The following is a 288,358-nucleotide window of genomic DNA, read 5'->3' as shown; positions in this document are numbered from 1 at the left end:
CAAAAAATGTGGTATATCTACACAATGGAGTACTAATGAATTCATGAAATTCTTAGGCAAATGGATGGAGCTAGAGAACATCATACTAAGTGAGGTAACCCAGACTCAAAAGGTGAATCATGGTATGCACTCACTAATAAGTGGATATTAACCTAGAAAACTGGAATACCCAAAACATAATCCACACATCAAATGAGGTACAAGAAGAACGGAGGAGTGGCCCCTTGTTCTGAAAAGACTCAGTGAAGCAGTATAAAGCAAAATCAGAACAGGGAAGTGGGAAGGGTTGGGTGGGAAAACAGGGGGAGGGAAGGGGACTGATGGGACTTTCGGAGAGTGGGGGTCCAGAAAAGGGGAAATCATTTGAAATGTAAATAAATATATCAATAAATTTAAAAAAAAGAAAGTAATTAATAGGTACCTATTGTTACCCATTATCTTATTTTTCTTTTCACTCTTGAATATTTTTTTTTTGGTTCTGATATTTCATTTTTATTTTTTCTTTTTTTTTATATATTTTTATTTTCTATATTCTTTGTTTACATTCCAAATGATTTCCCCTTTCCCGGATCCCCCCCTCCCCATATGTCCCATAAACCTTCTTCTCTCCATCCCTTCTCCAATCACCACCCTCCTTTTTCTCTGTCCTTATATTCCCTTCCCATTCTAGATCAATCCTTTCCAGGATCAGGACCCTCTCCATACTACTTCATGGGAGTCATTTGTTATGCAATTTGTGCCTTGGGTATTCAGAGCTTCTGAGCTAATTAATATCCACTTATCAGAGATTGCATTCCATGTGTATTCTTTTGTGATTGGGTTACCTCACTTAGGATGATATTTTCCAGATCAAACCATTTGCCTAAAAATTTTGTGAATTCATTGTTTCTAATTGCTGAGTAGTATTCCATTGGGTAAATATACCACATTTTCTGTATCCATTCCTCCTTTGAGGGGCATCTGGGTTCTTTCCAGCTTCTGGCTATTATAAATAAGGCTGCTATGAACATAGTGGAGCATGTGTCTTTATTGCATGCTGGGGAATCCTTTGGGTATATGCCAAGGAGAGGTATAGCAGGGTCCTCTGGAAGTCTCATGTCCAGTTTTCTGAGGAACCTCCAGACTGATTTCCACAGTGGTTGTACCATCTTACAGCCCCACCAGCAGTGGAGTGTTCCTCTTTCTCCACATCCTTGCCAACGCCTGCTGTCTCCTGAGTTTTTGACCTTAGCCATTCTGACTGGTGTAAGGTGAAATCTCAGGATTGTTTTGATCTCCATTTCCCTAATGACTAATGATGATGAGCACTTCTTAAGGTGCCTCTCGGCCATCCGAATTTCTTCAGGTGAAAATTCTTTGTTAAGATCTGTACCCCATTTTTAATAGGGTTATTTGGTTCCCTGGGGTCTAACTTCTTGAGTTCTTTGTATATATTGGATATTAGCCCTCTATCAGATGTGGGGTTGGCGAATATCCTTTCCCAATTTGATGGTTACCGTTTTGTCCTTTTAACAGTGTCCTTTGCCTTACAGAAACTTTGTAATTTTATGAGGTCCCATTTGTCAATTCTTGATCTTAAAGCATAAGCTATTGGTGATCTGTTCAGGAACATTTTATAATAGAAGAATGAAGTCATCCATAACTACTCTTTGACTTAAATTCTGATTCCTAATATATTAATTTTAGGAGCAAACTGAGATCTACTGTGCTTGTGGGAGTGGTAAGCAGAGAAGTGCATCCATCTCAGTTTCTTATATTCTTTTTTTTGTTTGTTTGTTGGTTTGGTTTGGTTTGGTTTTTTTGTTTTTTGTTTTTTTAGGGGTTTCTTATATTCTTAATTCATCACAAGAGCTAAAACAATTCTGAGTCCTATTAGACAGTGTCTCCTTGCCTCATTAGTCTTGAAACAGTGTCAGCCAAAGACTTGAGGAAGCACCAACTTCAAACCAGACAAAGGTATGCCCTTGAACATTTTAGGAAGACCTCAGAAGGTGTGCCAAGGCAAACAGTGCTATCCAGAAGAGTGACTGCTATCAGCCTTACCCTCTGTCTGAGCTGGTGTCTTGTCTTCTTGTTTGACTTGCTTTTGAGAAATTCATACATTAGTAGAGTACTTGTTACTTCCTTTCCTCCTTCTCCACACTCCAATCATCCCTTAGCTCCCCACCCCCTCTCAGATTCATAACCCTTTCTTCCATAATTATTGTCTTACATATATGTAACTTGAAAGGGGTTTTCCCTTGCCTCATACCGGGCTTTTTGTTAGATGGCCTATGGTACTTACAGGGAACATACACATTCTACATGATGTAACATCATTTAAACTCTGCTTTTATTCTTAATTTCACTTGCAAACACCAGGTCCCCATGAAAGTCTCACTGAACACTGCTACCAGGCTTCCTCTCATGACTGGCATGTCTTGAGCACTCAAATATTGAGCCGAGTCCCTTGATTTTGCTCTCTACTTCCTCCTAGCTTGCACCAATTCAACTTTGTTAACTGGACCGTACAAAGATCTGACAAGAAAATTCCATACACACATGCTAAAGGAAATTAATTTTGTGGATAGTTAAAAGTTAACATTCCAAAACCCATCTTAAGATCCAATCCAATAACCATCAAAATTCCAGTGTAACTCTCCACAGTGATATCCTACAGATGTCCATATACTGCATGCTATAGTTGATGCTCTTCTTTTCCTTCCAGAACTTAAGACCCAAAGGTTAAAAACACCACGCACTTGAGCCATGGAACTTGGAGAAACTAAGCTGGTACTGATGTGGACATTTCATCTCTATTGAATAGCTTTCATAGTGTGAAGGTGTGTTGTGTGCTCTCAGAGGAGAACACTCACGTCAATTTTATCCAGTTTGGCACCCTGCTACAAAAATCATTGGTCCATCTAGACATGTCCACTGGTGAATAGGGTGGCACAAATACTATTGAAGTAACCAAACACTTTATGATTGGACTTAAGGCCTGTTGTACAAGTTGAAATTTATGCCTGCATTTGCTATTGGAGAATAAACTTATGACTAGACTACTAGTCATAGACTCTAAGGGAAAATCTACTAAAATCACTGTTAAATGGGCAAAGTATTAAACCAACTCCTAATGACTTTTCATTATATCCCATATATAGCACACCTCTGAACCCCCATCAAAGAAACTTCTTATTGTAGTAGGTGATGATTTACACAGAGACCCACAACTGGTCAAGGTGTAGAGTATAAGAGACTGCTAAATTCTCAGCCCTAAATATGATATCTATATCATCCTAATACATATAATACATTCCTTCCTCTCAGGGATCCTTATAGAAGAAAGGGTGTAAAGAGTATAAAAAACAGAAGTAGAAAATTACTACAAAAAAATAATGTTTTCAAACACAAAAAGCTGCTTACATCTCTGAACTCACAGTGGTTATGATAGCATATATAAGACCTGTGCAAGTTCAAGGCAGAAAAATCTTTTTTAATTATTATTATATTTATTATATCATAACAACATAATTTTATTAATTTTATTTTTTCTATATTCTTTGTTTACATTCCAAATGATTTTCCCTTTCCCAGTTCCCCTCTCCCCCTAAGTCCCATAAGTCCTCTTCCTTCTGCCAGTTCCCCAGTCAACCCCCTCTCACTACTCTGCCCTGGTAATCCCCTACATTGCTGCATCAAGCCTTTCCAGGACCAGGGCCCTCTTCTTCCTTCTTCTTGGTAATGATTTGATATGTGGGTTGTGTCTTGGGTATTCTGAGCTTCTGGGCTAATATCCACTTATCAGTGACTGCATTCTATGTGTGTTCTTTTGTGAATGAGTTACCTCAGTATGATATTTTCCAGTTCCAACCATTTGCCTAAGAATTTCATGATCTCATTGTTTTTAATTGCTGAGTAGTATTCTATTGTGTAAATATACCACATTTTCTGTATCCATTCTTCCATCTCGGGACATCTTGGTTCTTTCCAGATTCTGATATTATAAATAAGGCTTCTATGAACACAGCCGAGCATGTGTCCTTATTGCATGCCAATGAATCCTCTGGGTATATGCCAAGAATTGGTGTAGCAGGGTCCTCCGGAAGTGTCATGCCCAGTTTTCTGAGGAACTGCCAGACTGATTTCCAGAGTGGGTGTACCAGCTTGCAATCCCACCAGCAGTGGAAGAGTGTTCCTCTTTCTCCACATCCTCGCCAACACCTGCTGTCTCCTGAGTTTTTAATCTTAGACATTCTGACTGGTGTAAGGTGAAATCTCAGGGTTGTTTTAATTTGCATTTCCCTAATCACTAATGATGTTGAACACATTTCTTAAGGTGCTTCTCCGCCATCTGAAGTTCTTCAGGTGAAAATTCTTTGTTTAGCTCTGCAGATCTCATGCAGAGTCTAAGAGAACACAAATGCCAGCCAAGACTACTATACCCAGCAAAACTCTCAATCACCATAGATGGAGAAACCAAGATATTTCATGATAAAACCAAATGTACACAATATCTTTCCACAAACCCTGCCCTACAAAATATAACAGGTAGAAAACACCAATACAAGGAGGGAAACCACACCCTGGAAAAAGCAATATAGTAACCTTCTTTCATCAAACGCAAAAGAAGATAACCACTCAGATATAAAAATAGCATCAAAAATGACAGGAAGTAATAATCACTATTCCTTAATATCTCTTAACATCAATCGACTCAATTCCCCAATAAAAAGACATAGTCTAACAGTCTGGATACGTAAACAGGACCCTACATTTTGCTGCACACAGGAAACACACCTCAGTGTTAAAGACAAAATCTACCTTAGAGTAAAAGGCTGGAAGACAATTTTACAAGCAAATGGTCTCAGGAAACAAGCCAGAGTAGCCACTCTAATATCAGATAAAATTGACTTTCAACCTAAAGTCATCAAAAGAGACATGGGAGGACACTTCTTACTGGTCAAATGAAAAATCCACCAAGAAGAACTCTCAATTCTAAACATCTATGCTCCATATACAAGAGCACCCTCATTTGTAAAAGAAACTTTACTAAAGCTCAAAGCACACATTGCACCTAACACAATAATTGTGGGTGACTTCAACACTCCACTCTCCTCAATGGACCAATCAGGAAAACAGAAACTAAACAAGGACACAGTGAAACTAATTGAAGCTTTGGACCAATTGTATTTAACATATATATATATAGAACATTTCATCCTAAAGCAAAAGAATATACCTTTTTCTCAGCACCTCATGGTACCTTCTCCAAAATTGACCATATAATTGGCAGACCTCAACAAGTATAAGAAGATCGAACTAATCCCATGCCTCCTGTCAGATCACTATGGAGTAAGGCTGGTCTTCAATAGCAACAAAAACAACAGAAAGCCCACATACACGTGGAAACTGAACAATACTCTACTCAATGATATCTTGGCCACAAAAATCTTAGCATGGACAGACAAGGTGGGCTTTATGCCCCATCCTCTCATGATGAAGCTATTAATAATTGATGGGTTCACTAATAAGTGGATATTAACCTAGAAAACTGGAATACCCAAAACATAATCCACACATCAAATGAGATACAAGAAGAAAGGAGGAGTGGCCCCTGGTTCTGGAAAGACTCAGTGAAGCAGTATTCGACAAAACCAGAACGGGGAAGTGGGAAGGGGTGGGTGGAAGGACAGGGGAAGAGAAGGGGGCTTACGGGACTTTCGGGGAGTGGGGGGCTAGAAAAGGGGAAATCATTTGAAATGTAAATAAATTATATCGAATAAAAAAAATTTTAAAAAAATAAAAAAAAAGAAATAAAAAAATAAAAAAAAGAATATGTCCCTGGAAGGTTGACTATGTTCCAGTGGATACCCACTCAGCCAAGAATGCAGAGGCAGCAGAAACTGCAATTGGTAAGTTGCTTTTGTTTGTCTGTTTATTATTTGTACAGAGTTGGGTGAGTAGAGAAGAGATGCCAAATCTGGGATGATTTGTGGGAGGGGTAAATAAGAGCAAAATACATTGAACAAAACACTCAAAGACCTAACAGAAAAATTAACATTCTGCCTTGTATTTCAGTCATCTCCATAGGTTCATTTCAATATGACACTACTGTATATTTTAAAAAAGTAATGATCAAGGGATGCAGGGTGTGAATCTGAGTAGACTATGAAGTAGGTGTGGTATAACATGTGTCTACAGCTGTATTTGTGCTTGTGTGAATGAAGGGCTGTGCTGTTGTTCTTATGCTATCAGGCTTACACCTTTCCCTACATGAACTACATTTACCTGCCAGGACTAGTAAATAGAAAATACTAAGATTAGACATGCTTTACTTATTTGCAACATGTGACTAAAAAGCTTCTCATTGCTCCTTGTTTTGTATATTAAACTTTAAACTATACATGTAAACTATACATCAATTTTAATACAGTCATTTAAATAAAACAATGGATGATGTGGTCAATTTTTTCTTGGAATGGTTCCAGGTTATATGTTATATGTTATGTGAGATGACTTGAACCTGAGGAACACAAAGTTTAAAGTTGTATTTCCCTCATACAAGTTTATGGGAATTTATATCCCTACTGCCCATTGCATGCACCCAGTGTTGATATACTGTAGATATCGGCAAATAATGATTAAACCAGCAAGTTTGGGTTTTCCCAAGTGTAGTGGGCTTCTAGGATCCATATGGCTCTCCTAACCTCCTGTCAGGAAGCCCATGTCGGTAATATGTTCCTTTGCTGATGGTGACATAACAAAAGTACCACAGGCTGGGTTATAGGCTTATATTTTTCAAAACATACTTTAATAAGTGTGCTTAAATGTTCTAATGTCTCTTCTAGCCCACCACCCACCAAAGGAAAGGAAAAGTTAATATGGAAAGGAGGATACAAACCTGTTTAGAAATAGTTCTTTGGAGCGAATCCAATATGTATTGTCAGAATTTGGTTCTCGTCAATCAGTAGCGGTAGCTGGAAACACTCACAAACACCATTCACAATTCAGCAACAGCGTTCAATCCAGAAGGAACCTCGAGGCTCTGCCAATCAGCCAGACTCCACAGAAGTGGCAAAAAGCTGCCAGAACTCCACCAGAAGTTCTTTGGTGTGTTTCTCTCTATGAAGTCACAAGAAACAATAATCAGCAAAGAGTGGCAAGGCAAATCAATACCATACTGTCTTTGGGGATATATTTATACCGTTTCCAAACATCCTGCCTTCTCTCAAGCATCCACTCTAGCAGAATATCATATACCTTTTTTTCAGGTAGCTTCCAGAAAAACACCGCATGTCTCTTCTTAGCAAAATATCCTCAAACATGTCTACCTCAACAAAAACATTCTCTCATAAGTCAGTTTCCAGAAAAACATCACAGGACCCAACTGAGTCACCAAAAAAATCAGAAATTTCCACTTCATTGGATGGCTTAAATAACAGAAACTTATTCATGATATCCTGGTTGAAGAAGGTCAAGGTATGGCAGATGGTCTCCTCTTTGGGCTTATAGATGATAGCCTTCCCCTGTGTGCTTACATGGTCACCCTTGTGTGTCCTGTGTGTCCTGAGCTTCTTTTCTCTTAAGTATATCAGTTACATTGGATTATGGATAACTCTAGTGAACTCATTTTTTTCCACTTAACCATCTCCTTAAAGGTCCCAGTTCCTAATGTAGTTACATTCTGAGAAGTTCAGACTTCAATTAATGAATTTGAAGCACAAGGTCCTTTAGCAGTATATCAAGGCAGAACTCTGAGTTCTTGAGATTAAGATCTAGGCTACCTGGCCTTTCAGAAACCATAGCAGTAGTGATGAAACAGGAAAAATAGAACAATTTCAACAAGTGGAGGAGACCACCAGAGCCTATCAAAAATACACACACACACACAAGTAAGTTCTGTTGTCTATATGGAATTCCTGTGGTGAAGGAATTGTCACTGTCAACTGTGAGCCTGTAGGCTCACATCTCCACAGGGCCTTTAGTATGTCCTCCCTTACATGGAGAGTCAATAGCTCCATTTGTGAGAACTCCATAGAGAGAAAAGCACAAAAAAGTTCTGGTTCTGTGCTGTGACTTCTTGCTGCTTCTACAGACTCTGGCTGATTGACAGAGTGACGTTAGCTGAGACAGATGCACGTGCTGAGGCAATACCTGTGGAAGACAGAGGGTAGAAATAGAACTCAACGGACAGTGACGGAGGCTGAGGTAGGCTTGCTGACAGAGCTAGCTGTGCAATGCTTGTTGGTCTTGCATCTTCACTGAGCTTCACTTCACTGAGAGAGACACAGCTAAGGGCTTTTAATGGCATGGCTATTGACAGTGATCCCTCCTGCTGACTTGTGCCAATTTGGCTGAGGTCTGGCTGTTTCTGGTAGGTCATGCCACCACTGATACTGTCCCGTCTCTACCATGAAGTGTTTTCAAACGGGTTAAGTCTCCATTGCTAACCTGTGAAGTGAACTGTCAATTTTCTGTGCAGATGGCATTTGTTCCAAAGAACCATTTCTAAACAGGTCCACTTCCTCTGTATCCTAATAACTTTTCTTTTCCACTACCTCTGGTGGGTGGTAAGCTAGAAGGGATGTTAAAGCATTTAAGAACCATCAGTAAAAGCAGGCTTTGAAAAAATTAAAGTTACAGTATCCCAGGATGGTGAGTTTGCAACTTGATATTTACTTTCTTAGGATCTTCAGTTGAGAGTGGTAAAGAGGACTCTTCTCAGCTTTTCCTCCTTATTGGTCCTACCATGACACAGACCTGTGTCTCTTCTGCATTCAAAGGTCCAGTTTCATCAGGCAAGTGCTCTATACTGTGATCATAGTATGTATCATATGCCCCAGTCTCCAAATTCAGTCGCCATGATGATGAGAACTTCAGTACAGGAAGTGAGAGATTCCTACATCTAACCACAATGTATCACCCCAGAAACACATGGATCTTCAGGCATTCCTTCTAGGAAGCACATGTGACCTAGCTGCATACACCTGCCAAATCCATCCTCTTTAAGAGTATTTCCCATGGCTGAGTTGTGTGCAGGCTAAAAGCAGTCAAAAGGATGTGTGATGAGCAATCTCAGATACTCTGGGAAAAAGCATTCCTAGTCTGTCCATAAATTTATTTTTTAAGTATCAGACTGAATGTACTCTAATTAGAAGAATTAGAAGCAGTTTCAAGAGTCTTCAATAACTCAATTATTTAGTTTTAGGAAATAACTATAGGTCTGCCCAAGCTTCCAAAGTACACTAGACCTTTAACCGTATTTTATGAGCATATATTGATTAAACAGAGTAATAGTTTACAGTGATGTTTCTATACATGTATACAATACACTTTGATCATATCAGTCCTGTTTTCCTTCCTTCCCTGCTCTTCTCCTTACACATTGCTAATGCTTCTCTTTTTATTCTCATGCTCCATTCCACATATGTTAGAGCACACACAATGCTTGTCTTTCAAAGTGTTTATATCACTCACCATGTGATTTCCACTTCCATCCATTTTCCTGTGAACAAAACAAATTCACTTTCCCTGGAGGCCAAGTAAGATGCCATGTGAATACATCACATCTCATTTATTCCTGTGGATGAGCATCTCAGCTTTGATCTACCTTTCCTGCCATGAACAGGATTGCAATAAACACAGCTGCCCATGTCTCCCTAATAATCTGACTGTACCTCCAGAAGTCATATGGCCGCTCAGACAGAAGTTCTGAGCTTAGTTTTTTGAACTATACCCACACTTACTGCCATATTGAGTGCATTAGTTTACCTCCCACAAACAGTAGATAACATTTCCTTTCCTGCAACAGCCTTACCAGCATTTCTTCTTTGTTTTCTTGATAATGGACATTCTGTCTGAAATAAAATGAAATCTCAGTGACATTTTTGCATTGCATTTCCCTGATGACTAAATTTGTTGAACACATTTTTATATTTATTGGTCATTTGTATTTCTTCATTTGAAAAATGTCGCTTCAGCCTATTTGCCCATTTACTGACTGGACTGATTGTTTTCATTGTTTAAACTTTTTAGTTCTTTATATATTCTGGATATTAATCCTATATTGGATGAGTAGTTGGAAACCTTTTCTCCCAGTCTGTAGGTTGTCTCTTAATTCTATTGCTTTGACTTTGGTGGGGGTTTCATTTTTGTTTGCCATGCAAATTCTTTTTAGTTTTTGCAAGTCTCATGGATTATGTCTGTATCCCATAACATTTTTCTTACATTTTTCCCAAGTAGGTTCAAAGTTCCAGGTCTTTCATTAGGCTATTTAGTGTATTTTTATTTGATTTTTGTGTAGGGTGGAAGACAGGGTCCAGTCCTGGCTCTTCTACACATGGACACCTACTTTTCCCACCATCACTTGGTAAAGAGGTTATGCTTTTAGAGTCTGTTTTGGTGCCTTTCTCAGGAATCATATGACTATATCTGTGTGGGCTTATTTCTAGGTCCTTTTTTATTTCATTAATGTATGTATTTTGTTTTGCGCATGTACCATGCTGATTTTGTTACTGTGGCTCTGTGGTATAATTTGAAATCAAGTACTGTGATTTATCTAGTGTTACTGTTCCTGAATAGAATCTCTTTGGCTCTGTGAGACCTTCTGGCATTTTGATGGTGAACCATCAAATAATGGCTACATACTGAATCAGTAGGTTCTTTGTAATGTAGCCATTTTAACAATATCAATTTTGCCAACCTAGACACTTGGAAGGTCCTCCACTTTCTAGTGTCTTTTTCGGTTTCCTTGGTGATTTACAGTTTTCATTGCTTAGCCTTGAAGTGTCAAAGAATCTTGATGCTGAGGTCTTAGGACCTCACCTGCACCATGGTATGGTACTTCACTCTTCCTCTGACTGACAGCCTTTCTTCTTAGTCCTTTTATACCACTGTGGATTTAGGATATTGTGGAAGGGGGAACTGCCTTCAGTATATGCTTATGTGTACTCCATACCTAGTGTGAGGGGTTTTACAGGCAGGGCTTATGGACTTGAGTTTCTGAAGTTGAGGACTCTGTTTTTTTTAGACAGAGTGAACAGTTTGTTACTACTTTGCACATAAATTCTTGTGAGATGTACACTGGGCTGTCTTCTATATTTAAGTCACTGTCATGTCCCTATGAACTCTGTGACATCACGCACTCTCTTCCTCTCTGTGTACTGCCATCAAACCGACCCAAGATTAACTCTATCATGCAAAATCTTGAGACTATGGCTTTTGGGCCAGTCCACTGGGAGACACAGGTAGTGCCTATGTGGCTAGATATCTCTATATTCAAACCACCTGAATGGCCGTCCCTGTCCCAACTTCTCCCAGATCTGCTGGGCCTGTGTGAGAATCCTCTCTATTGTTGTTCTCTGAATGCCTCAGCTCCAAGAGTTTGCCCCCTAAATCAAAGTCAAGCTACTTGCCCCTCCCAAGGTGATTCCTGGCCTGATGCATCCTTATTTGCATTCTGTTTCTGCCCAGACCTTAATTGCACCATGATGATAAAGGAGAATTGGGAAGAAGTTCATCAAATTGTGCCACAATCAATAGTGCTTCTTACTTCATCCCCAATAAGCCAGAGTCTACATTTTAAAGATCAGGCAAGTGCCTGGAGATCTCAGCATCTGAAACAGTCAGAGAATGAAGAAACTGGACATGGGTGTGATACCTTCACTGTCCTGGCTCAGATACTTAGTCTTCAGTGTGGCCCGTTTTCATGGTCATGGCTGACCATGAGTTGATGCTGAGTATGCCACAAACCCCCAGGAAAACTCACATTGTGGTGGCAAATTCAGCCACCCAGAATATTTGTCTGCCTGCAAAATCCATTCCTGAGATAGTCACCAAGGATTCTTTCTTTACCCACATGTCCATAAGACTCCATCTCTGAAAGAAGATTGCATCCTAGGAGCTAGAACACAGCAGACAGTGAAACTGAAGGAGCTACCATGCAGCCATCTTCATGTGGGAAGTCTCTCCTCCAAGGTCAGCAGCAATTTCATTTTTATAACAAATGACTCTGATAACATGGTTGGATAAAAATACCACTAGCTCTTTGCTAGAATATTCTTCAAAAGGAAAACACTACTGGTCTCTATTATAAAAAAAGATATTTTGGTTCTCCTGTGCACTTTATCCAAATCTTCCCAGACTTGCTGAGATGCAGATGCTCCAAACAGGGCTGAGCAATGAGGGAGCGTGTGCTATCCACCCCAGCCTGTGGCTGAGGACTTTCCAAGCACTTTTGCTATATTCTCATCAGAAGATTCATCGACCATCAAAGTGTTTAGAGCCAGCTAACTTCATCAGAGCTGGCATGACACTAAAAAACACTCTGACAGCAGCACAAGCCTTCACATGAGACCAAACAAAAATGCAGGTTGTGAAAGATGCTCCTGGGCCGGCGGAATTCCCCTCATTAGCAGGAAGCTAGGCTAGTCCATCTAGAGCATGCCTCCTGCTGCATGCCTGGACTCTGCTCTTGCTCTTCCTGGGCTTGCTTCTGAAAAGACAGCATCACCTAGTGGAGGAGTGCCAGGAGAACTTGGGATACCTGCATCACTGAAATAAAATGGAGGCTACATGTCATCACCCTTCAGTTCTTAATCCTTATAAAGTTCACTAGGAAAGACTTCCCACTTCCCAGAGGACAGTAAAGGCAGAATTAGTCAAATTGCTATGTTAGAAGTTCTTCTCTTGCTACTCAAGTTCATTGTGCTTCAGGTGGATCAGAGAGTAGGGGGCAGACACTTTCTGTTCCCTCCCCTTCCAGCTGCCTCTGCCTCAGGAAACAGGCTGTGGGAAACCCTCTGTGTATCTAATGTTTGGATGCTGAGGGCCACATCTTAGGTCTGAGAGAATCTTCCTCTACAGAGGACACCATTCCTCCCTAGTCAACTTTTCCTTAGAAAACTTTTCTGGGCTTCCACACAGTATAATAGCTTGAGAATCTAGAAAAAGTAAAAAGTGAAAGAACATTTGCAGCAAGTAGGGGCATCCAGACATGGCAGTGTTTTGACGGGCACATTACTAACCGTAACTCCTGTGGCTATGCTATCAGTTCAGTCTTTGTACTGACAGACAGGGATGTATCCACATTCACCCAGCAGAGCCTCCAGGGCTTCCTTTCAGCACATACTAAACTACTTTTTGCAAGACTAAACCTTAGTAAAATATTCCTCTGTTTTAATTTAGTTTTATGCTACTATCAGACTAACTCTACTGTAAAGTTTTAAAGAGTTTCTATTTGTATTTTCCCAAATAACATTTATCTTAATGGAACCTTCAAAATATGCTCACATGATGTTATGGCCCATAATATATTCCCATTATTTTCAAGCAATTATTTCTTTTAGGCTATTTAAGAAATCCAAATTATACTCTCCATGTTCTTCTGCCTATAGGGTCTGTTTAGTCTCCTGGGGTAAATCTGTCCCCTGATGTAACTCTGTCCCCTGGTCTCCCTGCTCTGGGACTTCTCAGGAAGCAAATGAGCACTTGTGCCAACTAACAGTAGAACAGTACATTCTCTCTTGGCCTCCTCGCAGGATGCAGGCAGCAAGCACTCTCTAGTGTTGTGCCTGGGAGAGCTGTTTGTTCTCTTAGCAGAGGCCACACTTCAACAGTACCCCTAGCTGAGTCTGTAAAGGCCTACTGCAAATGAGTGAGACACCTATGGCTACCACATACTCAACTACTGTCTCTTGGCAGAGACTCTCAGCACCCAAGGGCAGTCTAGGCCTTTCTCCTTGGTCTCCCAGAAGGTACAAAGTTGCATGATTGCAATCTCCATCAATCTTCCCACTCCTGCCATAGTTTTACCATCCCCTCAGGCCCTGAAAAGCCTGAGATAAGGACAAAAGTTATATGTGTCAGAATCTGTGAGGCCACCATTCCTCCAGTCCTCTTTCTGATACCCGAGGGACCCCTGTGCATGGCAAAGGCCCTAGTCTGGGACATGGGCCATATGCCTTTGAGTTCCACCTCCACCTGTACAACAGACCACCCAGTCCTCTGTTAGGTCTACGATGCCCTGGAGCGATAGTCCTCTACTCTGACATAACATGGAGATCATCAGACATCCCAGCTGATGCTGATGCTTCTGTGGGGTACTAGAGGCTGGGGAAGGAGGACTGGTAGAAGAGATGATGCTCATAGGTATGAAGTCTTAGAGGAGCAGTGCTATGAGCTAGTGCACTACAGTTGATAATGAGGACAAATCCTGGCAAAGACAAGGAGGGAAGAACACTTGCTCACTGCTGGGAGAGGAGTATGAAGTGGTGCAAGCACTATAGAAATCAGTGTGGACACTCCTCAGAGAGCCATAATAGATCTATGGTGCGATCCAGCTATACCACTTTGGGGAACACACACAGAGGACTCCGTATCCTACTGTGGAGATATGCATTTCATCTACATTCATTGTTATTCTATACACAACAGCCAGGAAATAAAAACAGCCTAAATGCCCACTGGCTGATGAATAGACAAGGAAAATGTGGTATATTTACACACTGAAATTTTATTCAGCCATAAGAAAAGCAAAATTACCAAATCTGCAGGCAAACAGATGGAAATGGGAGATAATCATTCTGAGTGGAGGACCCCAGGCCCACAAAGACAAATGCCCCGTGTTTCCCCTCACTTGTGGCTATTAGTTTTGAATCTGAAGATATGTGTGTTTCATTTGGAATGCCACAGAGGTCAAGACATTAGTAAGAAATCATGGAGAAGATTTCAAGGAAGAGAAGATAAAACAAAGTGGTATAATGAGTTAATGGAGAATAATGAAAAGGGAGGGGTTAAATTAATTATTATTATTATTATATATAATATAAGTGTTATTATTTATTGAATACAAATAATTTAAAATGTGGGTGATGGGAGAGCAGGGTAGAGGAAGGAATACAGTGAGGGACAAATAACACTACTAGAAAGAAACTTAACTATCAATCTTACCCAGCTATGAACCCTGCAAGCTATAATCATGACTGGTGCAGCAAGAAATCCCCATGGTGTAATGGTGAAATGGACATCATGGCAGTGTACTGCCTGATTTTGTGCGTCAACTTGACACAGGCTGGAGTTATCACAGAGAAAAGAGCTTCAGATGAGGAAATGACTCCATGAGAGGAATAAGGCATTTTCTCAATTAGTGATCAGTAATCTTGGGTTCTATAAGAGAGCAGGTTAAGCAAGCCAGGGAAAGCAAGCCAATAAGAAACATCCCTCCATGGCCTCTGCATCAGCTCCTGCTTCCTGACCTGCTTGAGTTCCAGTCCTGACTTCCTTTGGTGATGAACAGCAATGTGGAAGTGTAAGCTGAATAAACCCTTTCCTCCCCAACTTGCTTCTTGGTCATGATGTTTTGTCCAGGAATAGAAACCCTGATGAAAACAGGTAGTGACCAACCACTTAGGGTTACATTTAAAGAATGCTCTATGAGATAAAATTCATTTCTGGCACTATTGCTGAAAAAGAACCTGTGATGAGACAGGTAATAAGCCCAAACTATTGGTAAATAGTTAATAGGAGAACCAAATACTGCAGTCTACTTAATATAGTATTAAAGTGACTCCTAATGACTTATCATTATACCCACTGATTTATGCATCCCTCAATCCTCAGCAGAGAAGCAGGTTTTGGTGACTGATGGTGATTAATAAAGAAAGCCACAACTTGTCATAGTGTAGAAAATAAGATACTGTGGAATGCTTAGCCCTAAAATGGAATATCTATCTACATTCTCTCCTTCTAAGGCTCAGGAATTATTGAGTAAGACAGTGGGGACAGATTCTAAGAACCAGAGTAGCAAGGAAACAGCACTTCAGACACAGCAGAGTACAAATGGACTCACAACATCTATGACAACATGCACAAGATCTGTGCAAACTCAAGCCAGATCAAATCTCAGAATGGAGAGGGAAGGTGAATATGAGATACCACCTCTAGTTAAGGATCTTTTGACAACTGACCACTACTAAGAAATAGAGAATCCATTTTCTTTAAGAGTATATAACCTCTAATAAATTGATCATACTCCCATAGAAGGTCACATAACCAAGAGCAAATGAGCAACACAAATTAGAATCAAATGTGTGTTAAAAACAAAATAAAACAAAACAAAACAACAACAAACTAGAAACTAGAAACAAAATTGTAGAAGGAAGAGAGATATGCCAATCTGGGTGAAGCTGGAAAAGAGAGTGCGTATGTTCAAAACACATTGTAAGAAATTCTCAGAGAACTAATAAACATGAAAAAATAATACATTATAGATAGCAAATTTGCCAAAAGAATACTTATTCAATCTCTGAGAGATCCAAGGGCCCAGGTTAGTTTACTCTGTTGGTCTTCTTGGGCAGTTCCTGAACCACCAACCAGAGCATACATGGGCTGGACTAACTCCCCTGCCCCTGCATATAGGTAGCAGATGTGCAGCTTGATTTTCATGCAGATCCCCTGACAACTGGAGCAGGGGCTTACCCTGACTGTGCTGTTGCCTGCCTGTGGATCCCATTCTCCTAACAAGTCTATCTTGTCTGGCCTCAGAGGAAGAAGCTATGCCTAGTCCTACAGTGACTTGACCTACCAGGGTAGGTTGATACCCTGGGATGCCTCCCCCTTTGCAGAGAAGGGGAGAAGAGGATGGGGGAAGGGCTGTTGCGATACATCTACTGGGAGGAGGCATGCTTGTGACCAGAAAGTAAAATGAACAATAAATTAATGGAAAAAATGGACAAACAAACCAAAAAAAGGGTAGATGTTTAATATTCTCTTCACAGAAAAGAGAAGTTGGTAAAGTGATAAATACATGAATTAACTTGATTAACTCTCTCCATAATCCAAACACAGATTAAACCACAATACACAAAATTCTCATTTACAACTAAATGTTAATTTTTAGGGCTGGAAAAATAGTTCAGTAGTTAAAAGCAATTGCTGCTTCCTCAGTGGTTAAAGGCGGAATCTGTACCACCAGCATGGTGGCTCACAACTGACTGCGGCTCAGGTCCTAGGGGATCTAATGCCCTCTTTGGTGTTAGCAGATACCAGGGATGCTCATGGTACACAGACATACATGCAGGTAAAACATTCTATACATAACATAAAATAAATAATTTAATTTTAAGATTTTATTTTATTACTTACTTACTTAGTTTTTAGAACAAGGTTCCTCTGTGTAGACCTAGCTGTCCTGGAATTTACTCTGTAGACCAGGCTAGCCTTGAATCAGCCTATCTCTGGCTCCTAAGAGTTGGGATTGAAGGTAGGTGTCACCACCACCCAGCTAAGATTTAATTTTTCAAGCAAAATTACTAGAAGGAAAAAATATGCTTTTAATAAAGTTATTTTGACTGATTAACAAAGAACAAACTAGGAATCTTCCCAAAGTAAGTGGAGGGGAGGAAAGTGAGCAGGTATTCACGGTAAGAGGAGAGAGAGAGGAAAGTGGGATCTCCTTGGGCTCATCATCATCTATAGGCCTTAATGCTTTGAAAGGAGAAACAGAATGGGTGAGTGACACCAGACACAGGAAAGCACAACTCAGTAATGCGAGCTGCAGAGAGGGAGGCACAATGGTGGTGGCCACACCCAACATAGAAAGGCATCACAGCTCAAAATGAAAAGTGACCAATGGAGCCCATGATGTCGCCCCAGCATCAGGGAGAGCATGCTGACCTGCTCTATTAATTCATCCAGAACACAGTCTAAGGGCCACTCTTAGATTTATGTTGCCTATTATTGAGTTGTAGATCAGCCTAGATATTGCATGTCAGTATACACACCTTTTCACACGTTTCATCATATAACTTGTCATTTTTAATCTCCCACACTGATGTTCAACATCTCATTACCATCACAGTGTAAATACAGCATGGACCATATTTGCCATGTGACTAAAAAGAGTGGCTGAAATGCTGATGGGGGATCTTTGATTTGTTTCATCTGAGGTTTCCCAGGAATATGCTATGATTTATGTCTCCACACAGGTGTCTGATGAGTTCACTCTGGGCTACAAAGACAAACCATTAAAGGCATTATAATTTCAACAAGAGCCCCAGTAAGCACAACAGTGACATCTTGTGCCTTGGACCACATGTGTTAGCAGAGACCTGTGCTTCTTAGTTAACATCAGGATGATAGATCAGACATGACAAGCCAGAACAATTGAATTGTTTTAAAACACTAAAGCTGGAGCTAGAGATTGCTCAGTCAATAAGTACTTGCCTCAAAAGCAAGAAGGCCTGAGTTCCATCCCCATCCCCACGGAGTTGTATTTGTAATCCCAGAAAAAAGTGAAGCAGAGGCAGAAACAGTGGCCCCCATAAAAGGTATCAGCTAGTTTTGCCTCCTATGAAGAGTTCCAGGCCAAGAAGAAACCCTGTCTCAACAGAAAAATAAATGGAAGGTTCTTGAAGGACAATACCTGAAGTCATCTTCTGACCTCCACAGGCACATGAGCACCCCCACATATGTACATCCACACAAACAGAAAAATTAGTTGACTAATCACTTAAAATACTGAAATGTCTCCATTGATGGATGAGTCCCAGCCATATTTGAGGGTAGTGAACAATTCCAATGGAATGCCAGTTTTTGTTTTATTCTAAATAGAGCATTTGTGGGTTGTGAAGTTGAAGGGCAAGGAGCTACTAAGCCACAGGGGTGACATCCTAGCAGGTTGCTGAGAAATCTGCACTACAAGTTAGCACCTGGTTGGAGAAAGGCTTTTAGGAGACACAGATATATCGCCTTGCCTAAATCACAGCTCACCAGCCTACCCAGGTGCTACATAGCTTTCTTAGGAATGACACACAAGCCTGACAGTTATTCATACAAGATGGCAAGCAGTGGTGGGTGGGATAGCAAACCTATGAGGAAATAGAACCATCAAACAGCAACAACAACAACAAAACCAACAGCAAGCAAACTAGAAGAAAGACACCCACCTTCGATTACCCACTGAAATGATCAGATAAGGAATTTTAAGCACAGTCCAGGAACTGATGGGGAAAGTGACAAATAGACAATCTCACCAGAAAGTCAGTCTTAGTGCAGACCTTAGGACTGGAGAACACAATCCTGGAAAGCAAGAAGCCAACAGATGGGGTTTGAAGCTGTGACTCAGCAGAAGACAGGTGGTGAACTGGAACCAGAACACGGAAGACTCAAGGAAGAGCATGGAAGAGCCCTGAGGCATGGAGAAAGGCCTTCCCACACCTGCTGTTGGAATAGAGAGAGAGATCACCGTGTGGAGAGTAGATTAAAACTTACCCATGCACAGTAGAAAGGCACTGTAGTCCAGGCTACCCGCACGTCTGAGTTGGATGGATATCATGCCCAGGAATTTAAGACCAGCCTGGGCACCACAGTAAGATTCTGCCTCAAAAATAAAGTTTTACAAAACTAACAGCATAATTAAGTTATGAACTTATGACCTTCTATAAATCTGAATCACAATAAATAGGGAGCAAAGAGCACCAGAGTCATTGTCTTGCTCACCTTGAAAAACTTTGAAGCATAGTAAAGAGGGCTGTAGAGAATAAGTTGTACCCGAGAGCTAAGCGATCCATAAAACTGACCGAACAGTAGAACCCACACGGGAATCTTAAACCAAAGATCAAAGACAATGAAGAACAACTCATTTCCCCACACCCTGGAGGCCTTGAGTTACATCAGGGGAGATTCTGAATGGCAGTTCTCAGGCCCTCTGTGTCCATGTGCTCCACAGACAGGGCTCTCCTAGGCTCCTCCACCCTGGTATCTACAGAAGAGCATTAGGGCTCATGAAAAGTCTTCGTCCTTCTGATATTGCCCTTAACCCCAACCAGAGCTCCAGGACCTGGTGTATAATAGACCACAATGCCATGTCTTCACAGTTGTCTTAAACATATGGTCAATGTACATTAATCCAGAGTTTTAAGAGATCCCATTCCCAGGTTCAAAACACCCATTAGTAACTGAGCCCAGCACTAACTATTATGGAGATAAATAAGATAGAAAAATTCTGTATTCCCAGTTCATAGCCCATAGATCTCCCACATGTAGGTAACAGGCATAGTGCTAATCTAGAGTGCAGGATGGCGCAGGCCAGACTATCGCTGGCCAGAGACTGCTGCTGTCTGTATTTTAGCCTGTAAAAGGCATTAAGAGTGTCCAGGGAAGGTACTTCTCCACTCACTACTTGGTCAGGCAGAATCATGCAGAAAGGCTTTACCAGGTTGTATGTGAGTATGTGTTTGTGTGTATATGTGTGTGTGTGTGGGGGGGGGGGGGTGCAGATCTAACTTTCCTGCCTCTCAAAAAGAAAATCAAAAACAAACAAAAAAAAACAAAAACAAACAAAAACCCAAATGAACCAAAGTGAAGGAAGGGCTACCAAGCCCCCACTATGCATGCCCTCCATACTCCCTGCTCCTGCAATTGCCTGTCCTTGGGAGGTAAGCTTGCCAGCAGGAAGCTAAGATGTGCAGGGTTTGCTTTCGCTCTTTCAGAGCCACTGTTCCTCTTGTCTCTTCCAAGGCTATCTGGAAGTTCTTACTCGCTATCACCAAGGAAATTTCCCTGACAGGACTAGGACTTGGCCCTGATGACCTGTCACTGCTTCAGCACCAGTCTCTCCAGTCACCAAGTCCCCTAAGAAGGCACTAGATACCCCCTTAAGTCTATACACTCTCCCCAAATTCCACAGTTTGAGGCAAGAACTACTTACTGTAACAAACTAACACCCCAGTAGATACTAATGTAGCCACTTGAAGAGTAAAAATTGAAGCATCAACTTATAAAGGAAAGTGGGTTCACTTTGTAGTGATCACACAAAAAGCTTCCAGCAAAGTCTGCAGGTTTGTGACACATGCACACACTTAAACGCTAATGACACTCACTCTTCCACCCCTGCAACAATAAGAACTTCCCTAATGCAATATATGCCACCCAAGGTCAGAAAGAAAAACTTAAATAAGAGAATATATATTTTCCTGGATTTTGTTTTTGTTTTGTTTTGTGGTTTAAAGACAGGGTTTCTCAGTATAGCCCTGGCTATCTTGGAACTCCCTTGTATACCAGGCTAGCCTCAAACTCAGAGATCTACCTGCCTCTGTCTTTTGAGTGCTAGGATTAAAGTGTGTGCCACTACTACCCAGATTTCATAGAAATTTTTAATGTTATAAAAAGTTGGTTCTTGCTAAATTAGTAACATAATTTCCATCCAAATATTAACATTATTTTAGGAATTTCAAAATAAAAAATTGACAATTCACCTGAAGTGTTATATGCACACTCAAAAAAGAAATAGGTAGACTAGCACAACCAGCAAATAAAACATTTAAAATACTTACAACAGCCCAGATGGAAGGAAAAATAATTCTATGCAGGAGTGTAAATATATAGACCCAAACTAGCTCCTGATTTACAGGAACTTCCTCTACAAAAAAAGGCTGCATCTAAAGTCCTCACAGTACAAAACCTTGTACAATAATTAGTGCCTAAGGGCCAGGAACACTGCTGAGGAGAGTGGTGTTGCCTAGCATTCCCAATAAAACTAGAGAAAGAAATGTTAAAAGGGAGAGGGAGAGTGGGAGGGAGGAGAGAAAGGGGGAGAAGGAAACAGAGCAGGGAGTGAGTTAGGAGAAGACAAAGAGGACAATACCGAAAGAGAACAATACTTAGGAAAACTATATTGACATCTGGGAAAAATTATGCCTGATCCTTATCTCATATCTTACCTTAAAATAAATTAGAAGTTGATTAAAGTTGAAAGGGTGAAGATAAGACTAAAAAGATAATAGAAATAATTATCTGGATATTGCTGCAATCTATAAGTAAAAAGGACTCTCTAAGATTGACATCAAAGCAGAAACCATAAATACTGGCTAATGTGAGCACATAAAGTGTTTGTATGTTGAAAAAACTACTGTTTATTGCTTCAGATGCAAGTGTGATACCATGATGCTAAAAGTGAGAGAGGGATCTTGGATCCAGTAACAAAGCAGCCAGCTTAGTGCAGAGGACACCAGAGTAAAGGATTGCTCAGGACATAGCCTGCCTGGGTTCCTTCCACACGAGGGAGCTGGACAGCTCTACAGCTGCCTGGACAGGTATCCCTGTGGGGGAGCATCTGACCTGCAGGAAGTCCCGCAGTTAAAGGGAGCCCAGTGGTCTAAGGTCCCCACCATCTTGGCTATTGTGGCCAAGCTGGCTGCTGTGTCAGGGAACACCAGAGTGGGGGATCACCTGGGATGCAGCTTGCCTGGGTTCCTTCCACACTTGGGAGCTGGGGATCTGTCTGGGCACATATCCTGCAGGGAAGCATCTGACCTACAGGGAGTGCCATGGTTAGATAGAGCCCTGGTCTGACGTCACCACCACCATGGATCCAGTGACAAAGCAGCCAGCTCAGCCAGGGAAGCATATGACCTGCAGGGAGTCACATCTGATGTGGGGAAGATCCCACTTCCTGACACTCTCTAGAGAACCTGCAGGAGCAGGTTAATCACCACTGCCCCTTTCCATTGGATGTGGTAGACCTGTGCCATATCTGACATGGGGAAGATCCTACTTCCTGATGCTCTCTCAAGAACGGACAGGAGCAGGTTATTCAGTAGAAGCAGGGAATTCAAGAACCTGTATCAGCAGAGCATTTGAAATCCAGCAGCAAGCCCTGTCCTGGCCCATTTGAACTACAGAGTGATCAGTGCTTAGATGGGGTCCTCAAAGCATCTACCATCTCCACTACCAGGCAGACCAGACAGGCAACACCAGGTACACAGGGATAACCCAAGTATAGCATTGCTTGAGACAGGGCACACTAGGGCTAAAATGGCACCCAAGAGTAGGGCAGCACATCAGCAATCTGTGCCAGGGGAAACCCAGTCATCCAGGGGTGTGGAAATAGCCTTACAGGCCCACAGGAGGTCCAAGCACCAGCCAGTGACAGCAGGACCAACTAACGCCAGAGATAACCAGATGGCAAAAGGAAAATGCAGGAATGTTACTAACAGAAATCAAGGCAATATGGCAGCATCTGAACCCAATTCTCCAACAACAACAAGTCCTGGATACCCCAACATACCAGAAAAACAAGATTTGGATTAAAATCACTGGTCATGATACTGTTAGAGGAACACAAAAAGGACATAAATAAATCTCTTAAAGAAATACAGGGGAACATGACTAAGTTAAAAGCCCTTACAATGGAAACACAAAAATCACTTAAAGAAATTCAGGAGAATTTCATATAGGTCAACAGATAAAAGCCCTTAAAGAGGAAACACAAAAATCACTTAAAGAAATGCAGGAGAAATTGAGTCAACAGGCAGAAGTCATGAAAGAGGAAATACAAAAATCTATTAAAGAAATACAGGAAAACACAAACAAGTAAAGGAACTGAGCAAAACTCTCCAGGATCTAAAAACAGAAGTAGAAACAACTAAGAAATCACAAAGGGAGACAACTTTGGAGATAGAAAACCTTGGAAAGAATTCAGGAGTCATAGATGCAAATATCAACAACACAATACAAGAGATAGAAGAAAGAATCTCAGATGCCAAAGATACCATAGAAACCATGGACTCAACAATGAAAGAAAATGCAAAAAACAAAAAGCTTGTAACCCAGGAAATCCAGGACACAATGAGAAGAGCAAACCTAAGGATTATAGTTATAGATGAGAGTGAAGATTTACAACGTAAAGGGCCAGCAAATATCTTCAACAAAATTATGGAAGAAAACTTCCCTAACCTAAAGAGAGAGTTGTCCATGAATATACAAGAACCCTACAGAACTCCAGACTAGACCAGAACAGAAATACTTCCCATCACATAATAATCAAAACCCCAAATGTACTAATCAAAGAAAGAATATTAAGAGCAGAAAGAGAAAAAGGCCAAGTAACATATAAAGGAAGACCTATCCGAATTACACCAGACTTCTCACCAGAGACCATGAAAGCTAGAAGATCCTGGGCAGATTTCATACAGACTCTAAGAGAACACAAATGTCAGCCAAGACCACTATACCCAGCAAAACTCTCAATCACCATAGATGGAGAAACCAAGATATTCCATGACAAAACCAAATTTACACAATATCTTTCCACAAACCCAGCCCTACAAAGGATAATAGGTGGAAAACACCAATACAATGAGGGAAACTACACCCTGGAAACAGCAAGATAGTAAACTTCTTATATCAAACCCAAAAGAAGACAACCACTCAAATGTGAAAATAACATCAAAATGACAGGAAGAAATAATCACTATTCCTTAATATCTCTTAACATCAAGGGACTCAATTCTCCAATAAAAAGACAGACATAGACTAACAGACTGGATATATAAACAGGACCCTACATTTTGCTGCTTACAGGAAACACACCTCAGTGTCAAAGACAAACACTACCTCAGAGTAAAAGGCTAGAAAACAATTTTACAAGCAAATGGTCTTAGGAAACAAGCCGGAGTAGCCATTCTAATATCAGATAAAATTGGCTTTCAACCTAAAGTCATCAAAAGAGACACGGAAGGACACTTCTTACTGGTCAAGGGAAAAATCCACCAAGAAGAACTCTCCATTCTGAACATCTATGCTCCAAATGCAAGGGCACCCTCATTCATAAAAGAAACTTTACTAAAGCTCAAAGCACACATTGCACCTAACACAATAATTGGTGGGCAACTTCAATACTCCACACTCCTCAATGGACAGATCAGGAAAACAGAAACTAAACAGGGACAAAGTGAAACTAATTGAAGCATTGGACGAATTGGATGGTACCAACGGTGTTGAAGCACATACGGGCATCACATAATGAAAGCCAGCTACCAATCACACTTGACACCTCTCCTCCCCAGAAACAGGTACCCATAGGAACATGGGGGTCAAATCAATACTCCCCCTCACTGGTTTACTGATGGCTCAGCCACCACTAAAAGCATTGTGGTATGCAGGAAAGCAACAGCTTTTAGACCGTAAGACAGAACGTACTAATAGAGGAAGGAACGAGCAAATCACAACAATATGCAGAGGTAATAGCAGCTCTATTGGCAGCTAGACAGTCCTGCAAGGATGGAAAGGACTTACATCTTTTTATAGATTCTTGGTGTGTGGCCAATGGAATAGTAATTTGGTCAGGAAAAATGGAGATTAACAGAATGGAAAAATCAATGGTAAAGACTTATAGTCTAAAAAAGCTTGGATTGAGATAGCTCAAATTAGTAAGGACGTAAGAGTTAAGGTATATCATGTAGATGCCCACCAAAATAAAAACCAAATATAATAATGAAGCAGACAGGTTGGCAAACATAGCGATAAAACTTAAGGCACATTACCAAAGCAAACAGACAGGACCTACAAAACTCAAAATTAAGAGGAAATGAACCCAAGTGACTCCCCACACACAGGCAGAGATCAAAAGAGAAGAAATAGAGCAAATAAACAAATTCCTCGGACATGCAGGGGGCCATGAAACATACCAATGGTTCACTCAAAGGAACAGCATCATAACATGGAATAAAATTAAGAAATTCAAAGATGCCCTGCAACCAAAACCAGCTTAAACATAATTACCATGAAATAGGCACTCACAGACTACATTTTAATCACACACTCCAAATCGATTGCACAGGACCATTAAATGAGTTTAAGAAACAGTACACATGTGCAATAGTAGACGTCTGCACAAGATTAGGTATGGCCAAATCAGGACCCAAACCAGACCAAAAACTAACAATATTAGATTGTGGTCATGAATTTCAGCCTATGGTATATCCTGACTAATACAAATCAAGTAACCCACTGTACTGGTAAAGTCACATAGAGTCTAGCAAAAAATCTTGACATAATGTGGGAATTTCATCTGACCTATAACCCAACAGCAGAAGGTAATATTGAAAGCTTCAATGGATTACTTAAATTAAAATTAATAGCACATAAAGATAGACCACTATTTGAAGCTCTGGCGAAAGCTAACTGTGAACTAAATAGCAGACCTAGAACCAACAGAGAATCTCCAATTGAGGAAGTCCTCAACACACAGACAGATATAGATTATCCAGATGAAAAAACCAGAAATATAATCAAACTCTATGCTTGCATTCACAGGCACAAGGATAAACTAACCCAGACAGAAATCCCAGAACCCGGCACTGGGAACACCGGGTGGACCAGACAGCAAGGGAGGACTGCAACTAACCAAACTGGAGGACTGAGCATCACACTAACAGGCAATGTGTGTATGTGCATGTGTGAAAGTATTGGCATATACAGTGACCCTTATTACGTTGTTCCTCTGGTTCCAGTAGTAGACCCTGGTGTGCACTTCTGTGACCAAATACACAATAATCATAATACTACTAATCTGATAGCCAATTATACCATTTGCTGGCTAAATACAGTGACAAGAAAAAATTGGAAATGCTGACTGTGTGGCTCGTTGGTTTGGTAACACTAGGATCCGATGCTATGGTAGCATTGTTATCACTAACCCTATGCTCACTATTAGTGGATTATTGGCTATTTGTTTTTCAGAGCAGTTGAAGGAATAGCTCTATGCATGTTCCTAACCATGTGACACCCATTGGCTATGCTTTCCATGCTCTATGTTACATTATCATTTTCATTGTTAAACGCCCCAGAATTAGTATATGTGGAGACTCTGGCAACAGCACTGGGAGTACTAGTGTGCCTATTACCCCCAAACTACAAATATCATGGCCTACCTATAGGCCTAAAGTCCTAGACCCACTATACAAAATACCCAGATGATGGACAGATGATAGGACATGGGCAACATACAAAGTAAGAATAGACAGCTTCTGGACCAAGTATGCTTACTGCTTAAATTATCACTGGTTCCAGGGCTGAGAACATTTCAGACAACAGATAGCACCATACCACCCTAACAAAAATTACATCCTGGATCAAAAAGATAAATTATAATACAAATAGATATGAACAAAATCCCATGAAATGTCACTATAATGAGGTGTGTTTCAATGCCTCTAGTGTTAGAGCAATCTTTAATAACTATTGGTATAGAACATCCAAGGTAAGACAGAACACACTTAACGTTAAAGGAATATACAAAACAACAACTATAGGAATGGAAATAGATTCTACATTTGATTGTGTCTTAATTATAAATTCCACCTTTCTGAAGTTATATACAAGCTCTCTGATACACACATGGTTAGAAGGTTAAACAGAAGGCAGGTGGTTCAACCTCACAACATTGACATGAGAAGAACAAGTATATGATTATAAATATGAGCCTGAAGAGGAAGAGGAAGAAGAAACTTCCTCACCTGCACCTACAGGCACCCTCCAGATACTCACAACAACACCAAACCAGTGCAAACCCGGTCCAAATATGAACTGGAGCCAACGTAGAGAATTTGCCATACCTTTCCCACTTGAGAATGGCATACCCCATCTACCTAAACCCTGGGGAAATAGGTGCCCCAGGGAGCCACACAACCACCTATTCTCAGAACTCCAGAGGACATGGAACCAAACAAACCCGCTCTGTGTACCAGGTTTCCCAAACCTACCCTGGTTCGGCAAGCTAAGCTATACCCAGACTTAGGATGGGCCACCAGAATAGAAACACAACAATGGCCCACTTGGGAAGATCAGGTATCAGCCATGGCCTCGGAGATGGAGCATTATAGACAACCACTAGTACTAACCAGCATCCTACCACAGCCATGGCAGGCGACATTACATGAAAAACACCAACACCCTTATACCCAATCCTAAAGGCAACACATGAATGCTTTTTGGTAGCTCAGGGATATTTATGGATGTCAGGAAAGAGTGTAGAAAAAGACACCAACAGAATGCCAGGCATCGCCTGGAACTGCTTCAGCAGAAACTCTTGTCCTACAAGACCAGAGGAAAGAATACACAGAGTACTAACTGTACATGGGAAATCAGAAGAAGTAGGGCTGCACATATATGAGGCACATGTTACAAACCCCCCACTCAAAGCAAATACAGCAGCATCCCTACCGTTACTTAAGGAGAACAGAGGTTATGAGTACACCCCAGTCATGGCACTCTGGGACCAAGGAGCTAATATTACAGGAATAGTAAGATAAAGGAGGTATGGAAATATATAAAGAAACCTATACCCGTTTGGGGCGGACTACCAATGATAAGGAGAAATATATCCATGACAGGAGGTAACTTACCTAACACATTTTAACTAAAAAAGGAAACCATAACCATGAATCCAGTAGGAACATACTTTACATTATTATTGCCAAACATTACCTACTACAATCAACATCACTATGTGACCACATGTGATAAGAAGCAAGAATATAAAACAATTAAGTACATTTGTGACACAGCAGTAAACGGCACACAAATGGATTTCCCAATGCCATGGGATACAATAGGAAATATTACCACAATTAATTTTCCAGAAAGGAACATATCCACAAAGTTTGGGGCAGCACCTCAGTCAGGTACTCTATGGATGCACAGCTTAACAATTCCTAGTTTTAACAACACAGGATTTAAGAACATTAGATGCAAGAAACCCAATTTAACAGCACCATATATACCAGCAGTTGACTGCTACATAATCTTAGCAGCCTACCACCCACATACCACCTCAAGGCCCCAGAAAGGACTATACAATGGTGGAAAACTTGGGGGATCAAACATAACAATATAAGAACCATATATCATTCAGGCTTGCCATATTATTTTAGTTATACATTACCACACCCCCAGCATACAAAAGCCAAAAGCAGGCCCTATGCTGATAGACACAGATGACTGGGAAAAGATTTTTATACTTATTTACCCATGTCACTGCAAGACTGCCACAAATCAGACCACTCATACAATAATCCTTGCATGGTAGACAGAACAAGATTCAACATTACAATAGGTTATGCAGGTATTAATAAAACCAGCATAAGATTCATGATAGCTCATTATCCACCAGGATGGTTAAATCCACTGCCTGAGCCACCTTCAGTCAGAGAAGCCCCTTCTGTAATACTGGACATAACCTTACCAGTAGAAATAATATTGACCCCTAGAATCAGGAAGATCCAGATTTCCATCTAATTACAAGCCTTTAAACCTCTTAAGCTAGTTTGTGGAGAAATAGACACCATATTATATCAATACAGCAGTCCAAATAAGTTCAGCAGAAGACCCCTACAAGCAATGGCCATAGGAGCCTTCATGGTCGGAGCATTATTAGGAGGCTTAATGGGAGGAGGAGCAGTAGAAGCAGAAGTTACACCCATCAAGGCAGGAATCTATAATATTCAGAAAATAAACAAAAAAACCGTCCAGGCATTCCACACACTATCAAGAAGCATCAATTCATTCCACATCATGGTAAACAGCATGAATACAGAAATGCAAGTATCTAGGGAGCAATATAAACAGAAATATAATAGCACAAGAAACCTTATAATTCAGAACTATAACTTAATTGTGTGACAAATGTATAAAAGTAAGCTAGCAGAAGCAGAGAGAATTAGATACCCTTTTAAAAACAGAACTAGGAAGAAGGACTCTAGACTTCCAAACTTTGTTAGATAACAAAAAAGGATAACATTGCACAGAAGGCATATGCAAGATGCACCTAATACAGGTATTCCTGGACAACATATACCAGGATATCACACTAAAGCCATACCACAGAAACTAGGCACCAAATTTATAATACCAGTTAATCACTTCCTGTGGTCATCAGTTAACACCATGGATATATATATCCATGTATATACACATACATACCACTCAAAGACACCATTAAATTAGGAGCAAACACATATGTCTTCCCACACCTACCAGACAAAAAGAAGCAACACACATCATTTGCAATGTTGAAATTAACAGTCATAATACAAGACATGGGGAGCTATAACTTTATACTATGCAGACCCAAAACAAAAATAGCCACATGCAGATGACTAAATGAATGCTCATGAACACTTCCGAAGCATATTTTAATTTAACAGGCGAATGTTACCTAATGATGAGCTGCTTTACAGGCCACAATGGATAATACAATAATCATGACTATATTGACCCTGAGCCAAAGTAATGTTTTTCCTTTGGCTCTGATGGTCTATTCTATTTTGAACTAGAACAAGATCATTATAACAACTTTGTTCAAAAAAATGAATGAGATCTTAGAAATCACAACATACAATGAAAAACAATTAGCAACATTAGATGCCAAAATTAAGAAAGAAAGCACCACCCTGCGTAATAATTAAAGTGAAATACATAACTTGGTTGGCCTTTTAGAAGCCAACACCATAATCAATAAAAATTGGAACAAGGAGATAACTAAATGTGGCCTGTGGAATACCATCAGCAGACTAACACGCCTAGACTTTTTTTGCACCCCTGTGTACTCATGGTGGCACTGGGTTAAAGAAACATTCTGGTTCCTCATATTTCTGATCATTTTCTTTATGCTATTAAAAGTATCTTTGGTATGTTTTAGAAGCAGCTATGGAACATATGCCAAAAAGAAGGTCCTCACTCTGGAGGTCAAGAGACAAAGACTCTGGACAAAGACATGACCTCAACAGCATGGCAACAGCTAATACATTTTTCAGAAAAAATATTCTTTGCTAAGGCATTATCATTTGAAATTTTATTTGATAGATTAAATAGGAAAAGCTATTTGACCCAGGAAATTGCATGTTTTGTTTAAGACCCTAAGCTATATGCTTTTAGAGGCCTGATATGGCTGATAGATTACTTATTCTGTTTTACCATTGCTGTTATCATAACCCTGCATCCTGAAACATGCATTCAGACCCCATCAGGGCAATCCAAAACCTCATGGCCTGCTATATTAGCAAAGGGAGCCACTTCTTGTACCACACATGTTACAACATGTTGGAGCATGCACCCAACTCCACATACGAAATGTTCGAGGGAGATTGGTATGGGAATGATCCCACACAATCATACAACCCGGAACTCTACAGGCTTACTGCCTAAAACAATATTGAAACCAATATTAAAGGAGTGCATCTTCCAATGGAATGCACCGTACATAGAAAAGTCACCATAAAAATGGATAATGCACTGTATAGGAACCTCACTTTGCAGGCCTCGTGGAGCCTCCAGAAATACCTAGACCTGTAGCTTTGGGTTCCCTGAGGCTCCAGGAGAGGGAATGTAAGGAACAAGATATAAGTAACATAAGGAAATGATACCATGAATGAATGCAACCATGGAAATCAAGTCTAGAGTGTGTGCATGAGTGTGACAACATTGAAGTAAGGTAAATGCCTGATGAAGTAATGTGTGAACACCTAAATTATGATTGGCTAAGAGTAGCTTAAAAACCCTGGTCTGGCCACCACAGCTCACTCCCAGAGTCCCAAGGAGATGCTGTCATGCTGAGATCGAGTCCGACCCAGGCACCCGTCGCAGGAGATGAGCCCATACCTTGGACTGAGCTCCAGCAGGATCCAGAACCAGAAGGACACCAGGATGAACAAATAAGCTATTATAGCCTGACCTCCGAGTTCAAGGCTCCCTTTACACCTCTGTCCTCAACCCAACATTCGCAACAGGTTAGTATGACATTGACATGTTATCAATAAGAGTGCATAAGCTACTGGGTAAAAATTTAACCATGGATGTCAATTTTTAAGTCTGCATAATTTTTTACCACATTTTCCAGAATCAGCCCAGTGGGAAAGGCCACTGTGAACACTGAAGAGTGTCTATTGTAAGGTTTGTTCGTATGGAAAGTACAAAAACTAGAAATAAATTCACTGTTAAACAATGTAATGTTACTTGACTGGTGTTAAACTGACAGAGTTAAGTTGGAACACAGCCTTTACCTTACCTGTTGGACACTGAGAAATGGAAATATCAGTGATATAATGCTGTACTTACTGAGTTAGGAAGATGTTTCAATATACAACACATAAGAGGTAGGCCATACAGACACACAGCTGGACTATAAATCAGCACATATGATATAAAAAACATTTGTTTTTTTTTCTCAGTGGTTTTTCTTAAAACAAGGATTCACTCTGTAGCCCAGACCAGAACTCACTATATAGCTCAAGATGGTTTTGAGTTCATGGTCCCCCTGTCTCCCAAGTGCTAGAATTACAAGTATAGGCTGCTTTGTATGATTTCACAGCAAACAAAAAAGTTCATACAGATGAACTTTTATCAAAAGAATAATAATGATTATTAGAGGACAGTAAGGTATGTAATTAGAGAGGTGTGTGTGTGTGTGTGTGTGTGTGTGTGTGTGTGTGTGTGTGTGTATTGCTTGTTTAGTTGAATGGGTTTGGATTTTATTTGGGTTTTGGGGGGAGATAGTTTTTTGCTGGTGGTGGGTTTTTTGTTTTGTGTTTTTGAGACAGGTAATTCTATGGCCCAGGCAGGCTACAAATTCACTATGTTACCCAAGCTGGCTTTAAATTCTTAAACATACTCCTGCCTCTGTCCCCTTAGTGCCCACATTAGAGCCGTGCACTCAGTCTGATTTTTATTTTTGCTTTACAGCTATTCCAGTTACCTAGAGTTTTCTAATAGTCCCACATTAATTTGTGTGTTTATGTGACTGTTTGAGGGGAAGGGTACATATCATATGTATGTGTGGCAGAAGCCAGAGTACAACCCCAGGTAGTTTCATTTCTCCAGCGCTATGCACCTTCACTCTTAAGAGAGATCTCTCCTTTGGAGCACTCAGCCCTAAATTGGATGCCTTGATCACATTCCTCCCCTCAAAACTTAATCATTGGATGGATAGGTTTAAGTCAACTTGACAAAAGCTATAGTTGTCTGAGAGGAGGGACCTTAATTAAGAAAATGCCTCTCAGCCACCATTTGCACCAGGCAGCCAGGAGACTCCACAGCCTTCTGTGATCAGTGGAGCAGCTGAGACTGAAGTCTTCCTGCTGCCACTTGTACCAGGGAGCCAGGAGACTCCACAGCCTTCTGTGCACAGCCCACCAGGAGAGAGAGATCTCTCAGAAGGCTTTCACTTTTGAGCTCAGAAGAGTAAGGACACAGGCTTACAGGCCCACAGGAGGAACAAACTTCAGCCAGAGACAAGAATGCCAACTAGTATCAGATGGCAAAAGGCAAACACAAGAACCCTACCAACAGAAACCAAGGCCACATGGCAAAATTAGAACCCAGTTCTCCCACCACAGCAAGTCCTAGATACTCCAACACACTGGAAAAACAAGAGTTGAATTTAAAATCGTATATCATGATGCTGATAGAAGGCTTCAAGAAAGACTTAAATAACTCCCTTGAAGAAATACAGGAGAACATCAGGTAAAATCCCTTAAAGAGGAAACACAAAAATCCCTTAAAGAAATACAGGAGATCATGGGTCAACAGGCAGAAGCCCTTAAAGAAGAAACACAAAAATCCCTTAAAGAATTACAGGAAAACATAAACAATCAAATGAAGGAACTGGACAAAACCATCCAGGATCTAAAAGTGGAAGTAGAAACAATAAAGAAATCACAAAGTGAGACATCTCTGGAGATAGAAAACCTTGGAAAGAATTCAGGAGACGCAAGCATCAACAACAGAATACAAGAGATAGAAGAAAGAACCTCAGGTGCTCAAGATACCATAGATAACATTGACAAATAGTCAAATAGTCAAAGAAAATGCAAAATGCATAAAGCTGGTAACCCAAAACATCCAGGAACTCCAGGACACAATGAGAAAACCAAACCTAAGGATTATAAGTATAGACTAGAGCAAGAATTTACATCTTAAAGGGCCAGTAAATATCTTCAACAAAATTATAGAAAAAAAAAAACTTCCCTAACCTAGAGAAAGAGATGCCCATGAACATACAAGAAGCCATCAGAACTCCAAACAGACTGGACCAGAACAGAAAGTCTCTGGGCACATAATAATCAAAACCCCAAATTCACTAAACAAAGAAAGAACATTAAAAGCAGTAAGGGAAAAAGGGCAAGTAACTTATAAAGGCAGACCTGTCAGAATCACACGAGACTTCTCACCAGAGACGATGAAAGCTAGAAGATCCTGGGCAGACCTCATACAGACCTAAAAGAACACAAATGCCAGCCCAGACTACTATACCCAGCAAAACTCTCAATCATCATAGGTGAAGAAACCAAAATATTCCATGATAAAACCAAATTTACACAATATCTGTCCACAAATCCAGTCCTACAAAGGATTATTGATGGAAAATGCCAACACAAGGAGGGAAACTACATCCTAGAAAAAGCAAGAAAGTAATCTTCTTCCAACAAACCCAAAAGAAGATATCCACACAAACATAAAAATAACATCAAAAATAACAGGAAGCAACAATCACTATTCCCTGAATCTCTTAACAACAATGGTCTCAACTCCCCAATAAAAAAGACATAGACTAATGAAATATTTTTCATGTAAATCTTCAATTTTATCAGAAAATGTTTGTAATTCCGCTTTTAATTTAGTAATTTCTTTTATGTCTACCGTTTTATCTGCATTATTTTTCATGATAATCTTCAATTTTAATTCTGTCTAATAAGTCTTTTTATATACTCTATATACTATATATAGTATATATACTATATATAATTATATATAGTATACTATATATAATATATATACTATATACTACATATATACTATATATAACTATTTTAAGTCTTTCTATAGACTTCCTCTATTTTAATAGAAATGTTTTCAATGTAAATCTTTGATTTTATCACAAATGTTTCTAATTCCGCCTTCAATTAATTTAGAAAGAGTTTTTACATCAACCACTTTTTATGTAAAATTTTCCATGAAATAGTCAATTTTAACGTATTTGTCTATTTATTTCTGTGGATCAAGATATAGAACTCTTAGCAACATGTCTTCCTGGACCACATCTGCCTACCCACTGCCATGCTTCCTATCATGAAGATAATGATATGAATTTTACAAGAAATATTTTCTATGTAAATCTTCAATATTATCTGAAAATGTTTATAATTCCACCTTCAATCAATTTAGAATTGTCTTTATGCCAATCATTTTATCTATATCATTTCCATGATAATCTTTAATTTTAACATGTGTTTCTATATATTTCTACAATTTTATCAGAAATATTTTCCATGTAAATCTTTAAGTTTATCAGAAAATGTTTATAATTCCACTTTTAATCAACTTAGGAATACTTTTATGTCTACCATTATTATACCTATATAAAATTTTCCATGATAATCTACAATTCTAACATGCTTTTCTACATTTTTCTACAATTTTATCAGAAATATTTTCCACGTAAATCTTCAATTCTATCATAAAATGTTTCTATCCCATATTTCAAATAATTTAGCAATGTTTTACATGTCTAACACTTTACTCATTAATTTTCCAGGAAAATTGTCAATTTTAACATGTTTATCTGAAGTATTTTCCATGTAAACCTTTAATTTTATCATAAAGTGTTTTTACTTCCCTTTAAAAAAAAAAGAAAGAAAGAAAGAAAGAAAGAAAGAAAGAAAGAAAGAAAGAAAGAAAGAAAGAAAGAAAGAAAGAAAAAAAGAAAGAAAGAAAGAAAGAAAGAAATCCCTCTATAAATTGTGCTGTAGGCAAGCCTGTAGGGCAATTTTCTTAATTAGTGATTAATGTGGAGGGCCCAGCCCACTGTGGGCAGAGCCATTCCTATGTGGATACCGGATCTAGGTTCCATAAGAAGGCAGGCTAAGCAAGCCATGAGGAGCAAGTCAGTAAGCAGCAGTGCTCCATGGCCTCTGCATCAGCTCCTGTTTGAGTTCCAGTCCAGAATTTCTTCAATGACGGACTATTATATGGAAGTGTAAGTCAAATAAACCCTCTCCTATCCAAGTTGCTTTGGTCATGGTGTTTCAGCACAGCAACAGTAACATATGGGATTTACACGAAAGAGAAGGCAGCAAGGCTGTAAGAGCCAGAGATGGTGGAGGACTCCAAGGAAGCCTATGGTTTTATATGATGCACATATGAACTCACAGAGATTGCAGCAGCTTGCACAAGACCTGCACAGACAAAATCCCAGCACAGAGAAGAAGAAATGGGCATAAAGTCCCACCCCTAGCCAAGAGGCAATTTTCAGCTATTGGCTTCTGGGAAGGAGACACTGGGTCTAGCAGCCATGCTCCAGAGTAGGCCTCTTGCTCAGGAGTGATTGACCAACACAAATTGGACCCCGAGAGATTTTGTTTGGTTGTTGTTGTTGTTGTTTAAGAGAGAAAAAGAACATGAAAGTGGATGGGGTGGGGGCTCTGGAAGAAATTGGGAAAGGAGAAATATTGTGATCAAAATATATTAGAATTTTTCTTTTAAGAAGAAAAGAAAAAAGAAAAACCGATGGTGTCTTTCACTGGCCTGGAGCTCCCCAAGTCAGCAAGCCTGCCGTAGGGGCCAGCCCACAAACGCACACATCACACCAGCTTTTTGGATGTGGATTCTGGAAGCTAAACTCAGATCTTCATGTTTGTAATACTAGCATGTTATCCACTGATCATTTCCTTAGTCCCATATATTAAATTCTAAAGTAAATCTTGAGTTATAAATTTAAGGACTTTAATGAATCCTTGTGTGGTAGTTTGCCCCCTCTCCCCAGACTCACATGTTTAAATGGTTGGAAATAGGGAGTGCCACCGTTTGGAGGTGTGGCCTTGTTGGACTAGTTGTGGCCTTATTGGAGGAAGTGTGTCACTGTGGAAGCAGGCTTTGAGGTTACATATGTTCATCTGGCCAGTGTAGCTCACAGTCCCCTGCTGTTGCCTGTGTATCAAGATATCAATCTCTCAGCAACACGTCTTCCTGGACCACATCTGCCTACCCACTGCCGTGCTTCCTATTATGACGATAATGAACTAAAACCTCTGAAACTGTAAGCCAGCCTTAGTTAAATATTGTGCTTTATGAGAGTTGTCATAGTAATGGTGTTTCTTCACAATAATCAAAACCCTAAGACAGCCTGCCTTTCCCATATCAACCTTTCATGGAAGTCAGAACTATGAAGCAAACAGCACAGAGCAGAAGTCCCCTCTCTGCCTTGCTGTACTTGGTTGCCCACACCAATGAAAACAGTTGGTAAATCAGACTCCCAGAGTGTTGGCATCACCCACGCTCTTATCTCATTGCCTGGCCTGCTGCCTGATGGATGAGTTGTGACATCAGTGTATAAGGATGCATGCTTAAGTAGGGAGAATCCACTGAAATATGCTTAAGTCAATGCAAAGAAAGAAGGGGAAAGTATGTCAATATAGAAGAAAGCATGTCTTGGTTAGAGGTCATGCACTCTTATTAAAGCATTATAAAATTCCTCAGTCCATGGAACAGCAACGTTTCCACTGATAATCACCTTAGTTTGCTTTCTATCACTGCCATGTACACCATGACCAAACCAACTTGAGGAGGAGAGGGTTTATTTGGCTTACACTCTCAAATCACAGTCTATCATTGAGGGGTGTCAGAGTAAGAACTCAGACAGGACAGGAACCAGAAGCAAGAACTGAAGCCTCTGGGCTTGCTCAGCTTGCTTTTTTATATAGCTCAGAATCACCTGCCCAGGAGTGATCACACCCACAATGGGCTGCGACCTCCCACAGACTTACCTGTTTGATAGAGGCATTTCTCAACAGAGGTTCCCTCTTCTCAGGTAACTCTAGCTTGTGTCAAATTGACAAAACCAAACTAGCACAATAATAAAGTTCCAAATATCTTACGGGAAAAATCAGGAAGCAACAAGCTAGTGTGTTCTAAGTTTTAGTACTCTTAAATGTAAATTTTCAAATGAGATAAAGCAGTTGTTAAACAGATTTTCACGTCTGTTTGGGTCTTAAAGAATAAGTGAGCCAGTGAACATGCTGTCCTTGTGTCTGGTGTTGGAACTTGGAGCAGGTGGATAGTCAGTATGTGCACCTTCTAATGGCTGGGTAAGAGTCTGTGTGAAAAGAATGTATCCATAGGAAGGCAGAGGCCCAGCTAGCAGCCAGAGAACTCCAATGTAAGAATTACATGCCTGTGGTTCAATTGGAACCCAACATTCTTCACTATTGAAGTAACCAACCCAGTAGCAGGCCTGATGGATTCCTAGCTCGTATCTGTTCATTGCTTTTAAAAAAACAAACAAACAAAAAAAAGAGGTAACGTAATTGAGACAATCCCTCCCCTTTCCATCCTGTCATACCAGGAGAGCCTTCTCAAGCAGGCAATACAACGGAAGTTGCCTCAAAAGGCAAAGGCCTCTGAAACTTGCCATGTTTATTACTTCACAAAACTTCTGATTATCCTAAAGAAGGAGCTCATTTGGTCTGATATAATTACACATATACTTGTTTACTCTGTCATCATGCTAGAAGACAGCTCAAAGTCTCCCCAGATACCAGCACCATATTCTTGGTCTTCCCAGCCTCTGTGGAGCCAAATAAACACCTATTACTTACAAATAACCCAGAATGTATCATTGTTACAGCATCAGAAAACAGAGTAAGACAGAAACACTGACGTGTCTATAGGAATCATGTGTAGACCTACATACAAGCTCAGTTAAATTTGAAACAAAAGAAGAAAACAGGATTGATAGAAGAAAAGTTTGACCCTAACAGTGCAGCATGGCCTCACAGAATAAAAGTACCCTTAGTAAAACTCAGGGTCACAGTGAACTGCTGGCATGCTTATCCCGCTGGTAAGGTCAGGCTTCCCAGATGTGCCTTGGAGTCTTGCTCCCCCATCCCTTTGGCTATGACTCATGCTCTTTAGAGACACCCTACCAAAGTCCCAGACCTTTACTGCTGATACATTAGAAACTAATAAAGAAGCATTCTAGTTTAATGCATTGTCTTACAAGTTTATCTAGATAATTATGTCCATGAAATGTATACAATTTTACAATTAGAGTCTGGCTCCTAGGAAATCACCGTGCTCTGCTCCTCACCACACACACACACACACACACACACACACACACACAGAGAGAGAGAGAGAGAGAGAGAGAGAGAGAGAGAGAGACATAATATCTTGAGAGTCATCAACTCAACTTCCTAGTAATCTCATAATTTGCAACTGCCTATGAACATTTTAATTTTGATCTTTGTGTCTGGCCAAGTCCAGCTCCTCAGCCCCAGGCATCAACTCTATTGCTCTCCATTTTTCAACAATTCTTAGCTAGTGTGGTACCCACTGCTCATAAGGCCATGCACAGGGAGGACACACACAGACACTGTGCCCTGTGCTGAGACTAGACAGCATCTCCCTATGCTTTCAGGTCTGGGTAAGGCTTTTCTCTGTGGTTTCTAACCCTGCCCCCACCACCAGCCTTCACCAACTATGATTCCCCTCTTGGGTCCCACTGCTTGCCTCTGCTCTACAGTTGGGTGATTCAACACTTGGTTTATCTTCCTTCCCCAGATTCTAAGACCAGAGCCAAGCCATTCTATAACTTGACTTTTAGACCCTGGGACTACAACCTGTTGAGTATGTGCCTTGCAGGTTTCATAAAATATTAGGCTGAGGTGTGTGCATGAATCAGTCTTCCATGGGACAGCAGTATGAAGGGAGGTGCAAACTTGGGACTGTCAACTAGCCATAGAAGTTGTTGAGAGGATGGAAATTGTGAGCCTGAGACTCAAAGGGATGGAATTCCAGGGCAGTCATTCACAGTATCTGTTAGAAGTGTCCATTCATTTGTTAAACAACTACAGAAACTGCCTGTGAAAACTGACAATCTGTCTAAATCGGATAAAGACATTATACTCAATTTATAATATAGGTTCCAAAGTCAAAAACTTACAGAGCACCCTGTGGGATAACTGGGGCTGGAGGCAGCTTGCAGGAGCACCCATGGGCTACTGTAGCTTCTGGACTACGAGGATCTCATTTTATAGCTCTATGTTTCTAAGTGATATCCTGAACTAGGGAATAATTTAGGTAATAAATGCACTTCAATTATGTCCATTAAAGGAGAGCATTAAGCTGAAGCAGAGGAAGGGAACTGCAATCTGTGCTTCAGGTGAGGACCAACTCAATGCTTGCACAGGCAGTGGTGCTCTGAACTCCTTACCAACTGTCTTATGGAAAGAGCACTGGACATTTAAATGACAGATTACGCCCAATGCTTGCAAAGGGATGAGCCAGCATCTTACAATGTTGTGTCACAGAGTTGAACTCCCCAGCTTTTCTATCCAATCTCTTCCCAGTCTTTCCTTTTATTTGACTTTTCTCAGACATTCTGATGTTCATGAGATCTTATTACACTTCCAAATAGAAGCAGACAACAGCTAACTCTGGGGACACTAGAGCTTGTGTGTGTGTGTGTGTGTGTGTGTGTGTGTGTGTGTGTGTGTGTGTTGTGTGTGTGTTGTGTGTTGAGCGTGTGTGTGTTGTGTGTTGAGTGCATGTGTGTGTGCGCATATATGTGTGTGTACTTGTGCTAAAACTATTGGTGAACCTTGGTTGTAATTCCTCAGAAGCCATCTACCTTGTTTTCTTGTTTCTGAGAATCTTACTAGGACCTGGGAGGGGTGTCACAAATTTAGCTAGGGCAGGGTAGCCAGTGAACCCCAAGGATCCATCTCTGCCTCCCCAGGACTGGAATTATAAGCATGTGTCATCACCCCCAGCTGTTTTTATGGGTTCTCAGAATTGAACCCAGGTTCTTATGCTGCAAAGCAAACACTTTACCAACCAAGCCCCCTCCCTAGCCTCGTCTTAAGGAGTCAGCTAGCTCGGCCCTATCAGAACTCACCCAGGCAGGCCTGCCCAGCTGCAGTCAGGGGTGTTCAGGCCACATAGCCATGTCTATTACCCAAGCCACTTGGACAGGTCAGGTCTCAGAGAAAACAGCAAGTTCAAGGGTTAAGTAAATGCTCCAAAATATCTATTTCAGTAATTTTCCTTAAAGCATTCCGGAAAAAGTGCACTAATGATTTACGCTAATATCCATTACAAGACAGAGAAATTTATTTTTGTGCTTGTGATTATTTAAGATTCTTAACTATACTATGACAGCACAGAGGACAGTGAGTCAGGACACCCCCCCCGCACCCCCCCCCCACAGTCTCTGTGCAGTCCATATGACTGCCTCATTCAATCGAAAAACAATTAACAGCAATGACTTTCCTTTCTCTTTTGCCTCGTTTTAGCACTGGGAAATCCATCAGGAAGCTAGTAATCCAGTGAGCCCTCAAAGACCAGACCGGACAGAAGGAATGAGTGAGGGGGATCAAAACATTCTGATAGTCCAGGGAGGATAGAGAGTGTTAACACATCTTTCATATCTAGTCTTTTTTTCCTCCCTCCTCCCTGAGTAGCATAATTCTCCCAGGCCCACACCAACTGCTATCCATGAATTCCAAAGCCTCAGAGGCAATCCATTGATTAAACTCATTCCCTTAAGGGTAATGAAAGCAGCAATAGTGGATCTAAGACTGATGGGATAAAATGATAATATCCTAGCCATAAATGGCTCCCAGGAGAAGCTAGGATAAACCTAACCTTCAAAGATGCTTATTTTAGAATTAATCCTACAGGTCACGTTCCCCAGACTACGTATAATTAGGAAGCATTGTGTGTGTGGGGGGGGGGGGATACTATGATCAGAAATGAGATGCAGTGCTTAGGGGAAGAAAATATGCTCTAGGGAAACAGAGTAACTTTTCTTCCTGGGACAGGTGATCCTGTCATTCACAAGTGAGCTGAAACCCCAAGGTCCTGAAAAGCCAGTGGAGGTACATCCTGGGCCCTCCTGCCACAGCACTGTGGTCCTTACAGTGCAGGTCACGTGCTTGCTTGTCTTGTTCTAGCATTTGTGTTTGGGGTTTTGGCTTTGGGGAGGCTCTGATTTCTACCACCAGAATGTTAAGCTATAGGAGAAACTTAATAGTATTATCTTCTCTGTATTGGGTACTTGATATTGTTTATAAAAGGGGAGAGAATGAGGATTCCAGGAATGAAGGAAAGAAGGGAGAGGGAGGGAGGGAAACCGAGAAGGACAATGCTAGCTTTACTGTGCTGTGCAGGGTTCTAGCCGCTGAGAAGGGCGATGCAGGGCTTACTGTGCTGTGCAACATTGAGCGATATGGTATGGGGTTCCAGCCCCAGTCTGATGGCTTTGGGTGGCATTTTAATGTAACTAAAGGCCCTGACTTTTCACTTATTTTCCCAATCACCTTAGCCAGTAACTGAGTTAAATTTAATTCTTAATTCTCAATTTTATGTAAACACTTCCTTTGAAATCTCAGGCCACTGAAGGTTTTCTATATAGTGGCACCCCTGGAACACCACTACCCACTACATGTGTCCAGGAGCCAGCAAACCCTCCAGCCTCAAAGCACTCTCTGCATCCATTTACCTGGGCACTCTTAGACCTGCCTCATGCTCTGACCCCTCTGCCACCATCAGCACACATGCTGCTAGATCTCAGGCCTGCATTTGACTTCCTTAGGAACGCTCTGCAGTGCTCCCTCTTGCGAAAATCTCTTCTTTCTCCTTGGAGTAAGTTTATTACATTACTCATCTCAGGTTTAATATTAATAAACAAAACTCAAAATCCCGAAGTCACACAAGTAATTTTGGTGTATGTTGCCTTTACCAGAATGAGATGTTATTTTAGTGAGATGAGAAATATAACATCTCATTATATTTTACCTGGTTTACCATCAGGCCAGTGAAGCCAGCCCTCTGCTCAGTACACCACAACTTTAACAGGAGCAAAGTGTCTCCAAGTCTGCATCCAAGGGAAGAGCCACCTGCAAGTCTGACCTCCTAGAGTGTGGGAACTTTTTCAACTTTATTGTCCCAATTCCCGCACATAGATATCCACTAATTAATTAAACATCAGTCATTGAAAGATTCAATTATTTTTATTACCTCATACCAAAGCTTTCCCTAAGTTTAGGTCATTAAAAAATAATGGTTACCTTTTTTTTTTCCACAGCACTTCTGTTAGGACACACTTTACCTAATGTAATCCTTGTAAGAACCCTCAGAAGCAAAGATTGGAGTGATGAGTAAAAGCGATTAAGTAATTTGCCCGAGTTCAAAACACTGGTAAATGATAGAACTAGTTTTCAAATACAGACCTTTTTGATTTCAGATAAAAGTTAAAATAAGTTTTAAAATAATGATCTTTACTGGTTAACTCTCAATTAATCAGAACATCCATTTAAATACAATTCCCCAGGCTCCAAAACTGTGACCTCAAGTAAACCAACAAGCTTCACAAAGCTGAAAATGTGGCAAGCAGGGACTAGCCTCTCCTCCCTGAGGTCAATGTTGACCTGCCCACTTGCTCCTCACAGAAAGGAAATGGGTATTTTTCATCCGGACCCAGGGATAAAATGCAACATATTCACAGCACAAATACATCATCAAACACGCATGTATATACACACATGCAGGCACATACATGCATGCCCATGCTCACACATATAATATTCCTGCACACACACATACACATAAACACGTGCACGCATGCGTGCACACACACACACACACACACACACTATTGCCTACAAATAAATTCCTTTGTAAAAGTGGTCCTTTGCCAGCACAGGTGGTTTAGTAGAAGCTGGAGAGGACAATCACAGACAGCTTTCTGACCTTAGCCTTGAATGTCTAGTACAGAGCTGTTGGCTGTTAACTCCTATCACTTTGAACATCTGAAATGCAAGGCTGTAATTAGAGCCCACGCAGGCAATCCTAGCACAGCAAACCCTATCAGCCTGCCCTGCTTTCCCCCACGTGCCCCTTAGGCCCTTTACCCTAACTATCCCTGTCAGAGGTGATAACTCATTAACCAAGTCTACTGTTTGACTGTATTAAACTCATGTTGAGGGCTGCGGATGTGAGGACTCAGTGTTAATTCATTTACAAAAATTTAAAGTTTAATACCACTCCCAAAGAAATGGACATGTTATCAGGAAACTTGCAGAGGAATGCTTTCCTGTAAAGGGGCAGCAATTTCCAGCAGTTTCTGCTGAGGTTAAAGACTCATTCCTAGGGCAGCAACCCCAGAAATATGGGAGATCTAAATACTCCCAAGCTCCACCAGAACCCTTTCACGCATGAAAGATACCCAAGTTCTCTGCACATCGGTGTCCTCTGTGCCATAAAGTATACCACCCACCTGGGTCATTTCACACATTACAGTTTCCTGGCATGATGTACTCTTGCTAAAGACCCTCAGAGCTCAAATACTGCTGACTCAGTCCCTAGCCAGTAGCACTATTGAGAGGAAGTGGGATTTTGGAAGGGGGGGCTTAGTGAAAGGAAGTGTAGCAATTGAGGGTGCGACCCTGAGAGACATGCTGAGACTGTAACTCCTTCTTCATCTTGATTTCTTGTTCACAGGAGGTGAGAGGCTTCCTTCACCATGCTCCTGACATAGCACTCTACCTCACCACAGAACAAAGGGCAACAGAGTGACCATGGACTGAAACCAAGACCAAAGTAAGCCTTTCCTCCTGTGAGCCATTTATCTTGGTAAGAGAAGCTAATATACTATTAGCTTAGAAACATTAGCATGGAACCAAGAAGTAAAATTAGTACTGGAGAATCACAAGGTGCTCAAAACTTAATAAAATTAATTTCATACATTAAAAATCCCTTTCACCAAAAATATACATATTTTCATTCACACAAAAGAAAAATAAACAGAATATTAAACCAAAAATAAAAATTCCTTTTTATCCTTAAGTATAAAACATATTTGGAGTCACATTTATTGGCATATCTTAAAATGAGTTCAATTTAAAAGTACTCATTGTTGATAAATAGACAAAAAAAAATCAATGCCAGAAAAGTCATCATTAGACTACTAGTGGTAACATTAAAAATATTGTCACTAAGGTAGAAGCCATGAACAAGCTCTCTACAGTAGAACCAAGTCTTCCCTCTGGAATTAATACAACAGAGACCCATAAAAGATTAATCAGAACAAGAATCAATAACTTCTCAAGTGCTAATAAGCACTGCCTTGTTCTGTGATGTGTTGAGCAGTTTATCATGGTTAGCCACATTGAGATTTATGGAAAATCCATAGTTAGAACCAAAGGATGAGGTAATGCACACTTAGAAAATGAAGCCCAGATACATCTATGCCTAATACTGTGAGTTCCAAGGCTGCGGGATATAGTCGTTGATTCTACTAGCAACATACACACACTCACATATACACACAATGCACAGTCACACACACTCATACACTCACACATATACACACTCACAACACATATACTCATACATACTCATACACTCACACACATACACACACACACTCATATACACACACATATACTTACATTTTTAAGGATAAGGGAAGAGTCAATCATGTAAGAGACATCATTAGGGAAACAACTGAGAAATACACAGTGCTTCTCAGAGGAACATCTACCTGCTTGGTAGAAGAAGATAGAAATATATTCTAAAAATTAACTCTTTTCTGCTTTATTTTCTATCCAAAGATCACCTTTTCCTGGATATTTTTTTGAAATTTACATGAAATTCCTTTAGGATCATTTAGGTCTTTATTCTCAATCAAGCTGATAGATCTTCAGGTCATGTGAGTGGCTGAGTTAATGGGTAATTAATAGTTCATAAATTGTAGGCCCTGACCATTAAGTTATCTTACTGAGTTTCACAGTATGCCATGTTATTAATTAAAAGCATCAAATTATATGTTTAGTAAATTAATATTTGAAGCAATATTATAATCATAAGAGCATGCCTAATCAAACAGATGGGACCCAGTAAGCGCTGCCATACGTCTGGAAACATAAAGTGAGTGTAAGTAATTACAAACAAGTAAATTCTTGGGGGAAGTCATTTTTTGAGTGTCAAAGATTAGAAAGACCAGATAATATAAATAAAACACTATTTTGATCAATATTTAAAATGGTGATAGATAAAAAATGTGAAATAGTCCCAACTTTCATGACTAAAAAGAACAAAAGTTTGCCATAATAACAAACTGGCAAATCATGTTTTTATACACATGTGATAAAATCTTGGTGATAAATGAAGATAGAGTTGTTTTTTTTTTTTAATCAAAAGGTCTAATGATGGCAACTTACAATGGTGACCTGCCTGCAGCACATGCTGGTACAGTAGTAGCACAAACACTGTGGAAGCAATCAACAATTCTCTGATTGGACTTAAGGCCCACTCCAGGAGTTTGAATTTATGCCTGACACTGCTCGGGTGGCCATGAACCTGAGACTGCACAGGCCATGGACCTTTAAGAAAAAGAAATATCACTAAGGGACACAGCAATATTCTACTACCCATAAAACAGTGCCTCACTCAGCCATCATCAGAAACTGACAAGAACTACCAGAGACCCACAGCTGGACAAGGCATATAGAAGAAGAGACTTTGGAGCCCCTCAGTTCTGAGTATGATGTCTTCATCAAACCCTTTCCCTCAGAGCTCAGAAAGCTATGCAGAAGAGGAAGCGGAAGATTGCAAGGGCCAGAGAGGAGAGATGACACCAAGGAAACTGTGTACCCTGGCGGGACAGGACTGGTGCGCATATGAACTCATAAGCACGCACTGCGGCAGCATCCACAGGGCCTACACAGGTTCCAGCCAGATGAATTCCCAGCACTGAGAGGGGGACGTGGACAGAGCCCCACTTCTAAAACAAGATGCTATCTACAAAGGACTGCAAAGGAACACTTAGCTTTCTCCAGGGAGTCTCACTAGGTGTGTTAGCCACACTTAAAGGAGGGCCAGCACAAAACAAAGTTCAATGATATTTTTAGACTTGTGTTTCATATTTGCTTTGATTGGGCATTTTTGTCTTTGTGAAGAAGCTGAAAGAAGTCAAGGGACAGAATATATGATCAGAATTTAATAAGAGAAAAATACATAGTCTGGCAAATAATGAGATAATAGGTTTTCTTTAACAATGAAAACTAACATGCTTAATTTTACAGACTTCTGCACCGATACCTTCATACCTGTTCTGTCACATGCTAAGTTGAGTTGCAGCTTCCTTCGACGTCCTTCAGAAGGCCATTAGTTTGACAGCTTAACTGGACAGTGCCAGTGATGTCAAGCCTCCTTCCTTCCCACCAATGTTTCATTTTGAAGAAGCCTGAACAGAAATCTCACAATCCAATTCCATAAACATAAGGCTAAATAAAGGACAACAGTTCAGCCTACAGAAACCAGTGATGACCAGGGTCAATGTTTCCCTTCCCAGCCAGTCTAACTTTGCTTTAAAGAACAGGAAGACTGGCCCACAGTGGCTCAGCTAACAGGGCAGAAGCACATATTGAGGCATCTGTCTCCTCAGAAGGTCTAGCAGGTCTACATCACAGGCCTGTTCACCTCCCCTGACTGTGAATGTATTGAACTCCTCCTCTGGCCAGGCATCCCATGGCTCTGATGATGGTGTCCATGTGCCTTTTGACACTGAAAGGAAGGAGGTTTTGCTTAGTTTGCTTTACAATTGGAAAGGCTGCCTTCTACAGTTCCTTTGGCAGAGCAGAATCCCACTCCATTCCTTAATCTCTCAGTGTAAAGGCCTTTGGAATTACCTGCTCCCAAGGGCCGGTCCTCAATGGAGGAGGAAACAAAGCCCTAAGATAGGGCCCTGTGATGTGGAAGGCAGTGTTAACAGCTGTACAGTAGTGAGGCCATCCATGCTTCTTTATCACTGTACCTATGAGTCGGAGTATTCATTTGTGTAGTTCCCTACTCACCCAGCAAGATCTGCCTCAACAATTTAATTACCTCAGAAACTGTAACTAATTATTAAAGTATAGTTCAAGGTCACAGCTTGCAATCACAGGATAATTATCTTTACTGTATAAATCACATCATTTTGATGAAATATAAAAGTTACATTGCAAATAAACATCTAATTACACGGCAGAGTAGATGTAATTATTATTAAGTAATCTATCAGAATATGAAATCACTGCTGGATGTGGTTATAATGATTGTCCTTGTTATTGCCAGAGACTTTGCATGGCTACTGTATATTATAAAATAAAAAAATTAAAACAGAAGGCTTTTCTGAGGGTCTGTATGTTTTTGAGTTTTGTATTTACCAAACAAGTCTTTTTATCAAATCTCAAATGGAAGTACTTCAGAAACCTGAGAAAAAAAGGATGGGGAAGAATTGAAGAAATGGAGGGGACTAAAGCAGATACAAATGCCTCCCCATCTGCATGAGATCCTCACAAAGAAAAGAACAAATGTTAGAAAGGAAAAGGAAAGACAGGAAGGGAAAAGGAAAAGGAAGGAAAGAGCATTAGAGAGAATAGGAAGTCTGACATCCAGCAGGCACTGCAGTGAACAACTACGGGTGAGTAGCTTCCAACTTAAAACTGAGCAATTATACTTTCAGGACACACACACATACACACACACACAGGGGGGGAAGATAGAGGGGGGAAGAGAGAGAGAGAGAGAGAGAGAGAAGGAAGGAAGGAAGGAAGGAAGGAAGGAAGGAAGGAAGGAAGGAAGGAAGGAAGGAAGGAAGGAAGGAAGGAAGGAAGGGAGAGGGGGAAAAGGAGGGGGAGGGGAGAGAGGGGAAGGGAGAGAGAGGGAGGGGAGAGAGGGGAAGGGAGAGAGAGGGAGGGGAGAGAGGGGAAGGGAGAGAGAGGGAGGGGAGATAGAAGGAGGGGGAGGGAGGGAGAGAAGTGTTAACATTCCAACTTCAAGGGAGAAAAGATTGTCCCAAGATCAAAGTCTCTATCCAAATGACATATAAAACAGGCTGTTGGAGAGGCAGCTGTTTACAGCACTGGCTGCTCTTGCAAAGGCCCTGGGTTTGGTTCCCAGCATCCATATGGCAGCTCACAACTACCATAGCTCCATTTCTGGAAGATCTGATGCTCTCTTCTGACTTTCACAGGCAACAGGCACATGTGCAATTTACACCCATACATGCTGGAAAATACCTGTACACACAACATAAAATAAATGAATGTGAAACAATGTTTAGGGCTGGCTGTGGTAGAGCAGCACACCTTCAATCCCAGCCTTGAGGTGGCAGAATCAGTCAAATCCCTGTGAGATTTGTGGAGAATTCTCAAAAAGCCAGAGATAAATCCACCATATGATTCAGGTGTAACATCTTACTCTATCCATAATAGCTAAGAAATGGAATGACCTAAATGTCCTTCAGCTGACAAATGAATAATGGCAATGTGGTACATAGACACTTTGGAGTACTAGTCAACTGTAAAGAAAAATGAACGTTTTAGGTAAATGAATGAAACTAGACAATATATTGAGTGAGGCCATCCAAACACAAAAAGAAAAATGCATGTACTCTCTTTCATCTGTCAGATGTGAGTTTATAACCTGGAGTAACTGTAGAAACCAGGAATATAAAAATGTGTGGAGGGGCACTAAAGAAAAGGAACAGGACAATGAAGTGATAGGAAGGAGAGAGTGGGCAAAGGGAGATGGGCTCTCACTGGGGAAGTAGGAGGTCAGCACAGAAGGAAAGGGATGGGGGGTACAACACACAGGATCTTTGAAAGAGACATAAGGATCATATTGCTTTTTATTTGCCAAAAATACTTATAATACATACAAATATATGTATATACATAGAATGAGGTTATGTCACTCAGACTAACAATGCTCTCCCAAGAGCTATACACTACCTAACAAAACTGCACAATCAAATGTGAGAAACCACCTTTCAAGATGTTGGTCAGGATATGAAACTGAAAATTTTCTGTAACACTAAGGACACTATCAATAGAAGGCCAACATCAGCCAACAGAATGAAAAAAGATTTTCACCATCTCCACATCTGACAGAGGGCTAATTTCCAAAATATATAAAGGTCTCAAGAAACTAGACATGAACAAAACAAATAATCCAATTTAAAAATGGGTACACGTAAACAGAGAAATCTCAGCCGGGGGAATCTCAAATGGACAAGAAGCATTTAAATAAATGTTCACCATTATTTCCCTCAGGTAAATGGAAATCAAAACATCGATGAGATTCCATCTTACACCTTTCAGAATGGCTAAGATCAAAACAGCAAATGAGAGCTCATGCTGGCGAGGGTGTGGATGGAGCAAAGGGAAGACTTGCCCACTGCTGGTGGAAGTGCAAACTTGTATAGCCACTCTGAAAATCAATATGGTGGGTTCTCAGAAATTTGGAAGTCCATCTAGCTTAAGACCCAGCTATACCACCTCTGGGCATAATACTTAAAGGTCACGCCATCCTACCATAGGACATTTGCTCATTTATGTGTTCGTAGCAGCTTATTCATAATAGCCAGAAACTGAAAACAACCTACATGTTTTTTGTCCAAAGAATAGTTAAAGAATATATAGAACATATACACAATGGAGTATTATTCAGCCATTAAAAACAATGACATCATTAAATTTGCAGTCAAATGGATGGAACTAGGGAAAAAACTCCCAAAACATTATTGGCCTTTGCTGTTTCCCTTGTTTGTCGCCCACATTTTGAAGTCTCCATTATTTAGACAGTATGTGGTTCAGACCCAAGACCCAGAGAGTAGGAGCTGGATCTGACCTAAAAGCCTATATGTAAACTTTCACAGGAGGGAAGAAACCAATAGTGCTACACAGCTATGATGACTATGAACCACAACAGTGACCAGGACAACAAGATACTACATGGGTTCAATACTGGCACTCATATTTTAGCAGCAACCAACAGCTGCCTAAGGTCTGCTCAACAGGAGAGAAATCATACCTGATACTGGAAACCTAACCAACTACCCAAGACCAGTAAGGTCATGAATCTTAAGAGGAAAACCTACCACCCCCACTTTACTAAATAAACATAATTTCTAACTGTATTCTAAATACTTATCCTTATACCCATAGATAAGTGTAGCTCTCGCTTCTTGTCAAAGAAACTTCTATTTGCAATAGAAGGAGAGCATTATGGAAAACCATACTGGTCAAAATGCAAAAAAAGAGATAAACATGTGGTGTTCTGCCATAAGCAATGAATCTATAGCACACTTCCTGTGCCTATGGCTAGGAAATACCTCCGGAAAATGAGGTAGAACAATTGTAAGAGCCAGAAAATGAGGATATCTGCTGAGAGTGTCTCCTAGAAATCACAGGAATGTTTTACCCATGAAGCCTCAACAATATGTCTGCTTAAATAAGACCTGAACAAGTACAACACCAATAGACTTGCAAACATACAAGGGAGAAATTTTACAGGTTCCAGTCTTTAAACATAGAACTAGAATTAAGGAATAAGAAATAAGGAATACTGAGAGAAATAGAGTCTTGCCCAGGGTTGGGTCCCCTGATTGGTTATATAATACCAACTGGTCAGCTCTGAAATCACCACATACATATAGGTGACACTAAACAGACTGAGTAGGTTGTATTCATATGTGTATATATCTGTATATCTGTGTGTGTGTGTGTGTGTGCAATTATGAATGGATAAGTACAAATTTGGTCATTATACAGGTGAGCATTCCTTAGTCATAAAATGAAGGAGGTACTGGCACATGCTACTTATTTAATGAATGATCATGCTCAAAGAAAGGTACCAAAAGCAGAAGGATCCACACTGACTGGTTCCATCTGTAACAGCTAACCTGAATGAATAAATCTAGATGCGGGAAAGTAGATACAGACAGTACCTGCCAATACGTACAGGGCTCGCTCGGAATGAAAGGGAAGCAGTGATTATATAACAATGAATATTATGTGTTAAAAATAGTTGATTTTATGTTTCATGAATTTCTCTGCCACAACCAGCATGACCTGATGCCTTAATCTGGCAAAGAATAATGAAAGAATTTAAAAAAAAGAAAAGAAAAGAAGGAAAAGAAGAAGAAAACAGAAACACAGACACACAGACTGAGAAACTGGGATCAGGAGAGCTGTGTGTACTCTAAAGTAGTGGTGCTTACTACAACAACACAGTTGTAGTGTTATGTGTAGTGTATGTACAACACCACAGTGCATGTGTTATGTCCAGTCCATGGGGGAGGAGTTAGTCATTAGGAAATGTCTGCAGGCGGCTGTCTTTGGCTGCAAACACTTGGAAGGAAGCTGCAGTTGCTGGGTTTTGCACAGGCTGGTCTATCTTAGTAAACGCTTGCACTTGCATGTACCGTCAATATCTGCACTTAGACCAAATAAAGGCTTTCTGATTCCTCTGAGTCCCACCTGGGAGAAGGCTTTGCCACTCGCATGGGTCTGAGGCTGATGTGGTCATATTCATGTCAACAATACACATTCACTCATGGCTTCCTCAGCTGCCCACAATCAAGAAGAGGGAGTCAGGGATACAGCTCAGCATCACAGTGTATGCTTGGCTTGGCACGGGCTGTAAACAGTTGGACACACTGTTTGAAGAATAGCTAGGGGAATCAGAAGTGCAAATATAAACATGATTACAGATATGCAGCTATGAAGCCTAAATGTCTGACAGGCTCACATCAGTATGGAATAATTCTATACAAGGAAAAAGCTAAGGCCAATGCAATTTGCTCATATTTTAAATTTTATATTCATATACTAGATGGTCTTTCAGAAATGAAAAGAATCCAGTTGTGTGTGTGTGTGTGTGTGTGTGTGTGTGTGTGTGCACGTAGGTGTATGTGTGTAACTTTGATAGCTTCTCCAACAAATCTGACTTATTATCTGCTGGGAAGCTCAAGTAGTAAAATAGTAACTTGTACTTGTGAGAACTTGTACGTGGAGGTTTGCCTAGCAAGGACCAGGGAACTTGCCCACTGCTGCCCACAGCTTTTTATGTTTGTGGCTCCACGAGTGTGGCTCAGATTTATCAAGCTTAGCCACAGAGACCCAGGAGAGGCCAAAACATATTATGCCATACGGTACCAGGAGCAAGCAAATTAGTCCACACTAATATGCAAGTCATCTCAATTATCTGCACACGCAAGTGAGCCTGCCAGTTTTGAAGTTTGGGTGTCCTTGTTTGCAGCCAGTCCAGAGGTATCAACTGAGGACAGGTGGATAACAGTGGGAAGAGCCCTAGTAAAACAAGTGGTGAATTCGAGATTGCTCACTGTTTGTGACTTAGACACATTACTTAATACCTGCTTCCTCACGTTCTAAAGACAAACCCCCTGCCTGTCTTCTTGTTTCACAAACCTGAAACAAACATATAATGCCGTGGGCTGCAATGGGCAACCTCCCTGCTCCTTGCTAGGCAAACCTCCATGTACAAGTTCTCACACTTACTATTTTACTACTTGAGCTTCCTAGCTGGTAATAAGTCAGATTTGTTGGAGAAGCTATCACAGTACCCATTTAACAAAGACAAAATGTCAGAAACCAGGTAGCTGGGAGAAAGCTTTTATATTTCCAAATGGCATAAAAAGTCAGAATTATGTTTTACAAATCCCCATGTGCTCAGCACCTCGTGATTAGGAGCAGAGTGTCTGCTTTTGCGACTGCCTCTCCTCCCAGAGCTGTGGAGACAGCACTGCCCAGATGCTTTATAAAAGAATCTCCCAGGAAAGCAAGGAAGGACATGCATATGTACTGAGTGTTCTCTCCATCCTAGTGCACACCTGTTTTACTTGTGCCAAATTCAACATTTATAGGGACAAAACAAGTTAAGAAAGATAGCTTTTCCCCAAGTAGTAACCTTATACCTACCTTCTCAGCAGGTACAGTGTGGCAGAGTCCAAAGGATCTGGATAGTCCTCAAAGACCCAGTGGCCAACTCAACTCCTATAGTCATTTGACCTTTTGATGCCAATGTTTCCATCTATACAGATGGGTATAATAATAGTACACATATCCTTATGGTAACCAAATGATAACACGCATGTAGTGCTTACCTGCTAATTCTTATTTCCTGGGTATGATGTTGCTGGGCATTAAACTCAGAGAAATGTACATGTTCAGAAATGGTGGCACTCAGGACACAAACCAAGATCCGAGGAGTCTGACAACCAAAGTCACTAGAAAGCTGATGTCCTAATTGGCTTTGGCTATTAATTTGATATACTTAGAGTCATCTGAGAGAATCTCAGTTGAGGGACTATCCAAATCAAATTGGCCTATGGCCATCTTGATTAATAACTTATGTGGAGGGTCAAGATCAAGCCATTCTGCTCCAAGATTTCTTGCCCTAAGTTCTTTCAGTGATAGATGAGAAGTGTAAGCTCAAATAAACTCTTTCTTTCCCATTTATAAATGGCCTTAAGATTAGAGGGAACTCAACACAACAATTTTCCAAGTCTCAAAAGTATCTGACATCATGCTAAGCCTAGAGGGAGCAATGATGAGTGTCTTCAGAAGACAGGTTTCAGAAAGGGTGCCTGCTCTGCTGAGAAAGTCTCTCATGAGTCCTGGGGTAAGTGTCGATTCTATCAGAATCTGAAAAAGTCATCTGGATGGACAGGGTCTAATCGGAAATAATATATTTTAAGACACTGAGAAAAGAGATAGAGAAGGAAGTGGCAAGGTGTCCTTGAGAGAGGTGGGTGCTGAGGCAGGAAGAAATGAGTAAGACACAGTCAAAAGATTTTAAAGAAATAAAAGCACAGAAAGGCAGAGCTATCTGTCTTCATGAGGTCAGCATACCTAAGGGACAGGATGGGACTTGAACAGCCAGTCAGGTAAAGGTAGTAAGAATGAGAGGATCAATGCGAGGGAGTCAAGATAGATGTTGGTAAGCCACAAGCCTAGCCTAGTGACTGAGGAAACTATTAGGGAATGGACATCTAGAAAAAGAAAGACAAGGAGAATGACCCCTATATTCAGGGCACAGGAAACCAGGAAAGAGCCCCATTCTTAAAAGGAAATAGTAGTTGGCAACTGAAACTATGTAAAATACACAAGCAGTGATAGCCAGCACAGTGAAGTTCCTGTCTGAGGGCTCCATACAGGGTTCAGGATGGACACAGAGACTCTACAGATGGGAGCAAGCCTCAGTCACAGGGATAGACAACAAGGAAAGACCCCAGGTTTCTGTCTCTGGCTTGGGCCCATCCTCTGCCACACTGCACCATACCCAAGTGGCACAGGGAGGTAGCTTAACCACCCAGGAGTGCTGAGAGGCCTGACTGCATAGGTAGAACCATCCCAGCCGCTCAGACCATTACACCTGGAACCTTCTGGCGGAAGCCCTCTGATTCTTGTCTCCAGCTTAGGACCATTCTCTGGCACAGTGGGCCATACCCAAGTGGCGCAGGGAGGTAGCTTAACAACCCAGGAGTGCAGAGAGGCCCAACAGCACAGATAGGACCACTCCTGCTGCTCAGAAGAAACAGTCAGAAACGCTGACGACACAAGAGCCTAGGAGCAGCCCGGGAAAGGAGTCTTCTAATTTTGGCCCACACCCAGAGTTGATTGGGGCCACAGAGCTACATACCCAAAAACAACCACAAAAGAGCTGATCTCACAGGAGTACCTACATACCTGTGTATGCAGAGAGAACTGTGCTCCCAGGAGCAGAGATACAGAGGCTTGCATGACAGATAAGCCACAGTCAGAGACAGCAACACCAGCTAACACCAGAGATAACCAGATGGCAAAAGGCAAATGCAAGAATATTATCAACAGAAACCAAGGAAACATGGCACCATCTGAACCAAGTTCTCCAACAACAGCAAGTTCTAGATACCCCAACACACCAGAAAAGCAAGACCTGGATTTAAAATCACATCTCATGATGCTGATAAAGGATATCAAGAAGGACATAAGTAACTCCCTTAAAGAAGTACAGGAGAACATGAGTCAAAAGGTAGAAGAACCCTTTAAAAAGGAAACACAAAAATCGCTTAAAGAAATACAGGAAAACATGGGTCAACAGGTAGAAGCTCTTAAAGAGGAAACACAAAAGTCCCTTAAAGAATTACAGGAAAACACAAACAAGTGAAGGAACTGAACAAAACCATTCAGAATATAAAAACAAAAGTAGAAACAACAAAGAAATCACAAAGGGGAACAACTCTGGAGATAGAAAACTTTGAAGAGAAATCAGGGGTCATAGATGCAAACATCAACAAGAGAATACCAGAGATAAAAGAATCTCAGGTGCTAAAGATTCCATAGAAAGCATTGACTCAGCACACAGGTATGAAGCAGAAGATTGCTTAGGACATAACCCACCAGGGTACCACCTGCACTCAGGAGCTGGGCAGCGCCAGAGCCATCTTTGCACCTAGTCTACTAGGGGATATCTGCTCTGCATTGAGTCCCGCAATTAAAGGTGAGACCACCATCTTCACTCCTGCAACCAAGAAGGCTGTTGCAGCCAGGAACACAGAAAACACCCGAGTGTAAGATCACTTAGGACTTGGTCTACCAGGACCCCACCTGCACCCAGGAGCTAGGCAGCACCACAGCAACCTGTGCCAGGGGAAAGCTGGTCATCCAGGGGTGCTGAGACAGGCTTGCAGGCACACAGGAGGGACAAGCACCAGCCACAAACAGCAGGACCAACTAACACCAAAGCTAGTGAGATGGAAAAAGGCAAACGTAGGAACATTACTAACAGAAATCAAGGCAACGTGGCACCATCCGAACCCAATTTTCCCACAACAGCAAATCCTGGATACCCCATCACACCAGAAAGGCAAGATCTGGTTTAAAATCACAGGTCATGATGCTGAGGGAGGGCTTCATGGAGAGTTTCAAGAAGGACATAAATAAGTCCCTTAAAGCAATACAGGAGAACACACGTAAACAGCGAGAAGCCCTTGAAGAACTAAAGAAAAACACAAGACAGGTGAAAGAACTGAACAAAGCCATCCAGGATCTAAAGATGGAGGTAGAAACAATAAAGAAATCACAAAGGGAAACAACTTGGGACATAGAAAACCTAGGAAAGAAGCCAGGAGTCATGGATCCAAGCATCAACTACAGAATACAAGAGATAGAAGAGCATCTCAGATGCAGAATATACCATAGACAGCATTGATACAACAGTCAAAAAAAATGAAAAAGCTCCTGACCCAAAACATCCAGGAAATCAAGGACAAAATGAGAAGACCAAACCTAAGGATTATAGTTATATAAGAGAGGGAAGATTTCCAACTTAAAGGGTCAGTAAATGTCTTCAACAAAATAATAGAAGAAAACTTCCCTAACCTAAAGAAAGAGATGCTATGAACATTCTAGAAGCCTACAGAACTCCAAAAAGATTTTACCAGAAAAGACATTCCTCCTGTCACATAATAATTAAAACACCAAAAGTCCCTGGGAGTCCTGGGGCGTCAGGGTGGCCAACATCATTGTCCCTCCCATGGGGCTGCAAACCCCTTCAGCTCCTCCAGTTCACCCTCCAACTCCTCCATTAGGGACCCCACGTTCAGTCCAATAGTTGACTGTTTAAGGTTCTGGCAGGGCCCCTCCAGAGACAACCATAACAGGCTCCTTTCCTTATGCACTTCTTGTCATCCATAATAGTGTCTGGGTTGGGTGACTGTCTATAAGATGAATCCCTAGAGCAGTCTCTGGTTGGTCTTTACTTCAGTCTCTGCTCCACACTTTGTCACCTTTATTTGTCCTGTTAGTATGTTGTTCCCTTTCTCAGAGGAACCAAAGCACCCTCACTTAAGTCCTCCTTCTTCTTGAGCTTCCTGTGGTCTGTGTATTGTAACTTGTTTACTTTGAGCTTTTGGGCTAACACCCACTTAACAGTGAGTGCATACATGTGTGTTCTTTTGTGATTGGGTATGTGGCTCAGGATGATACTTTCTAGTTCCATCCATTTGCCTAAGAATTTCATGAATTCACTGATTTTAATAGCTTAATAGTACTCCATTGTGGATAAAGACTTCAGTTTCTATATCCATTCCTCTGTTGAAGGATATCTGGGTTCTTTCCAGCTTCTGGCTATTATAAATAACGCAGCTATGAACATAGTGGAGCATGTGTTCTTATTACATGTAGGAGCATCTTCTGGGTATATGCCCAGGAATGGTATAGCTGGGTCCTCAGATAGTACTATGTCTAATTTTCTGAGGAATTGCCAAACTGATTTCCAGAGTGGTTTTACCAGCTTGCAATCCCACCAACAATGGAGAAGTGCTCCTCTTTCCCCACATCCTCTCCAGTATCTGCTGTCCCCTGAGTTTTTCATCTTAGCCATTCTGACCGATGTGAGGCAGAATCTCAGTGCTGTTTTTATTTGCATTTTCCTGATAACTAAGGATGCTGAACATTTCTTTAGGTGCTTTAGAGCCATTCGAGTTTCCTCAGTTGAGAATTCTCTGTAACCCATCTTTTAATAGGGTTATTTGACTCTCTGGGGACTAACTTCTTGAGTTCTTTGTATACATTGGATATTAGCCCTCTATCAGATGTAGGATTGGTAAAGATCTTTTCCCAATTTGTTGGTTGCCATTTTGTCCTATTGACAGTGTCCTTTATCTTACAGAAGCTTTGCAGTTTTATGAGGTCCCATTTGTTGATTCTTGTTCTTAGAGCATAAGCCATTGGTGTTCTATTCAGGAACTTTTCCCCTGTGCCCATGTGTTTAAGATTCTTACCTACTTTGTCCTCTATAAGCTTCAGTGTGTCTAGTTTTATGTGGAGGTCCTTGATCCACTTGGACTTAAGCCTTGTGTGAGGAGATAAGAATGGGCCTATTTCAAATGGATGGAGCCAGAGAACATCATACTAAGTGAGGTAACCCAGTCGCAAAAGATCACTCATGGTATGCACTCAGTAATAAGTGGATATTAGCCTGGAAAACTGGAATACCCAAAACATAATCCACACATCAAATGAGGTACAAGAAGAACGGAGAAGTGGCCCCTGGTTCTGGAAAGACTCAGTGTAGCAGTATAAGGCAAAACCAGAACAGGGAAGTGGGAAAGGGTGGGTGGGAGAACAGGGGGAGGGAAGGGGGCTTATGTGACTTTCGGGGAGTAGGAAGTCAGAAAAGGGGAAATCATTTGAAATGTAAATAAAAATATATCAAATAAAAAAACAATAAAAAACAATAAAAAAAAAAAAAAAGAATGGGCCGATTTGCATTTTTCTGCATGCCGACCTCCAGTTGATCCAGCACCATTTGTTAAAAATGCTGTCTTTTTTACCTCCTTTTTCAAATATCAAGTGACCGTACATGTCTGGGTTCTTTTCAGGATCTTCTATTCTATTCCATTGATCTTCCTGCCTGTCTCCATACCAAACAGTTTTTATCACTATAGCTCTGTAGTAGAGCTTGAGGTCAGGGATGGTGATTGCCCCAGAAGATCTTTTGCTGTGGAGAATAGCTTTTGCTATCCTGGGTTTTTTATTATTCCAGATGAATTTGAGAAGTGCTCTTTCTAGACCTATGAGGAATTGATTTGGGATTTTAATGGGGATTGCATTGAATCTGTAGATTGCCTTCAGCAAGATGGCCATTTTTACTATATTAATCTTGCCAATCCATGAGCATGGGAGATTTTTCCATCTTCTGATATCTTCTTCAATTTCTTCTTCAGAGTCTTGAAGTTCTTGTCATACAGATCTTTCACTTGCTTCATTAGAGTCACACCAGCCAGAGAAGTTAGACAACAAAAGGAGGTCAAAGGTATACAAATTGGAAAGAAATAAGTCAAAATATCACTATTTGCAGATGATAAGATAGTATCCTTAAGTGACCCCAAAACTTCTCCCAGCGAACTCCTAAAGCTGATAAACAACTTCAGCAAAGCAGCTGGATTTAAAATTAACTAAAACAAACCAGTAGCCTTCCTCTACTCAAAGGATAAACAAGCTGAGAAAGAAAATTGGGAAATAACACCCTTCGCAATAGTCCCAAATATGACACACATTCTTTAGCACAGCTGCACCTCCTAATCCTTCCTAAACAGTTTATCAACTGGGAATCAAACATTCAAATATATGAACCTGTCTTTTATTACTGTGAGAAGACACACCATAACCATAGCACCTCTTATAGGGAAAAACATTTATTGATAGTGGCTTACAGTTCAGAGATTTAGTCCTTTATCATCATAGCAGAAAGCATGGTGACACGAAGGTTGACATGGAGAGGTAGCTGAGAGTTCTACATCTGAATCAGCAGACATCAGGAAGTGACAGCCACACTGGGTGTGGCTTGAGCATCTGGGAAGTCAAAGTCCACCCCCAGTGACCACTTCCTTCAATAAGGCCATACCTACTCCAACAAGGCTATACCTCCTAATAGTGTCACTCCCTATGGGCTTGTGAGATCTATTTCCATCCAAAACACCACACACCATAAAGTAATTTAGTTGTAGATGGACCTTAGAACTCCTGCTTGAAAGTGCTCATCAGAACATTATTTTAATGGATTTTCTTTATAGTGAGGTATTGCTTTATACATTATTTGCTTCTGTTGTAACACTTTTGAATATTGGGACTTTGTGTATACTTTCTTTTTCCTTTTAAAGGAGCTCTCCTACTAGAACCAGAACTCAGACTCTACTTTACAAACAAACAGAATATAGTGCTCATAAAAGACAATGGACATATACACAAACATACATGTGCACACGCTCAAACACTCACACTCACATACACACACACACAAATGTTAGAATCTGTAGAAAGGGGAAATCAAGAGACAGGAGTTATGCACCTACAGATATAGCCAATGTTAGCAGTCCAGTTGGGGTCAGTAACCATGGATCACAATCCCTTCCATATGAGCTCTCAGTGTTATCTTTGCTTGCACAAGACAAACATCATTTGTGTTTGTTTTCAAGACAGAATCTCACTATGTAGTCCAAGCTGACCTTAAACACAGGATTCTCAGCTTCATATTATACCAAGGTTCTCATGATTGTTTTTATTCTGCCTTTTTTTTTTGGTCTCTATATAATTTCCTCTGAAGACTCTCCTGCTTGACCGTTTTACGGTTTGATCTTAATCATGCCTCATTGCTAAGGTGATATTTGTGTCAGTTGGTGTGCCTCAATCTCATGCCAGAGAAGAAGTGACAAGCCGTCAGAATTCAGTGCCGGAAGACTCCTTTTTAGTAACTGAGAGGCCTATAAAAGAGGAGCTTTTGCATGGTTTGCATGGAAAAAGTGCCAATCACAGGCTCATGTGTTTGAATGCTTGGTCCCCAGCTGCTCGTGTTATTCTGCAAAGTTTTAAAATCATTAGGAGGTAAAGCCTTGTTGAAGGAAGTGGGTCACTAGGATGAGTAGAACCTTTTCTGGCTCCTGACTTTTTAAAATTGGCAATCGCAGCACATACAATCTCCCAAAGTTCTCAAAACTCAAAAGTTGTTAATACGAAATTCCAACAGCAATGGAGGGGAGAGAGAGAGAGAGAGAGAGAGAGAGAGAGAGAGAGAGAGGGAGGGAGGGGGGAGAGAGGGAGAGAGGGAGAGAGAGAGAGAGAGAGAGAGAGAGAGAGAGAGAGAGAGAGAGAGAGAGAGAGGAGAGAGAGAGACACACACAGAGAGGAAGACAGAGACAGAGACAGAGACAGAGACTCAGACTTAATAAATGGAAGGGCCAGCAGGCAGGACTCAGGTTAGTGCTTAAAGGAGTTGGTCTCATGATGGAAAAGCTTACAGCTTGTATAGGGTATTCTGAAGCAGTGTTATAATATTGCCAATGTGATTGTTCTACAGTGGCATTTTTCATTCCCACCCTAGAAGAAATTTTCTCTGGAGCTAAGTGAATTTTATTAGAAACAGAGGTTGTAGTTTCCAGTTAAGACAGTTTTCTCTTTAGCAAACAGAACTTGCTGTCTATGTGGATATCAGTGGTGATAATGTCTAAAGGGAAAAATAGGAAGATCTACTTCTAATGCAGTTCTGTGAAGCAGGATGATACACCTTTAATCCAGATATTCTGAGCTGAGAACATCCACCTCTAGTCTAGGGCACATCACCGCTGGCAGCCTATATAAGGACATGGAAGAAGGAAACTTTGCTCTTTACCTTCTTGCTTTCCACTTGCTGGCAAGGCCATACTTACTCTGGCATTAGAGTCTACTTTTTCAGGATTCCAGTGCATACTGAGAATGAGCTGAAGTATCCGGCTTTGTGGACTGAGCAACTATTAGATTCTTACATTTTCTGTTCACAGCCAGCCATTGTTTTATTAAATAGACTGCAGACTAAGTCATTCTAATAAATTACTTTCTAAATATAGAGAGAGGGAGATTCATTCTTTAAGTTTTGTTACTCTAGAAAACCCTAATACAGTTATAGAGCTATAGAATTATAAGAAGTTGAATATGTACCAATCCCCATGGTGGAATCATCTTGATGTTAAAATATCCCACCCACCCCCCCAAAAAAAACCTATTCTGGACATACAAATGAATGACTTCATGTTTTCATGGTTTCCAATATGCTACGATATACTCTTGTGGAATTTGAGCACAATGCTTTTATCACTAGTCATGCACATACTCTGAATTCAGTGAATTATCCTAACTGGAGATAGTGAGAATTACCAAAAGTGATTGTACCTTAAATTACATTTATAATTAGATAATATTTAGATTGGTGCCCAATAGGACTGAGTGAACTTAATTCTTCAAATGAAGCCATGACATTAGTTTGTGGTTGTCTTTCCTAGTAACAAATACAAATACTTTTACTCTGACCATTTCCAAGTCCTCCCATTGTGGCTGCTGTGCTGAACTGATGGTCTAGAGCAGTGGTTTTCAACTGCGCTAATGCTGCAACCCTTTAATACAGCTCCTCATCTTGAGGTGACCCCCAACCAGAAAATTACTTGATTACTACTTCATAACTCTGATTCTGCTACTGTTATGAGTTGTAATGTAAATATTTAATAAGCAACTTCCAAAGAGGCCATGAGTACTGCGGATCTGTTGGCTAGCAATACCTCTGTCAAGTGTCAGAAGCAAGACAGCAGAATGACAGGTTTCAGGATTTTTCTTTATTATTCGATATATTTTTATTTACATTTCAAATGATTTCCCCTTTTCTGGCTCCCCATTCCTGAAAGTCCCATAAGTCCTCTTCCCTCCCCCTATTCCTCCATCCCCCTCTTCCCACTTCCCTGTTCTGGTATTCCCCTATACTGCTGCACTGAGTCTTTCCAGAACCAGGGGCCTCTCCTCCGTTCCTCTTGGACATCATTTAATATGTGGATTATGTCTTGGGTATTCCACATTTCTGGGCTAATATCCACTTATCAGTGAGTGCATACCAAGATTGATCTTTTGAGACTGGGTTGCCTCATTTAGTATGATGTTCTCCAGATCCATCCATTTGTCCAAGAATTTCATGAATTCATTGTTTCTGGTGGCTAAATAGTACTCCATTGTGTAAATATACCACATTTTTTTGTCTCCATTCTTCCGTTGAGGGACACCTGGGTTCTTTCCAGCTTCTGGCTATTACAATCAGGGATGCTATCAACATAGTGGACTATGTGTCCTTATTGCATGCTGGGGAATCCTCTGGGTATACGCCCAGGAGTGGTACAGCAGGGTCCTCCGGAAGTGTCATGCCCAGATTTCTGAGGAACCGCCAGACTGATTTCCAAAGTGGTAGTACCATCTTGCAACCCCACCAGCAGTGGAGGAGTGTTCCTCTTTCTCCACATCCTCGCCAACACCACCTGTCTTCTGAGTTTTTAACTTAGCCATTCTGACTGGTGTGAGGTGAAATCTCAGGGTTGTTTTGATTTGCATTTCCCTAATGACTAATGATGTTGACCATTTCTTAAGGTGTTTCTCAGCCATCTGAAGTTCTTCATGTGAAAATTCTTTGTTTAGCTCTGTACCCCACTTTTTAATAGGGTTATTTGGTTGTCTCGGGTCTACCTTCTTGAGGTCTTTGTATATATTGGATATTAGCCCTCTGTCGGATTTAGGGTTGATGAAGATCCTTTCCCAATCGGTTGGTTGCCGTTTTGTCCTTTTGACAGTGTCCTTTGCCTTACAGAAACTTTGTAATTTTATGAGGTCCCATTTCTTGATCTTCGAGTGTAAGCTATTGGTGTTCTGTTCAGGAACTTTTTCCCCTGTGCCCATGTCCTCAAGGGTCTTCCCCAGTTTCTTTTCTATTAGCTTCAGTGTGTCAGGTTTTATGGGGAGGTTCTTGATCCACTTGGAGTTGAGCTTAGTTTAAGGAGATAAGAATGGATCAATTCTCATTCTTCTGCATGCTGACCTCCAATTGAACCAGCACCATTTGTTGAAAAGGCTATCTTTCTTCCACTGGACGTTTTCAGCTCCTTTGTCAAGTGACTATAGGTGTGTGGGTTCATTTCTGGGTCTTCAATCCTATTCCATTGATCCACTTACCTGACATTGTATCAATACCATGCAGTTTTTATCACTATTGCTCTATAGTAATGTTTGAGGTCTGGGATACTGATTCACCCAGAAGTTCTTTTACTGTTGAGAATAGTTTTATCTATCCTGGGTTTTTTGTTAGTCCAGATGAATTTGAGAATTGCTCTTACTAACTCTATGAAGTACTGAGTTGGGATTTTTGATGGGGATTCTGTTGAATCTGTAGATTGCTTATGGCAAGATGGCCATTTTAACTATATTAATCCTGCCAATCCACGAGCAAGGAAGATTTTTACATTTTCTGAGGTCTTCTCCGATTTCCTTCTTCAGAGATTTGAAGTTTTTGTCTTACAGGTCTTTCACTTGATTGGTTAGAGTCACCCCAAGATACTTTATGCTGTTTGTGGCTATTGTGAAGGGTGTCATTTCCCTAATATCTTTCTCAGTCTGCTTATCCTTTTGTAACCAGCCACTTTGCTGAAGTTGTTTATCAGCTGTAGGAGTTCTCTAGTAGAGGTTTTTGGGTCATTTAAATATATTATCATATCATCTGCACATAGTGATAATTTGACTTCTTCCTTTCTAATGTGTATCACTTTGACCTCCTTATGTTGTCTAATTACTCTAGCTAGGACTTCAAGAACTATATTGTAAAGATATGGAGAGAGGGGGCAGCCTTGTCTAGTCCCTGATTTTAGTGGGATTGCTTCAAGTTTCTCTCCATTTAGTTTGATGTTGGCTACCGGTTTGTGGCATATTGCTTTTACTATGTTTAGATATGGGCCTTGAATTCCTGTTCTTTCCAAGACTTTTAACATGAAAGGATGCTGAATTTTGTCAAATGCTTTTTCAGCATCTAATGAAATGATCATGTGGTTTTTGTTCTTTGAATTTGTTTATGTAGTGGATAGCATTGATGGATTTCTGTATATTGAACCATCCCTGCATCCCTGGGATGAAGCCTACTTGATCATGGTGGATGATCGTTTTGATGTGTTCTTGGATTCAGTTGGCAAGAATTTTATTTAGTATTTTTGCATTGATATTCATAAGGGATATTGGCCTGAAATTCTCTTTCTTTGTTGGATCTTTGTGTGGTTTTGGTATCAGCGTAATTGTGGCTTCATAGAATGAGTTGGGTAGTGTTCCTTCTGTTTCTATCTGGTGGAATAGTTTGAAGAGTATTGGTGTTAAGTCTTCTTTGAAGGTCTGATAGAATTCCACACTAAAACAATCTGGTCCTGTGTTTTTTGTTTGTTTGTTTGTTTGTTTGTTTGTTTGTTTGTTTTTTGTTTGGAAGGCTTTCTATGACCCCTTCTATTTCCTTAGTGGTTATGGGTCTGTTTAGATGATCTATTTGATCCTGATTTAATTTTGGTATTTGGTATCTGTCTAAGAAATTGCCCATTTCCTCCAGATTCTCCAGTTGTGCTGAGTACAGGCTTTTGTAGTAGGATCTGATAATTTTTTAAATTTCCTCAGTTTCTGTTATTATATCTTCCTTTTCATTTCTAATTTTGTTAATTTGGATCCTCTCTCTGTGCTCTTTGGTTAGTCTGGCTAAAGGTTTATCTATCTTGTTGATTTTTTCAAAGAACCACCTCCTGGTTTTGTTGATTCTTTGTATGGTTCTCTTAGTTTCTACTTGACTGATTTCAGCCCTGAGATTGATGATTTCCTATCTTCTTCTCCTCCTGGGTGAATTAGCTTCTTTTTGTTCCAGGGCTTTCAGTTGTGCCATTAAGCTTCTAGTGTATGCTGTCTCCAATTTCTTTTTGGAGACGCTCAAAGCTATGAGTTTTCCTCTTAGCACTGCTTTCATTGTGTCCCATAAATTTGGGTATGTTGTGCCTTCATTTTCGTTAAATTCTAAAAAGTCTTTGATTTCTTTCTTTATTTCTTCCTTGACCAAGGAATCATTGAGTAGAGTATTGTTCAGTTTCCATTTGTATGTGGGCTTTCTATTGTTTTTGTTGTTATTAAAGACCACTTTTACTTCATAGTGATCTGATAGGCAGCATGGGATTATTTCAATCTTCTTATATTTATTGAGGTCTGTCTTGTGACCAACTATACGATCGATTTTGGAGAAGTTACCATGAGGTGCTGAGAAAAAGGTATATTCTTTTGCTTTGGGAGGAAAAGTTAGCTATATATATATGTGTGTGTGTGTGTGTGCGCGTGTGTGTATGTGTATGTATGTATATGTATGTGTATGTGTATGTGTATGTATATGTATATATCTGTTAAATCCAATTAGTCCAAAGCTTCAATTAATTTCACCGTGTCCCTGTTTAGTTTCTGTTTTCCTGATCGGTCCATTGAGGAGAGTGGAGTGTTGAAGTCACCCTCAATTATTGTGTTAGGTGCAATGTGTGCTTTGAGCTTTAGTAAAGTTCCTTTTATGAATGAGGGTGCCCTTGCATTTGGAGCATAGATGTTCAAGATTGAGAGTTCTTCTTGGTGGATTTTTCCTTTGACCAGCAAGAAGGGTCCTTCCATGTCTCTTTTGATGATATTAGGTTGAAAGTCAATTTTATCTGATATTAGAATGGCTACTCCAGCTTGTTTCCTGAGACCATTTGCTTGTAGAATTGTCTTCCAGCCTTTTGCTCTAAGGTAGTTTTTGTCTTTGACACTGAGGTGTGTTTCCTGTATGCAGCAAAATGTAGGGTCCTGTTTACATATCCAGTCTGTTTGTCTATGTCTTTTTATTAGGGAATTGAGTCCATTGATGTTAAGAGATATCAAAAAGTAGTGATTATTGCTTCCTATCATCTTTGATGTTAATTTTATACTTGTGTGGTTATCTTCTTTTGGGTTTGATGAAAGGTGGTTACTATCTTGCATTTTCCAGGGTGAAGTTTCCCTCCTTGTATTGGTATTTTCCTCCTATTATCCTTTGTAGGGCTGGGTTTGTGGTAAGATATTGGGTAAACTTGGTTTTGTCATGGAATATCTTGGTTTCTCCATCTATAGTGATTGAGAGTTTCGCTGGGTATAGTAGTCTTGGCTGGCATTTGTGTTCTCTTAGAGTCTGCTTGAGCTCTGCCCAGGATCTTCTAGCTTTCATTGTCTCTTGTGAGAAGTCTGGTTTAATTCTGATAGGTCTTCCTTTATATGTTACTTGCCCTTTTTCTCTTACTGCCTTTAGTATTCTTTCTTTGTTCAGTACATTTGGGGTTTTGATTATTATGTGACAGGAGGTCCAGTCTATTCTGGTCCAGTCTGTTTGGAGTTCTGCAGGCTTCTTATATATTCATGGGCATCTCTCTCTTTAGGTTAGGGAAGTTTTCTTCCATAATTTTGTTGAGGATAGTTGCTGGCCCTTTAAGTTGTAAATTTTCACTCTCCTCTATGCCTATAATCCTTAGGTTTGGCCTTCTCATTGTGTCCTGGATTTCCTGGATATTTTGGGTTACAAGCTTTTTGCACTTTACATTATCTTTGACTCTTGAGTCCATGGTTTCTATGGTATCTTCAGCATCTGAGATTCTTTCTTCTATCTCTTGTATTCTGTTGTTGATATTTGCATCTAAGGCCCCTGATTTCTTCCCAGGGTTTTCTATCTCCAAAGTTGTCTCCCTTTGCGATTTCTTAGCTGTTTCTACTTCTGTTTTTAGATCCTGGATGTTTTTGCTCAGTTCCTTCACTTGCTTGTTTGTGTTTTTCTGTAATTCTTTGAGAGATTTTTTGTGTTTCCTCTTCCATAACTTCTGCCTGTTGATCAAAGTTCTCATGTATTTCTTTAAGTGATTTTTGCATTTCCTCCTTATTGACTACTATCTTTTAACCCATATTCTCCTGAATTTCTTTAAGTGATTTTTGTGTTTCCCTTGTAAGGGCTTCTAGCTTTTGATCATTTTTCTCCTGAATTTCTGTAAGAGATTTATTTATGTCCTTCATGTGTTCCTCTAACAGCATCCTGACCAGTGATTTTAAATCCAACTCTTGTTTTTCTGGTGTGTTGGGGTATCCAGGACTTGCTGTTGTTAGAGAATTCAGTTTGGATACTGCCATAATGCCTTGGTTTCTGGTAGTAACGTTCCTACATTTGCCTTTAGCCATCTAGTTCTCACTGGTGTTAGATGGTCTTATTGTCACTTAACTGGTGCTTCAACCTCCTGTGGACCTTTAAGGCTATTTCTGAGTCACTGGATGCCTGGGTTTCCTCTGGCCCAGGTTGCTGATGTGTTGCCTACCTCTTTTGTGCCATTGGAACCCTGCTGAGTCTTGCCCCAAGCAATATTATACTTGGGTTGTCTCAGTGAACCAGGTGCTCCTGGACTGCTCTGTCATGGAGCAAAGATAGTGGAGGAGAGTCACTCCCTCTGCTGATCCCCATGTAGGACACAGGCCCCACGACAGGCCGGCTGGCAGATGAACCACCTATGTGCTCAGTTCCTGAGCACAGGCAGACCCCTGGCGGTTTGTGCCCCTAGAGCTCTTAAACTCAGGATATCTCAGTACCTGGTGCTGCTCTTCTGCCCCAGCAGGCAGGGAAAATCAGATTTTTCTTAAATAATGTATTGTTTTGGTGCTGAGTAATTTATTAACAAAACTATTAATGTCTGAAATGTTTTCATCAAGTTTTGCAAAAACAGCATAAATATTGAAAATGCCATCTATACAGGCTTGCTGCCAGGAAAAAGCAAGTCCATTACATAGAACTTTATGGAATATTCATAAGACTCAATTTAACACAGATCCAGGCAGTCAGCCAAAGTGCAAAAGAGATGCTTCTTCTTATAATTTAAACTTTAATAAAATCCAACAAAACAAAAAAACAACTGTAGGTCTCCACGAGCACGCACACATCTTGAGACTGCTCAGAACACTCGGAGGTGTACTTCAGGCAGTCATCTGCTTTTCCCTCTTCCCAAAGCGTTCCCAAGGTTCCTTCAAGATATGTCTTAAAGGATATATCCTTCCTTCAAGGATATTGAAAATTGACAATCTTGGTTGGTTTCAGTTTTTTCAACTTATTAAGGTAAGCAGAAAGACTTCAGGAAAGAGCCACAGCTTTAACGTAGGCTTTAGAAATTCGGATAGGGAACACCAAACTGTTAGACAAATTACATGCACCAATAGTGAACAAAGCCGCGGTGGAACTAGGAAAGACTGCAGCCTGCTTCTCAGGACCACCCTGAGAGGACCACCATCGTATACAGAGCTACCTGCCCCTGCACAGCCAGTTACACTTTTACACTCATGCCTACTCTTCTTTGGTTCAGCACTTCATTGGGGAAGGTATTGTTTGAATTGAGATGAATTATATGATTGAATGAATTGCATGCATTGATTTTTTTAAAGGTCCAGACTCCAGGTCAGTTACCTAATAAAACGAAAATTGTACTTGAACATATGCCCTTGTGAGGTTGCAGATTGAAGCCTATTTGCAAGAATAAACTGATATGATCTTGCCTTTCCACTTATCATCACATAGAAAATCCTCATTTAAAATCTAATCTGTTCAAAATATATAGTTCAGCTTAACAAAAAAGGAAACTTCAGAGACCAAGAGTAGTGAGAGAAGCCCGAAAGTTAAGAGTGTCAGCAGACATTCTGGTGATCCTCCTTTGGGCTAGGATCCTTGGTGCCCATTACTGCATGACCTCTTCCAGTAGCAGATAAATGCTGAGCCTTGCAGATAAAATGCAGAATGAGGAAGGCTGTTCTATGGGTCGGCAAGGCAAATCCATTCAGGATTTGGTAGGCACAGAGTTCTTAGTACAAGAGAGACAGGGTCTCTGTTAGCTCTATCTGCAGAGCAGGATCCCCAAGGAAAGAAATGACCTTGAAAACCACACCACTGAGACCCACATAAACCCAACCATCAAAAATGAGAGTACTCTGAATGGAGAATTCAAAGGCCAGAAAAGATGACCTATAAGTCAGGGTCCTCTAGAGTTACAGAACTTATAGAATGAATCTCTATATATTTAGAAAGGGGGTTTATTAGAATGACTTACATTCTGCAGGCCAGTTAATCCAATAATGGATTGCTATGAACGGAACATCCAAGAATCCAGATTGTTCGTGTTCATGTCAAGTCCAGTAGAGCTGGATGTCTTAGCTGGCCTTCGGTATACACTGGAATCTCAAAGTAGACTCTAATGCCAATGACTTGCTAGCAAGGCAAGAGTAAGCAAGAAAAGGGCCCAAGCTTCCTCCTTCCACGTCCTTATATAGGCTTCCAGCTGAAAGTGTCCCTTCCCTCCCCAAAGGTCCTCATTAGAAGTGGATCTATTCAAACTAAGCAAAAAAAAAAAAATCCCTCACAGATGAGTCCACCATTTTTGAATTTAATTTATTCCAGATATAGTCAACTAAGTTGACTACCAAGAACACTCATCACAAATAGAAATGCTATATGAGTACCTGCATACACACATATACATTCATACATTATATATGTGCTTACACACAAAAAAAACTAACAACTTTATTTTTCTTATTTTTGAGTTGCAGAAACTATGTATATAAGTTATCCACTATCAAGACACTAACTACTAAGTATTAAAGTGCATATTTGAAAAAACTATGAGAAAAGGCTTTTATGGCAACATAATGGAAATATTTAGCTTTATGTGCATGTATAAGAAAAAAATAAAATTTAATGTATAAACATAAGCTTGTAAATTCTAAGGAAAGAGAGAAAAATTATATGAACTATGTTTTAATAACCCTTTATTCATGTGTTAAGCTCCTATCCTCAGCATGGCCACATTTGAAGATAGGTTCTTTAAAGAATACAAGTGGAGGGATGGGGTTGCTATCCCACAGTCAAAGCTCTGACTCAGAATTGTCCCTGTCTGAAGGAACTGCAGGGACAAAAAAGGAGAAGTACCTTAGAGAAAGGAGGTTCAGTGACAAGCCCAAATTGGGATCCATCTCAAGGTGTGGCCCTGGAGCGTGACACTGTCACTGATGCTGTGGTGTGGTTGCAGACAAGAGCTTAGCATGGCTGTTCTCTGAGAGGCCCAACAAGCAGCTGAAAGAGTCAGAAGCAGATACTAGCACCCAACCAATGCACAGAGGCCAGGGACCCCCGTGGTTGAATTGAGGAAAAGCTGGATGAAGCTGAGGACGAGTGTGACCTCATGGGAAGACCAGCAGTTCAACTGATCTGGACCCCGAGATCTCTGACACTAAGCAACCAACCAGGCAGCATACACCAGCTGCTATGAGGCCCCAACACATACATTCCAGAGGACTGCCTGGTCTGGCCTCAGTGAGAGAAGATGCACCTAGTCTTGGAGAGACTTGAGGCCCCAGGGAGTAGGGAGGCCTGGTGGGGTTGGGGTGGGGACATCCTCTTGAAGAGGAGGGCAGCAGAGGGGGAAGGAGGTATGGGATAGGGAGCAGTCAGGGGCAGACCAGGAGTGGGGTGAAGACTGGACTGTAAAAAAAGAAATGAAAGAATTCTTCCATGTTTGTATAAGAGCTTCGGGAACAGTCAGAAAAGAATATTGTCTATATTAATAGATACAATTTTTATTACCTTACAGTAAGCATATTGCTCCCTATCACTAGATTACTGTGTACCATCAACTTATGAAGGGAATGTATCTTCATTGCAAGTGAGGCATGCCATTGAGGAAAACTGTCTTTACTCTGGGTGTGGTGGTGTATGCCCCTCATCTCAGCACTCAAAACAAAGACAGAGGGTAGGTCAATGGGTTAAGGCCATCCTGGAGACAGTAATATCTAGGGCATATTTGGCTATTATTGATGCCCTACCATTAAAACAACAACAACAACAACAGCAAAACCAAAAAACTCACCTAGCTAACCAATCAATCAAAATGCAGTTTAATATACTTAACCTGCCAAGCAACAGAGTTTAACAATGCAGCACCATAAAAGGGAGGGATTGTTTCTATTGTTGATTGCATGGCTGATAATAATATATTTTGTTGATAATTTTGTCCCAGTAGTAGGTCATAATAAATTACTTTCTTGGGCTTTCAAATAATAATAATAATAGTAATAAAGGTTAAACATAAGAGTAGGCCCCATCTATTAGGACCAGTGATCCTATGGGAAGAGGTCCCAGGAAGGCCTTTCACTCTGGCACTTGCCTATAGGCTATGTGGGAAGAAAACTAACTGACCATGCTACACTGCCTTGATCTTGAGTTTCAGCCCCAGAATTCTGAGAAAAATAGCTTATATCATTTAAATCACACAGTGTGCAGTATTTTGTGGCAGTAGACTAGGATGGAAAATGAATGATAATTATAGCGAAAGAAATTATAAATAATGACTGGAAAATAGCATGGCTGACACCACATACACACACACATACAAAAACACACATATACAAGCACACACAAATACAAACATACCTATGTACACACATATACACATACATACACACACAAACACACATATAAACACACACACACACACAAACACATACACAAGCACACACACCTAAGCACACACATATACACAAGCACACACATGCATATACATGCATAGGCATACATACACACATCGTACACATACAAATGCACATATACACACAAATACACACACATACACACAAACTCTATGTACATCTCACCCACTTCAATCTATGATTATTTTACAAGACAAGGAGAGGAATCATCCTATAACTAATTTTCTTCAAAGTTCCCTTTACTATTTTGGGGACTTTCTCATTTCATAAAAATTTTATAATATCTATCAATCTCTATAAAATATTGCTGAGGATTTTTTTTTTTGTTGGTTTTTTTGAGTCAGGGTTTCTCTGTGTAGCCCTGGCTATCCTGGAATTCACTCTGTAGACCAGGCTGGCCTCAAACTCAGAATCCACCTGCCTCTGCCTCCCAAGTGCTGGGATTACAGGCGTGTGCCACTACTGCCCGGCTTGCTGGGGATATTTTGATTGCACCATGCCCACTTTCACAATAATCTGTCTTTCAGTTCATGGTTACGTCTGGTCTGGAGCATGTCCATGAGATCTGAAAGTCACTTTTCTTTATCTTCCTGAGGTTCTGTAATTTTTAGTTCAGTGATCTTATCACTCACTTCCCTCATGACTGGGTATTACCATGCTACTGGTAAATTACTGAATTATAGTTCTAATTGCATAATGATACTCAGTACAAATATACTTATTAATAAATTTGTAATCTGCATCCTTGAAAGCTTTTCCTATTAATTACAATAGCTAATTCTAGAAGAGTTTTTCTTTTATTCAATTTACTACCTGAACTATTTTCCACTTGTATCTCAGGCTGCCTTTAAGTGAATATACAGGAATTGTGCTTCTAGTAACTTACTAGATTGCAGCATGTCACTCTAAGCTGCTCATCACTTCAAGGCCTTCCCGCAAGGCTCTGTGTGTGAGGCCTTCCCGCAAGGCTCTGTGTGTGAGGCCTTCCCGCAAGGCTCTGTGTGTGAGGCCTTCCCGCAAGGCTCTGTGTGTGAGGCCTTCCCGCAAGGCTCTGTGTGTGAGGCCTTCCCGCAAGGTTCTGTGTGTGAGGCCTTCCTGCAAGGTTCTGTGTGTGAGGCCTTCCTGCAAGGTTCTGTGTGTGAGGCCTTCCTGCAAGGCTCTGTGTGTGAGGCCTTCCTGCAAGGTTCTGTGTGTGAGGCCTTCCCGCAAGGCTCTGTGTGTGAGGCCTTCCTGCAAGGCTCTGTGTGTGAGGCCTTCCCGCAAGGTTCTGTGTGTGAGGCCTTCCTGCAAGGCTCTGTGTGTGAGGCCTTCCCGCAAGGTTCTGTGTGTGAGGCCTTCCTGCAAGGCTCTGTGTGTGAGGCCTTCCCGCAAGGTTCTGTGTGTGAGGCCTTCCTGCAAGGCTCTGTGTGTGAGGCCTTTCTTGATGTGTCTCCCTCATCTGCACAGCCTAGCGCCTTCTGAAAGCTAGGAAGTACCAAGTGAATAACTACCTACAGAACTGAAATCAAACCCAATTATCAGAGCTCGATACCAGCCCAAGGGCTCATGGTGTGCTGTAGCTCATGTTCATGAAAATCCTTGTAATAGTAGGGACAGACATAACTGAAGCACAGCTACAGGAGAGCACAGGTCAGGATGGTAATAAAGGAGACACTGAACATCACCTCCACGGTTGGGGATCTTAGTCCGGGTGGTTCCAGGCCATGAGCTTGATCGTCTTCCTCCTGGTGGACATTCAGAATGCTCTTCCCTTCTCCGTGTAATATATAACTGTGCCCCTCAGCTAACAGCACCTTCCAGGCACCACTGGTCAGGACAAAAGTCATAGATAGCCCTTAGCTACATTTATAACAAGTGCCAATGTTGATAAAAAAGGAACAAACTCAATCTGTCTTCTAAAACACTGGGCTTTCTGCTCTATGTTTGGTGTGTAGTTGTCTGAAACAACCCTATGAGATATATGTACAATCCCAAATTCTGGTTGTCAACCTTAGCACTAAAACAAAAGGTTAGAAAAATCACAGAATCCACAAACTCAGAACAAGACACCGCCTACTTTCTTAGCTCTTGTCCTCTGGTGAAATATGGAGGAACCCTGCTTTACTAGCATTTAGGGCAGTGGCTTCTAGATCTCACAAACTCAAAAAGTGAATTTCACAGATAATGGAAGGTTTAGTTTTATAAAGGAGTTGTATTATGGTAAGAGTTTAAAAAGAAGGAAGCAAGCAGAGTTCCCATGCAGTCGAAGCAGGTCCCAAGAAAGAGTTACCTCAGGGGGTCCCCATGTGGGAGCTAATACAGCTTTACCAGGCTGAGGCATGTGTGTGAACTGCTCAGTCCACCTGCAGGCTTCTCAGAAGTCTTTCCATGCAAGGATCTAGAAGGCATAGCAGCCACACCTCCTTCAAGACCAACAAGCAAGCATCTAGTCAGGTGCTGCTTCTAGGCAGCTATGCTCATAAGTTACTATGTGAATGCTGAAGGAATATTAAAAAAAAAAAAAAAACAACAACAACAACAAAATGCCTGTAGATATTTTTAGTATTTCTTTGACCAAGACAAGACTAGAGATAGACCCAAAGACAGCTCTGACTTCTGCCCAGACATCTGGCTGTCAGGGAAGCAGAACTAACTGCTTCTACTAACTGCTCCTTTCTGCGCTCCCAGCCCTCTAGTGCCTGACAGGCTTCTATCTCCTGTTCTAGTCATTAAGAGACACAGCTGACCCAGGTGAGCTAAGTGTGACTAGAAAGCCGATGTCTGGGCCTGTAACCCTGGGGCCTACCCTTTCCACATGTACTCCATACCAGAGTGTGTCTGGCTAACAAGAGGTCAGACACAGAGCTATCCTGCAGGATACGGGAACTTTGAAGTGGAGCCAGTTAGTCCCTGTCTCCTCAAAGGACTGTGAGTCCCCTGTGATTCTCCAAGCAGGGCTTTTCACCTAAGGACTAACAGGGACATTTTCCAAGTTGCACTCCTAGAAGAAATGTTAGCACTGCACGTGGACGTGGCATGCAGTGCCCTCTTTCATCATCCTGTGTGAATCCCCAACTCTGAAGAGCAATGTAATCTAACTCAGTGACCCGAGCAATCACTGTAGCAAGCCTTTCATTTCAACCCTGGCTCCCCTTCCTTTCTTTGGCACATGCCCATTGAAATCCAAGGTCTCATATTTGAAAACTGGAATTACTGAAAAGACCGTTTCCCTTAGTGTCCACCCTGTTCTTCCTCTTTAGCATGCCCTGGAGTTTGTGGTCTATTCCCAGTACAAATCCCTTCCCCGCAAATATCCCTGAACACGCAGAATTCTTTCTCCTTCCCTTTTGCAGTAAGTCACAGGGAAAAAGTGCTCCATGGAGGCCTTACCGAGCTATGCACCCACAGCCCAGGACACAAGAATTGAACAAGTTCTCCCCACTGCAACTGTCTCTAGTAAGGTGACTTTGCCTCCAGTCTAGCCACCAAGATGCAGGCACTCAAGTGGCACTAGTCACAAGTGATCACCAGATCCTTGAAAAGAACACATTCCTGAGTAGTGGTATTTATTCTTATGTTAATTTGATTGTGAGAACAAAATAGTTTTCCCATTCAAGGAAGGCTGCAAGAGAAGGGGAGTAGAGCTTGAGTCAAAAAAAAAAAGGGGGGAGGGTGAGAAGAAAGGAAAAAAATGAGAGGAAGAATAATTAAATGTGACTCACTACATAGAGTCCTTGAGATTTACCCTCTGTCCATTAGGTATCTAGGCAGGCTCTGCTCTCCCAGTTTGTGCTGGTAACTTGTAACAAAGCACTCTTTGCCCTCAGCATCAGCCAATTTAAAGCCACATGTTTACTAACTGCTTAATCTATTCAGTGTAAATATGCTTTACATTCCTTTCCAAAGAACAAAAGGAAAGCAGCATATAACCTGAGAACAGCACACAGAAACTCCAGAAGGTCTCTTGCCCAGTCCCTAAGTAGCTGTGTATCTAGTTGACACCAGTACACAGGGTCAGCAGTCACTGTTAAACTTCCTCTTCTACTGAAACCATAGGAACAGCAGCTGCCATGTTTAATAGCTAATTTCAATTTTTACTACTTTGTGATTCAGACAATAAAATAATAACAGAAGTTTGCCTTGAACCAAAGAAACTCTTTCCAATAGAATCTGCCAAAAGAAAATCAACTCAAAAATGCTGAAAAGAATGAAGAATGCATTTCATTGAAGATGATACCTACCCATAGAGATGGATGGATAGATGGATGGATGGATGTACAGACGGACAGACAGACAAGGGTGGACTCCCAGGCTGGTTTTATATAAAACCGACCAACAATGACTAACAACCAACAACAACAACCTACAACGACTAACGACCAACAACAAAGTCACCTCACAACCTGAGGCTTTTGGTCAGTCACACTGTTGTCATCATGTGACACAAAGTAAAAGTTTCATGCAAATTTTAACAATAGATTTCAAGAGAAGACCACTATAATTGTAATGATCTGCTTGCTTATATTTTTTAAAGATAAAGCATTATTTTAAATTAAATTTGCCTATAAAATTTCCATAAAATAAAAATACATGATCTCATAAAATCAAATCAGTCTTTAATTGTAATAATAAAAATTACATTTCAGTAATGGTGTCTTTGAATTAATAGCTCTATAAAATAGAAGCTGTACAGCTGGTCTCTGCTACCTGGATGGCTATTTCTGCAGTCAGAAAAAAGGGCTCTGAGATACAGCTAGGCATTGCTTGGGGCAGCCTGTTAGGAGGGGCTTTTCAGTACTAAGCAGCTGAACCTTGTACCACCAAAACATGACATTAAACTAGGAAAGTGGAAATTCTTACACTGCAATTAATTAAGGTAGAGGGATAGTAACTACAATGATTCAAGATGTGAAAGTAATTTTTCCTAGTATCATGCACTATTACTGCTGATGTTCAGACCTAGGAATTTTATAAATATGATGTCCAGTTTTGTTTTGTTTTGTTTTTCATCACTGCATCTTAAAGCCACCTATGAAGAGATTCAATTTTGTAGATCTTTGTAGTTCTAAAGAGGCTTCTGTTCACATAAATCTTCAAGAATTTGAAGCCTACTTTCTTCTATATGCCACCAACACAGAGCCATAGCATCTGCATGATCCTACCTTATTCCATATCAACCTCCTCCTTCAAAAAGCTGTACTCTCCCTCACTATTCATCCTTCTCATGTGACCTCCTTAAGTCTGAAGTCCAGCACACACGTGAGTGCAGAAACATAAAACACATCTTAGAAAGAGCTAGGCCCTCTCAGAGTGCAAATACCTTCTCTCGCCAGCTCTTTGCTCCTCTACATTCTCACACTGATGCCCTAGCACTCCCAAGAGCATACTGCGTCCCCATGGAGGGGAGGAGGGACAAATAACCAGCTGGTAAACCCACCGCTCTGATCACCTCCCAGTGTGCTTCGCTGGAGCACAACCAGTGGACATGCACTGCACACAGTCCCCTGACCTCATCCTGCTTCCCTGTGAAGGACTGCAGGGATCCCAAGATTAACCTGCTTGGAAACTCATCCACCAATCCCCTCCTAATCTAGTCCATTTGGAGCACAGCCAGCAGGTAGGCCTGTGGCAGCCCCAAGAACTACCAGCTTGGACCTTCCCCCACTAAGCCCTTTCCAGTGAGGTCTGCCTGTGGCACATGCAGCAGAATAAGGTTCCCTGAGCCTCTCCATCTGACCCATGACCCTCTATACCTTCCCAGGAATTACTGCATCATCAGGATCATCCAGTCAATATAAGGGAAAACAAGATGTCTAAAGGACAGCATAAGAACAAAACAAGAGCCAGGGCAATATGGCACCCGCAAAAGCCCAGCTATCCTGCTACAGCAAGCCCTGGATATCCTATGGAAACTGAAGCACAGGAAGAAAATGTTAAATCCAATCTTAAAAAGATGATAGAGAGGCCTTTAAAGAGGACATGAATGAATCCCTTAAAGAAATACAGGAAAATACATTCAGACAGAGGCATTGAAAGAGGAAGCAAATAAATAGAAAGAAATACAGAAAAATACAAATAGGTAAAAGATATGAATAAAACTAAGACCTGATAGAAGCAATAAATATAATAAACAAATAGAGGTAATAAAGAAAACAAACTGAGGGAATCCTGGTGATGGAAAACCTAGGAAAGAAAACAGGAACTAGACAAAAAACAAAAAGAAAAACAAAAACAAAAGAGATGGAAGAAACAATCTCAGGTATAGATGATACAATAGAAAATCAATACATCAGTCAAAGAAAGTACAAAATCTAAATAAGTTCATGACACAAAATATCCAGGAAATTTGGGACAATATGAAACAACCAAACCAAAGAATAACACAAACAGAAGAAGGAGAAGATGACCACCTCAAAGGCCCAGAAAATATCTTCAACAAAATCATAGTAGAAAATTTCCCTAATCTAAAGAAAGAGATGCTTATGAATATACAAGCCTACAGAATTCTAAATAGATTAGACCGGAAAAGAAATTCCTCTTGTCACATAATAGTCAAAACATCAAATACACAAAACAAAGAAATAATATTAAAAGCAGTAAGGGAAAAAGGTCAAGTAACATAAATTACACCAGACTTCTCACCAGACACTATGGAAGCTAGATCCTGAACAGATCTCATACAGACACTAAGAGAACACAAATGCCAGCCCAGGCTATTATACCCAGCAAAACTCTCAATCACCATGGATGGAGAAACCAAAATATTTCATGACAAAACAAACTATACAATATCTCTCCATAAGTCCAGCCCTACAAAGGATAATAGATGGAAAACTCCAACACAAGAAGGGAAACTACACCCTAGAAAAAGCAAGAAAGTAATCATCTTTCAACAACCTCAAAAGAAGATAGCCACACAAACATAATTCTACCTTTAACAACAAAAATAACTGGAAGCAACAATCACTATTTCTTAATCAATGGACTCAATTTCAACATCAATGGACTCAATTCCCCAATATAAAGGCATATAGTAACAGACTGGATACCTAAACAGGACCGAGCATTTTGCTGCATACAAGAAATGCACCTTAGTGTCAAAGACAGACACTACCTCAGAGTTAAGGGCTGGAAAATAATTTTCCAAGCAAATGGTCCCAAGAAACAAGCTGGAGTAGCCATTCTAATATCAAATAAAATCGACTTTCAACCAAAAGTTATCAAAAAAGATATGAAAGGACACTTCATACTCATCAAAGGAAAAATCTATCAAGATGAACTCTTTAATTCTAAATATTTATGCTCCAAATGCAAGGGTACCCACATTCATAAAAGAAACTTTACTAAAGCTCAAAGTGCACATTGCGCCTCACACAATGTGCTGACTTGTGTGAGTCTCCTCACATAATGGGAGACTTCAACACCCCACTCTCATCAATGGATAGATCATGGAAACAAAAACTAAAAGAGACATGGTGAACTAACAGAAGTTATGAACCAGATGGATTTAACACATATCTACAGAACATTTCATTCTAAAACAAAAGAATATAGCTTCTTCTCAGCACTTCGTGGTACCTTCTCCAAAACTGACCATATAATTGGTCACAAAACAGGCATCAACAGATACAAGAAGATAGAAATAATCCCATGCACCCTATCAGATCACAACAAACTAAGGCTGGTCTTCAATAACAATAAAAACAACAGAAGCCCACATACACATGGAAGCTGAATACCAGATCGTAACCTCAGGGTGCACTGCAGTGAACCAGTTGCATCACTGTGTGCTCCACCGCTCCTGCTTCCAATACCAAGATGGTAACACACCAGGCATTGCTACCCCGGATTAAGTTAAAATGTGAAATGCTTGGAATGGTTTCTACTGAATGTTAGTTACATTCTCCCATCATAAAATGTGCAAAGGATTCTTGAACCATCCCAAATCATGAGCAGCCTGTATTGGCTTATTTTTTTTTGTAGATCAATATATATATATATATGTTAGGATAGCTGAATGTATATACTGAAATACTTTATGATTTTAAATGTCTACATATACTTTTATGCTGAGATATCTTGTAATTTCTTGAAGACATTTTGAAAATCACTGAGTTAGCAATTTTCTAATATGCACAATGACAATGTTGTAAGAGGTGAACACCATGAATCTGTCATATCACTGGTGATATGACATAAAAAACAAAAAAATAAATTGAACACAAACATATGCATGCAAATGATGGCAACTATTCAAATCATTTCCGTTTCCTTAGACATTGCAGAGAGTTTTCCTGGAAGGAGGCAGGAGGATTAAGAAACATTAGCATCATCCAGAGTGCTGTCACAAAGATAAGAGCAGGGTGCCAAAAGGATTCTGATGGAGGCAATAGGTGTAACTGGAAGACTCTACAAGAAGGTTGGTCTACTCAAAGAAAGCAAATATAAAGAAAACATGCAATTGTTTGTTACAGGGGTGGAGCCTAGGACCTTACACATGTGAAGCAAGGGCTCCACTATTGGGCCACACCCCAGCCCATGTCAGTATTCTATTTTATATCATTTGTTCCATTCATTATAATTGTACATATGCATGTGCATGTCTCTCTCTCTCTCTCTCTCTCTCTCTCTCTCTGTGTGTGTGTGTGTGTGTGTGTGTGTGTGTGTGTGTGTGTAAGAGAGAGAGTGTGTGTGTTAGCATTCTCCTTTATGTGCCAGAAAAGTGTTCTCTGGTATAATCATAGAATCAAGGATATAAGAAGCCCCAAGATGTTTTCCCCTTTAATTGCTATTTCTTGTTACTTTATTCACATGGCCACTAGCTAATGGACATTATTTTACTCTCTACCAATGCCTGCCTTATCAGAGCTTTGATAAACATGTCCTTAATGATTATTAAAAAGAAAGAAAGAAAAAAAGAAACATCTGGCAGCAGAGCAGATTCAAAACAAGACCCTCACAAACACAGCTTAATCCAAGGGAAAGGCTGGTTTCAACCAGTGCTGCAGAACAACTGGGTGCTCCCAGAAATTAACCACAATCAAAACTAAAACCTGATGGAAAGTTAACTCAAATGTATTGTAGCTTTAAATGTAAAATGTTACTCTACGAAACTTTTAGAAGTCCTAGGAGAAATCCTGACACCAAAACAACCCAAGTGAGAGTAGGGATGGGGCGATTAACTAGACTTCACCAAACTTAGGTTTATCCAACAAAAGACACTGTGAGGAAAACAAAGCCATATACTGAAAGAAAATATCACAAGTCCTCTTTCCTGCAAAGGATTTGTATCCAAAAAAAATACAATAACTACAATAACTTCATTTTTCAAAAACTAGGCACAAGGATTGGACAAATATATCACCAGAGTGTGTAGCTGACAACAAAGCCTTAGCACCACGCTGCATCTTGGAAATTCAAACCAGGATGAGTGGGAGGAGAGAGGAAAAACTAACAGTACTACATTCTACTGAGAGTGTGACGCACCCAGAGCACATCTACTGAGATCCAGATAAGTGGCAATACCTTGTAAATTTGGCAAAGTTAAACACTGACCAGAGGACCCAACAACTTATACTTATCCAACATAACACAAACACATGCTCGCAGTGAAATCACTACAGGAATGTCCATAGTTAATTGCTTGTAGTTTTCGAAACCTGGAAAGCACCCAGATGTCCATCAACCAGCAAAGGAACAAACACAGCAAGGTTCCGTCACTGACAGAATAAATCTTAGCAACAAAAAGCCAGGCATGCGTGTAGCGGCATGCAAGTATCTCTAGTGCATTCTGCCAACTCCGAGCCAGATTTCAAAAGTTACATATTGTAAATCTTCCTGGATTTAATGCTGTAGACTAGGTAAAGCTACAGGTAGTACAGACAGGTGAGCTGCCACTGCCTTGAGGACCACCTCAAGTAACCTTAAAAGAGCAACTCTGTTTGCCTGTGGTAAATTTGTAAAATCTGAGTGTGGTGGTTGTCATGTGACTGCATTTGTCATGGAACTGGGAAATGTAAAAGGACTACGTATTTTACCTCAATATATTTGATTTTTAAAAGTACAGACACATCAATATGAGTTAATAGGATTGCTTTTAGCAGAGACTATGAAGCCAAGAGATGGTAATAGGTATTTATGCAGATTACCCCATGGGTACAGCCCACTGCTACTAGTAGTGTTTCAGTACACATGCTCAGATTCCTGCTACTTCTGCAAATGGAGATGAACACAAAAGGCTAACCACTCTGCCGAGCACTCAGCAGTCAGGCTCGCATATGTACAAAGCTTCTGTCCCAGCTTCTAATGTTTTCTTGATTTCAGCAATCATTAGTTTAGAACTAGAAAAAGAGACAGAAGAGCAGTGCTAATAAAAATAATCTTGCAGAGTAAGCAACTCCACTCAATAAAAGAATCTGAGACCCAGTGTTGAGATTATATACCTTTGTTTTTTCACCCAGTTTTTATACTGTTTAAACAAGGATATTTTTTTTTAAGCCCCGACTTTTAAAAGGTCACATTGTGCAACATTTTTCTAAATCTTTGTCTGGTCTCACAACAAGGTAAGTTTCCTTAATGCTGCTACAAACCAGGTAAAAGGCATGCCGGGGTGAAAGTTAAATAAAAAGCTATCTCAAATAGCATTTTTAAAAGGCAAACATCAACCTTGTAAGTATTAAAAGCACGTTCTAAAATCCACTCTGATGACAGTTTAAGAAAGCCGCTTTTATGTGTTGGGAGCCTGGCTCTGCAAGGTCTTTTAAATGCCAGTGTTTACCTAAAAATGCAGGCAAGGACCAGAATCTGGCCTTGAAGAGGCGCCTTTTGACTGCACACAGTGAACCCAATCTTTAACCAATAAATTGTTCCACACCTTTGTCTCAGCCAAGGGAGGCAGAGGTCTGCTCTCACAAGAACACACAAGCCTTAGTCAGGTGGCTCCCCTCTGCACCTCTGTACTTGTTGGCTTAGAGTCTCTGAGTGACAATGCACATCACTGGTGCTGTGGGGGTTTGTGCTGTCATCTGTGCTACTGATTGTACTCTGCCTTAGATCAAAGCCCAAAGCTGCTAGCAAGACACACAGACCACAAAGTGGCGAGCAGCATGCCGTGCTTGACACAGCAAACAATACATGACTTTCATCAGCCTGATTAAGAATCCCATGTTTTCAATGCTAAGTCTGATGTCTGAAATGATAGAACTTTCTACATTCCCAAACAAGGAGTTTCAAATCTGAAGGAAAAGACATAAAGAGAGCCCACATACCACAAGTTCTAAAATTCCTACTGTTCAAAGGACTGCGGTTTAACCTGCTATTGTATAAAGCTCATTGTAAGGTTTAAGTTGAATAGCACACTTTCAAACCAAACATGCTAACACACCACTATTTTCTTGGTTGGAAACACTTTGTGGTGTATCTCTCCCAGACCAGACTGCATCACCAGCCTTGGTCATGTTCAACAATGACTTTCCCTGTGAGGTGCAACTGCATGTACTTGAGCAAGGAACAGCATCAGACAGGGTCGAACTGAAAGTAACTTTACAGACGGTGGTGGCTCATGCCTTTAATCCCAGCACTTGGGAGGCAGAGGCAGGCAGATTTCTGAGTTCGAAGCCAGCCTGGTCTACAAAGTGAGTTCCAGGACAGCAAGGGCTACACAGAGAAACCCTGTCTCAGAAAAAAAAAAAAAAAAAAAGGAGAAAGAAAGAAACAAAGAAAGAAAGAAACTCACCTGAACTGTTACACTCTGTCAAAAAGGCCGAAGAACAAAGTCACCTCTTACTCAGAGCATCTATTCCAAGGTGCAAGCTAAGTGTATACCATATGATCTCACCCACTCCCTACAAAATTCTGCAAGATGACAATTAGTTCATTCATTTTCTAAGTGAAGAAACTGAGACAAAAAGGCTTAAAAACTTCCCTAAAACTTCACACATCAAGTACTTGGACCCAGTCTGGATTTGAAGATCTTTCTCTCCATTTCAGTGTCTCCCTCCATCCTTCATTTTCTTTGTAGTACTAAAGATGAAAACTGGGGCCTTGGACATGCTATACAAACATTTTACCACTAAGCTACACCATTAGCCCTGGTTTTTTTTTCCTTTGTACAACCCAAACTTTATTACATCAATGGCAGTACCCTACACTTATGCACTAATTACCATGGGCCCTACCTAAATAGGCAAATATGAAACCGAGATACCAGTTATTGGCCGTGTGTGTGTGTGTGTGTGTGTGTGTGTGTGTGTATGTGTGTGTGTGTGTGTGTGTGAGTAACAATGGAGAAAAATTATCCAAGAATCCCTTTTCAAATGGCAACCATGGAAATGGCAAAGAATGGTTCTGGACCTTGCAAAAGCCAAGCACAGGAACCATGCTTGTATACTCTATAATGGTAGACACGCATTCTTTTGTTTGTTTCTAGACAGGTTTCTCTGGGTGGCCCTGCATGCCTTGGAACTTGCACTGAAGACCAGGCTAGGTTTAAACTCAAGAGACCCACCTGGTTCTGCCACCTGAATGCTGGTATTAAAGGCGTGTATCACCACCACCTGGCTGGTAGACACATTTTAGAGGTTATTATTGAACTAATTAGGAATCTAAAATTCCCCTCCCTCCAAATTTTTAAAAAATTAAATGTCATCATTAATGTGTGTGATGTATGTGACATGCATGGTTCTCCACTCCCATCCTTACATGGCTTCTGGGGACTGAACTCAGATGGTCAGCATGTACTTTCCCTACTGACCCATCTTGCTAGCTGTAAATGTATATATTAAGTGAATTTATATAGTGTTCTAGCCCCATATGGCAGATAACATTTCCTCTTTCTAACTTCATATACTCAAATTTCCAGGCCTCACCGTAAAGCCTCTATATTCAATAAGGTATACACTAAAGCGTCCACACATGTGAGACCTCTACACCTGCAGCCCATATATGTGCATGCACACAGTTGAGGCCCACATACCTTGAGGTCCACATATCTGGAGTATACAAGGTTGGGGCCCAAATACTTTAAGGTATGTAGTAGGTTTCACATAACTGGAGTTGCACACCATGGGTCTTTTATGCCAGAAGTCCACACACCTGAGGTCCACATCTCAGGATCTATATACCTAGACCCTACACGTCTAGAGTTCACACATTTAGGGCCCACATATCTGAAGTGCTTATACTAGTAGTCCACATTCCTGGTAGCTACATCTCTGGGGTCTATACATCTGGAGCCTTCATACCTGAGGCCCACACTCCCAATGCCTGCCATAACCCTGGAGTCTATACACCTGGAGCCTATATATCTGGGGTCCTCATACAGTTCTTAGGGGATGCCCTGACTGCTCTTTGTAAGCACATACCTCCCTTCCTTTCTCCTGTCCAACCATGTTTTCTTACGTCTTAGGGCTGTTTCTCTACCTATATACCATTTGCTCTTTCCAGATGCTTCCTCGTACCCTTATTTTGACAAGTTTTATCTTTGTTGATTCCTATGGCTATCCAAATCTTCTGACTCTAAAACCTGGCTTCCAAATACAGCCAGAAGTTTTCAAATAAAAAAAAGCATTTCAAGGCAATCACAAAAGGGCACTGCCACAACTGAGGCACTACCCTGAGGCACTTAAATATAGATGGTGTCCTTAAACCCAAAGCTGCTGTACTTGAGTAGTAACACAATTTCTTCATGATTCCTTTTTAAGAATAAAGGGATTGTGACAGCTTTTACAACAAGATTTAGTATGTATGGAAATATAACCTATCAGAAAGATGAGTTACTACTGCTAAGAAACTGTCCAGACAAAACAAATGGATTTTTCTCTGAGGAAAGTCCTTAAGGATTCAAAGTAGTAGTGCAAAGAATATTGTATGAATAAAGAGCCATTCACAACTTTACACTGTTTTTCAAAAAAAAGTATTTACTTCAAAATTCTTCATTTATGGAAAAGGCCATATGTATAAACTACAGAATAGCAGTTTAGTGGCCTCATTTTAAATACTTATCTGTGAATTCACAAATACTGAGTTCATGGACTGTATCTTACTTGAAAGGTTAAGTAATGATACATTTCATATGTGATGATGCCCAAACCACCATTAAGCTGTCTCTTCTTTATATGCTTATGTGCAACCATTTTTACTTACCTGGACAAAGCCAATAACATGGCACCACTACAAATAGGGGAGGGGCAAATTTGCAGATTCACTTGGAAGTAGGTGGTGGGACTCTTCAAACTTGGCTCCAATCTCTCCTGCCTATGCATATGCCCGATACTAAGCACAAAGAACGTATGGACTATGGCTTGACTGTCTCACCTCCCACACATTCCTAAACGATCCCAATAAAACTCATCAGTTCACTCAGCTAGTCTTTAGTAGTACCCTTTCTTTGGTTTACTGTCAGTTCCCTGGCTGAGGTGGACAGATGAATGGTCATGTCTCCCAGGGACAGTGTCACACAACACCATGATAAGATTACTATGGTGCATCCTGTCCTGCTTTCCAATAAGGACCAAAAAGAGAAAACCAACCATGTCTATCTCCAGACTAGAGGTGAGACACCAAAGGACACAGAATTCATTTTAAAAGTCCCAAAGAAAATCCCCAAACACTGTGTGGGGTGAGTGTGGGGAGCTAAAACAAGACTAGGAAATACTGAAAGCCTTGTCTTCAATAGTCAACAGCCCCAACCTAAGGAGCCTCAGAACTCATACTAATAACCTATTGTCTTTAGATCATATCACTCAATGCACATGTCCAGTTTCAACAGGAAAAGACATTGTATGCAAGAAGCAAGAAAATGTACTTTCTGAAACCAAAAGGCAGCAACAGAGAGTCTGATGTTAACAAAGAGGAGATTTAAACTCTGATTAATGAGATAGTGGCTACTATGGTTAGGATGTTGTCTCCAACGGTCATGTTAAAGGCTTGGTCTTCATTGTGGCAGTGATGACATGGTAGGAAGTCCTCAGGCATGGTGAGAGCATCCTCTTGAGAAAAGTAAGGGTAGGTTTAGGGTTATGGTCAAAGTAAAAGAACCCAACGTTAGTTGTTTTGTTACAAAAAGCTGGACACAGACTCTTCCTCCCTCAGAAACTCCTACCATAGCACAACATCCAGTATGTGGCTCTCTCCAGAGTAAGGCTGATACTGGCGTCATGTCTATGACACTTGAACATCAAGCTCAATGGTACTCTTTGTTCTTTATAAAGTAACATGCCCCGCTCTAGTGAACCAAGTCAGTCACATGCAATGGCAGATGAGAAATATGAGCATAAAAAAGGAAACAAGACAGGATCAAAAGGAAAAACAAGTTGAAAATGCTGTAACATAAATGAGAATCACCTTGGATGGCTCATCAGAAGAATGACCACGTCCAACTAGAATCTGTGGGTCACAGATTTATCAGCACTTCCCACTAGTACATGAAGAACTACCATATCACCAGGAACTAGGGAAATTAAAAACCATAATACAATCTCCTAACTAATAGGACTTTTTAAAAAGCCTAGCATGATAGCTCATATCAGAATTCCACCACACCAGGGACTAAAGAAGAAAGGACGAGTTCAAAGTAAGCCTAGGGTAATACTGAAAGCTTGTCTCAGTGTCAAGACAAAAGTGGAAAACAACTATTAAGAGAGATATGGAAACACTGAAGCCTCAGACCTTGCTTATGAGAACTAAATGTGGAGTGACTACTGTAAAAACCAGTCTGGTAGTCACATATACTGATCAGTGAATTCACTTACACAACAGTGATAAAAGATGCAAACATGAGTGTTCATGGCAAGACTCATGTCTGTCAACATATGATCACAATCAATTGTGTTGCACGTGAACAGCAGCATTCTGTCAAGCAAAGGACAATGCACCGATATATGTTGTGACGTCAAAGGACAATGCACTGATATATGCTGTGACATCAAAGGACAATGCACTGATATATGCTGTGACATCAAAGGACAATGCACTGATATATGCTGTGATGTCAAAGGACCTCAAAAATGCCACATAAAAGAAGCCAAACACCAAAGGTTATGTATTGTATAGGTACACTAAGTCTATGGACACAGAATATAAGTTGGCAGATGCTAGAGGCTAGGGTAGGGCAGACTGTAATACTGGTGTAGGATTTACCTCCACTGTGCCATTCAAGTATGTCTTAAAACTAGAGGACAACATGACTGCAATGTGGTCGTATCAAATGTCACCAAGCTAGTCACTCTATGATGATCAGTGTTGTTCTACGTAGGTGTTGCCTCAAAGAATTCATTTAAAAATTGTTGGAAAAGATTGGGCATGATGGTACACACCTGAATTCCTTGCAATCAGGAAGGTACAGAAGGACTAATTTATCCTAAGCCTGACTACAACTATCCAGGGATACCAAAAAAACAATGTTTTTTTAACAAATGAAAAGCTCAGGAAGCTGCCACCAGAAGATCTGACTTTTAAGAAATATCCAGAGGAGTCATGCAAAGAAAAAGAAAGTAACTTAGGACAGAAACTCAGAACTAGTCTGTTTTTCCACTTTCCAGACTGATCCATTTGTTCAATGAGAAGGAGTGATTACTGGGTGATTACAAGTTAGGATAAGAGAACGAGTGACAACATGTTATAACTCCCATATTTCAAGAGATGGGTAAAAGGATCAGCAAGCCTTTACCAGTACCTAGCCAGTACCTGCCTGCACTCAAAAGAAAATTGAAAAAAAAATTTGAAAAATCAAACCACTAGTCTTCAAATTTTGTAGGATGGAGCAAATTTTTATGGCCAACCTATTTTAGATAGCAAAACATCATAAGTTAATTACTTGGTTAAGGTGGGAATTTTTTGTTTGTTTGTTTTGGTTTGGTTTTTTGGATTTGGTTTTTGTTTTTTCGAGACAGGGTTTCTCTGTATAGCCCTGGCTATCCTGGAACTCACTCTGTAGACCAGGCTGACCTTGAACTCAGAAATCCGCCTGCCTCTGCCTCCCAAGCTAAGGTGGGAAATTTTTAAATGAGATTTATTTTTTTAACTTTATAAAGTTGGAGAGAAATACCTCAAGACAGAATTAGTAGGCATGGCCAAAGCAATTCACATACAGTATCATGTTTTAACTTCATCACAACCCTAAGTTGTGGTAACAGAATCCCTATTTTCATTGAATTTCTTTTTGCTCAAAGTAACAGAAAACTAGACCCACAATTGATGAAAAGACCAAAAGCTGGGCTAGCTCCAGGGCTGAAGCCGCATCACCCATCCTGGACTGTGTCCAAATGCTAGTTCTGCTATTTCCTGTATAATCTTCCTTCTAAGGCTCACCGCGCAGCCCCACACCTTCAGGCTCTTACCCTAGGATGCTAGTGGAGCAGATGCAGCTGCGGTTTCATGTCTTTTCTTGTTCTCACATTCAGTCAGAAAAACGAAAGGAATTTTCCAATGCCCATCCCCCTCCCAATAAAAACCCACTTGAGTTCCTATGACTAGCCCAGCTAGGCCAGGTCCCCAGCCCCCACCTTATGATAGCATGATGATGGTTCATCATAGTATAAGTTTCCAACTAGTTCAGATTGGCCACACATTCAGTCACAGAACAATGTCCAGGACTACTGCTGGGGTAATTAATAGATGTCCAATGACAGGATGCAGCAAGGCCTCTTTGAAAACAAGAAGCCTTGTTTCAGGAAAATAAGGCAACTTATTAAAATTCAGACATCCAGAAAGTAAAATGTAGGTTTAAACTCATGTCCAGCTAATGGCATTCAAAAACTTTTTCTTAGGCTTCAATAAAAAAAACAGTTTTAAGACAGCAAAAAGGTGTCTAAATACCTCCTAAATGCATCACTCCCTGAAACATAAGCTAAGATTATACTATTTCTTGAAAGCACCTGAACTAGTACGTGAAAATTCATAACTTCAAACTTATTGTGAATTTGACTTTTAAAAGTTGGCCTGCTTTTAATCTGCTCCTACAAAGTTCAAGTAGTAAGAGCCAATTCAGAAAGTTTATTGCCAAGAAAAAAATTTGTAACTTTTAAATGGAGTTTAAAATTATATTGTTCCACAGACTTATCATGTATACCAGTTTTACATCGACTCTTGGGACTTTTTAGTGACAGAAAACCAATCCTCTAGCTCAGTAACTTCGGTAGACTTGACTTTATGGAAGATCTCGAATTCTTGTGTTTTCTTTGCACCTCTAGTTGAATCATATACAGTTTAGGTACAACAAAGTCACTGTCATTCCAGGCAGGAGATAATCAATACAATATTTCTGCTTGGCACCAAGAAGTGAGAGACATTTAAAGGACCCCAGGGGTTCAAGCCTGGCTCAGTGGACAGCACGGGGGTGCAGACTTAAGGGGTACGAGAAGGCTCGGAGTGCAGAAGGGCTAGGATCCCCCGAAGGCCAGTAGCCGCAGGGACAGCTCTCTCCACCCTCACCTTCACCGAAGCCTTGAGACCCTAGAGCTTGGAAGGAGCCACTAGAAGGGGAGAACGTGAAAAGGCCTGCACCCGGCAACACACAACAGGCCACGATTACCGGGAGCCAAGGCTGGACAATGCAAGCATCAGTAGGAGGCCGGATGGCGACGCCACAGCGATCGCAAAACAGCCGAGGGGCCGCTATCAAATCTTCCGACTGAGGGGACAACAGAAAGCCCATTACAAAGAGCCGCACGGGCCCGTGCATCCTCGAGACACACCGCGCAGCCCGGCTGGAGGGCAGCGGAAAGGACGCCAAACAGAAAGCGCACAGCCGAGGAAGAGACCAGAGAGCGCTCGCGCACACTACTCGCCCAGGGCGCGCGCCTCACACGACGGCGTCCGGGACGCTGACGACACGCGAGGGGCGGAGCCATGACGTAAACGCGGACTCAGCAAACTGCTCGCGGCAGGTGAGAGGAAGGGGACGTTTGGTCCGCCAGACTTGGGGTGGGGGGAACCAGCGAGCATGCGCACTGAGGGCCAGGCAGAGCCGGAGTGCATGCGCACTTAGAAGGCGCAGAGGCCGCTGGTTGCCGTGGCAACGAGGAGCGGTTCCGAGAAGGTTCCGCTGAGAGCGAGGAAAGGCCGGTGTGAGTCGTCCCGCAGCGCTGTCTGAAGGATAAAGAAGCTCTGGTGCAGAGGAGGGAGCGAGAGCCAAACGCGGGGTAGTGTTGGGGCGGGAGGTCCGGGTCGCTGTGGGCGGTCCGCGGGTCCTGCTTGCGCGGCGCAAGGCTGTGATGTGGCGAGGGACCTCACGGACCAGACTTCCCACGATTTCTCTTGTCCCTGGGGGCGATTTTAAACTTATAATGCCGTCTCTCCGGTGCATTTCTACTGACGCGTGCATTAATTGCCTTCTGATAACTAAGAGCAATTGGTGATTAAATGTCTTGTCGCCTAATCCTGTGTTTTCCTACATGGCACAACCTCCTAACCCTGTGCAAGCTAAGTACAAACAGGCAGTTTGCTGTTGTGGCTGTTAGTGCCAGGCAGAGGTGTTTATTTCTCACCTGTTGCCAGACTAACGGGTCGCCACTTCTATGTTTTCTCATACAGTTTACTACATCTGACACGTTTCGTTATTCTTTCAGTTATACAATTTGCTAGTACTATGGGACTATGGTGAGGCAATTTTTAACGATCTTACCTTGATATTAGTCACAACGGCACAATAAAAACCTGGTGAAATTGGAGAATAAATAGCTACCTATGGTTAACGATAGTATGAATCTTGTCGAAAAAGTGAACTTTTTTTATGATGCATACTTGGTCGTTGCCAAATTACAGGCATATTGAATGTGGAAAATAGTAACAGTGACCATTCAGTATTTTACATGCCTTCCTCCAGCCAAGGCCACGGTAAGGAACACTGCATACAACCTTCTCTCATAGATGTCCATGTCAGCACTGAAAAGTAAAGAGGTGAGCACTGCCCTAGGCTTCCGGAGGATCCGAACAGCAGCAGCTGGGCTTTGTCTTAATCAGGCGTCTCACACATTATGGGACTCACTTTCCTGTAATCTTTTCACGTGTTTGTTGCAGGGCGGGGGGGGGGGGGGGGGGGATGCTAGAACCAGGGCCCCATGTGCACATGAATGTGTAACAGCTGCTCTGTGAGCACCTTTCTGAAAGTTAGTCCCTCAATACTATTCCATTAGGTTGCTTTTTAAAAGGTACTTTTTCTCTCCACTGTAGGATATTATGGACAGCATGGTCCCAAAACTAAAAAAGGTCAATACCAAATATGTCCTCCCATTTTTAAGGTAATTGGAGCAACAGTAACCATTTATGAGTGACTTGTGCAGAACAGTCTCTTGTAAGCCCTTAAGGAGGTTTTCTTTTGTATAATAATCCTACAATGTCAGCATTTTTGTGTTTTTTATAAAAGCGATGCTTTATTAGCTTGCCCGAGAAAGTAGAAAGCAATTGGGTCGGTATCTGTCCGCCATGTTCTGTCCGCCTGTGTGTTGGCCAGGCTGAAGGTAGTCAGCATGCGCTATACCCCCAACTTCTTCCCTGTTCCCCTTCTTGCCAAAACACAAACAGCTTGCTGCTTTCCTAGGCACCTCTGCTCCTGCTCCTGCCATCTAACAGACATTTCTCACTTTAAGACTTGGGCTAAATGTTGTTTTGAAGGGTTGTTCATTTACTTAGTGTCTCATTTTGGTCTAAGACTCTGTTTTTGCCTCTAGATTGTTCATTATAGTAACAGTCTTTCTATGATGTAAGCTGTTTGAGGACAGGATGGACTGGGTAAATTAGACAGCTCACGCTCCTCTGGGGCTGTCACTCCTGTTACCATCTCCATAGCCCTAGTAGATCTGATGTTTATATACATTCCTACTTTCTGTTTCAGCTGAAGAATGGAAGTTATTGTAATGTGATGCTACAGATTGTTAAAGCCACACAACGGTGTTTTCTGATTCCTGATAGATACAGCATGTTAAAAAATAAGGTATCGCATCCTCCTCAGAACTGACCCATATTTTTATTTACGGGGTGTAGTCTAACTGGACTTTCTTCAGGTATAAAACTAGTTTACAAATCTTGTGTTCTTGGGGAACTGTGAGTAGGAGTGGGAGGTGCATGTGACATGGATAACAGACAGTCTCAGGGTGCTATCTTTACACATATCCTGGCTCAGAGACCTGGTCCTGCAAGAAATGTTTAAGTTTTCACCAGAGAGCTTATACTTAAGAGTAAGATTCCTTTTAGGGTTTGCCTGGAGTCTAATTTAGTTATAGCAAAACAGCAGGGTCTTATTTAAGCACCCACAGGTTTGAACTTATTGGTTAATAATTAAGGCTCCAGTAATAACATGAAAAGATTTTCCTTTGTCTCTACCATAGCTGTTGGGCCTGGGGTTTGCTCTGATAGGTATCGCTCAGGCATTCCTTCCCACTGACTTGGTAATCTGCCACCAGGGATCAACAAGCTCTCAGTTTTCTTCTAAATGATGTTACATACTGTTCCACTAAATAAGACCCCCCTCCCCCATTTTTAGGATCGTTCATCTAAAAAAGGTAACTTAGCAGTCACTGCAGTTGCCTTACAGGACCACATATTACATGATCTTCAACTTGGACATCTTTCGGTAGCAGATCCTTGTAAGATAAAAGTGCAAAAGAAAGAGAACAAGTCAAAGTCTCTCAAAAGAGATGCAGCAGCCATAATAGATACTGGGCTTAGAAAAACTACAGAGGGTCCTAAAGTGGAAGATCCAGAAAAGGAATATGTTCTGGACCCCACACCACCACCGTTAACTTTAGGTAAGCTAACTTGGTCTTTTTTTCCTTTGGCTTAATGCCAGTATAGCCTTGTCAGGCTGGATGATGCCCTGTTTACAGAGCTGAAACAATGCTGTATTTGGGGTAAAAAGATAACCTTGACATTTTCATTTTATTGGCAGCGAATTGTGTTGTTGTTAATAAGGCTTCATCTGCCAAGGTTTTTTTCACTTTGGAGGTAAAGTATCGGCGGACTGTCCATAAGCAAGATGGCTGCTGGCAATGCTCCCTGACTAAGCCACAGCCACAGGGCCGGTGGCTCGCTTCTGTGAGTCTGAATTCCTGGTGTGTACATTGTGCCTGGTTTTATCATGTGCCCTGTGGCACTCCAGAGTTGGATTTGTGCTTCTGTATTTTTAAGTCCTGCTGCCTTCCTTTGCATGTTTTTCTTGGCTTTGGGAGTCTCCTATTCCTTGCTGACTTTCAACTCTTAATCTCTGTGCTGCAATCTCCTGAGTGCTTGGACTTGTGGTATAGTCTACATCTTCTTGTTTTGTAAATGTAGTTCCCATCTGGCTTCATCTAGAAGAGCCTGGTTCCATTGAACCGAGACCAGCTTTGGTTGGTGTCCTTCCCTCAGTGAACTTCCTCAGTCCAGTTGAGACAGTCGTGTCTCCAGCCGTGCATAGGCCAACAGTGACGTTCATACTCCTCAGCCCAAAACTTTCCTTGAATTTGTGTAGTGATCCCTTACTTGAACTGTCTTGATGTTCCTTATTCTGAGGAACTCCTTGCCAAAATTTTCACAGCCTTGGTGCATTTTGGTGAAACACTTTGCCATTTGCTTGAATAGCATGCCTTTCCCATCTTAACTGGATCCCTGTTATCCACTGGGGCCATAACTTCTTGTGTGAGAGTCTCATTGTGTGGCTCAAGCTGCCTTAATTCTGTCTTTCCACCGCTGCTCCTACCATAGGCCAATATGAATATTGCAGAAATATAAACATCTTCGGAATCTATTTTTCTATATTTATAGTTTGGCACATAGAAGATTTCATCTTACCTTGGCAACCTCTGCACACACAATTGTTTTCTGTGAAATCAAACACTTTCCTCTTTCCCACTTGAAGGAAACTTGGGTACATCTGAGTGACTAGCAATGCTGATGTGTTGCTCTGAAGTGACAATGAACCCTAAAACTGTAGTTCTGCCACAGTCTATCTTATCACCAAGAAAACTGCAGAGGACAAAGGGTGTATCACACACAACCTGGGTACACTAGAGAACTGCAGAGGACAAAGGGTGTCTCACAGCCTGGTACACTAGAGAAGAGTGGAGGACACTGGGTGTATCACACACAGCCTGGGTACACTAGAGAAGAGTGGAGGACACTGGGTGTATCACACACAGCCTGGTACACTAGAGAACTGCAGAGGACACTGGGTGTATCACACACAGCCTGGTACACTAGAGAACTGCGGAGGACACTGGGTGTATCACACACAGCCTGGGTACACTAGAGAACTGTGGAGGGCACTGGGTGTATCACACACAGCCTGGTACACTAGAGAACTGTGGAGGACACTGGGTGTATCACACACAGCCTGGTACACTAGAGAAGAGTGGAGGACACTGGGTATATCACACACAGCCTGGTACACTAGAGAAGAGTGGAGGACACTGGGTGTATCACACACAGCCTGGTACACTAGAGAACTGCAGAGGACAATGGGTATATCACACACAGCCTGGTACACTAGAGAACTGCAGAGGACACAGGGTGTATCACACACAGCCTGGTACACTAGAGAACTGTGGAGGACACTGGGTGTATCACACACAGCCTGGTACACTAGAGAACTGCGGAGGACACTGGGTGTATCACACACACAGCCTGGTACACTAGAGAACTGTGGAGGACACTGGGTGTATCACACACAGCCTGGTACACTAGAGAAGAGTGGAGCATGGGGCAGTGTGAGATGTCATTGTGCTGCTTACATTGGAAAAAAATTGGATTGTTTTTGGAATATGCCATTCATTATTTTCAGATGGTAGTTGACTATCAGTCATTGGAACCTCAGACAGCACAACCAGGGATAAGGGTTGCAGTTGATAATTAGCTCACATTAATTCCCTGGTACCCAGTATTATACCAGCATATTAAGATCACAGAATTCTTTATCACATTCTTAGAATCTATTGTAAATCTGAAACCATTTTATACTGGAAAGCTAGAAATAAAAGATTCCTAGATAACTAAGCATGGAAAATATGTTTACTTAGGGCTGTTGTGTTACAGTGTATATAGGTGTCAGAGACAGAAAGTAGTAGGAAGCCTGCACAACATAGAGAGGAAACTCACTCATTGCCCGTTATCTGGTTTGTACCCCTTTTATTCCTTTAGCTGCTGGGGTAAGGAGAAGAAGGTTTCCAAGTTTGATTACAAGTTCAAAATAGCCAAGAGTGACGAGGATAGCCAGCCAAGAGTGACAGGCATCTTGAGAGGAAGCCTTGTCACTGATGTTCACCAAGAAATCCTTTCCTTCACCTTTAATGCCAGCACTTGGGAGGCAGAGGCAGGTGGATTTCTGAGTTCGAGGTCTACAAAAGTGAGTTCCAGGACAGCCAAGGCTACACAAAGAAAGCCTGTTTCAAAAAAAAAAGAAAAGAAAAGAAAAGAAAAAGAGAAAGCCTTTTCTCAGCTCTGATGCTTGTAGGATGGTGTGCTATTGCAGATACTGTGCCTCTGCAGTTCTCTAGTGTACCAGGCTGTGTGTGATATACCCATTGTCCTCTGCAGTTGTCTAGTGTACCAGGCTGTGTGTGATACACTCATTGTCCTCCGCAGTTCTCTAGTGTACCAGGCTGTGTGATATACACCCATTGTCCTCCGCAGTTCTCTAGTTGGGTACCAGGCTGTGTGTGATACACCCAGTGTCCTCCGCAGTTCTCTAGTGTACCAGGCTGTGTGTGATACACTCATTGTCCTCTGCAGTTCTCTAGTGTACCAGGCTGTGTGTGATATACCCATTGTCCTCTGCAGTTCTCTAGTGTACCAGGCTGTGTGTGATACACCCATTGTCCTCTGCAGTCTGTTCAGTTCAGAATCTGGCCTTTGACAATAGACGTCACTTTATGTACAATAATACCTGTCATTGTTCTAAGAATAAACAAATACTGAGCTCATTGCTCAGTATGATAAGCATTTAACCAAAACAGGAGAGGCCCTGAGTCTGATGGCTCCAGGCTCAGCTCAGTGTTTTTTGTTTCTTCTCCTGACGGTTTTAGTGTTGGTATATTTTACCAGAAGTAAATCTAGTGACGTGAGTTAAGCTTCCTTATATGTGAGTTTTGGAAAACACAAATGTTAACATAATCTTTGTATATGTTTTCATATGTGGAGGCATGTGCATATGGAGGCTGTATGCTGGTCTGTGTACTGGACGCTGTTTGTGGACATCTGTGTGGCTCTGAGTTGCCCTCTGCAAAGGGGAGGAGGAGTTGATGGAAAGATTGGGGCTACCATGTGGGAAGTAACTGTGGTGGGGTCAAGCGGCTGCCAGCAGTGAAAGCTTCAGGAGAGAATTTTTCATCCCCAAAGTGTTACATCTCCCCATACCACAGACAGACAGTCTCAGACTGTCTTTGTTTATTCCTTATAGATAGGGTCTTATGTGTATATTTTGGGGTGGGTTGGGGTCTAAAGGCAGGTGCTTTCTATTGGCTTGGTTTGAAATGTTAAATCCAATGCAAGTGGATGGGGCTTTGGGTGCTCCCCCCAAATGACTGACTGGGTGTCATGGTCACATGTCCCAGGACAGGAACCTTGTTAGAAGTAGATGCAAATCCTACAATCCTCAGGTATGAGGGTACCGAGATTTCTGAATCCACTCAACCTTACGAAGTTTTTGTCTGGTGTCACAGTTCCACTTGCTCCACAGCTAGAGGTTGGTATCACTTATGGTTTGAGACAGGGTCTCTCAACTAGAATTCACTAGTTTACCTAGACTGGCTGGCCAGCAAGCTCTAAGTCTCCTGTCTCTGCCTTGCCAGCACTAGTACCACACCAGCCTTTTACTTGGATGCTGGTGATAGAACCCGGGCTTATGTGGATAGGACTTTACTGACTGAGCTATCTGCCCCATTTTTGACATGGATTTTATGCTTATTTCCTTTTTTTTATTCTGTATTTTTTTTTCCTTCATGCTTTGCATTTTATCTAGGCCATTTTCATTAGAAATTTCTCCTTTGATAAAAATACATCTTGGATTCTATCTACCATTGGTTTTGGTTTTATTTTGGCCCCTGATTTCTTGGAATTTCTGCTGTTATCTTTGTTACTTCTTTGTTTCTTTCCCTTTGTTGTGTTTCCTTTTCCTAATATCTTAAGTAAAACACTGCAAACTTTGTTTCCTGGCAGATGCATGCAGATAGACACATCCCTGTGAATTGCTACTTATTCCCACATTGACACTAGTGCTCTCTGGCTACTCAGCTCTTAGTATTACGCACCTCATATTGTCTTCTTGATTTTGCCTGTATCCCAAATTATTGTGGCCCATAGGCTGAGCATCTGTTCTGTGACTTTTCCTAAGAAGACATGGACAACAGTTTATTTACTTCGAAAGTATATCCATTATCTGTGAGATTACCTTTATCTTCTAGCCTTTCAGAATACATTCATACTTCTGCCATGGATTTTTCTATACCAGGAGTGCTTTCTGATAGCTTCCCATTCCTGTAACATTTATTGTATATCATTGAAGATCTTGTTCCAGGTTGATTTTTTTTAATGTATCTTTACCATTATTTAGCAGTTTGCAGATAATGGTTTACACTGATAGTCCTACGAACCCTATGCCCAGAAATGTTGCAAGTACTTTTTCAAAGTGAGTCTCCATCTCCACCATTGGATATAAGCTCATATGATGGGTACTCATAAACTCAATTAAGGAATGTATCTTTGGGTAGCACATGATTGATATGTACTTTGTAGTGGTCATTGGTGAGGGCAGCAAGGCAGTGCTATAGATTGACATTTAAAGTAGGTGAGAAACATGAAGGAAAGTGGCCAAAAACAAAGAAACAAAATCAAAAAACATTGTTATTCTTCAATTTCTGTACAACAAAATGTCAGTCCTGCTTGCTTGAAAAATCAGCATTCAGAATAACAATAGTCTTGTATAATAAAAACATAAATCATTATTGAGAACTTCAAGGGTCATCACTTCCCTCATCCCTTCATAGAAAAGCATCTTGCTGTGTGTGGTAAAAGGCTAAGCTATAATGCCTCTGTAGAATATCTGCATGCAGATTCTCTTTAAAATGCGACTACAAATACACGAGCTTACATTGTGTCTTGTCTTTCCTGTAGCCCAGAAACTGGGCCTCTTGGCACCTCCCCCATTGCCACTGTCATCAGACGAATGGGAGAGAGTGAAGCAGAGATCCCTTCTACAAGGGGACTCCATGCAGCCATGTCCAATATGTAAAGAAGAATTTGAGCTCCATCCGCAGGTACATGACAGACAGAGCTTTAAACCAGCCAGGCACTGCTTCCCTATAGCCTGGGAGTCACTGAGCTCCACCTTCCTTGTGACTTTCTTTTCTTTTCTTTTCTATATTCTTTGTTTACATTCCAAATGATTTCCCCTTTCCTGGTTCCCCCCTCTCCATAAGTCCCATAAGCCCTCTTCCCTCTGCCTGTTCCCCAATCAACCCCCTCCCATTTCTCTGTCCTGGTAATCCCCTACATTGCTGCATCAAGCCTTTCCAGAACCAGGGCCCTCTCCTTCCTTCCTTCTTGGGAATGATTTGATATGTGAATTGTGTCTTAGGTATTCAGAGCTTCTGGGCTAATTAATATCCACTTATCAGTGATGCATTCCATGTGTCTTCTTTTGTGAATGGGTTACCTCACTTAGGATGTATTTTCCAGTTCCAACCATTTGCCTAAGAATTTCATGAATTCATTGTTTTTAATTGCTGAGTAGTATTCTATTATGTAAATATATCACATTTTCTGTATCCATTCCTCCATTGAGGGACATCTGGGTTCAGGTGTTGGTGAGGATGTGGAGAAAGAGGAGCACTCCTCCACTGCTGGTGGGAATTGCAAGCTGGTACAACCACTCTGGAAATCAGTCTGGCGGTTCCTCAGAAAACTGGGTGTACTGGCTGGTTTTGTGCGTCAACTTGACACAGGTTGAAGTTATCACAGAGAAAGGAGCTTCAGTTGGGGAAGTGCCTCCATGAGATCCAGCTGTGGAGCATTTTCTCAATCAGTGATCAAGTGGGGAGGGCACCTTGTGGGTGGCACCACCTTTGGGCTGGTGCTCTTGGGTTCTATAAGAGAGCAGGCTGAGCAAGCCAGGGGAAGCAAGCCAGTAAAAAACATCCCTCCATGGCCTCTGCATCAGCTCCTGCTTCCTGACCTGCTTGAGTTCCAGTCCTGACTTCCTTTAGTGATGAACTGCAACGTGGAAGTGTAAGCTCAGTAAACCCTTTCCTCCCCAACTTGCTTCTTGGTCATGATGTTTGTGCAGGAATAGAAACCCTGACTAAGACACTGAGCATGACACTTCCGGAGGACCCTGTTATACCACTCCTGGGCATATACCCAGAGGATTCCCTGGCATGCAGTAACGACACATGCTCCACTATGTTCATAGCAGCCTTATTTATAATAGCCAGAAGCTGGAAAGAACCCAGATGTCCTTGTGACTTTCAAATGAGAGAGACAGAGGGAAGAGGAGGGAGATGGAGGAATGTGTGTGTATCTGAACATCACTTACTGGTGTGTCACTTACAGTTCAAGTATGCTGTTTGCATGAAAGAATGCTTTGAATATCTTCAAAAATGTATGTGAGAATCCTCATGTAAAGTAAAATCTTTGTTCACACATCTGTTAAAATACAAAGGGTGAACTGGGCAGTGGTGGCACACGCCTTTAATCCCAGCACTTGGGAGGCAGAGGCAAGCAGATTTCTGAGTTCAAAGCCAGCCTGTTCTACAGAGTGAGTAGAATAGCCAGGGTTACACAGAGAAACCCTGTCTTGTAAAACCAAATAAAACAAAAAACAAAACAGCAAACAAACAAAAAATACAAAGGGTGGTTATCCTGATTTATAGAAAGCTCATGACCTTGCTGCACAGACCCATTGCTGTGCCTGACTAAACTCTCAGCTCCATAGAGATCATTTATGCTCTCAAAATTTGTAGAAAACTGATGCTTTCCCCCAAGGCTTTTGTATAGTATGTAGCCTTAGCTTCTACTTGGTAAGCACAGACAGCAGCTAAGAAGACCCAGCATACATCCAGGCTTGGGTCAACCCCCCACCCCCTGTCCCCATGATAACTTTATGGGCTATCCTGACTGCTCAGACTTGAAGATGCTTCATTATCAGCAGGGAAACTCAAAGTCATTCCACATTTGCTCTTTGGTAATATGAATTACAAAGATGCTAGAAGTATACTTTGATTCTTCTTCTCCAAGAGGACCTAATCTTATGCAGTATATGGATATTGGAAAGATTTTAGTCAGCCCTTGAACCAAAAACTGTCATATGCAAAGCAGTTTATAATTTAATGCTGGAGTATAATTGAATACAAGATCACTAGAGCTGCAGGGAGTCTCTACCCTTGGCCACCCTAGTCATTGTGCTGTATGTATCTAAACTAGCTACATGAAGAATGAGCATTTGGTTATCTATCTCAGGGCTTGTGCATGCATTTCAGTAAATGACATTTAGTTTGCTTAAAGATACCAACAGTGCTGTGTTAATATTGCACTTAGTATTCCCACATTAGATTTCTTAGTTAAAAACAATTTTCCTGGGTTAAAGAGATAGCTCAATGGCTAAGAGAACATACTGGCTGTTCTCCCAGGAGACCCAAATTTGATTCCCAGCACACACATAGTGGCCTACAACTCTAGTTCCAGGAGATCTTCTGACCTCCATAGTTATCAGGCATACAAGAGGTGTACAGACATACATGCAGGCAGAATACCCAATCACATGAATGAATAAATGAATGAATGAATAAATGAATGAATTTCAAGATACTTTCAAGTAATCATTTATCTCTGCAGTTGAAGGCACTATCTAAAGTGAGAACAGAACTCATATGATTCATAACAAGCCAACTCAGAAATTATGGCAGAATGTAAATGTCCTCACTTGTGCAACAATTACCATAAACTGTTCGCCTATAATGAATAATATGGATATTTTAAAATAAAATATTATAATATTAGACTTATATAAGAATTATATTATTCAGAGCAAATTGATATCTGTTGATAAAATACTTTGAAAAGTTATTTTAAAAAGTGAATAACTTGAGTCCACAGATGATTTTAATACATTAGTTTATTAAATTTAAGCTTACAGTTGGCAGGCTCCAGAAAAGGTTTTACGGGGCTGGAGCAATGGCTGCTCTTCCAGAATATTAGGGTTCAATTCCTAGTACCCACATAGTGCTTACAACCACCTGCAACTCCAGTTCCAGGGGATCTAATGCCCTCTTCTGGCCTTTATGGGCAGCATGTGGATGTAGTACAGAGACATACATGCAAGCAAAACACCCATACACATAAAATAAATATTGTTTTTATTTAAAGGTAAGGTTTTTGGTTTATAAGCTCTATTCTAAAAGTCCTACCCTTAATCCCATGTAAGAGAACAGAGTGAACAAGGCCAGAGGGGACAGTCACTGCAAACAGGGGCCATGCCTCAACCCTCTCCCCTTCTCCACAACCCAGTACACCACCCAGTGGCCAATGAGCCTCTCTCATTGGATCTAAGCTACTTTTTATTTTTGGTTTTGGTTTTGGTTTTTCAAGACCAAAACATCACTGTTGTGTATGAAGTTTGAGTCAGAAGGGTGAAGTTTTCTTATGAACACACTTGCTTTCAAATGTAGTTTATGTCCATAATGTCTTGCTATTTAAATGTAAGATTCTCAGAATTATGTCACAGTAAACTGAAATTTTAAGTTTAGGAGTGTAAGCTAGCTAAGCAAGGCCCTATAAAAGATGCTTGCCTGTCATGTCTCTGCTTATTCCCTTGCCAGCACCACACCGCATGGACAGGTTCCTCCCTGCCCTACCCCCATCTAACTAGCAGTGTCTACCTTGGCAATCCTTTCACTAGCTTAATATCAAGCATGGCCTGACTTTGTGTTGTTGGGATCGCTGGCTTTGTTTAGATGATCTGTTTATGCTATATTAACGCTGTGGAAGTGTGACAAGTGGTCAGCTGTCTGAATGTTACCTTGCCGTGTTTGGACAGCTCCTCTAGGGCTGCACTCCTAACCTCGGCCTCCTGCTCTTTCCTGGCGCACAGGTGCTGCTTTCCTGCTCCCATGTATTCCATAGGGTAAGTGATCCTACCCGGGCCTGGCCTCCCTCCCTCCCTCCCTCCCTCCCTCCCTCCCTCCCTCCCTCACAGAGCCATCTGTCCATCCATGAGCCCCATTTAGTTAGACACATGGCCTTCAGTTAGACTGCACCTCGTCCTCTTGTGAAAATCGTGGATTTTGTGTGACCACAAATGTTTGGGTAGCAGACTGTTGCCTACACATCAAAGCTGCTGATAGCTTACTCCCTGCTGACTGTCTGCACGGCAGTCTTATACCTAGCAGTTTACTTTTAAGCCATGTGACATTCAGAGATTTTTGAAGTCTCTGAATGCATGATTTCTGGAAAATCATTTTTGGAACAGGTTTCATGAGGAAGGTGTTAATATCTGATGAAACTACTTCACGATCTAAATTAGAGTCAAAATTATGAGAAAGAACACTGTTCTTATATTAGAAGTAAATTGTGTGTGTGTGTGTGTGTGTGTGTGTGTACACATGTGCCTTTAGTATCTAGGGAAAGTACTAGAAAAAAGTCCTATTGCTTTATAATCAGTGTTGTTATAGCATAGTTGAAATGGGCTGACTTACTCAGGTAAGGGTAAAGCTACACACAAAGTCATTATATTAGAAGTAAAAATGTTGTTGATAAATAATTATTTGTAAAGTTTTAAGTAAAATCCTTTTCTTCAGGCATGCCTTCAGGCTTTTGAAAAGTTCACAAATAAAAAAACCTGTCCCCTCTGTAGAAAGAACCAGTATCAAACAAGAGTGATACATGATGGGGCTCGCCTGTTCAGAGTAAAGTGTGCCACCAGGTAAGAGGGACCTCAGTGCCCTGCACAGGGGAGGCAGATGTTTGCAGCTCAGGATGTGATTAGCACAGAACATCCAAGGCTGGGAGGAATACTGAAGGACTTGTTAAAATAAGGCCATTAGGGGCTAGAGAGATGGTTTAAGAGGACCAACTGTTCTTTGAAAAGACCCTAATTGAATTCCTAGCACCTATATAATGTGGCTTTCAACTGTTTGTAACTCTGTTTCCTGGGAATTGGATGCTTTGATCTCCATGAGTACCAGACACACGGATAATATAGACATACATGCAAGCAAAGCATTCATATACATAATAGAATATTTAAAAAATTTTAAAGTAAGGCTATTAGGTGGTCATCATTTCTCTATCTCTATTTTAGAATCCAAGCCTATTGGCGAGGGTACATCGTTAGAAAGTGGTACAGAGACCTGAGGAAAATGGTCCCACCTACAGATGCCAAATTAAGGAGAAAGTTCTTTGAGGAGAAGGTGGGTGTGTATCATTACCTCTCCACACACATACAGTCTTTGTGAGTGAACATCCGGGACTGGGGAAGTTACAGGCAGTGCGGCTCACTTTACTCTCAGAGCTCTTTGCTCAACTCAGTGGCCACTAAGTGAGAAAATGCCCCACAGCTGGACCTCAGGGAGGCATTTTTCCTCACCTGAAGCTCCTTTCTCTGTTATAATTCCAGCTTGTGTCCAGATGACATACAAAACCAGCCAGTACAGCCTTTAATGAAATAGACGGTTCCGTATTTTCTGTTTTCCTAGTTACTATCTTCTTTAGGCACCAGACTGAATGACCATAGCCATGTACTTTCTGGTCCCATAAGAGACTCATTTATCTCAGAGGAAGAAATGGAGTATCTATGACCTTGTGTGTAACTTTACCCTTACCTGAGTAAGTCAGCCCATTTCAACTATGCTATAACAACACTGATTATAAAGCAATAGGACTTTTTTTAGTACCTTTCCCTAGGTACTAAAGGCATATGTATACACACACACACACACACACACATACACAAAACAAACAAAAGCCCTCAATTATTTGTTATAAGCAACAGTTATTATAATATATAATTAGAACATTTGACATGTGGTTGTCACTATGCCTTAGATTTAACTCAGAAAACCACAGTTTCCTTGAAGAATGGGATGGCATTAAATGTGATATGGATGCTAAGCTAATGGCATTGCACACTGCATTAGGAAGTCAAAGTGGAGTGTGAGTGGTGGCTAGAAGATGCCTGAGGTACTGGGTGGCCTAGCCTGCCTAAAGCCCCTGCTTTTGACTATAAGAGGACAACAGGAAACCCAAAGGCAGAGGCCACAGAGACTGTCTACCAAGTTGGATTTGACCAAGAAGAAAAAAAATATATCAAAATCTTTGATCTCTCCTAACTGAATATGAAACAAATAGGGCTATTCTAGAAATATTCCCTCGTTCCTATTTACTGTTGGTTGAAAAGCTTTCTGTTTTCCCAAATTACAGCATTCTTTCACAAATATTGCCACTTGAAAAAGAAATAAAATTGATTAAAAGTCCTGATGATTAACTGGATGAAAAGAGTATGTCTGTTTTCACTTCCTTGGATGGGCTGTTCCTCTTTCCTTGCATAGAAGGCAGCATGTTGGCTTCCCTTCCAGATCTTATCTCTTTCCTTCCTCATTAGTCAAGATGATACCCTGAACCAAACCTAGAAAAGCACTTTGGACCAATTTATAATTTTCCAGGCATCTCTCTTCAGAGCTCAGTTTCTAGGGTAGAAGCTCATCTTCCAGGCAGGCTGATGTCTTCTACGGTTGTCATCTTTGTGTTCTCCTGTGCATCATATTCAGGGTCTGATGGTCAGCGGTGTTCTCTGAGTTATTCTTAGTAATTATATTTTGGTTTTTCTTGAGAGAGAGAGTCTCAGTTTGTTATCTAGGTTGGTCCTGAATTCATAAACTGGGAGTGTAAGCGGTGACTACAAGCAACCACCAGTGAGCCAGAAGCCCTTTGTAATTTCTTCCTTTTTTTAAAAAAGATTTATTTATTTATTTTATGTATATGAGTACACTGTAGCTGTCTCCAGACACACCAGAAGAGGGCATCAGATCCTATTACAGATGGTTGTGAGCCACCATGTGGTTGCTGGGAATTGAACTCAGGACCTGTGAAAGAGCAGTCAGTGCTCTTGAACATTGAGCCATCTCTCCAGCCCCTGCCTTTGAAATTTCTAATGTGCAATAATAATAAATGACTTACAAGTTGAAGTCATTGTTTGTGCTTGCAAAATCTTAAGCCAGACCTGATAACTATTTACCTTCCATATGTGGATAGTTAGTGTGTGCCTGTAATTACTTTAGAAAGTCTATGCTTTATAAGGGTGTCATGATAATCAGATGATAATCCAAACTACACTGTTATTTATCTGTGATGTTTTGACACAGCAGATTAACTCACATGGTCCGAGAACATGTGAAAGACTTAATGCTAGGTAAATGGTTTCAGAACCCAGTGATATGGAAGTTCCTGAGGCTGTAGTCTGAAGCAAAGGGAGCCCCAGTACTGTCTGAGGCCCCTGATGGTTCTGTTCCATGCCCCAAAATGTTTTCAGATGCTGAAAACATTTGTTATATCTTTACTTGCTACAAATTAACCCCGCCATCATTTTTTAGAGTTTTTTAAGTTCCTCGTGTAAGAAAATATATTTTAATTTCTCTAAGAATGTCAAGGAAAAACAGGATCATCCATCAAATGAAGGCAGATCTCTGCTCACCACCACCTTCCGTCCGGCAGGGAAGGCCCGGGAATCCTTGCTGGCCCTCAAGGGACCCTCTGGTTTTATGAGTCTATTACAGTATCAATACCACTTTCCTGAAAAGGACAGCACATTGGCAGTTGTGTTCTCTGTGGTCTGAGGTTGTTGATTAACAACCAAGAACAAAGTCTTTGTTGTCCATAGAGTAAAGCAGTGGAAGTGAGAGGACAGACGTCAGTGTACTAAAGAAGTAAAAGCTGGGGTACACACACAAGACTGAAGCAGTAATGACATCTCCCAACAAAGAAAAGCCCAGGATGGAACTTCTGCGGCTGAGTTCTACTCGACCTTTAGAGAAGAGAAGCAATGACTCTCTAAGCTCCCCTGTCAAATAAAAAGGAAGAGTGTTACTAAACCTGTGCCTGCACCAGTATCACTCTTATTTTAATTTTTTAAAAAATAATGGTACAACATAATGATATATAACATAATAATACAACAAAAAAATTACAAATTCCTAATAAAATATTAGGCAAGCTGAATTCCATGACACAGTAAAATAATCATGCACCATTGTGTTATGTCTCTCTGCTGGTTATGATTACTGTTGCTATAGTGAAACACCCATGACCAAAGCAATTTGGAGAGGAAAGTGGTTTTTTGACTTATGCTTCATTTCACTGTTAATATTAAAGGAAGTCAGGGTAGGAACCTGAAAGCAGGAGCTGATGTAGAGGCCATGGAAGGAGTGCTACTTACTGGCTTGCTCCACATGGTTTGATTAGCCTGCTTTCTTTCTTGTAGAACCCAGGACTAACAACTCAAAGATAGTACCATCCACAGTGGGCTTGGCTCTCCCACATCAGTCAATAGTTAAGGAAATGCCCTACAGGTTTGCCTGACCTTATGGAAGCATTTTCCCAATTGAGGCTCCCTCCTCTCCAGTGACTCTGGCCTGTGTCAAGCTGACATAAACTAGCCAGTATGGTTCCTGAATGCTATAAAAAAAATACCATTGGGGGAAAAAAGCCAGAGATGTTTTGATTCCCAGGATCAAGGGATATTTCAGCATAGAGTGCTTGAAGGGGAAGTCCATCACAGCAAGAACTGAAGAACTGAAGAAGTTCACCTATAATGACAGGAGCTTGGTATAGCTTATTCACATGTTGGTAGTCAGAGAGCAGGGCACAGACTCAGAAGCAGATAGCACATTCAAGGACTGAACCAGTAGTAGCTCACTTCTGCTAGATGGGACACAGACCCAAATGTCCCACAATATATTAATACAGTGACACCAGGAAAAGAACAAATGTTCAAAAAAGTGAACCTATGGACCATAAGTCACATTCAAGCCATGACAACAATAATGAAGTTGATTGTTTTCGTTCTTGCAATGTAAGGGTAGTTCAGCATCTGCAAAACGACAAATGGAATAACACATATAATCAGAAACTGAAACCAATTATGCCATCATCTCATAGATGCAGAAAAGGCCCTTGACAGTTTAACATCCCTTCATGATAAAAGTCCTGAAGAAACTCAAGAAAGAACATACCTTAACAACAGCTTACATATATAATTTTTTATATAAAGTTTAGCCATCTTTACACTAAATGGGGAATCCCTCCATTTAGGAGAAAGGAAAGCCTTTCTCTTAACACCAGGAAGGAAATAGGGATAGCCACTCAGTATAATATTTGAATTTGTTGACAGTGATCAGCAAACCCAAATGAAAGGAAAAACCAGATACAAATGAGAAAGGAGGTCATAGCATACTTTGCAAATGTTATGACCCTGTTCTTAAAAAGACCCTAAAGGCTCCTTCAGAAAAGGCTTCCTATGAATACTTTTAAAATAGAAAAATGTTCTATATACCTATAGCAAGCATACTGAGAAAGAAAGGAATGAAAACAATCCCATTCACAATAGACTTAGAAAAATAAAACACCTAGGAACAAACCTAACCAAGGAGTTGAAAAACAATGAAAAATTTAAACACTGAAGTATTTAATGAAAACACTAAAATATAAAAGACTTCCCATATTCATGGAATGGCAGAATCAATACTATGAAAACTGGCCACTTTAGCAAAAGCAGTTTACAGATTCTGTGTAATCTCTATCACATTTCTGATGAAATTCTTCACAGGCTTGGAAAGAAGCCTCAAGTGCATATGGAAGCACAAAATAGCCAAAGCAGCCCTGGGCAGACAGAACAATGCTGGCGGTGCGACGCCAGACCTCCAGATACACTGGAGTCCTCACAACAAAATCAACATGGTGCTGACACAGATGGCTACTGGACCAATGGGGTAGAGGACTCCATAAAGAAACCCACAGTCTACACCAACCCAATTCTTGACATAGAAGGCAAAGCACAAATCTCAACTAGCTGTGCTAGGAAACAATTTCACATGGAACATTACCCCAGATCCCTCTCATCCTGTGCAAAATTCTATTCCAAATGAAATGTGCCTTACTGTAGCACCTGAAACTACTGGAGGAAAACATAGTAAAGGAACCACTTTTAACATAAGGAATGATTATCTAAAGGGGACTCCAACATCCCTGAAAGTAATACTAAGAAATAATGAATAGTGTTGCATGGAACTTAAAGAAACAATTGAGTGAAGAAACAGCCTATGGAATGGGACTAAAAGTACTTGCAAACTATTCATCTGACTGTGTCTAGGCTATATAACAAACAAGAACCAAAAACAAACCCAGTCAATTAATGGCCAAGTGAACTGCAGAGACAGTTCTCAAAATTTAAATTTTAACAAAATGAAAAAACAGCCTCTGTTCTTAGACAAAATTGGAGAAATGCAAATCAAAACTATACTGATAACTCCATCTCACCTTGTTCAGAGTAGCAATCACAACACACGAGCAAGGGCATGAAAAATGAGAAGCTTTTACTGTTGCTGCTGAGAATATTTACTGATGCACCCATTTTGAAAGTTAGCATGGAAATTTCTCCAAAATCAATTTCAAAATTGAACTGTCATGCACTATAGCTGTGCTACTTTGAGGCAGATACCTAAGTATCCTACATTTTAGAACAGACACAGCTGCACAGCCTTGTTCACTGCATCACTGTTCACAACAGACAAGGTTAAGGAACCGTGTACACGTGTTTATCAGGTAATAAACAAAATAGGAAATGTGGTTGATATACCACATCTAATTTTATTCTGGAAAAATAAAATAATGAGGATGGTTGTGTTTATATGCACTTTAATAAGCAATCCATTTAAATGTCATTTAGAACAGGGTGGGAATAAAGTTCAGGATTGTCAGGTAGTCCCCCTTACAGATCCCAGCGATTTTGCTAGCCCATGTGAAGATAGACTTCTAACCTAATGGCATCCTGTCCTCAAGTATTCCGACAGGTAGAAATTCTGCTAAGTCAGAAGATGGTTCTGTGGATAAAAGAGCTTGCTGTACAAGTGTGAGGACTTGAGTTCAAATCCTTAGAACCAATGTAAGAGCCAGAGGATAGCTAGGACATCTGTAACTTCAGAGCTTCTGTGAGGGAACAGGAAATTCTGCATAAACTCTAGGTCCAGCTAGTTTGGAGCTTGGTGGGGGCAGGGGGGAGGGGCCTCTCTCAGGGTGGAAGGCGAAGACTGACCATCACATGTATGCCCCACTAATATTCCTAGAGAAAGTTAGGAAAAAGGAAAACGCAGCAACAAGAAAAGATAAATCACAGAAAAGATGGTGAGGGATTAAAGCACAGTAAGAAATCAAGTATAACTGAGGTAAATATACCTACCTATAAAGCAACAAACTCTTAGACGGCATTGCTATAAGACACAAAATGAAACAAAAATGTTCAAAGTAAATCCATCTTAAAAACAAAATGAGAGCTGACATGGTGGCCTCCTGGAGGCTAACACAAAAGGACTTTGAGTTTGGAAGCCAGCTCAACCTTTGTCTCAGAAAAAATAAACAAGAAAAAAGGCAATGGGGCTAGGAGATTGTTCAGTAGGTAAGGTGCTTGATGCCAGGCCTGAGGGTCTGAATTCAGATCCCCAGAAGGTGCTCTTCCAGCTCTGTGATCCCAGCTCTAGGAGGCAGAAACTGGAGGAAATGACAGATGGACAGGGGAAAAAACAAATGTAGCCAATGAGACTAGCATCTAATATGAAAAGTATTTTTAAAGTAAATGCTGGAAAATAGAATACAGTTTAAAAGTAAACACTGGACAATAAGATGTCACCAGGTTTAAAACACTGAGGAGAAAAGCATCCAAATAAATGGAAGTCATGTTAAAATTGTAAGAGGCTCATATATACTGCCCAATGCCATTAAAGGCAAAAGGTAATGTAAATTAGTAAACATGGGAAAAATTTATAACAGAAACTCACATGAGCATTTCAATTTCCCCAAAAAGATACCCAAATATAACAGCCATTCCTAATCCTGACCACCAGTACCAGAAGTCAGATAGAGTTTGTTAAAAATAAAGGCTGTTTATTGGATCTGGGGATGTAACTCAGTTATTAGGCGGCCTGCTCAGCATACCGCAGACCCTGAGTTCAGTCTCCAATACCATATAAACCAGGTAATGGTATTATCATAGACAGCATATGCCTATGAGCCTAACACTTAAGTAAGCAAAATACTCAATTTTAAAGACTATCCTCACCTACATCCTTGGCACGTTAGAGCCAGCCTGGGATATAAGAGACCCTGTCTTTAAAACAAAGCAAAACCCCATGACAATGTAGCCCTAGATTGCTTAGCAACAGCACTCTAGCTGGTCTCTGCCTAGCAGTAGTGCAAGGAGACAGAATATAGTGGGTGTGTGTTGCAAATGCTATTGTATAATGATAAAATGCACAAAATGACATGGAATTATCAAACTAGACTACTGGGTGTACATATGTGCTAATTATTTGCTGTTCAAGCAAAGTGGTCAGAGGCAAGTGCCGGAAACTGTCCCTTCATAGTACTTACACTCTAAGCACAAGGTGGTCCAAGCCCAGAAGGACATCTAATAAAGTCAGAGTCTTGATTAAAATGATTAGTGTTTATGGTGGATTTATAAACATCCATTTCTCCAGATGGGTTTAATGTGACTTTTAACACTTCATAAGCTTGCCTATGAATTTCAAATTGTACAATTCAACCTAGCACTTATCTAGTAGGATAATGGAAAAGCCATCCTTTGTTTGAAAAGACAAACATTTGAATACAAAACATATTTGTAGCTAAAGTACCCATTAAGTAATGGACAACTGGTGAAGTGTAGAAAGCCACATATATCAGCATATAAAATCATTTAAGCAGATTTAAACTCATTAAAATCATAAAACTGAGAATTTTAGGGCATTCACTAAATGCAAAAAAAAAAAACAAAAACAAAAACCATTACTACATACCATAATCTACCAACACTGCTAAGGTTTTGAATATCTAAACACTGAATGGAAGTAGAGTCAAAGGCCTGGGTACCATACCTTGTTAGGAGGAAGGCATGAGCTTGTGGGTAGAAGAGAAGCCACTACACCAGGCTGCCAGGAGCTGGGGCCCAGTACCTTTGGATGCCTCCCAGGACCAGCAGGGAGGAAGCCTGATCGCTCTGGGCACAGCAGAGCAGCCATCTTTATTGCTTATAAAGCTATAAAGTTAGTGAAAGAATATTAGCTCACAGACGCACATAACTGTTTAGGAGTTCCAACTCTCTTCTTGTATTTTTAAAATGTTTTCATCACAGAAATAAAATTAATAATTCACAGTGAGAATAGGACAACTGAGTAACAAGTGTTACAGGAAGGTTGTACCGTGGCCTAGCAGTGTATGTGCAAGACTTGGTCAGTCTGAGGCACTGCACACTGCCGTAGTAAGTTCAATATAGTTTTTTGATAATAGAAACAATTTTATTTTTTTAACAAGAAAAACAGTTTCAGTAAAAAAAAAAAGTTTAATGTTTTTCATTTATAAAGAGTGAAAAAAGTGTACATATGAATATGTGGGCATGTTTTTCAGGTATGTGTATGTGCATACAGGTATGTGTCCAAATGGTGTGTGTGAGTGTGTGTGTGTGTGTGAGTGTGTGAGTGTGTGTGTGTGAGTGTGTGTGCGAGTGTGTGTGTGTGAGTGTGTGTGTGTGAGTGTGTGAGTGTGTGTGAGTGTGTGTGAGTGTGTGAGTGTGTGTGTGTGTGAGTGTGTGTGTGTGTGAGTGTGTGTGTGTGTGTGTGTGTGTGTGTGTGTGTGTGTGTGTGTGTGTGAGTGTCTGTGTGCTTAGCCAGAAGTTCACCCTGCTATCCTGGCTAGCTCTGCCTTCGTCATTCCTGAGACAGGGTCTCCCCCTGTGCGTGTGGGTGCTCGCCTGGGCCAGCCAGCCCAGAACCACCCGTCTCTGGGGTTCAAGCATAGACACCATGTCTAGCTTTTTACTCTGGTGCTAGAGTTTTTGGAACACCAAGTGCTTTTTATCCACTGAGCCATCCTCTTGCCCCAAAATACCTTAACATAAGGTTGTAAATAAAGATGCTTTAAGAATTAGACATTAGTATATCTAAAATAAAAATGCCACTGCTGGCCCTTCTCCTTAGTATGTGAAAAACATTTTTTTTCAATCAAAGGTAGTAGCTCAACAAAGACCCTTATTCCCTAAACTCCCATCCCTCTCCAGCCACTTAGCCAATCACGTCAGATTATAAAGTATAGGATGAGAAATAGTTACTTCCTGCCTGTCTGTTTCTGTGTTAATGAAAAACAGAGGCCATCTTGGTCAGATATATTTACTAGCCTGATTAAGGTTCCAGGGCTCCATTTTTAACAAAAGAAACTGTCTCTGTAAACTTTTCACTTTCTTTAATTTAGCCCAAGCTCATATACTTTATTTTATTTTTTAAGTGGCCTTGCAGTTTGAACCTATAAAGGTCTTCAAAAACAAAACTGTTTACTAAAATAATGTCCAGTTTGAGGTAAACCAGTGTGCCTAGAGGTTTCCTAGAAGTAACTACATTAAGAACAAATTCCGAAGCCACAATGAACAATGGCTCTAGCAAGCTTCCTTGGGTGAGAGACTAGCTTTGTGATACAGTTAGCAGCATTCCAGAAATACCAAGTTATTCTAGGAAGATAGGAGAGGAGGTCCTATGTTTGTTCACACGTCTGCTGGCCTATCTTAACTGCACAAAAATTCTGATCAGTAATTAAAGTTTTGAGATCTGATTGAAGGTTTGAGTCAGAAACTGGAGATTTGAGTAAATAGGTCATAGTAAATAACAATGTAGAGGTAGCAAACTGTCCATCTGCAGATTAAAAGATTAAAACAATTCTTTTAATCTGGAAATTACCACATACTTAAGATATATCTCCCTTTTCACCATGAACAAAGAGTAATATAAATTCACTTTTACATTTTTAGTCAAAAATAATAAATTACAAGTTACTAGGAGAAATAAATTTGGCTCATTGCTGTCAAAGACAGTAGACACTGCTTCAGTGAGTCAGTAAGGTAGAAGTGGTAGCTGGTACCCTTCCGAGCAGCCACTGTGATCCCTGCCTCAATGGAAACCAGAATTAGAGACATTTTAAAAACAAAATACCATTTATGTTAGTATCATATAATAGTAATTAAAAACAAAAGATTTGCAGCATCAGAATGACTGCTGAGCTACAGCTTTGCTTTGTGAGTGACCTCATGAGATCCTCCCCTGCCTTAGCTCACATGCAAGAAAAGCCTCTAGTCTGCTGGGGAACAAGCACCCTAGATCCAAGTAAACGCCATCAGAGAAAAGGACGGCTACTGAATAGAAAAGAAAGGGGTAACAACACACTGGGAGCTTTGTCCTTGAGTGCTCCGTGTGCCGAGGTGACTATGTTTTCAGTACTCTGGAACGGGTTAGCTCAGGCCGTTCTGATTTTATAATCTATCTTGCTAAAACACAAATTGTGGTTCTACATTCCCCCCTTCTGTTCCTTGGAGAGTTAATGAAGCACTTTTCTTTGGGTTTTAGCCATCTAAATTCTACAAGCACAATGTTCTCATACACTAAGAAGTTCTCTTCTCAAGGTGGTCTGGCTTTAAAACTCCGTAGGCACGCTGCAAGCCCATGAGGCTACAAAGTGCTGCAGCATGACAAAGCAGGCTCTCCTAAGCACACTAAACTTCTGTGGTAAGAACCGCAAAGGTCAGCTGCTAGGTTTTGTACTGCTGCGTGTCAGGATTAAAATTCAGCAAGTGAGTGTTGGACATGTCTGGCTGATACAGTAGTCCTGATACACTTACTTGCTTGGGAACTCAGATCAAAGGACCTAGAAAGGTCGGGAAAGCTGATGTGCTAATTCCCCAGCAGTGTGTACAGAAAGCCTAGTGTGGCCCAAAGTGCAGTGGCTACTCTTTAAATGCCTTTGATCCTTATCTGGACACTTTGCTAGCATCTGTCATATAATTGAGGCATAGTCTTTTATTGCTGCAATTAAAACTTTCCAAATGCACTATGTTATCTCTACCCCAGCTAAAGTCCAGACCATTGTTTGAGAGGTGAGGCAAACAATCCATCAGATGCCGGACTTGAAGGCCCAGCTCTCACACACCCCCAACCCGTGACTTCTCTAGCGTTTTCATTTCCATCTCACCAAACAGCATAATGGTCCTAAAGTTTGTTCATCCCTTTGACTTCCTTTATCACATAGAGATGGCAAACATTCTGTTGCTAACTTGAAGTGGCTCCAAACTGCAAGCCTGGAAGGATATTAAACCAGTAAAAGCTTATCAGCTGATGTATTGAGATGCTATAAATTCCAGGCTTTTCATTTTGCTTTTGAGGGTGGCCCTAAGTCAACACATTAGTAAGCAATTTGCTGACATGAGATGGATCACTTAGGACTCTCCTGAGCAGATAGAGTTCACCTAAATGCTTTTGTTGGTATTTTTTTTTTAACATTTAGCCAGTGTACTGTTTTTTTTTAAAGATTTATTTATTATTATATAAAAGTACTGTAGCTGTCTTCAGACACACACTAGAAGAGGGCATCAGATCTCATTACAGATGGTTGTGAGCCACCATGTGGTTGCTGGGATTTGAACTCAAAACAGTCAATGCTCTTAACCACTGAGCCATATTTCCAGCCTCAGTCTACTGTTTTCAAATGATCAGTAATTGATTTACACATCAAGTACCTAGACTCCTGATTATTGAATTTATCAAATATACTAAATAGTAGACTTAAAAAGAAAAATTTGTTATTCATATTTCTAAATTGAGTTTTTGTTTTATCTGTTTATATGAAATTCATAATATTAAGCATTAATGTTTAAAAACTAGAACTAAGTTGACATGTTTTTCTTGTTATCCTTGCCTTTGAATTATGAAGGTTATAAGTGAACAAAAGTGAGTAAGAATTTCTGAAAACAAGAATTTGACATTTCAGAAATATTTAGTAGTTGCTTTGGATTGATTACAGTGAGCACGCAGTAAATGTGTGTTGACTTGATTTTTTTCAAGTATCACTCTCCTACTGACAAGAGCTCTATCCTACAAAGATCACTGTTGCTGAGGTGAACACTCTGACTCTAAAGAGCACGAGCAGTCTTTCTGCTCCTTTGGAAACACACCCCGAGAGGCTCCAGTGTTTGACAGCTTTACATCAGTGTTGTGCTTTTCAGCTCAACACTGGTGTTTTACTGAATTTTGCCACGAGAAGTCATTTCAAAATCAGAGAAGCATTGTTCTTTTTCATCTTTTCTCTCCAAGTAGGAATTTGTATTGTCCAAATATGTATATTTAGGACCTCTCATTTCTTTTTCTTTTCTTCCAATTTTTTTATTGGATATTTTATTTATTTACATTTCAAATATTACCCTCTTTCCCAGTTTCCCCTCCGGAAACCCCCTATCCTGTGCTCCCTCCCCCTTCTACTATGAGGGTGCTCACCCACCACCCACCCACTCCCTGTCCTCCCTCCCCCTTCTACTATGAGGGTGCTCACCCACCACCACCCACTCCCTCCCCGTCTACTATGAGGGTGCTCACCCACCACCCACCCACTCCCTGTCCTCCCTCCCCCTTCTACTATGAGGGTGCTCACCCACCACCCACCCACTCCCGCCTCGTCAAGGCATCTCATTTCTAATCTTTTGCAAACCTGAAGTCAACTTTTTTTAGTACTAAGAACTTTACAGAGATGGATAGGTGCTTCCCTAGATCTGTGTTACTCATCTGAGGAAATAACAAATGTACACAAAATAGATGACACTGGCCATCAAGAGTCCCAGAAGTCCAGTGGGAGAGGTCACTTTCAGCCCATGTCACAGCAACACATAAAGTGAAGGAAGAGAAAAAAGCAGCAGCTATTCACACAACTAAGCAAACATAGGCCAGACCACAGGATTCCTTCAAGACAGCTTTTGCTGAAGTCAATGGTGACAAATGACACAGACCTGGGAAAACCCAGTGCAGCCCCAGGCAGCTCTGGCGGCCTAAAACACAGTACAGTCTGTCCTCTCCTCCTCCCCCAGCAGGTCCCAGGACCCTCCCTGCAGGTCCCAGGACACCAGCACTGTCAGTGGTGTCCTACTACCTTAGGAGCTTTGCATTATAGGAACGTTTGTGGTCTGTGGTCCTCAGGGTTGTGCATTGCCTGTTAGCTCAGTCCGCAGGCTGTTTGAATAACCAACCCCACACAAACGGTGTGAGCCCTTTTCTATTTCATCAGGTAAGGTGTGTTAAGTGATAAGTGAAATTTAGTTTGGGTTGAATAAAATGCCTTTAACCATCATCTTATATGAAAGAAGTTATTTTTTGTTTAAAAACAATTTCTTTCAAACTACTAAGGTATAAATTTTAAAATAATAAGACTTGTAGAATTAAAAAGTTAAAAAGAAGTGTGAGCTGGAAGTCTAAAGGTGACACTACTCTGTCTGGCAGTAAGTTCCTCCCTGAGTTCCAGGCCAGCTGGAGCTACAAATTGACACTCTGACTCAATAAAATAAAACAAAAAATATTAAATTTCAAGAAACAGTAAATGCTATGAGAGCAGACAAGGAGAAAGAGAGGGAACAGGAAAGGGCTTATTCAGAATAAGGGACACGGGAAGATGAGTGTGAATAGAAACAAAGCCAGGAAACCGACAACAAGGTCACAGTACCACCAGAGGCCAACTTGGCCAACAATAAGTTTATCGAGCTTATGTAAAAGGACGGATGACTCAAAGGCATATACATCACAGAAAGCCCACCACAGCATGGAGATACCCTCTACATAGCATGCAGGAAGTTTGTAGAACCACAGGTCTCAGCAGTCCTTAGTGTTTATATAATCTTTGGGGAAGGGGCCTTGGTAAGTGCTCAATTTGAGGGACTTTCCAGAGACTGAGTTGTTTACTTCCTGAGTCTTAATTAGCTTCTCTCTGGGATGGAATTTTACATAGCAATGGGATCACTGGTGACCACCTTCTCCCAGGGAAAGGGCCCCAGCTGCCCTGGCCACCTTTACCTTCTCCTCTCAAGGGGAGTGTCTCCTAGAAAACACAAATGAAGATGGTGTTGGCAGGCTCCATCATCTTACTAGAACTGAGAAGTGAATGAATACAAAGGACAAAAGAAACAGCTTGAAGCAGCAAAGGAAAAGGATTTTCCATATCTGAAGCTAAACCAGACCAAACTTAAGTCGTCTCATCAAAGGTCCTCAATATGACATAAGGCGGGTCAGTGTTCCACTTAGTAAATGCTGTGGATGACCTCCGGCTGAGAATTCCGACAAGGTATTGAAAGGAAGAGTACGTGCACCACACAGATAGATGTCTCAGAGGTTCAGCAGAAGCCAGAAGACTGGGCATCAGTGTGTGTGTGTGTGTGTGTGTGTGTGTGTGTGTGTGTGTGTAGGGGGGCGTCTAGAATGCTGTGTGAACTAAATGAAAAACATGTAAGAACAGAGGCCAAGAGAGACATGAGTTCAGATGGACAATGTTGTTATGACTAAAAGCCTTCTTGAGCCAGGCAGTGGTGGCACATGCCTTTAAACCCAGCAGTTGGGAGGCAGAAGCAGGTTTATTTCTGAATTCAAGGCCAGACTGGTCTACAGAGTGAGTTCCAGAACAGCCAGGGCTACACAGAGAAACCCTGTCTCAAAGGAAAAAAAAAAAAAAAAAAAAAAAAAATTAAAAAAAATAAGCCTTCTTATTCCCTAAAGAAAGTAGCATAAATGGGAATTCTGTGGTGTAAGTGGTAAAGAAAGTGTGAGAGAGTTTTCTCATAGGCACTAAATCTGCCAAACAAAAATAGCAGTGTGCCCCTAACAAATTAAGACAGCTGTAGCATTTGCAAACCTGGGCCAGAAGAAGCTAGTTGAGTGCAAGCATGCAAAGGTCCTCATGTTGACTCAGAGGATGAAGATGCTGGCTAACTTTGGACTGTGATAACTTAAGCATGCATCTATAGGGTGAGAGCTAAAAGAATAGAAGAGTTAAATTGGGTGGGCAGAAAGTAGGGGGCGGTAGTCTGGGGTGGTGGGAGGAGGAGGCAGCGAATCACTTATAAATAGCAGTCACGCAGGTCCTGAAGCCTAAATTCCAGGAGGGCGAGCGAGTGCTGTGCTTTCATGGACTTCTTTATGAAGCAAAGTGGGTTAAGGTTGCCATAAAGGACAAACAAGTGAAGTACTTTATCCATTGCAGTGGTTGGAATAAAAAATTGGGATGAGTGGGCGCCAGAAAGCAGAGTACTCAAACTAGTGGACACCAATTTGCAGAAACACTGAGAACTTCAAAAGGCCAATCAGGAACAATATGCAGAGGGCAAGATAAGAAGGGCTCCTCCAGGGAAGATGACATCCGGTCTGCAACAGACAAATGTTGACGTGAAAACAAAAAAAGAGCAAGCAGAAAACACCTGGAAACCAAGATGGTGGCAGTACCAGGGAGACACCTCAGCCTCCTAGGTAGATCCCACCGTTGAAAATGAAGAAACATTCATGAACAGAGCTGAAGTTAAAGTGAAGATTCCTGAAGAGCTGAAACCAGGGCATGTGGATGACTGGGACCTGATCACCAGACAAAAGCAGCTTTTTTATCTTCCTGCCAAGAAAAATGTGGATTCCATCTTGAAGGATTATGCAAATTATAAGTCTCAAGGAAATACAGATAATAAGGAATATGCTGTTAATGAGGTTGTGGCAGGGATAAAGGAGTACTTCAATGTAATGTTGGGCACTCAGTTACTCTACAAATTTGAGAGACCACAGTATGCTGAATTATCACCGATCACCCAGATGCATCCATGTCCCAGGTGTATGGAGTGCCACATTTACTGAGATTATTTGTGTGAATTGGATGGATGTTGGCCTATCCACATTTAGATGAGAAAAGCCTTGCTCTGTGACTGAACTGCACATGATTTCCTCAAGCAGCTGGTGAAGAATTCTGCAACTTTGTTCAGGGCCAGTGATTGTGAAGTGGCTCCTCCTCAGCACCACTGGAAGGCTGTGTGAGGGGTGTGCTCTCTCTCATTCGTGCTTGGATCTCTGTAAAGTTTGGTTCTTAGTCTTTCTCTTGTACAAATGATGTACTTTGAAGACTGGAAGTGTATATCAGAGTTGATGTTTGTATTGTTTGATTTTAGACAGAAAATAAAAACAGTAACTGTTCCTTTTTTTTCTTTTTTTAATTTCAAAAATTCTACCAGTGTATTCATGATAGACAACAGAGAGACATGAGGTAGAGGGTTTACCTAGTTGACAAAGCTGCTTTTGAATGCTGGTAGTTCTGTTCCTTTGACACTACACACTTTTATAATACGTGTTAATGCTCTGTGACAAAAATGCTCTGATTCCTAGTGTCGAAGGTTCACTTCAGTGTATATAACTGAACATTCATCCATCTGTGTGTGTGTGTGTGTGTGTGTGTGTGTGTGTGTGTGTGTGTGTGTGTGTTTTAAATGGTGCTTAAAGAGCCCATCCTTTGCAAGTCATCCATGGTGTTCCTTAGGCATTTTATCTTTGCTCAATTGTTAAAGAATGATGGCTTGTTTTCATGGTTTTTACATTTGTGTCTAATGCACATTTTAACATGATAGATACAATGCATCATGTAGCAAGTTTTATAGAAAAGTCAATCTTGTAGGAGTTGTTTTTAGATCTTTAGTAAATTATTTCTTTAAATTTCAAAAAAAAAAAGAATAGAAGAGTTTTCACTTTTAAGGTGACAGAAAGTAAAGCTAAAAATAGAAACTTTTTACTGGAGAGCTCGGGTTTGTTTTGTTTTTAATGAAGGGACAGTGAAATGGCTCAACAGGCAAAGGCACTTCACTGTGGAGCCTGATGACTGGAGTTCACCCCCCTCCCCCGGGACCCACATGGTAGAAGAGAACTTACTCCCAGTAACGGCCTTCTCATCTCCATAATCATGCCATGATGCATACATCCACATTAACTAAATGCAGTAGTAATTTTTAAAGTGGTAGTACAAAAAGAAAAGAGAATACAGGCTGGACACAGCTGAACAGTTACACACATGGACCTAGTCAGTTGTAAGGACAGCTTGTGAACATCTGTGTGCAGCCACATTCTGGGTCTCAGTCACAGGCACAGAAGGTGCTCTGACCTGACCTGCAAGCAACCAACGAACCTGTGAGCTCCGGGCTCACAGGTGAATAAGAAATGGGAGTTTGTAGGTGAGATACCAGCTGCCACCAGATGAGCATGTAAGGTCATCTGTCAGTGCGACAGCCCTCGAACATGATTCTCCCACAGTCTGATAAATGTGCCCACTCTAAAGACGGAGCCCAGTGCCTCACCTATGCTAGTTGAGTGCACCGTCACTAAGCGCCTAGATGTTCAAAAAGGATCTGCAGATGGCCTGGAATGAGCTCCCTCTCCTGCCGCAAATGACACTAGCGACTACTCTTTAATGGCCTCATCTACTAAACTGCTTGTCTTTCCTAGGCATCAGAGTCCTATGCAGATGACAAGACACTTAGCTTTGAGTCCTGGGAATAAGACAGAATATAGGGTATCATTCAAATGAAAATGGTGAAATGGTTTTTTAGGCATATTGGGAGGGAAAATTAAATTTAGAAGCCTTTTCAACATGATTACTAAAAATCTTAGCATTGCACATATAGCTCCAACTGCATTTTGTTACATAGAGGCATAGTCAAAGCAATCGTAGTATAACAAAGGGCTTATATGTCATATGCTGCTTTGCAACTTTTCCCCAGTCTTTTCTCATATTTCTTAATAGCAAATCTTTTTTCTCTTGCTCAGAGAAAGCAAATATTTATAGCCTAACTGAAATCCAGGGAATAGTTCTCTTTCCCAGCCCATGTGAAAGAGACTGGCTTCTGGACCCAGCAAACCCTGTGACTGCACTATTACCACCCACCGGAGCATTTCTGCTGGGTGCTTGTTCCCAAAACCTCAAACTGGGGCTAAAGCAGAGCACAGTGGAGACTAGTGATACAGAGCCACTGTGTCCAGGACCTCACACCTAAGCCAGGAATCCAACATGAAAATGTGGGTTATCTCCCGTTTATCTCAAGCTGGGCAGCAAATGAAGAGTGGGTGCCACATGTGAGTACCTGGTTCCTCCTCTCTGGAAAATATGGGCCCAGGAAGGCCACACTGGCTGGAGAGCCATAGCTAGGTCAGCTGACCTGGTGACGTGCCTGTGAAATACAAGAGTCATGTGTGATTACAGAGTGCTCTTGTATGCTTCTCAAGCCCACCTTCCATGAACTGGTGTAATAGTAAATACTGTGAAGTTTCATTGTCTAAACATATTGATTATAAGATGCTGTGAGAAGTGGTACCATCCTGTTAAGTCATCAGGTTATATTTGTCCAGAGGTAATTGTGAAGAATTCCCTACAATTAGGTTGTAAGTAACTAAGACCACAATCACTATGACATTTAAGCACCAGATCAATAATGTACATTTTAAAAAAAGATTTATTTATTATATGTAAGTACACTGTAGTTGTCTTCAGACACCCCAGAAGAGGGTGTCAGATCTCATTACAGAGGGTTGTGAGCATGTTGTTGCTGGGATTTGAACTCATGACCTTCAGAAGAGCAATCAGCACTCTTAACCAATGAGCCATCTCTCTAGCCCAATAATGCACATTTTTTAATAAATGTTCAAATTAAAAATAAATCATGAAAGTTTATAGAAAATAAATTGGGCAGAACACTTAAAACCTATGGGGGAATAGGGGGAGAGAAGAGGGCTTATGGGACTTTCGGGGAGTGGGAAGCCAGAAAAGAGGAAATCATTTCAAATGTAAATAAAAAATATAGCAAATAAAAAAAAACCTATTCAACTTTGTAAACAAAACAGTAACCCCGCCCTCAAAAAAAAATCCTTTTGAGACAGGGTTCCATGTAGCTCAGGCTAGCCTCAAACTTTGATCCCTTGCCTCAAGTTGCCTGAATGCTGGGATTATAGATGTGTACCACTATGCCTCTTTACTATCTAAATGCAAACTCCACTGAAGTTTAAGACATGTTATATTTCTACTAAACAATATAGTACTTCTAAGTATTAACTCTTTTAAAAAGTATGGTGACAGCACCTTGAGGGAATGGCAGGCACAATGTCAAGCCTTTGCAGCTGGAGAGGGTTCAACTCAGAGAGATCAGAGAATCACAGCAGATCTGTCCAGATGAATCAAGAAGCAGGCAGGCTGATATATATATAGTTAACGGCAGTAGGTAAAGCTGGTGGGAAACTTCTCCAAGAACCTATGTGACTGCTCTATCACAGGAGCATACCCCACTTCCTAAGTGTGTAACTAGTTTACACCAATGTATGTTCAAAGTATTAGAGTCCTGTGAATCCAGCAGCTAATTCCTATTAATGCCATTAGGATATGACTGCATGCTCTGCCACAGCTAGCCAGCATCTAATGTCATTTGTCCTAAGGCCAGCTGCTTGCCTAAATCTGGTTTAATGTGTTTTTATAGTTATATATACTTATATAAAGCATAATAAAAGCCTGAGTTTAAAGAACATTAGACTTAAGGTTAAAATTTCAGAAGGCATGCATATGCTGCCTCTATACTGACACTACCAGTGTAGAATTTAACCTGGGTCCCAGGGGTCTGTTTTGTAGTGGCACATCTTAGTTATCCATCTTGATTATCTGTGCTTGGAGGAAGACATTTAAAGTCATTAGGCAAGGAGTGTTTTAAATTGTGACTTAGAGCTTGATGACCCTCCTTTGCTTGGGCTTCCTTTTCTGCTTGCATAAGATTATCTACAGTCTGGAGCCACAGTTCCAGGGAGATGCATGGTGAGCAAAGCAGGAGAGCGAGCTCTAGTCCACACATGCCTCACACTGCTGTGTAAGTCCGCTGATTCCAATTCCCTCCCTGTCAGCCTTAGTCTCAGATGCATTCAGTGCCAACTGCAGCAAAGCAAAAAGTATCTTTTCTTTTTCACACTTCCCTAAACTCTTGAACTGGAATCCCATGAATTAAGACCAACAAGAGGCAGATTAGCAAGATTAAAGTATAAACATTTTTAATAAAGTCTCCTGTGACATGGGCAACTTCTACAGAAATAAAAACCTGAGTCAACAGCTAAGCAGCAGTGAATGGGGCTCTTACTGATGAAGAGTGGAAAGTCCCCAAAAAGGTGACAAAAGGAGACAGCTGAGGCCAGTGAGGCAGACAGCTTGGCCTGGCCTGTTCTAGATTCCTCTTAGGAACCCGTTTTCAGAGATGAGGGCACTCCTGTTACATTACAGGACAGCCTTATTCAGAGATGAGGGCACTCCTGTTACATTACAGGACAGCCATATTCAGAGATGAGGGCACTCCTGTTACATTACAGGACAGCCATAGCCATATAACAGCTCCGGGAGGGAAGGGGAGCCAAGTGCCTTCCTCAGACATGACTGTCCTCATTCAGAAGCTCCAGTCTATGGCTCTGTTCTCAGTTCACAGAAATCAGCCACCGAATCCTGTGCTCATACAACACCAACATAGATGAACTCTTCTCAGAGATTGACATCTGCTTGGCGGTAAATCGTAGCATTCTTCAGCAGCTAGATGGAAGGTGTGGCCAGGAGATGACTGAGGAGGACTGGGAGAAAATCCAAGCGCAGGTAGGCCTCTCAGAGCAGCTTCCTACCCTCTGCAGAATGGACTGCAGCCGCAGGGCTGAGAGCCTTGGAGCTCTGCGTGGATGGGGACGCCCAGGCCTCTGCTATGAGCTCAGTCCTTCATTCTGAAATGTTAAAGCTCTAGCTCGATGGTGGGCGTTATGAACAGTGAAAACCCAAAAAGGCCGATCCTAAGGCTCCCACCTGCCTCCCGTACCTGCGGAGCCTAGAAAGGAAAGCAGGGCCCTGCAGCAACTGGAAACCAACGTAAAGGGAAAACTGAAAAGATTACATTGGGGCCTGAAAAACAGCTTAAGACATAAAATTGGGAATTTTTAAAAACTTTAACAGTAACTGCCAAAATTGCTTAGCAATTTTTGAGTTTTTGTTTTGTTTTATTGGTTTTTCTGTCGCCCTGGATGTCCTGGAACTCACTCTGTAGACCAGCCTTGAACTTGAGATCCACCTGCCTCTGCCTCCTGAATTTTGGGATTAAAGGTGTGCGCCACCATGCTTGACACAATTTCCCACTCTTAGTTAGAAGGCACTATATATGTTGTTATTAGTGTTCAGTTTTAAACTATTTTTGTTTAAAATTGTGCATTATAATCTACGTCTTACATCTTGACATTAAGGTTTCCTGTGGGCGCATGTCTTGGGCTATAGTTGTCACTGTAGGTCTGAATAACTGTGGGCTGTGGCTGGGGAGGGGTCTCTCCTCTAACACAGCTGTCTGCTTTGTGCTGCAGGCTGCTCGCCATGAGATCTATGAATGCTCCATCTGCCTGACCCCACTCTCCCTCCACGGTGACGGCCAGCATCCCAGAGAGACAGTCCTCCTGTCCTGTGCACATCTGTTCCATAATGCCTGCCTCCTGGCCTTGGAGGAATTTTCTTTGGGAGACAATGCCCCTTTCCATGTCTGTCCTCTCTGTCGCTCCTGCTACCAAAAGAAAATTGTTGAATGCTGAACTCATGTCCAGGAAGTTAAATCTATGACTAGAAGAAGAAAGGGGTAAAGGCTGCCTTGCTTTGGGATGAGCTGCCTGGGTTGTGGGTAGAGTACTATACTACTGACTGTTCTTTGTGATTATATAAAGGAAATATAAATACCTATTTAACTGTGGTCTTTACTACATTAAAAACAGCTTGTTCATTTGTTGAATTTAATCACTTAAAGTAAATGAGAAATAGAGTTACTTAATGTGTAGCTAGTGTCGAACAGCAAGAAACGGACACACTTACTCAATGCATAATAATCTTCCTTTTATTTTTATATAATAGATGTGTATTATAGATAAGTACTTTTAACATGTTAACTGGAAAAAAGTGGTATTCAGCATCACAATTAGGTAAATCAAATGTTAATGATGGTGTTGCAGTCCTGTGGTCCACATATGAGACAACTGAAAATCCCTAAGTTTTTAGTGCCAGAGTCACACTCTAATGCCAGGACCTACAAGTGCTCAACTCTTATAAACAACTATATTTCTCCATATACTCTGAAATCACCTCTGAAGTATAATGCCTAGCATAGTGTAAGTACTCTGTGAACAGTTGCTTTACTATATTGCTTAGGAACTAAGAACAGGAAAAAGAAAAATGTGTGTAAGTTTAAATACAGATCTGGTAGTTTTGTTAGCCTTTTATACTTCACATTGGAAACAGAGTAGTCAATGAGGAGCACTGCTCAGGTAGCCCCTCACTACTGGAACAGATAGCCATTCAACTGCATTAGCAGTATGCTAATGGAGGGCTGGGGCTTCTATTCTACAGACCTTTCAAGCTCCCTGGCTCTTTCTATCTCAATGATTTAAGTCTCCTTTGCCTCAGCCTTCACTGAGGGAATCTGCTCTCTTTGGAGGAAGAGCATGTTGAGGCTGTGCGGGGAGGCAGTGCCCATGTGACACAGTATCCAGCCTGGAAGCGAATACAGCAGAGATGCAGGTAACAAGCAAAGGTACATTCCAGGGTTCAGAACTGTTCCCTACACAATGTGAGAAGTATTTAAAATTCATTTTTTTTATTTTTAACCCTTTTAAAATGGTTTTCTTTTGTTGATTTATAATATATGCATTGATATATAATTTGTGAATTAGTATGTACATGTGCTCAATTTTTTGTAATGTTTAGATTTACTATTATAACATTTGGAGGCTAATTTGGAGAATACTTAGTGGTAGAGACAGGCTGTCTCTCAGAGAGCTACTTTTCCATTCAGGAGCTCCAGCTGTCACATGGAAATCAGCAAAATAAAGAAGGCAGTTCCCCATGTTCCATGAACAGGCAAGCAAAGGTAGCTGCTCACACTCCCAAGTCCCATCAACACAAAAGAAGTAAGCGTCCAAGACCTGTGCTGTCTGAGAACTCTGAACAAGCCAATGGTAGTCACTGGAATCCAGCTGGCCTGACCCGACCTACCTCTTCACTCAAGAATGGGGCAGTCTCAAAGACCTTGTTGTTGTTTCGGCTGTGTTCCAAAGACATGAAATGGGAGTATGTGTTTCCTATTTGACAGTTCAGAGCTGCCAGTGTGTCAGGAAGGAACACTTATTTCCTGTCCCATGCTCTTGCACACCAGTCCCACTTCAGTCTCGGACATGAGCTCACAATAAGAAATATAAGACAAGTGACCCACCCAGTAGCCTGAGCCAGTGCAGGCCTGTGAGAAAGGAAAGGCCAAACTCTTCAACAGTACGCAGGGGGACAAGCTGGGATCTCAGAAACATGGCCTGTGTCCTTTACATTTCCGGGTATAAGGTTGAAGGAACCTATGTTCTTGGTGCCAGGGTGTCATGTTTGAAGCAGGACTTCTCACAACAGTTCTTAGGAGGAAAAGGACAATACTCAGAAACCTTTTGAGGCAACAGATTTACCCAATTAATATTCAAGTCACCACTAACAACAAGAAGTGTATTAGTTCTTTCAAACCAGTTTTATTATGTTTTTTAAATGGAAATTTACCTCCCACTTTGTACTAAGTCAGGAAATAGCTTAGTTTGTGCATGGCATTTAAAAAAAAACATCAGAAAGTACAATATGGATCACAAGAAAAAAGATGCCACTGTTTTTTTTATATGTGTTTTGGTATGCATGTAAACGCAGTTACAGAGCACACTCAGTTACAGTTCTTATTGTGAACTGAAGTGTGAGGCCACTGGTGTCTGCAGGCTGTGCGTACTTCCAGCAAAGAGCCAGTGTGAACAGCCCTGTAGAACTCTGGATGGAGTTCAGTTCTTCTATGGAAGAAAGCAGAAACAAGTCTAATAGCCGGGCGGTGGTGGCGCACACCTTTAATCCCAGCACTTGGGAGGCAGAGGCAGGCAGATTTCTGAGTTAGAGGCCAGCCTGGTGAGTTCCAGGACAGCCAAGGGCTACACTGAGAAACCCTGTCTCAAAAAAAACTAAAAAAAAAAAAAAAAGAAAAGAAAAGAAAAAGAAAAAAAGAAACAAGTCTAATGAGCTTGAATCATTAAATAATGTAAGATGCATGTGATCAACGACTAACACTACTTTTGGGTTGCAAAGAAATGTATCATAAATCCACAATAGAAAGCTAGTAAAAATAGCTTTCTCTTTATCTAATACCACTGTGCTCTAACACTGAACCAGAAGCAGCCTGTCAGTACTCTTGAATGTTCATCATGATAGAATTGAAGACTAAATATATGTGCAGGGACTTATAAACCAAGTATAAGATTTTTTTCAGAACTTCAATTTCTAAGAAGTTTAACTCACAATAAAAGCACCCCCATAGAAACAAGACTAACATAAAATTTGAAAGCAATATGTAATAAAAATTTACCAGTGTGTCTAAATTTAAAAGTATCATGGCACTTTAAGTTTAAAAGCAGTGCTACATATGTTCACATATTTAAAGATCCTGTAAGACGGGCCTAGAGAGATGGCTCAGCGGTTAAAACACTGACTGTTCTTCCAAAGGTCCTCAGTTCAAATCCCAGCAACCACATGGTGGCTTACAACCATCTGTAATGAGATCTGATGCCCTCTTCTGTCATGTCTTTAGACAGCTACAGTGTACTTACATGTAACAATAAATAAATCTTTTTTAAAAACTTCCATTTTTAAAAAAAAGATCCTATAATACTTCTGCCTATATGCATTAAATACTGTACCAACCACAAGCAAATACATAGACTAGAATCAGTGGGAATCTGTGCTACAGACTATATGATCACCTGCTGTGCCTAGCCAAAGCAGAGGTGACAACTACTGCTGTCACCATGAATAGAAGCCCACAGCCCCATAGGTGGTGAGAGGCAGACCCAACAGGGTTCGTTCTGGTTCACCAGTTAGCCCCAAAGAGATGTGACAGAGGAGCTGTGTTTATGGACAACTACACAGGGGCTCATATTTAGGACAGACCTTATTTTACATAAGATAGATGATGGACAGACAGACGGATGATTTATAGATGGATGGATGGATGATAAATATATCTAAAATATATGCTAGAAAATCTATTAAAAGTGATGTTACAATGTATAAAATTTGTTATATCCTCTCATCGAGTTCTATAAAGTGCTTGTTGCCTTTTTTTTCTTAAATTGTATTAATTTTTATGTATAGAAGTGTTTTCCTGGGCTGGAGAGATTGCTCAGTGGTTAAGAGCACTGACTGCTCTTCTGAAGGTCCTGAGTTCATCATGGGGGTCCAAGCAACCCCATGGTGGCTCACAACCATCTGTAATGAGATCTGATGCCCTCTTCTGGTGTATCTGAGGACAGCTACAGTGTCCTCATATAAATAAATAAATCTTTTTTAAAAAAGAAGTGTTTTTCCTTCACCACATGCTTGCAGTGCCTATGGAAACCTAAAAAGGAAATTTAATCCCCTGGGACTAGAGTCACTGATGACTGTGAGCTACCATGTGGATGCTGGGAACCAAATCTGAGTCCTCTGAAAGCAAAGCTAATGCTAAAAAACTGCTGAAACATCTCTACAGGCACTCCACCCCCAACCCTCATTTTGCTTTTGTTTGTTTGCTTGTTTGCATTCTTGCTTGCTTTTGAGAGAAAGTTTCACTATGTAGCACTGACTTGCCTGGAACTCACTATGTAAACTAGTCTGCATCAAATTCTTAGGGATCATCCTGCCTCTACCTCTTGAGTGCTCTAAGGCAAACACCACCATGCCCAGTTTCATGCCCTTTTAAAGAGGATATTCAAGGTAAGAGAACAAAAGTACTACTTAACAGAGTCACTGGTGTGGCCTCATCTATTCGAAAATAGAGTGCTATGACTAGTGTGACTGGGAGCTCTTGTTTGCAGAGCTTTCTACACTCTGTAACACAGCACTGCAATGCAGGACTCCTGCATCTAACTTCTTCATGAACTTGAAATGTAAAGCCTCAGCACGCTGCTATCCACTCGTGAAGTTCTCTGTCAGCCAGCCTCCCGCACATGCCCAATGCAGTGACAGCACCTGGACGTAGTCCTTCCCTCTAGGTAAGTCTCAGGTGAGTGACCAGTGGCCCTCGAAGGGTGGTGACCATGCAGGGATCAACCACAGAGGGCCTGAGATCCAAGGTAAGGTAAGATTATTTAAGATAATCCTTAAAGCCCATTTTCCATCTTCTCACCAAGTACCTCCAGTCAGTGTTTTAAAATTCATCCTATATCTGACTCAAGGTTGGGCACCCAAGCCTGGATCCCATCTTCAAATTAAGAACCTCCAAATGAATAAGTTTGGGACTTGCTCAGCAGATAAAGGCACCTGAATCACACATGGTGGAAGGAAAGAGCTGACTCCTGAGAGTTGTCCTCAGATCTTTACTCATTAATGCCCCCACCCTGGGTCTGTCTGTCTCTCTCTTTCCCTCCCTCCCCACTCACATACATACATCAAGAAAATTAGAGACAGACATTGAAAAGTTCAGTGTTTTATGAAATTTTCGACACCTTACCTTACAGAGCTGTTTGGTTGCTGGCAAATGGTGTGCACCGTAAGTGACTGAGTAGAAAACTCTGGCCTCTCCTTGACTTGCTCTGCTTCAGTCTGGCATTAATGATCAGGTAAGTCTGAAATAGTCACTCGTACAGTGCTAGTGCAGGAGCTCACACTCGGAAATCGAGCAGTACTCACTGGAGGCACATACTGACTCGCTCAGAGCCACAGCACCGAGTTTCTTTAAAACTACCAGGGAATGCCATGGTTTAAGTAAAGCTGTGGACTCAATGGCTTATAAACATAGAGCTAAATCTTCTTGTTTTTCTAAGTAAAAGAAAAAAATGTCTGATACAGCCTTTCATATATTTCTCTAAAAGAAACTAAATTCAACAATTTGAGAAAAAGTGCTTTACTTCTTTTTCTGAAAACAAACCCTGTTTTGTCATCCATATAGCACACATGAAATGTGTGCTACCTAGGACCAACAATAGCATGTGTTCATTGTTTGGTTTTGTTGTTGTTGTTGTTGTTGTTTTTAATCAGTAGACTCAGGAGTTGGGAAACCATCCCAACAATTAAACTAAACAAATGAATAGTTATGAGCTCATATTACACTGCACCTGCCCTTCCGTGGAGAACCTGGCCTTGAAGTTGTGGATATCGCACTGGTACTCTTCCTGAGGTGGAGATGTAAAGTGATGTGTATGACAGCCACCGAAGCCTGAGGGACATGAAGAAGATTCACTTTCTGCCCTTGGGTTGCACGCGCACAACAAGCACAGAATGGAGAAATTTTTGGACAAAGGTTTTAAAAAGTGAATGTACATACAGCCTATAATGAAAATTATTACCAGGTGCACGCACTGTCCAACTCTACAATCACATGTGCTTCACACTGCAGCGTACCACAAAACCGCAGTCCTGGGGCTGCCCACCAAGGCTAATGAAGATTCTGTAACATGGATCAGAAAATCTGCTTTTAGTTTTTTAAGGAAATAAAAAATGTAGTTTGTTACTTGTACAGCAGTTTCCAAGACCTTGTGAAAATGCATTGGGTACCAGATGACTTTCAGGTAGGCTTTTGCCTGAAGAACCAAACTTCTATAGTGTAAAGCAATGCATAAGAAAGTCCCCTCTCATCCAGATGGCTCCCGCTAGAGTCACACAGCTTTTCCTCAGTGTCTCAGACTCAGGGCTTAACCAAAAGCTCCAAGGTCAATCAGAAAACTCAAAGGAGATAGATGAGCAGTGCCAAGTTGTCAGTGCTTATGAGAAGGGGCACTGACGGTTGGGCCCAGACCCACCAGAATTAACAGTGTCTATGGGAATGTCATGAATCAGGAGTTGTCAGGACTTGTTGTAGAGTGCTACTGAGGCAGGCAGATCTCACAGTGCTTTCTGATGTCCATTTGCAGAAGGCTTTGTAGTTTCTGAATCCCTTGAGGTATCTGACAAGTGAAGTTTGTGAAGTCCTGTAGAAAAAAATAGGATAAAGGTGAGAAAGGAGCATTACTAAGGAACTGGGACATACAGAAACGACACACTTAGCAGCAGGACAGCTTTCCTGTATAGGCTGCAATGCTGGAGATCAAACCCAGGACCTTATACATGGTAGGCAAGCATTCTACCACTGATACACATTGCTGACCCAGGAACTACACTTTTAAGATGTAAGTAGGTTCACTTCTTAAATTTGGGTATGATACAGGACTGATAAAACTGCAACAATGTCATCTGTAGACCTCTCCCAAAACAGTCTGCCTTGGTCAACATCACTACTGTCGCTACTATGTATGCAGCAGAGGTTCTCTGAAAATACCTCTTAGAAATGGAGTTGGTTGTTAAAGTCAGACTTAACACCTTGGGCCGTTTGAACATATATTTAAAAAGGATCTTTTCTATATAGGGAATTGCTCCTAAGTAATATACAAAAAGATAACAGAAAATATTTGAAAAATAAAATAAACACATCTCTTGAGTTTCACATAACTCTTGAAAAATGCACTATGTCTTATAGTCAGACTAATGACATGATTCACAGGGCCTCTGGCCTCTGGCAGGCTGACTTAACTTTCACAGAAGCTACACAGCAAAATGCCAACACTGATACACTGTGTCATCTTAGTTATAGCCAAGCTGGAATTGATTTGAGATCCTAGCTAAAAATGTTTCAATTTAACTCGTGATTGAGGATTTCTTGATTCTAAGGCATCTGCCTATTTTTTAATGTGGTTGATATTATAACACTAAAATTCATGAATTATCTGGTGTTTCAGTTGAAATGAGACGTAGCTTCTCATCCTAGGGCAATATTTCAATCAGCTATCTTCTCAGAGTGCATGTTATAATAAAATACACGTGGAGCAGTAACCTGGTGTTTTTATTTCAAAGGACATCCTTTTAAACACCAAGATCATAAGGTTGGTGCTATGAGAAGCTTTGTTGCTGCTCCTATAGTTAGTTCAATCTTTCTGAAATTGGGGCCTTAATAGATCTGTCAATATGTTGCCTCTTGAAATAGCTAAAACCATAACCTATATGGAGCATAAGCATTCAAGTAGTATCAGGCAAATGAGCTAATGCTAGGGTTTTCACAGGAAATCACCACCTTTCTTTACTGCTGTGGAGTAAATGCTACAAGCCTGAGAAGCTTCTGGAGTGCTGCTCACCCTAGAGTACACAGCCTGGACTGTGCTCAGCATGTGTGTAGGAGTAATGCAGCAAGTCATATCACTTGCTCTGAGGAGGCTCTGATACCACCACACAAATGACCAAGACATGATAGCAAATACGCTATCCTGTCTATACCAAGAATGCTAATATTGTTTTCCAGAGTTATTTGGCTTACTGGAGAGAATTGTAGGTTTCTTTTTCACTTAAAAAAATACAAGTCCTCCTAAAACTTCAAGTAAATAATAGTAAAAGGCATCATTACAAAAACCAAACCTGCAACATCAAGTCATTCTCATCCCTACAATGATAAGAACAAAGGGCTGACTGCCATTCTCAAATTCTTAGGATGTAGCTGGGTGGTGGTGGCAAACGCCTTTAATCCCAGCACTCCGGAGGCAGAGGCAGGCAGATTTCTGAGTTCAAGGCCAGCCTGGTCTGCAGAGTGAGTTCCAGGACAGTCAAGGCTGTACAGAGAAACCCTGTCTCGAGTTCTTAGGATGTCTTCAGCCCTATTCTGAGGTTCCTACTCACACACCCTACAGATGAGGCCCTGCAGTACAATAATAGTTCTGATCCAGTCACACCCACACATGAGTCAAGAATGGTACTGACAGTCATGCACACTTAGAAACTAAATAGAGACACAAATATTAAAGTCATGATTAGTAGAAAAAAAAAAGTCCATACATCTCAAGATTACCTAGAGCCTTGAAAAGTTCTTCTCGTACCGCTGATGTGAATTTTCTGATCAAACACAATGTTGTCATGATGGCAAAGAGTAAATTGTAAGATAATACAATATAGAAATTTCCCAGCCAATTAAATCTTCCAAAGTCTCCAAGCAGATCAAATCTAGTGATTCCTGTTAAAAAATAAAAATAGAGTTCTTAATAAAGTGGGATGTGTCCATACCTATAACAAATGCAGTTCGGATTAGACTGGGCTCCACAGACTACCTCAGAGGTTTGTGGAGTGCTGTGGTAAAAGTGCCATGAAGCATTCGACTGCTTCCTAGCAGGGCGACACAAGCCGTCCCTGACCGTCACATACAGCCACTTGTGTAGGGCTCGTGCCCACATTCAAGAGCCGGCTTGGTGCCATTCACTAGAGCCTATTCCTCCCAGCAGTTACACACAGGTGATATCTCCTCCACTTCTACAACTCATTCCAATGGCAACACTTTACACATTCCTAATGCTCATCACATAACTGAATAAACAAGACCACATTCAATATACTACAAATGTATAAAGTAAGAGTGGGAAGCTGGGAATGTGTGATGATTGTATCATATATGGATTTAACTTACTTAAATTCACTCACATATACATTTAAAGTCTTTTTAACTGAAAGAATATTTAAATGTTCCCTGAGTGTGTGTCCCTGAGCATGAGTGGTAGAATTTTCTGACTATAGATAGGTAAATAAATCCTACAAGTTGTGTGGTTGAGTGGTATGAGAAGGAGGGTGTGGTAAAGTCTTGACGACACTGAAGGGCTACATGGGGCTATATAACAGAGTTACAAGATGTAGTAGATACTTCCTGTAGGACCGTACAAACACAACTATGTACTGCATATGCCCATTTAAGGATTTTATGGGTGAGTTTAAAAATAACTTTGACTCAACATCATATCATCAAATGACTTTTGAATTTGGCTCTTAGCCATGATCCAATACAATTCTATCAAACACTACTGGGAGCCTCCCAGAGAAGCTTGCAGACAGCAGAAATCTTCCTATGCAAACAGTGCAGTATGAACAGGGAAATTCAAATTTAGCTCAATAGTCACTCCCACATGGAACCAATGCATGCAATGTAAGTTTGAAAGACATTGGTAAAGTATTTTAAAAATAGGTGAAGATTAATGAAGACATTAGATAATACCTTACCAAAAAAAAGTTTTAAGCCCAGATACCAGAAAAGCCTTAGTCCCTGCCCTGTATTACTGTAAAATGATGAGAACTTTGCCTTGAGTCTCTCAGTGCTAAGCCTAAAAGAAAGGACTTTGTTAAATGGAATGGATGCCTAATCAGATACTTTACTTTTTCAAACCAGAACGTTTAATTGATGTTAGTAGCTATATAAACAGTTATGGACCTGCCAACACAAACCTTAAGACTTCACTGAAACCCCATACTGGCAACTGAATAGGTCCAAAGATCCAAAGTTCTCCATATGAGTCCAGCAAAAGCTATAGTTATCCCATGAGAAAGGTCTGCTCAAGCTTCTGCATCTATAAGGCGCCCAAAGGAGAAGCTGAGTATGCCCTGCATAAGGTCTACTACTATGGGTAAAAGCACAAAGGGCAGGACGATATGGATTTAGCACATATGTGTAATGTGTGCATTTGATTATCTATTACTGTATGCACTAACATTCCATACGGACAAAGTCACCACTTGGGACCCCTGTCATATGTCTATAGATAGCTTTGCAGTGTCCACAAAAAAGCAGAGTTGGGGGGGTGTCAAATCAGTTACACTGAATATAGAAATCCTAAAAAGTAAGAGGAGTGATCATAGACACTATAGAAATGAACTCCACTGGACATAACAGGATTATTTAGGCGAAGGGCAGTCTCTTAATTAAAAGCTTTGTTCCATGTAGACATACACAGAAACCCAAGAGGATCAAAAATGCTAGTTATTGGGTTTGGAACAGAAGATACTATTGTTTCACTTGCACTTTAGAAAAAACCTAACTGACCTTTACCAACCAAAAGATTGTTCTGGGTAGCATACATAACTCTTTACTTAGAAGCAAAAAAACCAATCATTTCTCTGAAATCCTGGCTAGGTGGCTTTTGTCCCAGCAATAATTAAATAAAAATGTCTTTTTCAATTTGAAATTATCGATACTTAAGAAAAAGTAACAGCAGTGATGTAAAGCTTATTATATAAATGTATAATACTTCCAAATTTCTGGACAAAGATAATATGGTATCAAGACAGTGAGTTTTAAAATACAACAAGGTTAAACTATTAAATACCTCTGGTCAAATATCTTCATCCATCCTATCACTGAAAAGGAAGCATCACATACACACAGAGTAGCTTCGTTAGACAGCAGTGAGGCACCAGGCCATGTGACCTTGGTAGAACACTTCATGACAAAAAATGCACTGCCTCTCCCACAAGGACTCAACTGAGAATGAGTAATTCCTTCAAAAACAACCTGTTCTCTATTCACATTTTTAAAAGAACTGGTGCACAGAATACAACCAATTCTAAGAAGAGCATGTTGCCCCACCCACAGGATAAATCAATAGAACTCATGTTCCTTCGCCCACCTGAGTCAACTTCTGCTCTGAGCAAGCATGTTCTTGTTGGCGGGGCTGCATGAGGCCATTCGGAGTCTTTGTAAAGGATGGGACACAAAAGGCCTGAGAGTGATGTTATCAGTAAATTACACAACTTGGCCTAGTACACAAACATCTGACCCAAAACACCCATGATTTTAAAGTAAAGGTACCAAAACAACACATGTTGTTATCAAATTTATTAATAAAATTATATTAAAAATTAATATCTATACTCAAATAATGATTTCTATAGTATCTTAGCAGCTCTTAATCCTATCAAGAATGCTTTTCACATTTACATTGTACTTTTTCTTTGTATGTCAACTTCAGGCTTTTAAAAGTCTGTGTACGTATTTAGTAAGTTCAGTCTCTTTCTCTAGCTTCTGCACTATATTAAAGGCTGTGGCCACTGGAAACAGTCATTTCTGGGTTTCCCGCTCTGTTCTTTGCTAGGCCTCACTCCAAGCAACTCTCTGTTCCCTAAGCTGTTCTCATGCTGAATGCTGAATCCCTTCTTGGGACATAAAACAGAACAAGTCAAGTACCAGTGTTAATGAACTAAACTGCCTCCAAGTGGCTGATGAGTGACTCACTCTCTAGAGTCCCTGGAAAAGAGCTGGAGAGATGTGTGGTCAGTGAAGTTCTTGCTATGTAAGTACAATGACCTAAGCTCAATTACCAAATCTATGAGAACATAACATCAATCCCTGGGTGCTGCTGGCCACCCATGCAGACTGCTCTACTCAGATGAGTTCACATTCTATTAGAAATCCTGTCTGGAAATCAACATAGATAGAGCTTGAGGACACATGAAACTGACCTCGTGTGAGACTACACACCACACACACACACACACACACACACTGCATGAACATCTACACAAGTGCACACACACCACACACAAATGTATACATACCACACATACCCAATATGTACACACAAGCACACACTGTGCTGAGCTTTCCACAAGAAAGAAGAGAACAGAAATGATGACATAGGAACAGAGGAAATGTTTTGTCAAAGTTTGCAATGCAAAGGGGAAACAATGCAAGACTGTTTTGAAAGTTTGAGAGAAAATAATCTAAACTCTCATGTCTAAGAATATCTTCTAAAATAAGGCAAAATAAAGCTATCTTAGACATCTAAACAGCATGGTATTTATTAGCAGCAGACTTACATCCCAAAAATGTTACTAGGTCTCAAACTAGACCACAGAGCTTTAGTAACACAAACAGCATGGCACTGGCACAGAAATAAACACATGAGCTATTGATGTAGAAGACACAGAAGGACGCTACAACCGTCTGACTCTTGACAAAGGAACCAAAGTCCGAGAGAAAGACGGCCTCATTAACACGTGGTGCCAGAAAGCCTGTGTCTACACTAAGAACCAAACTAGATCCTGCCTCTGCACAAAAGTCAATTCAGACTAGATTAAACACTGCAATAAAAACTGCATGGTATTGGAACAGAGACAGGCAGGTTTATCAATGGAATAGAATTAAAGACCCAGAAATAAAACCACACACTTACAGACACTTGACAAAGAAGCCAAAAATATATAATGGAAAAAGGAAAGCATCTTCAATAAACGGTGCTGGTCTAACTGGCTGACTATGTGTAGAAAAATGAAAATAGACCCACATTTGTCACCTTACACAAAGCTCAAGTCCAAGTGGATCAAGAACCAGATATACTCAATCTAATAGAAGAGAAAGTGGGAAAGAGCCTTGAACTCACTGGCACAGGGGGAAAATTTCCTAAACAGAACTCCAATGGCTCACACTCTAAGATCAAGAATTGATAAATGGGACCTCATGAACCTGGAAAGCTTCTGTAAGGCAGAGGATATAACCAATAAGACAAATGAGCAACTTACAGATTGGGAAAAAATCTTTACTAACCCCTACATCAGATAGACGGCTAATATCCAAAATATATAAAGAACTCAAGAAGCAAACTACCAAAAAAAACCAAACAATCCAACCAAAAGATAGGGTATAGAACTAAACTGAGAAATCACAGCAGAGTAATCTTGAATGGCTGAGAAGCACCTAAAGAAAAGTTCAAAGTCTTTAGTGCTCAGAGAAATACAAATCAAGATGACCCTGAGATTCTACCTTACACCAGTCAGAATGGCTAAGAACAAAACCTCAGGTAGCAACTCATGTTGGCGAGGATGTGGAGAAAGAAGAACACTCCTCTATTGCTGGTGGGATTGCAAACTGGTACAACCACCCTGGAAATCAAACTGGAGGTTCCTCAAAAAATTGAAAATAGATCTACCTGAAGACCCAAAAATACCACTCTTGGGAATATACCCAAAAGATGTCCCACCATGCCACAGGAGCACGTGTTCCACTAAGTGGCCTTACTGTGACAGCCAGAAGCTGGAAACAACCCAGTTGTCCCACGACAAAAGAATGGATACAGAAAATGTGGTTCATTTACACAATGGAATACTACTCAGCTATTAAGAACGAGGACATTGTGAGTTTTGCCAGCAAATAGATGGAACTAGAAAATATCATCCTGAGTGAGGTAACTCAGACCCACTAGTACGTGCATGCTATATACTCACTAATAAGTGGATATTAGCCCCCCCCAAAACAGTACAGAGTACCCAAGATACAGCACACAGAACTCCAAAAGTTCAACAAGCTGAAGGTCCCAAGTGAGGATGCCTCAGTCCCACTCGGAAGGGAGAAGGAAGCAACCACATGGGGGGAAGGAGGGAAGGACCTTGGAGGGAAAGGGGGCAGGGAAGTGGGGAGAGGGGAACATGATCTGGTACTGGGTAAGGGGAAAGGACTGAAGCCTTGGGGCCAACAGAAAAAAAGGAAACAGGAGACAACCTCAGGAGGTAGAAGCTTGGGGGGCGGCCCTCCAGAATGCACCAGGACTCAAAGAGAGGGACCTTAGATGAAATGCCCTACAGTGGGGAGAGGGAACTTGTAGAGCCCACCTCCAGCAGGAAGACAGGGCACTGAGTGAGGGATGGGAATGCCATCCCACAGTCAAAACTCTGACCCATAATTATTCCTGTTTAAGAGAACTGCAGGGATGGAAATGGAGGAGAGCCTGAGGAAAAGAAGGTCCAGCGACAGGCCCAAAGTGGGATTCAGTTCAAGGAGAGGTCCCCAAGGCCTGACACTATTACTGAGGCTATGGAGCGCTCACAAAAAGGGATCTATCATGACTGCCCTTGAATGACCCAACAAGCAGCTGAAAAAGTCAGATGCAGATATTTGCACCCAACCAATGGACAGAAGCTGCTGACCCCTGTTGTTGAATTAGAGAAAAGCTGGAAGAAGCTGAGGATGAGGGCAACCCTATAGAAGGAACAGCAATCTCAATTAAACTGCCCCCCCCCAAGATCTCTCAGGCACTGAATCACTAACCAGGCAGCATACACCAGCTGATATTAGGCCCCCAGCACATATACAGCAGAGGACTGCCAGGTCTAGTTTTAGTCAGAGAAGATGCACCTAACGCTCTAGAGACTGGAGGTCCCAGGGAGTTTAAGGTCTGGTGCGGGGGAGCTTCCTCGTGGAGATGGGCAGGGAGGAGGTATGGGATGTGGATCAGTCAGAGGGTAGACCGGGAGGGGAATAAAATCTGGAGTGTAAAAAAACAAAACAAGAATACAAAAGTAGTTATTTTAGAGTTTCAATAAGGTTTATAAAAATGAAGCAAGCAGAAAACAATAAATTGAGACAAAATGAAAAGTATTAAATGAAATAGAAAATCCATAGAGATTAGATAATGGCAGAAATAAAAATTAGTGGAGGCAGTCCTCTGCTACATACGTGCTGGGCTTTGTATGTGCTCTTTGGTTGGTGGCTCAGTCTCTGGGTGGGTGAGGGGAGCAGTTAGGGTGGGTGGGGGAGGGAGGATGGGATGAAGAACTCTTGGAGGGGGACCAGAACGGGAGACAATATTTAGAATGTAATTAAATAAAACAATTAAAACAAAACAAAAAAGCCTACAGTGTAACCTGAAACTTTGAAACTACTAAACTAAAGGTTAAAAAAAAAATGCAGGATTTCTGGACAGGAACCCACAGTGTAGGAAGGCAACAGCAAGAGGAAACAAATGGAACAAGTATTCTTGACAAAAACTAAAATGCTCTATATGAAAGGTGTGCAGGTTCATAAACAAGGGTGATATAGGGATGTAGTGGAGGGCAGCACAGGGAGCTAGCAGCTGGAGAATGGAGGTGCAGCTAAGTACTCAGATCAAAAAAGGAAAATGACCTCACAGATCAGTGACCTCAGCTTCAATTGCAAGTTAGAAAATGTTACTCCCAAGGTCTAAATCAGTTAACTAGAAAGGGAAAAAAAGCAGTGAATGCCGCGACTCTGGCAGGCTCAATAAATCAATACAGGTGTAAGCACACAGTTCAGGCAGAGGTAGAAAACAAAAGCTCTGTGTGAGTGCTAAGTCTCCACTTCTACTGGTAGCTAAGGGCGCTGCCCACAGACCTGACACTGTTGCTGACAGTAACAAAGTGTGTTCAAGCTGAGTAGAGCTCTTCCCATAAAAGAAACTGAACTGTTGCTAAATCCTTTCCAATAAACAAATTTCAAAGCAGACGGTATCATCAGTAAGCAATGGCACAGTAAGGATAAGAAACAAGCCTACAAAAACCACTCGGGAAAACTTAAGAATCTGTTTATGAACACTTGTAGAGGAAAGCATTACACATACATTCAAATCAGAAAGAAGCATCAAAAGAGGGTGGGGGAGGGCCACAGAACAATGTCATCAAAAACACTGAAGAAAAAGTCTTTAGCCAATTTTCATCATATTTGACCCAAAAAAGATGATATATCATTGACATATGGAGCTCACCCAAGAAACAGCAGGCTAATTACCATTTGAGAATGAATGTAATTCAACAGAGATACTTTTTAAAAGTGTGTGGTTGTTGCAATATACACATAAAAAGCATTTAACAAAATCTACCATCCATCTGCATAAGAATTCCAGCAAAGAAGGGAAAGAAACGGGCATACTAAAGATAGTAGAAGACAACTACAATAAACATATCAATAAGCAGACAACAGCCTAAACCCTCCAAGCCAGTGTATGTCATCAGGGAACTGATGGGGCTTTAGCTCAATAAGTGTATTGGAAATGGACAAGGAAAGCTGGAGTTGGAGCTGGTGCACTAGCATGGGCGCTACTTATAGCACCTTGGCCACCTGTGGTGTCCTTCTTGCCTGTTCCCTCCAAATCCAACAGGGTCATGGTATTGGAAAGCAGCTGAGACACTCAAAGGAAACTGCATGGCCAAACAGTAAGGCCTCCATATTCAGAACAGTGCCATGGCAGGGGACAGGACAATGTGCACATTATTGAGCAATGGGTTTTCCTTTTAAATAACTAAGGTGAATGTCACATCACATGATGACTTTAGACAATTTGAGGGCATTAAATACCTTCTCCCCATTTTGAACTCAAGTGTAGCTCTCCAATGGGAAACTCCACATGCACAAGGCAGCTTCTCTTGAGTCTCTCTTCGTTCCTACCCCTATCATTGGAATCACACAGCATTTGGCCATTTCTTTTTTTATATATATAATTTTTTATTTTCTATATTCTTTTTTGGTTTCTTTCTTTTTTTTAATTTATTGATATATTTGTTTACATTTCAAATGATTTCCCCTTTTCTGGACCCCCACTCCCCGAAAGTCCCATCAGTCCCCTTCCCTCCCCCTGTTTTCCCACCCAACCCTTCCCACTTCCCTGTTCTGATTTTGCTCTATACTGCTTTACTGAGTCTTTTCAGAACAAGGGGCCACTCCTCCGTTCTTCTTGTACCTCATTTGATGTGTGGATTATGTTTTGGGTATTCCAGTTTTCTAGGTTAATATCCACTTATTAGTGAGTGCATGGGGCTGGTGAGATGGCTCAGTGGTTAAGAACACTGACTGCTCTCCAGAAGGTCCTGAGTTCAAACCCCAGCAACCACATGGTGGCTCACAACCATCCGTAATGAGATCTGACCCCTGAGTTCAAACCCCAGCAACCACATGGTGGCTCACAACCATCCGTAATGAGATCTGACCCCACTTCTGGTGTGTCTGAAGACAGATACAGTGTACTTACATATAATAAATAAATAAATAAATAAATAAATAAATAAATAAATAAATAAATAAAATTTTCTATATTCTTTGTTTACATTCCAAATGATTTTCCCTTTCCCAGTTCCCCCCTCCCCATAAGTTCCCTAAGCCCTCTTCCCCCGCCCATTCTCCTATCAACCCCCTCCTACTTCTTTGTCCTGGTATTCCCCTACAATGCTGGAACAAGCCTTTTCAGGATCAGGGACCTCTCCTTCCTTCCTTCTTGGGAGTCATTTGATATGTGAATTGTGTCTTGGGTATTCAGAGTTTCTGGGCTAATATCCACTTATCAGTGACTGTATTCCATGTGTGTTCTTTTGTGATTGAGTTACCTCACTTAGGATGATATTTTCCAGATTCAACCATTTGCCTAAGAATTTCATGAATTCATTGTTTTTAATTGCTGAGTAGTATTCTATTGTGTAAATATACCACATTTTCTATATCCATTCCTCCATTGAGGGACATTTGGGTTCTTTCTAGCTTCTGGCTATTATAAATAAGGCTGCTATGAACATAGTGGAGCATGTGTCCTTATTGCATGCCGGGGAATCCTCTGGGTATATGCCCAGGAGTGGTATTACAGGGTCCTCCCGAAGTGTTATGTCCACTTTTCTGAGGAACTGACAGACTGAGTGGTTATACCAACTTGCATTCCCACCAGCAGTGGAGGAGTGTTCACTGTGTCATATGACATGTTTCCAATTTCCATCAACCTTTACTTTGTTTTTAATTGTGGTTAAAAAAAAAAGTGACATAAAATGTACCAACTTAACAATTTTTTTAATACACGGCTTGGAACTATTGCCACCAAACTTCTTTATCTTGCAAATCTGAAACTATTCCCAAACTATTCTCCATCCTTCCTCCCTAGAACTCTGGTGAGTACCACCTATCCCTGTCTTTATAGACTAGACTACTGCAATTCCTCTTGGATTCAGAAACCAAGAGTTTGTCTCTTTGGACTGGCTTCCGTGGCTAAGTGACATTCCATTTGACACGCATATCACAATTCAATTGGCCTATCATCTGACTACAAGCTACTTCCACCTTTTGGCTATTGTTGTAAGGCCATTTGAAATGGTACTTAGTCAAACAAGCTGAAAGAATGAAAGATAACATGGAAAACTGAGGCAAGGCACATGGAAATTACTTGATCTACACTGGGAAAACCCTCCTCAATAAGTAGTTTCTCTAGGATCACAGGAGCTTATGAACTAAAGTTCTGCAAGACAAGATGCAGGAAGTGGGCTCTTGCCCTTTAAGGAATGTAAAGATTTTTAAGAACATCAATTCATGGGGGTAGTAGGGTGGAGACTGAGAAGGGGGCTATCAACTGAAATGTAAATGAATAAAGTGATTAATAATAAACAACAAACAAACATCAATTCCAATAAGCAAGTACAAAGAACTAGGAGTCTTTGTAAAGAAAGGTCAAGGGCAGAAAGTTTCAGGAACATGCAACTAAAGCTTAAAGGTGGAGAAATGTGTCTGAAATAATCATTTTTCATGACTGTATTTGCTACAAAGTCACTTTGTTCTAATTGAAGGCAATTTAATTAAGTATCCAGGTGAACTTCATTATATAAACTTAAATATTAACTAAAATCCAAGGATGGAGATACCAGAGTTCAAGAAAAAACCAATTCTTTCAAATATAGAAACATCTGGACATGGCTAGGCAGTGGTGGCACACGCCTGTAATCCCACCACTTGGGAGGCAAAGGCAGGTGGATTTCTGAGTTCAAGGCCAGCCTGGTCTACAGAGTGAGTCCCAGGACAGCCAGGGCTATACAGAGAATCCCTGTTTTGAAAAACAAAAAACAAAAAACAAAAAAATAAAGAAAGAAAGAAACAAACAAACATCTGGGTCCTTTAAGCAGATTGAGTCTGTCCCCTTTCCTGACAGAAGTCTTCAGAGGTGGTCCAGTAGTCTCTTAGAGACACTTTCTATCTTTTGGTTTGAGCTCAAATCTTCTTACTCTACTCTCCTCAAAATAAAAAAGAACAAGAAGGCCCAGAATCCACTTGTCACACAGATTCCTCTCAGTTGTTCAGGAGGAAAACAAGGTGGGTGGGAAGGGGTTAGATATAAGACATCAAAGACACTACCCTAGCTTGTAAGTTTCTGATTTGGCTAGACTCCTGGGGAGAAGTATCCTGAAGACCAACAAGGCAGCAATGAGCTCTGCTTTGGCAATGGCCTGTGCAGCATCAAGGGGGAGCCCAGGGCAGCCCAGGGTTAGGCTGATCTTTGGTTAGCTGGGGCATGAGGGGTGAGAGATGTGGATTTTCCAATAAATAACTAATGGTAGCTATGGAGCAATTAAGAGAGACAGTGAAGGAATAGACAAAGAAGGGGGAAAGCAGGAAGTACGGGTGTTAATAATAAAGAATACAGAGGTGAGATGGCAAATGCCAAATACCGTAGCATGGGGCAAGCCAGGAGTCAGCAGCAGCCTACACAGAGACCTAATTCTAATTTGATTTGAAATTCATTTTTCAGATGGCTGAGTGCTGACAGGAAATGAGTTCAAAACCTTTCCTTCTTAAGTCCCATTGGGAATTGGAGAGTTAAAGAGTATTCAGAAGGGCTGAGCAGTGGTGGCCCACTCCTTTAATCCCATCACTTGGGAGGCAGAGGCAGGCAGATTTCTGAGTTCCAGGCCAGCTGGGTCTAGAGAGTGAGTCCCAGGAGAAACAGCAACACCAACAAAAGATTTTGAAACAAAGTAACACCAAGAGCAATTACCTTTTCCTATAGAGTACTTGCACTCACCTCCAGGGAAAAAAATCTGAAAAACTGAAACAAAGTGGCTTCTGGACATTGAAGAAAGGACTGGACTGAACGCATGGCCAGACCACATGGAGAAAAACAGCTGGCACTCAACAGGAAACTTTTTCCCTCCTGGCTCTCACAGTATTAGAAGGTTCTACAGGCTGCTGGGGTAGAGCTGGTCATCAACAGTCTTACCCAGCTGTGAACCTTGTGAACTACAGTAACAACCCACACCTTGAGGCAAGCATGTGGGTGCAACAGCAGCATCAATGTTATGTGAGCAACCATTTACTTTCTGATTAGATTTGAGACCTGCTCCACCAACGGAAATAAATACCTCATACTACAAATCTGACCAAGAACCCATGATTGGAGAGCTGGGTACACTGTCCATCTGTGCCCTAAATTCACTCTAACGCTTCTAGACTAGTGAAGCTCGCAGGACTGATCAAAATTTCTTTGCGAAGAAGTCGACAGTTAACACAGAAACTCACCATTGGACAAAATCCAAAAACTAAATATATCTATGGAGTACTCAGTCACAATGGGAACATCTGCATCACAGCTCCCAACCAAGGTTCAGATCTCATCAAGAAATAGGGGGCAGAAAGGGAGCCAGACGTTGGGGAGCACTTGAATCAAACCATGTTTCTGAACACGACCTCACAGCGCTGTGGCTGCCTACACAAGCCCTACACAGTGGAGTCAGGCAGCGTTCCAGTACCGAGGGCTCGTGAGACCCACCCACCTTGATGGGAGGCCTTTGAAGCTGATGTCTTCCAGGGAGGGAGAACAGTTTTAGTGATATGAGCCTAGGTAGGCAGGGCCCAGGAGATGCTCCAGGATGCAGCCCAGACACTAACGAGTGTGTGGGCAATGCGAATAACATCAGCGGGCTTTGAAAAAGGACTCGAAGTTGAGAGGAGGCTGGGAGCTTTTAAAGAGAGGACTGGACTGGGATGAATATTGTATGTAAATTGTATGTAAACATGACACTCTCAAAAAATTAATGAAAATCATGTTTTAGATTTTTTTTTTAAGTCCTGGTCAGAAACCAGCCCAATCTCTTAATGCACTTCATAAATGTAATCTATTTATATATATATATATATATATATATATATATATATATATATATATATATATTTCATTTTTTTAATTTTTTTATTCGATATAATTTCAAATGATTTCCCGTTTTCTAGCCCCCCCACTCCCCGAAAGTTCCGTAAGCCCCCTTCTCTTCCCCTGTCCTCCCACCCACCCCTTCCCACTTCCCCGTTCTGGTTTTGCCGAATACTGCTTCACTGAGTCTTTCCAGAACCAGGGGTCACTCCTCCTTTCTTCTTGTACCTCATTTGATGTGTGGATTATGTTTTGGGTATTCCAGTTTTCTAGGTTAATATCCACTTATTAGTGAGTGCATACCATGATTCACCTTTTGAGTCTGGGTTACCTCACTTAGTATGATGTTCTCTAGCTCCATCCATTTGCCTAAGAATTTCATGAATTCATTGTTTCTAATGGCTGAATAGTACTCCATTGTGTAGATATTTCATTTTTAAAATATCCTATAACTGAGATGGCCTGTTCCCCTGTTGCAAAGCTGACTGCTGTATCCCACTGAGATACTCAGCTGAGTAGGTAAAGGCTTTCCACTACAGAGCTCTGACAACAGTACCTTCACTTCACATTTTAACGTGGACCCTGAAGGCTTCTTTTCACCAGATAATCCCAACTGGAATTCCTTTTATACAAACTAGAGCTTAGGCACCACATCAGCAAACTACATGTTGACTGGCTGCCCAGCACAGCGGGCCCCATGTACAGCACGGGAAAGCATGAGCAGGCCAGGGAGCCTGCACTAAGGAGCACCACCAGGGGCTCTTCTGACTGCATAGAATTCAGGAGAGTTTCAGCAATTCCTTATTCTTAGAAATCCTAACCAGATCTACAGATTTAGTGTTCAAACATAAGTTAATTAAAACATCTTGTTATCTTTTATAAAACTGAATATAATGATATTATACACATTTTTTCTGAAAAAAATTCAGTGTGGATTTTGAAACTACTTTTACATAGATACTATAATTACAATATATAAATTACACTTCTGCTTCACATCTACCACTGATAAGTACCTATGAAAATATTGTTTATTTCCACATTATAGCAAGAAACACCAGTCAAAGCATACAGTGAAGAATAATATTTAATCAAATACAAGCCTCTTCAAGAAATAGCAATTTCTAACAAAGTCCCCTATCAAGATGCAACAAAAGAGAATAATCTATCTCTCACCAAATGACAGATTACTGAACTCATAGGAGGAATAGATGGAAATACATAAACTATACAAGCTGATCTGAAAGGCTACTTTTGCTTTAGTATCATACTTTTGAAAGTCAGCATTTTGACCTTGTATAATTAGTTATAAAGTATAGAAATGGTTTCCAAGATAAAAATAATTTTAAAACATTAACTAGCAAGCATATTTCAAAGATGGTTGCCTGAACTTAAAGGAAAACCTCTCTGCGGCTTCAGATGAAGAGTAATGAAAAACAGCCTTGCTTATTTTCCCAGCCAAGCAGTGAACAGCACACTGTCATTATATGAGACGTTCTTCAAAACACAAGGCTGAGCATCTTCAGGGAACTGGCTAACTGCTCTTATTTCAACCTGTTGCAACCATCTCCTCTCGTCACACTCAGGGTGTATTAAATTAAACAGTGATCTATTACTAAAAGTAAGAGCATCTACTATGCCAAAATAGGGATTCTTTACAACCAAAGTCTGACCACACACCATAACAATGTGTCAGCTCACTGGAGGCATAGCAATGCTCTTACAGGTTTTAAAAGGCTGAATGCAAAAAATCTTACATTTGCTGCATACAATAAACTACATTCATTTCACTGACTTAAAATGCCTGCTCAAAATAACCCTCACAACTTCTTTGTAGCAAGTGATAAGCTTATTAAGTTATTTAGTGAACATTTTTCAATGAATTCATTCCCCCCATTCAAATGTAGTAAGCTATCTGAGGTATGCTTCAATGGGCATGTTAGTCACATTATGCACTTAAATCTTGAGCTATAGACTTCATAAACAATAGTGGTTGATGATTTTTTAAAGAAAACAGCTATAGGACATTTTCATTTTCTTAAACAACTGTATCATCAAATTCACTATGGTACTCTGGAATCAGTGTACTTTAAATTCATAACTGAAATTCTCCTCTTCAACAAACATCACTCAGATGCCAGATCTTATATTCTGTTCTGCTGTGTGCCCATTTCTCCTAATGACAGATGCTGCGGATTGATCTCACAGGAGTAAAAAAGATCAAGTTGAGGTCAATCTCCTTGTGAGAGCTGAGGAGAGAGAGAAATTTTCGCAGCTAGGGACGTGGTTAGTGCATCCTTTATTCTGTCCGCAAGCTTTTCAGCGGGTGCGGCCCAACGCCGCTCTTCAGCAGGGGCACACACATCTGTACCTCACCTTCTGAAAATCAAAGCCTCAGTCCTAAAGCGTTAGCAGATTACAAAGTAACTCTCTAGTTTGCATTTCCCATAATACTAAAATAAGGCTTTATCTCTAGTCTAGAACTTTGCTTTTTTAATACTGCAGAAAGCCTCCATGAATCTGTTTAACGTATTTACTCTTTTCATCTATTCAGTGCCACTGGGCATAACACGTACTGCAGTGCATGCCGCTGTCTTCCACGGCGCCACATGACTCACTGTACCGCAGCGCGCTCCACTAATCCTGTTTGGACAGCTGGGTCCAAGAGCTTCTCAGCTGCATTTTAATTGTTCCATCTTTTTTTTTTTCTTTTTATTTATCTCTATGGCAAACTACTCAGGAATTTAATTTGTCAGGCTTCAAAAAGTAAATTTTGCCATTAATTTGTTTTGTTTGTAGTAAGCTTATACTCAGCAGGTGATTTCTCCCACAAAATCGAAATACATTAATGATTATCAATTACTCTTAAATAACAAAGCACAATAAATAAGATTTTCAAAGGTTCAAAGTGGAAAGGTGGTTGATCACTATCAGTATCTGCTAGACTGTCCTAACATACAGCATTTAGCTCCAAATGGTGGCGCTTAAGTGCGTGTTTCATGTTTCAATATTAGCTCACCAAAAGCAGATGTGTCCTACCAATCAAACATGACAGAGACATACACACTAAATAAATAGCCAGTGGAAGAGAAGTTTCTTTTACACTTATACTTTAATTCTGCTATTTATTAAAGCATAGAAGACTACTACCAAGCTCCCGCGCTCTACACAGCGGCAACACTGATGGCATGAACCTTGAATCAGTGGTGAAGGCAGCTCTGGAGCACAGTAAGCCCCTGACCTTTACTGCCAATGATGCCAGGGACAGACCTCACAGATATCCTCTGCCTGCTCATTTCCTAGCCGCTAATTTACAAAGTTAAAACAGAAGTCTAGACAATTATATAGAACTGCCTAAAAGAAACATCTGCCTGAACTAATATTTAGCTAAGAAGACAGTCTAGAACAAGGTATTATAAAGGACAAATAACTTATGACTCAACTATTTCAGCAACAAAGTAGAATTCTCTTTTACTTTTAAAAGACAGTAAAACCTGCCTGTACATTGATAACTTAAGGAATGCTATGATTGGCAGGCAAGTAGAGATCACAGGACTAAAGCCTGTCCTTGGTTTGTGCTCCCAGGAACTGCACAACATCATGCTCATCTCTATTTTCATGAGCTCAGAGCAGCTTAAAACAAGTTTATAAATTTCTGTGTTTTAAAAGCACACATTAAACTATATATTTGGAAATATATTCATATATGAAAAATTGTTTTAACATTTTCTAGGCACTAAAGTGTTTTTTAAAGTCACAGTTTCCTCATTAGAAGATTCAAAAGCCCAACTTATAAAGTAAGAAAAAAAGTCTATTGTTTGGGAAAGGAATGTTTTAAGTGCTTAAAAAATAAACGGTCTTTGTTTCAGAAAAGCACTTGCTTTGGTATGGCCCTATGCACAAATGAAGTATAGAATAATATAATATTATATTTTAAAGGCAATTTTAAAAAAGATTTTACAAAGCCAAAGTTAAAGAGATTTAATAACACTATCAAAAAAAGCATGGACTTTTAATGAGCATTTCAGTCAAACTTACCCAATGTTCTTGACATCACAGGCAAAGCAGAGCTCAAGACTAAGATTGACACACAATTCCCAATGATCTGTGGAAAGAAAGGATAGTGTGCAGGGAAACAGCAGGAGGCAAAGAGCCTCACAGTACTCTTGGAAAGGCAATGCTGGACAGATACCCGGAGCACCTGGCAAGTTCTTAAAGACACTATCAGAGTAAAATTTAAACACGAGCTTTTCCATTTAAAGTTATATTTATGAAATTCCACAAAACACAGAGTATAAGTGCAAACATAAAGTCATAGAATACATACATCACATACATTTTATATTATTTTAATGTGGTTGGCAATGTGAAAGCTTTGCCTATGAAATTAAACAAAGAATACCTTTAGACTTCTGACTAAATCTTAAAGGCTGATTGCTGTCAAGTTCTTATATAACACCTACTCTGACCCATATAACCATTGTAAGCATTAATTCTGGGATTTGAAAACACTAGAAACAAAAACACCTATATCTAGTAATTCATTTGCAATGTGTCTTCTCCAATAAGAGGCACTGAAAACATCAATTAGTATTTATAACCACCTCAACTAGATACTGGCTACTTAGCTGACTTTAAGAAACCTGTAGTATGATACATTTGGGTGGATGGATAGATAGATTTTCCATGTAATAATACAGAGGGGGTTTATTTATTGCATGTGCGCGCACATACATACACACACACACACACAATTGTGGGCTGTAAATATAGACTATATAATAAAAATGGGATAGGCCAGCAGCTTTTAACCGTTCCTCTTAGGCAGCCTGTGAGATTATTTTACAGAGATCCACTTATTATGTAATATAACAGCCTTTACTGCTCTGGTGCCAGGGATACATTGCATAAAGTCAAATTAGCCTCACAGCACACTGTCTCTGAATGGAGCTCTTCTTCTCACTTTAATTATTCAGAATTGAAATACTTTGTCTCTACTACTTGTAGCAACTAAGCTCTTCAGATTTCAAACAAGCTCCTAAAGTACAGTTAGCACAGTCCAAGTTACTCAATATGTTTTCTTTAAGAAGAAAAAGGGTCCTTTCAGGAGACTTCCACAGCTAGTTAGCAAATGCTGTGGCTCTATGCATTTACAAGTGAATGGATGCAGTCCAAATTACACAGAGCACATCCTCTCCCACTCACTCTTTCAGCATTCTGAAAACCTTCTTTTGTGTATCTGCTACTTACAAATACCTATTAGCCCAGATGAGCTATTCGGGGTGCTTACTAACTAAAAAACACTTGTTTATCTTGGAAGCAAAAGAAAAGCCACAGCATCTAAGACTTTACCTTACCTTTGTCATAGTTGTGTCATCCTTCTTGGGTGTAAAGTTTCCAAAAAATCTGAGGCTATAGAAACCAACAACAGAAGACACCATGAGATAGCTGCGAGAGTGAAGGAAAACCTCTCCAAGAGAATGCACACTTCCCAAAATCTAAAGCCCACAGGAAAAGCAAAGCAAAGCAAACAGCCCTGAGGCTTCGGAGGACCCCCTTGTTTTTATTCTCAGACAAGTGTCTTAGCAAATTACTAATGTCCCAGAAACTACACAGAAAACTTGTTAACAGACATACATTCAGCTGAAGAAAGGATACAAAATAAGAATGATTTCAAGTGCAGCTCCCACAAAGCCAAAAGTGGAGAGAGAGGCGCTTCCTATGCCAGGGCCCTGCAAGGAAGACACTTCTCTGAATCCAGTAATGCCATTACACAAAACAATTGAATTAGGAATATTTAACACTTTAAGATAGCATTATTCCTCCAAAGGCTAACTGACTTCTTCACAGATTCAATGGCATGTTATTAATTTTAACAGGTTCAAAAATAACCTTGTTTGCCTCAAATGTACTTTTAAGTCATTTGCCAAAATCATATCATTATGATTACTGCTAAAAGAAATGGAAAGATCTGCTAGCTGAGAAAAATACCTTGAATGTTCTGAGGAGTTTTCTTTTTTTATGTTTTATTTTCCTTCTTTTTAAAACTTTTTTACTGATTATTTGTGAATTTCCCAGCATGCCTCTCTATCCCTCTCATCTTCCAAAACTCACCCAGAATTAAAAAAAAAAAAACAAAAAAACAACCTCACTATGGAAGTTGAGGTGTGCTACGGTGTGTCATGCACTGTATACCCTTTTGCCCAAAGAGCTTTCCATGCAAATGTTCATTGAAATGAGTCTTTGGTCTGGTCTGAGGTCTCTGCTTCTACTCCACCATCAATTCTGGGTCCTCACCAGGACGCTGCTCAGGTATCTTGCTGTTGTCCTGTGTCATGGAGATCCTGCAGCTTTGGTTCTGCAATACTAGCCCCTTCGCATGTTCCAGCAGTTCACAGACAAGGTAGATGCTGGGGTAGGCTAACTCAAAGCCCTAGATCTGGGCCTGGATGGTAGCTGAGCTGGTCAGCTTACAGATCTCAAGTACTGCCCAAGCAAGGAGCGGGGTCCACTTTCTTGAGTTCAGCAACTGGCAAGGGGGCGCGGCCAATTCACCTGCTCTCCTGCTCTCCTGCCTTCTAGGCCAGCTCTCACATGCTGCACAGCTAGGGGCAGGGCTAGCTCTCCCAAGATCATACCCTGGGGGACAGCTCACCTGTGTCCCCACCACCTACCTAGTTCTACTATGCTGCCCAGGTAAGGTGCTGCTCTCTGGGAGGTTTTTTTTTTAATAGAATAATATATAATCAATGCAGAAACAACATACAAAAATTATACTATAAACCTGGCCAAATTTAAGATATATTTACAAATAAAACAATGTATATCCAATTTCCGTTTCCCAAATTTTCCTTGATAATTCAATTACAAAAGTGTGACTAATAGCACTTTTTGTAAAAAAAAAAAAAAGTAATTTTAACAAAATAGAAAGTAATACATACTTCTTAATAAATACTATCCAAATCTCAAGACTTACCTTTACTTAGGCAAAACAGAACAAATAATGTTCAGATACTGATAACTGACAGCAAAGATTAGTCCACTAAAGAAGGAACAATATTTTCAAAGCTTACTGCTAGAGATTAAAGGATAATCTCTATATACATGTCACCATTCCCCTGGTTGTCTTAAATTACAACAGCAGAGATAAAACAACAAAACATAGTCAGCCTAATAAAATAGGAAACAATAGCTAATCTCACACACACTGTACACACTCTAATAAAATAGGAAACAATAGCTAATCTAACACACATTGTACACACTCTAATAAAATAGGAAACAATAGCTAATCTCACACACACTGTACACACTCTAATAAAATAGGAAACAATAGCTAATCTCACACACATTGTACACACTCTAATAAAATAGGAAACAATAGCTAATCTCACACACATTGTACACACTCTAATAAAATAGGAAACAATAGCTAATCTCACACACATTGTACACACTCTAATAAAATAGGAAACAATAGCTAATCTCACACACATTGTACACACTCTAATAAAATAGGAAACAATAGCTAATCTCACACACATTGTACACACTCTAATAAAATAGGAAACAATTGCTAATATCACACACATTGTACACACTCTAATAAAATAGGAAACAATAGCTAATCTCACACACATTGTACGCACTCTAATAAAATAGGAAACAATAGCTAATGTCACACACATTGTACACACTGTAATAAAATAGGAAACAATAGCTAATGTCACACACATTGTACACACTGTAATAAAATAGGAACCAAAAGCTGATGTCACACACATTTTACATACTGTAATTGACATAAAGGAGTAAGAGTAACCCATGGTATCTCCAGGCATGAATAAAGTGAGGCCTGGGACTTGCCAACCTTTGCCACTTAAGAGAATATGGACAGTACATAAGTGTAACTGGTCAGGTTTTAAATTAAATTTAGTTTAATCCCAAATTAGCACCGTTTTTGAAGGGGCTGAGCCTCCCTCCCTCCCTCTATAGGCAGGACCCAGAAGCAGTGAGGCATAGTTCAAGAGCAGTGCACCACACCGTCACGATCCAGCATGCCTACCACTCCTCTCAACAAGTGGAAGCTAAGCTTTCATAAATTTTATATTAAATAATTTCATCCACTTTTCTTTCATTAACCTGCCTTTTGCTACTAGGGCTTACATCATGAACCCTGTGCTGGGTAAGAAAAAGATCCTACAAAGTGACATATAATCCTGTCCCAAAACATATGTTTACTCGTTTCCTCCCTACAAAAGGATACTGGCAAGACAGAAAAAAAAAACTGTTCTGGAATATTCACTGTCCCAAAAGCAATGAGAGGAGGATTAAGAAGGGCTCACATATTTAGACAAGCATGCAGAGAGCCTGGAAATACAAGTCACCGTAGTGTGCACTAAGGGATGGCACAGAATGCACCCTGCTCTTCTGTGTGTTACAGCGGAGTGAGAGTCAGCGTGAGTCACAGGAGCAGCTTCTGGATCTTGGACCAAAATAAAAGAAAAAGGCAAAGGCAGGACTGCAGAAGCAGCAGCATCCTGTGCACAAGGGCTCCAGGGAGAGCAGAGGGAAATGAGATGAGAAAGGGAGGAGCTCTCACACATGCTGCTGCTTAGGAAAGTCACCAAAAAATGGCTGAAGAAACTTAAAGCAGGGTATCTTCATCTCAGGTGGAAGGAAAGAAATTAAGGCAGAGCCTGGCACCATCTGTCTTAGAGAGAAACAAGACAGAGTAAGTCAGAAGGGTTTTAATGTCACTACTAAGAAGATTGGAAAGCCACTAAGTTTGGTGGCCCAGACCCCTATCCCTGGTACTTAGGAGGTAGGAGCAGGATGACCAGAAGTTCATAGTCATCCTTGGGTCCATAAGGAGTCTGAGGCCAGGCTGAGTGACATATAATCCTGTCCCAAAATATATGTTTACCACATGCGAGTAAGTGCATGTATGTGTGTGTGCCTGTGCACCAACAGCAGAAGAGGGATGTTACCAAACTTTATAAGCACTTACAAAGTGTTGCAAGGTAAATATGGTGGCACAGGCATGTAAACTCAGCACTTAGGAGGCTGAGGCAAGAGCACTGAAAAAGACAAGACTGTATGTCAAGTATAAGTATTTAATGATAAACATCTTCCTAACAGAATATATAGTTAAACTAGGGTAACTGCCAGACTCTACTAATATCCTCAATATACATGTAGCCCAGGCTGATCTTGAACTCAAACTCACAACACAGTCTCTTAGGTGCTAGGATGTATGCATGTGCCATGACCAGTGGAATCATCAATCTTTAAACCAGATAGAAGTTAACTCATAAAAAAAGTTTATCTAGACTATCCTCTAATAACTACACAGTTTAAGTGCATTTTAAATGTGATACTTCTGACACACAATTCCCTTTACTTTTCCAACATAAAAGTTTGTAAAGTCTAGCTGATCTACCCTTTATATATAACTATTTTCAAGTATGCATTTTCTTTAAAGAATTACAAATAAAAATTTCAGTAAAAATCAACATCAAGTCTGACACAGAAGTCTATAAATATATATACTTGAAAGAAATGTCCTAGAAACAAAAGCGCACACACATACACACACACACACACAGATCATATACATAAGATATATACATGCATATATATGTGTATATATATATATATATATATATATATTCTTATGAATATGTTTGTAAAAGCTTTTTATTCAGAGAAATGCATAGGGCTTGAAATGTTTCCACAAGCTTACACAAAATATTTAGACACACATCTAGAAAAACTTTTGAATGCATTTAACGTTACCCTTGTTCCCTTTGGCATTGCAGTCTCATCAACCAGCAGGCAAAGAATATTACACGCCACCAGGAGGACTGAAATGGACTGCAACAGAAAGGGTCCTGTCAGGTCTCAGTTGCAAACACTCCTTTTGACAATACATATGACATGTGTCTTGCAGAGTACTATACAGTACACATAAGAACTCCAAGACAAATGCCAAGCATTCTGTGAACTAGAATCCCAAGGCTCTTGCTAGAAGAACAATATGGATGTGCTTGCTGTGTGGACTTCTCTGTGAGAGCCACGGGCGAGCTCTACCCTAGCTCATCTTAGACAGGAACGCCGCTCCTGAAGACCTTGGAGCAGCAGCCCTGCTTTGTGTTTCCTCAAGTAAAATGTGAAGTTCCTGCTGCACGAGAAAGTTAAACCCTGACGACTTAGGACGATCTATCTAATTGTCATTCATTTCCATTTTTGCTCTGCTGAATTTTTACAAATTGAGATACAGACAGATTTTGATTCTGTTAACAAAAACACAATTTCCTGGAAACAGCTTGGCTAAGGGAAACACAAAAGACAATACACTGTACTCAAGCTCGCAAATAGCTTCTTACTGTTTCAATCAGAAGTAGAATCATAACAGCAGGATACACCAAATTTCTCTCCCATGCTGAAGCCTTTTTTCGCCTTTCTATTAGAAAGAAAAAGAATAAAATAAAAATTTCAGCAATTCCCATAAATCCTTTCCAGGTTCATATTTTCATATATCTCGTTATATTTCAACCAGTAAACATTATTTTTTGCTTTCTGAAAAATGCAGATTATAAGATAAACTGTTTTTAGGTATCTTCCACAAACTATAAAAATCCATTTAAAATCAGCTTACTACAATAAAAGCTCAAGCCCATAAGGCTTAAATTTCAGCTTGGTAGAGACAATTTTGCTTTTAAAGGAATATATCATTAATAAATAGCTCACTTTTAAGATAAGTATGTACACTTGATACACACATATATACTGATATAGGCAGATATTTGAGTAGATAAAGGAGTGTGAATAATAATTCCTTCTAGTTTCAGGTCCCAAGACTGAATGAACACTTTGTTTTCCAAAACTATAAAGGAACTTTACCTTCTAGCTAAAACAAACTTAGTACCACACCCTCCCTATGCTATGAATGCCGGGGAAGAAAAATTATACTTCAAAACAGTCTCCAGGTGTATTACAGCAACAAGATAAGGAAAGCAATAGATAAGGAAAGGCTGACATTGTGTGATGTGACGGAGGTGAACCCTTCCTGTGAGCATCCTTTCCTAGCAAAGCATTTTTCAATATGGAGTTGGCATGGGCTCCAGAGTCTGAGAAATCAAGTGGAAGTCAATTGGCAATGGCAAGGGCCAGGGGTGACTGAGCAGTAAGAACACCCGCTCCTCACCCAGAGGACTTGGATTTAGTTGCTAACACCTATATTGTGTGGATATTGTGTGGCTCACAACTACCTGTAACCCCAGCTCCCAGGGTTCTGAGGGTACCTGCATACATGTGTCACACATACAGTCAAGGAGATATGCATACACACATACACAAACATACACAAGCACAGGATGTTTTCCCTTTATTATTCTAAAAGAGGCAAAAACAGCAATGCTGAGGCAAAACTCCCAGGAAACCCAACATCAGCAAGGAGATAAACCACAGAGCTTGGAGCTATCAATGCAGCTAGAAATTGAGAGTGCAAAATCTCAGAAATAAACAGATAACAAAGTAGGCCTGCTATGTTTATTCCTTCCTCCTTAAAACCTCAGTAATAGAAAAGCTACGAAAAGGAATGGAGATGTAGCTGAGAGGCTAGGAGTTCAGCAACGCTGCCAGGATCAACCAAGAGTTCATTAGGAAGCAGTCAAAACATCCAGGCCCAATGAAAAGTATAATTCTTACATCCGTGAAACGTGATGAACTAAAGACCAAGGAAAGCACATTAAGGCATGTCATAAGCAAACTACCTTATATCAGTGGTAAAAAAAAAAAATCTTAAAAGCACATTTTTTAAAATCACATCAACAGTGGAGTCCTTTACATATTTTTTTCCTCTAAAACAATGTAAGTGGGGCCAACAAGACGACTCAGTGTGACTAGGGGTTCCTGCCACCAGCCTGACAACTTCTGTCCAGTCCCAGAAGTCCACATGATGTGAGGAAAGAGCCTTTCCTGGAGGTTGTTCTCTGACCTTCAGGCCCACTGTGCATGTGGCATGTGTGCACCCACAAACAGGAAGAATCCTCTCCAGTCAAGAGCCAGAAACACACCATCTTCAAATATTAGTGTGTTTGAAAAGTAACTTGAGGGGCTGGAGGGATGGCTCGGGACATAGAGCATTTGCTCCTCTTGCAGAAGAGCCAGGCTCACTCCCCACATCCTACAAGGTGGTTCACCACCATTGGGAACTCCAGTTCTAGGGAATACCTGGACATTCACGCACATTAAAAAAAAAAAACCTTTAAAGTAATTTCAGAAATATATATACCCTCTCTAAAAAAAAAAAAAAACCTTTAAAGTAATTTCAGAAATATATATACCCTCTCCCAAAAGAAAGACAAGTCACATTAAAGACAAGACACATTAAATTTTTAACACAAAGTTTTCATTAATTTTCAAATATTTTAAGACTATTTTACAAACTTAATAACTAACTAAAACCAATAAACCAAGAAACAAGTACAATACCTAATTTTGTCTTAAGGGTCTTTACATTCTCAAGTTCTTGCTCCAATTCCGTTACGTTGTATCCCACCGATGAAGATAGCCCTATTAAAGCAAAAGCATCCTTAAGTGCAGCAGTGGAAAGCTTGGAGAACAGGCAGAGCACTAGTTACAATACACAACATTTGGTACTCACAGAGAGCTGGAGGAACAGACACTGTTGTGAGTCATGTCGAAACTCACTACTTAGAGCAGTAGTTCTCAACCTGTGGGTCACAACCCCACTGAGGATTAAATGACTCTTTCATAGGGGCTGCATATCAGGTACCTTGTATATCAGATATTTACATTGCAATTCATGATGACAGTTAAATTACAGTTATGAAATGGTTGGGGGTCACTGCACCACAAGCAAGTGTATTAAACGGTGTCAGTATTAGGAAGGTTAAGGACCTAGAGCATCTAGAGCATCTGTGCTCATGACTGAAAAATATGTGTCTTAGGAAAAATGTCTTCCTTTACTTGCTCTATTATATTACTCTTTTTTTCATGTGCTTACCATACCAAGTACAAGGAATCAAGACCTTCTACTCTCCATTTTGCCTCCTTAGGATGACAATTATCACCAATGTGGTTGGTGCTTCCATAGCTTTCTTCACATTCATATTTGACTTCTGTCTCAAAGATGGGTTTTCTATCTTATGCAAATTCTTATACAAATATCAAGCCAGACACATTAGTTGACTATTTGCTGCTGCCCATCAATAAATACTTCCTAGTAACAAACCACAGTCTGGATTGTTACAAGCTAATTCAGCATTATTACTTCATCTGTCAATATTCCATTGAACACTAACATATCCAATTCATTTGCTTCTATTATTTCTGTGAAACAGATTTCTAAATGTCAGAATAGTAGGGGCCATTACAGGCTTAGGAACTTTCTAAAGTTTACATTCCCCCAAATGTTTTTATGTACCATAATAATTCAAATTATAATGAGTCTGACTAATATATATATATATATATATATATATATATATATATATATATATATATATATATATCATCATCATCATCATCTTTAGCACTGGGTGTAGCTAACTGTTGAATTGTTGTCAAAGTGATGAGCTACTTAAATATACATTTTCCTAAATGCAACAGATCACATTTCCTGCATCTCATGTGTATTTCTTCTATTCCTACTTTCTGTTTGCTTCTGCAATGGTCTATTTACAGTATCTTCCTCATCTTTCTGCTTGATCTCTTAAATTCTGAAACAGATAAACTGAAATCCTTGGATACAAACATGCCAGATTAGGACTCCTCCACTGTTAAGGGATAGTTTTCATTATGGATATGTATTTGGCTGCTCAAGGTCTCCCTTATTATAACAGTCTCTAAGACTGTTATGCATAAGTGATGTACAACATACATGTCATCATTTCATAATGACCATTTTCTTAAATTATGTTTTGAGAACTTTTACATTTTTATTCATTTTTGGGTTTTGCTTACAACAAATTGCATGTGTTTCACTGAAATCATCATGTAGCTAAATCTTATTTCAAGTTTGATATCTATTAGTTAATTCTATTCTCTATCAGAATTCATTGGTGATACCCAAATACCACCGGGAGAGAACAGGTCTCCCAGAAGTGTGGACACACCTGTGAGCACAGGTTAGACCACCACTTCTACTCAGAGAGACTTCTACTCAGAGAAAACCTCAGGGCACAGGAAATGAGGAGCAGCCTGGAATAGGATCCTTCCGGTTTCTGTCTGCGCTCGGAGCTGATCCTGTGCCACAGTGCTCCGTACCCAAATATCACAGGGAGAGAGCTGGTCTCCCAGGAGTGCAGACACACCTGTGAGCACTGGTAAGATCACCACTTATGCTCAAATTCCTGAACTAAGAGGGACCCGCCCAGAGTCAACAGGACATAGGAATCAAGGAACAGCTGGGAATAGGATCTTTCTGTTTTCCATCTGCACCCCAGAGCTGACCCTGCGCCACAGCTCTCCATACTCAAATTCAACCCGAGGAGAGGTGGTCTCTCAGGGATGCTGACACACAGCCTTGCAGGCGGGACAAGCCACAGTCAGAGACTGCGGACCAGCTAGCGCCACAGATAACAAGATGGTAAAAGACAAGGGCAAGAACATAAGCAACAGAAAGCAAGGATACTTGGCATCAAAAGAACCCAGTTCTCCCACCACAGCGAGCGCTGAATACCCCAACACACGAGAAAAGCAAGACTCTGATTTAAAATTACATCTCATGATGATGACAGAGGACTTTTAAAGGACATAAATACTTCTTTAAAGAAATACAGGAGAACATGGGTAAATAGTTAGAAACCATTAAAGAGGAAACATGAAAATCCCTCTAAGAATTATAGAAAAACACAAGCAAACAGGTGAAGGAATTGAACAAAACCATCCAGGATCTAAAACTGGAAATAGAAACAATAAGGAAATCACAAAAGGAGACAACCCTAGAGTTAGAAAACCGAGAAAAAAGATCAGGAGGCATAGATGCAAGCAAGCATCACCAACAAAATACAAGAAATAGAAGACAGAATCTCAGATGCAAAAGATACCATAGAAAACATTGACACAACAGTCAAAGAAAATGCTAAATGCAAAAAGCTCCTAACCCAAAACATCTAGGAAATCCAGGACACAATGAGAAGACCAAACCTAAGAATAATAGGCATAGAAGAGAGTGAAGATTCCCAACATAAAGGGCTGATAAAAATCTTCAACAAAATTATAGAAGAAAACTTCCCTTATCTAAAAAAAGAAATGCCCATAAACATACAAGAGGCCTACAGAATTCCAATGAGATTGGACCAGAAAATATAACCTCCTGTCATATAATAATCAAAAAAACCAAATGCAATAAACAAAGAAAGAATATTAAAAGCTGTAAAGGAAAAAGGTCAAGTAACATATAAAGACAAACCTTTCAGAATTACACCATACTTCTCATCAGAGACTATGAAAACTAGAAGATCCTGGGCATATGTTATACAGACCCTAAGAGAACACAAATGCCAGCCCAGGCTACTATGATAAACTCTCAATCACCATACATGGAGAAACCAAGATATTCCATGACAAAAACAAATTTACATAATATCTTTCCACAAACTCAGCACTACAAAGGATAATAAATGGAAAATGCCAACACAAAGAGGGAACCTGCACCCTAGAAAAAGCAAGAAAGTAATCTTCTTTCAACAAACGCAAAAGAAGATAGCCATACAAACATAAAAATAACATCAAAAATAACAGAAAGCAACAACCACTATTCCTTAATATCTCTTAACATCAATGGACTCAATTCCCCAATAAAAAGATATAGACTACCAGACTGGATACATAAATAGGACCCAGTATTTTGCTGCATACAGGAAATGCACCTCAGTGACAAAGAAAAACACTACTTCAGAGTAAAGGGATGGAAAACAATTTTCCAAGCAAATGGTCCCAAGAAACAAGCTGGAGTAGCCATTTTAATATGGAATAAAATCAACTTTCAACCAAGAGTTATCAAAAAGGATAAGGAAGGACACTTCATAGTCATCAAAGGAAAAATCTACCAAGAAGAACTCTCTCAATTCTGAACAGCTATGCTCCAAATGCAAGGGCACCCACATTCATAAAAGAAACTTTACTAAAGCTCAAAGTACACATTGTACCTCACACAATAATAGTGGGAGATTTCAACACCCCACTCTCATCAAAGGACAGATCATGGAAACACAAGCTAAACAGAGACACACTGAAACTAACAGAAGTTATGAACCAAATGAATTCAACAGATATCTATAAGATATTTCATTCTAACATAAAAGATATACCTTTGTCTCAGCACCTCATGGTATCTTCTCCAAAACTGATCATGTAATCAGTCACAAAATAGGCCTCAACAGATACAAGATTTAAATAATCCCATGCATCCTATCAGATCACCATGGACTAAGGCAGGTTTCAATAGCAACAAAAACAACAGAAAGCTCACATACACATGGAAACTGAACGACACCCTACTCAATGATAACTTAGTCAAGAAGAAATAAAGAAGTTAAAGACTTCTTTTTAGAATTTAATGAAAATGAAGGCACAACATACCCAAACTTATGGGACACATTGAAAGTGCTAAGAGGAAAACTCATCTCTTAGTGCCTCCAAAAAGACACTGGAGAGAGCATACACTAGCAGCTTAACAGCACACCTGAAAGCTCTAGAACAGAAAGAAGCAAATACACACAAGAGAAATAGCAGGAGATAGAACAGTTTCTGCCTAATCAGGTACGTGTCACAATTTCCTTTCATAGAGGACTTCATAAAGAGATTTTTTTTTTCTACTTATATCATGTTTATTGTTCCAAACAGATTTTAAAAACTGGTTGAGTGTATATTACTTTTAGCTTCAGAAGACATGTGTATTTAAGAGGCACTATTATAAGTATATGTATATTTTTAAATAAATTTTATTAGTTTAATTAAAAAAAAGAATTCATTGGTGATAAGCAAGTAAACCCGACTCCAGAGGTAAAAAAGCAAGCAATTCACTGGACAGGCCAGCAGGAAACTTTCCAGTGAAGGTAAGTCCTAGACCCATGCATATACAACCAAAACTTGTATAAGACAATGTAGGTCTTATATGCATTTGTGCATATGTGTGTATTTACATGTAACAATAATAATTAAAGAGATCATGAATTTGGCAGGGCAGAGGAGTTAGAGAGGAGATAGAAAGAGGCAATGATACAGATACAACGATCGTCTGAAATTCTCAAAAAAAAAAAAAAAACTATTAGTAAAAGCAGCACACATACAAGCAAGTAGAAAAATCGGCCATCTGGAAGCCCCAGTGTCAGCAACTCTGTGCCAGCAATATGAGGAGCAGAGAACGCCCTAAATGAGTGAAGTCTTGCGTACCTGCATGTTTTTTTATTTAGCCACGGCTATGTCAAGAGCCACAACGCCTCAGCCCCATTGATGATCAAGTAGGCTTTATCCCGGGAATGCAGGGTTGGTTCAATATACGGAAATCCATCAATACAATCCACTACATAAACAAACTCAAAGAACAAAACCACATGGTCATTTCATTGGATGCTGAAAAAGCATTTGACAAAATTCAGCATCCTTTCATGCTTAAAGTCTTGGAGAGAACAGGAATTCAAGGCCCATACCTAAACATAGTAAAAGCAATATACAGCAAACCGGTAGCCAGCATCAACCTAAATGGAGAGAAACTTGAAGCAATCCCACTGAAATCAGGGACCAGACAAGGCTGCCCCCTTTCTCCTTATCTTTTCAATATTGTACTTGAGGTACTAGCTCAGGCAATTCGACAACATAAGGAGGTCAAAGGGATACAAATTGGAAAGGAAGAAGTCAAACTATCATTATTTGCAGACGACATGATCGTCTACCTAAGTGACCCAAAGAACTCCACTAGAGAGCTCCTACAGCTGATAAACAACTTCAGCAAAGTGGCAGGTTATAAAATCAACTCAAGCAAATCAGTGGCCTTCCTATACTCAAAGGATAAGCAGGCTGAGAAAGAAATTAGGGAAATGACCCCCTTCACAATAGCCACAAACAGTATAAAGTATCTTGGGGTGACTCTTACCAAACATGTGAAAGATCTGTATGACAAGAACTTCAAGACTCTGAAGAAGGAAATGGAAGAAGACCTCAAAAAATGGGACAACCTCCCATGCTCATGGATCGGTAGAATCAATATAGTTAAAATGGCCATTTTACCTAAAGCACTATACAGATTCAATGCAATACCCATCAAAATCCCAACTCAATTCTTCACAGAGTTAGAAAGAGCAATTATCAAATTCATCTGGAACAACAAAAAACCCAGGATAGCTAAAACTATTCTCAGCAACAAAAGAAAATCTGGGGGAATCAGTATCCCTGACCTCAAGCAATACTACAGAGCAATAGTGTTAAAAACTGCATGGTATTGGTACAGTGACAGGCAGGAGGATCAATGGAACAGGATTGAAGATCCAGAAATGAACCCACACACCTATGGCCACTTGATCCTCGACAAAGAGGCTGAAAACATCCAATGGAAAAAAGATAGCCTTTTCAACAAATGGTGCTGGTTCAACTGGAGGTCAGCATGCAGAAGAATGCGAATTGATCCATCCTTGTCTCCTTGTACTAAGCTCAAATCCAAATGGATCAAGGACCTCCACATAAAGCCAGACACTCTGAAGCTAATAGAAAAGAAACTGGGGAAGACCCTTGAGGACATCGGTACAGGGAGAAAGTTTCTGAACAGAACACCAATAGCGTATGCTCTAAGATCAAGAATTGACAAATGGGACCTCATAAGGTTACAGAGTTTCTGTAAGGCAAAGGACACCATCAAGAGGACAGATCAGCAACCAACAAATTGGGAAAAGATCTTCACCAATCCTACATCAGATAGAGGGCTAATATCCAATATATATAAAGAACTCAAGAAGTTAGACTCCAGAAAACCAAACAACCCTATTAAAAAATGGGGTACAGAGTTAAACAAAGAATTCTCACCTGAAGAACTTCGGATGGCGGAGAAGCATCTTAAAAAATGCTCAACTTCATTAGTCATTAGGGAAATGCAAATCAAAACAACCCTAAGATTTCATCTTACACCAGTCAGAATGGCTAAGATTAAAAATTCAGGAGACAGCAGGTGTTGGAGAGGGTGTGGAGAAAGAGGAACACTCCTCCACTGCTGGTGGGGTTGCAAATTGGTACAACCACTCTGGAAATCAGTCTGGCGGTTCCTCCGAAAACTGGGCACCTCACTTCCAGAAGATCCTGCTATACCACTCCTGGGCATATACCCAGAAGACTCCCCACCATGTAATAAGGATACATGTTCTACTATGTTCATAGCAGCCCTATTTATAATTGCCAGATGCTGGAAAGAACCCAGGTATCCCTCAACAGAAGAGTGGATGCAAAAAAAAAAACAGTACAATGGAGTACTATTCAGCCATTAGAAACAATGAATTCATGAAATTCTTAGGCAAATACTAAGTGAGGTAACCCAGACTCAAAAGGTGAATCATGGTATGCACTCACTAATAAGTGGATATTAACCTAGAAAACTAGAATACCCAAAACATAATCCACACATCAAATGAGGTACAAGAAGAAAGGAGGAGTGGCCCCTGGTTCTGGAAAGACTCAGTGAAACAGTATTCGGCAAAACCAGAACGGGGAAGTGGGAAGGGGTGGGTGGGAGGACAGGGGAAGAGAAGGGGGCTTACGGGACTTTCGGGGAGTGGGGGGGCTAGAAAAGGGAAATCATTTGAAATGTAAATAAATTATATCAAAAAAAAAAAGAAAAGAAAAACAAATGGCAAGGCCTTCTTTCCTGGTCTAAGTGCAACTGCTGATTGTGAGTGCACAAATGTCAACCTTAGCTTTCTTCCCAGGGTTATGTATGGCCTGAAGACTGCTCACCTACAGAGATCGATCCTACTCAGATCAATTTAAACCTACCTCTTTATTCAGCTATCTATAATAACCTTGCCTCCCTATGCAAAACATTACACTACTTTTGCTTTGGTTTTCCCATCAGAGAGCCCAATCCAACCGAATCCAACTTCTTTCTGTATCTGTCTTTTCTCCATTGAGACTTAGAAATAATGGGTGAGGATGACAAGAAAGTGGAGCAGAAGAGGTAAGAATGAAGGGGCACAGAACCTTACAAAAGTCTGTCTCTGAAGCCTTGGTGAGCACAGCACAGCAGGAAGAGGTCAACCCATCATCAGGGCCTTTAAGTCACTAGACTCAGAAGGAAAGCTTGGGAGTTCTCCCTAATTCAGCTAGGAGAGGAAAGAGGCAAAGTTTTGGCTTTATCAGAGAAAAAACAAGGAGGACCTAGAATAAGATGTGCTAAGTAGCCTACCCTCATTCATTCTGTCTTTACAGACAATTTACACTATTTATATTCAGTAAATTATAGTACCTGCATTCAGAATAACTCAGAACACCAACTTTCTACACTATTTGTCTTAGTTTTCAGTGATTTTTAAGTCTTACCCTTCTCAGAATGAAGTGAGCACAAGCTTAATGTCCCGGCCTTGGACTTGTTTCAGTGCCTGCTTCTCCCTGATACCACCTCACCACAAGGGGCTTTACAGATTCCTCACACCTCAAGGTGTCCAGGAAGCAGAGAGAGGGGAAGGGACTACAGACAGGATACCCTTCCAGGACATGCCTCAGCTTCTGGCTGCTAAGATGCACCTTCTAACGTAGTGGTTCTCAACCTTTGGGTCCCAACCCACAGTCAAATGACCCTTTCACAGAGGTCACCTAACATCATCAGAAAACATATTTACATTATAATTCATAACAGTAGCAAAATTAGAGTTATGAAGTAAGAACTGAAATAATTTTATTTCACCCCAACATGAAGAACTATATTAAAGCATCACAGCATTAGGAAGGTTGTGCAAAACAGAACCACAAATTGGAGATAAGCCTTTAAGCCTACAGCTGCAGCACTGCTTTTACAAAGTCTGCAGCAACTCTCAGTCTTACCCCAGAAATGTCTGCTGGTCAACGCCAGTGTAAAGTGTACAGGATCTTTGTTCCCAGTGTTCTTACTGTAAATACATGTCTGTGCAGTGACATATCCACTGGGCACAGAAGAACATTTTCAAGCCCCAAATTCATATATCAGATCAGAGTAATTTCTTGATTCTTTTTTTTTTCACCATATTCTCTCTCTTAATCCTGTTTGGAAGAGGCTGGTTCTACTGATCTGGAACATTCTTACCTCATATACTTTACTTATTCCTATCATTCTGGCTTATTTTCTGAATTCTAAATTTCAAGAACTCGTTCTGTTAACTGGATGTACCAGATGATGGAGCCTTGGCCTTTCACAAAATGTGGCCTTCTTCTTGTCCACACAGGGCATGAAGGGTGGTTCATCTTTAGCCAATCTTCCACGTAGCCCACATCCACATGCCCACATCCGCTTCTGTTCACACGAGAGGCTTTCTTCAGTCACCAGAGTTTTGATTGTGTTCTTGTGTTTTAAGAATGAAGCCATGTGGAATAAATGCCAACTTGAACTTCAGATTTCTGGGGGATTTTAACAAGATGAGCTTCACTCCTAACAATATAGAGATTTCCTATTGCTAGAGCTGCAGAGCTTTCTTCTTTGGCTGGGCAAGCTCCTGAAAAAAAAACCCTCCCGACTTCCTTCTCAAATTAAAGTTCAGCTATGCAAATGGAGAATGACGGAATCTATATATTTTGTCTGCAAGCACTCCTATCCTACCAGGCCAGAGAACCTGTTTTACACAGTAATTTTTACTCTTCTTCTAAGATGGACAAGAGGAAAGTGCCTGGTACCTTGGATAGAAGCAAAGAATGTAGCAATTAAGCCACTTCATGACAGCTTTTTAACAAGCCCTCCCTTTCTTAGTTCATGCTACCATATCTGGTGGTATCCCTTCATGACGTCGGGGAATTGCAAAGTATAAATCAAGCATAGATGAGTTAGGAAAAGACTCCTTTTGCTCTGTTAAACTGGCTAATTCCAACATTTTCTTGTCTGCTAAATTCTAAGTTATTATTGTGGTTTTCCCTTGGAATTTCAGGACCCCCTAGGTTTATGATTCTGTCTGTTCTCACCCATGGGATGGCATGTACTTATCAGGATGCTTTCCACTATGTCACAAAATCAAAGTAGCTTAAAAAATAAAGAAATAGTTTCAAATACTTAGAAGTTAGAAGCCAGAGCCAGAGTAAGATTCCATGTGGTTTCCCAGCAGCTCAACAGTGACATCAAGGGACTAAACTGTGCCTCCCACATACTAGATCAATGTGTAAGGACTGGTGCTTTCCCTCTATGCAGGGCAAATGTGTGGACTGTTTATTTACCTTGATTTCTTCTTTTCCTTCTTTCCTCAGCTACATGGAATTTTGGTAATTCTTTCCCCAATTCATTAGGTATTCCAGTGCTTACCAGTACACTTGTGCTGAGTCAGAGTTTTCCCTGTAATAAACATCCTTAGCCTACAGTCTGCTTTTCTGTACAGCATTCTGTGTCATGGTAAAACTCACAACAACATTAGCTAACCATTTCCTCACTGCTCCTCACTCCTTCTTCCAAATCCTCATCTTGCTAAAGTATTATTTCAAGACTAATGTTACATTTTTCCTTCTGTGCAGTTGTTAGACTAATCTCTGGTATCAATGCAGAGATGTAAAAGGAATTCGCCAATACTGCTTTTTTTTGAGGGGGGAGGCCTAATCAATAAGTAACATCTTAGAAAAGGTGTAACTCTTCACAACTACAAGCTGCAGATGGTAAGTTTGTCACTGAATTTTTTAAAAAATATTTTTATTAAAAATAATTTTTCATACAATATATTCTGATCACAATTTCCTCTACCCTAACTCCTCCCAGATCCTTCCCACTTCCCTTACCATCCCAACTCTATACTTTCTTTCCTTTCGTTTTATCTCTCTTCAGAAAACAGGCAACTAAAACAGAATTTTTTAAAAGAACACAAGAAACATACACACAAACAAAACCCATAAAAACAAAAAAATTAGAAACCATAATATATAAGAGATTAGTAACTGTGTTCAAACAGAGCAATGTGAGATAAAAAGTCTACAAAAAATACCACTGAATTCATTTCTTTATCTTTTATTTTTTGCTGGCCATCTACTGCAGGACATGGGACCTACCCTTAAGTGTGGTTAATATACCCAATGAGACTCCATTGGAGAAAACCAATTTTTCTTTACAAGTGATTTGTCAATTGGAGATAGCTTCTTGATCAGATCATGTCTACATTTCTCCTCTCAGTTCTGGGATTTCCTCTACCCCACATACCCCTGGCTTGAACCTGTGCAGATCCTGTGCATGTCTCTAAGTTTGTATGTGCATCAGTTCTGTATATGTCTGGAAGGCAATGTTTCGTTGGAGTTATTTATCTCTCCTAGCTCTAACAATCTTTCCACCTCCTCTTCTACATAGTTCCCTGAGCCCTGAGAAGGGTTTGATGAAGACGTCCCATTTGGAACTCAATATTCAGAAATCTCTCACTTTCTTTTTCTTTTCTTTATTAGATATTTGCTTTATATACATTTCAAATGTTAACCTCCTTCCATGTTAGCCCACCAAAAACCCCCCTATCCCATCCCCCTCCTCCTGCTCACCCCCCAATTTCCTGACTTGCATTCCCCTATTCTGGGGAATCGAGCCTTCACAAAACCAATGGTCTCTCCTCTCATTGATGTCTAAAATGGTCATCTTCTGCTACATATGTAGCTGGAGCCATAGGGCCCTTCATGTCTACTTTTTGGTTGGTGGTTTAGTCCCTGAAAACTCTGGAGGTACTGGTTGGTACATATTATTGTTCCTCCTGAAATCTCTCACTCTTAATCAATTGTTCAGTTGTAGGTTTCTGAAGTAGTACCTACGTAAATTTTTGATGATGGCTGAGCAGTAGTGTATTGCAGAATGTGTGTGTGTGTGTATACACATACATGAGTATATAAACAAAACATATACATATATATATATATATATACATACATATACATCATTTTATTGCTATGTTCCTTTAGCAGGACAATAGTATTTTATTTTCTCCTGTGTGTGATGCATAGGTTCCAACTCCTAGAGTGGGCCTTAAATCCAATCAGAGTAGCTAGTTACTCACAATGTTTGTGCCACTATTATTCCATCATATCATGCAGATAGGCCACCGCTGCAGATCAGAAAAGTTTATAGCTGAGCTGGTAGTTACCTTCTTCTCTGGTAGCATACAGAGTACCTTCTGGTACCATGCATACTAGTCAGGAGGGGTGAAGACTCTAGTTAGACCCTGCTCAACTACATCATTTCTGGAAGTCAGAGTTGCTGTAGGATAAATTTCAGTATTTTAAATCCCTGTTCAGTGAAAAAGGCATAGAGCACTAGAATACCAATGTCCATGTGGCAATCTCTGCTGTAAGCCTCTAGGGCTTTGAATCTGCACTCAGTGTCCACCTGGGGAACGGTGTCTGTTATTTACCTGACCACATTTTCTCACTTGCTATTTTCTTTCCATCTACACATATGCTTACATCAGTACTTCACCTCTACAGTCCATACTTACTATTTCATCAAGGATTTTCTCCTATATTCTGGTCTGTTATTCACAAGAGTTTTTCTACCACAATCAGCCAGGTGATTAATTTTTCAGAAAGACTATATTAACTTCTTAATGGTGCTGGACCAAATTACCATACAGTTTAAGACCCAAAAGAGCATCAATTTCTTGTCATGCAGTTCTTGGTGTCTAGTCCTACCATCAAGGTGTTAGCAAGACTGTCCCTAGGGCACCCTAGGGGAGAGCCAACCTTTGTCTTTCCTAGCACCCCAAGGCTACCTACATTCTTTGGCTCTCAGACCTTCCTCAAACCACTCCCACTTATGCTTTCATTGTCCTTTCCATCCTTTGGCCATCCTCCTGTAGTCTTAACCCTGAACCCACCAGATACCCTGTATGCCCATGAATCTCATACATTTACTCTGATTGTATCTGCAAAGTAACACATTCGCAGGTTCTGGGGATTAGAAACGGGCATCTTTCGCTCATCATTCTTTACTTGCCTTCTTTTTTTTAAAGCTCTAGATACTTGTGTTTTCTTTTCTCATACATCTCCGTGGCCTATCTTGTTATATTTGGAGGTTACATACAAATTCTGTCTTGTACAAATTCTTTCCTGTCTCTCCAACTAACTGTTAAGTAAGTCTCACTTGCTAGATGATCATCTTCTTCACTGACCCTAAACAAGTGCCCCTACTTCTGTTTTCTGTCTTCACTGCTGCTTCCTTCACACTTAATTAGGGAAGATGGTACTTCAAACAGCTGGATGTTCACCCAGGCTTGGTCTTCTTGGGGACTAAAGAGCAAGAAGCCAAAAGAACTGAGCCAGAAGAAAGAAGGCCAACTGACTAGTACAGGCAAACAATGATCATTCTCAAGCAAAGATGCAAAGGAGTATTGGGCCACATAGGTTCACTATGGGTCACTGTGGAAATTCAAACGCCTTCTTTTTTTAAGACCCTAGAGTCACAGATCCTAAGTTTCCGTTTTTTTGCACCCTCATTTCCTCTCATCACTAGAAATAGAGATCTAGTGCCACCTGTTGGCTGAAAGTTCTATGCTGTCTCCAGGGTGCCTCAGCTTCATTATTTTATTCATTAATATTCAACTTTATTTTTTACAAGAGGAGGGCTACATCAAGTACACAGATTCTCAAGCACTGTGATCTAAAACTACTACAGTTTGACTACAAATTTAGTTTTCAGGTTCTAGCAACCAAAGCAAAAAGGAAGCAATTAGGATACAAAGTTAGCAGGCATCTCCAAGGGAAAGAAGAAAGGAAGACTTGCAGAGAAAGGCACAGGATTGTAAAACTGTTAAATATCTTTAAATCACAGCATAAAATATCTAACTGGTATTTTACTTCCAGTAATCGTTTTAAAGCTTGGAGAAAAATTGATAACTATTTTGAACTTTGGAAAAGAATGGCTACCAGGACAACATTTCTGGTGTCCACTTGAAATTAAATGAAGAGAGAAGAAGCCAACCTTGTGGTGTGTACACAAGGTTTAATATAAACATCTAGAATACTGAATGCATGTTTCTTCAGAGAAAAATAATTTTTATTTTATGTCTATGGTGTGTTTCCTTTAACATGTCTGTGCACCACATGCATGCAGTGCCCTCAGAGGCCAGAGGAGGGTGTCAGACTCCCTATAACTGCAACTATGATGGTTGCAAACTGTTGTGTAGATGCTGGACATTAAACCCAGGTCCTAGCCGGGCGGTGGTGGCGCACGCCTGTAATCCCAGCATTCTGGGAGGCAGAGGCAGGCAGATTTCTGCGTTCAAGGCCAGCCTGATCTACAGAGTAAGTTCCAGGACAGCCAGGGCTACACAGAGAAACCCTGTCTCGAAAAAAAACCAGAAGACCAAAAAAAAAAAAAAAAAAAAAAAAAAAAAAAAAAGCCAGGTCCTCTGGCAGAGCAATCAGTGAGCCATCTCTCCAATGCCCTGAAGTCACATTTCTGAAATGGACTTTTTATTTTAGGTGCCCTAATTCCCAATACACAAGAGGTGATGCTATCTTTCACACAAAAACCAAGAACACATTCCTACTATCCTCCAAAAGGTCCCCCCGAAATGAGTTTTCAGGACATTCCCTTCCTTCATTACACACTAATAAATTAATACCCAAGCAAAAAGCAAGCTTTGGGGGACAGAATCATTCATTATAAATGGCCAAAAGTCAATAATGGCCAGTATGAGGAATTATGACACACTGTAATCAAACACTCGACTAGTATAGCAATTTAAGTTGCACAAAAAAATGAAAACATCCTAAAAACTATACTATCATTATTTTATTTCAAAACAAACCCAAAATGTTCAGTGTCAGCATTGTCTAGTCAATAAGTCAAATCGTAGACAAAAACCTGTTTGGACAAGCCCTGAAAAATAAAAAGGGATTCTCCAAGAAAACCGCAAAGCAGCTCACTTAAGGTCAATTTAACGGTATGATTCTGTTTTTCCTCCAGCCCCGACATAAGATTTCACTACCTCAAAGGAAGTTGTAAGAGTATCTATTTGCACTCCCCCCCCCCCAGGTGATTGGCAGTTCAACACCAATTAGTTCAAAATTACACTGTTACTAGCATGCAATAAAAACAACACCTTTCATCTTCCTTACACAGGTAAGAATACCTTCAGAGCCAATAACTTTGATCAAATGAGTATTTTTGATCCTGCCCCACCCGTGTCTTTGGATTCAGGAAAACTAATAGCTGAAGGCATTCTTCCCAGCTTTATTCTTAAGCTGAAAACCTGGTGTGGTGCTGAAAATATGTTGCTTGCAAGATAACAGAATTTCCAAAATTCCAGCATTTCTTTAATATCTGAGCTTATCCAATGGACAAGACAGTCTCAATATATGATTGCATCAGATGTTCAAGGACAGACATTATTTAATTTAAAATATGCAATGTATTTTAAAACAAACATACATTTGAAATAGGCATGTATACAATTAAAATAACTTGATGCAATAAAATTATTTCCACAACAATTCTGTACCTTAAATAAATCAGGGTACTAAATTATTCAAAAGTAGCAATCTCCAGTATAAAATGATTCTCTTCATATTTTTTAATTTGGCATATAAACAAAAGGGGTAGATTTAAAAACTTGATCCAAGTACCGGGCAGTGGTGGCACACACCTTTAATCCCAGCACTTGGGAGGTAGAGGCAGGCGGATTTCTGAATTCGAGGCCAGCCTGATCTACAGAGTGAGTTCTAGGACAGCCAGGGCTACACAGAGAAACCCTGTCTCGAAAAAACAAAAACAAAACAAAAAAGTGATTCAAACAACTATAAAATTTTAACTGCTTACAATTTTAAATTTTACCAGCAATCCCATCTCCAAGAATGAGAGATTTTTCAAGATTTGATAATTATTTCAAGTAACAGAAAAGTGATTGTTCAAGCCCAAGGCTCCTTAAGGTTTATAGAGCAAAAGGACTGTCCCCAGAGAAACTACATTTGTTTTGAGGCACCCAGATGCTGAACCTTCATGTCCAAGTCTCCAGTAGATCTGCTGTTTGTGTGCTAAAACTGAGGCTGCCTATAGAAGAGACGCAGGCACATGCACACACATACGCGCATACACAGAGACACAGACACACCATCTCATTGAGATTAACATTGTTGTGTCTTTTGGCTTCTGATGTCACATGACTATGAACCTGGACTATGAACAATAGTCCTATGACTATTATAGGACTTCTTTTTTTTTCTTTTCTTTTATTGGATATATTCTTTATTTACATTTCAAATGTTATCCCAGTCCCCCCGCCCAAGCCCCTATCCCATTCTCCCTCCCCCTACTTCTAAGAGGGTGTTCCTCCACCCGCCCAATCCTACCTCCCTGGCCTCGATTCCCCTTATGCTGGGGCATCTATCAAGCCTTCACAGGACCAAGGACCTCTCCTCCCATTGCTGCCTGACAAGGCCGTCCTCTGCTACATGTGCAGCTGGAACCATGTGTACCCCTTGGATGATGGCTACTCTGGGAACTCTGGGGGATCTGGTTGGCTGATGTTGTTCTTCCAATGAGGTTGCAAACCCCTTCAGCTCCTTTAGGCCTTTCTCTAACACCTCCATTGGTGATCCCATACTCAGTCCAATGATTGGCTGTGAGAATCCATCTCTGTATTTGCAAGGCTCTGGAAGGACCTCTCAGGAGACAGCCATATCAGGCTCCTTTCAGCAAGGATTTCTTAGCATCCATGATAGTTGTTGGGGTTTGGTGACGGTATATGAGATGAATCCCCGGGTGAGACAGTCTCTGGATGGCCTTTGCTTCAGTCTCTGCTCTACACTTTATCTACATATTTGTTCCTCTTCTCAGAAGAACTGAAGCACCCACACTTTGGGCTTCCTTCTTCTTGAGCTTCATGTGGTCTGTGGATTGTATATTGGATATTCAGAGCTTTGGGGCTAATATTCACTTATCAGGGAATGCATACCATGTGTGTTCTTTTGTGACTGAGTTACCTTACTCAGGATAATATTTTCTAATTCCCTTCATTTGCCTAAGAATTTCATGAAGTCATTGTTTTTAATAGCTGAGTAGTACTCCATTGTGTAAATGTGCCACATTTTCTGTATCTATTCCTCTGTTGAAGGACATCTGGGTTCTTTCCAAGCTTCTAGCTATTATAAATAAGGCTGTGATGAACATAGTGGAACATGTGTCCTTATTACACATTAAAGCATCTTCTAGGTATATGCCCAGGAGTGGTATAGCTGGGTCCTCAGGTAATACTACATACAATTTTCTGAAGAACCACCAAACTGATTTCCAGAGTGGTTTTACCAGCTTGCAATCCCACCAGCAATGGAGGAGTGTTCCTCTTTCTCTACATCCTCTCCAGCATCTGCTGTCACCTGAGTTTTTTATTTTAGCCATTCTGACTGGTAGAATCTCAGGGTTGTTTTGATGTGCATTTCCCTGATAACTAAGGATGTTGAACATTTCTTTAAGTGCTTCTCAGCCATTCAATATTCCTCAGGTGAAAATTCTTTGCTTAGCTCTGTACCCCATTTTTAATAGGGTTATTTGATTGTCTGCAATACAACTTCTTGAGTTCTTGGTATATATTGTATATTAGCCCTCTCAGATGTAGGATTGGTAAAGATCTTTTATTATAGGACTTCTAATATTCAAACAACGGTGGGTATGAAAACCTACTTTCACTACTAATAACTGCAAGCAAGGGTAAAAATATTAAGACAACCATCTTTAAGAATATTATGTAATGTTAGATACAATAAAAAATGCTTTGGTCTTTTTTCTATTTCAGACACAAGCACTATAGATCTTAAACTAGACAAGATGTTAAGATGTAAGGTAAAGACCACCCTTTACCATTCATATTTTATTCTACCAACAAATATGGTAACACCAGCATTCACATAGATGTGGTTGAAAAGAAACTGACATATACAGAATTCACTCACATTCCAATTTTTAAGATGTGAATTTTATAATACAACTTCTCTTCCTAATTCTGTGGACTATGTATGACACATGATCCACACGATTCTGCTTTGTTTCCCAAAGCTGCCCTTCTTACTGACATTTTAGTTTATACTTCCCAGTCACTCATGCAGCAAATAATTTGTTTGAACTACATTTTATTATCATGAAAGTGACACAAAAGGACCAAGAAGCCAAATAGATTATGACTTCTGTCACTGTTTCATCCCTACATATATATAAATGCTTTCTGAAGATACATTATCAGGTCTAGGCTGTCTGACTGTGCCCAGATACTTTGCATAGAATCCCAGAATTGAAGTCCAAAATATTTCCCTAGTGGGGTGTGTGTGTGTGTGTGTGTGTGTGTGTGTATAGGCAAAGAAATACAGTAATCTATACAAATAGCCTACTATAGTGGCATATGGTGTTTATATCCCTATTCAAAGAGGTATTATTCTTTATTCAGTGATTAAGAAAGCTTTTGTGATGCCAGGCGGTGGTGGCACACGCCTGTAATCCCAGAGGCAGAGGCAGGCGGATTTCCGAGTTCGAGGCCAGCCTAGTCTACAGAGTGAGTTCCAGGACAGCCAGGGCTATACAGAGAAACCCTGTCTTGAAAAAAAAAAAAAAAAAAAACAAATCCAAAAAAAAGCAACAACAAAAAAAAGTTTTTGTGTTAGCCATATATAAATAACATTAGATAAGCAATATTCTAACTGCCTCCAGTCCTGCCAGTAACACAAGGAAATACCTGACAGAAAGCACTATGACAAAGCAGCCATAGATAAATCCCGAGTTTCAGTATCTTCATAAAACCCTGAGACTCAGCTTCTAAGTAGCAAGAATCAAATACTGACAATGACACTGGCTGAGGTCACCACGGCCCAGGAAGAGGCCGCACAGACACATCTTATTCTCTTCAGACCCTTTATTTTTCAGAACCCAAAAGTATTAAAGCCTAGGAAAAACTGCTGCTGCTTCTGTGCTCTAAGAATAAAGAGTTAATGTAAGTTTCAATGTGAATGGCTTTTAAAAACAAATTAGGATCAAGAGGCTGGCGACAGCTCAGTGGTAGAATGCCTGGCTAACATGTACAAAGAAGACCCAGTATTCAATCTCCAGGTCTGGGGAAAAAACCAACTTATAATAAAGCAAACAAGAAATTGACACCCCTCCAAAAGTGATATACAAATTTTTATCACAAATATGAAAATAGTACCTAACAGAATTGAGTTATAGTTCAAAGACTATAATAGTTTAAAATAAATTATCTTAAAAGAACTAAATGTTTTGAACTCAAACAAAAAAATAATTTCTATTCATTACAGAACTTCTAAAGTTATCCAGTATACCCATGGGCTATACACACACAAAATCTAATTATTTCAATTAATGCCATTGCATTACATAAACATTTAAGTATGTTAATGATATATGCTTCCTCTTAACACTGGGAAGCTATAAATGATTTTCTACCTGATTACTATAATGGGTCCTTGCTGCAGGGTCTTGGAAGCAACAGTTCTGGTTGCACAGACTGTGTACGTACAACAGTGGGGAAACCCCCTTATTTCCACCTGCCTAACCTCAGCTGTTTACTGTGCCTGTGTCACCCCCTTCCTAAACATGGTCACCAGGATTCTGTTTTCTGTCCTCCCGCTGCATTTCCCTTCCCCTGCCTGCCTTCTTAACGCTCTGCCTTGGTTCTGCTTGCTTTATTATCTACCCACTGACGCAAGGTACAACCATGGGGTACGTATATTCTACACACACAGCCTTTTCCTTGTAAAGCACAGCACACTTATGAGGCTCCCTGACCTGAGAACCTCTGTCCAGTGTGGAGAGACAGGCGTGTCACAGAGTGGAAGAACTGTAGAGACATAAAGCAGGTGAGAGGAGGCAGTGTGCAGTGGAGGTAGACTTGAGGACGTAGGATTGCAGGACCTTGCTGCACTCACAAGAATGGCAAGTCCTAGCTGGGCGGTGGTGGCGCACGCCTATAATCCCAGCACTTGGGAGACAGAGGCAGGAGGATGTCTGAGTTCAAGGCCAACCTGGTCTACAGCGTGTGCTCCAGGACAGCCAGGGCTACACAGAGAAACCCTGTCTCGAAAAAAACAAATCCAAAAAAAACCAAAAGAACAAAAAAAAGAAAGAACGAAAGAAAGAAAGAAAGAAAGAAAGAGAGAGAGAGAGAGAGAGAGAGAGAGAGAGAGAGAGAAAGAAAGAAAGAAAGAAAGAAAGAAAGAAAGAAAGAAAGAAAGAAAGAAAGAAAGAAAGAAAGAAAGAAAAGGGGAAAAAAAGAATGGTAAGTCCTGCAAGAGGCGCTTTGAGGTCAAGACCTAGAACAAAGAAGTAAATCTACTTTCCTATCATAATTATGTTTTGTCAGGTCACTTGCTACTGTAGCTCCCAATGTTCACAACTGGGTAATACATGACTATTTTTCTTCCCCAGTAGCTTGTATATCCTTCCTGCACTATGAAAGCTAGTCAGTAGGAATGAAGCTTCCAGATTTGAACTAGCTTGATTCCTGCATGTATGCAGAATCTTCAGAAGTTGGGCCTTACTGTCAAGTTTAGAAGGGTAACCACAAGCACTGGCAATAGTCTGTAATACTTAGGGCTCTACGGGGCTTCACCAGCCAACGACCTACAAAGGTAATCCAGCCTGGCACTGGGTTTTTGTTAGCCCATGGTATTTAGTAGAATTGTTGCCCTATTACAGGATAGCCCCATTAAAACTTTTTATGTATGGGTATATATGTATCACATATTTTCTCTCATTTGTGAATTTTAGCTTTGAATCTTCAACATCTATAAATGAGAGAAAATGTGATATTTATCTTTCTGAATCTAGGTTAATGACTGTTTCAAGATCTATTTATTATCTGTAAATGTTGTTAATTCTACTTAACAACTTTCCATTGTGTAAATGTATCACATTTCCTTTAGTCATTCATCAGTTGATGGATATCTAGGAAGTTTCTATTTCCTGGTTATTGTGAATAGAGTAGCAGTGAACGCTGATCAGCAAGTATCTTTATAGAAGGATACAGGGTCTTCTGCATATCTGTCAAAGAATTCATAGCTAGATTTTGTAGCAGATGATCTACTTCCATCTTTGTGAGGATGTCCACACTGATTTATATAATGGTTGTACCCGTCTGCATTTCCTGGAAAGTGAACAAGTATCCCTGTATCCCTACATCTTTGACAGGACTTGTCCTCATTATTAACTGTGTTCTTCTTACAGTGCACTGCTGATAGCACTGCTCCTCTAAGACTTCATACCTCTGAGTATCATCTCTTCTTCTCCCAGTCCTCTTTTCTCAGTCTCTAGTACCCCACCTAAGTATTAGCATCAGTTTTCAAGCTGGGTCTCATGCTATGTCAGAGTCATGACAGAGGACTATAGTTTCTATGAGTACCACAGGCCTGACAGAGGGCAGTCTGTTTGGCCAACAGAGGTGCAATTCAAAGGGACATGGCCTGTGTCCCAGACCAGGGCCTTCACCATGCACAGTGTTCCCCCAGGAAGTCAGCTTCAGGACTAGGGAAGAGCTGACATCAAGATCCAGATACACACCATCTCTGTCCTACTACAGAAGTGAGCATTTTTTTATGGATTGCAAAGACAATTGTTTTAAAAAATGCACAGTTGTCTTCATGCAGACAACTTGGAGGGGAGGCAGAATGGCAGCAGCTAAATTGCTGGGTCAGTGAACAGAGACAAGGGCTGGCACCTGAGCAAGGCAGACCCGAGCCAGAGTAAAGTCAAGCCAGGCGTGGGCCAGGAGATGAGGCTGCACAGTGAGTGAGTGGGCAGTGACATGTTTGCAAGAAGAGAGCAGCAGGTTCATTTCTTCATAGTTGCTTCTGTTTCCTCAAGTAACAGGAAACAAAGTCAGTAGCTGAGGTAGTGAGGAATATCTGGGAAAAGAAAAGGTGACCTAGCTGTAAGAATAGGGCAGCAATGACTGTGGCTGAGCAAGAATGTATCTATAGTACAATGCTGTGTCTTGTGGGCATGTCAACGAGTGCTAGAACTGAGTCATGGTAAACTGATTTCAGCTGTTTGAGAATTCTCTACATTGATTTCCATAATGCCTGTACCAATCTGCAGTCCCACTAACAGTGAATGAGGACTCCCTTTCCACCATGCTGCACCCATCATCTATTGTCAATTGCTTTGTTGATCTTTGTGAATCAGACTGGGGGTAAAAAAGCTGTTTTGATATGCATTTCCCTAATTGCCAGGGACTTTGAACAATGTTTTGAGATACTTTATAACCCATTGTTTTTTGTTTTTCAGAGCTCTCTGTTCATGTCCCAGCCACCATCCCCTCCCTTTTTTTTAAAATCGGTACTTTGTTTTTTGACTGTTTTTGAGGAATATATATACATACATATACACACACACATGTACATATATGTGTGTATGTGTGTGTGTATATGTGTGTGTGTGTGTGTGTGTGTATTCTGGATATCAATCCTCTGTCAGATCTATAGTTGGCAAAGTTTCTCACCCACTCTATATGCTGCTGCTGCTGCTTCCTGCTTCTTCTCTTCTCTTGTTTTTTCTCTTCTCCTTCTCCTTCTTCACATGGTTGTTTCTTTAGATGTGCAGAAGCTGTTCAGTTTAATGAAGTCGCACTTGTCAATTGTTTGCCATACTTCTTTGGCAAATGAAGTCTTTTTCAGGAAGTCCTTTCCTACACCTATATGATGGATGGTATTTCCTGTGTTTTCTTCTAGCAGAAGTCCTTTCATTTGAAGTTAGTTTTTGTGCAAGATGATAGATACAGTTCTTCTTGCTGGTAGACATCCAGTTTTCCCAGCACCATTTATTGAAGATGCTTTCATTTCTCCAGCTTATCTTTTTTGACATCTTTGTCAAATATCAAATGGCTGAAGTTATATGTCCTCATGCTTAGACCTTAGTTTTGTCCCACTGGTCTTTCTCTCTGTGACAGCACCATATTGTTTGTATTACGACAGCTCTGTTATTGACTTAAATCTTGAATAGTGATTTCCCCCCAGCATTGTCTTTTTCTGCTCAGGATTGTTTTGACTTCCCCAGATCTTTTTTGATTCCATGTGAATTTCAAGACAGTTATTTTTATTTCTATGAAGAATGAGATGGTGATTTTGACTGGGATTGCATTGAATCTATAAATAGCTTCACGCAAAAATAGTTATTTTCACAATATTAATGCTACCAATCCATGAGATGTTGTTCAATTTTTCTAGTGTCTTTCTCTATCTCTTTCTTCAGAGATTTAGATTTCTCATTGCTGAGGTCCTTTATTTATAGGTATTTTCTCTTCTTTGAGACTATTGCAAATAGGAGTGTGGTGGTTTGAATAATAATACCCCATACAGGCTAATATATTTTAATTCTTAGCCACCAGGGAGTGGAACTGTTTTAAAAAAATTAGAAGGATTAGGAAGTGTAGCCTTGTTGAAGAAAGTGTGTCACTGGGGTGTGGGGTTTGAGCTTTCGAACGCCTACAGTAGGCCCAAGGGCTCTTGCTGACCCATTCTCCCATGCCCCACCCCTTCCTACAGATCAGGAGGTAGCTTAAATTTCCTTGTCTTTACTTATTAAAAGTCCCATGGGCCTCAACTCTACACAAAAAAAAATTTATAGGCAACTATGCAAAAGTAACTTTTATTTGCCTGGGCGATTGACATCTCCAATACTTACTACTAATCTAGGACTAGTCCTAGAAGCTTCTAGCCTCCTTATAATTATGTAGGTCTAGAATGTTTTTAGTCTCTGAGATTTATTGCTGAATAAGCTCACCCTTCCGAGCTCTTTTTGATCTCTCATTGCCTGGTTCGACTTAGCTGTTCTGCCTTAAGCCCCTCTCCCAGCTGACTGATTCACTCTGGTGTGACTCTCTCTTGGCATCTCCTGAATTGGTGTGCTTGGCCTCAGACACACTATCTGACTCTAATCTGTCTCCTTCTCACTCTCTGCCTTATTTATTCTGCCTTCATCTGTCTAGTTTGTTCTCCCTGTGCAATCACTCTGTAACTGACCCAGGGAACTGCTTCCCTCCCTCTCTGCACTGCTCTCTTAAGCAGATTCCCTTTGCTAACTCTGAGAGAGTTAGGAAAATTCTTTTCTGTCAAATCTTTCTCTGATGAGTCACTTTGTCTGCTACTCAATTAAACATCCTTTCAAGCATGTCCTTCTACAAACTAACGTTACCTTCATTGTTTAGAATTAAAACTGTGCACTAAGGTTGTATCTGCATTCTAGCCAAAGGGATTAAAAGTGTGTACTATCATGAAATTCTTAGGCAAATAAATAGATGAAACTAGAAAGTGTCATCCTGAGTGAGGTAACCCAATCACAAAAGAACACACATGGTATGCACTCATTAATAAGCAGATGTTAGCCCAAAAGTTCAAAATAAACAAGTTACAATTCACAGACCACAGGAAGCTCAAGAAGAAGGAGGACTGAAGTGGGAGTACTTTGGTTCCTCTGAGAAAAGGAACAAAATACCCACAGGAACAATAATGGAGACAAAGTGTGGAGCAGTGACTGAAGGAAAGGCCACCCAGAGACGCCCTACCTGGGGATTCATCCTATAAACAGTCACCAAACCCCAATACTATTATGGACGACAAGAAGTGCATACCCAAAGGAGCCTGAAATGGTTGTCTCCGAAGGGGCCCTGCCAGAGCCTTACACATACAGAGGCAGATGCTACCAGCCAAGTCCCCAGTGGAGGAGTTGGAGGATAGACTGGAGTTGCTGAAGGGGTTTACAGCGCCATGGGAAGAACAATGTCAGACACCCAGACACCCCAGGACTCCCAGGGACTAAACCATCAGTCAAGGGGTACACATGGTTCCAGCCCAAAATGTGGCAGAGGAATGCCTTGTTGGGCATCAGTGGTAGGAGTGGTCCTTGGTCCAGTGAAGGCTCAACAGAAGCCCCCAACAAAGGGAAATTGAGGTGGGGGAGGTAGGAGTAGGTCGGTGGAGGGGCATATACTTGCTGGCAGGGGGTGGGAGGAGGAGTTGGGGGTTTTCAGGGAAGGGAGAAACAAGGAAAGGTTTTAGCATTTAAAATGTAAATGAAGGTTATATTCAATTTTAAAAAAGTGTGTGCTAAAGGCTGAGCTACATCACAACCTGAAAAAGTTTTCTTTTTCAGTCAATAACACAATCTCAGGGTTCACAGTGTGACCAAATATCCTACAACTCAACTAAGTAATGCTGAGAGTGGAAGAAATAATCTTCCCCAGAGAAGAGCATGCTAACTGATTATCCAACACTAAGTGATGCGCCCTGAAAATATACATATAACTAACATTATACAGACTGAGTAGGTTGTATTTATGAATATATGTATATACACACATGTACATAACAGCGATTAATGGAAAAACGGTCATGAATTTGAAAGAGAGCAGGAAGGTATAAGAGAGGGTTTGAAGTAAGGAAAGAGGAAAAGGAGCATAAAGTCAAAAAAACAAAAGAAATAATTTTAAAAGAAAAGTCATCTAAAGACTTTAAAGTAAACGTAAGGAATGGTCACATATTACTAGGAAGAGCAAGCAGGATAATCGGGAGAAAGCAAAAAAATAGGACAAGCAGGCAAGGCTTGGGCTTCACTGGCTACAGCACAGGCCTGGAACACGGGCAAGAACCTGAGAAAGCACTCAGGCAGGCTCCATTTCTAATTCACCAGTCATATGGCTTAAGCGAAAAAGTTTGGTTCTAAGACTGCACATAGCAGGGTGAAGGCCACTGAGGGAGTGGCATGCTGAGACTCGAAAAACTGTGGAAAATGAAGGATGACAAGAAAGGTGAAACAGCAGAGTTAGCTAGGAGTATGGATGCCTAAGAGTGAGATGTTCAGGCATCAGATCACTGTAGGGAGCAAGGCCAAGATATTACAGACAGGTAGAACAGAAGGCCAAGACATTTCCCCAAGTTGGAAAGGCTGTAACAAGTGTAGAAAAACCACAGATCAGAAAGAGCCGTCAGAAGAGAGAGTTCTAGGGAATGAGGAGCTACTATGACAGGAGAAGCTGGAATAGCCTGGTAGCAGGAATCGCAGCTCCACAAGAGATCCAAGTGCTGGACAAGAGTGAGCAGGACCCCAGGAAAAAGGGTAGGATGTAGAAAGACTTCAACTGTGCTGTACAACGTACCACCTTCCCCTAGAGTAAAGCTAAGCTGTGAGAAGATGGTCACCACACAAAGGTGCTGGGGACACAATAGCACTGGCACTGGAGAGAGCAGAAAGGGGAGACTGAGGGTGCAGGAGTCACAAGTGGATTGATTTTCAGATATAAGCAGCACATGGAAAGTTACAGAAGCTATGGAACATGAAAACCCAGTCAGAAATAAGACACTTAGAAACACAGAGTCAGGAGTCCAAACACTGGACTCATCTGTTGTCACCTGTCACAGAGAATGAGGGCTAAGCACACCCTTTGCTGTGAGCCTCCAGGCAGCATTCTAAGGAGGCTGTGGGAGGAACAGGAGGAGTAGAGTTCTGCCAGGATCATCGCATGGGTCAGATCTCTGTGTAGAACTCTGTGGCTCCCTCCTACTCTCTTATGCGTTTGGACACTAAGCCTGTTTCATTCATATTCATTCTCATTCATTCTCTCTCTCTCTCTCTCTCTCTCTCTCTCTCTCTCTCTCTCTCTCTCTCTCTCTCTCTCTCTCTCTCTCTCTCTCTCTCTCTCTCTCTTCTCCATCAGTTAACTAATGTATCATCTTGGGATAGTCTTAATTCATCTGCACCACATCTAATGCAAAACCAGGGCTGAGCTTTAGAAAGTGGACAGGCTGAGGACAGGATGGCTTCCTCAGGACACTGACCCTGTACCCAAGCACAGCTTCGCTATTTCATTAGCAGGGCTTATGAAAGAGAAGAAAGCCACTCAACAGTTTATATGGCAGCATATTCAAGTACCAGAGAACACTGAAGAAGCCATAGTAGCCATTCCATGTTTCAGTTACACTAATACATTTAAAAAGACGTGGGAATCCCATGGCAGGACAGAGTGCTAGCTGCAGCATGCCATGCTACCTTCAAGTGAGACAAGTGCTAGCCCCACAGCAACGTCCTTCTTACCACCAGCCAATTATGGGGTCTCTCTAGAACACTGTAAGGATGCACTGAGGAAAACACATATTCCAAAGCTGCTGTACTAACACCCACAGCCCCCACACTAATGCACCATGAGCAATGACACCATCGATCCCACACGGCAGCAGCATGAGCATAGTTTCAGAGTCTGATGCTCTTGCTGCTCTTCTCAGAGCAAGGGTAGAACATACTTTTGCTTTATAACTTAAAATATAAAAGAACTGCAACAACAAAATGCACTGAACATTGTATGATATTTAATAAAATCCATAAGGGTTAGGCTTACCTTACTAAAGGCCTGCTTCTACTTTTTTCCTAAAACTAGCAAATCATTGGGGTGGGAGAGATGGCTCAGTGGTTAAAAGCGCTACTTGCTCTTCTAGAGGACCCAGGTTTGATTCTTAGCACCCAAATACTGGCTCACAGCATCTCCAGTTCCAAGGGATCACATGCCTTCTTCTGTCATCTGCGGGCACTGTATACACAGGCTGCACAGGCACACATGTATGCAAAACACCCATATGTAAGATAAATATTTTTTTTAAGTTTAAAACAGCAAATCATAAAATGTTCTTTGATTTTTGCTTCTTCCACTCCATGGATGTTAACCAATAAGCTACGGAAGCTTACAATTGTTAATAAAGTCAAATGTCAACTTGGGCCTAGAATCATTTATATAATAAATAATTCAGCCTATTAGTTTCCATCTGAAATAGTCCACAGTGACCAATCATGGCAACACTCTATTAAAGATTTTCCCTAAAATAATTTGAAAGGCAACTTGCAACTAGAACAGGTCCAATCACCATTGGAATATCCCAAGGCTGATAAAAATCACCTGAGCCAAAAGTGTTCCTGAGGATCTAAGGAAGACTACTCTTACCTTCAACTCTCGAAAACAAGCAGGCCCCAGTCAGTGGGGCAGCATGCAGACCTTTTAACTGAGTATGTCCAAGGAGCTATTGGGGAAGTCTGCTGGGGAACTAGCCCTTTGGCCCTCACAGGCTCCCTGTGTCAGGAAGGTCCTTTGTCACTTATAAGCCTCAGAGAGAGTTATATTTCCATTTTTCAATTGTTCAACCATATAACTGGTCACAAGACAGACCTCAACAAATATAAGAAGATCGAACTAATCCCATGCCTCCTATCAGATCACTATAGAGTAAAAGTGGTCTTCAATAGCAACAAAAAGAACAGAAAACCCACATACACGTGGAAACTGAACAATATTCTACTCAATGATACCTTGGTCAAGGAAGAAATAAAGAAAGAAATTAAAGACTTTTTAGAACACAATGAAAATGAAAACACAACATACCCAAATCTATGGGACACAATGAAAGCAGTGCTAAGAGGAAAACTCATAGCCCTGAGTGCCTCCAAAAAGAAAATGGAGGGAGCATACATTACCAGCTTAATGACACACCTGAAAGCCCTGAAACAAAAAGAAGCTATTTCACCCAGGAGGAGTAGAAGGCAGGAAATCATCAAACTCAGGGCCGAAATCAATCAAGTAGAAACAAAGAGAACCATACAAAAAAATCAACAAAACCAGGAGCTGGTTCTTTGAGAAAATCAACAAGATAGATAAACCCTTAGCCAGACTGACCAAAGGGCACAGAGAAAGTATCCAAATTAACAAACTTAGAAATGAAAAGGGAGATATAACAACTGAGGAAATCAAAAAAATCATCAGATCCTACTACAAGAGACTGTACTCAACACAACTGGAGAATCTGGAGGAAATCTGACAATTTCCTTGACAGATACCAAATACCAAAATTAAATCAGGACCAACTAGACCATCTAAACAGTCCCATAATGCCTAAAGAAATAGAAGGAGTCATAGAAAGTCTTCCAACCAAAAAAAGCACAGGACCAGATGGTTTCAGTGCAGAATCCTATCAGACCTTCAAAGAAGAATTAAACAAGTTTTCTACACACTCTAACTATGTAACACACATACCATGTAGTCTTCTCTGGAGTGCTTCTTCTTCTAGGGTAATCATATAAATTTGTTCATCCAGGTCTTCAAGAATCTAAATTGAAAAATAAACTACTCAATAATGCAGTGTGACACACTCACATTTATGACACCTCAGGCTCTGCAACCTATCATTTTTAGGACAATGTGTTGTAATGACTCAAATAACTAAGACCTTAAAATTAAAATTGAATTCATGAAAATTTTATCATATTTCATATACTTTATTTTTAATACATTTATGTTTTTCCATTTTAGTATTAATCACATACTTCACAACTTGATATAACATGCATCTAAATAGGGATTACACTTTGTAGCTTTCTCAGGGACTACAGGGGCATGAATTTTAAACAGAGAGACACACACCGCAAATATATCCTTATGCAAGCTATTATTTTAGAGCTAAATAAAAGAGATCATCTAGTGTATTTGTCTCCCTTGTAGTTTTTTACCTAATTTCTAGATCAAAAATCTGTAAGGTGGAGGCTAGAGAGAAGGCTCAGTGGTTATGAGGATTGGCTGCTCTTTCAGAGGGCCTGGGTTGGATTCTCATCAGGCACAAAACAACTCTCAATTATATGTAGACTAGCTTCATCTACATGGCAAATTCCAGACTAGCTAGAATACACACTGGGACCCTGTCCTAAAATTAAAACAAAAAAAAACAATAAAAATAAAACAAAACAAAAACCCCATAAACTGTATCAGAGATAGACAAGACATCCTATTTTGTTTTGTTTTGTTTTGCTTTTAAACTAGATAGAGTAAGTACTTCCATGAGTACTGGGACTCAAGTCATAAAATCCATTAAAGACAAAGCCCTAGAGAAGTAGTATGTTTATAAACACTCAACTGTAGGGGGAGCAGTACTCATCAAGCAGCAACTAATGGGATTAATATCTTCACTGTCTCAAAAGTGGTAAAACCTAAAACTTCTATTCAGCTCTGGCCTTGTTTACCTACTGTCCTATGAAAATACTCTTTTCTTCCTGGCTCTGAAGGAAGTGTGAAAGCTGACAGCAGTTCATTCGTTCTCTCTCTCTCTCTCTCTCTCTCTCTCTCGTCCAGCAAAACAATAAAAGGGCAGAGTTGCTAGAGAAAAGTAACGATGGTATAACTGCTTCTGTGCACCTGGCCACCTGACAAGGTGCTCTAAACTTATGTAAGCTCCATCTGAAAACATTAATAAAACAATCCACTGCTCTCCAATCCTTTCACAAGGTTCTATGGTCTCTCCAGCCTGACACTAAGCTAACAAATAGACGTGCCACCAGATCACACTGGGAATAATAAAACAACAAAAACAAAATAAATAAGAAAAAGTAGCCGGGCGGTGGTGGAACACGCCTGTAAGCCCAGCACTCTGGAGGCAGAGGCAGGCAGAGGCAGGCAGATTTCTGAGTTCGAGGCCAGCCTAGTCTACAGAGTGAGTTCCAGGACAGCCAGGGCTATGCAGAGAAACCTTGTCTTGAGAAACCCAAATCCAAAAAAATGAAAAAAAAAAAGGAAGAAGAAAAGAAGAAGAAGAAGAAGGAGGAGGAGGAGGAGGAGGAGGAGGAGGAGGAGGAGGAGGAGGAGGAGGAGGAGGAAGGAGGAGGAGGAGGAGGAGGAGGAGGAGGAGGAAGAAGAAGAAGAAGAAGGAGGAGGAGGAGGAGGAGGAGGAGGAGGAGGAGGAGGAGGAGGAGGAAGAAGAAGAAGAAGAAGGAGGAGGAAGAAGAAGAAGAAGAAGAAGGAAGAAGAAGGAAGAAGGAGGAAGAAGAAGGAAGAAGAAGGAAGAAGGAGGAAGAAGAAGGAAGAAGAAGGAAGAAGAAGGAAGAAGAAGGAAGAAGAAGAAGAAGGAGGAAGAAGAAGGAAGAAGGAGGAAGAAGAAGGAAGAAGAAGGAAGAAGGAAGAAGAAGGAAGAAGAAGGAAGAAGAAGGAAGAAGAAGGAAGAAGAAGGAAGAAGAAGGAAGAAGAAGGAAGAAGAAGGAAGAAGAAGGAAGAAGAAGGAAGAAGAAGGAAAAAGAAGGAAGAAGAAGGAAGAAGGCATGATCTACGATGAGGTCAACTGGATAACCAATGGAAAGTAGCCCAAGACTGTTACTCTTTAGAGTGGGGATAAGAACTCTCTGCTATTTCCTATAACTTTCCACTGCTTGAATTTAAATTGATCATGTTCCCTGTCCTAAGGCCTAACACTTAAGGGTTTTCCTTTTAGAGATTAATAAATGATTGAAAATGCTAACCATAGCTGAATGGTAACAGGAGACCCCAGAGGTGTGTGTCATGTACCTCGGAGTACTCCAGTATCTTCACCACTTCCTAGCTAAGAAGCAAAACCTTCATGGAGAAACTACAAGTGCCTTCAGGGTCTTGGCTCATTCCTATTGTGGTCTAACAGGAGCTTAGACATAGGCACCCATGGAGACAGCAACCAAAATAAGAATTCCACACTAACTTTGAGATTAAAATAAATGTCAAAACTGTCTGACTTCTGGTAAATAAAATGCTACCAGAGGTCAGAAGGAAAATGTACTTCCAAATGAGGAGAGGAAAAACTCACCCAACATTTCTAATGGCAATACCACATCTGATTGACAACCAAAACTACAAGAAATGAACAGGCACTTCAGGCAGAGAAAGCCATGTGCAAATACAGAGGTAGAGAAGAGGTGAGCTCATGTGGAGGAAATCGCTAGTCTGGAACTTATAAAGGATGAGAAGACAGTGGCCTGGAGCCTGGGTTCTGGGTTCAAACTTACATTTACTTGGCTCTGTGACCAGCTACTCGGCCTCCCTGAACCGAAGCCAATTTATGTACCTAGAAAATCAGACTACCATCACCTAACACATGGCTTGTCTCAAGATGAAATGAAACTGAGTGTCACATACAGCACTTAGAACCAGCATGAGGCAGATGAATAATTATTCAGTTACTAGACACTGTCACTGGATGTTAGGAAAAAGAGTAAAGACAACTAAAGATGTGGAAGTGTTGTTACTAAGGCTGCATGGGGACAGGTGACTCAGAAGCACTTTGCTTTATAACTGAGGAGGTGGAGCTGGCAGTGCTAAGTCAACAGCACTTAGCAAACTATAAGTGGCTTCTTTATCTTCTCACTACCATCTGTAGACAGGTGTAGATGACAGAGAAGGTCCAGAGCACAGGGCAGAGCAGTAACAAAATCTTAGGCCAAGAATGGGAATTGAAAACTTGTCTACAGAAAGAAGAGAGAGAGAGAGAGAGAGAGAGAGAGAGAGAGAGAGAGAGAGAGAGAGAGAGAGAGAGAAAGAGAAATAGAGAGAGAGAGAAATAGAGAGAGAGAGAAATAGAGAGAGAGAGAGAGAGAGAGAGAAATAGAGAGAGAGAGAGAGAGAGAGAGAGAAGTAGGAAAAACTAAATAAATTCATTATCACAAAACCTCTTTTAGAGGGAATTGAATGAGGGAATATAACTTTCAAATCAAACAAGAGTTTACGGAAAGATCATCTACCGTAATATTGCCTCAGTATGTTCCCATAATGAAATCACCACAACGGGAGGACAGACACACAGCCAAAATGGCTCAGCAGGTATCTCTAGTCAGGTACAAGCCACTAACACCAGTAACTGTGAAGAAGGCACACAATGGCAACCACAGTGGTGTCTGAATGTCCCTCCAGGAGCCTGTTGGGGGCTGCAGTAAGTGAGCAGCCAACAGACAGACAGACCCCTGTGGGCAGCAGCAAGGCAGCTTCAAACTGTTGTGACAGTTTAGGAAGGAGCAAAGGGAAGCCGGGCGGTGGTGGCGCATGCCTGTAATCACAGCACTTGGGAGGCAGAGGCGGATTTCTGAGTTCGAGGTCAGCCTGGTCTACAGAGTGAGTTCCAGGACAGCCAGGGCTACAAAGGGAAATCCCTGTCTCGAAAAACCAAAAAAAATAAAAAAAAAAAAAAAGGAAGGAACAGAAGGGGGTGGGGGGCCACTGGGAAACCCTGAACATGTAGATAGCTGAGACTGAGTTTACAGGTAATAAGGAGGATTCAGGGAAGCAGCTTAAATGACAGATTTTCTAGGGGTAGCTAAGAAGTTATTATCTGTAAAATAGTTCAAAGACCAAGGTATAGATATTACTACCCTCTAAAAAGATCATTTTAAAACAAATATAAAACATTTCTGAGAGGTAAAATATAATTCAAATACAATATACATATTTTCAAAAACTGGTCTAATAATCAAAGCATAGCTATGGGCAATTTTGGTTTTGTCTGTTTTATGTGTGTTTAGAGAACCTGGTTGATTTGTTTTAGCTGTAGACAGCTCTCACTCTATGTCTCAAATAGCCCTGAACTCACAATTCCCAAGCCTCTCCCTATTGTAGACTCAGAAGCGTCCACACCCTGGCTAGTGTGTGACCAACATGAAAACAGACACCATTACAGCTTGATGTAGGGCGCTGAACACAGATATGTACAAATGCCTGAAAAGCTGCCTTGAGGTTTTCTTTTTTTTTTATTTGATATATTTTTTATTTACATTTCAAATGATTTCCCCTTTTCTAGCCCCCCACTCCCCGAAAGTCCCGCAAGCCCCCTTCTCTCCCCTGTCCTCCCACCCACCCCTTCCCCCTTCCCCGTTCTGGTTTTGCCGAATACTGCTTCACTGAGTCTTTCCAGAACAAGGGGCCACTCCTCCGTTCTTCTTGTACCTCATTTGATGTGTGGACTATGTCTTGGGTATTCCAGTTTTCTAGGTTAATATCCACTTATTAGTGAGTGCATACCATGATTCACCTTTTGAGTCTGGGTTACCTCACTTAGTATGATGTTCTCTAGCTCCATCCATTTGCCTAAGAATTTCATGAATTCACTGTTTCTAATGGCTGAATAGTACTCCATTGTGTAGATATACCACATTTTTTGCATCCACTCTTCTGTTGAGGGATACCTGGGTTCTTTCCAGCATCTGGCAATTATAAATAGGGCTGCTATGAACATAGTAGAGCATGTATCCTTATTACATGGTGGGGAATACTCTGGGTATATGCCCAGGAATGGTATAGCAGGATCTTCTGGAAGTGAGGTGCCCAGTTTTCTGAGGAACTGCCAGACTGATTTCCAGAGTGGTTGTACCAATTTGCAACCCCACCAGCAGTGGAAGAGTGTTCCTCTTTCTCCACACCCTCTCCAACATCTGCTGTCTCCTGAATTTTTAATCTTAGCCATTCTGACTGGTGTAAGGTGAAATCTCAGGGTTGTTTTGATTTGCATTTCCCTAATGACTAATGAAGTTGAGCATTTTTTAAGATGTTTCTCTGCCATCCGAAGTTCTTCAGGTGAGAATTCTTTGTTTAACTCTGTACCCCCATTTTTTAATAGGGTTGTTTGGTTTTCTGGAGTCTAACTTCTTGAGTTCTTTATATATATTGGATATTAGCCCTCAAAGAAGACCTCAAAAAATGGGAAAACCTCCCAGGCTCATGGATCGGTAGAATCAATATAGTTAAAATGGCCATTTTGCCAAAAGCAATATACAGATTCAATGCAATACCCATCAAAATCCCAACTCAATTCTTCACAGAGTTAGAAAGAGCAATTATCAAATTTATCTGGAATAACAAAAAACCCAGGATAGCTAAAACTATTCTCAGCAACAAAAGAAAGTCTGGGGGAATCAGTATCCCTGACCTCAAGCAATACTACAGAACAATAGTGTTAAAAACTGCATGGTATTGGTACAGTGACAGGCAGGAGGATCAATGGAACAGGATTGAAGATCCAGAAATGAACCCACACACCTATGGCCACTTGATCCTCGACAAAGAGGCTGAAAACATCCAATGGAAAAAAGATAGCCTTTTCAACAAATGGTGCTGGTTCAACTGGAGGTCAGCATGCAGAAGAATGCGAATTGATCCATCCTTGTCTCCTTGTACTAAGCTCAAATCCAAATAGATCAAGGACCGCCACATAAAGCCAGACACTCTGAAGCTAATAGAAAAGAAACTGGGGAAGACCCTTGAGGACATCGGTACAGGGAGAAAGTTTCTGAACAGAACACCAATAGCGTATGCTCTAAGATCAAGAATTGACAAATGGGACCTCATAAAATTACAAAGTTTCTGTAAGGCAAAGGACACCATCAAGAGGACAAATCGGCAACCAACAAATTGGAAAAAGATCTTCACCAATCCTACATCAGATAGAGGGCTAATATCCAATATATATAAAGAACTCAAGAAGTTAGACTCCAGAAAACCAAACAATTAAAAAAAAATGGGGTACAGAGTTAAACAAAGAATTGTCACCTGAAGAACTTCTGATGGCAGAGAAGCATCTTAAGAAATCAGAGACTTTTTAGAATTTAATAAAAATGAAAGCACAACATACCCAAATCTTTGGGACACAATGAAAGCAGTGCTAAGAGGAAAACTCATAGCCCTGAGTGCCTCCAAAAAGAAAATGGAGAGAGCATATACTAGCAGCTTAATGACACACCTGAAAGCCCTCGAACAAAAAGAAGCTATTTCACCCAGGAGGAGTAGAAGACAGGAAATCATCAAACTCAGGGCTGAAATCAATCAAGTGGAAACAAAGAGAACCATACAAAGAATCAACGAGTCCAGGAGCTGGTTCTTTGAGAAAATCAACAAGATAGATAAACCCTTAGCCAGACTGACCAAAGGGCACAGAGAAAGTATCCAAATTAACAAACTTAGAAATGAAAAGGGAGATATAACAATGGAAACTGAGGAAATCCAAAAAAATCATCAGATCCTACTACAAGAGCCTGTACTCAACACAACTGGAGAATCTGGATGAAATGGACAATTTCCTTGACAGATACCAAATACCAAAATTAAATCAGGACCAAATAGATCATCTAAATAGTCCCATAACGCCTAAAGAAATAGAAGGAGTCATAGAAAGTCTTCCAACCAAAAAAAGCACAGGACCAGATGGTTTCAGTGCAGAATTCTATCAGTCCTTCAAAGAAGAGTTAACACCAATACTCTTCAAACTATTCCACAAAATAGAAACAGAAGGAACACTACCCAATTCCTTCTACGAAGCCACAATTATACTGATACCAAAACCACACAAAGATCCAACAAAGAAAGAGAACTTCAGACCAATTTCCCTTATGAACATCGATGCAAAAATACTCAATAAAATTCTTGCCAACCGAATCCAAGAACACATCAAAACGATCATCCACCATGATCAAGTAGGCTTTATCCCAGGAATGCAGGGTTGGTTCAATATACGGAAATCCATCAATGCAATCCACTACATAAACAAACTCAAAGAAAAAAACCACATGGTCATTTTATTGGATGCTGAAAAAGCATTTGACAAAATTCAGCATCCTTTCATGCTTAAAGTCTTGGAAAAAACAGGAATTCAAGGCCCATACCTAAACATTGTTAAAGCAATATACAGCAAACCGGTAGCCAGCATCAAACTAAATGGAGAGAAACTTGAAGCAATCCCTCTAAAATCAGGGACTAGACAGGGCTGCCCCCTTTCTCCGTATCTTTTCAATATTGTACTTGAAGTACTAGCTCGGGCAATTCGACAACATAAGGAGGTCAAAGGGATACAAATTGGAAAGGAAGAAGTCAAACTATCATTACTTGCAGATGACATGATAGTCTACCTAAGTGACTCAAAAAACTCCACTAGAGAGCTCCTACAGCTGATAAACAACTTCAGCAAAGTGGCAGGTTATAAAATCAACTCAAGCAAGTCAGTGGCCTTCCTATACTCAAAGGATAAGCAGGCTGAGAAAGAAATTAGGGAGATGACCCCCTTCACAATAGCCACAAACAATATAAAGTATCTTGGGGTGACTCTTATCAAACATGTGAAAGATCTGTATGACAAGAACTTCAAGACTTTCAGATTTTCTATATAAACTTTTCTTAAGAGCATGTGCTTAGTACTTTAAAAAGGAAAAACAGACTTTCTTTCTAAGGTTTAAAAACTTGATTTAAAAAAATTAAAAAATATGAGTGATAAAACAACAAAAATACTGTCCTCATCTTTTTAAAATATTTTTATATAATCACAAATATAAGCATAAGTATTTAGCAAACACAAAGTACTTACCGCTGGCTTCACCAGCAACTGACCCATCACTGTGAACATACGGGACAAGCCAACTGGAGTACACACTGTGGAAAGGAGGTGACTGGTGAGAAAGAGATCCTCGGCATACAGAGACAGGCAAAGCAGCATAAGGAGCACCTTAGGTGCACTCTCGTCCTGAGCTTAGCTTTCTCCACTCTGTCAGGAGGCCCAGTGGAGAGCTCAGGCAGTGTGAGGGGCAGGCATGTCACAGGGAATGTGAGAACAGAGGCTAGAATGGTCAAGATCCCAGAGGACGAACACTCCCTGTTTAAAACAAACTAAATAGACCATTTCACCTGCAAGGACTGAGAGCCAAAAAAGAGCATCTAAGAATAACATCTACAGGCACAAGGCCTTTGAACTATTTACAACTTAAACTCCCTGAGATAGAGTATGGTGTCTTCAGTAAAACCAAACAGATTTTGAAATAAAGACTACAAATTCATCAAATAGAATTGTATTCTTGCCATTTAAAATAATCCAGTGTTATATTTGGACTAGAAGTAGATGTAAAAAATGTGTACTTGTTGGGGGAACAGGGAGAGGGGGACATGGGATACTGTTAAGAGTTCTGTGGTACATATGTGTATATGTATATGCATGTGTGTCTTCAACCCAATGCAAAAGGCTTTCCTTAGTGAACAAAGTACCCAGTTATTTCATGGTTCTGCTTATTAAAATCTATCTAGAACAATACAAAAAAAGGGCCAACTCAAAAAGGCGGCCCCTGTCAATAAGGAGTTCATCAGGAAACTGGCCCAATTCCAAGGGTCCAGGACGAGCTCACTGTCCGGTCAGGGTCACACTGGAGAATACTCACAGAGAAGCAGCAGGCACCCCAGCAGTGAAATGCAAGAATACAAATAGGGCAGGTAGAATTCCCAGAGATCTGTGAAAATATCAGGCATTTTAGTAAGTCAAAGTAAGGCACATGAAAACAGTCTGTCTTATCTTAATAAGTAGTAATATGTGATAAATATTGTAATTGCCTATTTAAGTGTAGTAAGCAGTATAATTTCTAAATTATAGAATAAAAAGATCTAAAGTAAGAAAATAGTAAATAACCCTTTTGAGAAATCTATTTCAAGGGGAGAAAATGCTCCATGAAATTTTAAGAACAAAAAAACAATTAATCAAAAATATATTTAAAAAACTACTTAGTATTTTGAACAAATGAATAATATTCACTGTTTGTTTAAGTATCTCTAAAGACATCTAAATTCTGTAAGTTAACAAAAAGTTAATCACACAAAGAATTATTTTAAAGTTTTTAAAACATGCTGGGCATGGTGGCTCACACCTTTAATCCCAGCACTCCAGAGGCAAAGGCAGGCTGATCTCCTTTGAGTTTGAGGCCACCCTGGTCTACAAAGCAAGTTACAGGACAGCCAAAGCTGTTACACCGAGAAATCTTGTCTCAAACTAAACAAAACAGATATAACTGCATCCCAAAGCTAGATGCCCATCATAGGAACTAGCTAAAAGAATAATCAGGTACCATATAAAGACTCCGTACTGGCAGCATCACTGTCAATCAGGGTGGAAGCCACCCAAACCATCCCAAAAATCAGCAACGCAAGAAGCAGCAGCATGACCAGAGTTTCCAAAATGCGGGCTCGGATTCCCTTAAAACACAACAGCAATAGCATTTTAATACTTTATATCAGTTCATGAACAACCAGGCTTCTATTTGAAAGCATAAAATTGTTTATTGGGAAGGGAGAAAATATATATCCATGCTTAACACGTTTACATTATGCTTTTATATAAATCTATGTTGATTTGGAAAAATCACTAAATATGGTTTATGTTTAGAGTGACTTTCCAAAATTATATTTTAAAAAAAATATTAAACTTGATATAAAGCACAAAACAAAAAATCAATCATTCCAGTATTTTTCAGAAACATTTTTAACTATTAATTTCTTAGTAATTACCAGAAGTCTACATTTGTGGATTTCAATCTGTGGTTCTAATCAAGCTGTTACAGGCTATTTGACACTGAGGACACTGAACTAGGTCTATGGCCAGAGCAGGTAGGGCACCAAGCAGCCTCTGGAGCCCTCTAGTGGCCAACTAGAGGACAGCTTGCAGGACAGCAGCTCTAAGAACTCCAAGGAGAGCATCCCTTTTTCATATAAAATGAGAATTCTACCAGTTATGAGGCTTTAATACAGAAAAATCATGAATATTTTTTAAATAAAACAGATTCTGACCTCTACAAGACTAAAGAACCAGCCTTGTCAGTTTAAGATCTGTTAGGCAAAGACAGTTTGTTTCTATATGTAAGTTCAAAGATTTACATCCCTGATTTATGCGTCTGACTTCTAACAAGAAACTTATAAGTGTGCCTGTTTTATCAGGATTCTGGAATTTGTGCATCTCATACTGAGAATGGTTTAAAGATCTAAGTTACAAAGACCCACACAAAACGTAAGTTAGCTGATCTTAGCTAAAACCTGAGCTGAAGGCACAGGGAAAACTGACATCACATCTCCAAAATCCTGAACACAGGACACAGAGAAGAAATGCCCCAGCCCAGCGTGCTCATATCAGAGTCAAGAGGCTTCTCCTACCTATCCTTAGACAGTGTCACCATCCTCTGCAGACTTTAACACCTGGTCACGTGTGTCAGCTCACCTAGCGTCATAGCAAGGAGGCTACTGAAGCAAAAGGACTTAGGCTCCTATCTTAACACATGCGCTCTAATAAATCAACTATTTCAAGAAAAGAGAAATTGAAAGACAAGGTGAGCATGGTTGCCCATGACTACAATCCCAGCACTCAGAAGTCTGAAGCAGGAATGGTCAGATTCCCGAAAAAACATAGCTGAAAACCAAAATGGAATACATGGCAAGTTCAAGGCCATCCTGAGTTACATAGTGAGATTCTGTATCAAGATTATTGATTTTGGGTTTCTGTCTGCACCCAGAGCTGATCCTGTGCCACAGTGCTCCATACCCAAAAATGCCTGGAGAGAGGTGGCCTCCCGGGAGTGTGGACAAGCCTGTGAGCACAGAAGGGACAAGCCATAGTCAGAGACAGCAAGACCAGCGAACACCAAAAATAATCAGATAGTGAAAGGCAAGGGCAAGAACATAAGCAACAGAAAGCAAGGATATTTGGCATCATCAGAACACAGTTCTCCCACCACAGCGAGCGCTGGATACCCCCAACAAACGGGAAAAGCAAAACAACCCTGGAGATAGAAAACTAAGGAAAGAGATCAGGAGCCATAGATGTAAGCATCACCAACAGAATACAAGAGATACAAGAGAGAGTCTTCTCAGGTGCAGAAGACACCATAGAAAACATTGACACAACAGTCAAAGAAAATGCAAAACACAAAAAGCTCCTAACCCAAAACATCCAGGAAATTCAGGACACAAAGAGAAGACCAAAGCTAAGGATAATAGGTATAGAAGAGAATGAAGATTCCCAAATTAAAGGGCCAGGAAATATCTTCAAGAAAATTATAGAAGAAACTGTCTGTAACCTAAAGAAAAAGATGCCCCTGAACATACAAGAAGCCTACAGAAATCCAAATAGAATGGACCAGAAAAGAAATTCCTCCTGTCACATAACAATCAAAACACCAGGCTGGAGAGATGGCTCAGTAGTTAAGAGCACCGACCGCGTAGATATACCATATTTTTTGCATCCACTCTTCTGTTGAGGGATACCTGGGTTCTTTCCAGCTTCTGGCAACAATGGAGTACTATTCAACCATTAGAAACAATGAATTCATGAAATTCTTAGGCAAATGGATGGAGCTAGAGAACATCATACTAAGTGAGGTAACCCAGACTCAAAAGGTGAATCATGGTATGCACTCACTAATAAGTGGATACTAACCTAGAAAACTGGAATACCCAAAACATAATCCACACATCAAATGAGGTACAAGAAGAACGGAGGAGTGGCCCCTTGTTCTGGAAAGACTCAGTGAAGCAGTATTCTGCAAAACCAGAACGGGGAAGTGGGAAGGGGTGGGTAGGAGGACAGGGGGAGAGAAGGGGGCTTATGGGACTTTTGGGGAGTGGGGGGCTAGAAAAGGGGAAATCATTTGAAATGTAAATAAAAATATATCAAATAAAAAAAATTGAAAAAAACAAAACAAATACAAGGGCAGCATGAAGGGCGATGCCAGAAATCTTCAGAGTAGTAACTACTGAAAACTTGAGAGGTATTTCTCCTGTTGCATAATACAGCCTTCAAGCTTGGTGGACTCTACTCTGAAATGGATAGTAAAATAAATTTCTTAAATTGAAAAAAAAAAAAAAAAAAGAGCACCGACTGCTCTTCCAGAGGTCCTGAGTTCAATACACAGCAACCACGTGGTGGTTCACAGCCATCTGCAATGTGATCTGATGCCCTCTTCTGGTGTGTTTGAAGACAGCTACAGTCTACTCTTATAAGATAAACTCTCAATTACCACAGATGGAGAAACGAAGATATTCCATGACAAAATTTATACAATACCTCTACATAAATCCGGCACTAAAAAGGATAATAAATGGAAAATGCCAACACAAAGAGGGAAACTACACCCTAGAAATAGCAAGAAAGTAATCTTCTTACAACAAGCCCAAAAGAAGATAGCCACACAAACATAAAATAACTTAAAAAAAAAAAATAGGAAACAGCAATCACTATTCCTTAATATCTCGTAACACCAGTGGACTCGATTCCCCAATTAAAAGAAATAGACTAACAGACTGGATATGTAAAGAGGACCAAGCATTTTGTTGCATAGAGGAAACACACCTTAATGTCAGAAACAGACACTACCTCAGAGTAAAGGGCTGGAAAACAATTTTCCTAGCACATGGTCCCAAGAAAGAAACTAGAGTAACCATTCTAAAATGGAATAAAATCAACTTCCAACCAAGAGTTATCAAAAGAGATAAAAAAAAAAAAGGACACTTTATACTCATCAAAGGAAAAATATATCAAGAAGAACTCTCTCAATTCTGAACATCTATGCTCCAAATGCAAGGGCACCCACATTCGTAAAAGAAACTTTACTAAAGCTCAAAGTACATATTGCACCTCACACAATAATAGTGGGAGACTTCAACACCCCACTCTCATCAAAGGACAGATCATGGAAACACAAAACAGAGACACAGTGAAACTAACAGTAGTTATGGACCAAATGGATTCAACTGATAGCTATAGAACAATTCATACTAAATCAAAAGACTATACCTTCTTCTCAGCACCTCATGGTACCTTCTCCAAAACTGATCATATAATCAGTCACAAAACACACCTCAACATATATAAGAAGATTGAAATAATCCCATACGTTCTCTCAGATCAATACATATTAAGACTGGTCTTCAATAGCAACAAAACAACAGAAAGCCCACAAACACGTGGAAGCTGAACAATGCTCTATTCAATGATAACTTGGTCAAGGAAGAAGTGAAGAAAGAAATTAAACTTATGGGACACAATGAAAGCAGTGCTAAAAGGAAAACTCATAGCTCTGAGTGCCTCCAAAAAGAAACTGGAGAGAGCACACCTGAAAGTTCTAGACAAAAAGAAGCTAATACACCCAAGAAGAGTAGACAGCAGGAAATAATCAACCTCAAGGCTGAAATCAACCAAGTAGAAACAAAAAGAACCATACAAAGAATCAATAAAACCAGGAGCTGGTGCTTTGATAAAATCAACAAACAGAAGATACATAAGACCCTTAGCCAGACTAACCAGAGGGCACAGAGACAGTATCCAAAATCAGAAATGAAAACAGAGACATAACAACAGACACTGAGGAAATTAAAAAAATCATCAGATCCTACTACAAAAGCCTATACTCAACACAACTAGAAAATCTGGATGAAATGGGCAATTTTCTAGACAGATACCAACCACCAAAGTTTAATCAGGATCAGATAGACTGTCTAAACAGTCCCATAACCCCTAATAGGAGTCATTGAAAGTCTCAAAAAAAAATAAAAAAAAAAATAAAAAAAAAAAAGAGTACCAGACCAGATGGTTTTAGCGCAGAATTCTATCAGACCTTCAAAGAAGACCCAACACCGATACAATTAAAACTATTCCTCAAAATGGAAACAGAAGGAAAACTACCCAACTCGTTCTATGAAGCCATAATTATGCTGATACCAAAACCACACAAAGATCCAACAAAGAAAAGAGAACTTTAGACCAATTTTCCTTATGAATATCGATGCAAAGACACTCAATAAAATTCTTGTCAACCAAACCCAAGAGAACATCAAAATGATCATTCACCACGAGCAAGTAGGATTCATCATAGGGATGCAGGGATGGTTCAATAAATGGAAATCTCTCAATGTAATCCACTACATATACAAACTCAAAGAAAAAAAACACATGATCATTTCATTAGATGCTGAAAAAGCATATAACAAAATTCAGCATCCTTTCATGTTAAAAGTCATGAAAAAATCAGGAATTCAAGGCCCATACCTAAACATAGTAAAAGCAATATACAGTAAACCAGTAGCCAACATCAAACTAAATGGAGAGAAACATGAAGCAATCCCACTAAAATCAGGGACTAGACAAAGCTGCTTTCTCTCCCTATCTACTCAATATAGTACTTGAAGTTCTAGCTAGAGCAATCAGACAACAAAAGGAAGTCAAAGGGATACAAATTGGAAAGGAAGAAGTCAAAATATCACTATTTGCAGATGATATGATAGTATACTTAAGTGAACCCAAACTCTACCAGAGAACTTCTACAGCTGATAAACAACTTCGACAATGTGGTCAGATATAAAATTAACTCAAACAAATCAGTAGCCTTCCTACACTCAAAGGATAAACAAGCTGTGAAGAAAATTAGGGAAACAAAACCCTTCACAATAGTCACAAATAATATGCAGTATCTTGGTGTGACTCTAACCAAACAAGTGAAAGATCTGTATGACAAGAACTTCAAGTCTCTGAAGAAAGAAGGCTTCAGAAGACAGAAAGATATCCTATGCTCATGGATTGGCAGGATTAATATGGCAAAAATGGCCATCTTGCCAAAAGCAATATACAGATACAATGCAATCCCTATCAAAATTCCCACTCAATTCTTCAGAAAGAGTAATTTCCAAAACACCCATGATAACTAAAACTATTCCCAACAATAAAAGAACTTTTGGGGAATCAGTATCCCGGACCTCAAGCAGTACTACAGAGAAATAGCGTTAAAAACCGCATGGTATTTTTACAGTGACAGACAGGTACATCAATGGAATAGAATTGAAGATCCAGAAATGAACTCATACCGCTATGGTCACTTGATATTTGACAAAGGAGCTCAAAACCACCCAGTGGGAAAAAGATAGCCTTTTCAAAAATGGTGCTAGTTCAAGTAGAGGTCAGCATGCAGAAGAATGCAAATCGATCCACTCTTATCTCCTTGTATAAAGCTCAAGTCTAAGTAGATCAAGGACCTCCACATAAAACCAGACATACTGAAACTAATAGAAAGAAAGTGGGGAAGATCCTCAAGAACATTGGCACAGAGGAAAATTTCCTGAATAGAACACCAATAGCTTCTGCTCTAAGATCAAGAATTGACAAATGTGACCTCATAAAATTACAAAGTTTCTGCAACGCAATGGACACTGTCAATAGGACAAAACAGCAACCAACTAATTGGGAAAGGATCTTCACCAAACCTACATCCGACAGAGGGCTAATATCCAATATATACAAAGAACTCAAGAAGTTAGACCCCAGACAGCCAAAAAATCCTATTAAAAATGGGGTACAGAGTTAAAGAATTCTCACCTGAGGAATATTGAATGGCTGAGAAGCACCTAAAGAAATGTTTAACATCCTTAGTCATCAGGTAAATATAAATCAAAACAACCCTGAGATTTCACCTCATACCAGTCAGAATGGCTAAGATCAAAAACTCAGGTGACAGCAGATGCTAGCGAGGATGTGGAGAAAGAGAACATTCCTCCATTGCTAGTGGGATTACAAGCCAGTAAAACCACTCTGGAAATCAGTTTGGCGGTTCCTCAGAAAACTGTACATAGCACTACCTGAGGACCCAGCTATACCACTCCTGGGTATATACCCAGAAGATGCTCCAACATGTAATAAGGACACATGCTCCACTATGTTCATAGAAGCCTTATTTATAATAGCCAGAAGCCGGAAAGAACCTAGATGTCCCTCAACAGAGGAATGGATACAAAAAATGTGGTACATTTACACAATGGAGTACTACTCAGCAATTAAAAACAATGAATTCATGAAATTCTTAGGCAAATGGATGGAACTAGAAAAAATGATCTTGAGTGAGGTAACTCAGTTACAAAAGAACACACATGGTATGCACTCACTGATAAGTGGATACTAGACCCTCAGAAGCTTGGAATACCCAAGATACAATTCACAAACCGCATGAAGCTCAAGAAGAAGGAAGACAAAAATGTGGATACTTTGGTCCTTCTTAGAAGGGGGAACAAAATCCCCATGGGAGTAAATATTGAGACAAAGTATGGAGCAGAGACTGAAGGAAAGGCCATCCAGAGACTGCCCCACCTAGGGATCCATCCCATATACAGTCACCAAACCCTAACACTATTTCAGATGCCAACAAGTGCTGACAGGAGCCTGATATGGCTGTCTCCTGAGAGGCTCTGCCAGTACCTGATAAATACAGAGGTGGGTGCTCTCAGCCAACCATTGCACTGAGCACAGGGTCCCCAATGGAGGAGCTAGATAAAGGACCCAAGGAGCTGAAGGAGTTTACAGCCCCATAGGAGGATGAACAACAATATGAACCAACCAGTACTCCCAGAGCTCCCAGGGACTAAACTACCAACCAAAGAGTACACATGGAGGGACCCATGGCTCCAGCTGCATATGTAGCAGAGGATGGCCTTGTTGGGCATCAAAGAGAGGAAATGTCCTTCTCAGGTCCTGAGAAGGCTAAATGCAGCAGTACATAGGAATACCACGACAGGAAGTGGGAGTGGGTGGGCTGGTGAGCAGGGGGAGGAGTAGACGGGATAGGGTATTTTTTGAAGGGGAAACCAGGAAATGGGATAACATTTTTAATGTAAATAAAGAAAATATATAATAAAAAAGTTTTTAAAAAATGTTTCACAAGCTAACTTCCATTCCCTGTCCCCTCCAATCCTTCCATGATGCTAGTCTCATCCAGATTTTGAGGAGACACACCGTATCATATGGTAGGCCAGTATCAGTACTGTGTGATGTCCTTGTCCTTGACTTCCACCAGACTGGCTTAAACACTCCCCAGCATGGCTTAGCCTTGCCCTCTAACCCTAAGGAACTGTTCAGAAGCACACGAAATCTCTGCTGAATCCTGCACTGGGCCTCAACAATGCACACACTGACCTCCAGTTACCTACAGTTGTTCCATGGTGTTTGATAACTTTTCATCTTCTCCACTTCACAGCCACCACTGATACCACCTCTACCATAGGCAGGCATGGCTGAGTGGCCTGTGACTCCCTCAGTTGCTCTTCTACATCTCAACTTATCTCCCTTTTTATTTCTTTAAGCCCCACAACTCAATTTTACATGGTCAGTCTTCTCACAGTCTCTATGAGAACCTCTGAAATATAAATATGCATCAAAATTACCAACGGCTGCAAGGTCTGGTGCATCATCCCCAAAGGGACAGCTCCCCTGCACATGAGGACAGAGACCAGCAAAATGCTTAGTACTCCTTAAGCTAGCCTGACCTTCTCACATACCCAACAACACTGAAGAGGGCATTTTAGACCAGATCATCCTACTGTGGCCAAGATCCATAAACCCCTAAGATATCATCACAAAGGTGGCATAAATTTTATTCTTTTTTTAATTTTTTTTTTTTTTTTTTTTTGGTTTTCCAAGACAGGGTTTCTCTGAGTAACCCTGGAACTCACTCTGTAGACCAGGATGACCTTGAACTCAGATATCCTGCCTGCCTCTGCCTCCCAAGTGCACCACTGCCCAGCTAATAAGTACACTGTAGCTATCTTCAGACACACCAGAAGCGGATGTCAGATCTCATTATGGGCAGCTGTGAGCCACCATGTGGTTGCTGGATTTAAGCTCAGGACCTTCAGAAGAGCAGTCAGTGCTTTAACCACTGAGCCATCTCTCCAACCCAAACTATTCTAAAATCATATTTTCATTTACTTTATCTCATCTTCCATCAGTAACATGAACTTCAAAAACTGGCATCATTATCTACTTTGTTGTTTCTGTCAACACATGGAAATGTCCATGTCATATCCTTTCCCACCAGCTCCTCCAGCCCCACACACACCCTGAGGCTTGGACCCAGGCCTTCTGAGTGTACTATGTGACTGTAAATCACACTGACTCCTACTTCTCCCCTCTCTGTCTCCATCCACTAGGAAAGCCCCATGTGTGCCAAAGCATACTTTTTCTATTACAGATCTATAAATACATCAAGGAGAAAAATGTCTAAGATACAGATGCACAAACGCAAGCATCAGGCCTCAGACTGAATGTTACAGTGCCTACAAAGCCCAGGAACTGAAGAGTACCACACAAGTGGCACTGGACTTTGAATGTGACTATACTAAACAATCGAGAGGACATTTTAAAATTTTTATATTCTTCCTCACTGGAAAATATAAAAGAAATGGAAAAATTTCTAGATGCCTATGACCTATCAAAGTTAAACCAAAATAAATAACTACACCAGTCTATAATAACCAATTAGATAGAAGCAATAAATAAAAATCTCCCAACTAAAAAAAGGCCAAGTCTTGAAGGATTCAGTACCAGACTTTCAAAGACTTAACACTAATACTCACATTGTTCCATGACATAGAAAAATAACACTTACAAAATCTTTTTTACCCTAATACCAAAATCAGATAAACATCCAACAGCAACGAGGAAAAGAAGAACTATAGACTAATCTTCTGATGGATACAAACATAAAAATGAAGAATAAAATATTTTCAATTCATATTCAAGACCACATCCATAAGATTATATCCCATGATCTAGTTAACTTCATTCCAAGGGTCCTGGAATGGTTCAACATATATAAATTAACAAACATAATTCACCACATAAATGGAGTTAAGGGCAGAAATTACATAATCAGTTCAATTCATAACAAAGGGCTTTGAGAATATCCAATATTCCTCCGTGATAAAAACCATGGAGTGATTAGGGATGGAAGGAACATACAACATAATAATAACATAGGCTATCACCAGGCAGTGGTGGCGCACACCTTTAATCCCAGCACTTGGGAGGCAGAGGCAGGCAGATTTCTGAGTTCGAGGCCAGCCTGATCTACAGTATGAGTTCCCAAATAGCTAGGGCTACACAGAGAAACCCTGTCTTGAGGAAAAACAAAAAACAAAACATAGGCTATCTATGACAAACTGATAGCTACTATCTTGTTAAATGGAGTGTATTTCCACTAAAGTCAGGAACAAAACAAAGGTGTTCATTTACATTACTCCTATATAATGGCTGAATTCCTAGCTAGAGCAATAAGACAAGACAAGGAAATAAAAGGAATATAAATAAAAATGGAAGAAGTCAATGTGTCTCAACAGTTGACATGATTCTAACCAAAGAAGCACCAAAGACTCTACCAGTAAACTCCTAGAGCTAGTAAACACTTTTAGCCAAGTGGCAAGGTACAAAATTAACATGCCCATATCAATATCTTTCCTATACACCAATAACAAACAGACTGAGAAAGAAAGCAGGAAGACAATCACATTCACAATAGCATCAAAAAAATCAAATACCTTAAAATAAACCTAAACAAGGAATTCAAAGACCTATACAATGAAAACTTTAAAACACTAAAGAAATTGAAGACACCAGAAGATAGAAAAATGTGGTAGAATTAATATTGTGAAAATAGCTATCCTACCAAAAACAATCTACAAATTTAATGCAGTCCCAACCAAATTTCCAATGCAATTCTTCATAGAAATTGAAAAACGAACTTTAAAATTCATATAAAAACACAAGATACCCCAAATAGATAATCTTGAACAATAAAAACAATGCTGCTGGTACCCCCCTGATCTCAAGATATACTGTAGATCCTCCAAAGTAATAAATAAATAAATAAATAAATAAATAAATAAATAAATAAATAAATAAATGAATGAATGAATGATATTGGCAAAAAAGCAGAAACACTGCTCAATGAAATAGAACCAAGAACCTGATATAACACCATGTACCTACAGACACCTGATTTTCGACAAAGATACTAAACACATACAGTAGATGAAAGACTGCATTTTTAACCAAGAGTGCTGGGAAAATTCGATATCTATACAAAAAAGAATGAAAACAGATCCTTCTTTCTCATCCTACCTACCAATCAACTCCCAAAGATTCAAATGTTAGATTTGAAGTTTCTAGAAGAGCAAGGAACATACATGAGAATATACGTTCACATAAGGACTTTGTGAATAGGACTCCAGTCACACAAGAAGTAAGAACAATCAACAAATGGAATTTAGTGAAATTAAAGACTTCTGTTCTGCAAGAAAAATGAATTTGTTGAAAAGGTAGCCTACAGAATAAGTCTTTGCCATGTGTATATCTAACAGAGGACTGCTGTCTAGAATGTATAAGAAAAAACAATTAAAAAGCATAATACCGGCTAATAATGATGGTGCATCTGCCTATAATGAGATAAGCTAGCATCTGATAGAAACGCTAGATCTAAAGCATCTTAAAGAGGCTCTGGTATTGTATAGCTCGCACTCTCCATTTGTTGAAGAAATGTTAAATACTTGGACTACACAGAATAGGGTTATCCCTCATGATTGAAAGGGTTTTGGTGTCAGCTATTCTAGAAGCTGGATAACAATTAAAATGGTTATCATGGTGGATGCACAAAGCTACAGAAATAGAACAACAGATTATAGCAATGATGATAAATATTACTAAAGACCAACTTCTTGGTGAAGGGCATTATGCTAATTTACCAGAATAAGTCCAATCTGATGTAGCAAGGTTGTGTTGCAGCTTTAGAGACTGGGAAATGACTAAGGAGCTGAGAGTTCTACATCTTGTTCCATAGGCAAACAAAAGAAGACTGACATCCAGGTAGCTAGGAGAAGGGTCTCAAAGCCCACACCTACAATGACACACTTCATTCAGCAAACCCAAACCTACTCCAATAAGGCCACACCTACTTATAGTGCCACTCCCTGGGCCAAGCATATTCAAACCACCACACTCCACTCCCTGGCCTCCAAAGGTTTGTCTATGGGAGCCATACCTAGCCATAGAATAATGCAAAATACATTTAGTACAACTTCAAAAGTCCCATAATCTATAACAGTCTCAACAATGGTAAAAGTCCAAAGTTCAAAGTTTCTTCTGAGATTCACCCAATCACTTAACTGTAATCCCCTATAAAATCAAAATCAAAAAGAACATCACACAGCTCCAACATCACATGATGCATATTACCATTCCAAAACGTCACAGTGAGGAAATACTAGACCAAAGTAAGACCAACAACTAGCTGGGCAAACTCTAAAATCAGCATTCTCCATGTCTGACGTCCAAGTTCTATTCAGATGTCCAGCTCCTTCATCTTCGTTGACTGTGACACAATTCTTCCTCTTTGGCTGGATCCATTCTCTGTTAGCAGCTTTCCGTGGCAGGTAACCAATGGCTCTGGCATCTCGAACATCTTGGAGTATGCAAAGGCAACTTCAACTTCACAGTTTCTTGTTCCAAGGCTCTTGTTTCATGATCATCTGGGCTCCTCCACAGGCCTGGGTCACCACTTCAGTTCTGGCCTCTGTAGCACTCTGGTTGACTCCACTCTAGTGATGCTGCTGCTCTTGGTGTTTATCCATGGTACTAGCATCTCCAACATGCTGGGGTCTTCTGGTGCAGCTATGCTTCACCTCTCATAGGCTCCTTCATGATGCTGAGCCTCAGCTTCTTAGCATGACCCCTTTAGTCCTGAGATGTCAACTGTAACTGAGACTGCACCTCCCACCAACAGCCTTTCTTGACCTCTCATAATACCAAGCCTCTCAGCTGTTCTCATGGACCCCTTCATGTCTTCAAGAGCAGTACCAACCTCAGTGATTCTTACACATTACCAAGTCCAGCTGCAGCATGAGGTACAACCTTGGCTATCTCTGGATCATAGTTTCTCTGTGCTCTCAGAGAACACTTCCCAGAAAATTTCACCTCAGTGATGCTGGTCTCTTCTTAATCACCACTAATTTCTTAGCTCCAGCTAACCAGCTTCATTGATTGTCCCAGTAGTCTCCTTCTACTCTTGATTCTAAAATGAGAGTCACATGGCCGAAGTTGCCAAGTTCTGTTGCTTACTAGAGCTGATACATGGCCTGTTTATTTTTTTACATTGTCACCAGCTTTCTGTTTTCCAACTCTCTAAGTGTAGAGAGCCTTACTGGGGTCCAATGGCACCTGGCAGGAACCTGATTTTGACCAAGGACGAGGAAACAAGGACAAGGGCTTCAAGCAGGAATCTGACTTTAGGCATGATAGGGAAGTTAAATTCAGGCAGGAACCAGACATTAAGCTATAATAGGGAAGTAGGTTATGGTGGAAATTTTAACCTTATAGTAGAACAAAAGAAGTAGGCTTCGGGCAAGATTTGGGGCTTGGACAAGGAAGTGGGCTCAGGTGTTTTGGTCATTCTGACACACCCTTGGAAACAACTGTCAGGGTGGAGTAATCTCTGGACTTTGCTTATTGCCTTGACTATTTCACGTTTATTGTCTTGCTTGTTCCTCATTGTACTACTCTTGCCCTTAATACCTGCATGCAATTAAAATGGTATAAAAGCAGATTGGAAAAAAATTAAACCTTCCTTCAGTCTCAGAATTGACTGGGCTCATATTGCAGCACTGTCTAATTGTCTTTTCTTTTCAATCCTCGCTCCTACGCTGGAGAACCTGTTGGCTGACTGAGCTTGGTCAGGTGCAGCCTCAACGTTGGCACTCCAGAAAGCGAGGTACAGTGAAGGGCACCACGAAAAAAGAAAGTGTGCGCAGAGGAAAAGTTGGGCCAGTGGTGAGAAAACCCCATAAAAAATAGGGCAAGGGAATGGTAGAATGTCTTTTGTATATTTGCTTAAAAGTATGCTAAAGGCCAGAGGAGCTGAGAATAAGTCAGAAACAAATTACCCAGTTTATGATTTTTATAGGAAGTCTGACCTTGATTCCCTGAAGAGGATACAATAAGTTTACGGTCATGGGAGAAAGTGGGAGAAGGGATAAAAGGGTACTTACTATACAAAACATGGTCCTGGAAAAATTCCCATAGATGCTTTTAGCCTTTGGACCCTAGTTAGGGACACTTTAGATCCTAGACATGAAAGTATAAAATTAATTAAGATATTGGAAGATGAAGATAATGAAAGCAAGATGAAAGATGAAATTGTTCCATCCGCACCCCCTATTTCCAAGGATTCGGACAAGGCAGGAAAAAGTGGCGAGGGACAAAGAGGCTACTAAGTACCATAATGAGGATCGGCTTCCTTCCCGGTATCCTCTTAAGGTATTTTTCAAGAAGGAACAGGCATAGATAGTCCAGAAACAGAAGAAGATGAAACAAAAAGAATCAGCTAGGCTTGTTGAGAGATTTGAGCAAGTTTTTGGACAACCAAAGAATAGTCAAAGTTCAGATTCCGTGGAGGACGCACCAATAGTTGTGCCTAACAAGAAGATTTTGCCTCCCCCAGTGTCTTTAAAAGGTAACAGGAATGAGGGGAGACCTCTTACTTCAAATCCTAGTGCTACTCTTTTATCACCCCTTCAGGCAGGACTGAAACAGACTGTAGAATGAGGGGAAGATATACAAGGATATGCTTTGCAATGCCTTGTGTTTGAAGCACGGGATCAAGAAGGGAATGCAGTTAGATACCACACTCCTATTTCTTTTAAACAGCTAAAGTAATTAAACCCCCCCTGTGCTCAGTATGGACTTACTGCTCCATTCACCATGGCTATGATAGATGGCCTGTCTACTGAGGCTCTCCCACCTGCAGATTGGAAACAGTTAGCTCATGCGTGCTTAGACGGAGGAGATTATCTGCTATGAAAAACAGAATTTTTTGAAAGATGTCAGCAAGCAGCAGAGTTCAACACTAGAGCTAATAATCTGGTTACTTATGAGCTATTACCAGGAGAAGGCCAATATCAGGATGTACAGAATCAGTTACAATTTGATCCTAGTACTTATGATTCTCAGATTGGTGCTGCTACTCGTAGGGCCTGGAATACCTTGCCTAATAAAGGGGATTTGTCTCAAGTTATTTCAAAAACCAGGCAGGGACCTGATCAGCTTTTCCAGGAGTTTGTCAATAGGCTGATTAAAGCATGTGGGAGAGTGTTTGCAGATGTTAATGCTGGAATGCTTTTAGTAAAACAACTGGCTTATGAGAATGCAAACACATTCTGCCAGGCCACCTTAAGACCTTATAAACTGGAACAATTACTGATTATACTAGATTATGCTCTGACATTGGTCCCTCTTATGTGCAGAGTGTGGCCATAGGTGCTGCACTACAAGGAAAAACTATGCAACCGATTTTATCTCAACAGACTGGAATAGGAAAGAGTAAGATTAAGGGGCCGACCTCCTGGGAGTTGTTTTGTGTATAGACAGACAGGACATCTAGTGAGAGATTGCCCAAATAAAACTGAGGAAAATAATGGGAGAAAACCAGTAGTCTGTCCTAGATGCAACAGAGGGGTACATTGGGCCTATGAATGCAGGTCTAAGATAACCTAGGAAATCCTCTTCCCCAGGGAAACAGGAGAAAGGGCCAGCCCCAGGCCACAAATCAATGTTATGGGACCATGCAATTATTCCTCAGCAAAACAATCCTTTCAGGATCTCTCCCAAGTCACCACAGGCAGCGTAGGACTGGACCTTAGTCCCTCCACCCACAGTATTAACTCCCGATATGGGGATGCAGGCTCTTCCAACCGTAATATATGGTTCACTATTGCCGGGAAGTGTAGGTTTGCTGCTGGGGAGGGGCAGTGCCACTCTGGCAGGGTTGGTGATTGCCCCAGATGAAGGTTATACCGGGGAAATTAAAACTGACTTCTTCACCTACCCACATTTCTGTCATTCAGCCTAGAGAATTGCTCAACTGTTTCTTGTACCATTGGTTATGATAAAAAATAAGGTTAAAACTAATATTCGAGGGCCAAAGGGATTTGGTTCTACAGATGCTTATTGGGTCCAAGCCATAAAATCTGAAAGACCCCAACTGGTCTTAAGGATAAATAGGAAAAAATTTAGAGGGCTGCTAGTTACAGGAGCGGATATATCTGTAATAGCCTCTGTTCACTGGCCTGGTTCTTGGCCTAAAACAACTACTGCTACTCAGTTGCAAGGGATAGGGCAAAGTCGGTCAATGATCTCTTCTGAAAAAAATCCTGGCTGCTTAACAGCTAGTGCAGGAGCAGTTACAAGCTGGCCACATAGAACCTTCCAGTTCCGCCTGGAACTCACCAATATTGGTAATTAAGAAAAAACCAGGCATGTGGAGATTATTGCAAGATTTATGAAAGGTTAATGAAACTATGGAGCTTATGGAGGAATTACAACCAGGTCTGTCTACCCCAGCTGCCATTCCAAAAAAATACGCATAAAGTCACCATAGATTTAAAAGATTGTTTTTATACTATCCCTTTGCATTCTGATGACTATAAAAGGTTTGCATTTAGTGTCCCTGTTTGTAATTTTAAAGAACCAGTATCATTGGAAAGTTTTGCCTCAAGGAATGGCCAACAGCCCTTCTTTATGTCAAAAGCTTATTGCTGCTTCAATACAAGAAGTTAGGACCTTGTGTCCTTCTGTGTATACTGTTTGTTATATGGATAATATTTTATTAGCTGATCCCTCTGAAGGGGTTTTACTACAAGCATTCACTCTTATACAACAAGCTTTAAAATCTAGGACCTTGTGTCCTTCTGTGTATACTGTTTGTTATATGGATAATATTTTATTAGCTGATCCCTCTGAAGGGGTTTTACTACAAACATTCACTCTTATACAACAAGCTTTAAAATCTTGGGGATTAGTTGTTGCTGCAGAAAAAAATTCAGATATTTGGTATATCAGTTATATCCTAAACAAATTGTAGCACAGAAAATTCAAATAAGGAAAAATAATTTACTTACTCTGAATGATTTTCAAAAGTTGTTAGGAGATATTAATTGGCTAAGACCTCATCTTAAACTTACTACAGGAGAACTTAAACCTCTGTTTGAAACCCTCAAGGGGGATGCAAATCCTAATTCCCCTCAACCATTAACTGATGAGGTACAAATAGCTTTGCAGAAAGTAGAGGAAGCTATTAGCCAACAATAGATACATTATATAGATTATGATCAATTGTTGGCTGCTTGCATTCTTGCCTCAACTCACACGCTGACAGCAGTCCTTTGGCAAAAGGGACCATTAATATGGATTCATCTTTCTTCATCTCAAAAGAAAGTTTTAACACCTTATTATGAAGCTGTTGCTATGTTAATACAGAATTGTAGGCTAGGATCAAGAAATTATTTTGGGAAAGAACCTGATGAAATATTTATTCCTTATTCCAAACAATTAAATTGGTTATTGCAAAATACTGATATTTGGGCTAGTACATGGGCAAATTTTCTAGGCAAAATTGATAATCATTATCCAAGAGACAAATTGTTATAATTTGCCTCTATGCATGCTTTTGAATTCCCTGTAAATTTACCCATTCATCCCATAGAGAATGCACTCACTGTATTTACAGACAGCTCATCTAATGGGCAGGCAGCATATGTGACTGGATCATTCTCTTGAGTTTCCCTCGGCTTCAGCACAAGTAAACTACGTGCTGTAGCCATTGTTTCTGAAATGCTAAAAAAAAAAATCAAGCTTCAATTTGTATACTGATAGCCAATATATAGCTCATGGTTTACAATTTCTCAAAACTGTTTCTTTTTTTAGATACTGCAAATTCTCAAATTTTACAATTATTTATGCAAATAATTATAATATTGAAAAGATAAGCAGGGGCTTATCAATTTAAGAGAACATACAGTTCCTTATCTTGTAGGCCATTTAAGAGCTCACACTGAAATGCCAGGATGTCTTAGGGAAGGCAATGCCACAGCACATTTATATACCAGGAACGGTGTAGGCCTTACACAGGAACAATTAGCCAAACAATTTCACTTTTTACATCATCAAAATAGTAATAGCATGAGACAACAATTTGATATTTCTAGAGAATGTGCACATCAAATTATAAAGACTTGCCCTGAATATCCTCAGTTTCTACCTGTACCACACAATGGTGTTAATCCTTGAGGACTTATACCTAATCAATTATGGCAAATGAATGTTACTCACATTTCTGATTTTGAAAAATTAAAATATGTACATATGACTATTGATACCTTTTCAGGCTTTCTAGTTGCAACTGCTTTAAACAGGAGAAGCAACTAAAAACATAATTAGTCATTGCTTCTGTTGTTTTTCTATGCTGGGTGTTCCCAATCAGATTAAAACAGATAATGGAACTTGCTATTACAGTCAAGCATTTGAGACTTTCTGTGGACAGTTTAATATCACCCATATTACTGGAATTCCTTACAATCCTCAAGGACAAGGCAATGTGGAACGGGCCCATGGAACTTTAAAACAATATCTTCATGAAATAAAAAAGGGGGTGTTATACCCCCATATACCACAAAACTATTTAAATCATGCTCTTTTCATTCTAAATTTTTTTAAGAAGGAAATGGGGCTCGGTGGGTGCCAAAAAGGCTGGTGCAACAAATGGAACAATCCCACGGCCCTGCTGATTCCCTTACTGATGATGACAACCCCTGCACACAGTAAAGTCCACTGGGCCTATACCACTCCTGGGTATACACTCACAAGATGCTCCAACATGTAATAAGGACACATGCTCCACTATGTTCATAGCAGCCATATTTATAATAGCCAGAAGCTGGAAAGAATCCAGATGTCCCTCAGCAGAGGAATGGATACAAGAAAATGTGGTGCGTTTACACAATGGAGTACCACTCAGTTATTAAAAACAATGAATCCATGAAATAGATAGGCAAATGGATGGAATAGAAAATAACATCCTGAGTGAGGTATCCCAATCACGAAAGAACACACATGGTATGCACTCACTGATAAGTGACTATTAGCCCAAAAGTTCTGAATACCCAAGATACAATTCACAGGCCACATGAAGCTCAAGAAGAAGGAAAACCAAAGTGGGGGTGCTTTGCTTCTTCTGAGAAGGAGAACAAAATACTCACAGGAACAAATACATAGATAAAGTGTAGAGCAGAGACTGAAGGAGAGGCCATCCAGAGAGTGTACCACCTGGGGATTAAGAAAGGCTTGCTGAATGGAGCCTGATATGACTGCCTCCTGAGAGGCCCTGCCAGAGCCTTAGAAATACAGAGGCAGATGCTCACAGCCAACAACTGGACTGAGTACAGGGTTCCCCAATGGAGAAGTTAGAGAAAGGACTAATGGAGCTGAAGGGGTTTGCAACCCCATAGGAAGAACAACAATATCAACCAACCAGAGCTCCCAAGGGTACACACAGCTCCAGCACACCTGTAGCAGAGGACTGCCTTGTTGGGCATCAATGGGAGGAGAGGTCCTTCGTCCTATGAAAGCTCAACAGATGCCCCCAGTGTAGGGGAATTGAGGGTGTGGAGGTGGAAGTGGGATGGGTAGAGAAACACTCTCATAGAATCAGGGGGAAGGAGGGTGGGATAGGGGTTTTCTGGGAGGGGGGAAACTGGGAAATGGGATAGGATTTAAAGTATAAATAAAGAATATATCCAATAAAAAAGAAAAAAAATTAAATGTCACAATAACCTAGAAGTTCCAGGAGAATTATTGTTAGACCGTATAATAGTTTGATGGATCATTTCTGAGGAAAATTCACACTAATGTTCAGAGTGGCTAGCCTAACTAAATTCTCATCAGTATTCTATAAGTGTTCCCCTTTCCTCTCATCCTTGTCAGTTTTTGTTTTGGTTTGTTTTTTTCTCTTAATCATACTTGTTCTGACTGGAGTAAGAAAAAAATCTCAATAAAGTTCTGATTGGAGGTTTACTTTCTTTATTATCTCTTACCTCTTGTGTTGGTGGATCTGGTAGGATCAGGGCTTGCTTCTCTGTACAGATTATCTTGCCCTAACCCTGAGCATCTGAAACCTCAAAGTCCACCCTAATGACACACTTCCTCCAACAAGGACACATCTACACAACTGGCCACACTTCCGAATCTTTCTCAAGTAATGCCACTCCCTGATGACTAAGCACTCAACTGTATGCGTCTACGGGAGTCACTGTTATTCAAACCACCACAGTGGGGAAGACAATATATCCTCACACTAATAACCAATGTACAGAGACACAAATAAAGTGAATGACATGAAACACAATTGGACTGGTTTTCTATAAAGCATTTAAATTAAAATGTTGTCAGGCGTGCCAGATACCTGTAATCCTAGCACCTAAAAGGCTGAAGCAGAATTGTGTGTTTGAGAATATTGTTTAAAAAAATAAAATATTAATGGAAACAGACATTTGTCAATATGCACAAGGGAACTATCTAAAACCATTTGCTCTGTAAGGGTGTCCAAGCAAGTCAGACAACACAGGGAAGTGAACATGGGGGCTCTGAAGCCCGGGTGCACTCAGGAAGAACTTGTCCGGTAGTGTGCCACTTTGGAGTCTCAGCTGTTATGAGTAGATCAAAAATCATGATTCTTAAATAGAGTAGTAAGGTCATGAAATGCCAAAGCGGTAAAAAAGGTAAAGGTGGAGAAAACCTATACCCATCTTTGGAGAAGAAATCTGAGCAGATTCAAAGAGAGGACATGAATCTTTTCTGACTCAGAAACAAGGACAGAACACAAAAGTTAGCATGGAATTCTATGACTGCCATGTCCCAAATATAGACCAATAACACTCCAAACAAGAGATAAAAAGGAACCAGAGGAGCAGGTTTGGGATGATAAGACATACACACACACACACACACACACACACACACACACACACAAAAGGAGAAAACAAACACAGAACCTTGAGCAAAGCACTCTGCCCTTTCTCAGCCCTGAGCGCAGTCATCTGTGCGAGCAGTCAGTAGTCTGAACTGCGTCTATCTCATTTTGCCTGAAAAAAATATACTACCAATAGCTGGAGAGACAAATGCCAGGAAATCATAAACTAGAAGAAAAAAAAGAAAATAAAGACTTAGTGATGATTCTGGATGCTCAAAGCTTATGGTTAGGATTCTGTCTAAGCCCCACCCCACAGTTGCCTGGCAACAGTCAGGTAGGCGTGGCCCACTATAAAAAGGGGCTACTTGCCCCTCCTCTCTCTCACCTCTCCTCTCAGCCCTCTTGGACTCTCCTCCCCTCCCCCCTCTCTCCTCATGGTCATGGCCAGCCTCCACTTCTTTCTCTTTCTCTTTCTCTCTCTTTCTCTCTCTTTCTCTCTCTCTCTCTCTCTCTCTCTCTCTCTGCCTTTCTCTGCCTCCACTACCCCATTAACTCCCATCCTCTGCCCTGAATAAACTCTATTCTATACCATGTCTGTGTGTGTCTGGTCCCTTGGGGGAATGGGTGCCTGGGCATGGGCGCTGGGGCACCCCCTGCCCACACATTCTCTAAACCTCTTTCTCTTTTTATGAACCCAACACTTATGAACCAAAAGCCTCAAAATATGTATTATCATGAATAAGAATTTAACATTAAGAAATAAGTTAGGAGTGATATTGTATAAATTTTTATAGGGAAACGGGACTGTAATATAAATAAAAACTGTAATTTGCTCTTTTAAATCACTCTACAAAATCTGCTAATCCTTGCAGAAACTCATGGAAAAAGTAAGTAACTGAAACAGAATACACACCTGCTTTGACAGGAAAACAGCATGTTTAGAGCCAAATAAACTATCAAATTACCAAGAAAAAAGCTAACAATAAAGACATAGAAAAGCCGGGAACAGTGCTCTGTGCAGGCTCTTTATGCTCTGCTTACTGTCATGTCCTGAGTTTTCAACCACAGTTAACCTAGGGTATAGTACACAGCACAAGGAATGTATTGTACAGTATGAATTTTAAATTATATCAAATAAACATTCAAAATCTGCCTAAATATACATTATATAAGCCACTGTAATGTTATATACTCAGTATTATGTTAGATAATGATGAGATATTCAATACTTTTCAGTAACTTTCATGCTAGTTTCTTGACTTAGGGCTTTGTAATAACACTGATAGAATACTAAACTCCAAATTCTTGGGAGATCAAGTGGATGGCCTGTCTGAAACCCTCCTGGGGGCAGACCTGCACTTCAACTCAGTTTGCCCTGTGGCTGAGAACTTCCACAAGAACGCCTTCTGCCACTTCCTCCTTGCTCAGTGGACTTACATCAAAGCCGATGGTCCCATTATCTCTTTCTTTTTTTTTTCTTTTCTAAATTCTTTGTTTACATTCCAAAACGCTTTCCCCTTTCCCAGTTCCCCCTTCCCCATATGTCCCATAAGCCTTCTCTACACCCATACTCCAAACACCTCCCTCCTTTTTCTCTGTCCTGGTACTCCCCTACAATGCTGGATCAGGCCTTTCCAGGATCAGGGCCCTCTCCTTACTTCTTCATGGAGTCATTTGATATGCTACTTGTATCTTGGGTATTCAGAGCTTTTGGGCTAGTTAATATGCACTTATCAGTGATTGCATTTCATGTATATTCTTTTGTGATTGGGTCACCTCACTTAGGATGATATTTTCCAGTTCCAACCATTTGCCTACAAATTTCATGAATTCATTGTTTTTAATTGCTGAGTAGTATTCGATTGTGTAAATATACCAGATTTTCTGTATCCATTCCTCCATTGAGGGACATCTGGGTTCTTTCCAGCTTCTAGCTATTATAAATAAGACTGCTATGAACATAGTAGAGCATGTGTCCTTATTACATGCCAGGGAATCCTCTGGGTATATGCCCAGGAGTGGTATAGCAGGGTCCTCTGGTAGTGTCACGTTCATTTTTCTGAGGAACCTCCTGACTGATTTCCAGAGTGGTTGTACCTTCTTACAATCCCACCAGCAGTGGAGGAGTGTTCCTCTTTTTCCACATCCTCGCCAACACCTGTTGTCTCCTGAGTTTTTAACCTTAGCCATTCTGACTAGTGTGAGGGAAATGCAAATCAAAACAACCCTAAGATTTCACCATTATTTCTTTCTTCTGAGGAGGTTGTGGGGTCATGCTCATTCACTATCTGGGCTTTGAGCTTTCTCTGTTGTTGTTTTTGATTTGTTGTTGTTGTTGTCCAAATTCCCAGACATTTTTGTTGCTTTCTGAGAACTATATATTTAATGATACACAATGCTTGTTACAGAATCGAGTTGTTTTACTTAGCCATATTTAATGATGGCATCAGCTTGTTTACCTCCTGTAAACCAACTACTAAAGACATGGGGATGCACAGCGCACTCCTGGGCCTTCTCATAAATGCAGGCAGGCAGGAGCACACTCAGCTTTCCTGCCTCATTTCCTGCATAAGAATTCTGTCCATAAGTGTCCCAAGTACTTGTGTCAAAAGCACTTCAACAAAAAATCACAATGTAGCCGGGCGGTGGTGGCACACACCTATAATCCCAGCACTTGGGAGGCAGAGGCAGGCAGATTTCTAAGTTCGAGGCCAGACTCATCTACAGAGTGAGTTGCAGGACAGCCAGGGCTACACAGAGAAACCCTGTCTCGAAAAAAAACCAAATCCAAAAAACCAAAAACAAAACAAAGCAAAACAAAAGAAAAAAATCACAATGTAACCCTACTAAGGGAGACCCTAACAGTTACAAACAAGGAAAGTCCCTGAGGAGCATTAGGAAACCCTGAGGAATCAGTCAAAAACAAGATGCTGGCAAATAAAAGAGAGAGGAACTACTTCCAGAGACAATACTGTGGGCTTGGACTCCGAGCTGGGAAACCGAACAGCCCAGCCCGCAGATTCCAGGCAGGGCAAGTTCAACAAGAACACTGGATGAACAGGTGCGTACAGGAAAGAAACAGTGGCTTAAGAACACAGATGGCGGGTCTGGAAGGATGACTCAGCACTTCAAAGTGCTTGCTGCCCTTGCTCAGATCTGGATTTGGTTCTCATCTTCTATATAGCACTTCACAATCTCCTGCAGCTGTAGCTCAAAAAGATCTAATGCCTTCTTCTGTCTTCTGTGGATAACAAGCGCGTGCACACACGCACACACAGACACACACATACACATATAATAAAATATAAATAAATCTAATAAAAAATAAAAAATGGAGTCAAGCATTCATAGCACTGTATATATAAGACATACAATGTAAGTTTGGATAGATTTGCTAGCTATGAGAGGCCATCCAAAATTTTAGGAAAGTTAGTTATACAAACTTTATTCACTCTCTGGGAAAAAAAACTCTGGGAATTTGGAGAACAACAACTAATCAAAAACAACAACAGAGAAAGAGCAAAGCCCATATAATGAATGAGGAGTGTGTTCCAAGAAAAAAAAAAGGGAAACTCTTTTTGTAAAAGCGATCACTTTAATGTATTTATTTTAATGTTTTGGTTATAAATGTACTCTTTTTTTCAGTTTTTACCTACTGATCTTATTTACCACTAAAAAGAGAAGTAGTTTAATATGTTCTACAAGCAACTGTACCTTTAAGAAAACAAAACTAGAAGGTTCTTTGTATGGGAAGAGGGCCTAGCTCCAGAAAAAATAAAAAAGACAGTTGTTGGAATCTCCAAGTAAGCAATCAGTAAGGTAAACCAACAAAGTAGCAGAAAGAATAGCCAATTCTTCTCTGGAATCAAGGTATCGTAAGTTATCTAACGCAATATATTCTTACCACAACATAAGGTAGTCTTTCATTTTTCCTAACAAAAGAATAAACATTTACCAGGTGTGCTGACATATGCCATTAATCCCAGCACAAAAGAGGTAGAGGCTGGCAGAGCTCTGTGAGTTCAAATCTAGCCTGCTGGTATAAAGAGTGAGTTCTGGGGCTGGAGAGATAGCTCATTGGTTAAGAGCACTGACGCTCTTCCAGAGGTCCTGAGTTCAATTCCCAGCAACCACATGGTGGCTCACAACCATTCGTAAAAGAGATCTGACGCCCTCTTCTGGTATGTCTGAAGACAGCTACAGTGTACTCATATACACAAAGCAAATAAATAATTCTTTAAAAAAAGTGAGTTCCAGGACATCCAGGTCTACATATAGAAATCTTGTCTCAAAACAAAACAACAATAAAATAAAAACAAACAAACAAAATCCCTTATTCCAGAAATATGACAAACTACATGTGTTTTTAAAAAAATAAAATAAAATATTCAGCCAATAATTCTGATACCTCAAAAAAAATTACTTTAATATAAGCCTTAGGGCCTGGAGAGGTAGCTCATTTGTTAGTTCTTCTTTCAGAGGACCCTGATTTGGGTCCCAGAACCCACAGGTTGCTCACAATCATCCATGACACCAGTTCCAGGGGATCTGACACCCTTCTCCTTGGGTACCAGGAGAAGGTACATATAACATGTAGGTAAAACATTCACACACATAAAATAGAATAAATCTTTTTAAAATGAAAGCCATTCATAAATATATGCTAAAATCAGCTGCTTATAGAATTTAAGACTCAGTATTATATAATGAAAACATTAATAGATAATCTCTGTTAGAATAAGAAAGTATAAATATTTAAATCTACTGTTATAAAATCATTTAAAATTTCTTCTTTCAGTGTATTCCAAGAAAAAAAGTAAAAGCGATCACTTTAATATATTTATTTTAATGTTTTGGTTATAAATGTAACACTCTTTTTTTCAGTTTTTATGAACTGATCTTATTTTACCACTAAAAAGAGTAGTAGTTTAATATGTCTGCTGTTTAAAATTCATCGCTGCAGTATTTATCTAAGTCTGGAGTTTTCTTTTAATTGAAGGTATGCACAGAAGCTGTCTGAGGTGGTGTTGCAGTCAGTGACTGGAATAGTCACCACAACTTGAGATGCCACTTACACTAAGCTGTCACTTCTATTCCTGGGATACAAACTACATAATGGGCTGTTAACACGCTGCACCAAGTTTCATCCAGACAGTTTCAGCTGTGTAGACTCAGTCATTGGCAACTATTTCACAGACATTGTAAATTGCTACCATTGTTATCATACTGAACAATGATTTTATAGGCAAGTAAATATGAGTTTAAATGCCAAATAGACACAGGATCTACAACTTAAACTGCATGGGACATGGTAAGCAGTCTGGTAGGCCTGGGATATCCTATCTAAGAAATCTCCAGCAGCATTAAATCTGACATCTAGCCTCACTCTCAAAGAAAATTCATTTTAACCCAAAAGTAGATAGTTTTCCATTCTCTCTCTCTCTCTCTCTCTCTCTCTCTCTCTCTCTCTCTCTCTCTCTTTCTCTCTCTCTCTCTCTCTCTCTCTCACACACACACACACACACACTTAGGGTAAAGTTTCTAATTAGCAATGATTATTTCTATAAAATTGTTTTCTGAATGTAAGCATTGAGAGCATGGTAATTAAACGCATATTACTTTCAAATGTGAAGCTGTAGCTCTTTATTTCTTCCCTCATAAGACTCTTCTAATTTAACAGAGGGCTGAACTATGAGACATTCTAAGATGTTAATTTCATCATCCTACAAAATGAGTCTGAGGTTTGGTTCCCTATGAAAGCAGCACAGCCCATCTTTTACAGCCTGCACTTTTCTAAACAAAACAGACAGACCTTATAATTCAAGAGATAGATCAAGTTGCCCCATGATAATACAATGTCATAAGACCTAGCTTCATTACCTTGCAGGCCTAGCTAGCCTAGTTCAGCTGCCCAAATGCTGCAATTACACATGTGTGCCCCTCCCTAACTCAAAACAATACAAGATTCCTGGGCTATGGTGTGAAAAAATTAATGCTCACAACACTCCTGATGTCTCCTTAGCAATCCCACATTCTAGACATGTGTGAACACTGAGCATGACTGTGTTCCCAGCACACTTTGGGCATGTTACCAACACAGGTGAGAGCAGCAAGCCTCACAGAAACACTCTTGAGAAAGACATCTGAGGCACAGTAGGTCTGGACTTGAGTCCAAAACTCATTATTATGCAAATAAAGAGACAGTTTAGCCTTATATAGGTGCAGAGAAAATTAACATAATACTTAGCAGATGAGATAAAAAAAAAAAACCATAGTGCCTGAAAGCTTAGTGGTATTACAATACCAAGTACCATCAACAAAACCAGACAGTGTAACTAAGATGCAATTACCTCCCTCACACAAACACGGATACTAAGATGGTTGGCAACAAAAGCAGTGTAGCCAGAGATGTTAGTCCCTCACACATGCACCATACTATGAAGGGTTTAACTCCCTCACATATGCACAGTACTAAGAAGGTAGCAACAGAGTTATTTCTATGTACTCATTTTAGTTACCTCACTCCTTTAGTAGCTTAAGTTTAAGTCAGTCTTTGTAAATCTGAACAATTATCAAATGACTGTCACATGTTCAAGGAGAAGAACAGTCCCCCTGAGTTCCTGCAGGCATCTCCAGATATGGAAAGTTAAAGAGACCGCACAGGCACACTTCACAGAAGAACAGTGCTCCTGTGTTTTGAAAACAGCTGATCCTGTTCTTACTATTTCTGGGAAGAAATCAGTGCTCCCTAGTGAGGGAGGGCAGAGAGTTCTGATTAATACAAGACTACATCTTTTTCTTGCAGGTGTTGGGAGAATCAAATTAACACATAGCAACAGTTAGTGAGATATGACTTCATTTTCTGTAATAAATGCCAAGATCAAAACATGCCCAAGTCAAATTTCCTTGCAAGGTTCCCAGCAGGAGCCCTCCTCTGGTCTGTGACTTCCTCTCACCCAGCAGAAGCAGACTGAGTATGCGCATTTGCCACTAACACTAAGCAGCACTTCCTTAATCGCTCATTTCCAACAATTTATGGATCATCAGTGGCAAAAAAACAAAAAACAAAAAAAAAAAAACAAAACGAGCAAAATAATGAAAGAATCCAATGAAAGCTCAAGGAGTCCCAGGCTGGACTTCCTACTCTCTTCTCTTTAAGATGGAGGTCTGAGACAAATTAGCCACTGAGGGGAAAAGTCATCTGGTCATAAAATACAGTACAAGGTCACTTTTATGTAAGTTTGCCAAAAGCGACATAAACCAGGGCAATCTCAAACTGTGACACAGGATAGAAACATATTAAAACGATCTTTGTTCCTCCTCTATTGTGCTGTCATGTTGCTTGGCTTTATGGACAGCCTGATCCCAGCACAGCGCTTCGCCTCCACCTGGCCAGTGCAACTAATTAAGAGAGGAAGTGACCTCAGATTTTGTACATTTTACTTTTATTATGAAAGTACTTTGTTTGAAGTTACAGGAGCTAACCTCTTAATCCTATAGATCATGTGTGAGGTTCTGGACACTCTAGGATGGCTGGATGGTTTGGATAATTGGTCAGGATGTTGCTGTCGTTATGTTAAGTTTTATGCCAGGACTTGAAATCAAAGATAGGCACTAAAGTAAAGGGCAATATAAATCTGCTACCAGAAAAGTCCTTGGCTTATGAATTAATCTGTCATTATACTTACATTATACTTACAAAACAATCATATGGTGAGATCTTTTCCCCTCTTTCATTAAGTTAATTTTGTCTCTGTAAGGTTTTAATTCAAAATATGATAGTAACATACAAAATAAATCTGATATATTACTCTCTTTAACAGTGGCCAGTACATTACCCTTTGGAGTTCATTATGAAATCAGAAAACATCATGCAGAGTTACTATCAATAACCAAGAGATCTTTTCTGAACAGGAGAGGGAGGAAGCACTATGGACAAAGATGACAGTCACAGCACTGTGGCCTCCTCTAAAATGATTCCAATCCCTCAGACCACTGACTCTCTCATACCATTGAATGGCTGAGGTGAAAACAAATTCAACATGGGCATTACCTATCAGAGTTGAATTAAGATCCAAGCACAAAATCCTGTTCAAACACACAACCCAATGCCTATGGCAGTGTGATGAACGGCTGCAAAACAGTATACACCTAAGAACCTCACTACAAGAGGAGGTAAAATCCCTATGACAAAAGCAGACTTCTTAGTATTTAAAAAAAAAATCACTTTTCAAAACTATGTTCTCTCATACTTGAGAATTAATTAAAAAGAAAAAAGAAAAAAAAACAAAACAAAAACCAGTGACTAGATGGCCCCCGTTATAAGAGTAACTTGCCCCCGTTTAAGAGGATAGAAGAAAGGCTACTTACAGCCCTTAGAAGATGTGACCAGCTCTCTAGGCCTAAAAAGTCCTGTTTGATTTAACATAGCTGTTTAATTAAGAACTAAGTAAAGAATTCTGCTTTGCTGGGTTTTCAATTCAAGTTCTGCATCCATCCTGCAGCCAGTAGCCAATTTCCGCATCTCTGCACAATATGCAAGGAACTGTTTTAAAATCAATTGCCCAGGGGAATCCATGGATGCTTGGGGGCCATGTGCCACTTAGAGAATATACCAGATGTAAACTCAGTAAAACACCCCAGGAGGGTGGTCACAGGGGAAAGGGGAATGGAACTTGCCAGACTGTAAGTTTGTCATGACTCAGATCACTGGGTACTTTTACACTAAGAAAGTTTTACCCCTTCTCCAGTATCATTGAGAACTGATATGCCTAATGAAGCCAGTCAGCAAACAGTTGGCAGGAGCACACATGAGCACGTGTACTCCTCGGCCGTCTGTGTAAACACTTTGATGACTGCAGTCAATGGCAGCACAAAGAGTGGCTGCATAGTGTAGTTCACGGTTCAGATGTAGCCTCAGCAGAGATAGCTGCTGCTGGAGAAACACTGAGAACCGTGCAGGTAGCCCCGGGAGTCAAATGTCATACTAGATTTCAAGACACTGAAGAGATATTTATTGTACAATACTAGCAGCCTTTGTAACTTTCCTGATGTAACTGATTTTAAAATAAGTTTAGCACTTTGAAATAGCATTGCACACTTAATCTGAAACCATTTCTCTAGGCTCTGAAATGCACCTTACCTTCCAGTAGCTTCTGTCAGAGGATGCAATTCCTAAAACTGGCTTGTGTTACTTCCACATGCTGAACTTCACAGTGCAGAAGATAATTTAGAATGTTAGACTGCCTGATAATCTGTCATTACTCAAGACTGGCCCATGCTTTCCATCAGCACACTCATTAACAGCATGCATTCACAGACTATATACATCTAATTAAGTCACTGTGCTAAGTAAAACAGCACACTTAAAGTCTCAAGGGCTTTCAGTGTCCTTTGAGGGCCTTTCATCTCTCTTTTATTTTTAATTGAATTTATCTATTTGCTTGTTTGTTGGGGGTGGAGGGGGGCACCTGTGCCACGGTGCACATGTAGGGATCACTGGACAACTTGCAGAAGTCAGTTCTCTCCTTCAACCATATGGTCCTGAGGACTGAACTTAAGTCATCAGTTTTGGCAGCAGTCTGAATCATCTTGTCAGTCCCCATGTGTCTTTTTACTATGGTGAAAGTTGCTGTTTTCTTAGGGTCATCTCCTCACTATTCTCCTTATAAATTACAGGTCTAAAAAAATACAAATGTTTTTGAAAAAGTAAAAATGAAAAAAATGTAGTAAATCCTGTTCTGTGCCTGTACATAAATTACCTCATTTAGTCATCAGACTAATACATCAGAGAGACAGATGTGGTGACACAAGCCTTTAATCTGACGTTAATACCCAATGTACCCTCAGATCTCACTTCCTTGGCTCCTTCTTGGTGTGCCAGCATAGGCAGGCTTCTTGGACACCACTAATTATTGGACCCCACTCTACCTCCAAGCCACAGTCATCTTTTTCCAACCTTAGCATTAAAAAACAAATTATTTATATTGTTTTTTTTAATAACACCTACTCATCCCCTAGCTTCTCAAGTCAAAGCAATGGTAGTCACCACAGCCCCCACCTGCTGAACTCTACCTCGGGGCCTCTACATGCCGGACTCCTTACATCCCTTGTGGCTTGGAATCAGTTTATTTGATGTTGATGCACTGTTCAGTCAACACTTAAGTCCATTCAACACTTCAGTGCCTTGATAGATGAAAGGGGCATGGTAACCTCGAAGGGTTTTGAGGGACAAGCATGCTTAAATATGTGTTTAGGACAAGGATTTTTAAAGCCATTTATAGAAAAATTATAAGTAGAAATAATAGCAAGAGTTGTGTAAATGTGGACATGAGGTGCCATGCTTGTCTCTTGGGCGCCTGTTCAGCTCTTTCTCCTGCTGACATGAGGTCTGAGAGAGGTTCTCAGCCTATGGGTCAAAGCCTCTTTTAGGGTTGACTGACCGTTTCACAGGGCTTGCCTAAAACCATCAGAAAACACAAATACTTACATACAATTCATAACAGCAGCATTCATAACAGTTATGCATTCATAACTGCATAAGTTACAGTTATGAAATAGCAATAAAAATAATTTTCTGGTCACCACAACATGATAAAGTGCTGCAGCATTAGGAAAGTTGAAAGTCTTCTAAGAGGAGGAACACAAGAGATGACTGTTCCTGGGTTTTGCCACTGAGTCTGAATTCCAGAGCCTGTTGTCAATTGTGCCTCACAAACTGCAACTGAATCCCTTTTCTGGCTGGTCATGCAGACAAAGCAGAGGCAAGGACTGTCCACATCACAAGCTGCCTGAAGTCGTGATCTACCTTGCTAACAACTACATCTTCATAAAGAGTATGCACTGAGCAGATATGCCCAGAACACCAAACAAGAGTAACAGTGAGGCAACAGCACCCAGGCAGGCTTAGGAGGAGGAGGAATTATGCACTGGGAAGACACTAGCCAGTGGTTTCAGTGAGTCGACACATCTACACCTATATATCTGTGCACTGCTGCCGACACGACTCCTCCCCAATAGCACATGGAACTAGGTAGAGCAAGTGCCCCAAGGGCACCCTCTCCTTGGTGACGGACAAGAAACACCAAAATGCAGAATTATCACTACACTTGAATGAAAAAGTAGGTGCAAAAACACTCCAGAAAAACTCTTTCAAGCTCCCTATTAACTACAGCATCAAATCTAAACTACCTGCCAGAGCTGAATACTGCAGAACCTTATCCTGAGGCTCCCTGTACCCCCTCACAACTCCCCATCTTGTAGCATTCATCGATTCAATCAGAACTCAAGACCACAGGGCAAGCCGTGAAATTTCCTCTTCCAAGCCCTGCTCAGCTGTGAGGCTCAGCCCCACCCCAGCTAGACACTGTTTCTGTCAGTGGCTCCCACAACTCCTCAGCACATGGCAAGCTATGGCTTCCTTGTGTGCATCGCTGATTACCCCACTGTCTGACCTTGACTCCAGAATCGGGAGTTCTTCTTGAGCAGCCCTAACAAGCTCCTTTAAGGACACAGTAACTTGTACATGGAGCTGCTTACTAAGTTTCTGATGAACAGACAGCAATCTATGGAAAACTCTAGATCCAATCTTCCACAGAAACCAACATCTTACGTCTCCAGTGGCCTCCTCATCAGGAGGCTGTCAGTTCTCTGCAGTGCTCTGTCCAGCTGTGGATGCTGTACTGTTCTAGAAGGTCTCTGGCCTGGGGTCTTGGGCTGCCTACCATTCCTTTACACACTCTAACAGCACAGAGGCTCTGCCAGCATCATCTCTTGGACCTCTTGTCTTCCCTTTCTACATTCTGTCCTTGACCATCTCTCATCTTCTTGCTGGCTTCCTTGTGCTTTCCAGTGTGGGACTACAAAGAGAACAATGCCTCTGGGTACATCAGGTGTCATGCCACTACCATTTTATACACAGGGTCTTCAGATAAGTTAACAGTATTTAATACCACTGAGCCTCAGTTTTAGCCATAATTCCTTCTAGAAACTATAAATAGAAAAGTAGCTTTATTTTTTGTTTGGTTGGTTTTTCTTTTTCTTTCTTTCTTTCTTTCTTTCTTTCTTTCTTTCTTTCTTTCTTTTTTTTTTTTAATTTGGTTTTTTCGAGACAGGGTTTCTCTGTGTAGTCCTGGCTGTCCTGGAACTCACTCTGTAGACAAGGCTGGCCTACAACTCAGAAATCTGCCTGCCTCTGCCTCCCAAGTGCTGGGATTACAGGAGTGCGCCACCACCACCTGACTTGGTTGGTTTTTCAAGACAGGATTTCTCTGTAAATCCCTAGCTGTCCTGGAACTCACTCTGTAAACTAGGCTAGCCCCAAACTCAGAGATCCACCTGTCTCTTACCTTCCAAGTGCTAGAACTAAAGGCGTGCACTACCCACCACACCCAGCTACAGCAACTTTCTAAATTAAAACAAAGTAATTATTTTTATTACATAATTTAATTGTTAATCTTAAAACAAGAGAACATAAAATAATTCCAACATACAGAAGCCAATTTTCTCAATGTGAAGCTTGACAGCAAAGCGCAGGCCATTCTCATCTCTGCACTTACTAATCAGGAAGTAAGCTGATGGCTTTCACCTTCAGTATTCACGTCTGAAGTAACACCTGACCCCTCAGGGGCCTTTCCCCAGTGTCACTCAGACTGTCCCCACATCAACAGTGCTCTTTTAGCACAACTAAAACTGAAACCGCACAGTCATTAGTACATCCCTGGGCAAGAATGACACACAAACCCATTCGACTTCAGTGAAGTATTTGCCATGAAAGCACGAGGATCTGAGTTCAAGTCCCTAGCACTCATGTGGAAGCTGATACCAGAGTACAGAGCTGTGCCTCCATGTTAGAGAGGCAGCGACATGAAGGTCCTTGGAGCTCACTGGTCAGCCAGCCAGGAGCTAAGTTAATGAGTTCTAGATTCCAGGGCACTGTCTCAAAAAAATAACAATGAAAGGAAACTGAGAAAGACGGCCGATTTTGTTCTCTGTTCTTTACACATACATGGACCTGCAAGAACATATGTAAACACATACACCAAAATGTTCATATGCCACATACAAAAAAAAGGGCACAACAAGCAATAATCCACAGTTTACAATTTCACATTAGATAGATAAGCACAATCCACTCCATATATTACAACAGAAATAAATGTTGTAAGATGCTTCTATTGTAACTCGAGCTCTCTCTGCCAAGTATTACTTACTTAAATCTTTTCATTATATTGCAAAATTATATTCCAAAAGTGTGTGGCTAGATACTGTGTATCACAGTCAGAGTCAGTTATCCCTCCCATAAGGTCATGCTGTTGGCAGATGCTCTCGGAAAGCTTCCCAATGCGCTCACTCCAAGCCTCCCACATCCGTGTAGGATGAACCATTCTCAATACCATGTGGGTCTGTCGTCTGCAAAGGAGTTGACTTTATAACGTATTACTATCCTGAAAATATCTGTACTTTAAGTGTGTCCAATTGGGCTCTGAAGTAGATGAGGCCTCCCTGAAGACCTAACTAACGCTGCGGTGGCAGGTTGTCAGTCCCACAGGAGATACCCCTCCAGGTGGATGTGGACCATAAACGTCCTCCCTGACTGCATACACAAGGTATACACTGTGCAATATTATTAATTCACTGTTCAATATTATCAACATTATCAACAGTATGTCAACATCATTATTTAGTAATTCAACTGTTTGTTTATATCAACTTCTAGTTTAATATGAGTCATTTAATAAATTTGATCCAAACTCAATTTACTTACCTTTTTCAGGCCTGCAAAACCTTCTGATTCCAGAAAGAAAAAGGCAAAGGGCATCAACACAAATAAACAAAGATTGGAAAATAGAGAAGCAAGATTCCACAAACCTATAAAAATGACAATAACAAAAATTAAGAAAATCAGGTTAGACATTGCCACATTGTTTCAAAGGTACTAAGTTATGATGCACATCAAGATCTGTATTTTACTAATAAAAATAAATACCTATTTGAAATGACTATCTAAACTTGACTATTAGAAAATGATTGTATATTTACTTTAAATATTTTTATCTATTGAAGAAAGCCAATATAGAAACTGTTTACTTTCCCTTGCTCCCCCCAAGTGAATTAAGTAAATATATCTTACATGTAGAGATCCAAAGGCACAGATCTTTAGACATATCATCACTGAAATATTTTAATTAGAGCCACCAGCATCTACTTGTCAATTAGTAAAAACCAGGACCAAGCTAAGTGTCACCCATTTAAGCCTCATAAGACTGTCTAGAGGAACTAGCACTTCCTGAGCTCCATGAGCCAAACATTGCTCAAAGTGCCTTACAGACATTCTACGAATTCATTTTTAGACACAAGAGTCCTTGAGCAGGCAATATTGTCACTTGCCAAGCTGCAGAGCATGTGAGTATTGGAGCAGATTACCTGAAAACCTAAAAATCATGTCACAGGAGTTCTAACAAAGAATTCCAAGTGGGAAAGAAACTGTGACCCAGGTGGTCAAGCTCACAGAGCCATTTCCCTTTCAGCCAAGTTATGACAAAATAGATGGCAACAAAAATATGGGTACACTGTCAGGTATGTCACAGGCAGTGTTTGACCCAACACCTATTTTTAAAAATAGAAAAAACACTAAAATCCAAAAATGAGCTTCAAAATGATGGCTGTAATCTTTAAACTGAAGTCACAATTAAAGGTTATACCAATGCATTCAGAGTACTGCATGCAATTTAAAAAACAGGTAAAAACTGTTCCTTTCACATCTTTCCTTCAAGGTCATGCTTACATCATTTAGAGACACACAGTGTGTCAGACACACACAGCACACTGTTCTCTTAACAAGCAGTATGCTATGGCATTGAGTTAACACGTGTACACACACATCCTGCTCCTAGAACAGTGTGGAACACAGGGAGCTAAACCCCTGAACTCTTGTGTCACTTATCGAAAGGAGTCCCCGACTTTAATAGGGGAGATAATAACATCAATTCATAGTTTCTTATCCAGAAATCTAGAGATTTGATGGGCACATAATGCACAATTTTTGTTTGTTTGTTTGTTTTTCGAGACAGGGTTTCTCTGTGTAGCCCTAGCTGTCCTGGAACTCACTCTGTAGACCAGGCTGGCCTCGAACTCAGAAATCCGCCTGCCTCCGCCTCCCAAGTGCTGGGATTACAGGCATGCGCCACCACTACCCAGCATATGCACATTTAATCTTTTCAAGAAAAAAAAATAAGTTAAACGTGATGTCTTACTATATTTTTCTTTTCTTTTTTGGAACTACATCACTTGTATCCCAGACTGAATTTTCTATGTAGCCAAAGATGACCTTGAACTCTTGAGCCTCCTGCCTTTACTTCCTGAGTTCTGGGATTAAAGGTGTATAGCACCACACCTGATTTATCCTGTGTTGGGCTAGAACCCAGGGTCTCTCATGTATATTATGCAAGTGCTCTACTAACTGAGCTATATCCTCAGCTTCTGTCTTAACATCTTTTAGTGGTAAACTAAACATTTAAAGCTTAAAATTAAAATAATGTTCAACATTATTTTTAAGGTTTTCTCATATGAAGTAGGACAATAATTCCTATTATGTAAAGTAAAAAAATTGCTTTAAAATGATCTTTAAATGAACATTTAATATTAAATGAACTTTACTATGTTCTGATCCTTAAAATAAAAAGTTAAGGCTAAACACACTTCTAACCCCATATACCAGGGACGCCAGCCAGGAAAACCACTAAAGTATACAAGTCTGACCAAGATAACTTAGAATTTGCCTCCAAAACAAGAAAAAAGGCTTTATTCTCTTTTTTTGGCTGACAAGCTATAATTACAATTACCAGGAAGGGCATGTTGAATGAGGGATAAATAAATGCACACACCTCCGTCTCATACTAGGCTGTGGCAACCTTGCTAGGTTCCAGGTTCCTCACCTGTGAAATGAGGCTTAATGTTATATGTATGGATATCATTAGTACTAAGTGAAATGGCTGACAACTGAACCACTGTCACCACAGAACAAGTACTTTATGCCTTTCTGCTTTTACAAATCATCACTTCCCCAGAGGCAACTACTTTTCAGGACTGTTAACTGCTAGCATGCGAGGCTCACCACTTTCTGCCTTTTCCTTTCCTTTTTCCCTCCCCGACCCAGGTAGATCAGCTCCTGGTTTTCTTTACTAGCAATCGCCATGTGTCCATCTAGTTTCCCCATGCCTTAGAATAAATTTTAATTGTCAATGAAAAATGAAGAAATTGTGATGGGTTCACCTGAATAGCCCCACTGTGCAATAAATTGCACACAGTACACTGCTCTGGTTCAGGTAGTTTCAATATGCCTCGCACATGCCCCGTCTGAGGAGTCTGTCCCAGTATAACAATGCTGAAGGGGTGGAATCTTTTAGGGCCATGGTCTCATGAAAGATGCTTAGTTTCTAAAGAGTGATATAAAGAGATTAATACTTTTCTCATGGGAATACATCCTTATTCTTATAGAAAGTCCTTGTAGCCAGGTGGTGGTGGTGGTGGTGGTGGTGGTGGTGGTGGTGGTGGTGGTGGCTCACTCCTTTAATCCCAGCACTCAGGAAGCACAGGCAGGTGAATCTCTGAGTTCCAGGCCAGCCTAGTCTGAAGAGTGAGTTCCAGGACAGCCAGGGCTATACAGAGAAACCCCGTCTCAAAATCAAAAACAAAAACAATCAAACCTAGAAAGTCAGTGTAAAAAGAGGCCACTCCATGACTGTAGTACATTCAGTACATAATTAGCTACTTCTCTGGTAGGTGGGGATTAGGAACAGGACATTCCTGAGGAAACCCCCTACTCCAGAACTGCCACAACTGTAAGGCAAACACTTCTTTCCAAAGTCCCAACCTGAGATGTTATTACAGCAACATAAATCTGATGAATACACAAGTGTAGAGTTTTGGCGAGTGTTGGCTCTATACCCACAGATAGTGAACACACCTTTGCCCCAGACCTTTCCACAAACCCCTATAGAATCTGCCCTTCCTGGTATCTTTATCCCTTTACCCACTCCAGCCAACCACTAATTCTGTACTTCCAAAAGAGTGAATTTTCTACAAGTTCTATGTAAGTGGATCATGTAGTTTATGTTGGCTTTTTTTGTTTGTTTGTTTTGTTTTGTCTTGGTCTTGTTTCTGTCACTGTGTTTTGTGTCTGTATCACAGACCATAATAACCCTTATTGAATTGTCTCACCTGTCAGCATCTGAGCTGCTCCTACCTTGTGGCTATTACAAATGAAGCTTTCGTTAGCCATGCATGTCCAGACTTTGCAATGGACACAGACTTTCATTTTGAGTTAGTGTGCAAAGGAAAATGACAGAGGGTGGGAGACAGGTGTTTGATATTTTAAAAAACTGACAATATTTTCCTAATTGGTTGTATTTTCCATTCCCACTAGAAGAAAGGAAAGTTCTTCACATTCCCTGAAAACAAATTCTTTAACATCTATGAGATCTGCAGGTCCTCTTTCCCAGTTCATGGGTTCTTTTTCTAATCAAAATTTGTTACCACATGTAACAAAGCCAAATTTATAAAGTTTCTCTTTCTGAATCCTGATATTGGTATTGTATGAGACAAAATAGTGTAGAATAGTGTCTCAGAGCCTCTCCTGTTTGCGTCTGTTTCTTTCGTAGCTTTACATTTACCTCTATGAGTCTTCATGTGGCACCAGGTATAGACTAAAGGTCAATTTTTGTCTGTGATTATCAAGCTATTCTAATTCTATTTGTTAAAAATATCCTTTATTCACTAAATTTTATCTTTGTACCTTTGTCAAAAGTCAATCAGCAATACATATGTGTGTGTTCTTGGATTCAGTACCCTGCTGGATTAAATACTGCTCTGTCTTTACACTGTCACCACACTATCTTGATCATTACAGACTGAAAAACATCTTGAAGTAGAAAGCCCTCCAAAATCTTCTCTTCAAAGTTGTCCTGACCATTGAAATTTCATTGAAATATCATCTGAATTTTAGGTAAATTTATCAATTTCCATTAAAAAAAAAATACCTATTGGGGGCTGGAGAGATGGCTCAGTGGTTAAGAGCATGACTGCTCTTCCAGAAGTCTTGAGTTCAATTCCCAGAAACCACATGGTGGCTCACAACATCTGTAATGGGATTCAATGCACTCTGGTGTGTCTGAGGGCAGCTACAGTGTACTCATATAAATATAAATAAATAGATCTTTTAAAAAATGCTTATTGGGATTTTGACTGGCATTGTGTTAAATCTATAAATTAATGAGAGGGAACACCAGCCTAGTAGCATTATCATAAACAGAAATGTAACCAAACTCACAAACTGGAACCCTCGTCTCCAGTGTGATAAGATCTGAAGGCAGAGCTTTTGAGGCATCAGGCAGCTCTAAGATCTCAGACATAACCATGAAGGGCTGCCAAGCCTCCCTGGGCCAGGGTCCTAGGAATGTCCAATGCCTACAACTGGGATTCATTCTTGGGAAAGAAGATCACTTAGAAAAGACTCATATTTTCTATCTTCTCAAGACAAAGAAACGTTTTAAACTGAAAGGATAGTTACTCCTGCTTCTAATGGACTCAACAAAGATCATTGTCTCACTAGAATCCTTATACAAAATAGATGAACCACTTGTTAAGAAACTAAAAGTAAAATATTTACAGTAACTTCAAAAAAATATAGAAACAAAAATTTATAGGAGAAAATTACCTCACCCAAAAGCAAACTGTTTTGTTTAAAGAGGTTTGGTAAATTCTGCTCACACACAGATCCCTAATTCACAATGACACACATGGAGTTTGACTCTGGGTCTCTCTGTCTTTCTCTACTACTCTATGCCATCTGAAAATTACTATTTTGTGTGAGAAGGGCATCAATAAACTTAATTACTTTATCTGACAAAAGAACACATCAGGAACATTTTATTCAAGCCATATTGGATATATTAGCATACTAAGTCTGTCTATTGGCATAAGTGCTTAACTGAGCCCATGATCATTAAGCCAATTAAACAGGACAAAGCAATACTACAGTTATCTTTTTATTTGTGTATATACAAGCATACATACATACATACATACATACATGCATGCATGCATAATATATAAAGCCTCCTTAAAACACCTTCAAACTGCAGGAAATTTTTTAAAATCAATTTCAAGGAGCTGAGGAGACAGCTCCTTTGGTAATGTGCTTGTTTTGCAAGCATGAGGACCTGAGATTAGCCCCCAGAACATACATAAAAATCCAGGTGGGGTGAAATATGTTTGCAATCCCAGAGCTAGGGAGATGAAGATGACTTACTGGCCAGTAGCCAGCCTATCTTAACTGGTGAGACTCAAGTCAATTAAAGATTCTGTTTTTAAAAAGCAAAGTGGATGGTTCTTGAATAATACCACCTGAGGTTGATCTCTAACCTCTACATGTATACATGTGTACACATAGCACACACACACACATATACATAAGCGTGCACACTCACACCAATACAATTCAATTTTAATAACCCAAAATATTAGATGTATTCTACTTACCCAGTTCACACTATACTGTCTTGGCCAAAAATCAGGAATTCACCCTCTCTGTTATATAAAGGAGCTTTAACCATCTTTATAGCACTTATCTGAGTGAGAAGCATTTTACATCAGCCAAAGTTTGGACTGCTTAGCTGTCATGACCTTGAAAAGACTTCAACTCTATCACTTGGCTCTCTCCTGTTAGATGGGTTGCCACTCTGCCCCTTACCAAGAAAAGAAGAGAAACGACACCCAAATTTTTAAACAAAAATAAAAGAAAAAAACTGAAAAATTCTAATGCACCAGCACTCAGGCAAAGCAAGGCCAAAAAATTGTGTGAGTTATAGCTGAAACTAGCTCAACTCTTTCCTTGCCTTTCTCATTGATTTTATTCAACAAAGCTTACAATTAAAAAAAACATACATGATATTAAAACTACATAAAAATAACAGTGACAAGAAAAACTCAGCAGAGTTGGGAAACTGGCTCACTGTGTAAGCATCCTTACTCCGCAAGCGTGAGGACCTGAGTTTGAATGCAATCGCTCAGACAAGAAGCCAAGCACTGAGGCACAGAGACAGGGCATCCCAAGCACTTCCTGCCCAGTTACCCCACCCCAAACAGCTGCACTTCTAGTTCAGTGAGAAATCCTGTCTCAAGGAAATAAGAGGAAAGACAATATAGGAAGACAGCTAGCATACTGCCCTGGTTCTCACTTTAGTTGTCATCAGGAGCATGCATGACACAGCACACACATATACACACCCACACGTATACATAAATACATATAAAACAAGTATTTTTTAAACTAAGCATAAAAATAAATTGCCAAGAGAGACGCAACTTTTTTAACAACACAAATATAGCAGAGTGGTGCGTTCTTATTCCTTTCTATCTCTTTGCACAGCCTAAATCTTCTATAAGAAGCACAGGAGTACTCTAAAAATCCTAAGTGTGTATTTAAGCACCTTTGTGACATGCCTAAATCTCCAGATCTCTGTATAAAATCCATTAACAGGGAAGAGAACAACAAAGATGGACTGAGCCAGAGACCCGAGCCAGGCTCTGTTTCCAGCCGCACTCTCCACACCATTTGAACATCAGTCTCAGAAAAACCACCAAATGCAAATACGTGAATGCTAACGTCTGCCATATAAGAAAAATAAACTGACATTTGTAGCATAAAAAAGAGAATTTTTATTCTGATTATTGATTTATGCATATATATATTTGCAGAACAAAAAATCCAAATTATTCTCTGATGGCCAAAAGTCAAAAAAGTAAAATTTGCCTTAGGCAAAAACTCACAAATCAAAAAAATTAATAATAATTATGTTAACCAGTTCACTCACTTAAAACTAAGCTAGGGCTAAGGAGCTGGGATGGTCAATGCAGTGTTTGCTGCAGGGGCATGAGACCCAAACTCACTCCCCCAAAACTCTAAGAATCAGGAATGGTGGGCACACCTCTCATGACAGCACTTGAGAGGTGAAGGCAAGTCACTGACTTTAAGGCTAGGCCTTTCTGGGAAAAACAAAAATATGTGTATTCAATATGCACTGCAAAGTGGCTTGTCAACTCTTCAAAGCTCAATAAACTTGTGGTCTTTCTTGTAAAAGCATTCTACAGTTCTAATACTAGCATGGCCACACTCCAGAAGACCCACAAGCAGCTGAGTCAGATGCAGATATCTGCACCCACCCAATGGACAGAAGCGGCTGACCCCTGCTGCTGAATTAGAGAAGACTGAAAGAAGCCAGAAGGGCAACCCTGTGGGAGAGCCAGCGTCTCAATTAAACTGGATCCCCGAGATCTCTCAAACACTGGACCACCAAACAGGCAGGATACACCAGCTGACATGAGGCCCCTAGCACACATACAGCAGAGAACTACAGATCTGTGTTCATTCAGAAATGTTGCACCTAACCCACTAGAGGCCCCAGAGAGTTTAGAGGTCAGGTGGAGTAGGGGGTGGGGACATGCACGTGGAGTCTGGGGGTGGGGAGGAGGAATGAGATGTGGAACAGTCTGGAGGATGGACAGGGGTAGGGGGGAATAGAATACGGAGTGTAAAAAAATAAATTAATCTTCATGTGGTCTGTGAGTTGTTATCTTGGACATTCCAAGCTTTTGGGCTAATATCTACTTATCAGTGAGCACAACATGTGTGTTCTTTTGTGATTGGGTTAACTCACTCAGGCTGATATTTTCTAGTTCCATCCATTTGCCTAAGAATTTCATGAAGTCATTGTTTTTAATAGCTGAGTAGTATTCCATTGTGTAAATGTACTATTCCTCTGTTGAGGGACATCTGGGTTCTTTCCAGCTTCTGGCTATTATAAATAAGGCTGCTATGAACATAGTGGAGCACATGTCTTTATTACATGTTGAAGCATTTTCTGGGTATATACCCAGGAGTGGTATAGCTGAGTCCTCAGGTAGTACTATGTCCAATTTTCTGAAGAACAGCCAAACAGATTTCCAGAGTGATCTTACCAGCTTGCAATCTACCAGCAATGGAGGAGTGTTCCTCTTTCTCCACATCCTCGCCAGCATCTGCTATCCCCTGAGTTTTTGATTTTTAGCCATTCTGACTGATATGAGGTAGAATCTCGGGGTTGTTTTGATTTGAATTTCCCTGATAATTAAACTCACAGTTCACATGAAGCTCAAGAAGAAGGAAGACCAAAGCGTGGATACTTTGATCCTTCTTAGGAAAATACCCATGGCTCACAGCCAACCAATAGACTGAGCACAGGGTCCCCAACGGAGGAGCTAGAGAAAGGACCCAAGGAGCTGAAGAGGTTTGCAGCCCCAAGGAAGAAAAATAATATGTACCAACCAGTACCCCCAAATCTCCCAAGGGCTAAACCACCAACCAAAGAGTACAGATGGAGGGACCCATGGGTCCGGCTTCATATGTAGCAGAGGATGGCCTTTTCAGACATCAATGAGAGGAGCGGCCATTGGTCCTATGAAGGCTCGATGCCCCAGTGTAGGTTCAGGAAAGTGTGTGCGTATGTGTGTGTGTGTGTGGGGGGGGGGGGTAGTATTGCTAAGAAGGGGGAAGGGAGATAGGATAGGGAGTTTTGGGAGGGGTAACAAGGAAAGGGGATACCATTTGAAATGTAAATAAAGCAAACACCTAATAAAATAAATTTTTTTAAAAATTAATTAATTTTATAAAAGAAAATTATTGTTACTGACTTTACACATATTTAATATATATATTTTAATTTATACTATAAAAGCTGTCAAATTTCTCCACTTCAAAAAACTAAAATTATATGCTTCAATATAATAGAATGCAAAACTTAAGAAAGGTAGTTTGTCAGCGCCAGCATCATAGCAAGCCACTGATAGTAGCCCATGCCCAGCCCCAAAAGACAGTTCAGTTGGAGGTTCAAACACAAGAACAAATTACCGGTTTACCATAGGGTTATGTTCTACCGCCACCTACTGGTATCACAAAATAATTCAAAATACAATATTCAGCTTATGTTGAGAGAACCACAAGTTTAGAGCCTCTGTCGATCTGATAGATTCACAAGGAAAAACAGGAAGCAAAATCCCTGGATTTGAGCCTTTATACTGCAAAATAAGTGGTAATATAGAAGTACATATTATTTTAAGTACCCTTTTACTTAACAAGACAGATTCATTGGCATCAAAATAAAGTTCTCACAGAGATTAGCCAGGTCACCAAGGCTCATTTTAACAACTGAACCTGAGCTGGACAGTTCAGTTGTCAATGTACAGCTCCACACCAGAAAACACCACTGAAGCAAACACAGTGGAGAAAAACACCTCCAAAACTGGAGAATTATGCCCAGATTTAATTCTATCATTCTCCTCTCTTTCAAATATTGACCATTATTGGCTTTTAATTTTAAGCACAGATTGCAGAAAAGCAGTCACTATAAAGTAAGATCTTGGGAACTTCCAAAGTAAAAAGTTAACAGTGCCAAGACACAAAAGGTGAACGCTACAAATGAATTTTTCTGTCCCCCTTTTATTCCTATTTTACTTATGCCAATGATGCCACTTTGACACCTCTGCTTCTTCATTCCAGCTTAAAATGGATGCATGCTCAATCAAAGAATCACAGTGCAGGTTAATCTCTGTGGATAATTATTTGCCTTTGAAAAACAGCTCTTGGCTTAATACTAGGCTTTCACCAAATATAAGCACTTGACCTTGGAGTTATAGGCCTAAGCTCCTAACCCAAAATGCTAGGCATGCACAAAAGGACTGTGTATCATCAAGTAAAAATGATATATGTGTGGCCCAGCATAAGCCGGAACAGAACAAAGGGATTCCATGAAGAAGTGCCCCAAATACTCAAGGCTCCCTTTTGTAAACTGTTCGTGTATATTGATCTTGAAGAGAGGCCCTTTGTCTAGTTTAATCTACAGTATTTGCAGTTTCTATGGGTATGTGGGTAGCTCTAGCTCTACAGCCCTCTCAGGTCAATAACAAAAAAGTAAGATGCCTATATCCCATGGGAACCCTCCTCTGGACAGAGGAGGTCTTAACAGACAAGAGGATAAAGAAGACAAGATAATCCAAAAGGATAGTGGGAAGCTGCAGATAGACAGTGGGCCTCCTTCTCCAGACAGTGGTCATCACCCAGTGGGCTCATGAAAATATACTGTTTACTTCGTCTTACTCTGGGTGCAGGCATTAGATGCGCAGGTACTTTTTATATTCTACATACGTTCTACTCTCCACACATAAAAACACAACCAACTATTTCTTGTTCTACTCATTTTTCAGATAAAACACTAACTTGAATTTTTTAAGTTTGTTCAGGGTCCCTAACAGTAAAATAGAGAGCTGAAATTCTGAGCCAGGTCTAGCTGACTCCAAAGCCAAGAAACAGTCATGGTGGGGTAACTTCTAAAATAAAAAGGCACCATGATAAAGACGCTGGCTGGGGGCTGGCAAACCAGCAGCACGAAGCCAGTGAGCTTGGAAGACTGAGGCACAGAACTGCTCTGTGAACTCCTATGCAATCAATAGCCAACAACAAATAAAACTGCTGACAACAAGTGTTTGTTACATTCATGGTGGAAAAGGATCTTCTGTACAGAAAAACAATTAAGAGAAACCAAAGGCGGGAAAGGCCAATTGATACAAAAATATAAAAACTCCAGATCTCCAAAGACCATACAAAATCAAAAAATCAAAATAGCAACTATAAACAAACATTTATAGGGGTTTAGTTTTAAAGAGACCAATACAAAAGGGGGAGTTCGTGACAAATTATATCTGTACTTGATGTCTATAAATGAATTAAAATTGAGAGATCACTAATTTTTCTAATGATAATTAGGGAAGCTATTTCTTTAGTCATATCTCTGGCAACAAAGATATCAGCATTTGATGCTACTGAGTTTATGTTGGAAACAAACATACCATCTGTCAGAAGAAAGAATTTCTAGATCTTTCTTCTAGATTGGCAATGATACTTATTATTCTAATGATTTCCATCCTAATTACCTATGCAAATTGTGGGAAACTCAAAAGTCACTGTGAACAATTCCCTAGAAACCCAAGAGAAGACAGTTAAGTAAGGGTCCTGGGAAGACAGAAAGCTGCGCCCTACCTGGGGATACTCAGGCCCCATATCACAACTGTCAGAAGTCACTGGAGAATAAATAAGTGGTCTCACTCCTGAGAACAGTAAGATAAGAGCTGACACAGGCCAATGCTGGGGAAGATGTGGTAAGGGGAACAAACACTCCTCCACTGCTGGTGGAGTGCAAACTTATACAACCACTTTGGAAATCAGTTTGGTGGTTTCTCAGAAAACTAGGAATAGTTCTGACTCAAGAGTCAGCTATTCTACTTCTAGGTATATACTCAAAAGGTCCCCCCACCATACCACAGGACACTTGCTCAACTATGTTCATACCAGCCTTATTTGTAATAGCCAGAAACTAGAAACAACCAGGATATGCCTCAACAGAAAAATGGATAAAGAAAATGTAGCACATCTATACAACAGAACACTATTCAGCTATTAAAAACAAAGAGATCATAAATTTTGCAGGCAAATAGATGAGGTAACCAGAAAAACATATATGATATGTACTCATAAGTGCAGGACAACCATGCTATAATCCACAGGCCCAAAGTAACTGGGTAATGAGGAGGTCCCACCAGAAGATGTGCTAATCTCACTCAGGGGAAACTAGGTAGCCATAGGAAATGGATGGAGAAAGGGAACTGAGTAGGAGAGAAAGTGAGGGGGGATGGGGATGACAATCAGGTATAGGGCAAGAGGTCTGGGAGTGAGCATGGAAACTGGCGTGGCAGGGAGGGCCTCTCTGGTGACTAACTGGAGGACAGGAAGCCTAAGTATACAGGGAGCTTGAGGGTGTGACTCTGCTGAGATTCCCACCAGAAGGGATATAGGATATAAAGACTAAAGTGGCTACCTCCAGTAGCCAGGCAGGATTCCAGAGGAGGGAGGAGGAAGTGAACCCACCCAAAAAACCTTCAACCCAAAATCTGTCTTGCCTACCAGATATGAATGGATAAAGATGAAGCAGAGGCTGGAGGTACAGTCAATCAGTGACAGCCCCAACTTGAGACCCATCCCATGAGATAAAGCCAACCCTGACACTATTAAAAATACTCTGCAATGCTTGGAGAGAGGAACCTAGTATAACTATCTATGGAGAGGCTTCATCCTGCAGCAGATGGAGGCAAAAGCAGAAACCCACAGCCAAACATCAGGCAGAGCCTAGGGAGTCTTGTGGAAGAGTGGGTGACAGAAGTGACTAAGTCAGAGGCATCAAGGACACTACAAGGAAACCCAAAGAGACAACTAACCTGGGACCATGGGGGCTCATAGAGCCGGGGTCACCAACCGGGGAGCATGCAGGTGCTGGACCAATACCCCGTACACATTTGTAGCAAATGTGCTGCTTGGTCTTCATGTGGGTACCCTAACAAGTGGAATGAAGGCTGTCTCAGTCTCTGTCCCCTGCCACTGGATTCCCTTCCCCCTACCTGAACTGCCTGGCTGGACCTCAGTGGGAAAGGATGTGCCTAGTCTTGCTAGGACTAGATGCCCCAGGATGGAGCGATACCCAATGGGGGCTCCCTTCTCTAAGAAGGCGGCGAGGGGCAATGGGGGAGGGATTTGGGAAGTTGGGACTAGGAAGTGAGGAGGAAGGGGGTGGTGATCAGGATATTAAATAAATAAAAAATAATAAGTACTTGTCACTGACTATTCTATATTGTTTCATAGACTGACTATATTCACTATTACAAAACATCTCTTCATTAGGATAAGGGAAATGATTTGTGTCCATACAAAAATATCTCACAGTGAGGTGTCCCAATTTTACTGCTTTGGTGTTTATAAACAATATATCCAACCTTCCATATAACTATAAAATTATATAAACACAATAAAATTAGCCTGTTACTAATAATACCAGTAAGTAATGATATAATTAACAACACTAGCCACAAACATCAACATTAAGAAAACAGAAATACTATGGACAGGAAGAGTAATAAGAAAGCTATCTCTGTACCCAAAAGCCATGATCCAATCTACAGATACCATGAAGAACTGTCCTAGAAGAGAACAGTTCAGTACACACACACTAAATTCATACATACTAAGTGCCTGTTAAGAGGCAGATATTCTCTATTAGATACATTCCTAAAAGCAAGCCTACAAAGCATGTTTTACTATCTATTCTACTTAAGAGAGTAGTAACCTGAGACAGACAACAATGCCTACGTGTGACAGGAAACAGATGAGCCAAAATTGCACTATAGATCTACATCACTTGAAGGGAAAAGATCTTGTGGTCTACACTGTCACGTTCAGTTTGTTTTACTTTTTTTCCGCCTTGGTTTTTTAATTTTGAAACATGGTCTCTCCATGTAGTCCTAAATGACCTGAAACTCAGAGATTTGTATACCTCTGTCTTTCAGCACGGGGATTAAAAGTATGTACCAACATACCCAACTACCATCATTACTTTTTAAATCACTCTAAAATTTAACTTGACAGTGTGTTTTAGTCTATCATGTTTCAAAATGGCTAAGAAAACAAAATGGCAACTGTAGCCTCTGCTCTATCAGGTCTACAGTAGAAACTGAAGTCCTCTGATATAATCAGATGAACCAAAAAGCCTTTTCCTAAAACATTTAAATGAAATAGAATCACAGTAAATCCCCAGGCTAGTAGCTGGTATCTATAATCCCACACTCAACAGGCTGAAGCTGAGAATTGCCATGAGTTCAAGGCCTACACAGTGAATTCTAGGCCAATTACTGGTATAGTGTGAGACTATTTCATACCACATCCACATGGCTATGTGCAAAACTTACAGTAAGTATAAAAACTGTTTCTTGGTTAAGTAAAGGATGATAGCCAAATAGGCATGGTAAGGAAAAGCTGGTTTCTGATTTCACTGAGGACATCAATGCTTGTACTGGTTAGTTTTTTGGTCAACTTGACACAACCAAGACACATCTAGGAAGAGGGATCTTAATTAAGAAAATTCCTCCATTAAATGGGCACGTCTGTGGGGAAATATTTTGATTAGTGATTGGCGTGGGCAGGCCCAGTCTAATACAGTGACACCCCTAAGCAGGTGGTACTCAAGTAAATAGGAAAGCAGGCTGAGCAAGTAAGCAGAGCTCCCCCATGGCCTCTGGATTAGCTCCTGCCTAATAAGCAGGATAAGCAGGATCCGCCCTGACTTCTCTCAGCGAGGTAGACACTATGATGTGGAAATACAAGCTGAAATAAACCCTCTCCTCCACAAGTTGCTCTGATCATGGTGTCTTATCACAGCAAGAAACCCTCACTAAGACAACAGTTTACTGGAAGATGTTACAACTTGTGATGGAAACTAAGAAAACCCTATAACTTACACAGCAGAAAGAAAAAAAACAAAAAAAAACAACCGTTAAGTAATACACACTAACCGTGGATCAAGGAGCCATTCAGCCACTGAATATAGTAGTTCTGAGGAAAAGCGAGCAGGACCTCATTGCTGATGATTGAGAAGGGTAAAAGCAAAACCGCACCAGCTGAAACCGCTAGAGTGAAGGTGCTCAGAAACAACCTGCAAAAGACAAGAGGCAGCATTACTGGGGTCTGCAAAGTAGTGAACATGAAAACACCAGCCAGAGTCTTACATACGAATCCCATCACAGATATGTACAAATGACATGTGGAAGATCTGGAAACCAGATCTTTCACAACCAGGTGAAATCCCTAAAAAGTGGCCCTAAAAGATCTATATACATAAGAGAGTGTTACACAGTTCTAAGAATTCTCATTACTATTGGTGGGTATATACAGGCGTGTGTGCACGCATGCCTGTGTAGGAAGCCAGTGGAGTGGGGTGCTATGGCATACATGTAAGGACAGAGGACAACTACGTGGAGTCTGTTTTCTCCTATCTTTTCATAAGACTCCAGTATTGAACTCAGGTCTCCAAGCTCATACAGCAAGTGCCTTGACACACTGAACCATCTCATCAGCCCCTGATAATCTCATTAAACAAGGCTAAAAAGGACCTTTATTTATTAAGTCAACAAAACAAACTCAAGAAAAATACTGACAATAAATACAAAGCAGACTCTCTATTCACACTAAAAAATGCTTATATATTTTCAAGAAATATATTATTTCAAAATCTATCATCATTTATAACAACCCACGGGACAGAGACTACAATCATGAGGGACTTTCATTTCTCAGTTATACATTTCTGAAAAGTTTAAAATTCTTTTATAACACACACCTAATTCTGAAAAGGATTTTTTAAAAAAGTAAATAACAAGGCAAAAGAAGGTAGATTTCTGTTGAGTCCAAGGACAGCCTAGTCTACATAGAGTGCCAGGCCAGCCAGGGCAACATAGTAAGAAAGATGAGGGAGGGAAGAGAGAGAGAAAGGGAATATAGAAAGGGAAAGGAAGAAAGAATGAAAAGAGAAGAGGAGGGGAGGGGAGGGGAAGAAGAGAAGAAGGGGAAGGAAGGGGAAGGGAGGAGGAGGAGGGGGACGGAGGAAGAAAGAAGGCAGGCAGGCAGCGGAGACAGCAGCAGTAATGGCAAAGGAAACTTAATTTGCATTAAAAATAAAACTTGAGTATCAATCATGTTGAAGTTAATATTGAAAGAATGTGAAAATAAAGGTAAGAAGAAGTTTAAGTCATAGTAAATGTCCTAGCATGCATTTAATCAAGTAACCCTGCATTTAATGCCATTCTGTGCCACACAGCAGAAGTGCATACCTACACAGCCAAAAGTACCCTGGAAAGCCCTGGGTTCAGTTAATTAAGAAAACAACATTTTAATGTAGGCCGATGGAACACTCCAAACAAAATTCAGCTCAGTCACAGAAACATGAATTGATCCAATAGAATGAAAAGCAGGTGTCCTGGGAAAGTATTAAATAGTGGCTCAGCAGGTTGGCCAACTGCAGCCTAGAGAGGACCCTGATAAGCATCGCCTTTGCCAATGTCAAAACCAAAGTCAAATCCAAATACTCACCATCCCAAGGCCTGCACAGCAATCCCAACACACTAGGCCCCTCAATAGGACATGTTTCATCTTACATTTACACACACACACACCTGCTTCCTAACCCTCTTATGAGTTCCAGGCCTCTGCCCACAAACTGTTCTCTAACTCTACAGTGTCCTTACAACAGTGCACAAAGCAAATGTGTCTAAATAGCAAGACAGATCTCAAATGCCACTTGCCTGTCATGTATCCCTCAACTCCGACCTTCTTATTCCTCTTAGTAGAATCAGCTCATCTTTCCTCTTAGCTCCCATAATACTCTGACCACACACCAGGAAACATTACTTCCAAATCCAATACTGGAACCCATGACCTAACAAAAGGAGTTCACTTATGAGACAAAGGGATAAATCAGCAAGCCACAAGTGGTCCAGAAAATCCAGCATATATGGTCATCATTACCATAATGCTGCTTTTCAACAGCTATTGGAGCCTCCACTCCACTCTGTTACTGTGACAGACCTACCCAGAGAGCAGAAAACCACTTCTGCTGCCCACAGAGAGCTCCTCAACTAACAAATCATCCTTAAAATAAGGCCCTGAGCTAATACAACCATAAAACACACCGTTTCAGAAATGTCATCTTCTAAAACAGAGTAGTAAAATATTATCTTTGTAGATATTGTACCTTTTGTGATTATGGTAGTAATACAACAAAAACATTTTCTTGACTATGTGACATTTATGACCATCTCCTTAAGGGTATACAAACTTCTCTTGAATGCTAAATGTCACCTATACCTCAAAAAGCCATAATCTCTAGATCACAGTAGCTTTCACGGAGTGGTGACAAATGCGGTGAAATCACCTTCAGCAAACCTGCTACACACTTCCAGGTAGAAAACAAGAAGCAGGACCTCAAATGCTGGACCTTGGGTATTTCAAATGGATAAGCACTTCCTTCTTGAAATTCTCGAACCCTTTCTCCAGCATTCCCTCCCTCCTAACTGCACATTGAAATGCTCCTACTGTCATCTTAAATGTTTTGTTTGATCTGAAATGTGGCCACATGCTTCTGTTTTGCAGACACAGCCTCATTTGTGGCACCACTTGAGAACTGCTCTGCTTCCATGAAGCACGCAGCCTAGCTGGCAAAAATATGTCACTGGGTTCCGTCCACCTCTGATCCAGCCTCTACACTGGGCTGGTCCATCTGCAAGTAACAAAACACTAACATACACTGCCAACACTGTGGACTGTGAGGCTGTATAAAAATAAACCTTTGCTCCTGACTGGTGTTTTGTCAGTGATGAGAAAAGTAACTGTCACAGTCTTTATCTGGCTAATCAATAAAAAGCATGCTTTGTGAATTCAGCCCTCAAGCACTCACTCTGATCAGCGGTTCTTAACCATGGGAGCATCGGAATGTATGATCATCAGGATCACCCACAAGCAACCACCTGAAGGGGCTTCTGCTAGTGCACATACCGCAGACTGATCCAGTAAATCTCTTGGTGATCCTCAGTCACTAAACAGATATTTACAAACACTTGATTCTGATCCAGCACTATACTTGGCATGTTTGAACAGTAAATAAGACATCCTTTTTTGCCCTCACAGGGCTTCTAAGCATCACTTAATGTTATGAGAGCATCAGACAATAAACATCAAATATTTACTAGGTAAATGCATATTAAAGGTGGTAGGCACTGCAGAAAATACAATGAGCAAGGAAAAGCACGGTGACAATGGTCAGACAAGTCAGACTGAACACAGAACAACACAACTCCTGACAGAGCTGGAGAGGAAGCAAAGGTAGCTGAAAGGCCAAGTGCATAAAGAGAGAGGCTGGTGTCTCGTGATCTACAGAAGGCAGGCTGCATGTGGGATGAGGAATCCAGTCTTAGACCAGTGTAGTTTGATGTCCACAAGGCAGGAATACCACAAGATGAAACTCTGTGATTTTTCTCAGCAAGCCACAGGTGACTTGGGATTGCTGACTCTACTGACCCTGTGTTCTTGGCCCCAGGTCAAGGCTGCGACTACCACGATGTTCTACTCTTAAGATACTCTTACTCTCAGTTAATATTTTATAGGAAAATGAGATTGAAATTACAAGAGAACCCTATTTTTGTCAAATTTCCAATCTATTCGTCTACTGGTTTCTATCAGGATGGACTCAAAATTGTACTACTAAATGCAGTAGTTTCAAATACATTACAATAATTACTTACTTTGATGTTTAAATTGTCCCCAATTTGGTAAGAAAAACCTTCAAAAGATTGTTTCCCTTAAAATATCCCAATAATTCTTACTTTCTTAAATTCTATACAAGTAAAATACAAAATTGAGCTGAGCCTTTCCCTATCTAGTCCTTCTATTAGTCTTTATGAGTCCTGACTTAGTATAGTCTTTATGAGTCTGGCTTAGTAGAAAATTCTATTTAAACACTGCCTGAGCATTATAAGGAGTCCCTACTACTGAGAGAGATCGTCAGGATATATACCGGTTATTTGAATATGCTTGGCCCAGAGAATGTCACTAGTGGCAGGTGTGCCTTGTTAGAGGAGGTGTAGCTTTGTTGGAAGCATGTCACTGTGGGTGTGGGCTTGAAAACCCTTGTCCCTTCCCCTTTTTGCCTTTGGAACAAGATGTACAACTCTCAGCTCCTTCTGCACTGTGCCTGCCTAGATGCTGCCATCCTCCTGCCTTGATGATAATGGACTGAACCTCTGAACCTGTAAATCAGCCCCAGTTAAATGTTGTCCTTCTGAAGAAGCTGAAGGGGCCTTATCTGGCATCAATGGGAGGGGAAGTCCTTGGTCCAGTGAAGGCTTAATGCCCCAGTGAAGAAGAATGCTAGGACAGGGAGGTAGATGTAGTTGGGGCGTGAGGGAAAGGCACCCTCATAGAAGCAGGGTAAGGGTGGATGGAATAGGGTGTTTGCAGAGGGGAAACTGGGAAAGGGGATAACATTTGAAATGTAAATAAATAAAATATCCAATTAAAAAATAATAAATGTCCTTATAAGAGTTGCCTCAAGCCGGGCAGTGGTGGCGCACGCCTGTAATCCCAGCACTCTGGGAGACAGAGGCAGGGGGATTTCTGAGTTCGAGGCCAGCCTGGTCTACAGAGTGAGTTCCAGGATAGCCAGGGCTACACAGAGAACAAAACAGAAATATGGCATTTTCTTTTTTAAATAAGCACATAGCAGAGGAAGGGAATGGTCTCGTAGCCTAGGCTGGCCTTACTTATTAGTAGCTGAGGCTAGCCTTGAACTGCCCCTTACCATTACAGACATGGTTTTTTTCCATGTAACTTTTGGTTCACTTGACCTTAAGTCTCTCCACCATTACAAGGCACCAATTCCCTCCCATAATGAACCCTGCTCTATACAGACACATATCTTCTTGTCTGGGTAATTTCCCATTCTGGACTGAACTGCCCTGACACTCAGACACCTCCTTCCCCAACTCAGCTCCCAACACTCCTCGTAGGCCCTCCCTGTGGCTCTATTTACCTTTGGTGACATTGGCACTCTCATGGAAACCTTGCCACCCTGCCAGATTCTCTGAAACTGGAGTTGGGGGGGTTGTGAGCCACCATGCTGATGGTGGGAACCAAACCCAGATCCTCTGCAAGAGCAGCCAGTCATCTCTCCGGCCCCAGGTTTCACATTTTAATAAGGAAAATCTAATAGAAAGAACTTAACTGCTATTCAGTTTGATACATCAAAAATTGAAGTCCATTTCTATCATATCTCCCCTCACAAATAAGGAACCTATAAGGCAATTGAGCAAATGTGTTATTCTAACCAGAAAGTCTATCTGCTCACTGTTCAGAGAGTTTGCAAACAGCTGACAGCTTGTATCTTAGTCAGGGTTTCCATTCCTGCACAAAACATCCTGACCAAGAAGCACGTTGGGGAGGAAAGGGTTTGCTCAGCTTATACTTTCGCACTGCTGTTCATCACCAAAGGAAGTCAGGACAGGAACTCACACAGGGCAGGAGCTGACACATGGAGGGGTGCTGCTTACTGGCTTTCTTCCCCTGACCTGCTCAACCTGCTTTCTCATAGAACCCAGGACTACCCAGGGATGGCACCACCCACAATGGGCCCTCCCACCCTTCATCAGTAATTGAGAAAATGCCTTACAGCTGGATCTCATGGAGGCATTTCCTCAGGGGGACTCCTTTCTCTATGGTAAGTCCAGCTCATGTCAAGTAGACACAAAACCAGCCAGTACATCTTGAGTGTTTACCCTCTTTCTCAGGCTTTCTGCGTTGCCCAACCTGTCCTCAAACTCTCAACCTTTCTGTTCTACCTCTAGAAGGCTGAGACTACAACTGGTGGCCTCTGTGCTATGCTAGGTCTTTCTTAAACAACTGTTCCTCCTTTAAGCCCTGTTCCTCATTAAATCCCCTGAAGATGAAATATGGCATTTTCATTGCCGGGCAGTGGTGGCGCATGCCTGTAATCCCAGCACTCTGGGAGGCAGAGACAGGCAGATTTCTGAGTTCAAGGCCAGTCAGGTCTACAGAGTGAGTTCCAGGACAGCCAGGGCTATACAGAGAAACCTGTCTTGAAAAAATCCAAAAATAAAAAAACCCAGAAATATGGCATTTTCTTTTTTAAATAAGCACATAGCAGAGGAAGGGAATGGTCTCATGTAGCCTAGGCTGGCCTTACTTATTAGTAGCTGAGGCTAGCCTTGAACTGCCCCTTACCATTACAGACATGTGCCAGACTCAGCTTGAATACCACATTTTACGGAGACAATCAGTTCTGAATTAACCATGTGTACTTATTTACATGTGTTTTTTAAGAATATGATAAGGTAGCCGGTGGTGGTGGCACACACCTCTAATCCCAGCATTCTGGGAGACAGGGGCAGGTGGATTTCTGAGTTCAAGGCCAGCCTGGTCTACAGAGTGAGTTCTATGACAGCCATAGGGCTATACAGAGAAACCCTGTCTCAAAAAAAAAAAAAAAAAAAAAAAAAAAAAAAGGTGATAAGGTAGTTACTTCCTTCAGAGTCTAACTTCAAAACTATAAACAGAACAATTAAATTTTAGAATACATACGATATCCTGTTGACTACAGCATCCTCATCTTCTTGTTCATCTGCAAAAATGTTTATAGTGTTACTATTTTATCTCCAACAAAATGTTTCATGAATTTATCTAAAAATATGCCAAAAATACAAAGTTTTAAAAATTCAATTGTTAAGCTTCAAAAAAAACCCAACTATAGATTTCATTATAACAGGTAGAGTGTGTATAACTCAGTGAGTTGTGATTTTTTTTTTTGAGAAATGCTGTTTAACAGATACATGTAAATTAAAATTTTACAAATACCTAGTCTCAAGAAAATAAAATTTAAAACTGGAATACCTAAAACATAATCCACACATCAAATGAGGTACAAGAAGAACGGAGGAGTGGCCCCTGTTTCTGGAAAGAGTGTAGCAGTATAGGGCAAAACCAGAACAGGGAAGTGGGAAGGGGTGGGTGGGAGAACAGGGGGAGGGAAGGGGTCTTATGGGACTTTCAGGGAGTGGGGGGCCAGAAAAGGGGAAATCATTTGAAATGTAAATAAAAAATATATCGAATAAAAAAAGAAAAGAAAAAAATTTAGAACCACAGAACCATTGTGAAATGCAGGTAGATAGTGTAGGATAAGATGCCTATGAATGACATGTTTGGGCTATTAATTACTAACAGACATTTCTATTATAAAACAAAAATTATCCACTTTTCTTTGAGTTTTTATAAGTAGAGGAAATGATAAGATCTTCTTAAGCCATCCTAAACTACCTTTGTGATGGTTTGTGTGTGTTTGGCCCAGGAAGTGGCACTTTTAAAAGGTGTGGCCCTGTTGGAGTAGGTGTAGCCCTGTTGTAGTAGGTATGTCACTGTGGGTATAGGCTATAAAACTCTCATCCTAGGTGCCTGGAAGGAAGTATTCTCCTAGCAGCCTTCAGATGAAGATTTAGAACTCTCAGCTCCTGCACCATGCCTGCCTGGATGCTGCCATGTTCCCACCTACATGATAATGGGCTAAATCTCTAAACCTATAAGTCAGCCCCAATTAAATGTTCTTATAAAAGTTGCCTTGGTCATGGTGTCTGTTCACAGCAGTAAAACCTTAACTAAAACAACCTTAGATAGCATCTCAACAATTCAAAAGTATTGTCTAAGTTACAGACAGAAAAACGTAACATTTTCCGTATCTTTTTAAGTAGCAGGCAGACTCCATCAGGATACCTTTTTTACCCCTTCGTCCTCTCTCACACCTCCTAGACACCATCTCTTTTGTCTTCATTCATAAACTTACCAGTTAAAGGGACTATGTAAGTACACAAGTATTGCAAAACCCTCCAGTCCTTCCAGCTCTTCATCTGTCTCGTGTCCTGAAAGGCTCTCCTTAAGCCTCTGGACCTCTGGAAACTCTCTAGCCTCAATGTCAGTGGTGTGTTTTAGCCATTCTTTGCAGTGTCTGTCCTGAATTACAGACTTCTCAAAATAACTTTACAGTCAAAGGCACCATAAAATCACATTCATGATTAATTTTTATCCTGTTGCCTCCACACCTAATCCATCACCAAGTCTGTCCCACTGTCTCCTTATCCATAGCCAATATTCTATCCAACCAACAAGGTCCACCGTCTTTCTCATTCCCTGTGACTATTGGATTAACCTAAAGATCATCTAAATCTAGTTTTCCTGTACATTACCCTTAACTTCCCCTTAAACAATGCATTCATGTTTTTCACTTGTACCCTACCCTCTCTTTTCTTCTATGTGTGTAATCTATAAAGCAATGTGACCAGGTGTCTTTAAAACAACTGAAAAACTGTCTTGAATCTGCAGATCTTCACATTTTTTGCAGATTACAGAATCCAAGGAACACTTCCAAACAGTCACAGAGCCAGGTGATCGCTCTAAAGCAACATACTGTAACAAGAGCTATTCCTTTTATTTATCTCAAGTTTGATAAGATATAATACATCAAAGTATCTTTAATACACGGAATCTTTAATACAAGTATCATACAACATTGACCATTAGTGCAACATCAAAGACAGAAAATGCTATGTTTAAAAAAAAATAGCTGAGAATTAGCAGAAGGAATCTGCTAGAATACATATAAAATACTAATCCAAAAATCTGTGAATTCATCAGTCCATTAAAAAATAAAGATATGAAAAAGTCTCTGATTAACTCAGAATAAAATGAAATAATACAGGATATCATACAATTGAATACAGTACAATTACAGGTACTCTAACTTTTATATTGCTTTAAAAAAGGAAAACAGAGGCTGGAGAGACAGCTCAGCACTTAAGAGCACTTGCTGCTCCTGCAGAGGTCTTACTTGATTCCCAGTAATTACATGGGGGCCATTTTTAACTTCAGTTCCTGGGGATCCAACACCCTCTTCTGGCCTCTGCAGACATGAGGCGTGCATACAGTACAAAAATACACACTCAGGCAAAACACTAAAGCACATAAAACAAAAATAAGTAAATAAATACATCTTTCTGAAAAGAAAAAGGAAATCTGAAAGAAGGGAGGGAGGGAGACAGGAAGGAAGGAAGGAAGGAAGGAAGGACAAACAACACAATTCTATAGTGAGAAAATGAAAGGGGCCGGGATGGCTAGGATGCTCAGTTAGAACCAGCCACAAAGAACTAAACACCGTCATAAACTCTGGAATTTCTTAGGTACTAAATAGCCAACACTATTAGTTAGGCATGAGAGTTGTGATAAGCAAGGACTCTGGTATGGGCTAGGAGGGTGGCTGAGTGTAGTCAGGTTCCCTGGGGGTTATTTTTAGTATTCTTAGGTCCAGGCAACTGTTTTCTTCAGCCATCAGCATATTCAGCATGGCCGCATTGTGTGGGTGGATCCCATATACCACCCCAGATACCCAGCTCTGATAAAAGCTGTGATGTATCTGTTTCTCCTTACCTGATTTTCTCTTGTATCTTGTAATGATGAAGTAGGAAATGATGTAGAGAATGGCAAAAATAAGAAAACATATCTGAAACAAAGAAAATGTAACTGGTCATTTACATTTTTGCCTGTCATTGTTATAACCAACAAGAGATACATCTTTGGTATTTAGAGGAAATGAAGGATCTATAACTCTTGTAAAGTAAAACTTATAGAAACGTCACAAATGTAATATTTTGATACAAAATATATGTGATCTGGTCAATTATTCTACTTAATACTATTTTGGTGAGACAGCCCAGTTTAAAGTTTCTCTTTTCATAACTTGAGAAAATGTTTTTCAAAGTCATTTCGAGTGTAGACAGCCAAACCACCATAACAATTCTGAAAACTAAATCAGTAAGCCCACGCTGTCCCCCGGGAAAGTAAAGCGTACGTGGGAGGGCTGCAGAAGTATGTGGCAGGGTGCTGGCACCACAACCGGACAGATTCAGTCACATGGGGCTTTAGCATAAAAGAAGCATCACAGAGCATGTGGAATAAAAAATAAGTTCAGTAAATGTAACACATTTTAAAATTAAAATTGAAATTCTTTATTCAACTGTGGTTAAAGTCTTAAAGATAAATCCCACTTACTTTGTCTAATAAAAACATCACAGGATTACTCTATGTGGCCCGAGGTCCTACTCCACACATGGCAATGCCCTCCCCACTGCACTAGTTAATAGAGGAAGGAGCTAGCTGGCTTATCACTACTGATTAGAACTTAAAATATACTCTCAAGGATTTTAACATACAGTACACTGTTCTTCATGACATCATTAGATCAGCAGGCCTACTAAACTCGCTCTTATGAACTTTGGCACCCACTGGCCACACCCCAACCCACAGCCCCCTTTCTGGTATACTCTTTACTTCTATGAGCTCGGATTGTTTAGTTTTTCTCTATGAGTAGAGCTCACTAGGCAGAATTCCCCAGATCACCCCTTGATGCCCTCCATGGCACAGTCTCCTTCAGGCTGAATGGACACATCAGGATTATCACATTTTCTTCATCCATTCTTCCCCACTGGCACACACATCAGCTGTCTCTATAGCCTGACATGGTGAGCCCTGAGCACAGTGTTTCTCATAAACAATTCATTTCCTTTGACCGTGGATCCAGATTGGAAGATGTAGACTAACTATGCATGTCTGCTTTGCATTCTGGATGACACATCATGCTGTTCTGGTGCCAGTGGTACAAAAGGCTTCTTTTTATTCCACATCCTCAACAGAACTTCTCTCTTGCTCTGTGGAAGCAGCCATTACAACAGAGAGGAGATGAATCTTCCTTTCCATTTCTCTATGACAAAGGATGCTAGGTACATTTTCATATATCTGTTATACATTTGTATATCTTCTTTTGAGAAATGTCCACCCAAGTCTACCCATTTTCATTTGGATCATATGTGTACACTGTACTTTATTTTTGTCAGAGCTGGGGCAACAAATGGGTAAACAGGGAAGGTCAAGAAACAGGATATCCACCGAAGACCAAATGCTAAAAATAAAGCCTCGCTTGTTGGAGAAAAAAAAAAAAAACCTGCTGAAATGTAGTGAGCACTCTAGCATGGACCTCTCAGTTTGAGTTGGTAGACATGTAGTAAGAAAGACTTCTGACTCTGTAAGAAAAGTGGAAGGAGACAGCAAATAAATGAAAATAGAGAAAATTCATAAAAGGAAGGAACAAATGAGATCAAATGGCCTTTACGTTCCAGGCAAACCTAGACTAGCAGTCCTGACCCCTGAGGTCTGACAATGATGTGGAAAATGATGCTTGACTGCTGAGTCCCCAAGCAATTTCAACTACGTGATGTTCCCAACAGCACGGACACTTCAGCTGCTCTCCCTTCTCCTTAATCCACTTCTCCCCTTCTCTTCCTGCACCCCTCCAACCTGCCACACTCTCTCTTTCATTCTCTACAGTCAAACTCTTCATCCTGACAGTTTATACTTCTACAGGCTTCTGCCTTCCCATTATTCCCCTACTCTACTCTGACCCCATGCCCACAGGTAGCTCAAAGGAGCCAGGCAGTAGAATGATGACTCAACCTCAAACCTCGATGTAGCAACCTCTATCAGCAGAGCCCTTCCTTCTCTGGCAGCTTCCCTCTTTCTCAGTCTGTATCAGCTGTGCTCTGACTCAGGAGCTGGACACCCTTCCAGTCTCCTTCCACAAGTTCTTCACAGGCTCTGTCACTTCACCAGGTTTAACCACCGGGCTCAGGTAGTCCCTGACCACAGGCTTATGAGAATGCAAGGCAACGTACGAAAGACCCATGAAGATGGGAAGACAAGTGAAGACAAGCTCAGGCTGAAGGACAGAAGAGCAGAAGCAAGATCAGACACCTGGCTGCTGCGAAGGAACCAAGGCCTAGAAGAATGAATGTTCTGGTGGAAGAAGAAACTGAATAAAAAGCCAGGTGGTGGTGGCACACACCTGTAATCCCAGAACTCTAGGAGGCAGAGGCAGGCAGATTTCTGAGCCAGCCTGGTCTACAGAGTGAGTTCCAGGACAGCCAGGGCTATAAAGAGAAACCCTGTCTCGAAAAAACCAAATCCAAAAAAACAGGGAAAAAAAGAAAGGAAGAAAGGAAGGAAGGAAGGAAGGAAGGAAGGAAGGAAGGAAGGAAGGAAGGAAGGAAGGAAGGAAGGAAACAAAGAAACAAAGAAACAAAGAAACAAAGAAACAAAGAAACAAAGAAACAAAGAAACAAAGAAACAAAGAAAAACTGAATAAAACCAAATAATTGGGGAGGACCAAAGCAAAACAGTGTCTTCTGAATAATGGTAGGTCACTGCATTCATGAACTCATAGCCATTTTGGCTGCCTGAACAAGAGCTGCATAAGATCAAGTCAGTCAACTAGATTCCAGCACAGAATAGGGAGGGCCTCACAAGCCTCTCTCTTTAGCTGAGTAACTACTGATGACTGAAGTCTTCAGAGGGAGGGATGGTCAGTTTTCATTAAGGGTATGCCACTGGTAGAGGGTAGGTAAACCATAGCCCAGTGAATGGCTCCTTACTCAGAAGTATATGGGTGGCAAAAACTGGATTTGCTGAGGAAGAAATAAAAAAGGAAGGAAGAAAAGTAGGGAATGGAAAGGAAGAAGGGAGGGAAATAAAGTTGGAAGCAGGTCAGAAATCAATCTGGGAGAAGTTAGGAGACAAGTGGAGGATGAACAGGATCAAAATGCATTGTATACATGTATAAAATTATCAAATAAAAAATAAATAAAATAAAAAAATTAAACTAAAATAAATTAAACAAATAAAAAAATTAAACTAAAAGAGATCTTCAACACTCCCCCAAAATAAGAATAGAAGTCTTCAGCAAAGATGTTTAGGACAATGATATTTCTGGCAGTAAAGGGAAGCTCACTGTCCTCAGAGCTCACCCATCTACTCCTGTCAGCTGTGTCTCACCGTTAGTGGTGAGCTGCTGGAACACTTTATTAGCTTAGGGGATTTGTTTTAAATGACATTTAAACATGAAAAATAGAAATTTCAGAAATCTCAGGATACAGCAGTAGATGATAAATAATGAAAGTTAATAAACCAAAGGCCCGAGGAGCCAGAATGCAAAGAAGGAAACCAAGGGGAAGCCATATAGGAGTACAGGCGAGGCTACAAATTATAAAAATATAAGTGCTATTCAAATGGAATAAAAGCTACTGTTCATAAATATAAAAATACATCTATCTATAAGAGACTGGGACAGAAACCAAAGAAGTGACTACAGTGTGATTTCCCAAGGTGGACTGCACACTGGTTCTCCTCGACATGAACACATCTTTTCCTCAGTGAGGGCCTTACAGACAAGTGAACTGAATGCAAGCTACAATGGTGGCTTCTAATCGCCCAGCATCCCAGGAACAACAACAACAACAAATCCCCTAAGCTAAATAAAGTGTTCCAGCAGCTCACCACTAACTGTGAGACACAGCTGACAGGAGTAGATGGGTGAGCTCTGAGGACAGTGAGCTTCCCTTTACTGCCAGAAAAGAAGAGTCATGCTGCCCCCCCTCCCCCGCCAGAGAACCCCACAGCACTTCTCAGTGGCATCCAGCCTGTGGAGAAGGCAATCCGAGCCCTTGGAGCCACATGCTTTTATTCCTGATTTGAACTGAGGGACCTAGTTCCCAGTGACTTGAATTTAATATGTACTGTTAAAATTTAACAATCTTGATTTGCATTTCCCTAATGACTAATGAAGTTGAGCATTTTTTAAGATGCTTCTCCGCCATCCGAAGTTCTTCAGGCGAGAATTCTTTGTTTAACTCTGTACCCCATTTTTTAATAGGGTTGTTTGGTTTTCTGGAGTCTAACTTCTTGAGTTCTTTATATATATTGGATATTAGCCCTCTATCTGATGTAGGATTGGTGAAGATCTTTTCCCAATTTGTTGGTTGCCGATTTGTCCTCTTGATGGTGTCCTTTGCCTTACAGAAACTTTGTAATTTTATGAGGTCCCATTTGTCAATTCTTGCTCTTAGAGCATACGCTATTGGTGTTCTGTTCAGAAACTTTCTCCCTGTACCGATGTCCTCAAGGGTCTTCCCCAGTTTCTTTTCTATTAGCTTCAGAGTGTCTGGCTTTATGTGGAGGTCCTTGATCCATTTGGATTTGAGCTTAGTACAAGGAGACAAGGATGGATCAATTCGCATTCTTCTGCATGCTGACCTCCAGTTGAACCAGCACCATTTGTTGAAAAGGCTATCTTTTTTCCATTGGATGTTTTCAGCCTCTTTGTCGAGGATCAAGTGGCCATAGGTGTGTGGGTTCATTTCTGGATCTTCAATCCTGTTCCATTGATCCTCCTGCCTGTCACTGTACCAATACCATGCAGTTTTTAATACTATTGCTCTGTAGTATTGCTTGAGGTCATCTTACACCAGTCAGAATGGCTAAGATTAAAAATTCAGGAGACAGCAGGTGTTGGAGAGGTGTGGAGAAAGAGGAACACTCCTCCACTGCTGGTGGGGTTGCAAATTGGTACAACCACTCTGGAAATCAGTCTGGCGGTTCCTCCGAAAACTGGGCACCTTACTTCCAGAAGATCCTGCTATACCACTCCTGGGCATATACCCAGAAGACTCCCCACCATGTAATAAGGATACATGTTCTACTATGTTCATAGCAGCCCTATTTGTAATTGCCAGATGCTGGAAAGAACCCAGGTATCCCTCAACAGAAGAGTGGATGCAAAAAATGTGGTATATCTACACAATGGAGTACTATTCAGCCATTAGAAACAATGAATTCATGAAATTCTTAGGCAAATGGATGGAGCTAGAGAATATCATACTAAGTGAGGTAACTCAGACTCAAAAGGTGAATCATGGTATGCACTCACTAATAAGTGGATATTAACCTAGAAAACTGGAATACCCAAAACAATCCACACATCAAATGAGGTACAAGAAGAAAGGAGGAGTGGCCCCTGGTTCTGGAAAGACTCAGTGAAACAGTATTCAGCAAAACCAGAACCGGGAAGTGGGAAGGGGTGGGTGGGAGGACAGGGGAAGAGAAGGGGGTTTACGGGACTTTCGGGGAGTGGGGGGGGCTAGAAAAGGGGAAATCATTTGAAATGTAAATAAATTATATCGAATAAAAAAAAAGAATTGATACTTGGTGTTCTTTGGGGGGGGGGGTTCCTGGCAAAAAATAAAATAAAATAAAATAAAAAAATTTAACAATCTTAAATTCCAAGTATAACACTGAACTTAGATTCAAGGTGGTGCATTATAATAAAATTTTACTATTTAGCTTTTCATTGAAGATCTAAAAATGAAAGTTGCCAAGTTGGATCAGAAACATCTCTACCCACCCTGAGAGCTAAGGCCTATTCCTGAAAGGCTCATCGTCTGTACCAGATTTATGTTAATATCATTAATCCAAAATATAAAGACATACTAACCACCAATTAAACAATTTTAAGTCATACTTCTTTGAAACTACCCAATGACAAGGAAATGTTAAAATCTAGATCACTAAAAGACACAAAGAATAAATAGTTAATTTAAGAAATATAGAAAGATAAAATAGGCTGAGGAGATGGCTCAGTGAGTAATGCTGCTATACAAACATGAGAACGTAAGCTCAGATCCCCAGAACACATATAAAAGCAAGGCTCAGCAACATACATCTCTAACATACATCGGTGCACGGGAAGCTGAGACAAGCCAATCCTGGGGGTTTACTAGCCAGCTATTCTAACTCAAACAGTGAACTCCATGATGCAATGCACCAATGCAGGCTAAACTTTTTCTCAGCCTACTTTAATAAGGGTTAACCTCTCTCTAGCCCCACCCACCAGAGGTAATGGAAAAGACAGGTTATTAGGATATGGGGGCAAGTGGACCTGTTCTTTGGGAGGACAGGGCAAGTCCAATCTTTGTTGTTCTCAGTCCAGTACACTAGCAAACACCAAATACCAAACAGCAGCTGCAGACCAGTACACTCAGTAGACACCACACACAAATCAGCAAGGACAGTTCAATCTAGAAAAAACCACAAGGCTTGTCACCCAGCCTGAGTCCACCATGGAAGTGGCAAGAGGCTGCAGGAACTCCATGAGAAGTTCTTTGGTGAGTTTCTCTCTATGAAGTCACCACAAGTAAAGCTCAACAACGCAATGTAAAATGAACCAATACCTGGGGTGCTCTCAGGGAAGAATGAACACAGAGGCAAAGCAAAAGTGAACCAATGTTCCAGCTCCCACTGTCTATGGAGTCCTGTTTATATTCTTTCTAAACATCATGTGTTTCCTTCAGCAAAACATCCTTTCAGCTTTGTCACCTTCAGCAAAACATTCGTTCATGTGTCTGCTTTAGCAAACCATCCTTTCACCTGTGTGCCCCAGCAAAACATCATTTGACATAACTCACTTTCCAGGAAACTAGAGGTTTCCAGTTCACACCACACACATACAATTCACACCATACAATGTAATTCCACTACATACTACACACATACAATTCACACCACATACATACAATTCCACTTCACATACACATGATTGGCGAGATAAATACACAAATGTTCCACTTTCTACACCTATGTGATTGGAAAGATAGATAAATATACAAATATGTCTCTACTGTAGCCCTGGCTAAGGTGGAACTTGTTCTACCAGCAAGAATGGCTTCGAACCCAGAGATCCACCTGCCTCCGCCTCATGAGTGCAGGGACTAAGTTTCAATTTTTATTCCCAGATAAAACTGGAGTTATGTTAAAATATATGAAATAAATATAGAAATAAGACAAAGTAGACCCATAAAATAAAAAGGGAAGAGACACTTCCAAATAAGAACAGTGCCCTTCTTGTGAGACCCCTTTACTCCTTTATCCTTCAGAATCACATGGCCAATGCTGCCAAGTTCTGTTCCCTGCTTCGATGGAACCTGGCCCTCTTTGAATTATATTTGCATAAACTTTCCTTTGTTGCTTCTTCTAGGAACAGATAATGCCACAGACCTTTCCCTTTTACAAGTTGCAGGATTAGCTGGGTAAGGTCTCACAATAATGGTATCACTCTCTTTGTTCCATTTCTCCTCTTTCATCACAAATCTTTTTTTTTAAGATTTATTTATTTTATGTTTGTATATGAGTACACTGTAGCCGCCTTCAGACACACCAGATGAGGTCACTGGATCCCATTACAGGTGATTGTGAACCACCATGTGGTTGCTGGGAATTGAACTCAGGACCTCTAGAAGAGCAGGCAGTGCTCTTAACCACTGAGCCATCTCTCCTGCCCCTCACCATAAACCTTTACTCCAACATTAAATTTCTGGTGTTTATTTTCTCCTTAAACTACAGGTTTTGTATTTCTTTTTGCACTGCTTGCTCTTTTTCATTGCACACCTGTTTAAGAGGATCACTAATAACCATGCCAATATTAGCCTGTCTTGAAATCTCTACCAATGAAATTAGCCCAAAGCTTTTCCATTAGCCTCGAGCAGATTTTTAGGACAAGGCCAAAAAAGCAGTGACATTCTTTGCCAAAATATCAAGAGTGGTGTCTTGCCCAAACTGCTCTCCTATGAAATCTCTTGAGCTGTGATTCAATTGTCCAAATAGCTCTCAGCAATTATGTCTTCTAAGCTCCTACTATGATAGTCCATGACAGCATACAACTACTTTCCTACTCCAAAGTCCCAAAGTCTTATATATTTCTGCCCAAAACAACATAGTCAGTACTATCACAGCATTAGTACATTCCCTGGTACCAACTTCTGTCTTAGTTTTCTTTTGCTGTGAAGAGGAACCATGACTTCAATAAGGCTACTTATAGAAGAAACAGTTTATTGGGAGTTATAGTTTCAGATGGTGAGTCTATAATCATTATGGCAGGGTGCATGGTAGCATTCAGGCACAAGGCTGCAACAGTAAATGAAAGCTTACATCTTAATCCGCAAATCCAGGGGAGGGGGAGGGAGAGGGAGGGGGAGGGGAGGGGAAAGGAGAAGGAGAGGAGGAGGGGGAGGGGAGAGGGAAAGGGAGAACTAACTGGGACTAGCATGGGCTTCTGAAACCTCGAAGTACTCCCCAGTAACATATCTGCTTCAATAAGACTCCTAATTCTTCCCAAACAATTCCACCAGCTAGATACCAAGCATTCAAATATATGGACCTATACCACCACAACAATTAAAGACAAAAGAGGCCATAAATATGAAAGAAAGCAAGAAAAAGTATTTTGAAGGACTTGGCAGGAGGAAAGGTAAGGGGTAAGAGATATAAAAAATAGGTAAAAACAAATGTAACCAAAAATATTAAAGACATCTACAATGAAAACTATATAGCACTCAAAAACCTGAAGAAGACACTAGAAGGTGGAAAGACTTCCAATGTTCATAGACTGAGAGAATTAATACTATTAAAATGGCATACTACCAAAGCAAACTACAAATCCAATGCACCTAATCAAATTATTAACATTTTCCATAAAACTATAAAAAGCAAGCAGAGCATTATTTGGAGTCATAAAGATCCCTAATATCAAAAACAATACTGGGGTTGGAGGGGGAGGTTTGATTGGGGATACCACAATAATCAATTTTTTACTTCAAAATACAATACTGTATCATACTAACAAAATCAGCATTCATGCAGAATAAAAGAAAATATGTAAAGCAATGAATAATGAATCAAGAAATAAATTATGCATCTACAGCTATATGGTTCTTAACAAATGTTCCAAAAATAGACAGTGAAGAAAAGCATCATCTTATACAAATAGTACTGGGAAACTGAATAGCCACATATAGATGGCTGAAACTAGATCCCTATCTCTCACCCTACACAGACATCAACTGAGAAATAGATCAAGGATCTTAATCTAAGACTTGAAACTACTAGAGGACCTAGTAGGACTCCAATAGCTCAAGAAATAAAAGCAAGAACTGACAGACAAAATTACACCAAATGTAATGCTCTGAGGAGCAAACAAAATTACAGTGTGGGGTGTTATCCCACAGAGTTAGAGAAAATTTTTAATCTGAAAGAGAATTAATAACCAGAATATTTTAACTCCAACCTTAACAGCAAAAGAACAAATAATCCAATCAATAAATGACACATGATCTAAACAGATACTTCTCATGAAAGAAAGGAAGGGAGGGAGGGAGAGAGGGAGAGAAGGAGGGAGGGAAGAAGGGAGAGAGGGAAGGAAGGAGGGAAGAAGGAAGGAAGGAAGGAAGGAAGGAAGGAAGGAAGGAAGGAAGGAAGGAAGGAAGGAAACACAAATGGCTAATTCAGCATTTTAGCTACCAGAGAATGGAAACCAAGATTCTGAAACTCAGCCAAATGGTTCTTATCCAAAATGCTGCTGAAGATGTGGACAAAAAAAGGAACCTTTATATACACTGGAAGGTATATGAATCAGTACAGCCACTATAGAAATGGAGATTCAGAAAATAAAAACTACAAACAGAATATATATAGCTCAGTTATCTCACTCCTGCACAGGATCTGCATTCCAGTGTTTCTCATACCAGATAAACACATTCACAATGGTCTACTGACACAATAGTGTTGGAGATTAGCTCTAATACTTTGATTTAATTGGAAATCTGTATGTCCAAACGCTAAGGTCCTTGTCCCCAGTTGGGTTTTGATGGATCAATAATGCCAACAGCCAATGGCTGGGTAAAGAGAGAGAGGCAGGACTTCTATGTTCCTGTGCACTGGGAGACAGGAGAGAGAAGATGCAGAATCAAGAGACAGATCAGATTTAGAGCTGCAGAGGAAAGATCATCTAAAATGTAGATAGGAAGGGAAAGTGGCCACTGAAAGAGCTGCCCAGAAAGTCTTGGGCAACATAAACCAATGGGCCTCACAGAAAGTAACAGAGCAGCAAAGTTAAAGGTGGATTTAGGTGTTGGGTCAGGAGAACTGGAGGGAAAAGTATGCTAGCTGAGGAAGGGTTAGGACTGCTTAGCCTTTGAGTAGCCAAGGCATTTCAAAAATAAGCTAATATGTGTGTATCTTTCATTTACAGATCCAAAGAGCTCAGAGTAGGAGCTATGGCTGGAAGTCACAGGGGGGGTCACTACAGTCACTGCTACACAATAGTCTACTGACAGATTACTGAACCAGAAAACACGGTACATATACAAAGTGGGGGATTATTCACCTATAAAAGATGAAGCTGTTTTGCATGGAGATGGATGGAAAAGGAAGAACTCAGGTTAAGTGAAGACAAAGAAAGAGAAGCATTACATGTTTTCTTTCCAAGGTGGAAATTGATTTGACTAAAGACCTGAAAGTAGAAGGGGGAATACAAAAGGAAGGGTAAAAGGATCACGAGGTATATAAGAAGAGGAGAGCAAAAGGGAGAAGGAATCAAATGAGGATATATGAATACATAGAAATGTCACAGTAAAAGGCTAGGCGCACAACCATAAAATATAAGAGAAATGGAAGTAGGAGGACAAAGAGTTCAAATTCGTCTTCAGTAATACAATGAGAGTTCAAGGCTAACCTAGCCTATATGTGGCCCTGTCTCTCACAAAGAAAAAGAGCCACCAGAGTACTTTATTTTAAATGATGTAACCCAAAAGGAAGAAATACCTATGATGTTTCATCATGTACTAAAACGAGCAGAGAGGCCATCTTCTCTACCAGCTGGGACAGGATCCATCAGGACTCCTCCTGCACCCAGGAGCTGGGCTGCATCACATCTGTCTGTACACAGATCCTGCCAGAGGAGAAATGCTCTGCAGGGAGTGATTTAATACTGGGTTTAGAGGTGAGACCACCATCTTCTCTCTAGCAACTGAGCAGGCGGGGATAGACAGGAGCGCAGGGAACACAAGAGCGCCAGAATATCCGGGACAGGGGCCATCCGGGCTCCAACTGCACCCAGGAGCTGGGCAGCACCACAGGCGTCTATGCACCGACCCTGCCAGGGGAGAACTGCTCTGCAGGTGTAGAGGCGAGGCCGCCATCTTCTCTCCAGTGACTAAGCAGGTGGGTACAGCCAGGAGCGCAGGGAACACAGGAGTGCCAGAGCAGCTGGGACAGGGTCCTTGCAGGCCCTACCTGCACCCAGAAACTGGGCAAGGCCACAGCACTCTGGACCAGGGGAGAGCCAGTCACCCAGTGGTGCTGAGACAGGCTTGCAGGCCCACAGGAGGGACAAGTGCCAGCCAGAAACAGCAGGACAGACCAACTAACACCAGAGATAATCAGATGGAAAAAGGTAAACATAGGAACATTACCAATTCTCCCACAACAGCAAGTCCTGGATACCTCAACACACCGGAAAAGCAAGATTTGGATTTAAAATCACAGCTCATGATGCTGATAGAGGGCTTCAAGAACATAAATAACTCCCTTAAAGAAATACAGGAGAACACAGGAAAACAGGTAGAAGCCATTAAAGAATTATAGGAAAGCACAAACAGGTGAAGGAATTGAACAAAACCATCCAGGATCTAAAAATGGAGGTAGAAACAAAGAACTCACAAAGGGAAACAGCTCTGGATATAGAAAACCTAGGAAAGAAGTCAGGAGTCATGGATGCAAGCATCAACAACAGAATACACAAGATAGCAAAATGCAAAAAGCTCCTAACCCAAAGCATCCAGGAAATCCAGAACACAATGAGAAGACCAAACCTTAGGATTATAGGTATAGAAGAGAGTGAAGATTTCCAACTTAAAGGGCCAGCAAATGTCTTCAACAAAATTATAGAAGAAAACGTCCCTAAACTAAAGAAAGAGATGCTCACAAACATACAAGAAGCCTACAGAACTCCAAATAGATTTGACCAGAAAAGAAATTCTTCCTGTCACATAATAATTAAAACACCAAATGCACTAAACAAAGAAAGAATATTAAAAGCAGTAAGGGAAAATGGTCAAGTAACATATAAAGGCAAACATATCAGAATTATACCAGACTTCTTGCCAGAGACTATGAAAGCCAGAAGATCCTGGATAGATGCCATACAGACCCTAAGGGAACACAAATGCCAACCCAGACTGCTATATCCAGCAAAACTCTCAATTATCATAGAGGGAGAAACCAAGGTATTTCATGACAAAAACAAATTTACACAATATGTTTACACACTACAAAGAATCCAGCACTACAAAGAATAATTAATGGAAAAAACAAACAAAAGGAGGGAAACTACACTCTAGAAAAAGCAAGAAATTAATCTTCTTTTAACAAACCAAAAAGAAGAGAGCCACACAAACATAACTCTACCTCTAATAACGAAAGTAACAAGAAGCAACAATCACTTCTCCTTAATATCTCTTAATATCAATGGACTCAAATGTCCAATAAAAAGATATAGATAAAGACAGACTGGATACATAAGCAGGACCCAATATTTTGCTGCATATAGGAAACCCACCTCAGGCACAAAGACAGACACTGCCTCAGAGTAAAAGGCTGGAAAACAATTTTCCAAGCAAATGGTCCCAAGAAACAAGATGGTGTAGCCAACTTAATATTGAATAAAATCGACTTTCAACCTAAAGTAATCACAAAAGATAAGGAAGGACACTTCACACTCATCAAAGGAAAAATCTACCAAGATGACGTCTCAATTCTGAACACATATACTCCAAATTCAAGGGCAACCACATTTATAAAAGAAACTTCAGTAAGCTCAAAGTACACATTGCACCCCACACAGTAATAGTGGGTGACTTCAATACCCTACTCTTATCAATGAACAGATCAGGGAAACACAAACTAAACAGAGAAATAGGAAACTAACAGAAGTTATGAACCAAATGGATTTAACAGATAACTATAGAACATTTTATCCTAAAACAGAACATGCCTTCTTCTCAGCACCTCACAGTACCTTTTCCAAAACTGACTATACTCACTCACAAAACAGACCTTAGCAGATATAAGAAGACTGAAATAATTCCATGTACCCAATCAGATCTCCAGGGACTAAGGCTGGTCTTCAATAACAACAAAAACAACAGAAAGCCCACATACACATGGAAGCTGAACAACACTCTACTCAACGATAACTTGGTCAAGGAAGAAATAAAGAAAGAAATTTCCAGGCAGTGGTGGTGGCACATGCCTTTAATCCCAGCACTTGGGAGGCAGAGGCAGGTGGATTTCTGAGTTCGAGGCCAGCCTGGTCTACAGACTGAGTTCCAGGACAGCCAGGGCTACACAGAGAAACCCTGTCTCAAAAAAACACACACAAAAAGAAAGAAAGAAAGAAAGAAAGAAAGAAAGAAAGAAAGAAAGAAAGAAAGAAAGAAAGAAAGAAAGAAAGAAAGAAAGAAAGAAAGAAAGAAAGAAAGAAAGAAAGAAAGAAAGAAAGAAAGAAAGAAAGAAAGAAAGAAAGAAAGAAAGAAAGAAAGAAAAAGAAAGGAAAGAAGGAAGGAAAGAAGGAAGGAAAGAAGGAAGGAAAGAAGGAAGGAAGGAAAGGAAGGAAGGAAGGAAGGGAAGGAAGGAAGGGAAGGAAGGAAGGGAAGGAAGGAAGGAAGGAAGGGAAGGAAGGAGGGAAGGAAGGAAGGGAAGGAAGGAGGGAAGGAAGGAAGGAAGGAAGGAAGGAAGGAAGGAAGGAAGGAAGGAAGAAAGAAAGAAAGAAAGAAAGAAAGAAAGAAAGAAAGAAAGAAAGAAAGAAAGAAAGAAAGAAAGAAAGAAAGAAAGAAAGAAAGAAAGAATTAAACACTTTTTAGAATTTAATGAAAACAAAGGTACAACATACCCAAACTTATGGGACACAATGAAAGCGAAAACTCATAGCTCTGAGTGCCTCCAAAAAGAAACTAAAAAGAGCATACATTAACAGTTTAACAGCACAGCTGAAGGCTCTAGAACAAAAAGAAGCAAATACACCCAAGAGGAGTAGAGGGCAGGAAATAATCAAACTCAGGGCTGAAATCAACCAAGTAGAAACAAAAAGAACTATACAACGAATCAACCAAACCAGGAGCTAGTTCTTTGAAAAAAACCAACAAAATAGATAAACCCTTAGACAAACTAACCAGAGGGCACAGAGACAGTATCCAAATCAGCAAAATCAGAAATGAAAAGGGTGATATAACAGATACTGAGGAAATCCAAAAAGTCATCAGATCCTACTACAAAAGCCTATACTCAACAAAACTGGAAAATCTAGATGAAATGAACAATTTTATAGGCAGATGCCAGGTACCAAAGTTAAATCAGAATCAGATAAATGATCTAAAGAATCCCATATCCCCTAAAGAAATAGAAACAGTCATTAATAGTCTCCCAACCAAAAAAAGCCCAGGACCAGATGGGTTCAATGCAGAGTTCAATCAGACATTCAAAGAAGACCTAATACCAATACTCTTTAAACTATTCTGCAAAATAGAAACAGATGAAACACTACCCAGTTGATTTTATAAATCCACAATTACTCTGATACCTAAACCACACAAAGACCCAACAAAGAAAGAGAACTATAGACCAATTTCCCTTATGAATATCAATCAATGCAAAGATACTCAATAAAATCTTGCCAACTGAATCCAAGAACACATCAAAATGATCATCCACCATGATCAAGTACACTTCATCCCAGAGATGTAGGGATGGTTCAATATACGGAAATCCATCAATGTAATCCACTATATAAACAAACTCAAAGAAAAAAATCACATGATCATTTCATTAGATGCTGAGAAAGCATTTGACAAAAATCCAACACCCCTTCATGATAAAAGTGTTGGAAAGATCAGGAATTCAAGGCCCATACCTAAACATAGTAAAAGCAATATAAAGCAAACTAGTAGCCAACATCAAACTAAATGGAGAGAAACTTGAAGCAATCCTACTGAACTCAGGGACTAGACAAGGCTGCTCACTCTCTCCCTACCTGTTCAATATATTACTCGAAGTTATAGCTAGACCAATTAGACAACAAAAGGAGGTCAAAGGGATTCAAATTGGAACGGAAGAGTCAAAGTATCACTATTTTCAGACGATATGATAGTATACTTAAGTGACCCCAAAAAATCCACCCGAGAACGCCTAAAGCTAGCTAATAAACAACTTCAGCAAAGTGGCTAGATATAAAATTAACTCAAACAAATCAGTAGCCTTCCTATACTCAAAGGATAAAGAAGCTGAGAAAGAAATTAGAAAAATGACACCTTTCACAACAGTCACAAATAATATAAAATACCTTGGTGTAACTCTAACCAAGCAAGTGAAAGACCTGTATGACAAGAACTTCAAGTCTCTGAAGAAAGAAATTGAAGATCTCAGAAGACGAAAAGATCTCCCATGCTCATGGATTGGCAGTGTTAATACAGTAAAAATGCCCTTCTTGCCTAAAGCAATCTACAGATTTAATGCAATCCCCATCAAAATTCCAACTCAATCATTCATAGAGTTAGAAAGAGCAATTTCTTTTTTTTTATTGAGTATCTTCTTCATTTACATTGACAATGATGAAACCTTTCCCAATTTCCCCCTCCCAAAAGCCCCCTCCCCAAAGATTCGCTACCCCTCCTCCCTCCCCCTGCCTCCATGTATACGCCCCTCTACCCAACACAGTCCCACCTCTCCCCAAACTTCCCCCCCCCATCTGTTTCCCTTTGTTGTGGCCTCTATTGAGCCTTTACCTGACCAAAGACCACTCCTCCCACTGATGCCCAAAAAGGCATTCCTCTGCCACATTTTTGGCTGGAACCACTTATACCCCTTGGTTGATGATTCAGTCCCTGGGAGTCTTGGGTGTCTGGGTGTCCGAAGTCAATGTTTTTCCCATGGGGCTATATACCCCTTCAGCTCCTCCAGACAACCCTCCAGATCCTCCGTTGGGGACCCCAAGCTCAGTCTAAGCTTGGTTGCTAGTTTCTGCTTCTGAATTCGTAAGACTCTGGCAGGGCCCCTCTGGAGACAGCCATGGCATGCTCCTTTTGGTACATGCTTCTCATCGTAGTGTCGGGGTTTGGTGACTATTTATAGGATGAATCCCCAGGTAGGGCACTTGCTGGGTGGCCTTTACTTCAGACTCTGCTCCACACATTGCCTCCCTTGTTGCTCCTATGAGCATTTTGTTCCGTTTCTCAGAGGAACCATAGCTCCCTCACTTAAGTCATTCTTCTGGAGCTTCCTGTGCTGGGTGAATTGCAACTTGTTTATTTTGAGCTTTTGAACTAGCATCCGCTTATTAGTGAGTGCATACCATGTGCTTTCTTTTGTGACTGGGATACCTCGCTCAGGATGACACTTTCTAGTTCCATTGCCTAAGAATTTCATGAATTCATTGTTTTTAACAGCTGAATAGTACTCCACTGTGTATATATACCACAGTTTCTGTATCCATTCCTCTGTTAAGGAACATCTGGGATCTTTCCAGCTTCTGGCTATTATAAATTAGGCAGCTATGAACATAGTGGAGCATGTGTCCTTATTACATGTAGGAGCACATTCTGGGTATATGCCCAGGAGTGGTATAGCTGGGTATACAGATAGTACTATGTCTAATTTTCTGAGGAATCTCCAAACTCAAATTTATCTGGAATAACAGAAACCCCAGAACAACAAAAACTATTATCAACAATAAAAGAACTTCTAGAGGAATCACCATCCCTTACCTCAAAGCTCTACTACAGAGTAATAGTGATAAAAAAGTGTATGGTATTTGTACAGAGACAGGCAGGAAGATTAATGGAATAGAATTGAAGACCCAGAAATGAACCCATACACCATGGTCACTTGATCTTTGGGAAAGGAGCTAAAACTATCCAGTGGAAAAAAGACAGCATTTTCAACAAATGGTGCTGGGTCGACTGGCAGTCAATATGTAGAAGGATGCAAATCGATCCATTCTTATCTCCCTGTAAAAGCTCAAGTCCAAGTGGATCAAGGACCTCCATATAAAACCAGATACACTGAATCTAATAGAAGAGAAAGTGGGGAAGAACCTGGAGCACATGGGCACAGGGGAAAATTTCCTGAATAGAACACCAATAGCTCTAAGATCAATGTATTAGTCAGGGTTCTCTAGAGTCACAGAATGTATGGGTAGTCTCTATATAGTCACGGAAGTTTTTTGATGACTTACAGTCTATAGTCCAACTCCCCAAAAATGGTCAGGAGCAGCTATGGATGGAAGTCCAAGGATCTAGCAGTTGCTCAATGCCACTGTGCCTTTAATCCCAGATGACCTTGAACTCAGAGATCTCCTTGTCTTAATCTTCTGGAATCCATAGCCACTATGCTTCAAGATCTCCATGCCAGGATCCAGGTCAGAAACTTGTATTTCTGAGCCCTCCAGATTAGGATCATAGGTGAGCCTTCCAATTCTGGATTGTAGTTCATTCCAGATTTAGTCAAGTTGACAACCAGAAATAGCCACTACAATCAATAATTGACAAATGGGACCTCATAAAATTGCAAAGCTTCTGTAAGGCAAAGGACAAAACGGCAACCAATATATTGGGAAAAGATCTTTACTAATCCTACATCTGATAGAGGGCTAATATCTAATATATACAAAGAACTCAAGAAGTTAAGACTCCAGAAAACCAAATAGTCCTATTAAAAAATGGGGTACAGAGCTAAACAAAGAATTCTCAACTGATGAGTACCAGATGGCTGAGAAACACATAAAGAAAAATGTTCAACATCCTTAATCATCAGGGAAATGCAAATCAATACAACCCTGAGATTCCACTTCAGACCAGTCAGAATGGCCAAGATCAAAAACTCAGGGAACAGTAAATGCTGGAGAAGATGTGGAGAAAGAGGAACACTCCTCCATTGCTGGTGGGATTGCAAGCCAGTAAAACCACTCTGGAAATCACTTTGGCGGTTCCTCAGAAAATTGGACATAGTACTATCTGAGAACCCAGCTATATCACTCCTGGACATATACCCAGAAGATGCTACAACATGTAATAAGAACACATGCTCCACTACGTTCATAGCAGCCTTATTTATAATAGCCAGAAGCTGCAAAGAACCCAGATGTCCCTCAAGGAAGGAATGGATACAGAAAATGTGGTACATTTACACAATAGAGTACTACTCAGCTATTAAAAACAATGAATTCATGAAATTCTTAGGTAAATGGATGGAACTAGAAAATATCATCCTGAGTGAGGTAACCCAATCACAAAAGAACACGCAGAGTATACACTCACTGATAAGTGGATATTAGCCCAAAAACTCGGAATACCCAAGATATAATCCCAGACCACATGAAGCTCAAGAAGAAGTAAGACAAAAGTATGGATACTTTGATCCTTATTGGAAAGTGGATCAAAATACCCATGGCTCACAGCCAACCATAGAAAGACCATAGGGTCCCCAATGGAGCAGCTAGAAAAAGGACCCAAGGAGCTGAAGAGGTTTGCAGCCCCAAAGAAGGAACAATAGTATGTACCAACCAGTACCCCCAGAGCTCCCAGGGACTAAACCACCAACCAAAGAGTACACATGGAGGAACCCAAGGCTCCAGCTACGTATGTAGCAGAAGATGACCATTTCAGACATCAATGAGAAGAGAGGACAATGGACCTGTGAAGGCTTGATTCCCCAGAATAGGGGAATGCCAGTCAGGAAACAGGGTTGGGGGATGAGCACGTGGAGGGGGAATGGGATAGGGTGTTTTCGGAGGGGTAGCTGGGAAAGAAGATACCATTTGAAATGTAAATAAAGCAAATAGCTAATTTTTTTAAAAAAAAAAAAGGGGGGGGGAGGGCATAGAGCCAAAACACTCATATACACAAAATAAATATTTTAAATAAATAAATAATTTCTAAACATATCAACTTTATTTTAAAAGATAAATAAAATACTACTTTAGCTAGGTGACATTAATTTATCAGGAATGAAAAAGTAAACCTAAGCCAAATACATAAGAGAAAATGTGAATTTTAAAACAACCTAAAATTAGACCCTTCCTCAACTGCTAAAGAATACCTATCTACCAAGTATCAAAAACTAACATACTTAACAGTGAGGAAGGCAAAGCTTCTCCCAGACCTAGAACAAGACAAGGGCACCCTTCTCACTCTTCAACACAGTTCTAGGAATCCTACTTAGTGCAAGAAAACAAAAAAAAGGATTTAAATTAATATGTAAAACTGCCTTTAAATACAGATAGCTGTATTATCTAATTGAAAAACATCTGAATGAATACACAAAAAGACCTAGAACTTAATACATAATTATATCAAGAGTTAAGGTCACAAGGTTAATATATTGAAGTCAATCACTTTTCCTATATGCCAGCAATGAACAAGTGAATGTTTTTGTTTTGGCTTGGTTTTAGTTTTTATGTCAGGGTTTTGTTGTTGTTTGCTTGCTGTTTGTTTTGAGACAGGGTATCACTATATAGTTCTGACTGGTTTGGAAGGGCTACTCTGGTCATCATATCGAACAGAGTAGCCCTATAATGACATACCTGTCTCTACCTGTGAAGATGATGGGAATAAAATTATGTGCCACCAATCTAAACTGAACACCTACTGTAACCAGGCAAGACTTCCAATGGAGGGATAGGAACACCAATTCAGCCACAAAACCTTCCACCCACAATCTGTCCTACCTACAAGATATTCCGGGATAAAGATGGAGCAGACATTGTGGAAATGGCCAACCTATGACTGGCCCAACTTGAGACCCCACCATCAATGTCATATTAACATATAAAGTAATCGAACACGATACATACAAACAGGAACCCAGTGTAACTATCCTCTGAGAGGCTTCTTCAAGAAGCTGATGGAATAGATGCAGAGACCCTCAGCCAAACATTTGGCAGAGCTCAGGGCATCTTGTGCAAGACTGGGAGTAGTATTGAGAGAGCCAGAGGAGTCAAGGACAACGCAAGAAAACCTACAGAGTCAACTAGCCTGGGCCTATAGGGGCTCACGGGCTGAACCACCAACCCAAGAGGATGCAAGGGATATACCTATGCCCCTACACATATGCAAAGATATGAAGCTTAGTCTTCATGTGGAACCCCTAAAAACTGGAGCAGGGGCTCTCTTTGACTACACTGTCTGCCTTTGGACTCCTTTCCCCTAACTGGGCCACCTTATCTAGGCTCAACAGAAGATGTACCTAGTGCTACTGCAACTTGATTTGCCAAGGCAGGTTAATATCAATGAGAGGCCTCCCTTTCTCTGAGGAGTGGGAAGGGGGATGACACATAAGAGAAAGGGCCTGGGAGGAAAGGAGGGAGGGGAAGCTTCAATTGATCAAGATATAAAGCAAATTAATTAATTAATTATTTCAACAAATGTGTGCTACCAGCCCAGGAGGAAAACACCAATACAAGAAGGGAAACTTCACCCTGGAAAAAGCAAGATAGTAACCTTCTCTCAGCAAACCCAAAAGAAGTTAACCAATCAAATTTAAAAAATAACATCAAAAATGACAGGAAGTAACAATCACTATTCCTTAATATCTCTTAACATCAATGGACTCAATGCCCCAATAAAAAGACATAGACTAACCGACTAGATACGTAAACAGGACTCTACATTTTGCTGCATACAGGAAACACACCTCAGGGTCAAAGACAAACACTACCTTAGAGTAAAAGGCTGGAAGACAATTTTACAAGCAAATGGTCTCAGGAAACAAGCTGGAGTAGCCATTCTAATATCAGATAAAATTGACTTTCAACCTAAAGTCATCAAAAGAGACTCTGAGAGACACTTCTTGCTGGTCAAAGGAAAAATACAACAAGAAGAACTCTCAATCTTGAACATCTATGCTCCAAATGCAAGGGCACCCTCATTCATAAAAGAAACTTTATTAAAGCTCAAAGCACACATTGCACCTAACACAATAATTGTGGGTGACTTCAACACTGCACTTTCCTCAATGGACCTATCAGGAAAACAGAAACTGAACAGGAGCACAATGAAACTAATTAAAGCTTTGGACGAATTAGATTTAACAGATATATATAGAACATTCTATCCTAAAGCAAAAGAATATACCTTTTTCTCAGCACATCATGGTACCTTCTCCAAAATCGACCATATAATTAATTGGTCACAAGACAGACCTCAACAAATATAAGATGATCGAACTAATCCCATGCCTCCTATCAGATCACTATGGAGTAAAAGTGGTCTTCAATAGCAACAAAAACAACAGAAAACCCACATACACGTGGAAAGTGAAATTTCAATATAAAACACACATCATTTACACTAGCATGCCAAAAAATTTAATGTTAATAGAATAGGTAGAAATCTAACAAAATATATTTAAAATATGCAAAAGAAAACCATAAAACTCTAATGAAAGCATCTAAAAATAACTTTAATAAATGGGAGATAGCCCATTTTCATGAACAGGAAGATGTAAGTTCTCCCTATTTTATCTACAAACTGGATGCAATCCCAATCAAAACCCAAGCAAGTTACTTTGTAGACATAAACAGATTCTAAAGTTTATGCAGAGAATCAGAACCCAGAATAATCAGCACAATCTGAAGAGAAAGAATATAATCGTGCCTTCTGGTCTCTGCCTCTGGATCAGGAACAGCCTGGGCCACGGCGCCCCATCTCTAGGCAGTGCAGGAGGCCAGCTGTGCACCCGGAGGCCATCTAGGAAGAGGCAATTTGAACTGGTGAGTCTGGCATTGACAACAAGACCAACTACCACCAGTGAGAACTAGATGGCAAATGGCAAAAGTAGGAATGTTACTAACAGAAATCAAGGCAATATGGCAGCATCTGAACCCAATTCTCCATTAACAGCACGTCCTGGATACCCCAACACACCAGGTCATGATGCTGTTACAGGAACACATGAAGGACATAAATAAATCTCTTAAAGAAATTCATGAGAAAATGGATCAAAAGTTAGAAACCCTTACAAGGGAAACACAAAAATCATTGAAAGAAATTCAGGAGAACACAGGTCAAAAGATAGAAGCCAATAAGGAGGAAATGCAAAAAATCACTTAAAGAAATACAGGGAGAACTTTGGTCAACAGGCAAAAGTCATGAAAGAGAAAACACAAAAATCTGTTAAAGAATTACAGGAAAACACAAACAAGCAAGTGAAGGAGCTGAGCAAAACCATCCAGGATCTAAAAACAGAAGTAGAAACAACTAAGAAATCACAAAGGGAGACAACTTTGGAGATAGAAAACCTTGGGAAGAAATCAGAGGCCACAGATGCAAATATCAACAACAGGATACGAAGAGATAGAAGAAAGAATATCAGATGCTGAAGATACCATAGAAACCATGGACTCAACAGTTAAAGAAAATGTAAAATGCAAAAAAACTTGTAACCCAAAACATCCAGGAAATCCAGGACACAATGAGAAGACCAAACTTAAGGATTATAGGCATAGAGGAGAGTGAAAATTTACAACTTAGAGGGCCAGCAAATGTCTTCAATAAAATTATGGAAGAAAACTTCCCTAACCTAAAGAGAGAGATGCCCATGAATATACAAGAAGCCTACAGAACTCCAAATGGACCAGAACAGAAATACCTCCCGTCACATAATAATCAAAGCCCCAAATGTACTAAACAAAGAAAGAATATTAAAGGCAGTAAGAGAAAAAGGCCAAGAAACATATAAAAAAAGACCTATCAGAATCACACCAGACTTCTCACCAGAGACTATGAAAGCTAGAAGATCCTGGGAAGATGTCATGCAGACTCTAAAAGAACACAAATGTCAGCCAAGACTACTATATCCAGCAAAACTCTCAATCACCATAGATGGAGAAACCAAGATATTCCATGACAAAACCAAGTTAACCCAATATCTTTCCACAAAACCAGCCCTACAAAGGATAATAGGAGGAAAACAGCAATACAAGGAGGGAAACTTCACCCTGGAAAAAGCAAGATAGTAACCTTCTTTCATCAAACCCAAAAGAAGATAACCAATCAAATATAAAAAATAACATCAAAAATGACAGGAAGTAATAATCACTATTCCTTAATATCTCTTTACATCAATGGACTCAATTCCCCAATAAAAAGACATAGACTAACAGACTGGATAAGGAAACAGGACCCTACATTTTGCTGCATACAGGAAACACACCTCAGTGTCAAAGACAAACACTACCTTAAAGTAAAAGGCTGGAAGACAATTTTACAAGCAAATGGTCTCAGGAAACAAGCTGGAGTAGCCATTCTAATATCAGATAAAATTGACTTTCAACCTAAAGTCATCAAAAGAGACACTGAGGGACACTTCTTGCTGGTCAAAGGAAAAACACACAAAGAAGAACTCTCAATCCTGAATATCTATTCTCCAAATGCAAAGGCACCCTCATTCATAAAAGAAACTTTACTAAAGCTCAAAGCACACATTGCACCTAACACAATAATTTTGGGCGACTTCAACACCCCACTCTCCGCAATGGACCGATCAGGAAAACAGAAACTAAACAGGGACACAGTGAAACTAATTGAAGCTTTGGACCAATTAGATTTAACAGATATATAGAGAACTTTTCATCCCAAAGCAAAAGAATATACCTGTTTCTCAGCAACTCATGGTACCTTCTCCAAAATCGATCATATAGTCGGTCACAAGACAGACCTCAATAAATATAAGAAGATCGAAATAATCCCATGCCTACTATCAGATCACTATGGAGTAAAAGTGGTCTTCAATAGCAACAAAAACAACAGAAAGCCCACATACACATGGAAACTGAACAATGCTTCCTTGGTCAAGGAAGAAATAAAGAAAGAAATCAAAGACTTTTTAGAATTTAATGAAAATGATACAACATACCCAAATCCATGGGACAAAATGAAAGCAGTGCTAAGAGGAAAACTCATAGCCCTGAGTGCCTCCAAAAAGAAAATGGAGAGAGCATACACTAGCAGCTTAATGACACACCTAAAAGCCCTGGAGCAAAGAGAAGCTATTTCACCCAGGAGGAGTAGAAGACAGGAAATCATCAAACTCAGGGCTGAAATCAATCAAGTAGAAACTAAGAGAACCATACAAAGAATCAACAAAACCAGGAGCTGGTTCTTTGAGAAAATCAACAAGATAGATAAACCCTTAGCCAGACTAACCAAAGGGCACAGAGACAGTATCCAGATTAACAAAATTAGAAATGAAAAAGGATATATAACAACAGAAACTGAGGAAATTAAAAAAATCATCAGATCTTACCACCAAAGCCTATACTCAACACAACTGGAGTATCTGGAGGAAATGGGCAATTTCCTAGACAGATACCAAACACCAAAATTAAATCAGGATCAAATAGATCATCTAAACAGTCCCATAACCCCTAAAGAAATAAATGGGGTCATAGAAAGTCTTCCAACCAAAAAAAGCATGGGACCAGATGGCTTCAGTGCAGAATTCTATCAGACCTTCAAAGAAGACCTAACACCAATACTCTTCAAACTATTCCCCGAAATAGAAACAGAAGGAACACTACCCAACTCGTCCTATGAAGCCACAATTACGCTGATACCAAAACCACACAAAGATCCAACAAAGAAAGAGAACTTCAGGCCAATTTCCCTTATGAATATCGATGCAAAAATACTCAATAAAATTCTTGCCAACCAAATCCAAGAACACATCAAAATGATCATCCACCATGATCAAGTAGGCTTCATCCCAGGGATGCAGGGATGGTTCAATATAAGGAAATCCATCAATGCAATCTACTACATAAACAAATTAAAAAAAAAAAAACATGATCATTTCATTAGATGCTGAAAAAGCATTTGACAAAATTCAGCATCCTTTCATGCTAAAAGTCTTGGAAAGAACAGGAGTTCAAGGCCCATACCTAAACATAGTTAAAGCAATATACAGCAAACCAGTAGCCAACATCAAACTAAATGGAGAGAAACTTGAAAAGATCCCACTAAAATCAGGGACTAGACAAGGCTGCCCTCTCTCTCCATATCTTTTCAATATAGTACCTAGCTAGAACAAGTAGACAACATAAGGAGATCAAAGGGATACAGATTGGAAAGGAAGAAGTCAAATTATCACTATTTGCAGATGATATGATAGTCTACTTAAGTGATCTAAAAAACTCCACCAGAGAACTCCTACAGCTGATAAACAACTTCAGCAAAGTGGCTGGTTATAAAATCAACTCAAGCAAATCAGTTGCCTTCCTATACTCGAAGGATAAGCAGGCTCAGAAAGAAGTTAGGGAAATGACACCCTTCACAATAGCCACAAACAATATAAAATATCTTGGTGTGACTCTAACCAAACAATTGAAAGACCTATACGACAAGAACTTCAGGTCTCTGAAGAAGGAAATCAAAGAAGACCTCAGAAAATGGAAAAATCTTCCATGCTCGTGGATTGGCAGGATTAATATAGTTAAAATGGCCATCTTGCCACAAGCAATCTACAGATTCAACACAATCCCCATCAAAATCCCAACTCAGTTCTTCACAGAGTTAGAAAAAGCAATTCTCAAATTCATCTGGAAAAAACCCAGGATAGCTAAAACTATTCTCCACAGTAAAAGAACTTCTGGGGGAATCAGTATCCCAGACCTTAAGCAATACTACAGAGCAATAGTGTTAAAAACTGCATGGTAATTGGCACAGTGATAGGCAAGTGGACCAATGGAATAGAATTGAAGACCCAGAAATGAATCCACACACCTATGGTCACTTGATCTTTGACAAAGGAGCTGAAAACATCCAGTGGAAAAAAGATAGCCTTTTCATCAAATGGTGCTGGTTCAACTGGAGGTCAGCATGCAGAAGAATGTGAATTGATCCATTCTTATTTCCTTGTACTAAGCTCAATTCCAAGTGGATCAAGGACCTCCACTAAAACCCGACACACTGAAACTAATAGAAAAAAAAAAAACTGGGGAAGACCCTTGAGGATATGGGAACAGGGGAAAAGTTTCTGAACAGAACACCAATAGCTTATGCTCTAAGATCAAGAATTGACAAACGGGACCTCATAAAATTACAAAGTTTCTGTAAGGCAAAGGACCCTGTCAAAAGGACAAAACGGCAACCAACAAATTGGGAAAAGATCTTCACCAACCCTACATCCGATAGAGGGCTAATATCCAATATATACAAAGAACTCAAGAAGTTAGACCCCAGGGAACCAAATAACTCTATTAAAAAATGGGGTACAGATCTAAACAAAGAATTTTCACCTGAAAAAATTCAGATGGCCGAGAGGCACCTTAAGAAATGCTCAACATCATTAGTCATTAGGGAAATGCAAATCAAAACAAACCTGAGATTTCACCTCACACCAGTCAGAATGGCTAAGGTTAAAAACTCAGGAGACAGCAGGTGTTGGCAAGGATGTGGAGAAAGAGTAACACTCCTCCACTGCTGATGGGATTGTAAGATGGTACAATCACTATGGAAATCAGTCTGGTGTTTCCTCAGAAAACTGGACATAACACTTCTGGAGGACCCTGCTATACCTCTCCTGGGCATATACCCAAAGGATTCCCCGGCACGCAATAAGGACACATGCTCCATTATGTTCATAGCAGCCTTATTTATAATAGCCAGAAGCTGGAAAGAACCCAGATGTCCCTCAATGGAGGAATGGATACAGAAAATGTGGTATATTTACACAATGGAATACTACTCAGCAATTAAAAACAATGAATTCATGAAATTTTTAGGCAAATGGTTGGATGTGGAAAATATCATCCTAAGTGAAGTAACCCAATCACAAAAGAATACACATAAAATGCAATCTCTGATAAGTGGGTATTAATTAGCCCAGAAGCTCTGAAAACCCAAGGCACAATTAACATAACAAATGACTCCCATGAAGAAGTAAGGAGAGGGTCCTGATCCTGGAAAGGCTTGATCTAGCATTGTATGGGAGTATCAGGACAGAGAAAAAGGAGAGAGGTGATTGGAGAATGAGTGGAGAGAAGAAGGCTTATGGGACATATGGGGAGGGGGAACTGGGAAAGGGGAAATCATTTGGAATGTAAATAAAGAATATAGAAAATAAAAATAAATAAATAAATAAATAAATGCCTTCCTCAGAAGCAAAAAAAAAAAAAAAAAAAAAAAAGAAGAAGAAGAAGAAGAAGAATATAATCAAAGGACTTTTATACAGTAAAAATAAAGCTTAAATAATCAATGGAGTACTGACCAATGGAACAGAATAGGAATGCTAGAAATATAACCATATAATATAGCTAAACTGACCTTTCATAAAGCACCAGGACAATACAATGAGGAAAATAATGTAAATTGTTGAAACAAATAGACATCTACCCTAAATATGCTAAAAACAAGGAGTAATGCAGGCATTCCAGCCCATTACCAGTAATTGTGAGATACCTACTTGTGCTCACTAGGATTTCCCAAAAGCAACTCTCAGAACCTAAAGGGCACACTTGTATGCTGTAGCAGTCATGTTTCAGATTCCTGAGTGTGCCAGAGCAGATCCACCCTGAGAGAACTTTCAGAAACTAACAGATGTTTACCGCCAGGTGCACCAGGCACAGAGGAATGAGTAAACTTGCCACTTCTCTGGGCTGACATTGTAGTTCGATGGTAGAGGACCCAGATTCAGTTCCCAGTAGCCACATGACAATTCACAACTCGTGTTAACTCCAGTTCCTAAGATCTGAATGCTCTCCTCTGGACTCCATGGGCATCATGTACATACATGATACACAGATATGAGTACAGACAAGTATTCATACATATAAGATAAAATAACCTTTAAAATAAAACAAAAATTAACCTATGGCCTTAGATGCCAAGATAGCAGTTACTCTTGAAGAAGATACAAGTTACAACTGTTGAGGAAACATGGGTCTCTGTCAAGGTAGCAAAATTCTCTTTCTGCATTTGAAACCACGATTAGTCAAGTATGTTTTGTAGGAAATGCATCTAGGGCATACTTAAAATTATAGATTCCTTCCTAGTGACATAATTTGTGGGAGTAACCAACTACTTTCTGATTGGCTTTAAGGTCCACTCCACAAAATGAACCTCACACCTGGCCCTGTTATTGAAGATAAGAATCTGTGGGTAAAGAGGTCATAGATCCTAAGACAGAACCTACTATTATACTAACTGGAAACCATATTAAACGAACTTCTAATGACTTACTGTTAAACCCAGAGATTAGTTCATCTTTTAACTTTCATCAGAGATGCTTTCTGTGTAGATGACAGTTAATAGAGAACCAGAATGGTCAAGGTGCAAAGAATATGAGGCTACAGAATGAATGCTCAGTCCTAAATAGGAATCCTGTATCATTCCCCTCTTCCTTAGACTTAAAATAATTGTGGAAGAGGAGATTAAAAAGATTGTACAAGCCAGAAGCGGTGATGTCCATACGGAACCAGTGTTTTCTAGCTTTGACAAGGCAGTTATACAAATGAACTGAGGGTGGTTGTAACAACGCACAAAAAACCTGGGCAAGTTCAACCCAAACAATAAATCTCAGTATGGAGAGAGGACATAAACATGAAGTCCCACCCCTATCTGAGGAGTTATTGACAACAGATAGCTGCTAAAAGACAGTCAGTTTTCTTTAAGAGTGTGCTACAGATAGGTCAACCATAACCTCCGATGAATGCCCACACACGCAAGAGTGGAAATGCAACACAAATTTGATTCAAATGAGTTTTAAAAAAAAAAAAAGTCATGAGGTTGAATATGTAGGGAGAGGTCTGGAAAGAGTTGGGGAGGGATGAATGTGCTCAAAATACATTGTATGAAATACTCAAAGAAGTAATAAAAATAAAAAAATAACCAACTGCACTGTACTAAACTCTATCAACTCAGATTTATGCATATCCTTTTACTCCAATGTGACTCGGCAAGCCAGTTCTCAATTTTCAAAATCAGTAACTGCACAAACTGGACTACTGTGAACCAGAATGTGTTTACCTCAAACCAAGGGTATGACTGAAAGGGAAAAGTGAGCTAGAAGTGAGGTGAATGCAAATATGTAACTTGGACATGCTTTGCAGAGTTATGGGGACACAAACTAATCCATTTGCAAAAGTGCAGGGTATCCTGAAAGGTGCTCATCAAGGGAGACCTTGGGGAGCCATGCTGGCTTCCTGACCCGCTAGAAACAGCAGGATGAAGCAGGTCCATCCTTTCTAGAGCAGCTGTTTCACAGCACTGTAGACTTCTGCTCTCACCCTTCCTAGGAAAGACTTGTCTTAACTCCTCTGGAAGTGTTTAATTCTATCCTGCCTAGAGGGGACTAGAGAGGGTGTTACCAGGGGGGATGTGGGTGGGAGGCCTGAGCCACTGCAAGGCTGGAAGCTTGGGAAGCCAGGCACTGCCTGCACATACATGTGAGTCACAGCATGCTCAGGCCAGGTACCAGGTACCATGCCATGCTAGAAGAAAAGGGGCAGCCACCCATCACCCTACACCCTCAGTTAGGGGGAGATGAGGGGTGGTGAAGCAGATGATAAAGGTGCAGATGAGTTGAATGGACGTGTAGGGAGAGTACAGGAGAAATGGACACGGGTTAAGTGTAGGTGACTGGGGAGGAGGCAGGAAGGAGAGGTCGGATGATGGAAAGGGCTGCAAGTGTGGGGAGGGGAGAGCCGAGCTCTGTGACCGAAGGTGGGCACAGGTGACTGGTAGCGGCCAGAGATATGAGGGAGCTCAGGGAAAGGGAGGGACACAGGTGACCAAAGAGACTCAGCGGAAGGGGGGCACAGGTATGAGGGTGGGGGAGGACAGGAAGTGAGGGTGAAGGGAAGGAACACAGGTAAAGAGAGGACAAAAAGGAGGGGAGAGAGCGCTGGTGGCGCAAGGAAGACCTGCAAGAGGAGAGCAGTAGCGTGACAGGCAAGGAGGTGACGGAGGTGAGGAGGTGGGGAGCAGATGACCGGGTCGCAGGTGACAGAGGACGTAAGTGACGCGAGGCGTCGGAGTCTGCAGCAGACCCTGTGGGGAGCTGGGAGGCCGGCGTGCGTGAGGGGTCCGGGAAGAAGCTATGGGACCGCGCTGAGCTGCGCTGCGCTCGTGGGTCCAGCGCGCGGCGCAGCACCAGGGAACCGCCCGGCCACGCACCGTGGACTCTCGCACTTGGCTGTGGAAGTGCTGCTCCCGCGCCGACACCTCGTCCTGCCCTTCCATCCTTCTTCATGCCCGCCGTAGGGCCGCCCGCGTCCGCGCGCTCCGCCGCACCATTGCCCGCGGGCGGCGGGGCTACACAGTCTCTCGTGGCCGAACAGAAACGCCACCTAGACCGCAGCGGGGTGGGAAAATGCCTCCTCAGCTCGGGAAGAAGTGGTTCAGGATACTGGAGGCGGGGACACGGCCTGGGCAGGGCTTGAGGGCGGGGCGGGGCTTGTGCGTCACTCTGAGAGCGCCGTGCGTCAGAGACGCGCGTCTCCGCGCCTGGGGCGCCGGGCCGGCGGTCGCTAGGCGCCACGGGGAGTGGCTGGAGGGTTGGGGGCGGGGTTTTTATTTGGGGGACTGAAATGGACCTCCGACGCGTGCTGCGGCCGGACCAAGTCTCGGAGCTGGGCCTGAAGTGTTGGGCTCCAGCCTTGTTGGTCATTGCCCAGGACTGGGAGTAAGTGCGGGGCCGAGGCTCCAGGCAGGGGTGAGGTCTAGAGGCGGAAGCCCGGGTGCGGACGGAATTTGGAGACGCGAGGAGATCCAGGCACAGGTGCACCGGCTCCTCCTTTGTTTGCTGAAGCTTTTGGATCACCCGTGGGTTCCTCAGCCTTGCTCCACCCTTGCTCTCAGGGTCTGAGCTTAGCACTGGGCTCGCCCAGCCTAAAGACCTAGGGCCTATTACGGAAAATTTCTCTCCCAAGCAAATGCAAAGCGGGAAAGAGGTTGCAGCGTAGCGCTCTGAAGTCCTCCTGTCTTTAGGGAGATAAGAGAGCCGCTGTCCTGGAAGACCGAGATAGCCTAGGGCCCCCAGCCCTGAAGATGGGTTAGGTTCATGATCCTCTGTGAGCCTTAAACAACGCCCTTGATTTGGAGCACTGCTAAATATGCCAACACAGCCATTTCCTTCCATTCTGCAATTTTTGTTTTAAAATTGAAATTTAAAGGAGTATTTGATTGGTTGATTTGGTTTTTCTCGAGACGGGGTTCTCTGTGTAGTCCTGGTTGTCCTGGAACTCAAGAAATCCAACTGCCTCTGCCTCTGAGGGCCAGGATTAAAGGCCTGTGCCACCACCGCTGGGCTAAAAAGGAGTATTTGCAATTTCGATTCTGGGTTCCTTTGGTAAAAGAGCCTGGAGTACCCGGGGCTTGCGCCCAGCGTGTGTTCCAGCTACTGCGGGATGATCAGCTAGCAACAACTGCATTCATTCAAGTCAGTTCACTTTTAAATGTCTCATCTCTATAGAACAAGGAAAAGACTTTTTTCTGGACACCCGCATTCTGAGAGCTAGATTAAAAACTCA

General features: G+C 40.6%; 2 protein-coding genes and 1 pseudogene across 10 annotated transcripts; 2 read left to right on the top strand and 1 right to left on the bottom strand.

Moving 5' to 3' along the window:
- The first annotated feature begins 91,489 nt into the window (after window positions 1-91,489).
- Window positions 91,490-126,493, top strand: Rnf32 (ring finger protein 32). Its single transcript, XM_052172957.1, has 9 exons — window positions 91,490-91,675; window positions 93,367-93,465; window positions 94,015-94,279; window positions 99,615-99,757; window positions 103,588-103,620; window positions 104,294-104,418; window positions 104,797-104,905; window positions 125,064-125,231; window positions 125,978-126,493. The coding sequence occupies exons 2-9, from the start codon at window positions 93,394-93,396 to the stop codon at window positions 126,197-126,199; spliced, it is 1,137 nt and encodes a 378-aa protein (XP_052028917.1). The 5' UTR covers window positions 91,490-91,675; window positions 93,367-93,393; the 3' UTR covers window positions 126,200-126,493.
- LOC127678186 (mortality factor 4-like protein 1) lies at window positions 119,668-120,990 on the top strand (annotated as a pseudogene).
- Window positions 126,494-131,114: 4,621 nt separating the features above from the next.
- Window positions 131,115-287,266, bottom strand: Lmbr1 (limb development membrane protein 1). Of its 9 annotated transcripts, none has more exons than XM_052172947.1 (17): window positions 287,004-287,266; window positions 256,501-256,573; window positions 253,612-253,651; window positions 246,981-247,120; window positions 232,261-232,364; window positions 197,973-198,099; window positions 197,295-197,363; window positions 196,454-196,518; window positions 188,362-188,434; window positions 159,650-159,730; window positions 157,540-157,616; window positions 156,950-157,027; window positions 152,810-152,883; window positions 152,509-152,599; window positions 151,190-151,256; window positions 134,512-134,673; window positions 131,115-132,610 (listed from the first exon to the last, which is right to left on the bottom strand). In XM_052172947.1, exons 1-17 carry the CDS (start codon window positions 287,067-287,069, stop codon window positions 132,525-132,527), a joined length of 1,473 nt encoding a protein of 490 aa, XP_052028907.1. In that variant the 5' UTR covers window positions 287,070-287,266; the 3' UTR covers window positions 131,115-132,524. The 9 variants fall into 9 exon arrangements, with proteins under 9 accessions (XP_052028907.1, XP_052028908.1, XP_052028911.1 ...); XM_052172948.1 differs by having other exon boundaries at window positions 197,991-198,099; XM_052172951.1 differs by lacking the exon at window positions 159,650-159,730.
- Between the last annotated feature and the right edge of the window lie 1,092 nt (window positions 287,267-288,358).

Source organism: Apodemus sylvaticus, chromosome 2 (assembly GCF_947179515.1).
Source record: "Apodemus sylvaticus chromosome 2, mApoSyl1.1, whole genome shotgun sequence".
NCBI lineage: Eukaryota > Metazoa > Chordata > Mammalia > Rodentia > Muridae > Apodemus > Apodemus sylvaticus.
The sequence above is the reverse complement of the archived record's forward strand: the minus strand, read 5'-3'. Positions and strand labels throughout refer to the sequence as shown.

What these genes read in the sequence shown, in the direction of transcription:
- Rnf32 (XM_052172957.1), top strand. Translation starts at nt 93,394, where the DNA reads ATGCTACAGATTGTTAAAGCCACACAACGGTGTTTTCTGATTCCTGAT. An exon ending in ACCACCACCGTTAACTTTAG is followed by an intron (nt 94,280 to 99,614) that starts GTAAGCTAACTT and finishes TCTTTCCTGTAG; the next exon opens with CCCAGAAACTGGGCCTCTTG. An exon ending in GCTCCCATGTATTCCATAGG is followed by an intron (nt 103,621 to 104,293) that starts GTAAGTGATCCT and finishes CCTTTTCTTCAG; the next exon opens with GCATGCCTTCAGGCTTTTGA.
- Lmbr1 (XM_052172947.1), bottom strand. Translation starts at nt 287,069, where the DNA reads ATGGAAGGGCAGGACGAGGTGTCGGCGCGGGAGCAGCACTTCCACAGC. An exon ending in GTTTTGCAGGCCTGAAAAAG is followed by an intron (nt 198,100 to 232,260) that starts GTAAGTAAATTG and finishes TTGTGTTTTAAG; the next exon opens with GGAATCCGAGCCCGCATTTT. An exon ending in CAGTACGGAGTCTTTATATG is followed by an intron (nt 197,364 to 197,972) that starts GTACCTGATTAT and finishes ATATTTTCACAG; the next exon opens with ATCTCTGGGAATTCTACCTG.